The 288358-nt window shown below is 38.7% G+C and overlaps 4 protein-coding genes and 1 pseudogene across 55 annotated transcripts; 2 read left to right on the top strand and 3 right to left on the bottom strand.

The window, feature by feature from the left end:
* Positions 1–12508: 12508 nt before the first annotated feature.
* On the bottom strand, positions 12509–28279 carry LOC113414966 (uncharacterized; annotated as a pseudogene). Its single transcript, XR_015745670.1, has 5 exons — positions 27705–28279; positions 25115–25633; positions 17928–17994; positions 13387–14330; positions 12509–13101 (listed from the first exon to the last, which is right to left on the bottom strand). The product of XR_015745670.1 is annotated as an uncharacterized LOC113414966 (transcript).
* A 25687-nt stretch (positions 28280–53966) lies between these two features.
* Positions 53967–107204, top strand: APBB1IP (amyloid beta precursor protein binding family B member 1 interacting protein). Its single transcript, XM_026672132.2, has 14 exons — positions 53967–54150; positions 70252–70323; positions 75690–75816; positions 79012–79280; positions 80365–80439; positions 83370–83529; positions 83913–84034; positions 87437–87511; positions 89597–89740; positions 94560–94670; positions 100116–100214; positions 100569–100680; positions 103398–103501; positions 105832–107204. The coding sequence occupies exons 2-14, from the start codon at positions 70252–70254 to the stop codon at positions 106411–106413; spliced, it is 2052 nt and encodes a 683-aa protein (XP_026527917.1). The 5' UTR covers positions 53967–54150; the 3' UTR covers positions 106414–107204.
* A 4689-nt stretch (positions 107205–111893) lies between these two features.
* Positions 111894–161332, bottom strand: LOC113414989 (uncharacterized). 43 transcript variants are annotated; one of them, XM_087946690.1, is made up of 23 exons: positions 161205–161332; positions 160195–160256; positions 150560–150613; positions 150023–150270; positions 148328–148446; positions 145513–145641; positions 143574–143638; positions 143189–143245; positions 141177–141275; positions 134475–134542; positions 133601–133688; positions 127612–127681; positions 127317–127389; positions 125744–125782; positions 124320–124449; positions 120140–120184; positions 119961–120042; positions 119782–119874; positions 117158–117237; positions 116146–116189; positions 113384–113463; positions 113147–113251; positions 111894–112057 (listed from the first exon to the last, which is right to left on the bottom strand). In XM_087946690.1, the coding sequence occupies exons 4-23, from the start codon at positions 150231–150233 to the stop codon at positions 111986–111988; spliced, it is 1749 nt and encodes a 582-aa protein (XP_087802816.1). In that variant the 5' UTR covers positions 150234–150270; positions 150560–150613; positions 160195–160256; positions 161205–161332; the 3' UTR covers positions 111894–111985. The 43 variants fall into 43 exon arrangements, with proteins under 43 accessions (XP_087802816.1, XP_087802815.1, XP_087802813.1 ...); XM_087946689.1 differs by lacking the exon at positions 161205–161332 and adding an exon at positions 160909–161151; XM_087946687.1 differs by having other exon boundaries at positions 111896–112057; positions 125744–125827.
* On the top strand, positions 161238–174062 carry PDSS1 (decaprenyl diphosphate synthase subunit 1). Of its 4 annotated transcripts, none has more exons than XM_087946722.1 (11): positions 161238–161526; positions 163300–163364; positions 165040–165169; positions 165298–165428; positions 166042–166187; positions 167052–167159; positions 167254–167363; positions 170187–170267; positions 170429–170542; positions 172163–172243; positions 173603–174062. In XM_087946722.1, the coding sequence occupies exons 1-11, from the start codon at positions 161353–161355 to the stop codon at positions 173741–173743; spliced, it is 1281 nt and encodes a 426-aa protein (XP_087802848.1). In that variant the 5' UTR covers positions 161238–161352; the 3' UTR covers positions 173744–174062. The 4 variants fall into 4 exon arrangements, with proteins under 4 accessions (XP_087802848.1, XP_087802851.1, XP_087802849.1 ...); XM_087946725.1 differs by having other exon boundaries at positions 161353–161526; positions 163297–163364; XM_087946723.1 differs by lacking the exon at positions 161238–161526 and adding an exon at positions 161743–161908 and having other exon boundaries at positions 163297–163364.
* A 1356-nt stretch (positions 174063–175418) lies between these two features.
* ABI1 (abl interactor 1) lies at positions 175419–265779 on the bottom strand. Of its 6 annotated transcripts, XM_026672150.2 has the most exons (11): positions 265450–265779; positions 222009–222176; positions 201003–201179; positions 196727–196741; positions 195991–196091; positions 191633–191773; positions 189337–189437; positions 187422–187598; positions 183965–184051; positions 178373–178558; positions 175419–176591 (listed from the first exon to the last, which is right to left on the bottom strand). In XM_026672150.2, exons 1-11 carry the CDS (start codon positions 265564–265566, stop codon positions 176416–176418), a joined length of 1446 nt encoding a protein of 481 aa, XP_026527935.1. In that variant the 5' UTR covers positions 265567–265779; the 3' UTR covers positions 175419–176415. The 6 variants fall into 6 exon arrangements, with proteins under 6 accessions (XP_026527935.1, XP_026527937.1, XP_026527936.1 ...); XM_026672152.2 differs by lacking the exon at positions 183965–184051; XM_026672151.2 differs by lacking the exon at positions 196727–196741.
* Between the last annotated feature and the right edge of the window lie 22579 nt (positions 265780–288358).

Raw genomic sequence — 288358 nt, 5'->3', positions numbered from 1 at the left:
CCGGTCCGTGGAACAAGTCCTACTGGGCAGCTGGTTTGCTGGACGCCGCCATCTTTTGATGAAAAAGTGCTTCGGTGAGCTTTCCGGGTAGAAAGCTCACCGGAAGCACTTTTCATCAGAAAGATAAGCGGCACTTTCGTGAGCTTTTCCGGGTAGAAAGCCATTTCTACCCGGAAAAGCTCACGAGCGCTATATCTTTTTGATGAAAAAGTGCTTCCGGTGAGGTCACGGAAGCACTTTTTCATCAAAAAGATGGTGGCGCCAGCTGATGCCGGCCGGGCAGCGGCGCCCAGCTGATGCCGGTGCCGGGTCGCGGCGCCCAGCTGATGCTGGTACCGGGCCGGCATAAAAAGGTTGGGGATCACTGCTTTACACCATTCTGTTGGTCTGTTCTTTGAAGTGATTAAGATGGAAGCATTTAAGAATGCCTCACAGAGATGTCTTTGAAGAAAGATTAGCTTGAAATAATGAATTCGGCAACCTTCAGATAGCAGTCAGATGCTCCCAAGCTGAGCAAAGGCTTTCTAAATGGATGAAATACTATATTTTGAATATTGCTGAATTCCTCTTCATAATTAACAGGAAATTAACTGTTGGAATGAACACATAATTAAGAATACAAATTGTGCTGCCTTTTAGCTTCCTTTAAATAAGTTTGTTTTACCTATTGTTGTTTATGGCTGTTGTTTGTCTGCAATTATGGCAGAAATTGGGCGTTGGTACTTACCTGACACGCCCTTTCTCGTCGAGCTGCGTAGAGCATCCAGAGTGGGAGGTGCTCCAGTCTTCACTCTTACAGGCTGAGCTATAATTGAGGAACGCTCCACCTCCTCCACGTGACTCCACCTAGCGTTCCCCAGTTTTACGAAGACAAGAAGGCAACAACAACAATCTTCTTATCCTAACTATTATACATTCGTCAACTGTAAACTGAATAATTTCTTGGCCGAAACAGGATTCCCCCACCAGACGGACCAATTAGGGTGGGGCTGGATGCCTCTACGCAGCTCGACGAGAAAGGGCGGGTCAGGTAAGTACCAACGCCCATTCTCCATAGAGCTGCTGCGAACATCCACAGTAGGGACATACTCAAAGCATGGCCTGTCCCTACGGGAGGGACTCCGTCTGGTTCGGAATCTCCTCTGGTTCTCTCACCACTTGTTGAAGGACTCGCCTGCCGAAGGACGCTTCTGCTGAAGCATAAACATCAATCTTATAGTGACATATAAAGGGAGATGGAGACACCCAGGTGGCCGCTCGACAGACATCATGAATTGATGCCTGAGTAGCCCAGGCTGCCGAGGTAGCTGCACTCCTTGTAGAGTGAGCAGTTATCCCTTTAGGAACAGGAAGGGCCTGGGATAAATAGGCCTTGGATATGGTAGCTCTGATCCAACGGCCAACCGTAGACGAAGATACCTTGCAACCCATCGTCTTTGGTTGGAATGACAGGAACAATGACTCTGACTTCCTGATGGCCTGAGTGCGATGGATGTAAATATGAAGTGCCCTTCGGACGTCAAGAGAATGCCACTGCCTTTCCCTTTCTCAAGAAGGTTTGGGACAAAAGTTAGGCAGAACCAACTCTTGTGATCTGTGAAAGGCCGAGTTGATCTTAGGCAAGAATGCCGGGTCTGGTCTCAGAACCACTCGGTCAGCGTGGAAGACACATAGATCCTTCCTAATGGACAGAGCTGCTATTTCCGATATCCATCGAGCAGAAGTGATTGCTACCAGAAATACCACTTTGAACGTGAGAAACTGAAGCGACGCCTCCCTGAGAGGCTCAAAGGGAGGTCTAGTCAATGCCATAAGAACTTTGTTAAGATCCCAAGTCGGGTATCTGTGAACCACTGGCGGGTGCAAATTGGTGGCACCTCTAAGGAATGACCGAATGCGAGGGTAGTGTGAAAGCAAGTCAGAGGAGCTACCAGCGACAACAGTTGCTAAGGCCGCCACTTGCCTTCTCAAGGTATTGGGGGAGAGACCCCTGTCCAGCCCGTCTTGAAGGAAGGCCAGAATTTGTGCAATTGATGGGAAGAGCCCGGTTGATCACGCGACTTGTGGCACCATTTACAAAAAGATTCCAGGTCGCATTATATGTCTGCGAGTGGTCGAAGAGCCGTCTCGCTGCCAGGATGGTATTGATGACCTGCATAGACAGACCTTCGTTTCTTAGACGTTCCCGCTCAACCTCCAAATGGCTAACTGAAGCCACTGCGGATCTGGGTGCTGAAGAGGGCCCTGGGACAGCGAGACTTTGTCTGACAGAATCCTCCAAGGAGGAGCCACTGACAGATTCCGAAGATCCACAAACCATGGTCTCCTGGGCCAATATGGAGCCACCAGGAGAACTTCCGCCCTCTCGAGGATCAACTTTTGGATCACCTTGGGAATCAGCGGAAGGGGAGGGAATGCGTATAGGAGCCCTAAGGGCCAGGGGCAACGTAGGGCGTCGTGGTTCTCCGCCTCCCTGGTGGGATATCGAGAGAAGAATCTCGGAGTTTGGGCGTTGTGCGGTGACGCGAATAGATCCACCAGTGGCAGACCGAATATCGCTGAAGCCTCCTTGAACAGGGAGGGGTGTAGGCGCCATTCCGACTGGTCTAAGGTGGCCCTGCTCAACCAGTCTGCCTGGACGTTTGAGACCCCCGAGATGTGTTCTGCCCTGATAGATAAGAGGTTGGCATCTGCCCAACGACAGAGCCGCTCTGCCTCCCTCATGTGGCGGATGGAACCCCCTTGACGGTTGATGTGAGCCTTAGTCGTGGTGTTGTCCGTCAGGACCAGAACGTGGCGCCCTCACACCTGAGGGAGGAAGGATCTTAAGGCCAGGTACACTGCGTGGAGCTCCAACCAGTTGATGTTGCAGCGACGCTCGGTTGCTGACCAAGTTCCCTGCGCTGAAATCGACTGAGTGTGCGCCCCCCATCCGGATAGGCTGGCGTCGGTTGTGAGGGTGACCCTTTGGGGCTCCTTGAAAAGATGTCCCTTGTTGGTAGCGGGTCTGGTCCACCAGAGGAGGGAGGCGAGGACCTTTGGAGGAACCTTCACCACGGTTCTTGAATTGCTCCTTCCAGAGCGTTGATAAGGTAGCAGGAACCACTGCAGCGATCTGGAATGTAGGCGGACCCAGGGAACAATGGATATGCATGATATCAATTTGCCAAGTAACTTGGATAAATCCAGTAAAGAAGCTTTCCTAGCCTGCCTAATGACCTTGATCGATTTCTGGATGCTGTCAAACCTTTCGGAGGAAAGGAAGACCTTCTCCTCAACCGAGTCAATTACTGCCCCTAAATGAGCTATTCGGGTGGAGGGGGTAAGCTGACTCTTTTCCCAGTTCACGAGCAGACCATGGGCCTGAAGCACCGAGAGGGTAGCCTTTGTGTCTTCCTCGGATTGGCGCTGGGTGGGAGAGAGGATGAGGATATCATCCAGATAGCAGTGGATGCGGATGGGGAGATGTCTGAGGTAAGCCGCCAGAGCAGCCAGCACCTTAGTAAAGGTCCTCGGAGCTGAGGCTAGCCCAAATGGAAGGGCCACATACTGAAAATGCTGGCCGTTGTAGCAGAACCTCAGGTATCTAAAAAATGAAGGATGAATGGGAATGTGAAGGTATGCCTCTGAAAGGTCAATGGAAGTGAGCCAATCTCCTTTTCTGGTACCCTGCAAGATGGACTGAAGTGTATGCATTTTGAATTTCTGGTGGACAAGGAAACGGTTGAGTCTCTTTAAGTCTAGAATGGGCCTCCAACCTCCAGAGTGTTTAGGGACTAGAAAGAGGTGGGAGTAGAACCCTTGTCCTCGCTGAGAGGATGGCACAGGCTGTATGGCCCTGATGTCAGAGAGGTGTTTAATAGCGGCTTCTACGAGAGTCCGTTTGGAGCGGTCTCTGGATAGAGGAGAAACCATGAAATGATCTGGAGGGGGAGAAGAAAACTGAAGAGAAAGGCCAAATTTGACAGTGTCCCTGACCCATGAATCAGAAGTGGATGATGCCCATTGGTCGGCAAAGTATTTTAGTCGACCACCAACAGGGTAAGCAACTGAAGGCCTATCTGGGGTGTCTAGAAGCCTTGCTCCCTGCTCCCCGGAAGGGCCTCCTGTAGCCGGCCCCCCTCCTGTTCCTGTCCCCCGAGTCACCCCGGTCCTGATAGGCCGGCCGAAATGGCGGAGACCTCTGGAATCTGGGGGTAAAGGGCGTCTGAAAGGAGGTCCGAAAGGATCCCCTACGAAAAGGCTGGGAGGATCTGGACTCTTGCCTACGAAAAAGAGATGGGAGGAATTTATTTTTATTCCGACTCTCCATCAACAATGGTTCCAGGGCCGGACCAAATAATTTTCCTCCCGATATAGGGGCGGAGGCCAGCTTAGCTTTATTTTTAATATCGGCCTGCCAATGTTTAAGCCAGAGCAGGCGTCGGGCTGTCACATGCGAGGAGATGGCCCGAGAGGAAAATTTTACTGAATGAAAGGTGGCGTCGGCTGCAAATTCCGCTGCGGCCGTTAACTTGGCAATGTCCTGATGGGCCCTAGTGTTAGATGGGGGGACATGCTGCTTCAACTGCCGAAGCCATCGGATGGATGATCGGGTGAAAAATGATGCCGCCGTGGCCGATTGAATGGCCCAGGCATCAGCTTGGTGCGCCCGTCATAGCGCCATCTCGGCCCGCTTGTCCTCTGGCTTCAGCACTTCCAGAGCATCAGTGGGATTAGAGGATGATGCGAGGCGTACTATGGGGTCATCCACCTCGGGCGTATCTAGCATGGCAGCAAATTCCATGTCGAGGTTAAAAAACCTCTTGTCTTGGCTGGAAGGAGCGGGGGGGCCTGATGAGGCCAACTGTCTCACAACTAAGTCGGAGAAAATTGGTGGTGTAGGAATGACCTCTGTCTCAACAACTGGCTGCCTGAAAATAGAATCCTCTGGGTCCCCAGAGGCTACTGGAGGGGGATCAGAGTGTGGCTGGGAAGTCAGCCCCGATATATTCTTTGCTTTAAATAGCAAAGACTTGAACATATGAGGCTTGAACAGACCTACAAAGATGGGTTGGTCAGGAGATATGCCCTCGTCCTCGGACATCTCTCCTTCCATTGGGTCTACCTCGAAAGGAGCTTCAGAGTAGTGAAGAGACTCTCTCTCTAACCCTTCCTCGTCCCTGAAGGGTTCAAAGCCCACCTCCTCTTCCTCCTCCTCTTCCTCCCCTTCTGGATAGGGGAGCTCCCTTGGGGATGGTACCTGACCATGGTGAGGTTCTGGCCTGGGGAGGGATCTTCCGGAGACGGATTCAACTTCAGGTGTCCTTGCTTGCAAACCTTGTCTGGAAAAGTGTTGGAATACCTTCCGCAATCCCTTGGCAGATGGCCAGCTGCATCCATTCTCTGACACTGTCTGGGATGATGTCTGAAGATAGGCCCTCTGGGCGTAAACCTGCAGCGGTCGGTGTGAATATCGCTTCAGGCCGGGTGACTTGGAGGCTCCGAGCGGGTGAACTGCGCCTAGAGAGAGAAGGTTGTTCTGGCAAAGGAAGAGGATGAATAGAAGTAGAGGGGGGGGCTGGTGGTACAGACTGAGAGTCCCTAGAGTGTTTGTCAAACTCCTTCTCCAAAGCCTTGTGTCGCCTTAGGGCATCCCTTTGGGAGGCTTTGGATGATTCCTCGGTCCGCTTGCGCAGATGGTGCGTCTTTGACTTAGCCTTCAATGAAGGACCTCTGGGATTATCTTCTGCCATAATAAAGCCTGTATAAGACAATGTTGTATACAGAGGCGGTTGGCACGCCTAGGCGTTCGGCCTAACTGTGGGCCGGATACCTGAACGTTGGGCCGCGTCCCCCTTTTAGTAAAAAAAATTTTTTGGTTGTAACGGAATATGTATATGATTAATTGGAGTTATCTTGTATTGATTTATTTTATTTTATTTTATTTGTATTTATTTATTTATTTATTTTTTAAACAAAAAAAGGCCAAAAATGGGCCTAACTGAACTGCAGGGTAATCAAAAAAAGGAATCTGCAAAAGCCAATAGATCGAATGAACGCTGAGGCCAGGAAAAAATAACAATGAAAAAAGACAGAAAAGGGAAAAAATTAGGCCAAAAAGAGAAACAAACATATATATTATATAGGAAATATATATATAAATATAAATATAGGCCTCCTGAGACAGCCTCCCAAACAAAATGGGAAGTAGGTGCCTCTCCTTCGCCTCTGAGTAACTGCGGTAACCAACCAACTAATTTTAAACGGGGCAACAGGGCACAGAGCCACAGTACCCCTTCAACAATAAAAAAACCTCAAACAGGCCTGCCGGTCCTGTTATAAACCTCTCAGAATCGTCGCAGCAAAAGTGAAAGTAAACAACAAAATGGCGGCCGGCCACGAGGCGCACCCAAAATGGCCACTGGGACCAGCACGAGACTCAAAGGGAAGGAAAGCCCCTTGACAACAATAAAAGCTGCCGAAACGCAGGCAGAGCGAGGGGCCGGAGAGAGGAGAACTCGCCCTCTCTCTTGCATTCGTGGAGGAAGGCACAGCGGACGCTAACCAACGCGCCAGCACAAGCCGCTGCTACAAACAGCACGGCTTAAAAGCGGCAGGCACCAGAGTGGGGGGGCGAAAAGGCTCTAAACCCCCCAATCTCCCCCCTGAGGGGCGAAAATAAACGTCCCCTTCACTATTTCAAGATAAACCAAATGCGCAGGGACCAAGGAAGTAAAGAAAGATCAAACCTGATGTGTATCAATAGGAATCCTAAATCGGCCAAGGAGCAAACCGTTAAAGCTGCCTGTCTCTGCGAGGCTGAGCTAAAACTGGGGAACGCTAGGTGGAGTCACGTGGAGGAGGTGGAGCATTTCTCAATTATAGCTCAGCCTGTAAGAGTGAAGACTGGAGCACCTCCCACTCTGGATGCTCGCAGCAGCTCTATGGAGAATACATGAAGTCTAAAGGATAATCAAGCAAAAAACAGTACTTAGATACTTTTGTCAAGGCCATACTAATGTTTTATTGCTCAGTCACTTGTAAGCTTCTCAAGGCTTGAAGCAACTCAGAAGAGTATGGAAAAAAACTTTGTAAGCAAGTAAATAGGATATAACATTTTTACCTTCCAAGGAGCTGAAAGCAATTGGTAGTGAGGAGGGTGTGGACAACCTATTTCTCAACATCTCAGGAACACAAAGTTCATGATTCTATTTAATATTCTTGTGGTTTTACTGTCAGGAAGATGTATAACAGATGGTAGCTTTTGCCTCTCAAGGTCCCAATGCAGAAGTTCAACTGAAGTTGCATCCTGCAGAAATCAAATCATTTATTGCGAGCAAGTTAGTATCCCACAAGCCATAATTAGAAACTGTACAGAAGACTGCTGAGAAATTTCAGGACCTTATGCTAGATCAGGGGTGTCAAACTCGCGTCGTCACGACAGCATCGTGTGGCGTATTGGGACTTTTTTCCTTTTGCTAAACCGGGTGGGTGCGTGGCCAACGTGTGACACGGCCAGGACATGATGTATCCGGCCCATGGGCCACGAATTAACAGCCCTGTGCTAGACCTAGATAGCTGTTTTTCAACCTCAGGAACTTTAAACTGTGTGGACTTCTTCTAGAATTCTGGGGAGTTCTGGGAGTTGAAGTTCACCCAGCTTAAATTTCCTGAGGTTAAAAAACATTGCTGTAAATTTAACTGAGAAGTCAAAACAACATCCTGGAAAGAAGTTGTGACAAACTACTTTGGTATTCCCAGTTTGTTTTTCATGGCTACTCTCTGTTGGTGAAATGACTTTGTGGTAAAGCCATGGAAGAAAACAAATACGTGCTGACATTTTGCTAGCTATGTGGTAAAGTTTGAAACTAGACGTGGCAGCAGATGTCAAATTCTTTTGTGCTGCTTTTGTTCAAGGGAGGAAAATGCCTTGAAGACAGCACCATGGAGATGACAGTTGACCACTTTCCTTGTGACTGAAATTATTTGTATATTTATCTTTATATGTCTTAATAATTCTGGAAAAATATCTGCCGAATCATGCCATAATATAAATAAACATACTTTTTTGGGGTATCAAGTCCACAAGTGCATTGTTCATTGGCAAACAGCAACCACCTAGCAGAAATAAAATAATTAAAAGAAAAATAATTAAAGATACCCGTCTGCTGGGTTTCAAACTACAGATATTCTTCATTCAAGATATGTATTATAACCATTATGCCAGGAAAGAAGACTATCAGATGCAACATCTGTGTTAATCAAGAAAAACAGGGAAAAAGCAAGAAGAGAATAATTTAAGGCTGCTAGTTGTGCCTACATATATGTGCAGGCTTTATATTGATCATGCACTTTATATTTATCTTCTAAAGTTGGCTTTGATTATTAGCAAAGGCATACATTTTACCCAGGAGGGGTTGTACTCAGCCTGGTCCTTTAGGTCTTCCAATGATGCACCTACAGTATAACAATGTGATTGTGTACATCCCAGGAGTAGGATTCAATTTTTTTAACAACCGGTTCTGTGGGCATGGCTTAGTTGGTGGGTGTGGCTTGCTGGTCATGTGACTGGATGGGCGTGGCCAACTCGACATCACTCACATCAAGGGGTGCTTCTCCTCGCCTGGCCTCTCATGACTGTGGGGATGCTGCAACAGTCGTAAGCGTGAAAAACAGTCATAAGTCACTTTTTTCAGTGCCATTGTAACTTTGAATGGTCACCAGTTTTAGACCAAAACTCAAAAAGGGTATGTAAACTCACGTTCAAATGTCAATCTTTCTAGCTAGCTAAGAAGCCTTGCTGAATGTCACTCATCTTGGTTCCTTGTCATTAAAAGCTTCTTTCTGGCAGCTCTGCTTCATTATTCAATTATTTCTTCAAAGTGCTAACTCCAACAGGGGAGTATTTCCTCCCAAACAGCAGTGTAAAAAGCTTAAAACAACCCTTCCCCTTCAAGAAAATACCAGGAAAGAAAAAATAACTACTTTGGAGACAGTTAAGTCTAGGCATATTGCCAAGAATGCAAGAAGGGTGGGAAAAAAACAAAAGGAGATTTCTTCCAACAACCGGTTCTCCGAACTGCTTAGAAAGTTAACAACCGGTTCTAGTGAATAGGTGAGAACCTGTAGAATCCTATCCCTGGTACATCCACCTAGCTTCATTTTATATATATAAATTTAACTTCCTATGTGTATGTGCATACACATGCATATACACATGAAATATACCGTATTTGCCGGCGTATAAGACGACTGGGCGTATAAGACGACCCCCCAACATTTCCACTCAAAATATAGAGTTTGTTATATACTTGCCGTATAAGACGACCCCCCACTTGGAGGCGGTGCGGCGGAGGCCGGCCTCTTAGGAAGTACTTTTGTTGCATGCCCACATATGGTGCTGCCTGCGTTGGTGGGGCACTTCATATCGGAGACCTTCCACCGTTGCTTTCCCTTCTCCCTTGCTGCCGCCCGTCTTCCCTTTGCTTTCGAAGGTAAAGCGAATTATTTTCAAAGCCTCCCCTGCCCGAGAGGGCAGCCCAATAACGTGGGAAGCTAATTTCCCGGGGCCTCTTCCATTCCTCCCGACCTCCCTACACTGCGCGCCTCTGGCGCGCCGGTCCCATTCAGCCCAGCGACCTTTTCCACCTCAAAGAAAGGCCAGGCGGGGCCGCTCGCGGCGAAACAGCCACCACCCTTAGCCCGGCGGGAGAAGCAGGCGAGGTTAGCGCCCGCCAGCCCATCCTTCCTGCCTTTGGAGGCACCTGCATGGGCGCCTCCGCGGCTCGGTTTCCCCTACGGCGGACCCTCCTTTCGTGCGGAGGGCTGCGGGGAGCGCTCGCCGAGAGGATCTCTCCCTCTCTCCCCGCAAGAGTCAACATCTGCGCTGCAGAGGAGGGGCTGCAGCCGGTTCCTCCTGCTTGCTGAGTGGTGGGGAAGCCGCGGCCCGCCAGTGCGAGATTTGGCAACGAGGGGGCAGGAGGAGGCACGCACACACCCGCGGCTCACTTTCCCAGCTCTGCCCAACCCTTATGGCTCTGGCGCGGCCCTGGCAGGATGAGCGGAGGGTCCAGCGGGGAGGTGCTCGCTGCCCGCCAGGGCAGCGCCAGAGCCATAAGGGTTGGGCAGAGCTGGGAAAGTGAGCCGCGGGTGTGTGCGTGCCTCCTCCTGCCCCTTGTTGCCAAATCTCGCACGGGCGGGCCGCGGCTTCCCCACCACTCAGCAAGCAGGAGGAACCGGCTGCAGCCCTCTCCTCTGCAGCGCAGATGTTGACCTTGCGGGGAGAGAGGGAGAGATCCTCTCGGGCGGCGCCTTCCCCGCAGCCCTCCGCCTGAAAGGAGGACCCGCGGTAGGGGAAACCAAGCCGCGGAGGCGCTCCGTGCAGGTGCCTCCAAAGGCAGGAAGGACGGGCTGGCGGGCGCTAACCTCGCCCGTTCTCCCAGCGTCGGGCTAAGGGTGGTGGCTGTTTCGCTGCGGCGGCTCCCGCCTGGCCTTTCTTTGAGGTGGAAAAGGTCGCTGGGCTGAAGGACCGGCGCGTCAGAGGCGCGCAGTGTAGGGAGGTCGGGGAGGAACGGAAGAGGCCCGGAAATTAGCTTCCCACGTTGGGTTGGGCTGCCCTCTCGGGCAGGGGAGGCTTTGTAAAATAATTCGCTTTACCTTCGAAGCAAAGGGAAGACGGGAGCGCCTGAAGCCAAGTGTCTCCTCAGGGCTCGGTTGCAGGGAGGAGCCCTGACTGGCCACGTGGCGACCGGCGTATAAGACTGACCCCCCAGTTGGAGGCATGATTTTTAGGGCAAAAAAGTCGTCTTATACGCCGGCAAATACGGTAAATGCCCACTCATCCACAGGAAGAAAATCCTACTAGATATATTAGAACATTTCTGGGCATCGCATGCAGTGCTTCCCAGTTGGTTTTGGCTATTGCTCTAGGATGGCAGAATGGCATCCTTTGCCTGCAGGGTGATAGCAGGCTATAGTCTTGGAGAGACAAGCTGACTTCAACATTGAATACTTTCATAGGATTAAGGGTTTGGATGCAGAAATTCACAGCATGAAAGATATTCTGCAGGATGGTTTGTGTCTTGCATGAGGTATACTTGATAGTTATTGTGAAGGTGGGGAATAAATGGGCCAGGGGTTTCATGAGGGCTAGTTCTTCCTCTGGACTTGGGAGGATGGTTTTGATCCCATGTATTTCAAATCTTATACTGAAGAAATATGGTGCAGAGTCTTAGGAAAAGAAAATACTATCACAGCATAGATTTGCGGGTTTGGATTAATGGTAAGGGCAAGTTTATGGGCCTCGATGCAGGTTGTTCTGAACATTACTACAAAAATCAGGTGTTTTAAGCTTCTTCTCTTGAGTTGGATGATCACCTTGTTATTGTGGAAGTGTGCATTTCAGGCACAATTGATGATTTCTCACCATTTCTCCTGCACTTCACAACAAGAGTGTATAATAGTTGACCGGGCATTTGAAGACAAGAGGACATTAGCTATACAACTTTCTTCTTTCTAGAACAGGGGTTTCCAACCTTGGCAACTTTACGACTTGCAAAGCTGGCTGAGAAATTTTGGGAGTTGAAGTTGGAGACCCCTGTTCTAGAACATGGTTGGTTTGGTTAAAAATGTGCTTATGGGTCATTGATTTGTGCATCTCACTATTGCCAGAAGATGCTCTTAGGTTACTTGCTAAGAGTGCTTGGAATGCTGTTGCATCAAAGGCTGATGGAGATGATTAGATGCGTTGCATGCAAAATCCCTGGATTTTGGGCACTAATCATGTCAGGAGTCAATTGCTATGCACTTCTGGGAATACATGAGAGGTATCTGTTGCTCTCCATCTTGGGTATACTGTACACTGGTATACTGTATATAACCTATGTGCCATGGATTTGCTTCAACTCAGTTATGTATTTTTTGCCATCCTCTTGCTTCCGCTCCTTGTGTTATGCCATCGATGAGGTTTGTGCAGTAGGGAAAGGTTGTCTCCTTCACTATTGCTTTCCTTATGTATTTAATTCCCTTAAAGGGACAGTGAACGTACTGTTTTGCAGAGTGATAGCTAGGTGGTAGATGGGATATGTTTTTCAGTGTTCCTTCAGCTTGAGATCATGTCAGTAGAGGCAGAGGAAAATGATACCAGGCAGTGATGGGCAAAGCATATAGTTGAATTGCTAAAAGAATGGCCTGCAGGCAGTGTGAAAATTGGGTGGATTTGTTCATGAAGCATTGAACATTTCTGCTTTTTTTCTCTCTTTTTCTCCCTTAATGTGGCCAATAAGAAAGGAGTTAATGATGGCATATAGTCTTTCCAATATTTTCCCAGCCAAGAGCTCATGGGATGGTCAGAACATACAACAGAAACTTAGTAGGGATGGTAGCGTTGGTTGACTGACAATTCTAATTTTCTATTAATCAATCACTCATTCAATCACTATTATGAAATGTTGACTGATTAATTTATTTCATGCAACAAAACTTAAGGATATACATTACATGCAACTCAGAAAAGGGAATTGTGGCTTATTGTGGCTTTCTCAGTCCCTTCATGAACACTAGATTGGAAATTCCGAGTCCCATAGTTGGAAGATTATGGGAGCTGTAGTCCAACACATCTGAAAGGCACCAAATTGGGTTTTATCCAATAGATGCAATCCATTTACTTCAATCTCTAAAGTTTCTTTTAAAAGTCCTCCTAGCAAAACTATGAAGATATCCATAAGATAGATAAATTCGTTCCATATTCATGAGCAATGTGGTTAATTCTGCCGCGTACACAGTCTATGACACAGATACCATGGTTCCCTTGTGAACCTTGAAAGAGGAACGAAGGCTAACACTGGTCCAGATGCTACCTTCAGGAACTTGGCCTCCAATTTGTTGAGCAATTATGTTAAGAGGTGCATTATCACCGATGATTTAAAGTTACCCGGAGCATATTACATGAATGTTACATTAATTTTACAGTGAACACAATACTAGCAATTCCTCTTTCTGTAAACATAAAATATTTTTGGGCAAATTGTCCAGTAGATATTAAATAGATCTGTTTCTCATAGGTTGAGACGTCTGCAAAATCCAAAACTTTGTTTCTGACAGATCCTGTAGGCCAGGGGTCCCCAACCACCGGTCCGCGGACCGGTACTGGGCCAGCGGAACAGGTCCTACCGGGCCGCTGGCTTGCTGGGCACCGCCATCTTTTTGATGAAAAGTGCTTCCGGTGAGCTTTTCCGGTAGAAAGCTCACCGGAAGCACTTTTCATCAAATGGCAAGCGCCCAGCTGATGCCGGCACCGGGCCGCGGCGCCCAGCTGATGCCGGTACCGGGCCGCGGCGCCCAGCTGATGCCGGTACCGGGCCGCGGCGTAAAAAAGGTTGGGGATCACTGCTGTAGGCTATCTTATCACAGAGACTCTGGCTGACAATGCAGTGGAAATAGTAGATGGAAGCCAGATGAGACTGAGCGTACTAATTTCAGAGCTGTCTCCAAAATAACGAACGCTGCATTATGCAGGAGAAAGGATCTCAAAGTTCATTAGATCCCCAGCACTGACTTTGGTGGCTCCAGAAACAGATTGAAGTATCTCTGTAATTGACACCAGATTTATAAACGGTCATCAGTTCTGCATTAGTTCCATTTTTGTTCAGATAAACCACCATATTGAATCCCTCATGAATGCAGGTATGACCCATAGAATACAGAGCTTGTTGGAAAACAAATTTCACAACCCCCATTTCAATAAACTTGATGGCTCTACCATCATGCGATAAGGTTACCATATAAGAGTCAGAAAGAGAAACAAATTTAAAGGTTGGTTGATAATTTGTCTGATAGTGAACTGCAGTTATTATCTGTGCAGTCATGGCTACTGTTCCTGTATCATGAGATAACCAAAACAAGCTGAGGAGGGTTTGAAGATTATATATGTCTAAATCTTTACTTTGATTGCAGAATTGATTAGGGCTCTTCAAAAATATTGAAAGAGTTTGGCTTGGTTCTATTTCTGCAGCACTACTCACACTGGCACCCTGAAAAAGTTTGCCTTCTGGTTGTTCGATACGAACTCCACTTAGTTCATTTAACTTCAGGTTAAACCCAGGATAGATCTTAGATGAGCCAGACAAGGGTAAAGCTGTATCTGCAGCCCATATTTCAGACAGAATGGTGTCAACAGCTGTTGAACAAACTGTTGAACAAGCTCACAAGTGAACAAGGTAAAACTACTGCGCCATCATCACACACGAGACAGGCCTGGCACTCCTGCTGCTCTTTATTAAAGAAATATTCCTCTCCACACAGTCCCAGAGCAGCCTCTTTATCTGCCATTCCAAGACAGCGGAATCCTCCTATCCACAAGAAGAAAAGATAATTCAGCCAGAAGCCTGATTTTATTTACCTGCAACAATTAAACCCTATTTACTGAATGTTTGATGAAATTTACACTAATACAATCAGTCCCAAGTCAATTGATTCAATTCAAGAAGAGGCCAAATATCTTATTACAGCCTTGTAAGTTTTCTCAAATTTTAACCCCATTTTAATGATTGATGAGCAATTTTTCTCCATTATGAATTGGGACATCTAAGAAAACTAGCCTTAACTCAGGCAGCTGAAACAAAACAAAATTTTCTCTGCAAATCTGTGGGGAAAAGCAAAACTCAGCACACATTCATGATACAGTCCCACTGAAAATGCACCATCATATCACTCTTGCATTGAGCCTTGCCTCCCAAAAGTGTGGACTCCTAATTATGAATTTTAGCTAATAACTTGAATGAATCATAGGAAACATTTATATTTTGTGTGTGAATGGCAAGTGTTCTTTAGCCAAACAATTCCATTTTATTTGCTTTAGATCAGAGGTGTTCCATTTCAATCAATTCAGACATAAACTTTCAAAATGTTAGGAATAATAGTCAAAGTTCCTCTGAAATTGCCAACTGTAATTATTAATACAACAAATGGGGAAAAGGTTTCCAAGGGACTGAGAATTCCAGTCCTACCTTGGGCATGAAAAACTGCTGGGTGATTTTGGGCCAGTCATCTCTCTTAACCCAACTCACCTCACATGATTGTTTTTGTGAGGAAAATGGGAAGAAGGAATATTATGTACATTGTCAGTTCTGAATTACTTATAAAAATAATAATGCCAGGGTAAAAATGCAAAAAGAAAATAAACAAGTGGGGAAAATATTAAATGCAAAAAAGCCCCAACAACAATTAGAATAATTGTATTTCACGATTTCATTCAATCAAATACAGAATCTTGTCCTGGTCCAGCATCTTTTGAGAACTGGAAAATTCCTCCAATTCAGTGGTCCAAGGACATGAAACCTTTTGGAAGCACAATTCTAAAAAGAGGGAAATTATTGTGAATGATCTGTCAGCATTCAGAAATCTTGAACTTCTACAAGTTCAAGAAGAACGAATTAGTGAAACTTGCCTAAAATGCAGAAATACATGTCATCTACATCCAACCAAAAATAAATTAATTTGTGTTTCTAATCCAATGTTACACTAAATGCTCCAGGATATAGAATTGAGAAGTTAGAAACAACCCGCAAAATAGATAATCTAGTCTAACCTTTAGTAATTTGCAGGAAATCCAACTACAGGTAGTTGATTTACAGTCATAATTGAACCCAAAATTTATGATGTTAAGCAAGAAAGTTGTTAAAATAATTTTGCTCCATTTTACAACCTTTCTTGTCACAGCTAAGTGAATTTGGCTTCCCTGTTGACTTTTGTTTATCAGATAATTCACAAAAGATTATCACCTGGCCTCGGGACACTGCAACCGTCATATTTATGAGTCAGTTGTCAAGGGTCTGAATTTTGACCATGTGACCATAAGGAAGCTGCAACGGTTATAAGAAAAGCGGTTATAAGACACAATCACTTTTTTTTAGTGCCATTGTAACTTCAAACAGTTGCTAAGTTAACTGTTGTAATTTGAGGACTACTTGTAAATTATCCTTTAGACCAGTGATCCCCAACCTTTCTTATGCCGCGGCCTGGTATCACCAACCTTTTTTATGGCGCGCCCGGTACCGGCATTAGCTGGGCGCCGCCATCTTTTTGATGAAAAAGTGCTTCCGTGACCTCACCGGAAGCACTTTTCATCCAAAAGATGCGGCGCTCATCTCGATGAGCTTTTCCGGGTAGAAATGGCTTTCTGCCCGAAAAGCTCACGAAGCTGTTACCGCCGCCATCTTTTTGGATGAAAAAGTGCTTCGGTGAGCTTTCTGCCGGAAAAGCTCACCGGGCACTTTTTTCATCAAAAAAGATGGCATGCTAAGCAAACTAGCGGCCCGGTAGGACTTGTTCCACGGACCGGTACCGGTCCACGGACCGGTGGTTGGGGACCCCTGCTTTAGACTAAGGTAACTATCCACTCTCATTGTAAAAATCTCAAGAGATGGAAAACCCACAATCTCCAAAGAATAAGATTATAATGAATCTGTATTACATGCATGTTATTTAACAGTATCCATTAAAACTAGAATTTGGCAATACTTTGTGCCCGTAAACCAATCATTTTCCTATCATACTTAATCTTTTTTCACACAGCTGATTCTGATTAAGAACCAAGACTAAGATGGACGTTAGTGCCACTGAAATCACTAACACAAATCACTCCCGTCCATCTGGAGTTCCACTGATTCCAATCAAACTAGAAGAAAACTAAAACTCTGAATTTTTAACTGTATACTGTAAAAGAAGACTATGAAACAAATACCGTGTTTCTCTAACAATACGGCCTCCACCAATAGGAAGGCCCAGCATGTTTTTTGGGCATAAAATCAAATTAAGCCCCTCCCCCCAAATTTAGGCCTATTTTAAAATATGCTAAATAAGGGGGAAGGGCGGGAGACTTGCCGTTAGGAGCGCCAGGCGGGCCGGAATTCCTCGCCACCAGCCGCTCCTAGCGGGCGATCATGGCCAAGCACAGAGAGCTCCCTACTCCCACCTTTGCTGCAGACACCTTTGGCACCCGCCGCTGTTGCTTCCCTTCCGCCCATTACGCCGCCACGTTTGAGCTGCCGCTTCCGTGTTTGGAGTGCGGTCGCCATTTGGAGCTCAAACGCGGAAGTGGCAGCTCCAAACATGACGGCGGGCGATCTTTTTATTTTGGTCCGCGTGAAGTTCAAAGCGAGCAAGAGAGAGACTGCGTGCCTCCATCCGAGATGGCAACCTCACTAGTGGATCACGTGGCTGGAAGCCTGAATCGGCAGGATACGATGGCGATCTTTTGGAGCGAGAGGAAAGGGAGAGAAGAGTTGCGGCGTAATTTGCAGGAGGAAGTGGGTGTACCCCGTGGCAGGGAGCCCAAGGAAGAAGGGCTGGTGAGGCAGCGGAGAGCGTCCCGTAGCTCTGGAAGCAGCCTAGAGACGCGCCCGGGAAGAGGCGCAGATGCTGCCTTGTAGTCCCCAAGCCAACTGCGCGCGCCGCCTTTAGTTATGTGCACTCCGCTTTGGGCATCTCCATGTGATCGCGACCCTGTCCTTTCCACCTGGCGCCCTTGCTGCTTTCTGGCTCTTTAGCAAGGCATCGCGGTCTCTCTCTCATGCTCGCTCTGAACTTCGCGCAGACCAAAATAAAAAGATTGCCCACCGTCATGTTTGGAGCTTCCGCATTTGGAGCTTCCGCCACCGTTTGGAGCTCCAAACAGCGGCAGTGCTCCAAACATGAAGCCGGCAGCGGAATGGGCAGAAGGGAAAGCAACAGCGGCGGGTGCCAAAGGTGTCTGCAGCAAAGGTGGGAGTAGGGAGCTCTCTGTGCTTGGCCATGATCGCCTGTTAGGAGCGGCTGTTGGCGAGATGCAAGGGGGAATTAAGTCACCCCTGAAAAGACGGCCCTAGCCCGTTTTTCGGGGAGCTCAAAAAAAAATAAGGCCCGGCCTTATTATGTGGAAAACTGGTAATGTTTTTGTCACTCATTACCTGGTGTGTTCAGGCATTTCATCCTTTCTCCACAGATACTTGGTGATTCGAAGCATTCATCTCTATCCTGCGAGGAATAGATTCAAATTCATATTCAAATCAGTGTTTAAGAAACACCTCTATGCTTGCACCTCTTACCTTTACACTGAGAAACTTCCAAAATGCTACCCTTGAAATCCAACCTAATGAAAAGCATCAGATTGGAAAGGCCTCTAAACATTATACATGTACAATTACAGATATCAAATTAAAAACAATCAGCGCTACTGTTTTATGATAATTTGAACAAAAGATGCAAATGATCTAATGTCTTTCCAATAATTCTATAATTGCACTGCACCTTTGAGACTCAAAACCTACTTTGTCTAGTCTTTTTTGTTCTATAAATTTAAAACCAATTCCTATTCCTTTCAATTTTCTTCCTTATAATACCTTTGAGACGTTAAAATTCTCTTGATCTATTCAAATTATTTCTTTTTGCCTTCACTACTTTGCCTCTTTTTGACAAATAGCAATTGTGTACCTGTTTTGTTTTTCCCCAAAGAATTTAAATAAAAATAAAATAAATGAGTACGAATAAATAGGAACAGTAAGACAAGGACGGTAGGCACGCTGGTGCGTTTATGCGTGTCCCTTTACAAAGCCTCTTAGGAATGGTGGGAGGTCCATAGTAGACAGTTTAAGGTAAAAGTTTTGGGGGTTTGAGGATAATATAATACAATACTAATATTAATAAATATGATCCCAGATATCATGGATCATCTCACCAGTATGACAATATCATAATGACACATCACCCACATTGGATCGTACAATGATCCAATGATACCACTTTGGATTTGCAAGATAAATCTTAAAATAACATACAAATAAGTAGTCCCTTCTGAGGCTTTAGCCTCAGAAAAGAGGGAATTCAGACAGCAAGTAAAACATTTTCCTCAATCCATGCTCCTTTCGAAAGTTTTGCTTTATTTGTAGAAAAACTCAAGAAAAACTCTTCTTTCACAAGAAGACTTCTCCACTCCTCTACTCGTTGTAGAATACCTTATGCCACCTTATGAAATTCTAGAACTAGAAAACCTTGAATTACGCCGTCTTCGGTCTGATTTAAGCATGGTATATAAAATCATACATTGCAATGTCCTACCTGTCAATGAATACTTCAGCTTCAACCATAACAACACAAGAGCAAACAATAGATACAAACTCAAAGTTAACCGCACCAAACTTGATTGCAGGAAATATGACTTCAGCAATAGAGTGGTCAATGTCTGGAATACTCTACCTGACTCTGTAGTTTCTTCCCCAAACCCCAAAAACTTTAACCTTAGACTGTCTACTATTGACCTCACCCCTTTCATAAGAGGTCTGTAGGGGCATGCATAAAGCGCACCAACGTGCCTACCGTCCCTGTCCTATTGTTTCTCTTATTCTTCTTTTATTTTTCTTATATGTACGCATTTCATGTATTCACAACTATGTATACACTTATACTTATTATCTTGTAAACAATTGGCAAATCAAATAAATAAATAAATAAATAAATAAATAAATAAATAAATAAGAAAAACTTACCTAAAATATTTATGACTGCTTCTATTCCTTGCTTTCTTTCAGCTTTAAGTAAACCCAGCAATGTTTTGGAAGCTTGCCTGACAAGATTTATGGTATTCTCAGCCATCTCTATCCCTGGCCATGCTGCTGGAGTACTTGTAAGACAACAATATCTAGGAGACCCTTTCCATGCAGGCCCATGCAGGTGTGGTTAATTGCATGAAAAAAATAGCCATCCATTTCATGGAACGATTCCAAATCTATTATGAAAGTAATTACTTCCAGACCTACTTCTTCACACCACCTGTTGTTAGTTGCGAAGTCGTGTCCAACCCATCGCAGTCCCATGAACAACATTCCTCCAGGCCTGCCATCTTCTGGAGTCCATTTAAGCTCATGCCTACTGCTTTAGTGACTCCAGCCAGCCACCTCATTCTCTGTCATCCCCTTCTTCTATTGTCCTCAATCTTTCCCAGCATTAGGCTCTTCTCCAGTGAGTCCTTCCTTCTCATTAGGTGGCCAAAGTATTTGAGTTTCATCTTCAGGATCTGGCCTTCTAAAGAGCAGTCAGGGTTGATCTCATCTAGGACTGACTGATTTGATCGCCTTGCAGTTCCCATCTGCGGTGATCTTGGAGCCCAGGAAAATAAAATCTGTCACTACCTCCATTTTTTCCCCATCTATTTGCCAGGAAATGAGAGGGCTGGATGCCATGATCTTAGTTTTCTTAATGTTGAATTTCAAGCCAACTTTTGCACTACTACCTACAAAAACCTATATTATACACCACCTACAAAAATCTATATCATACCACCCAAAAAGATCAGGCAGAGCTTTCATAACTTGGGATATTGAATTATCTCTTTCAACTGTTTCCTTATCACATATAAATATTCTTGAAGGCTTCTGCGGGGAGTAAGAAGGGAGGGAATGATATGTGGCATAAGTTGTACTACTTACTTACCTGTATCAGACCTCATTACATAAGCACATCACTTACAAGGCATCATAATACATGTTGGCATTTCAATGTCACTGCAGTTTGTTACAGATTCACCTGCTTAAATTCACTGTTGCTCAAACATATCCAAGGCCTGGAGCTATTAGAAAATCTGACAAATCTGTTTCCTGATCAAGAGTTTCCCATCCTGGAGTTTTCTATCCTGGAACATCTGGAGGATACATTCCTAATATATTAGGAGCACCACTGTATTCTGATTTTATTTATTTATTTATTGGTTTATTTGTTTATTTGCTAAGCAAGCAAGCAAGCAGCTGGCATTTTCTGCCCTAAAATTATGCATCCACCCACCTATGAATGAACTGGATGTTGTTTTAGAAGAAAAATCTCCCAAAATACATACACATACAGGTATTCCTTGACTTACAATCATTCATTGGATGTTACAACAGCATTGACAAAGTGACTTACAATCATTCCTCACACTTATGACTACTGCACCAACCCAGGATCATGCAACCAGCATGTATTTATGATAATTGCAGCAATCCAGGTCATTTAATCAACATTTTAAACCTTCCCAGCTGGCTTCTACCAAACTAAGTCAATGGGGAAAGCCAAATTAGCTGAACGACATGATTCGCTGAACAACTGCAATTATTTGATTAATAGCTGTGGCGTAAAAGGCTATAAAATTGGGCATGACTCTATTAACCACCATCCTCCTTAGCAATGGAAATTGTGGACCCAACTATGGTTGCAAATTTAGGACTACCAGTATATGGTGAACAATATCATGTATAGTAGGTCACTGAGTGAGCTTCTGATTAAGAAATATGCAACACTGACTTTTAGACTCCAGTTTGTATAACCCTTGAAATTAGGCATTGTATCTGCAACTGATGGAACTTGGTTCAAAACATTTGGGAAACTAAATTTTATTACTTTTAAAAAAAAATTCTACTTATTTTTATCAAAATACCAATTAAAGGAACTCAAACTACAAATGTTTGAAAATAAAACAAAACAGTAGTTATTCATGGTGCAAATGTATGCTTTTAATTATATGGTGTCAAAGAAGTGTTGAATTATTCATCCTTACTTACTGGAAGGCCACATTCTCAAACAGAAATAAAAATCCTAGAACTTTAGCTCTAAGGCTGTGGCAGAAAATATGCAATAAATCACCACACAGTAAATTCAGGCAATGTATTATTGCTATTATTATTGTTATTACATATTCTTTATTACTTCAGATCACATGACTGTCCACTTAGCTTATGAATTAGGGGAGATAATAATCCATAGTGATTAAAAATAGCCAGAAATAATAATTTTTAAAAAATTATAAACAACACATCATGCCTATAGTGACTCACAGACATACAGATAATTCTCTATCTATGGCCGGACACTTAACAACCATTCAAAATTATGATGGATGTCCCTAGAATGTCTTAAGGACTGTTTAAAAGTTATAACAGCCACACACAACATGGTCACACAATCACATTTTAGATGCTTGTCAACTAGCTCACATTCATTGCCATTTGCAGTGTTCTACAGTTCCATAATAATTTGCAACATTCTTTGCCAGTTTCCAGTATTTATTTCTGGTTTCTGGCCAAAAAAGTAAAATACTAGGGAAAATTGATTTACTTAATGACTTCAGTGTCTGCTTAATAACCACCATAAACAAATTAGTCCAGGCACACTCAATTTATGACAACTTACAAGCATCAATCTGGGCTCAATTACTATGATAAATCGAGAAATACCAGTACAATTATTTATTCAAATTACTTAGCAACCTGGCCACTGCCTAGAGGAAGAACGTCATCGACTTACAGTTTCGGAAACATGCTGTTCCACAGGACAGTACCACACTAGAGAAGACATGCTTCCTGATTCCCATCAGGTGACATTGCTTCTGGAAGAGCTTCAGAACATGCCGATCCTGTCAGATCTCATATGAGGGGCAGAAATACATGGAGTCAGACCATCATGCAAGCAACCTGGCCCTCTGTCAAGAAGAGGTTTAAAGCAATAACCAGCAACTTGAATGATACCTGAAAACCCACTGGGAGCTGCGCACCTTACAAAGTATGTACAATACAATGTATTGCTGTTATTGAAACGCAGATGTAGCTTCCAAATAATTGTCAAAGGCAATCTCATGTAGGATGCATTGCAATAATCCAAATGGGATTATGCACAAATGACCCTAATTATGATGTCTCAGCCAAGAAATATCTACAATTAGTATTCAAGATCTTCTAATCATAGCTGCCATCAGCTCTCCAGGACCTCCAGGTTGTGTAGTAACTGTGTCGCAGAAGCACTAATCCATTTTCAACAAAGATGGTGAATCTCCAGATCCATGTTGTTCAAAATTCATATCTACTTTATTCTGCTAAGACTGAGCCCAATTCAGTGCCTTTCATCCAGATTCTAGCATCTTGAGAGAACCTATTAAACAATTAAACAAACAGTAAAGACAGCAACGACGACACTATTAAAGCCAACCTCTTTAACACATTCTTTGGCTCAGGATTTGTAAACAGCAATAGATCATGCCCAGTATTTCCTAGCCAAACTACAGACAATTACAATGATCTAATACATATCAATTTTACAGAAGACAATGTTGAAAAAGCACTACGCAATCTAAAACCATCTCTATCTATTGGACTGGATGGAATATGTGCCTACTTTTTAAAAAAGCTACCCACTGCCATAGCCGAACCTCTAAGAATAACCTTTGAAAAATCTTTTAGGACCAGCTCCTTGCCAAAACTATGGTCACAAGCCACGGTCATCCCCATCTTCAAAAAGGGAGACCCCCAGCCTAGTTGAAAATTACAGACCAATCTCTTTATACTGCGTCACCTGTAAAGTCATGGAATCAATTATTAACCAATCCATCATCCTCCACTTAGAAACCAAAAACCTACTCTCTAATAAACAATTTGCTTTCAGGAAAAAACTATCCTACAATCTGCAACTCTTACACTGCAAAAACATATGGACTACACAACTCAATCAGGGCAAAGCAATAGAGGCAATCTACATAGACTTCTGTAAAGCCTTTGATTCAGTGGTACACGACAAACTACTCCTAAAACTAAAATCTTACAGTATCTCTGGAAACCTGCATAACTGGATAGAAGAATTTCTGTCAAACAGACAACAAATGGTCAAAATTGGGAGCGTCCTATCAAATTCTATACGTCAACAGTGGTGTCCCCCAAGGCAGTGTTCTAGGACCAACTCTTTTCATACTCTACATAAATGACCTCTGTGATCATATCAAGAGCAACTACGTTCTTTTCGCTGATGATGTAAAGCTATTCAACACCACAGAAAATACTGCTACCCTTCAAAAAGACCTTGACTATGTATCAGAATGGTCAAACAAATGGCAACTTCAAATCTCAACAAATGCTCTGTCCTACATATTGGCAAAAAAAAAAAATCAGAAAATAAAATACAGGCTGAATAGTCAAGACTCCAAAACTCTGTCCAGGATCTTGGAGTACTCATCTCAAATGATCTAAGAGCTAGAGCCCATTGTAACTACATAGCCAATAAGGCATTAAGAGTTGTTAACCTAATCTTACATAGCTTTTTCTCTGGTAATATTATACTAATAACTAGAGCATACAAAAAATTTGCTAGAGCATACAAAAAATTTGATACTCAAATACAGCTCATCAGTCTGGAACCCACATTACGTATCTGATATTAACATAGTTCAGAAAGTCCAGAAATATTTCACAAGAAAAGTTCTCCATTCCCCTACTCGTTGCAGAATACCTTATGCCACCAGACTCGAAATTCTAGACCTAGAAAGCCTAAAACTACACCACCTTCGGTCTAATCTAAGTATAGTATATATACTTAGTATATATACTTATATATACATAGTATATATACATTGCAATGTCCTAGCTGTCAATGAATATTTCATAACAACACAAAAGCAAATAATAGATACAAACTCTAGGTTAATCACACCAAATTGATTGCAGGAAATACGACTTCAGCAACAGAGTGGTCAATGTCTGGAATACTCTACCTGACTCTGTGGTTTATTCCCAAACCCCAAAAACTTTAACCTTAGACTGTCTACTATTGACCTCACCCCTTTCCTAAGAGGTCTCTAGGGGGGCGTGCATAAGCGCACCAACATGCCTACCATCCCTGTCCTATTGTTTCTTTTATTTTTTTATTTTTCTTATATGTATCCATGTATTCATAACTATGTTTTTACTTATACCTATTATCTTGTAACCAATTGACAAAATAAATAAATAAATAAAACTAAATAAATAAATTTCTTCTTTACCTCCCCAACCCATTCTGTTCTCCTGAGTCCACATGTAAGGCAATACCAGATGCTTGGATTTTTATCACTTTTTAGAATCCCACAGTGACCCCATAACTAACATTATCTTGACTAACACCAACTACCTACCAATGCTGTAAATATTGCCAATGTCACCTGCTCGGAGAGCAATTGCTTTTGAAAGTTGTGGAAACAGTAAGTAACCTATGTCTCAAAGATCACGGTATACGTATCTATATAATTGTGTGAAATGCATATAGGCCAAACTTGACCATTAATCCTGAAAGTGCTACTGTTTAAATTTAGACTATAATAATAGCTCACCTGGCATATTCGATCTGTATTTGCAGAACATTCCAATAGCTGAAAAAAGCCAGCAGGACACAAGGTACATTTTTCACATTGTGAGGGTGAAAATTGAAAAATTCATCACTTTCACAAAAGCTACATTCCATTAAAGTTTCTCCAATATCAATCATTTTTGCATCCACATTTAGTTTATGCCCAGAATAGGACTTCTGGAGATGATTTCTGACTTCCTTCTGCAGGCTTTGAAGATTAGCCTCAGAGTAATGCTGGATGTTCTCTTGCAAACCCTTAAATGACATTTGCTTCACTGTGTCAAAAAGCATGCCATACTGAACTTTGATAAGATCCACTTGTTCGTACATTTTTCTTTGTTGCATAATAATTTCTCGCTGCTGGGTAACTGCTCTGTGAGTTTTTGCTGTAAATCCACAATGACTGCCTGCTCACTTTTTAGTATTTCAACAAACTTTTCTTGGCCTTTGGTAAGATGTAGTTGGAGTACAAGTGCATCCTCAGATGGAACTTCATTATCTCCTATCATACAAACAATCTGGCATTAAAACATGCACTGCTTCTCTCATTTACCACAATGCCTTCAGTCTTTTTTATAAAAAATCACAATTTCATCCCTAAATTCCCATAGTATGCTGGTGTAACAAATTCAGATATTGGCATACTGTAATATTGCTGCTGTACTAGATAATATTCCAGCATGTGGGAGCCCAGTAAGTCTACATAATGTTTGCTAAGAGTCTCTTCAAATTCAGAGGTGGCTCTGTCCAGCCTCACCAACTTTTTTTGACTGGCCTATTTTCAAGGAACTATCTCTATTGTATCACTGCAATTACAAATAATCCTTGATTTACAACCATTTGCAGTTGTAAACTGTTCAAAGTTATAATGGCATTGCCTACCTAACTGTTGCAGCATCCCCATGATTACATGATTAAAATTTGGGCAGTTGGCAACTAACATCTATTTATGAATGTTAAAGCATTCCAGAATTACAGTATCCTAGAGTTACATGATTGCTATTTGTGACTTTTTCAGCCAGTTTCCAATAAGCTGGGGAAGTTGGATTCCCTTAACTGCGCTGTAATTTGCTTAATAACTGTGGCAAAATAGGACATACAATTGAGAATGACTCAACAACCACCTTGCTTAGCAATAGACATTCTGGTGCCAGTTCTGATTGTAAGTCAAGGGTTATGTGATTGAAGGCCAGTCTTAGCAGTTCAAACTGGTATGATTTAGAGCAGTGATCCCCAACCTTTCTTATGCCGCGGCCCGGTATCCCCAACCTTTTTATGGCGCGGCCGGTACCGGCATCAGCTAGGCGCGCCATCTTTTTTGATGAAAAAGTGCTTCCGGTGACCTCACGGAAGCACTTTTTCATCAAAAAAGCGGCATGCCTGCCCAGTGAGCTTTCCGGGTAGAAATGGCTTTCTACCGGAAAAACTCACCAAGCGCTGGCGAACGCTGGCGCCGCCATCTTTTTGATGAAAAGTGCTTCCGGTGAGCTTTCTACCGGAAAAGCACTTTTCATCAAAAAATGGCGCGCACAAACTCAGCGGCCTGGTAGGACTTGTTCAGCGGACGGTGCCGTCCGCGGACGCCGATGAGTTGGGGACCCCTGATTTAGAGGTGTTAGATTAAAGATAGCCACATGGACTGGAAATTCTAATGCTAACTCTAAACTATGGTTGCTGGATTTCAGGTGCAAGAATTGGGATGACCAAAACATGGCACCAGAATTTTATTTATTTGCTATTATCTATCATGATCATTCATGTTTTTGTAGCAGATTTATAACTTTGAGCCTATCTAAAGCCATCAAGATTATAGAGTTTTTACTCACTTAGGCTAGCATTAACAGGGAGAGGAAAACTGGGATGAGGATGTTGCTGCAAAGAAAAGCTACGACATGGGCTTGAGGCTCGTGAGGCCTATTAAACTTACAGAATATAACATGAAAACAAAAAAGAACAGATTTTTCTGTTTACCCTCCCTGTTACTCATATTATTATTTTGGAAGAAATTGGTCCGTCATTCAATTGGCCTAAGAAATGCTAATTCTCATCTTCAATTTTTCGGACACAGAAAAAATTGTTTATATTTTACTTTGAAATATGTTTTTGTAGCAGAAGGAGTGGCAGAACCTGGGATGAGGATGTTGCTGCAAAGAAAAGCTACGACATGGGCTTGAGGCTCGTGAGGCCTATTAAACAGGAATCAGCCTCAAATCTCTTTGTAATCACAAAGGGGACTTAGACCAACCCCTCTTGAATTCTGTTGATCTTTATCCAGCATCAAAGTAGTGCTAATTGCTAGTTGACTAGATTACTGTTCATGAGCGTGAACAGTAATATTTCAGTTTAATTGGAGCTTCATGTGGTGATCCTAGTCTTTCATGCCTGACACTTTTTAAAATGTAAAAATGCTGGAACTAAATGTTTCTTAAGGACACAGTATATCTGGATGTTTTTCACTTAACATGTTGCCTTGTGACCAGAACTGATACTTAAAGGTATTCATTGTGCAATGATGTGCTGCGGCTAATCGGTCCTAGCTTGCTAAAAAATCAATACTAGTTGCCAACACTTACCTGGTTTAACATCACAGGTGAGCTGAATGCCCAGAGCAGCATCACCAAATTCTGAAGCTGTGTAGGCAAGCTCTTCCCCAATGAACTGTGCTGCCTTCTCAGTTACTCTGATCGGGTTAGTCTCAAAGCAGCCTTCCCCTTGATTTGGGGGACAAGATTTGGCTTGCAGGTCTAGGCTTCTGGAGAATGTGCAAGGGTAGCCGACACTCAACGCCTCTGCAGTCCAGCATGGTACTATTGGGAGTTCTTCTGGTACAGTCCCTTCCTCCAGAGCATATTGCCTCTGTACCTCTGCCGGCCACAGCTAAGAGCTCCAGGATGCTGCCTATAGAGGACTGCTGTGGTTGCTGCTTGCTGGATGGCTGAACAAAAGTATGAGATGAGCGATTTGACCTGCTGAAGCAGTGAGCACCATGACACTGCTGTCTGCTGGACTGTAATCTGCCATGGGTATTCCTGCCACATGGGGGAATTCTGCAGTTTTTTGCATAGGCACACCCTCCTTCTCCAGCTAGGAGCCACAGGCAGATTCCAAGCCAACAGCAGTAACTCCAATATGGCTGCTTCACCCGCATCTCAGACCTACAAAAAGGAAGATCTTGGTAATTAGTTGGGGGGGGGGGATGGGGAAACTCTCACTATTCAAATGGTTGCTCTTTACCTCTGCCTTAACAGGCAGTGTTATGGAATTAGTACACTGAAAGAAAACAGTCGATTATTTTTCCTAGTAAATGAAGGAATAAAATATGCATGATAATTATGTTTGCTGGGGAATCAAATATTATTAACTGTCTGACCACTGAGAAAGAGCGCTTCCTATTGAGTGGGGGAAATAACATGCATAATATTAAATGGAGCCAAAGAAAACAAGAAAGCATCAAAGGGCATGCATGCTATTACTGTTAATGAATATAAGATAGAAATGTATGGATGAATATAGGCTGATATAGTAGCTGTCACAGATAACTATGCTGCGAAGGGTTGATGGGTAAAGTGGAGGTTACAGAGGATTGCAAATGGTGGACACAAACACTTTCAGAACCCCAACTGCAGATTGTGCAGAGGTGTGCACCAGTGGTGGGATTCAAAACGTTTTACCACCAGTTCGATGGGTGTGGCTTGGTGGCCACGCTTTGTGTGCTTGCGCATGCCAAATGTGCACTTTGCATAGGCGCAGGCGTTTCAACTCACCTCCTGCAAGCCTGCACTCTCCCTGTCGCTTCAGCAGCTGCCGTGCGACACTCTGCTGTGCCACGGAAAGCAGCTGCTCTTCAAAAACAGAGGATAAAAGGGAGTATGGGAGCCCGGACGGGTGGAGAGAACAGGTTCTGCTGCTCATCGCCATTACTGGCTCAGCAAAACTGGGCCAAACCAATAGAATACCACCACTGGTGTTTACCCCATGTGCTGATTGTTTCCAACTTCCTGCTGGGTGGTAGGACAAGGGAAGGCACATTCAAAGAGAAACATAAATATTCACAGCCATATCAAAAGGACACCCATACAATCATCCCTGAATGACAGCCTCATATGTTCCACATAGTCCAGTGCAGCAGAAATCTACTCTTTAGGCCAAACAAGCTTTCAAAAATAAAGGATCTTTACATTCTGGATCCAGAAGTTTAAATCCTTCGCAGTAAGATCAATGAACTTGGTACCCTCTAAATGTTTGTGGAAATGGTTCCAGATCCTTTTTACTGGCCTTGCTACCCAGGTCTAATAGGAGCTGAAATCCAAATATCCAAGAGACAGCAGGTTGCACATTTTGTTTGATTTTGTTAGCCCAGGTTATGATTTTAAGATACATACAAGTAAAAGAAAGTTAACTCTACAAATGGATAGCTTGATCCTACTGCTCTGAGCAATTTCTTGCTTTTTGTTACAGAGTCACTCAAACAGCAATTCCTAAAACTCAGCGCTCAATCTAAGGTGAGACAGAATGCAGTAAGTTGGAAAAATAATGAAATGTCACTGAGATTTTAGATTTGGATTAGATATACAAATAGTCCTTGACTTGCAACCATTTTTAGTGACCATTCAGTTACAACAGCGTTGAAAAAAACTGATTTACAATCAGTCCTCGCACTTATGGCCATCAGCATTCCCAGTCACAAGATAAAAACTCAGGCACCTAGCATGTATTTATAACCATTGCAGCATGCTAGGGTCATCGCATGATTCACTGAAGAACTGCAGTGATTGGCTTAACAAATGTGGGAAACAAGATCATACAATTGGGCGAGACTCACTGTGTGGAGATTCTTAATCTCACTTAATAACCAACTTGCTTAGCAATGGAAATTCTGGCACCAATTGTGGTCATAAATCAAGGACTACCTGCATAATATATACATCTAAAGTAACACTTATATGAATGGTAGAAATGCAAACATTGTTTTAAAAAAGGAAACAAGCCTTCTCAAGCAAACTGTTCCTTCATCCTACAAAGTTGTTTTCAACAGGTTTTTCTATTTTACAGATAAAGAATCCTTCACCTACTGGGTACTTTTTATATGTGTTGGGGGTGTAACTCTTGGAGTTTCTAGCTTTTATCACAATTTTGGAGATTGCCAAGTGGATTGGGGTGTTAGATTTGGGTGTTAAGAGTTAAACAATGCTGAAAGCACACACACACACAACTAGCTTTGCCTTGGTGGCAAATTTTATTTTTCACATCACCTTGCTGTAAATAAGATTGGAGTAGGCAAATATTTCTTTAAAATCAGATGATCTCCAGATGTCCTACTTTATAAAATAATGCTGGTTTTCCATTATTATTATTTCTAATCTCTTATTGCACCAATGTGCCTACCGTCTCTGTCCTATTGTTCCTTTTATTTTTCTTATATGTATCCATGTATTCATAACTATGTTTTTTTTACTTATACCTATTATCTTGTAAGCAATTGAGAAACCAAATAAAATAAATAAAAATAAATAAAATTTCCCACATTTCTTGAAAGAAATCAAAGTAAACATCTCAAAGTAAACGGTTCCAAACTCGATTCAGAAAATACTTCAGCAACAGAGTGGTCAATGCCTGGAACTCTCTATCTGACTCTGTTACATCCTCAAACCCCCAAAACTTTAACCTTAAACTGTCTACTGTGGACCTCACTCCATTCCTAAGAGGTCTGTAAGGGGGCATGCATAAGCGCACCAGCGTGCCTATCTTCCCTGTCCTAATGTTCCCATTTATTCATACTCATTTATTATATATATACTTATACCAGTTTATACTTATATGTTTATATGTTATGTTCATACTTATGCTTGTTTTCTCATATATGCTTGATAAATAAAATAAATAAAATAAAACAAAGATAGACTGAGACTGGCAATCCTTTTTCAGCATAAATAATCAAAGTTTTCTCTACTCATGTGGAGTCCTTATTCCCAAATGGAGAACCCAGCCTCCTTTTTTTCCTTTCTCTTCACAACACTACATCCACTCTTTGCAAACGTTGCCAAACTCCTTCTTAAAAATGATCTAGCGAACTTTTTAAACACACTGGGGTGGGGGAGGGAAGGGGAGAGAGAGAAAGGAAAGAAAGTTCACAATATAGTAATCTTAATCAAGCAACCTGAGAGGCTTACCTAAAAATATATATACAAGGCGCAGATGAAGGGGGAAGGAGAACAAAAGAGCAGGAAAACAATCCCCTCTTTTCTCGGTTTCTGGTCGAGGTGAATCAAATGATCGAAAAGGACCCCCAGGGAAGGGAAGTAGTCCTTTCTTTTCCCTCCTTCTACGGGACCTTGGAAGGGAACGGGGAAGTGTAAGGTTTCTGAAAACATCCTTCACTTCAGTTGCTTTAAGCGCCTCCCTTTCGTTCCCTGGATGCCCGCCGACTATTGCAAGATTCCTCCCAGGCTGGAAGGGTTTTTTTCCCCCATGAAGAAGAAGAAGGAGGAGGAGGAGGAGGAGGAGCGCCCCTCAACGCTCCTGGCTGGAGAATTTGCAGATCTCCATTTTAGGGGGTGGGCGCAGAGATTCCGGCGAACCGGAATGAAAGCCAATCAGCGTCGCAATTAAATTATCTCTCTCCTCATCTCCCGCCCCAAAAACATACCGATACACAAAGAGACATTCCCCCACCCCCATGCCCAGCTGGTTAACCTGATCCCGACTCGAGCCTTTTTTTTTTTGTAACGCGTTTGTTCACCTTTCATAGTTGCGAGTAGGATGTGGCTTGGAAGAGGAGGCTAAGTGCGTAAAAAGCCTCAGAACAAGGACACCTGTAGTACCTGTGCCTGAGATCTGCCTAGATCAGGGGTCCACACACTTGGGAACTTTAAGACTTGTGGACTTCAACTCCCAGACTGGAGAATTCTGAAAGTTGAAGTCCACAAGTCTTAAAAGTTGCCAAGTTTGGAGATCTCTGGCCTAGATTACAGCAGTGTTTGTCAGCGGTGGCTGCTCTGAGATGCGAGAATTCTGGGATATAAAGTCTACACATCTTAAGAGGGCCAAGGTTGACAAGCACCTGCCTAGAGTGTACAGGTAGTCCTACACTTGCGACCACAACGGAGCCCAAAAATTTATGTTGTGAGAAATTTTGAGTTTTGCTCCATTTGATGACTTTTCTTGGCATGTTTGTTCCTCACTGTCTTTGCTTGTCCGAAGGTTGCAAAAGGCGATCATGTGACCCCGGGACACTGCAACCATCATAAGTGTAGGTCATTTGTCAAGCATCCAAATGTAAATTGTGTGCCAATGGGGATGCTGCTCAGGTCATAAGCGTGAAAAATATTCATGTCACTTTTTTCTGTGCCGTTTTAACTTTGAATGGTCACTAAATGAAGTGTTATAAGTCGAGGACTACCTGTAATGCCTGCTAGGGATCCTTGTCGACAACTCCCTTCAGGCAAAAGCTTTAGAGCAGTAAAGACCTGGTATATATAAAGTTGGATAGGTTTATGGCTTTACTTCGTCTGTTTGAGTTTGATTATGATATGGTTCTATATGGTTATGGGAATTCAAAAAAGGTCTAATTCATTCTGACATTATGAGGAAGTCATTATGGTATGTGCTTTGGCTAAACACAGGAGCTCTAGAAATTGCAAAACACCGTAAAAAACATATCTGGAAATTAAATAACCACCCAATTATGCAACTCAAATTTAAGGGCCAACAGTGTGAGTTTATTTATACCTTGCCTTTATTATTACAAATAACTCAAGGCAGTGAACATATCAAACACACCTTCCTCCTATTTTTGTTTGTTTGTTTTGCTTATTCCACACATAATTAAATATTCTAGTCACTATTTAAATCTTCTTCTATCAGATTCAGATATCTCCACCTCTTTAACTGTGCCAAATTCTGTCGTGTAATACATAAAATGCGCAGCAGCCTGACCCTCAAATCTGCTGACCTAACTAATCAATTTTAGGTATCTGATTACAGATTAATAGAATTGGAAGGGACCTTGTAGGTCATTTAATCCAATCCCTGCCCAATCAGGAGACCCTACACTATTTCTGACTGATAGCAGTCCAGTCTCTTCTTAAAAGTGTCAAGTGATGAAGCTCCTACAACTTCCAAATGCAACTTCTGTCTGTGGTAGCTCCTCAGATATTGGAATATTGCTATCATGTCTCTCCTGGTACTTCTTTTTACTAGACCAGGGGTAGTCAACCTTTTTATACCTACCGCCCACTTTTGTATCTTTGTTAGTAGTAAAAAAATTTCTAACTGCCCACCAATTTCACAGTAATGATGATTTATAAAGTAGGGGACAAAACCCCTACCGCCCACCATGAAAGCTGGAACGCCCACTAGTGGGCGGTAGGGACCAGATTGACTACCACTGCACTAGACTAATCATGCCCAGTTCCTGCAACCATTCATCTTATGTGTTAGCCTCCAGTCCCCTAATCATTCTGGTTGCTCTTCTCTGTCCTTTTTCTAGATTCTCAACATCTTGTGTGGTGTGGTAACCAAAACTGGATGCGTGTGTTCTTATTAAGGCTTTATAGAGTGGTATTAGTATCTCATTTGATCTTGATTGTATCCCTCTGTTAATGCAACTTAGGATTGCACTGGCTTTTTTGGCTGCCGCTACACACTCATATTTAGCTGGTTGTCCACTAAGGTTTTTATGTATCAAAGATCCAGTTTGGGTAGTGTGTAAACATCAGACTAGAATCTAGAAGATTTCTAATTCTGCCTAAGACACAAAGCCACCTGGGTGACCTTGGGTCAGTCACCTTCTCTCAGCCCTAGGAAGAAGGCAGCTGCAAACCACTGCCAAATTTTGCCAAGAAAACCACTAGGACTAGTCCAAACAGTCCCCAGATGTCAAAACTAAGTCAAAGGTACACAAAAGTTTTTATGGACTAGTCATTGGTACAATGAAAGTTTATGTTCTGATATTTGTAAACAAAGAAAGAATTCTGCAAGATCTCAGCCATAATCATGTATTTCTAAATTTACTGTATTTCTACTAGCAGTAGGTTATCTATACCCCAATTACTCAGTGCTGATTAAAACAATATGTACCTTTATTTATATCATCTTGCTTCCATATACTTATTTCACATCTTTTTGTTTTATTTAAACAAGCTAAATTGAATCCATATTCAATACAGAACTGAAATGCACCTTTGGAAGAACTGGGAGCCCCGCCAAAACTCTTCATTTTGTGTGGAGTCATTTTATTATCTTAAGGAATGAAAAGTCCTGCCCACAAAAAGATAATTCATACACACTTAAAATATAGATTAGTTGTTTTAAAATGGTCTTTTGAACACAGGAAACTCATTTGAACTTTGAATAATGAAAAGAAACCATAACTCTAATAGCTGTTGTACTTGACTTTTTGCCCCCAGATCCTTGTTTTGAAAATTAGCACTACATAAGTTCCTACTATTTAGAAACTCACAAAGATATATGTTAGCTCTAAAAAAAAAAGCATAGCATTGTTTCAAAACTCCCAAATCCTAACTGCAATAGAAAACACTGAAACTTCAGTTTTGCCTGCATGACACTTATGATATAATTTTGGTCAGGTGATTGGGTGGGTCTATGCAAATAAGATCATTTTCCAATGAATGAAAAAAAGAATAGAAAATGAAAAGAGTTTTAATATTACATTACTATAGTAACTTGGATGTTATTTCTTTAATACTGTATATTACAACTGCTTAAACATCCTGATGGGCAATTCTGACTGAATGCTAAAGTATTATATATTGCAGTGAGTGAAGCATTAAGCTTCCTCTTAATTTCCTGATGATAGTATTTTTCTCCTTCCATTTTCAAACGAATGGAATATTAGAAATAAATTATCTATGTACATTTGTATTTAATTCATTTTGGATGGCACCTACTGCAACTTACTGAGGCGGCCTTTAAATTGAAAATAGGCTCAGGATAACTGCAAAGCAGTGGCTCAGTGGCTAAGAGGCTGAGCTTGTCGATTACAAAGGTCAGCAGTTCGGAAGCTCGAATCCTTAGTGCCGTGTAACAGAGTGAGCTCCCGTTACTTGTCCCAGCTTCTGCCAACCTAGCAGTTTGAAAGCATGTAAAAATGCAAGTAGAAAAATAGGGACCACTTTGGTGGGAAGGTAACAGCGTTCTGTGCACCTTCAGCATTTAGTCATGCTGGACACATGACCACAGAGACATCTTTGAACAGTGCTAGCTCTTGGGCTTTGAAATGGAAATGAGCACACCCCATAGAGCCAGAAATGACTAGCACATGTGTGCGAAGGAAACTTTACCTTAACTGTAAAACAGGATTAAATTTTATATGGCAGCAGAAGAGCAGCACCTCCTTAAGGCTGGTTACAGAAAGCATGAAAATTGAAGGTACAATAGTTCATAGATTAAATGTATAGTCTTGAAGGAAATTTCTTGAACTAAATCCAAAAAAAAGACCGCCTGCAACACAAGGACTTTTGCAGGACCATTTAACCACTGTGGTTTTTGGCTTCCCTACAGTTTATCATGACCATTGGCAATAGATAATTAAAATATCCACTGTGGAGAGGATGGAAGAGGGAGAAAGAGAGGGAGGGGATGAAAGAGACAAAGAGCAGTAAGAAGGATTAGGAATTATGGAAGTAACTAGAGTGACACTTAACACCAAGCCAAATTTATATTATTATGTGCACTTTCTTTAACTATGCTTGGTGATAACAGCATATATTATTTTCCATGTTAGACGCATTTATGCAACATGGCTGATTTAGCAGCTACCCAAGGGGAAGCAACTCCACTGTAGTTTCCATATACTTTAGGTGTGCTGTCCCAGCCAGTCTATGGGAAATGGATAGTTACTTAGGAATTGTGAGCTATCCCCTTAAGGGAATGCATCACGGTAAATGTAGTTAAAGGTATCCTGGGAAATGTAGTTCATGTCACGTGGCCACATCTGTAATCCTGATTGGTCACTAAATTGACCCTCGAAGGGTGGGGGAGTTTTTCCTCACTTTTGCCTGAACTCACTAACTCATGGAAGCTTCTTTCTATCGCTACGAGATGGGTTAGGAGATAACCATCTTTTACTACAAGGCAGATATACAAAGGATTGGTCATTAAAGAAGAACTTCATCACAAACGTGAGTGATGAGGATACCTGATGAACCAATAAATGTAATTTGTTATAGACGTCTTGTTGAATTATCTATCTGCATCTGTACAGCTTCAAATCCACCTCTGTGCAGAAGGCAGAAAATTAGGTGCCTTGTCAAACAGGTTTGGACATCTACCCAGATTTGCTAATGTCTCCTGCAGGCTTTCAGATCCTGCCATTTTTTTCTAAATCAATTTTTGGGAGAAAAAACTCAGCTCAGTTGACATCAACCCTACCACCAATAATAGGGCTAGGGGTGGGATTCTACCAGTTTGGCATGGTTTGACCAAATCAGTACCTCCGAAGATCATCTGGGAGTGAACCAGTTCACTCTGACAATCAGCTGCTGGGCCCGGGCTCCATAGTGTCCTTTATTTCCTGCTTTTGATGTTCAGCTACATCGCGTGGCACAGCAGATTGCCACGTATCAACCGTTGAAGAGAAAGGGAGAGTGCAGGAGTAGGTCAGTAGAAAAGCCTCTGCGCACATATAAAGCATGTGCATGCATGCAAAGCCCACCCACCAAGCCACACCCGTCGAAACGCTGGTAAACCAATTTGAATCCCACCACTGCTTCAACTCATGTTTATTATCATGCGTGGCCAAGGGCAAGGCATGAATACTAAAGGAGACTCAAAACAAAGATCCTAAAACAGAAAGGCACTCTAGGAATTTGTCTCCGTGCAGGAAGCAGGAAGAGAGGGCTACAGTAGTTGTTTTGCCTTGTTTCTATGACAAAATTGATTGAGGGAGGGTAATTTAGCATCAAATAACTTCAGGGCTATCTTTGTAATACTAGTGATTCTCTCTAAACCCAGTTTTGATTGGATAGAACTCTTTGAATGACATATTATGCATCTCCCCTCTTTAAACTCAGGCAAAGAAAGCCACTAAATTATTTTTTAACATTAATGCTTCATTCATTGCACTATTCCAACAGGCAAAATCTCTCCCAGGCCCTCTTGTTCAAATAATTGGCTTTTCACATTTTTTTCCTAAATACGAAGATAGTTGTTGCCATACTTTAATTATGCCATTTTTATTTTTTATTTTACCTTTTAATATCTCAATCTTTATTTCCAGAAGTCATTTTGCAAGGTAACATAAACAGAGGTCTTATTATAGGAATACAGAAAATGTTAGCTGAGTTTATTGTTATTGTTTTTTTCTAACAGATGTTTCATAATTTTAGACAAAAGAGGAAATAGGTTTTTTCCTCACTATTATTAATGGCTGTCGATATATTAAGACACATCTTGAGGCTGCCTGTAAGCAAGATCCTTTTCTGGAGTTCCTTAAGCAAAAAAATAAGAAATAGCACTGAAACAATTATGCCAACAGTGAAAAAATTGCATTTCATTACCAGCCAATAACTTTAATGTTGAACTGTGCCTAAAATTTCAATTAACTCGACTTTTACTGAGAGAGATGTTCTCCATAGACCTTCCATAATTTTTTTGCCTTATCTTACTAACAATATATCCTTTCAGTTGAGGAAATCATAAAAAGATTGGTCGTTTCAGTATTAATCAATGTGGAAGAAAGAATCAAGGAAATAAAAAGTGATCAAGTAATTTTAGGATTGCCACAAAGGTGCTTTTCCAGAGGCAACTTGACTTTCTGTTTTTTCTTTGAAGATCTTTAGCTTCTTATACAAGAAGCTTCTTCAGCTCATTTCATTTCTTGAATGAGAAATGAAATATCTTCAGAGAAAAACCAGAAAGTTCAATTGTCTCTTGAAAAAGCACCTTTGGGACAACTATTACCTGAATGACTAAGAATCTGCATGGACATTAATTCTAGGATTCTAAACTTTGCAAGAATTAAAATCTGAGTTTAGTTGACCATTTATTGTGAACTTCCAAAAGGCAATTTTTAATAAATTCAAAGGAACCGGAAGCCAGATTCAAAGGATAAATTAATAAAATAATTAAAAATGGCTGGAAATTCCTAAAAGCACAATTGCAAGCAATTACAAGAAGAAGAAGAAACAATTGGAGGATTTTCAGAGAAGCTAAGGTGGATACATAAAATACCTAGCGAAGATCAGAAAATGAGGCACATATATAGAAAGTGGAAAGATGGAGGGTCATTGAAGAAGATGTAGCTCAGAATTGTTGCATACTTTGCCCTGCAGAATAAAAGTACAGTATGCTTCTTGGGTTATTATTAAACTTTTACTTCCTATTGGTAAGGCCTTTTTTTGGAATGCTAAAAAGGAAGCTAGTCTTTACCCCCTCTATAAAGTGCAAGAGACAAAATAAATTTCTAAACGCATCTAAATACTCACTAAATGTATATAAATAATTATCAACTTATACCCATTCATTTAGCGGCCGTTTGAAGTTAAAAAATGTGACTCAGGGGTCTGCAAACACTCAAAGAACCATTTGAAAAGAAAACACCAGGAGCCACAAAACCTGGTTGGGTGTCCCTCCCTCCTACCCAATCACATGATCCCCTAGCCATGCCTACCCAGCCAGTCATTAGAGCAGACAACTGGTTGTTAAAAAACACTGGGAGCCACGAAACCCTTTTGACATCTAATATATATATCAAATTATGTCCCCTCTCCCTCTCTCTGTATTTCTGTTTCTCTCCCCCTCCCTCTCTCTCACCCCCTCTATATCTCTTTATATCTCTTTATATCTCTTTTTCTCCTTCTCTCTGTATCTCTCTCTCTCACCCTCCCTCTCTCCTCTCTATGTATCTCTCTCCCACCCTCTTTGTATCTCTCTCTGTGTATCTGTCTCTCTCTCTCCCCTCTCTCTCCTCCTTTCCATGTATCTCTCCTTCTCCCTCTCTCCCCCTCTCTCGGTATCTCTCTCCCCCTCCCCCTCTCCGTGTATCTCTGTCTCCCCTCCCCCTCTCTATATATCTCTCTGTGTGTCTGTCTCTGTCTGTCTGTCTGTCTGTCTGTCTGTCTTCCCCCTCCCTTCTCCTTCTCTCTCTGTATCTCTTTCCACCTCTCTCTGTATATCTCTCCCCCATCCCTCCCTCTCTCTCCCTCTCTCTCCATTTATCTCTCTCCCTTCCCTCTCTCTCTATATATCTCTGTGTGTCTGTCTGTCTCTCTCTCCCCTTTTCTCTTCCCCTCTCTCTGTATTTCTCTCCCCCACTCTGTATGTATCTCTCCCCCCTCTCCATGTATCTCTCTCCCCTCCCTCTCCCCGTCTCTCTTTATCTCTCCCCCTCCCTCTCTGTATCTCTCTCTCTCTGTCTCTCTCTCCCCCCTCACACTCCCTCCCTCTGTGATTCTGATTGTCCGGGGCGGGGGGGTCTCATCCAGGATTTTTGCTGCCCGGCAGACTGAAGCAGGAAATGGTGTGCAACTACTTCCAGCCTTTGTTGGTACTGGGTGCTGGATGTGTCTCAGATGCTTGGGGAGATGCACTAAATTTCACTGTGCTGTACAAGGTGCTACAAGAGCAGCGGGAAGATCACGAGGCAGAGGCCATGAGGGGCGGGGCAGGCCATGACGCACTCTCACAGTGCCTTGCACAGCACAGTAAAATTTAGTGTGTTTTACAATGGGGGAGACGGGTCCCCTGTTCTCAGGACCCATTATGACATTGTTGGAAGAAATGTCCTTCTGGGTTCAGTTCCAAGTGGGGGAAGATACTGGAAACATGGAGGCTGTTTGGAAGATGGTTTAATGGTGGACAGGACCACATGGCTTGAAGCTCCAAAGTGAAAAGGACGGTCACATGCTTCAAGGTGAGAAGAGAAGGTCAAGAAGGGGTGATATGCTGAGAGTGCCTGGGTTTTATAACCTTTGTTGGGATTTGAATTGAAGCTTGTATTCTGATTGGTTGTCAGAGTCCCATGGGGCCATGCAGGGGCAACTCTGTAGGCTGTCCTGAGTTCCAGGGTTGGTTGAGCCTTGCTGGATGATGATGCACTGAAAAGGGCTTTTGAGCAATTGCTATAGCTTTACCTGGAGATCTTTGTTATGTAAAGTATTGTCGCCCAGGCCTTAATGGCCCACCCATTAACAAAAGTGGGGGTGAGTTTCTGCTCTTGAGTTTCTACTCTTTTAGGGGAAATATTCTGCCTTTTTAATATTTCCTAGGATATTTCAATTTTCTAGGAAAGGGTTGGGTGCTAACTTCCTACAATGCAGAGCCACAATGTAACCCTGCCCCATTCGCCCCTAGCAAAAAATACAAGCATGGCGGGCCCGGAGCAAGTTTCTTCTCTTCTCAGATGAGTAGTGACTGGGAGGGGAGGGCCGACTGGCGTCAGACAGGGGCGAGATCACCCGGAACTGAAACATGAAATTCAATGTAGAGAAAAGTAAAATCCTACACTTAGGCAAGAAAAACGAAAAGGACACATATAGGCTGGGTAAAACCAGGCTTAATAGCAGTAACTGTGAGAGGGAACTTGGAGTCTTAGTGGACAACCAGCTAAATATGAGCCAGCAGTGTGCAGCAGCAGCCAAAAAAGCTAATGCAATCCTAAGTTGTATTAACAGAGGGATACAGTCAAGATCAAGTGAGATACTAATACCACTTTATAAGGCCTTAGTAAGACCACACCTAGAGTACTGCATCCAGTTTTGATCACCACACTATAAAAAAGATGTTGAGACTCTAGAAAAAGTACAGAGAAGAGCAACCAGGATGATTAGGGGACTGGAGGCTAAAACATATGAAGAACGGTTACAGGAACTGGGCTTGGCTAGTCTAGTGAAGAGAAGGACCAGGAGGGACATGATAGCAGTGTTCCAATATTTGAGGGCCTGCCACAGAGAGGTCAAGCTATTTTCCAAGGCCAGACAAGGAATAATGAATGGAAACTGAACAAGGAGAGATTCAATCTGGAAATAAGGAGAAACTTTCTGACTGGGAGAACAATCAACCAATGGAACAGAAATTGCCTTCAGAAGTTGTGGGAGCATCATCACTTGAGACTTTCAAGAACAGCTTCGACTCCCATCTGTCAGAAATGGCGTAGGGTCTCCTGCTTGGGCAGGGGGTTGGACTGGATGACCTACGAGGTCCTTTCCAACTCTGATTATCTGAGAAGAACTGCTGAAAAACTTAATTACCAGCAGTGCAGCAGGGAGACGCAGGAGAGGGTCAAAAGAGCCGCATGAAGCTCAGGAGCCACGGGTTGCCAACATCCAGTGTGACTGAATATGGTGACCAATGACCATTTTTCACACTTATGATAATTGCAGCATCCCCATGGTCATGTGATCAAAATTCAGGCACTTGGTAGCTGACATGTGTTTATGATGGTTGCAGTGTCCTATGGTCACGTGATTTGTAACTTTCCAGCAGCTTCCAACAAGAAACTGAATGGGAGGGGAAGCCAGATTTGTTTAACGACTTAACAACTGCAGTGATTCGTTTAACAACTGTGACAAAAAGATCATTAAATGGGACAAAACTCACTTAACAACTGCCTTATTTAGCAACAAACAATTTGGACTCAGTTATGATCATGATTCAAGGACTACCTGAATTAATTTTTATGCCTAAGATTTAATAATTGGACAAAAAGGAATGCTCAATTATTTGATTCAGATTATTCAATTAATCTAAATTAAATTAACTGCTTAAAACATGCATGACTTCAATAAGGGAAGTCAATCACATTCTCTAAATGTGAGTCCTCTTGTATATTTTTAGACGCAGTTCCCAGAACCTTTAGCCAATGTGGCTGAAAGAGACTATTGCAAAATGTTTTTATATATTCATGGGTGTGGGAAATAGACATGGAGAAAATATAGCTGAAATAAATTTGTGAAAATGACTTGGAAAAGTGCTTTGGGTATCACTTCTTTGGTGTTGATTAAAAAAATATCCTATTTCAAGTTTCTGCTTGAGCCATTTTTCTCAGGCTCTTGAAGATGCCTCAAAAAAATAACGGCTACTTTAATTAGTAGCAGAGAGGCATTCTGTCATAAGGATAAAAGGCCCACATTCAAATAATTTTAAAGTGGTACAGTGATAATACTTGAGTCATTGTTACATTTTATGTCAGTTTTTTAGGATGAACGTTTATTTTAACAGCTATTATTAACTGCCTTTTAATCCCATTAAAGTCTTGAGAGATAATAAAAAGAAATGAAATAGAAGGATAATTATACAAAATATTTAGGACAATCCAAAATTCTGAAAAGTATCTGAATTGATGATGCAGAGTCTGAAAGGACCTGTACTTGAAGATAGTTCTTCTCTACCACTGTCTTATTACATTAGTCATGAAATATAGCAACCAGGCAAGAACAGATTTATCCAGAAAGCTTTGTGCATCTAGCATATTTCTAGTAAGCTCAGCATTTTAAAAAGGATTTTTAGAAATGCATAATATCCATCATCAATTTACTGGCTCAACAAAGCTACTTGGCACTGAAGTGATGTAGAAAACAGTCTTGGTTTAGGATGAACAACAAGTTTCAGATCTCTGCACAGCCCTGGGGGTTATTGAAGTGCTTTGTGCAAATCACTTCTCTCAGTCAAAATTTGCATGTTTATTTAAATCACAATTTGGGAGCGCTTACCCATAAGAGGACAAGCTAAGTGATCTCGTAATGGGATTGTGAGAATAAATGAGATTAACTTTTGCAACCTTCTGACCAGTAATGGGGAAGCCAGATTCACATAACAACCGTGTTACTAACTTAACAACAGTCGTGATTCATTTAACAATGGTGGTAAGAAAGGTCATGAAATGGGGCAAAACTTACTTAACAAATGTCTTGCTTAGCAACAGAAACTTTGGGTTCAATTGTGATCACAAGTAAAGGACTAATTGTAGAGACATTGTATTCTATCCTGGGATCTCCAGGTTTAACTGCCCATTGGAAGTATCAGATAGTTCGATTGTTGAGGTGAGTGGGAGTCAACAGAAACGATCCTAGAATGAGAAGAGGGACAGACACCACTCTCCTCTTTTTACAAAACCAAGTGGCCTATTTCCCTCTGCTTGGATGAAGGATTGTGCTGGGGGCATGGTTAGGGCATTGCACACCCTGGTTATCTTATTGATATCAGGGTATGCAATCAGGGGTGAGCTTCAAAAAATTAGCAATCGGGTCTCTGCCCGGTTGCTGGGTGGGCGTGGCCTAGTCGGCCTTTTGTACCAAGGCAGGGGGGGCATTTTTGCCCTCCCTGGGTTCTGGAGGCTTTCCTTGAGCCTTCAGGAGGCCCATTTCCCCCCTCTCTGGACTCCGGAGACTCTCTGGAGCCTCTTCTGGAGCCTTCAGGAGGCCCTTTTTTTTGCACTTGCCAAGCCTCTGCGCGGGCCCTGCAATTACCTGAGATCCAAAATGGGCCGCATGGAGACTCCTGAGAAGGGAGGACCGGGGTGGGCAGGGCCAGCCAATCGTTGCAACTACTGGTTCAGCGAACCAGGTGTAAAATTAACATCCGGTTTGCCCAAACCAGTGTGAGCCGGTAGCAGCCCACTCTTGTATGCAATGATATCTTAGTCACTTGCGCATATCCCCCAGATCCCTGTCTCTTCTCTTTCTCAGTTGCCCTTAGTTTGCTATTAATCTACTCTAGGCAACATGTAACCTGTTAGATCAGGGGTGTCAAACTGGTGGCCCACAGGCTGTATGAGCAGGCTGTCACAAGCAGGTCACACACACCCCAGCTCCACAAATGCAAAAAACATCACAACACATCATGTGACGTGACCAAATTTGATACCCATGCATTAGATCATAATTTCAGAGATGTTTCCTTTGTTAACCATCAGAACTACAATGCTCTGTACGACCAAACCAGTCCATGGTGATCAATCCAGCCAGTCAGTCCCAGCGAAAACTATTTCCTCTTTAATCCTAAACCATATTTCATTGGCACTATATTTCATTAGCCAGCTATAGTGAGAAGACATCATATCAGTATCTTTCAAAGTATCAAAGGGACGTGGCCACAACTGACCATTGGGCCATGGCAAGGACACTGGCCTGGCATAGCTCCCATAAAGCAAGCAGGCCTTCCTCTCTTGCATTTCTAATCTTCCTTATCCACCATTTTGACAAGCATCTCTCTCCTGGATAATTTCAAAAGTTTATGACAGGTGTAGGCACATTGATGTTTTATGAGGACTCAGAGCAGTGGTGGGATTCAAATTTTTTTTAATAACAGCTCTGTGGGCGTGGTTTGGTGGGCATGGCAGGGGAAGGATACCGCAAAATCTCCATTCCCTCCCCGTCCCATTAACCTGCTTTCCAGACCCAGCCGATTAGCTGGGACTCAGGAGGCAGAGAATAAAAGGGGCGGGCCAGTCAGAGGTGGTATTTGCCGGTTCTCTGAACGACTCAAACATTCCTCTACCGGTTCTCCAGAACTGGTCAGAACCTGCTGAATACCCCCTCTGACTCAGAGGGTGGTCATTGAAATCAAATCCTTTTGCAGAAGATATGAGATGAGGAGGCACAATTATATATGGCAGGGCCATATCCACACTTCTCCCTCATGGATGCAACCCTCTTTCACTGCTTAGAAATCCAGCTTGTGGCTATACTTATGCCTTACCACCATGTGGATCATGGGACAGATGCTTGGCCTAAGATCTCACTTGCAATCTGCTGTTGCGCCAGAATTTGTTTCAAAACCTGCATGCCAATCTTAGATGACAGAAGATTGTTGTATTTACTATTCTGATTGTCTATTTCAGATGCCAAGGATAAGTCCTAAATTTACTTGTGTGCTTTTCTTTTACAACCCTTTCTTTCCTTCCCGGAGTGTGCCGTATGCTTATTCACAGTTAGGGACAGCTGACTATTTTGCAGTCATTTTCTCCTTCTCTTAAAGCTTTTCCCCCCTTGCTAGTCATATGGTAAATAGCACATGGTGTAAGTACTTTTCCACGAAGCAGTTGAAATGCTCACTTGTCAGTATTAGAGTATTGAGGGAGGTTCATGCTGGGCAGGGATGCAGAAATGAATGCAATGAAACAGCTCATTCTCCTTTACAGAGATCTGGAGAGATGGAATAGACCTAGATTGATATTTGGAGTGCTGTCACTGATCAGCTTTTCATTTCCATATATTCATTCATTAACCTTTTTCTATTCCATGCAGTGAGGGGGAAATGTTATGAAACCTTATCAGTACTCACTCTCTGGGGGAAATATTGTGACAGAAAGTTCAGATAAACCTATTTTAAAGTAATACCACAGAATTATAAAAAACCTTAATGCTTTTCTGCCATCTAGTGGTCATTCAGATATTTGCAGGAGCTCTACAAAACTGTCAAATTATGATTGCCAGAAGTACCGAAAAAGAGATTTGACTGAGTTAGTTGCTGACTGGACATGCATATTGTAGGAACAGTGTGTTTACTGCAATATTTTCCTAAAAATCATAATGACTTGGCTTCTTTTAACTGTGCTTTCAATAATTGACATCCAAATATTAGTATTGACTTCAGGATTGGGTTGATTCTTTGATAGCCTAGTCTAAGTGCCAATGTCCTAAGAAAGCCTTAGAGAAATTTGATGACTTAATCCTAGTGACCCATAAATGCTGGATTCTTGCAATCTAGATATAGTATGATAGACTAAAATCTGACTCTGCATGTAAGTTTTCTAATTAATTTATTTAGATGTTACACTTTATTTTTTAAAAAATGATTGTACCACTTTCCTGTTTTGAAAACAGCTGATATTATCATTTACTGATATATGTGGCTTCTAAGTGGGTTATACCAGCTATCTCCAGTCTGGATGCTCTCTTGATAGATGGACTTCAAGAACCAACTTTTCCACCAGCATGGCAACTGCTACATTCTGGGAGTTGGGAGCCATTCAGGAAGCATCGAAATTAGGTTTAGATCGTATCTCTTCCAGCACTGACTCTGCAGGTTTTAACATCTGGATTTGGCTCAAACATGAATAATCCCTGAAGATTGCTATGAGCAATAGTTCAGTCTGTTTCAGAAGGTTGGAAATCTTTAGGCTGGAACAAGTCAGTTCTGAGAAATTAATTCCAGGAAAGGCTAGCTTATGATGTCCTTGACAAGTTTGCTCAAACAGAGCAATCACTTACATTACAAGTCCATTTTAAACATTGATGACTGATGGATAGTGCTTTCCACAGGAAATATATTGCATTATGGTCTATGATAATTCTCCATTGTTAGCCTTCAGTCTCCAGAAAAGCCCATATAGTTGAGAGGATTCCAGCTACTCCAGTAATCAACAGAAAGCAGAAATTTTCTTGTGCTTTAAGCTAGCACCTTTCTCTAAGACTACCATAATTTATTTTGGAGCCAAAAATAACTAAACTTGTGTCTCTTTTCCTGAAACTTATTTGAAGCTGCTTATATCCTTGATTAGTTCATGAGATGGCCATAATGATAGTTCTAAGATAAACAGGAGAAAAATGATCTCTTTTGTCAGTGTCTCTTCTTTCTTTTTTTCTTTTTTTGAAAATTTTATTGATTTTTAAAAACAAATATAAACATACAAAACATAGAACATAAAAGCATCTTTTTTGAAAGCAGCCTGATCCCGGGTTACATCTCTTCGTGCAGACACAAATTCAAGTTCATGCTCATTTTTATATTCCATTCCATATCTTATTATCATTCTACATTTTCTATATAATTTCTCCCCTCTTTCAACTTTCTTAATTTTATTTTATTTATATCATCTCAATTCAAATTGTCATGCATATATTCTTTGTCTGTCCTGTTTCAGCTGTCTATTATCTTTTCTCATTAAGCAAAATTTCTCCTGTGATCACTGATTGGAATATGACGCCTTTATATCTTTCCCCTAAAATTATAACACTTAATGTAATATATAATTTCAGTTCGGATTCTGCTTGGTACATTCTAAAACTACACAATGTATTTTAAAAAAAGAAAAAATTGTAAATATATAACATAATTAAAACAACAATCCATTCCAATTCAATTCTATCATTAATATTAATATTCATTTAAATCTTGAACATTTTACACATTACTTTTCAAATAAGTATCATACTTCTATGGGAACACTTATAAACTTTCCATAATTACTTCCCTCCCACTTCACTTATATTTTATAAAACATTGAGTAGTTAAAATGTTCCCATTCCTTCCTAATTCAATTCTCTCATTTATTTCATTTCATTTATTTTGTTCACAAAAGTTTCACTAAATTACACAGACTATTTTATTCCACTTTTTAATCATATGTTGTTTCCAATTTTCTAACATTATTTCTATTACAAATATAACAATACAATCTTATGTACCTTTACAGAATCCCTTTTTCAGTTAAATTTTTACCCATTATCTCTAAATAAATCCTGTTTCTTTACATCTTGCTCCAGACCTTTGTAACTTCTCTTCCCTTTCTTCTTCTCTCTCCCCTTTTTACCCCCCTGCCTCTCCACCTCCATTTCCCTCTTCTGTATTCCCCTTTTCTGTTGTTTTCCAACATTGTATCCCCTTTTCATATTATTTTCCCCTTTTTTGGCTGTTTTTTTAGGTCTTAAATTCTCCATTCTCTTTCCCCCCTTTCCCCTTTCTTCCCCAGATAGAATTACTTGTTCATTAAAAATGGCTTCTTCTTTACCCCAATCTTCTTGTTGCACATTCCTTTCTTGCTGTTTCTTGTAAACACCAATCGCCATTTCTAAGAATTGAAAAGTAGAGCCAAGAGAGCCCTTCCCTTCTTGTTCCTCTTCTTTATATTTTTTAAATTCAATTTTCAGTTCATCCAGTTCATTCAGTCCATCCAGAAGTGATGCCATTGTAGAATGTTTTTTTTAAGCAACCAGCCAATTATTTTTAGTCATTCAAATATGATTTCCAAAAATCCCAAAGTCACCAAACAATCCAAATACACACAAGCTGTTTCTTTTAACACTTTATTCTTTTTTCACTTTCTCTTCTTGGGGTTACTATTTAGTTGCAAAATTCCAGTTAAAATGTATCCTTTAGAAGTCTTGTTAAGATTTAACTTTAAGTTCTTTTAAATTCCAAGCAGTCTCCTCCTTCCAAGTCCTGCTCTTATTCTTTTCCTCTCCCTTCCCACTTACACAAAAAAGGCTTTTTTAATATTCAGAAATCTTTATCATCCCTTTGGCATTTAATTAAATTTCCAGCTTAATTACCTGTTAGTGCCAAAGTGGATTTTTCCGATTTCTTTATTCAGATCTTCTCGTTATCAGTGTGAGGAAGGAGAGTAAAAAAAAAAAAACTTTCCCTTTTCACTTTCGTTCGCTGCTTCCAACTCTTCTTTGGGAGCGATGTATCTTTTGCAAAATTTAAATTCCAGGGTACCTTAGTTGTTGCTTTTTATCTCGGTCAGCCAAAACTTTCACTTCTTATCTTCCTCCTGCACTTTCTTTTCCAGCTGAGTGCTTCTTTGAGGTGGCCATTTCTGACCACCGCTCCACCGCCTTCGGGAAAGGGAGTTTGACCAGCTGAGGAGAGATGCGGCTCTCCTTGACCCTGCTGGTGATCTCCCCCCTCTTCACCACCTCTACGGGGTGGCTTAGCCCCAAAGCCAGCTGGCTCAGGGCGCTCCAGCGGCGAGCGCAGGCAGTAACCGCACACGATTGCGGATTCCTGCCTGCCGCCGAAGTGCTGCAAACCGGAACTTTTCGTCTCTTCTTTCTGATAGACAAGATGAATTGATTAACCTGGCATGATTTCAAGACAAAATTCTGGCAGCTGGCTGCTGTTTTTCTTGTTCTGTTGTGAGAATCACTTATGCATATATCTACTCAATACTCTATCATCTCCTGTTCCAGACTTAATAATTTAAAAAAAAAAACTAGCCTAAAAACTAGCTCTTTCACCTCTGAGAGTAAATAGGGATGAAAAGTGTAAAGTTGCTGGAAGCAGTTCCTTTTTAATGCTTCTAGAACTCACTGATAAATTCCAGGAAAATACTAACATGTATTTGTGTTTTATTTTTGTCCCAAAGCCTCCACAGTAGCATATCTTACATCCAGCTCCAAAATCTGGATTTGGAGCAAGGATGGAGAAGGGAATGTGAGTGATTTTAGACCTTAAATTAATAGCATCTTCTAATCTACTCTACTTGTGTGCATAATTCTTTTAGCTACTTGTTGTTTACTTGAAGCCATATTGATATTGCCTCCTCCTTCATATTGGATGTAGCTATATAAGAGATTACAAATTCAGGCTCCATAATTAGATATATACTTTCATTGTCAAAAAAAATATACAAAATATAAAACAACTCACAAAAATAGTTGAATACCCTCACGTCTTCAGCAAGAATTGAGGAGATTAAAATATAGATGGTAATACGTTTGCACCAACTTGGAGAAGGATTGAGGGGAACTTCTATAAATATCCAAAGAGCCTGCATATTCTAACTGTAGAAATTGTATTATGGTAGATTGTACCAATATTCTCCCTATCCCCAAACTGCTGGGGAAAATAATTGTCTGTTACTCTTCAATTAATCTTTTGCAATCAAATTGTTATGATCAAAACTGCTTCCATAATTTCACTAATTATTTTACTAAAGAGAAAATAGTAGATATGGTTAGGTAAAGAAGAATATGCTGAAAAAACACTAGTGGAAAATTCTAAAAAATATTTTTGTCCAGCACTAAACACTGGTTCTTAGGTTAACCATGGTTCAAGAAAATTAAGTGTGAGTCAAAGCTCAACTATAGAATACATGACGTTAAGGGTGTTCCTTTAAGAATGTGTTTCTGCTAAGAAGTGGGTAACCACAACTACTCATGTATATCTGAAGTTTTAGGCAAACTTGATACTTCTCTCTTTTAAAAAGTAGCTACTTCTTCAGGTGGCATTAAATATTTAACAAAAATGTTCCAGTGTGGGGTACTAGAAACTAATATATGTATGATGTTAGCCCACAAGAACTATCACTTTTAAGATCTTCAAATCTGGTGTTTTTTAGTTGTTATTATTTTGGTTCTACTGTATCTGGGCATTCATGTTCTTTTTTATATTATCTATTCTTTTAAAATATGTAAGATAGGCAGCCCTGTGTGTTTTCAAATAAAACAGTAAAATAATAATAATAATAAAAAATGAAAACTACCCGGAGTCCTTTTGGAGTTGGGAACCTCGAAACCAAGTCATCCAATCAATTTCTTGTTTCAACATGAAAACTATTCAATGCATTTTTACATCTTATTCATCTATATCAGAGGTGTCAAACTCACAGTGTCACATTGTCATCATGTGACATATCGTGACTTTTTCTCCCTTCGCTAAAATGGTGGTGGGTGTTGCTGGTGAGTTTGACACCCCTGATCTAAATTAACAAAATTTCTTTTTTGGCAGAAAATTATAAAAATTACCAAATCCTTGTGGATTTATAGAGCAATCCATCTTACAAAATGAATCCTGTTGTTCTCGATCCAGACTATCATAGATTCCAGGCATGACAGTAATATTAATATACCATTGCTTAGTTTGCCAGGGATATTTATTTATTAACTTGTTTGGGTTTGCTTGTTTGTTTTATTATCCCACCTTCTATTATTTTTACAAATAACTCAAGGCTGTGAACATAACACAACATAACAATCTTTGAGGTGAGTTGGGCTGAGAAAGTCTGACTGGCCCAAAGTCACGCCACTGATTTTCATGGCCAAAGTGGGCTTCCCAGTCTCTTGCTTTCTAGTCCGGTGCCTTAAAACACTACACCAAACTGGTGATATCTCAGCCCATGGTGGCAGATTAATTCACCCGGAAGCTTCAGCGAGATGTTGAATTGAAGCAAGGAAAGCACTGAATCTTACAGCAGTGCACACAGTAGGGGCTGAGTGAGGGTAGGGGCTGAATCTTAAAACACCCCACACAACAGAGGTTGAGACTGGCCCTGATCACCAACTAGTATGGATCCCAAAGAAAAAAGCAAAACCAGCACAATACAGTGCTGCCCATCTCAATCTCTGCAGCTGGTCAATAAGAATACTATAGTTGATGGTACCAGAGACCACTGAGAGGTGAAGCAGAAAAAGGTAGGTTCCATCCTGCTCTTGTTAGATACCATATAAAAGTGACCAATGCCTTTTCCATTCCATATCCAGGCCTGAATCCTAATCTTAGGGGACCCAGATAATCTGTTTAATCTGATGCTGTTATGTGACCCTTTTTTCAATCAACTTCCCTTTATATACCAGGTGAAAGTTGTTCGGTATAGTGGAGTCCAGTGATAGCTTTTTAAGGAGAGTGTGAACCAAGACTCCTTAAGGGGTGAAGCAACCATGTCTCAATAAAGCTCTCAAGGAAGAATTCACCACTGCTAGATCCCATCATAAGAGAGTCCCTGGGCCATTTTTATAAGCCAAGAAGGGCATGAATGAATGATGGAATGGAGATGCCAGAAATGGAGATATAAGGTATATCTTCAGAAGTATATAAAAACAATAATAGTAACCATGTGCAAGATATATAATTGAAACAATTGTGGCATTAACAAGATAATTACCACTTTATGAACCGAATTTGCCAATCTTGGTGTTCTCTGGCAAATGCCAAACATCCTCCACTGTGTTGGACTGTAAGCACAACCCCCACCTGTGGACATCGGGCCCTTATACCACCCTCATGGAGTCTGTTTCTGTTTGAGCAGCCACATGCACATTTGTGGCCCACTGGAGGTCATGTTGCAGGGCTCTGGCAATGCTCCTCCTGTCCTTCCTTGCACAAAGGCGGAGGTAGCAGTCCTGATGCTGGGTTGTTGCCCTCCTACAGCCTCCTCCATGTCTCCTGATGTACTGGCCTGTCTCCTGATAGCACCTCCATGCTCTGGACACTACGCTGACAGACACAGCAAACCTTCTTGCCACAGCTCGCATTGATGTGCCATCCTGGATGAGCTGCACTACCTGAGCCACTTGTGTGGGTTGTAGACTCCGTCTCATGCTACCACTAGAGTGAAAGCACTGCCAGCATTCAAAAGTGACCAAACCATCAACCAGAAAGCATAGGAACTAAGAAGTGGTCTGTGGTCACCACCTGCAGAACCACTCCTTTAGTGGGGATTTCTTGTTAACTGCCTGTGCTTTCCACCTGTTGTCTATTCCATTTGCACAACAGCATGTGAAATTGATTGTCAATCAGTGTTGCTACCTAAGTGGACAGTTTGATTTCACAGAAGTGTGATTGACTTGGAGTTACATTGTGTTGTTTAAGTGTTCCCTTTATTTTTTTGAGCAGTGTAGTTTCAGATTCCATAAAGCTAAGTTTTCACATTTTTCCAAGAAAGCTAAATTTTCACATATATCCAAAGTATGACAATTTGAATCTGCTCATTTGTGCCTGGAGCGAGAGTTGTTCTAGGATCCATTTGGTGATATCCAAAGTGTGAGTCTTTTCCAACACCAAAGTTCAAAAGTGTCAATATTCTTCCTATGTTGCTTCTTCAAAATCCAAACTTTTGCTTCCATAAAGTCCTACACTGAATACCATTCCTACACAGTTCTGATCTAGACACATCACAACATCTGAATATCTTTTGTAAAGCATCTGCTCTACAAATGCTAATCTGTGTTGTAATTCTTTATTGCTAGTTCCTTTATTGTACATGATTGATTCTGAAAAGTAGGTATTCACTTTAATATCTTGCCAATTTGAAGTACAGTTGCATTAATTTGATCTTTCTTATATGTACCCTGTTTCTCCAACAATATGGCCTTCCCCAATAGGAAGTCCCAGCATGTTTTATAGGCATGAAATGAAATTAAGCCCCTCCCCGCAAATTAAGGCCTATATTAAAACATGCGAAATGGGAGGGAATGGTGGGGGGGGCTTGCCATTAGGAAGTAGTTTTGTTGCATACCTGGATATGGTGCTGCCTGCATTGACCCTGATACGAAGTGCCCCACCAACACCGAAGTCAACATCCAAGCCATCACCGCCCGCCCGCCCACCCAAAGATGCAAGAAGGGGAATTAAGTCACCCCCGAAAAGACGGGCTAGCCATTTTTTCAGGGCTCAAAAAAATAAATAAGACCCAGCCTTATTATATGAGAAACATGGTAATTGTAGCTGCATTTTTCATGGTATTTCTTGACTTTCATTACTTGAAGATCAGCTGCATTTTCAGCTGCTGTAGTGTCATTAACATAGGACCAGGTTATTTGGCTATGGGAGGACATCAAATGTATACTCCATGTAGCTGTGGTGTATTAAACAAAAAAACCTGATTTTTATTATTTTAGTTTAATGGTGCACAAAAGACAATTCTAGAGTGAGGTAAAGCTAGGTTCAGAGGCACATTAGAAAGTTGCTGGCATTCAAGGTCTGAAGTAAACTACAAATTTGAAAAGGCCATATGAAGGAAATGAATAGCAAAAAATAAAAGACTCTGGCTTCCCTCGCCCTGTGTTGGAATAAGTGGGAAAACACTTCTCCTTAAAGAGGTGTGGACAACTTAAGGCTATTTTGTCTTTAGGCTGGGAAGGCAAGCTCACGGAGAATACCATATTGCCATGACCCAGCCGTGGGAAGGTGCAACCTAGAAACGCCCTTTTAGCTCGACTGTAATCGAACGGAACTCCTCGCTTCGAGAGATCAAATCTCATTAAAGCAAAGAAAAGAGCGGCAAAGCAAAACAGGGGAGGGCAAAAAGTTTCTTCAAGGACATTCTAGGAAACGCCTGTAGTTGCTTTTTATCTCTGCCCACCCAGTCATCTTCGAGCACCCGTCACTCCCGCCCCAACAGCAGCCTGAATTCTCCGCTCGGTGTTAACTTCCTCTCTCGAAGCAGCGAGCCGAGCGGTCGGGCGTGGAAAGGAGCGCTCCGTCGCTGGGGCAATAGCCAGTCGCGGCCGAGTGCGCGCTCTCCACCCTTCGCCCATCGGCTTCGCCTCGGTTGCGCGGGTATTCCCTATAGCGCTTGAACCTCTGGAAGTTGGTGCCGCAGCAAAATCCGGCAAGGTAGGCTTTGGAAGAAGAGCCGCTGGAGTTCGTGCCAGCAAAAAAAACAACAAAACAAAACAAAACTAGGTCTGGTTCGTCTTTGCTTCCCTGGTGGCGGGCGATGTTTGTAATAAGTTGTCCCGTTACAACGAATGGAAGAAAGTGGAGAAAGAACGCCTGTTTTGCTTGCAAAATTCGGTTCCCTTTCTTTTTCCTGGCTGGGGGAAGTGGGAGGGAGGGGGAAGAAGGGGAAGAGGTGAGGGGGGGGATTTCTGTACACGAAAAAAACTTATTTTCACTACGGCAGTTTGTAATGCCTCTTTTCGGGAATTCAGCTCAAGCTTGCACTGAAAGTAGAACTTGGCTCGGGAATTAACTTGGTTAGTTTTGGAACGTTTAAACAGCCGCCGCAGCAGCAAAAGGCCACACGTTCCGGTATAGCTGAGACGAAGTAAAGATGGAGTAACTAGGTTTGGAGTTTTTGGAAGGACTGGCGCAGTAAACTCCTGGTTTCATTCATTTTAAGCATTAGCTTTTTGCATCAGTTCCACTTTAGTAAATCTCGGCGCCTTTCTAAATTTAGCAAATACGATAATCCCACAGACCTCCATTTTATACACTTTTGCCAAATAACTCCATACGACAGTATTTCGTCCTTGCCCCACACATTTATGCTGTCTATATAAACATTCCTCCTGATGTTCCCACTCACCCCTGTTTAATATAGTTTAGTGCATTTACTCCTGATAATTATTTTACAACTGGTGGGATAGCTCTATTGTAATTAATTGAAAATGCAGTGTGAGAGGTTAGATGTGATCTCTGAAGATATTTTGATGGGAGGTATTCCAGGAGATTATGCAGTTCCTGAACATACACAGAGCACCTTTTCTTCACACCAAGGAATTCACTGCTTTTTAAAAAAAAAAAACCATTTGAAAGAATGTGGCTTCCAGGTGAGTCAGTACCCATAACTATTAGATTCTACCTAAGGATCTTAGAAGATATGTGGGTGTGAAAATGGGGGAGGGAAGAAGTGTGAAAGCATGGCAGTTTATTCACCAGCTCTCTTATGGTGTTGACCTTGATACCTATTTGCTCACTTCTCTATACAGCGGTTTTGTCAATTCTGCAAAACTTCCTGCCACAAAAAGTATACACAGGGTTATGTTGGCTGAAGGCAATTCTATTGCAACACAGGAACTGCAGCATGAATGTTCACAGCCAAGGAGGCTTAAAGTTAAAGCAAAATAATTACCATGATTCTGAATTTTTTTTATTTAAGAATGTCTTGTAATGTAAGGTTGTTTCTGGTCCATTGTAAAAGACTGGACTTCTCTGACTAGGAGAAAGAGCAATAAAGAAATAAAATCTCTTTCCCCTGTATCTGCATGCAAAATAAAACAGGTGCAAGTCAAAAAAATATAGTGGCAATAAGGGAAACACTTAAGTCTTTCACCCCTCCCCAGTGAACATTACTTTTGAAACAAACACACATACATACATTTATACTAGCCTAACTACTGTGATAAACATAATCATACATTTTATCTTCCGTTAAAAATATTTGCATTTGCAGTTTCGTATATACTTGAAGCACAGATTCTATTGGTTTCAAGAGTTACCAACTGTCAGCCTTCCCAGGTAGATCAGACAGGAAACATAGAATAATAACAGTGTTGGAAGGGATCTTGGAGGTCATCTAGTCCAACCCCCTGCTCCAGCAGGAGAGTCTATTCCAAATATTAGCCTCTACCTAGGATCGAACTCATAGCCTCCTAATTGTGAGGCGAGAGTTCCACCTCTAGGCTACTGTGATTTTATGACCAGATGAGCTAAGTGTAAGGCTAAATTAACATATTCTTCCAAGTTTGAAAGTACAAATCTGTCACCACCTTTTACTACTTGATAAATTTGGGAGGTTCCTTTCTGAGTTTGTTTCTCTGCCCATTATGTTATGGACTACCCCCCCCTCCTCCTCCCATCTTCCAGATTAATTCCTGCCTACCATTATGCCCCCAAACCCTAAAACATACTTTTGCCCCAATACAGTTAGGTAAGCCTTAGTAAGTGGCCAGCTCTCTCTGAAATTGGCAGCTAAGTAGGTCTGGGCCTAGTTACAATTTGTACGGGTAAATTTCCAGGCTAGATTGAGAAACCAGAAGAAGCCGTGGCAAACTATTTCTGCAACATCATCATGAAAACTATGGAGGTGTCAGAAACTGAGCTTGTCCTTACAATATGGTAAATACATTGCATATTTCTAGTTAGCCAGTTAATATTATCCTAGAATAAAAAAGGAATTGGGTTTTTAAAAAGTAAATATTAACAGAGGCTGTGTTGTATATTTCCAAGTTAGTCAGCAGCTAATATTATCTTGGAGGAGAAAGAAGCTAGATTTCATTTCCATTCCCTGATTAACTGCTGTAACATCAAGAGCTTTGAGCAACTCTCATATATTGAGAGCATGCTAAAATATATCTAGACATGTGCAGCAATTTCACAATGCTAACTTTAGCACATATGGGAGTTTATCCATAAAAATATATTTTCCTTCTGAACGTCTTATGAACTCACATAAGTAGCATCCTTGAACCTAAGCAGTTTTATAATGGTTGTTAAAGCCAAGCTTGATCTGTTAGGGAAAATCAAAATACAGGTATCCTTAACAAATAACAAGAGAGTTGGAAGATCTCCCAGATGTTTTCTAGTCCAACCCCCTGCTCCTTGACTTAACAACCATTGATTTAGTTACAAAGACGTTTTTAAAAAATGACTTACAACCACTCTGTTAGCATCCCCACAGTAACATGATCAAAATTTGGGTGCTTGGCAACCAACCTGCATTTACGATTGTTGCAGAGTCCCTAACCTTCCCAGGCATCTTCTTTTCAGGCAAATGCAATGGGAGAAGCATGATTCTGACCACACGACCACATGAATCACTTAATAAGTGCAATAATTCAATTAACTAGCAAAAAAAAGTCATAAAATCAGGCACAACTCACTTAACAACTATCTTGTTTAGCCATGGAAATTCTGGTCCCAATTAGGGTCATAAGTCAAGGTATGTGTAACCTAGGAAGAGGTATCTACTTCTTTCTCCCCTTCCCCAAATTTTCTAAAATTTTCTAGTCTGTTTTCTAGGACTTCCAAAGGGGTCTGCAGAGTGTGGCCAAACAGCTTAAGATGGCAGCTGCAGTAGCACCGTCAAAGGTCCACATATTTTATTTCCACATTAAAAAAAACAGCTTTGATCACAACATCATGACTGTCATACTGACTTTTTGTTACCATATTCTGCATACCCCTCTGATGATCTCTTTCCTTTTTTGTTATACTGACATATTTTTATAATTAATGATAAAAGGGCCTGCTTGAGAAGTGGAATGATTCAACATTTCTGTACTTTGGATAGAAGATTCAGTGTTCAAAACAAAAGAAATAAAAAATAAACAGTTTTCCATTAGTGTTTAATTCAGTGCAGATAAGAGTAGAATTATTTTATTTAATTGTTTGATTTTTTTTAAAATTGGTAAAATGCCTCAGTTGTAAAGACAGGTAGTCCTTGACTCAACAACAATTCATTTAGTGACTGTCCAAAGTTACAAGGGCACTCAAAAATGTGACTTATGACCAGTGCAGCATCCCCATGGTCACATGATCAAAACTTGGCAACTAACTCATTTATAATGATTGCAGGGTTCTGGTGTCATGTCACCACCTTTTTTAACCTTCTGACAAGCTAAGCCAATGGGTAAACCAGCTTCACTTTATAACTGTGCTACTAGCTTAATAACTGTAGTGATTCACTCATGGCAAGGATAACAGATAATCAGAGTTGGACGTGACCTTGTAGGTCATCTAGTCCAACCCCCTGCTCAAGAAGGAGACCTTACACCATTTCTGACAGATGGGAGTCCAATCTCTTCTTGAAAGTTTCAAGTGATGGCACTCCCGCAACTTCTTTCCATTGGTTGATGGTTCTCCCTGTCAGAAAGTTTCTCCTTATTTCTAGGTTTAATCTCTCCTTGTTGGATATGTCTGGCCTTTGGGTGCTTTAGAAAATAGCTTGACCCCTTCCTTTCTGTGGCACCCCCTCAAATATTGGAAGACTGCTATCATGTCTCCCCTGGTTCTTCTCTTCACCAGACTAGTCATGCCCAGTTCCTGTAACCTTTCTTCATATGCCTTAATCTCCAGTCCTCTAATCATTCTGGTTGCTCTTCTCTGCCCTTTTTCTAGAGTTTCAACATCTTTTTTATAGTGTGGTGACCAAAACTGGATGCAGTACTCTAGGTGTGGTCTTACTAAGGCTTTATGGAGTGATATTAGTACCTCACTTGATCTTGATTGTATCCTTCTGTTAATACAATTTAGGATTGCATTAGCTAATTTAGGATTTCATTAGTCATAAAATGGGACAAAATTCACTTAAGTGTCTCACTTAGCAATAGAAATTTTGGGCTCAATTGTGGTTGTAAGTTGAGGATTACTGCATTAAAGTAAAAAATAGTAAATACACATTCAATCAGTGAAATAAAAATAACAAATATTAATAATCCTAGTTCCATAATCAGTCTCCAAAGACCTATTGGAAAAGCTGGGTTTGTATCAGTCTCTGGAAGGCCAAGAGAGTGGCATTGTAGTAATAAACCTCAGACATATTTAGTTGAGAGTATCAAACATTCTTTGAACACACTCATTTCTTATTTAACTTATTTTAGAAGCTTTGCCAAGTAAAACTTTTAAAATAATCTCCATAGCCACGAAGCATAGTTGCTAGTATTATGCATGGTTATATTTAATTCATTTTAGTTGTACCTTCTGCCAAAAAGCTCAGGGTGACACAGATCACTCTGTTTTAAAGTGTGGTCCTTAAAGTCTGGATCAAGAATGTTGTGGAGCGGCGGAGATACGAGGCAGACTCAGAGCGAACAGTTAAAGGCTTTATTCAGGGAATAAAGGGTTGCCCCGGCTGCCGAGGCTAACAAGGCAGATCAGCTGGCGGCAACAGCTGATGCCGTTTGACAGCTCCTTTTATAGCCAGCTGTTAAACGGCATCAGCCAATGGGAGCGATCGGCGCTCCCGCCAGAACGTCGGACCTGAGTGGGGACTGCCGTCAGTTCTGTGAATACCACAAAGAACCTCTCAGAAATCTTCAAAATCAAAATTACTTGCCAGCTTATGTTGAAAAATAATACATTAAAATTCCATCATATAATCTAAGAAGCAATAATGATGACAAATGCATCAGCTTTGATTTTTAATCTGGCAATTATCAACACATATATAACATTTGGAGCATGTCTGTACTAGCAAGGGGTCCTGTGAGAAAAAAAGTTTACAAGCACTGATAAAGATCATTGGAACATATTTCTCCATAGATACACAACAAATCATATTCCCATTTATTTTTCCAACAATCAGCAGAGCATGCAAGCTTTGTGACTGGATATAAGAATTCGATTTCTGGCATTGTAATTCACATCTGGCCAACCTTAGCTTAACTAAAAAAATCTAAACTTTAGTACTTGGATGGAAAGCCATAGATGATCCATAACTGGGCAATTGAAAGTATCCAGGAAGAAAGAAATGTTAGACCAGATCAATATTAGTGCCAAGAAGCTAACTGTTGAATTGTTTTTATTTTATTATACGTTAACACTACAATGCACTGGGTAAGTAAAATCCTTGAAATAAAAGATTTATTCAGTTTAGTATAATTGAATAAACTAAATACTTGAAAAACTTACAGTATTTAGATTTAACTACAGGTAGTCCTCCAATTTACTAAAGGTTTATTTAGTTACCAGTGCTGGTATTTGATTGGTTCTGCCCGGTTCTGGAGAGCCAGTAGGAGCGATGAGCAGCGGAGACCGAACCAGTTCTCTCCGCTACTCTGCTGGCTCTGCTTTTGGGCCCACCTGCTTCCATACTCAACTTTATCCACTAAATTTGAAGTGCAGCTGCTTTGCGCGGCACAGAATAGTGCCATGCGACAGCTGGTGAGGCGACCGGGATCATGCAGGCTTGCAGGAGACGAGTTAGAATGCCTCTGCGCCTGCACAAATGCCTCTGCACCTGTGTAAAGTGCACGTTTGGCGCGTGCATGCACGCAAAGCATGCTCACCAAGCCACACCCACCGAACCGGTAGTAAAAGTTTTTGAATCCCACCACGGTTAGTTACCATTTGGAATTACAGCAGCACTGAAAAAAGTGACTTGACCATTTTTTTCACATTTTTACGACCGTTGGAGCCTCCCTGTGGTCACATGATAAAAATTTGGATGCTCGGTACCTGATCACCTTTTGGGACCTTCCGAAGAGCAAAGTCAATGGGAAAGATAGATAAAAGTCATGAATTGGGGCAAAATTCAATTAAGAATTGTCTTGCTTAGCATGGAAATCTTGGTCTCAGTTGTGGTCATAATTCAAGGACTACCTGTATTTTGTACCGTATGTTATGTGGAAATATATTTATTATAGGTTTATTATATGTGAGATACTAGGCTATCTGTAGGGGAAATGTTCTCAGTTTTTGTTTTTGTTCAGTTTTCACTCATTTTTCAGAATTAATCTATTATTTGGGGTACAGGTAAATTTTACAGAATTCCCAAGAATTAAAACATTGAAATTCAGCAGCAAAATAGCAATTTTAGGAAATAAAATTGACATGTCAAGCCTACAATAACCTGCTTGAAAATGTCACATCACTGCCATACCTGCTTTACGTCTTAGAAGGGAAGACTGTAAAAACAAATTAACTGAAAAAAAGTTCCTCCATCCTTTCTGTTTTATGTGCTTAGCCTCCATTGTAATATTCATTTTTTAAATTCATGTTATTCCACACCTGAAAATACCCTAGGACTAGTAAAATCACACATGTTCTATGAATGCAATAACTTTCATTGCTGCAATGGGCAAATTATTTTCGATACGCACAGAACTGTTATTAAGCAGGAAAGTTCTACATAGCAATTTTAGCTTACTGGGTAGTTGGAAAGACTTGAGAGTCTTTTCATAAAGAAAGGGTGTGACTTAATGTACACTCATAATCAGATGTGGAACGGGGTGTTCGGTATATCTGTGCTTTTGGAGGATTAGCTTGTGTGAGTCTGCAGCCTGCATTGCGCTTCTAGGCAGTAAGAAGACATTCAGGAGATAAATAATTTGATTTATGCACTGGAACTAGAATTTTTATTAGAATTAGAAAACCATGCAATTCTAATAATTTTGTTTGGGAATTTAGTTTGGTTTACTTTACTTGATTGTCATGGCACCTCATACAGCGAAATCAAATCTTCAGTGCACATCATGACCATGACCATGAAAATAAACACAAACACATATCCTTCACCCTCCACACATTGAACCGGAAACCCCCGACACCTCACCAACACTGCACTATACAGCAGAATTCAAAAGAGTTACTACCCTGGGATAGAAGCTGGTTTTTAGCCTATTTGTCCTTGTTTTTAATATCCTGTACCGTCTGCCAGATGGTAATAGTTCAAAAAAAGGGTTCCCAGGATGAGATGGATCTTTGATAACGTTTTGAACTTTCTTAAGGCAGTGGGATCTATATAGCTCTTCCAAAGAAGGAAGAGGTCAACCAATGATCTTCTGGGCAATGACATTAACCCTATGGAGTGCTTTCCTATCTGCCACTGTGCAATTGGCATACCATACAGAGGTGCAGTAAGTTAAAATGCTCTCTATGGTACAGCGGTAGAAGGTGAATTTACCTGTAATATTTTTTCAGGCATTTGAAAAATGATGGCTTATAGTAAAAGCCAAGCTTATGATAGTATAGTAAGGAAAAAAACCCTCAAAATTATGACAGTTGTTCAGTTAAGGAATTTTTTTCAAAAGTAATTTTAACACATTGGATAGCAGAAGTGTAACTTTGGATTGGTAGCCAAAGTTAGGCTGTTTCAGTTTGCTGTTTGCAATTTGGAAAATTATTTGATTGTTTATGACTTAGATTTCTTAGACTGGCCAACTAGACAAGTGACTTTGAACCTGTACAGGTGGTCCTCGAATTACAACCACAATTCAGCCCAAAATTTTTGTTGTTAAGGGAGACATTTGTTGAGTTTTGCCCCATTTTATGACCTTTGCCACAGTTTTAAAATGAATTACTGCAGTTAAGTTCATCACAAAGTTGTTAAGTTAATCTGGCTTCCCCATTGACGTCGCTTGTTAGAAGGTCACAAAAACCTTGATCACATGAACCTTGGGACACAGCAAGGGTCATTAGTATGCCAACATCTGAATTTTGATCACATGTTGATGGGGATGCTGCAAAGATCATGTGTGAAAAATGGCCAGAAGTCACATTTTTCAGTGCCCTTGTAACCTTAAACAATCACTAAATGAACTGTCATAAGTCAGGGACTACCTGTATAGAGGTGGCTCTGTTTATAACGAAAGTACCTTCCAACTAGTGATTCTTCTTGGATGCAAATCATTTTGTCTCTAGAGAATATTGGATCAGACTGAAAATGTACTCTGGCATTTGGTAAAAAGATGCTGTTTACATTTGCTGCTAGTCTGTCCTTTTCCTTCCTCTTGAAAAATCTGAACGTACAAAGTCTGCATTGCAAGATTGGTGCATTATTTCACAGGAGGGGGAAACTTTCCTTTTGGTTGAAAGTTCTGATGGAAGAACTGATGTCAGCCTTGTGAACAATATCAAATTTAAATTCAAGATGTTGGTCATATCCAGGGGTGGGATTCAACCGGCATTACTACCGGTTCGGTATTTGCATTTTGCTGTGCGCGCATGTACTACACTATTAGCTGAGCCATTGGGACAACCGATAAGCGCTGTGTGCAGGTGCACAGCATTTCAAAAAGCACTTTTTTGCTGCTTTTTCAACCTCAGCTGCTTTGCGCGGCACAGCTGAGGTTGGAAAAACAGGAAATAAAGGACAGGTAAGAGGCTGGCGGGTGGGCCAAACAGCAACAAACACAGAACCAGTTTGGTGCCTGCTGCTCTTCGAGCTACCAGTTCTATAGAACCAGGCAGAACCGGTAGTATCCCACCCCTGGTCATGTCTATAACAGTCAAGGAAAATCAGGCAATATACACTTTAACTATCTTTCTGACTATAAGAACAGATCCGAACATGTTAACATACAGTGGAGGGGAGATGATATCAATATCTATAAATCCAATCTGCGTAAAGAGCACGTGTTGATTTGATACCAGAAAGCACAACTGATAGCCCCTCGGTTTTAAGGATAAGATTTTACAATGCTGTTTATGTGATAAGAAACAGCATAGTGGATGTAAGAGAAAGCCCTGTTTCTTTTTTTCTTTTGCATTCCCAATTCATGCAGTAAAGTTCTAGAATTTAGTAACCTCGGTCTCCTAGATTCAGGTTATAATATAATGTATAACTTGTATTAGTGAAAGATAGAGGAACTGTATTTTCATACATTATTTCATATCTATAGTATAGCTCTATAAATTCTTTCAAAATATAATGATTGAGGTGGGAGTAATTGCTAGGCATTGTGCTGTTGTACCCTTTAATTTGGTACCTAGATTGTACCTGAGAAGAATTCACAGGTAACATGGCTTTTCAGAATTCAGGACACACATGAAGTTTACCATTGCTGGAAAATTGCTGAAATGTGACCTGCATACCGTGTGACCAGTTTAGATTGTAGTAGCTCTCTGCTATACCACAAGAAAAGATTTTTTTTAAAATCAATCCAATCAAAAGTGCCTCTGTGTGCTAAATTAATGTTTTGGAACCTCAGCAACTTTTAAGATGTGTGGGATTCAACTCCCAGAATTCCCCAGCCAGCAATACTACATTTACCAAAGAAGGGAGTTAAAACTGGTGGCACCTCAACATATTCAGCAAGGAGACAAATGCTTGCATGATATATTTTTGCAAGTCTAGGCAGGGGGGAGTGCATAAGTTATGAATCAAAGTTATCTCTACCTCCTTTTAATATTAATAAATGGCATTTGTATTGGAAAAAGTCTACTAAAACATTAGAACAAAGACCAAACTTAGATTTGCAGAGGTATTAAAGACAATGATTCTTATCTTTCCATGAAATGCTGTCATGATACAAGCGGAAATAGCAACCTCATCTCAGTACAAGGAGATTATCAGTCATTCTTTATGATCCAGAATCTGGACCCGTCACTGAATCTAGCAAATAAAACTCTTGGCCAAAAGTATTTATTTTGCCAGATGAGAAAAAAGAATACATGTTGTTGAAAGGATCTCAAGATTTTCTGAAAGTCTTTAAACCAATTTTGTGGGCAAGTTGCAGCATTTTTCCAGAATATAGAATATGATATTAGTTCTGGAGCCAAATCTGTCATTTCAGCCACGTAAATTCAAAATTTTGCTTGTATCAATGAAATTAAACAGTCCTCTTCAAACACTGCTGCTGCTATTTCTCATAAATTTCCTGCTATTTGGCTACACCCAGGGGCCATTGCTAATAGTTTAGATTTTCAGATCATTGTTTGTAACTTTCGCTGTTGTTCGTTTATGATATTCAGAACTTGTGGGCCTTGCTAGAATATTGAAAACATTTTCTACATATATGTATTCATAGCTGAAGTTTTTTCTTTCCAACAGAAAACAGTTAATTCTGCTATCTTATTCTAAGACTTGCTGATTTTGTTATTTGATTGACAATATGTTAAAAAGCTGTTGGCCAGGAAAAATTGATTAGAAACATTAATGACGGTATGCTGAATAAATAGTGACCATTTTATCAGGGTTTTTTTTTTTGTTCTTTTGCTGCATGGAATATTTCTGTTATCATAAGTCATTGTTGTGCTAATTTGAAGCCCCACAGATTTCCAAGGAATTTAATTCAAAGGAAGTAGGCTAGAATTCTTCATAATTTTTTGTTTCTTGTTAAACAGTCTCCAAGAATCAAACACATTTAAACAGAAAAAAAGACCCAAACTTGTCTATTCTTTTGAAAAACATCAAATTATTAATGGTGACTATTATAAAAATATTTGCTATGAATTTTCCTGCACCGACAGCATATATGTCTGCAGGCCTCAAAATAACCAATTAATGTCCCAGCTCTCTTTACAAAGGCTTTTGTTTTATGCATTCTCATTATTCAAGCAGTCGTACCTATTATGGAAATACATATCAGGAAATAAATTATGATTGTGTTGTTTGATTCTGCAATAAAAATAATTATTCCAATCTCCAATAGGAAGTAGGGAACGAGAACAAATATACAGAAGTTTTTAGTGTGTTGCATTTTATCATTAAAAATGCACAGGCCTGTCTCTAAAGACAATCTAGAAAGCTCAATTGGTCCAAACTCAAGTGCCGAGCTGTTGGCAGTGATAAACCATTCAACAGCAAACTATTGCTTCAGTCACTACAAGTTAGAAAGCTCTATATCAGGGGTGTCAAACTGGTGATCCACAGGCCAGATACATCACACTCAGGCCATGCCCACCCTAGCTCCGCAAATGGGAGAAATGTCACATGATGGCTGCAAGTTTGACACCCATGCTCTATATGCATGAGTGCCTCTCCACTGGCAGAATATCTATTTCAACTGGCAAAGCATCCCTGAACTGCTGTCGAGATGCCATGGGCAAGGGAGATGGGAGAACGAACTTGCATCGAGCAGCTGGTACCTCAGTCAAAACAAGGTACATTGTCTACTATTGACCTCACCCCTTTCCTAAGAGGTCTGTAGGGGGCGTGCATAAGCGCACCAACGTGCCTACCGTCCCTGTCCTATTGTTTCTCTTATTCTTTTATTTTTCTTATATGTACCCATTTCATGTATTCACAACTATGTATACACTTATACTTATTATCTTGTAAACAATTGGCAAATCAAATCAAATAAATAAATAAATAAATAAATAAATAAATAAATAAATAAAACATTCCAACTAATACGTCAAGGTCATCTCCACAGGAACCCTGGAAGGAGTGACTTTTACAAACTGTGAAATTGCTTCATTGGGGAATGTGACTGATGACACATATTGGGGGGAGGGGGAAACGGCCAGAAACAAAGCACGAATTAACTGAGGTCAGAGTTGGCTCCACCTGATCCGTGCTGGCATGAAGCTCCTAATAAACAACTGGATTTCTTTTGAAGCTTGGCTTAAGGCTCATGATTTAATTATGGCATCTGTCAGAACCCTGGCAATCTACTGATATTTCCACCCATCCTGTGCAAACATTTTAAGAAGGAATGATTATGAAGGACCCAATGTGTAAACTGAAGGAGCAAAGCATGACAGGTTTTCACCTTGCAACTCAAGAGCCAAACAGTTGAAGGAAGAGTCAGAATGTGTAGAGAAATCAGGAATCAACACCTGCTATAGAAACACAACATCAGGCTCAGTCAGATACAGAGATCCTGAGCAGGAAAAATGTCCTAGCTGTCACAAGTAGAGGAAGATCAAGGGAGTAGATTAGAGACATTTTGACAGGCTTCTCATATGACAGGGTCATGAGTCAGGAAAACAGGCATGAGTCAGTACAATAAAGAAGAATTGAGAATCAGACTTCTATTGGCAGATGGTTTTCCAACTTTGGACCTGACTTCCTCAACATGGGTTACTTCTGATGTCCTAGTTAATTCTCAGACTGGGAGTCCCTTCAGATTGGATATTAGATTTTGGACTTATCTACATGAAATGAGACTACATTCAAATCAGATGATTAGATCTTGAGTTTATCTACATGGACTTTTGACTTCTGAAATAAGCTTGTTTGCTCTACCTGAACTTTCCAATTCTTCACTGAAGTGAGAGAGCTGACACAGAGAACTCTGATCCACATCTTACCACGTACAGTTGTAACTGCTGGCCCAGGATACCTGGAGACAGTCCTTGATGGTGGTTCTTCAGTTGAATAGCTCACCTTCCAAGTTTCATTTATCTCCTGATTTTCTTGCTTTCCATTAAGCTGTGAAAGCTGTATTATTTTGCTAATGGTGCTGCTCTTTGCAGGGCAGACTAAATAAATTGTCCTAGAAACCACAGAACAGCCTGATTGCTGCCTTGAGAAAGCTTTTGTTGGGAAATGTGACATGTAAATTCTTAATAGAGCAAATGATATCCGAATCACCTGGAAAAAAGTGGATTGTACATAAGATCATTAATGCTCCTGTTGAATAGACTTTTTCCCTTGGGATTTTTGACTCCTCAGATTTTGAAGGCATGTCTAAACACTCTAGCCCAGTGTTTCTCAAAATTATTTGCCAGCCTATGTTGAAAAATAACACAATATTAAAATCTCATTAAACATTCATGAGTAGTGACAATGAATACATCAGGTTTAATTTTTAGCCCAGCATTATTGGTAAACATAACCCACACAAACAAAAGCACTTTTTTTGGTGACGTCCATAATTTTTAAAAATGGGGAATGGTCTGGAGAAAAAAAGAAACACTGTTCTACCCTAGTATCTCTAATTATTGCTGATAGTGTTCTTTGTTCCCTATGAAATGATAACGTGCCGATTGCTTTAGCCAGATTCCTGATACTTCAGAAAAATAGTATGAATCATAGTAGCTGTAATGCATTTAGCTCTCATGGATTCTTAGCCCTGATTCAATTAACACATTAAACCATAATGTAATTTATTTGGTTTGGGCTGGTACATTGGGTAAAACCAGTTAATTGGCATCAATTCCACAAACTAACATTTCATGACTTTCTCACAATGCATGAACAAGATATTTGACATTACAATGTCAGCTTCTTACTTGTCTTCTGAGATTATCAGCTGGCTCTTTCAAAGTCTGATGATTATAAGTTTCAGAATTTCATGCTAGCATGTAGGGGTTGGCTTCTGGAAATTGCAAACATTTGTTGGGTTCCAGGTTTGGAAGGATATTCTATTCTCATTAGTATTCAGAAAACTGAATATTGCGTTTTTATTTTTTATATGGGAGAGCTGTTTATTTATCAATTCTGCAAAGCTACTGAACTCTGTGGTGACTCTGGTAATGTGCAAAATTAAAAATAGATTGAATAAACATAAAACAGAAATTATGAATATTTGAAAAGGGCAAAACAAACATTTTATCTAATATAATCACTTTCCCCCAAGGAATTCACCACCCAAGTAACTTCCTATTACATTGGATCCTTGTTTTTGTGGCCTGAAAGGGAGGGATTATGGCTTAGCTTATTTAATTAACACATTCAGGGAACTAATAAACAAATTTAACAATGAAATATACCTCCCAAAGATGCAGTAAATGTACTCTGTTTAGTATAAGTATTTGACAAATCAACAAAACAATAGGCATTTTTTAAAATCAATCCTTCCTTCCTTATTCATGTGTGCATCATTTAAACAAAAATGCACTTATTAGAAATGCATGTTATTAGTGCACATAATATATGTGTACACATACATATAAATATAATAAAAACTATTGAACAATAAAAAGTTCTTCCATAAAATAATGGATATAATATGAACTAAAACAATATTGTTAATTTTGAATCCAATCAGTAATTATGCTGTCAGGACTAATTTTATGACACAATTCATAATAACTATGGATAATAGTGGAGGGAAAAATTGAGAGGGAAAAATAATCAGTTTAATGATGTGGTTATTCCTTAATTTCTTTCATAAATTCAGTTCCATATACAGCTAGTAGAAGGGTTATAAATGGTGCAGTGTTTCGTCATGATCAATCTTCATCTTTATTCTGGTTGAACTATGTTTTCTTAGGTGCTATTCAAAGCATTCGTTATTTGTTTCTTACCTATTAGAAGACAACACTGCATGTTTCCACTAAAATACACTAGTTTAGAAACAAATGTTCCTCAAACTAAACTCTTGCAAATTGTATTTTTTAATTTGCATATTTTTCTGGGAAATTATACAGTGAGCCCTAGATTGAAGATAGAATCTCTTTGTAGTTGAAGTCCTCCCATTCCTTTCTTTATTGCAGTATTTCTTATTTCTTTGATAAAAATGAAACAAGATGCTTTGCTTAGCATTCTACATTATGTAGATTTTTTTTTATGAAGGAAAACAGCAATTGGGGGCAGCAGTAGAAGAGGAAGAGGAAGGTAATTTCCTTAATTCTTCCCTTTCTCATCGGCAGGCCTGGGTCCTGGAAAGGTTATCCCTTACTTCCTCACTCATTCAAGGTATCCCTATGCTCTCCTCCATTCATATTTCCGTTCAATATATATGTGGCGTCCATGCCTCCTCCCGCCTCAGTGCCTGAAAGCCTTTCTTAGGTATCTGGACTGAGATACCTAAGAATATCTGGATGATTATGAGATGGCAATCAAGAAATATGGAGGACTTGCACTGTTTTTTCACATAGCATGCGTTCTTCAGTCCATTGTTCCTGGAGAATTGATAGAATAACTTGGGAAATTTCTGGAGGACTCTGTTTTACTGAAAAACTCTTGGGATTATTGTTATTAAGCAGCACCACTCCATTATGAGCCATTGATCGTATCATGTTCTATTTTGCAAACTGATAAAATAGGACATGATACAATCAATGGCTCATATTGGAATGGTGCTGTTTGATAACAATAATCCCAAGAGTTTTTTACCCTAAATAAAAATTAAACTATTTACCAGTAGTCCTAAATTTATGTTCCTAATTGAGCCTGAAATTGAGCTTGCTGACATAGGTTGAGGCATCACATGACCAGATTTCAAGTTATGACCATTTTTATGATGGTCATTAAGCAAACGCAGTTGTTAAGCAAATCCATTTTCCCCTATGGGTGGATTTGTTTTTGTTTTTGCCAAATACGGGAAGTAAACACGAGAAAGTGCAAACAGCTCTGGGGAGGAGAAGTCATCTTAAATTTGAATGATTGCTAAGCAAATCAAAGATTATCTTGAAAAAAAGTGGAAGACAGTGGCAAGTCATTTCTATATTGATGGCAGGAATATTACATGTTTTGTTTATAAAATCAACAATCACATTTTATTAAAATGAGAATCATTTATTAATTACATTTAATTCAGTAAAAGCTAGGGAAAAGTTTTTTTGAATTCCATATTTTGCACTATAGAACAGTTTACAAATTCTTTGTAGATAGTAAAATATGATACTGACACCCATTTCATGTTTTTGTGGTTTCAGATGGAGGAAGCTTATGAAGACATAGATCAAATGTTCAGTGATTTATTGGGAGAAATGGATTTGCTAACACAGGTAAGTATGCCCGTGGGAAATAAAACAAATAATCCTATTTTCTTCCTCTTCAGTTTCTGCTTTTTATATTTATTAAATTGTAAATGTTCTTTTCTTTATGCTAGAACTTTTTCCCTGTGTGAGGCTTTTAAATTGATGGAGTAAATCAATGCAAGTCAATGCAGTCAAAACATCAAAGTTTTTCTAGTTTGCATACCCAACTGCATCTTTCAAAATAGAAGGGGGGAAAAACTGCAACCTTCCTGCCCACTGCAGTACTTCATGCTGAAATTGGAGTTTGTATTGTATAGTTTGCTCATGTATTTGACTTTACGTTTCCCTCCCAAGTTAGTTAATTAATCCTGGGGATCTGGCAGGTAGCAGTGATACTGGGTACATGTAGATCAGTGTTTCTCAATCTTGGCAACTTTAAGATATGTGGACTTCAATTCCCTGGCTGGGAAATCCTGGAGTTAAAGTCCATGTAATCTTAAAAGTTGCCAAGGTTAACAAACAATGACAACTCCTGGTGCTGTCCAGCTATAGTGCATTTAGACCCCCTTCACTTTTGTCAATGTTGTTAGGCTGCAGCCTGATTCTACAGTTGTTGAAATTCATTAATCTACACTTAGTGCCCCATAATGACAAAGTGAAAACAGAATTTTAGAAATGTCTGTAAATTTATTAAAAAGAAAAAAAACACTAAAATATCACATTGACATTCAGACCCTTGACTCAGTACTTAATTGAAGCATCTTTGGCAGCAATTACTGCCTTCTTGGGTAGGACGTGACAAGCTTTGCATGCCTGGCTTTCTGCCATTCTTCCTTGCAAATTCTCTCAACTCAGTCAGGTTGGATGGCGATCATCGGTGGACAGCCATTTTCAGGTTTCTCCAGAGATGTTAATAGGGTTCAAGTCAGGGCTCTGGCTGGGCCACTCTAGGACATTCACAGAGTTGTTCTAAGTCACTCCTGTGTTATCTTGGTTGTGTGCTTAGGAAAAGTGAAACTTCAGCCCAGTCTGAGGTCCTGAGCGCTGTGGGACAGGTTTTCATTGAGGATATCCCTTTATTTTTCTCCATTCCACTTTCCTTCAACCCTAACCGGTCTCCCAGTGTCTACCACTGAAAAACACTCCCATAGCATGCCATCACAATGTTTCACTGTTGGGATGATATCGGGCAGGTGATGAGCGGTGCCAGGTTTCCTCCAAACATAATATTTAGAACGGAGGCCAAACAGTTCAATCTTGGTTTCATCAGAGCAGATTGTTCCTCACAATCTGAGAGTCCTTCGGGTGCTTTTTTGCAAGCTCCAAGCAGGCTTTCATGTATTTTGAACTGAGGAGAGGCTTCCATCTAGCCACTCTGCCCTAAAGCCCAGCGGAGTGGAGGGCTACAGTGATGGTTGTCCTTCTGGAACTCTGTCCCATCTCCACATGATTTCTGGAGCTGATCATCGGGTTCTTGGTCACCTCTCTTACTAAGGCATTCTCCCCGATTGTTCAGTTTGACCAGGCAGCTCTTTGAAGAATCCTGGTTGTCCATTTAAGAATTATGGAGGTCACTGTGCTCTTAGGAACCTTCAGTGCAGCACAAATTTTATTCTAGGTTACCCAGATCTGTGCCTTGCAACGATCTTGTCTCTGAACTCTGCAAGCAGTTCCTTTGACCTCATGACTTTTGCCCTGCCACAGTATGCATTGCCAGCTGTGAGGCCTTCTACAGAGAGGTGTGTGCCTTTCCAAATCATGTCCAATCAATTTAATTTACCACAGCCTCCAATCAAGGTGTAGAAATGGCAGCAACTATCAAGAGAAGCTGGAGTCATCTGAGCTAAATTTCATGTGTTGTTACAAAGGATCTAAATACATGCCAATGTAAATTTTGTTTTTTCTTTTTCTTTTTAATAAATTTAAGACATTTCTAAAATTCTGTTTTCACTTTGTCACTAGGGGGTACATTAATGAGAAAAAGTGAATTACAACAACTGTAGAATCAGGCTGTAGCATAACAAAAATGACAAAAGTGAATACTTTCTGAATGCACTGTACATCTTCTTAATGTAGTGGCCCTTATGATGATGATGATGAGAAGAAAGTCGAGCTAGGGACATGCAACAGAATAATAGAGCTGTCTATCATAACTGAATGGAGTTATTGGCTTTAACACTGCTGAAATTGCTACCTTCAGGACTCCAATCCCTGGAAGCCCCTGGTTCTACTTCTTCCTTCTCCCATCAGAAAATGAATCAAGCAGGACCACAATATATTCTTTTATAGATTGTGTTAATATTAAGGAATATAGTTTGGGAAAATATGGAATCTGGAGCTGATATAATATGCTCCTCCTCTGGAAGGACCTTTTCTATTTAGCTTCAGTCATTTGAACTGCTGGTGACAACATGTTGGTCCTTTTGCACCCCACAAGATTTTTCTTGGTTTATTTCTATGTAGTCTTGTTCCTTGTTTTTCCTTTCTTCCTCTGGAGACCTCTGCTTTCCTCTTGCACAATCTTCATTATATGTCTGACTTCTTTTTTTTCTTTTTCTTTTGCTGCTTCTGTTTGATGGAGAGCAGCCAAGTTTTTATGTGAGCAAGTGTTTTGCTTGTAACCCAGAGTAAAATTATGATTGAGAAATTACTGATTAATTCCAGCTATAAATGGGAGGATTTATTTTACAGCCAAATGTTACTTTGTGTGGGTGTGTGGCTGTATGCACATGCACGCAACTGCTGGCTCCTTCCTTTTTTGCAGTGTGACCTCGGATAAGTATAAGGCACGTAGCCTATGCACAAAACTTGCACATATTTTGAGGGTAATGGAAAATTGGAAAATTGGCCTTAGCTGGAATTCGCTATTTTAAAATGGCAAGATGGGGAATGGCATTAGACAAGAGTTTTGATCTTTGGGGGGATTTTGCCTGTCTTTATTCTTCCATTTTGGTGCCTTAAATTTCAGATCATCTTTCTAATAAATCTAAAGTAGTGATCAACTATTCATAAAAATGCCATTAAACCCTTATTAATGAAATAGCTTCCTCATAAATACAACAAGAGAGGCAGCCATAAGGTGGTTGCCAGAAGAGACTTTTGCCTCAGTTCCCCTTTTGTTCTATTTCTTTATTTGTATATAATTCTGTCTTTTAAAGTTTCCTTCTCTATTTTCCCCAGCGTGTCTGCTATTTTCTTTCACAGAGTGGAACGATTGTACATTTTTATCTTCTCAATAAAGCTTTCCCCATATTTGGAATACTTCTACTTCTTGTTTTATATCTAGCTTGCAAATGAAAAATAAAATATGCGAGTACAATCCAAAATATACTTAGGAATTTGTACTGGTTATCTATGTCCTTGGATATCATATTACACAGCCCTGGTATTCTTCTGTTTAGGGAGATCTCTACTTCTGATTGTGGGGAACTCCCATTTTCCACTGCAGTTCCCACCTTTCTTCTGTCCTTCCATTTTCCACCCTGCCCTGAATTATAGAAGCAGCTGATTATCCCATTCTTTTTGGTCAACAGCTCCTGATAAAGAAATATTTTGTCAGTGCTGGGATTGATTGATTTACTGTGAGTGGAATACTCCCACAAGCAAGCTTTGATTCCAATAGTTGCTTTTTTAAACGTTCAGAACAAAAATAGATCTGTGAAAATGTGATTTATCCTTGAAGCATATGAAGAACAATAAAAACTGACAGAATATTATAAAATCTCATTTCACATCAGTGGTGGAAGAGGCTGAGTTAGATTCCTCCTCCAAGTTTTAGCATTTTCCCTATAAATATTAGCATTGTTGGATATTTTGCTAGGGTTGTGCAATGAAAGAAGTTGTGTGCAGGCACAGCACAGGGAAGTAGTTAGCCAAAGAAGTAATTGTACTACTTCCACTATCTTACAAGGGTCTTGTAAGATGAATAGTAAGAAATTTCAAGTTAGACACTGGGTGGGTTAGCATAATATGTTTATTTGTCATTAACTTAACTGGGAGCTTACTAAATTCAACCCATTTTCTGTATCTTAGTACATATTTAACCTAACTGAGCTTCCAGCAAGCTGGCATCTTGTACATAACCAGTCAAAAGGATGGATAAACTATGAAATTCATTATCTAAAAATGTAAATATGATTATCAACTGAGATAGTCATAGGAGAGGTGCATTAAGGGAAGAAATTATTCTACTTTGGACACATTATGCAAAAACCTAGTTCTCTGGAGAAGGCTGTAATGATGGGAGAAGAAGAGGACAACTAGCAACAAGACTCAGCTACAGTGCACCATTGGTAAAACTGAAGGACCAGGTTAGGGATAGATTATCATATAGAAAATATATATGGTTGATAGGAGTTGAAAATAACTTGATGGCACATTAAATTCAATTAAGTTTTACAATGAACTTTGATCATCAGGGGTTTCCTCAGAGAGTGATCAAAAAGTCAAGATGATGGTTATGATTGTATGGTTGAAGATCCATCCATCTGTTTCTTTGTAAGTGTAAGTGGCAAATACAGCACAGTAATAAGAAATGGCTCAATATTTTGTGAGGTAAAAATTGGAAGCAATGTCTTATACTCATTGCCCAAAATTTAAATGTTGGGATTGACTTATAATAAAATTTAAAAAAATGAATCCACAGAATAACAAATTATATGTTTTTAATATTTTAATGGTTTACTAAGTCAGTGTTTTAGTGTTACAAAACTATTGTAACACTAAAACTATTGTATCTGACTATTACTGAGTCAGAAAAAGGGATTAATATTGTAAATATAATAAAGTTTTAGATTTGTTGGGACTTTAGCCAGAATCACTGAGAATGTGCATTCTGGGAATTATAATACCAGCATATCTAGGAAATACCAATACTAGCTGCTGGAAAAGAAAAGTGTCACTTTTATATATGGTTGTGGGTTTCTTAGGAACATCTGGTTGTCCGCTATGAGAAGAGAATGCTGGACTGGACAGTCATCTGATATGATTTTGCTTAAATTCTTATGTGCTTACATTCCTCTGTGTAATGTTTTTGCAATAAACACTTCTGTTAAAGAAAGGAATTTGGGGGCAGATTATTATTAGCCAAGTTTCATGTGCTAATTTTTATCTTCAAATGTGTTATGTTGTTCATCATACAGAATACAATAAACCATTGTTCAAAAACTATTTTTCTTATCATTGTACATACTGGTATGTATATGCATATATGTGTGTGAGAGAGATAATTGTAGTTGAAGAAAATATTCTGGAGAAAAACATTGTAGGTTTCATAATTCTAAAGCAAAACATTTCCAATGGACAAAAACAGCCAAAAGAAATATAAATGTGCTTCCCATCATAGGAGATTATAAGGCTTTCAAATTATAAAACTGTTCTTTTTTTTTAATCAGAGCTTAGAAGTGGAAGCAATGCCTATTCCTCAGCAAAAATCATCTGAGGTGGAAGCCATGCCTATTGCTCGCCAAAAACCATCTGATGCTGAATTTAATTTTGCAGTTGGTTTCAAAGATTTAAATGGTAAGTACTAAAAAAAACCCATTGGGCATACTTTCTAATGTGAAGTATAAGAAGCAGAAAATTACACTGGTTTTGTTCTTTTCCAAAATTATTTGTTAATTAGCCTGTGTGTGGGTGTGTCCGTCCAATGAATTTTTTTTATTTATTTATTTATTTATTTATTTATTTTAGTTCATCAAACATGAGAAAACAAGTATAAGTATGAACATAACAGATAAATATATAAGTATAAACTGCTATAAATATATACGTAATAAATGTGTATAAATAAATGGGAACGGTAGGACAGGGACAGTGGGTACGCTGGTGCACTTATGCTCATCCCATTACAGTCCTCTTAGGCTTGGAGTGAGGTCCACAGTAGACAGTCTAAGGTTAAAGTTTTGGGGGTTTGAGGAAGAGACAGAGTCAGGTAGAGCAGTGGTTCTTAACCTTTTTGAAAGAATCGCCCCCTTGAGCCATTGAGGAAGTTATCATTGCCCCACTCCCCCAACATAACCTCTCAATCACAACACAGGGAAATAATTCTTCAATTTATGCAAACACGTTTTTTGTTTTCTTTAAAATTGGCATCAGGACATACCGATGCAAATAATTTATTTCCAGTCTTTTTCCCATATCTCAATGGTGTGAAAAATTGTGATCCCACCCATCACTTTACTCCCAAACTTCGTGATACATGTATTTCATTATTATCTTGTTTATTCAAGACACTTAAATGCAATGACCACTGAAAACAAAATTCAGTTGCAAGAAAATGAAATGCCCAGAAAAAAAATAACATTTAATGATTTAATTACAAGTGAATTTTAAGACGCAAAAAATATATATAAAAAGGGCATAAGAACAAACCGCAATGCAGGAACTAAGAATTTTAAGACGAAAACTCTGAAACTAAATTAAGATTCGAGGAAAATATATATTCATGCACACTGTAAAAAGGGTTAAAAAGACACAAAGTTTTTACAGAAGGAAAGCAACAAAAATCAGAGCGACAAATTTAATGGGTAGAGTGATAGAGGCTGCTGCGCAATGTGCATGAAGATGAGTGATGCGTATTCACATATGTACAGCATTCTGTACTGAAGCTAGCTGGAGGAACATTTTAAAACAGTTCAATCAACTAATAGCGAGCGATCTGATGTTTTTGTACGACATATACAGCAGTTCACTGTACAAAAAAAGTATCAAAAGTGTCCCCAAAACTTCTTGCTCCATCGCCCCCATATCACCCCCCTTCCGTTCCTTCACCCCCGCGTCGCCCCTTTTTGTTCCTTTGCCCCCCTGAAAACCAAAATCGCCCCCTGGGAGGCGATATTGCCCAGGTTAAGAACCACTGAGGTAGAGTATTCCAGCATTGACCACTCTGTTGCTGAAGTCGTATTTTCAGCATTTGAGTTTGGAGCAGTTTACTTTGAGTTTGTATCTATTGTTTGCCCGTGTGTTATTGTGGTTGAAGCTGAAGTAGTCATTGACAGGTGGGATGCTGTAGCAGACAATTTTGTGTGCTAAGCTTAGGTCAGCCATGGTGTAGTTCTAAGTTGTCTAGGTCCAAAATTTAAAGCCTGGTGGCATAAGGTATTCTACTGCGAACAGAGGAGTGGAGTACTCTTCTCGTGATATACCTCTGGTCTCTTGTATTAATGTCCGTTATATTGTGTGGATTCCAAGCAGATGAGCTGTATTCGAGAATTGGTCTGGCGAATATTTTTTATGCTCTGGTTTTCAGTTCAATGTTACCGGAGAAGAAACTTTGCAAAATTAGGTTAACAAATCTTAATGCCATTTTGGCAATGCTGTTACAGTGAGCTCTGGGGCTTAGGTCTTTTGAAATGAGTATTCATAGGTCCTTGACAGAGTGAGGGTCATCTACGAGGCCATATCCGCCCAGTTTGTATTTAGTTGTTCTGATTTTTGTTGCCAATGTGTAAGACAGAACATTTATTGGTTGAGATTTGAAGTTGCCAATTGTTCGACCATTCTGACACATAGTCAAGGTCACTTTGTAGGGCAGCTGTATTGTCAGTGGTGTTAAATAGTTTTACGTCATCAGCGAAGAGGACACAGTTGTTTTTAATATGATTGCAAAGGTCATTTATGTAAATTATAAAGAGAGAGGGTCTATCTCATTTTCAAAAGATAAATATAGGAGGCTGACATTATAAAAATTAAAGTTTCAGAATGTTTCCCCAAATTTTCTCTTGATTTAATTAGGACATTCATTCACTATAAAAAGATAAAATACAGCTGAAGAATAATAGAATTTTTTTTCAATATATTTGCAAGCTTTCTAAGACCTATAATCAGGCGAAATGCTAAGCGAAGGAAGGGAAGAAAAAATGTGATCTATTTTTGAGCCATCTCAGTACCAAATTATTTTCTAAAATGTAAGGTAATGCAAAACTGCACAGAGCTTACCTCGTACTTTGCCAAATATCAAACCTAAAATAACCCACTCCAGAGGATTAATTGCCCAGAAGATCATTGGTTGCCCTCTCCCCTCTTTGGAAGAGCTTTATAGCTCCTGCTGCCTTAAGAAAGTTCAAAACTCTCAAAGATCCATCTCATCCTGGGCACCCTTTTTTTTTTTAACTATTGCCATCTGGCAGATGGTACAGGATAATAAAAACAAGGACAAATAGGCTGAAAAACAGCTTTCTATCCCAGGGCAGCAGCTCTTTTGAATTCTGCTGTATAGTGCAATATTAATGCGATATCATGAGTTTTCAATTCAATGTGTGGAGTCTGAGGGATGTGCGTTTGTGTTTATTTTCAGTCATAATGTACACTGAAGATGGTATTTAATTTCATTGTATGAGGTGCAATGACAACAAAGTAAAGTAAATTAAACCTTAATTTTGAAATACATTTTCCAACTTAATCATTACTGTTTCAATTAGGAATAATAATTCATGTTGGGAATTATAAACTTGTAGACAATCCATCAGAAAAAAAAAAGAGTAGGGATGCTTTCTTATAAGAGGAGGCATGTGCAGGTTTTTCTAGCATATTTTCAAATGTGATAAATCACCTAATGAAAGGGTGTTTCTTTACTTCAGAAGAATCCCAAGAACTGTTGAGTCTATATGTGTTGCCTGTAGCTGTCTGGAAAACCATCTAATGATATATATGGAAGTACTGTTCCTTCATAACATTGGAGAAGATCTCTGATATGTTTATCTTTTTTTGTAACAGAGTCCTTGAATACATTGGAAGATACTGATTTAGATACTTTAATGGCTGATCTTATAGCAGACATCAGTGAAGTAGAAAAGACAACATTACAAGAACCAAAGAATACCTCTTACAATGAACAAGGTGCCATAGTGCAGCCTATTTGTGGAACTCAATCATTGCTGAGTAATATTCCTCCACCTGGTATGAATAAGTTACCAGCCCCTCCTGCAGAAATGCTAAAGCCATTGCCACCGCCTCTAGCCATTCCTCCGAAGCCACTCACTCAGGTTAGCAACCAGAGGATCCCTAAATAAGTTTTTATCTTAATATTCTCAAACTTTGCACACCAGCATGAGATAAACTGAATTATCAAATGTCAGTTTCTGATGCATTAGAAGAACATCTAACTTTTGTAATATTTGTTCTGGAAGATTATTAATCTTAGTACAATTTTGGAAGCTTTGCTAGTCAAAAAGGTTGAGGAAAGACTGTAATGTTTGTGGGCTTAAGCTCCTAGATGTATGGCAGGATATAAATCTAACAAATAATTCAGGCTGAGAAAATCTTATGTGGAACAGGCCAGTGATTATTCTATGGAAGATGAAAGCTTTACTTTCAGTGATTGCTGAAAACTACAATGAGGATAAATGAGAATGGTCAATACAATGATATTTTCACTGATATTTTAATCCTGAAGAGGCAAGATGTTTCCTGAATTAATTGCCACATTAAGTTGAAGAGAAAATTACTTGTTCAAATATACAAGATTCTGCAGTTTACAGTTGCAGTGAATGGTAGAATGATGAGTGAAAGATGAAGAATGAGTACATTGAGACCTAATTTTAAAAAGTCTTATAGCAATGTACCATAGTCGTAAGGCTATTGCCCACAATTTTATTTTTAAAAACTAGCCTTCTACAAACCTGAAGTGATGATGTCACCATAGTGACGTGAATTGATCCATCTGTTGGGAGAGAAGGGAAAGGAATAGAAGCTTGTTCCTGGACAAAAATTGGATTTAGCATTTTTTGTCTTAGCAAAGCAATAAACGCAGAAAGAACACACTTGCTATAAGATACAGTGATTGATAAAAGTGATTGATAAAAGGATACAGTGATTGATAAAAGGAAAAGGAGCAACACATTTAAGGACAACTCTCAAAAAAAGATGCAGATGATGAGACTGTACACTTGAAAGAGGGTGGGGAGGGAAATCTTAATTTTGGGTTAATTTTTAAATAGGATAATATGTTAGTCCATACTGTTTTAGAGAAACTTTATAAAATGCTGTAAGAACTTTTTTGGGGAAAAAAATCATGACATGATGATGGACAAGCATATTATATATTTACTATTTATTTCCATCTTCTAGGAAGCACAAGAACAAGCAAAAGCTGACAAGATTAAACTAGCATTAGAAAAACTAAAGGAAGCCAAGGTTAAAAAGGTAGGATTTCTATGGCTGTACTGCCCACTATCCACTACCTGTTGTTCACTACCATTTTTTAAATGCCATGTTTAAGGGACAGGAGTGGTGTTCTCTTTACTCCAAATTACAAATACATCCAAACTGTAACTTTTAGATTTATAACAGAAAAAAAATGATTAAATTCTTTGTCATATCGTAAAGGATATTTAAATGCTGTGGTCATATTTTTGGACTGCTTCTTTTCTGATGTTAACCCTATAAGATAGACTAGACAAGAAATGATGGGTCAGAATTGTTTTTATTGTAATCGAACCTTGCAAGTCTGAATGTACTTCTCTCTTTCTCACTTTATCTTCATTTGAATTAGGATTTCTTTTTCAAAATAATTTTTTAGAGTGGGCTCAAGTCCCACTTACCTGACCATTGCCTTACCAAATAGCCAGTTTTCCTTTCTTGTCCTTCAACGCCATTCCCTATGTCCTGAAGATCTGCCTACACCACTGCCCAAAATCAGGAACTCATGCCTACAAAAAATACTCCACCATACTGCTGAAAATAATAAAGGAAATCTAGTTGTAGAGTAGGGGTGTCAAACTCAAGACCTGTGGACGGATCCGGCACGTGGGGTGCTTAGATCTGGCTTGCAGGACCCGTCCTGAAAACAGTGAAGGACAAGCCCACAGTGCCTCTGCCAGTGAAAACGGAGATCGGAAGAGTGATCCTCCCAAGTTCCATTTTCACTGGTGGTGGGTTGCAGGAGGCTGGAAATAGAGCTCACAAGGGCCTCCTGAGATCCATTTTCACTGGCAAAGGGTTTCAGGAGGCCATCACAGCCAAAAACTGAGCCTGGGAGCGTTTTCACTGGCAGAACACTTGGATCACCACAGGCGCCCCTGACATGAGTGATGTCAAGCTGGCCATGGCTCCTGTCCCCCCCTCCCCCCCGAGGTCAAACATAACCCTGTTGCAATCGAGTTTGACACCCCTGTTGCAGACAAAAGGAGTTCTCCACTCCTCTACTCGTTGTAGAATACCTTATGCCACCAGACTTGAAATTCTAGAACTAGAAAACCTTGAATTACGCCGTCTTCGGTCTGATTTAAGCATGGTATATAAAATCATACATTGCAATGTCCTACCTGTCAATGAATACTTCAGCTTCAACCATAACAACACAAGAGCACACAATAGATACAAACTCAAAGTTAACCGCACCAAACTTGATTGCAGGAAATACGACTTCAGCAATAGAGTGGTCAATGTCTGGAATACTCTACCCGACTCTGTAGTTTCTTCCCCAAACCCCAAAAACTTTAACCTTAGTCTGTCTACTATTGACCTCACCCCTTTCCTAAGAGGTCTGTAGGGGGCGTGCATAAGCGCACCAACGTGCCTACCGTCCCTGTCCTATTGTTTCTCTTATTCTTCTTTTATTTTTCTTATATGTACCCATTTCATGTATTCACAGCTATGTATACACTTATACTTATTATCTTGTAAACAATTGGCAAATCAAATAAATAAATAATAAATAAATAAATAAATAAATAAATAAATAAAACAATTGTAGGTATGGAAGATAAGCTATCCGTGCTTCAAGTCATTAAGGCTAAATCAGTGATAAGCAGGAGGATGCATTTATAAATGGATCCTTATGTGGGTTTTCCAGATTCAACTGGTTGGCCTCCATGGAAACATACTAATTTGCATATTGTTGGTGTTCAGTCTGATCTAGCAAAACTCTTTATTTTATTTCTACTCTGAAGCAAGACCCTATCCACAATCCCAGTTAATGGTTGGGATATGGCAATCAACCCTTTCAGCCAATTTTGGCCCTGACTGGAATTCCTATCTGGATCTTATGCCCAATAAAGTGGGTACAGGATTGCTGTAGGAGGAATAATGTTATAAGTTGCTGATAGCTGATATATTTTGGGATATCATAATTTCTTAAATTGCCTTAATTTTTAAAGGGTGCACATAAAACAAGCACAGCAAATGCTTGTTCTTTCTTGATTTTCTTCTGTTTCTGAGATCATAATATTCTAATGAGTTTTTAACAAGGAATTGTTATTCTAAGTTCTGATTCCCTAACAGTCCTGATTCTTCTTGTTCTATATGTCTACTGTTATCTACCAGTAGAGCTGCTTCCTCTGAGCATTCTTTTTTCCACCGGCAAACCTAATGATGTTCATCAAATCATCAAATAAGACTACAGAACCTTGCTAGTACTTAGATCAAGGAATAACAAGGCAGCATCCTTTGCAACAAGCAGGATAAAAGACAGACTTACGTGAAAGGCTTAATGTGTGTGTGTGTGTTTGCAAGTGCAAATGTCAACATTCACACACATAGCAAGATTTTATGAAAAAGACTATTGTAAAAGAAAGAGCTTTACAGTGACGGTTCATAATAAAAATAATGCTGAAATTTCCAGCATTGAATTTTACTGAATTTTCAATATATGTCCAAATTATGACCACAGTTGCATAAAATTGCCCTTTTTTAGGCAAAAATAATAATAATCCCATGGCATAAAAAATACCTTCTGCTTTTTGTGCCTCTGGTTGGAGCCCCTTAAAATCAAAGAGAAATGTTAGAAATGACTAAATTGCATTAATTTGGTGAGAGTCAAGACCAAATAATTTCATTTGGATGCAAAGCCAGCTTTTAAACGCTGGTCTTGGTGAACGTATTGTCCAAAGCCAAGTTCACAATTCATTTAAAAATCTTATTTAATCAAAAGCATACGTTAAGGCAGCGGAGAACAAACTTGATGGGGTGATGAATGAGAGATGCATTATATTTCTCAGTCCAATTTGTGATATATAGGATGCATTCGAATCTGCAATAATCTTCCAGTTTTATCAGTCATGGCAGACTTTTGAGTACTCTAGCCTTTTCTTCCAGGCTGAAATTAACTGACTGATCTATTATTCTCTCCCCAGCTTGTTGTCAAGGTGCACATGAATGATAACAGCACAAAGTCTCTAATGGTGGATGAACGACAAGTGGCACGTGATGTCTTAGACAATCTCTTTGAAAAAACCCACTGTGATTGCAATATAAACTGGTGCCTTTATGAAATATACCCTGAGCTACAAATCGGTAATTTTCAAACCATCAGGCTATATCTGCTGATATTTGTATGGTTTTTTTTCCCAGAGAGCAGTTTCTGGATGCAGCCACCCAGCCTGTATTAAATGAGAAGTGTGCTGCTTGTTGGGTTCCAAAGCTATGAATGGCTGGTGTGTGTTTTTGTTTTCATACATATGTGATAGAGAGGGGAAAAATGGCTAATCGGACAGATGCTCACTTCATACAAACAAATAAGGCTCTTTATCCGCGAACTAAAATTACCAATACTTTTAGGAAGTTTCTGTGTTTGAAGAAATTACTCTTTGTTTCTAACAAAAAAAATATATAAAGGCCTAAATATTAAGGTGGACAGCCATTTTAAATCATATTTCTTTCTTTTCCCTTCCCCCCAGAAAGATTTTTTGAAGATCATGAAAATGTGATTGAAGTCTTATCCCATTGGACTCGAGACAGTGAAAATAAAATACTGTTCTTGGTGAAAAATGAAAAATATGCTGTATTTAAAAACCCTCAGGTAAAGTAACATGACTGAGACTTACCACCCTATAAGTTCTGAATTCCTAACAGGACAAATTGTCTTTGAGATTAACCACATTTCTTAAAATAATTTGTCTAAGAAAAGCTAGTAGCAGTATAAAAACTGGCATCAGGCTTGGGTAGGTAAAGACTAGAGCAAACTTTGGGAAGCTAAATCTTTGGGTCTACACATCTATCAAAACCATCTGCCAATCAGAGCAACTTTGTTTATCATTTAGTTATTTGGTTATTTATTAGGGGATATCCTATAAATTCATTTATCATTTTAAAATGTCCTGATATTGCAGTTTAAGACTGTTCTGCTATAGCTACACCAGTGGAGGGCAGAAAATAGATATGGATTTATTCACTTCTGTAATATAGAGATAAGAATTTAATCAAAGATACAAATTGCTTATCCACATTCTTAATAATTCACACATTGCCTGCCTATGATTAAAAATAATACAGCTTAGATAACGAAGAACAGCTGTAGTGAAGAAACCTCACAGATGTTTTGTGTGATACTGAAAGCAAATTATTTGAGACATAAATAATTGTGTACAAAATCCCTGTCTTCCATAAAATGTTAAAATGTTCTCTGAAATGTTTTGTTGTTCATGTGATTCATCTCTTTCTAGAAGTAAGTTTATTTGGGGGGGTGAGGAGGAAACAAAGTATGGATCAGCAAAATCATATTTTGGAAAATGTACTTCTAATCAATGATTAACCACTCTTAGAATGATTATATCAGTGCCTTTTCAGTAAAAAATAAACAAAGAACCTGAACTGTGTCCACTAGTGATTTGGTTTAGGTCATGTCATGGTACTTATTATTTTGATTTTAAGGAACAATTCAGAAGCAAAAGTTGAGCAGAAATTTTCAAAGATATATAATATTGTCTTGCCTGGTTATCAGAACACCTGTTTTGGCTCCTAAATTTATTTAGGAGGGTATTGCATTTAGTATGCTATAGACATGGCTGCGTTTTGGGCGCTCGCCAAGTGGCCTGAATTTATAGCTGTTGCATGCATTACATACTCTGATCCCATGACCACAATTCATTATGTTTTTGCCTAAAATTGGCATATACTTCTGTTTTTTGCCAATTACGCCTCATAGTGAACAATAGATTCCCTTAATGATTGCCATTAAATTAGGTTGATTGGTGTGGGTAATGCTCTTTACAATTATCGTGACTTACAGGCAGTTCCATTATGGTCATAAGCTGAGGACTACCTGTATATGTCGAAATAAAATATATTTATTTAGAAAAAAGAAAGACTATTTCTTTCAAATAACTTAACTTTAAAATAGGAAGGGCATTTTAGATTTGGTGAAACTTCAGTAATGACGGCAGACAATTTGTTTGCATCCTTTTGGAAGGATGTTGCTGTTGATTCAGAGTCATTTTCCTTTTAGTTTCCTTTAGCTAAGCGTAGCACTTTTCTCTATCTGTATTTTTGTAATTGGTTTGTAATTGGACTTCAAACAAACGTACATATTCCAAACATCTTGATGGCAGTAAATGAATCAATACAAACTACTTTTTAAGGTTATGAATGATTTCCAAGATAGCAAAATAAACCTACTTTTTGTTGGCATAATTTGAGTGTCTCAGTTAATGGAGCTTTACTTTAGGTTTATCCTAAGGTTGCAGACAGGATATATGCCACGGACGGGGTGGTGGTGTTGTGTTTTTTGTTAGTGGGAAAGACATCATTTGGTGCAAAGTCTCTGTGCAGTGCAGTGCAGTGAGCCAGGGAATCCAGTTCTTTTTCAGTTAATTAGCTGGATGTTATATAGTTAATAAGGAAGAGCCAGGTGCAGTCATTCAACAGTGAAAATACAGATAATGACTACCCAGCTGGTTCATTCGTTGCATACCAGCTTTCCTGTGTACTGATGGATGAAGGGTGGCCTAGAAGAAATAATTTTAGTCCTACAGTGCTCTATTTTCTCAAAAAGAAAGAATTGAATAAGAAACATAAACACTTTCTGGGATATTTTAATATTCACATTGGGCCAGCTTGATTTCTCCTTCCATGTTTGTTAAACATGGGACACGAGAAAAAAAAAATGAGCAAAAAAATTATTTAATTTTGTAGGACTGCAAATTCCAGGACGCCCAGCTCATTCTACAAGCAAAGTGTCAAGGTTCCAAGTAATACATCCCATTCAATAAGAACTACGAGGCAGGCATATTCCTTAAAGAACATTTTATTGGGACATATCAAATTGGCATGTTTTTGGTGGAAAACCGGCTCTAAGTTCCTGCTGGTTTTACACCCAGTTAAAAGTAAAACTTTGTCACTCCCCACTCCCACCCCACCCTGCAGATTCCTCAGCCTCCACTTCTTGAACACCTGCACCAAAGTCCTTGATTCGCAAAAGAAAGAATTTTATTTTGGCCACAGCACCTCAGCTATCTCTATTCCCCCCTCCCTGCCCCCTTAGCTCTAGGCTGTGTCAGCCCTGAAGCAGTGAGAAGAAAAAAGTCCCTAGAGAAAAGCTACAAAAAGAAAACAACCACAATTCGGCCAACTTCTGGGTTGACACAAGATTCTTATCTTATTTCAGCTGCTGGTGAAGATTGGACTTGGTATCTACACAAAATGCAAACAAAAAACAACCCAGCATTGGTAGACTTCTAAGGAATAATAGCTGTAATAGCATATCTTCACTGTCCAAACTTCATTGTAACTAATCTGGACTACAGAAAGAGATTCTCATAGTGTTTTTTAGACTTTTAATTTTCTTGAATTTAGGAAGACTTTTCCTAGGAAATGCAGTAAACATTGGATTCTCGGTATTATCTTATCCATCACTAATGACCCAATTTAAAAGAGCCATAAGCCTCTTCCAGAAATGAATGTTTTCATCACCATTGGAAGCTGGATCCATTGAGACAGGAATTGGAATACTTAAACTGCCTTTTTTTCTATTGTAGATTTTCTCAACTGATGTGTGCCCCAGAGCAGAAAAAAGGAGACAATCCTGTTACAATGATTGAGGACAGTATTTCTCAATCCTAACAAGTCTTAAGAAATGTGGACTTCAACTTCTCAAATTCTCTTAAGATAATGGCTGGGGAATTTGTGGCGCTGAACTCCACATGGATAAACACCAATCTAGGAGAAGCAATATCTAGGGCAGTTTGGTTAGAGGGGGCTCTGCTGGACTAGACAGATTCTCAACCATGCCTAGCTTGGATGATAACTCTCTGCTTAGAACTTTTTATTTGAATGAAAACTTCTTGTAAGTACTTAAAATAGGCAGCTGATGAGAGAGATAACTAAAATGCAGCTTTGACCTAATATCATAATGTCTCAGTCACATTTGAGGGCTTATTCAAGTAGTAACCGGCTATTTTATTGGTTCATCTTTTTTTATTATTAGAATTTCTACTTGTCAAGCAAAGGAAAAAATGAAAGCAAGGAAATGAATGAGAAAAGCAAAGAAGCATTATTGGAGGTAAATTAATGTTAACAAACTGCACATTTGATTGTAAAATAACTTAAGTGCTGCCTTGTTCCTGAAATAGAACTGAAATATTTCAGTTCTCCATTTGATGCAATACGAAAACAGGAAGTTCAGACTTCAGAGTTGTATGTTAAAACTCTAAAAATCAAGTATCTTCAACATGTATAACATCAGGAAACTAAATCTGACCATTTGAGTCAAGCTTGAACTTGATTCACAGGACCATGGAAACCAGTTTTGACTGTTGTGTGAGTTTAGGAACAAATTGATTCTATGATAGATCCATGACAAAGGACCGATGAGAGATATCTCAGCCACAGAAGGAATAGGGACAGAAACGGCATCTCGGAGATGTCTCCCTAGTTCTCTGGGAAGTAAAGGCAAGGGAGAGAAGATCTGATTTCATAACTTGCAATGATTTGTTCCTGTAACCTTGCAATACAAATAGAGTTAGTGTTCATGGTTCTGGTTTCCTGCCTGGGCTACCTTAAAGGGATGACAGGCATATTCAAAGACATGGAAACTTGCCATCTCATTCCAAATATATATATGAAGACCCAGGCCTTCCTAAAGGTTTGTCTTGGCTTCACCAAACTAAAGAGGAACATTTACTAATTAATTACTGTGAGGCTGTCCAAAATAATTGTTTACCTTTTCTCCTATTTAAAGCAGGCTAACAAGATTAAAATGTTCAACTTTACAGGCTTATACATTTAATAAATAAATAATTCTACTAACTTTGTTTAAAAGCTCTGTCTGTCAGTGTTTTAAATATGACACTGCTCTGAAAAAGTTCATGTATTCAAAATCCTAAAGGAGTTATTTTCAAGCTTGAGCTTGGAAGGTGGTGAGTACATCTGCTTGCACTGCCAAAATGCATGGCGCTGTTTTTAATACTTGGGTCTGTGCGTGCTTTGTGTTAGAAAACTTTCCACCACCTGGTGAATGGCTACTTTTGGACTCTGATGTATGTAAGCTATAGAAGCCTTGTTTTTCTTATAGAACAATGGTGCCCTCCAGTTGTTTCAGATTGTACCTACCATACTAGAAATTATTATCAGAACTGATGAGAGTTGGTTCGAAATAGAGAGGGCACTAACTTGCAGGTCATTTTGGAAGGACAAGCATTTAGTCCTTGATACCTGTGTAAGTTTGGCAAATATTCCTTGAGAAAATATGGGTAATAATTTGGCAAATAAACTGGTGTAGACTTTCATAGCTGGTCTCTTTTGGGCTTCAGGATTTAGTACAGTGATCTCACCAGGGGTCGGCAACCTGCAACTCTGGAGCCGCATGTGGCTCTTTCATCCCTCTGCTGCGGCTCCCTGTCGCTGCCACAATTTTGAGAGGAGCTTCCAATTGGGGCAGGGGAGGAAGCATGGTGCGCCAGGAGGAGACTCTATGGCAAGGGGCGGGTTTTCCAGTCAGCTCCACAATTGATATGGTTTCGGTAAGGACAGGTAGAGGAAAAAGGATGCTGCACTAGGAGGAGACTCTATGGTTGGGAAACCGGACCTGCAGTCGGCAGAGGAAAAAGGACACCGTCCTAGGAGGAGACTCTATGGTGGGGGAACCAGACTTCCGGTCAGCTCCAGAATTGAACAGGGGGCTTCAGGTTAGAACCTTTGTGGCTCTTTGAGTGTTTAAGGTTGCTGACACCTGGTCTAAACAATAGATTTCCTGATGTTTTGCCAGCAACTGGTACCTTTAGAGGCAAGGTGGTCATCAAACCCTGAAGCTCAACCCTGCACAATTTGGCAATTATTCATGCAGGAAATTTGGGGAAGCTTCCCAAACCAGTATAAGCCTTGTGAGGGTTACTTTAAAGCCATGCCGCCCGAAGTTTTTATCTCAAATTCAGCCATTGGTCAACGCCTCTCTTCAAGAGCTCAAGGAAGTTATTCCCATGTACAGGGGATCAAGCATTGCCCTATTTTTGATGGTGGTAAAAGAAAGATCAAAGCTGATGGGATGAATGGAGACTCAGGCTTTTGGAAGCACAACTGAACAAGCCATGTTGTAAGACACTTGGCTTATTCACTTGCTGCTCTATCTCACCATTTTTTCCCTCTGCAGGAAAGCTTCTGTGGTACATCTGTTGCTGTGCCAGAAGTTGAAGGTGCCCTTTATTTAAAAGAAGATGGAAAGAAGTCCTGGAAAAGGCGATACTTTCTTCTACGAGCTTCAGGCATTTATTATGTCCCCAAAGGAAAGACCAAGGTCAGGCATGTCAAAAAATGTTTTGAAACATTAAAGCAATTTGTAAAAGGGAAGACAATGCAGCATCCTGGTAACTGTTGAGGACGTGCCTCTGAGAGATGCTGTTTGGGCAAATATGGAGAATGGGTGGCAGAATTCCTTTGAACTCATTCCCTTTATAGACTACTTTTTTTTTTGTTTTTCAATAATAATGAATTGCATTCATAAAAATTTCAGTCAGGAAAAGAAATAACATCTCTAAACTGCATTTGGTCATCCACTGCAAAATAATATAATCATTTTTGCTTAATTTTAAAGAAAGAGAAGTAAAATAAACTGGCATAGCTTTTCATGCCAAACTGCAGATAAGAAAGCTGCCATTGTTTGGGCATGGGCAAGGAGAGAATTCGCCCAGGTGCTGCTTCTGTTTAGCTCCTCCTTTTTTCTAGAGATCCTTTCAGAAACCATTCTGGATTCTATTTAACACAGGTGCATATTTTTTCTGAGTGGTTTCCCCCCCTCCCCAATCCCCAGTTGGCCACAGCAATGTCCTTAACCCGGGATCAAACACATCAAAATGACTCTCACAATCATTCTTTCTTTTTCCCCTTTGAGTTTTTTTGTCTGGCCTGTGGGTACCCCTGCAGTTTTTAATTTTGAAAGCGCTAAGTCAGATGGATTCTCACTTTTTTTTTAACGGTATCTGCCTAGGAAAGATCCCTTTCTCAGCTGTTCTTGTGAACTAAGTGTCAGCATTCCAGAAAACCTCAACTCCAACCAATAACTCATTACATATCTGATATTAACACAGTTGAGAAAGTCCAGAAATATTTCACAAGAGTTGTCCACTCCTCTACTCTTGCAGAATACCTTATGCCACCAGACTTGAAATTCTAGACCTAGAAAACCTAGAACTACGCTGCCTTCGGTCCGATCTAAGTACAGTATATAAAATCACACATTGCAATGTCCTACCTGTCAACGAATACTTCAGCTTCAACCATAACAATACAAGAGCACACAACAGATACAAACTCAAGGTTAATCGCACCAAACTTGATTGCAGGAAATACGACTTCAGCAACAGAGTGGTCAATGTCTGGAATACTCTACCTGACTCTGTGGTTTCTTCCCCAAACCCCAAAAACTTTAACCTTAGACTGTCTACTATTGACCTCACCCCTTTCCTAAGAGGTCTGTAGGGGGCGTGCATAAGCACACCAACGTGCCTACCATCCCTGTCCTATTGTTTCTTTTTATCTTTTTATTTTTCTTATATGTGTCCATTTCATGTATTCATAACTATGTTTATACGTATACCTGTTATCGCTTGACAGACATAAATAAATAAATACATAAATAAAAAATAAATAAAAAATAAATAAATAAATAAATAAATAAATAAATAATAAAACAAACTCCAAGACAGACATCTTCTCAAAGGTTCCTTTTATTAGAGTAGTAAACTGGCACATTTGGGAAATCCCGAATCTGAAAGTTCCTGGTTTCCTTCAATAAGTAAAATATTGCAAATCCACCCCCTGCACCCTCATTGCATCAAATGCCCCAATCACCATCTGTCCCAACTTGAGACATCCCCTTAATCACTCCTCAACCAGATGCAGAAATAACATGACCTTGACTTAGAAGAAGAATGCTATTATGTCTTAACCATGTACATGCCAAGAAATCCCCCTCTCTCATTTTCCCAGGTTCAAGAATGTGGCAGTGTAGAAGCATCTGGTGCTAATATGGCTTCCAAAGCTGACACTAAGTGCTGAAAAGCTTCTAGTATTAAAAAAAAAATTACAGGTAGTCCTTGACTTACTTAGTGATCGTTCAAATTTTTATGGCATTAAAAAATGTGACTTGTGACTGGTTTTCACCCTTATGGCCATTGAAGCATCTCCATGGTCATGTGATCAAAATTAAGACACTTGGCTACTGACTCATATTTATGACTATTATGACTATCCCCTTTTGTGACCTTCTGACAAGCAATGTCAATGGAAAAACCAGAGTCACTTAACAACCTTGTGACTAATGGAACAATTGCAATGATTCACTTAGCAGCTGTGGTAAGAGAGGTCGTAAAAGGGAGCAAAGCTCACTTAACACATTTCTCACTTAACCACAGAAATTTTGGACTCGGCTTACGGTTTGAGTTCCTTCGGCGACAGACAGAAATCCGCGATCGTGCGCGGTTTCGGTCCGGGTTTGCCACTGGAGCGCCCCGAGCCGGCTGGTTTCGGGGCTAAGCCACCCTGTAGAGGTGGTGAAGAGGGGGAGGCTGCCAGCAGGGTTGAGGAGAGCCGCATCTCTCCTCCCCAGCTGGCCATTACTCCCTTTCCGGCGGTTGCAGCGGTGGTCAGAATGGCCACCTCAAAGAAGAACTCGACCAGAAAAGAATGTGCAGGAGGAAGATAAGAAGTGAAAGTTTTGGCTGACCGGGTTAAATTGCAAAAGCAACAACTAAGGTATCCTGGAATTTAAACTTACAAAAAAATAACATCGCTCCCAAAGAAGAGTCGGAAGCAGCAAAGGAAACTGAAAAGAGAAAGGTTTGGGGGTTTTTTTCTTCTCTCCCTTTCCCTATACTGACAACTAAGAGACTTAAATAAGAAATCGGAAAAATCTGCTTTGACATCAACAGACAATTAAGCTGAAAATAAAACAAAATGTCAAAGGGATAATAAAGATTTCTGGACACAATTTTTTTTTTTTCATAAGCAGGAAGGGAGAGAAAAAGAATAAAAAGGCAGGATCTGGAAAGAGGGAGGAGACTGCCTGGAATTAAAAAGAATCTACAGTAAAACTTCAACAAGACTTCTAAAAGATACATTTTAACTGAAACTTTGTAACTAAACAGTAGAACCCCAGGAAGAGAAAGTGAAAAAAAAGAGCAAAAAGAAACAGCTTGCATTTGGATTACTTGATGATCTTTGGATTTTTGGTGATTGCATTTGAATGACTAAAATTAATCGGGTGGTTGTTTAAAAATTTATACAATGGCACTACTTCTGGATGAATTGAAAATGGAACTTAAAAAGTATAAAGAAGATGCACAAGAAGGGAAGGGTTCTTTTGGCTTCATTTTTCAATTCTTAGAAATGGAGATTTGGAACTATGAGAAACAACAAGAAATGTCTGCAAAACAAGACTGGGACAAAGAAGAAGCCATCTTTAATGAACAAGCAATTTTATGTGGGGAAGAAAAAGGAAAGGGGGGAAAGAGAATGGAGAATTTAAGACTTAAAAAAATAACCAAAGAAAAGAAAAATAATTCGAAAAATAAGTATAATACTGGAAAGCAACAGAAGTGGGGAATACAGAAGAGAGAAATGGAGGTAGAGAGACAAGAGGGTAAAAAGGGGAGAGAGAAGAAGAGAGGGAAGGAAAAGAAGTTACAAAGGACCGGAACAAGATGTAGAGAAACAGGACCTATTTAGAGATAATGGGTGAAAATTTAACTGAAAAAGGGATTCTGTAAAGGTACATAAGATTGTATTGTTATATTAGTAATAGAAATAACTTTGGAAACAATGTATGATTAAAATGAGGGATAAAATAGTTAGTGTAATTTAATGAAATGTTTGTTAATAAAATAAGTGAAATAAAATAAATGAGAAAATTGAATTAGGAAGGGATGGGAACATTTTAATTAGTTAATGTTTTATAAAATATAAGTGAAGGGGGGGAAAGCTTATGGAAAGCTTATAATTCCCATAGAAGTATGATATTTAATTGAAAAGTAATGTTAAAGAAGTTAAGATTTTAATGAATATTAATATTAATGATAGAATTGAATTGGAATGGAATGTGTTGTTTTAATTACCAAGCAGAATCCGAATGGAAGTTATGTATTATATTGAAGGTTATAACTTTAGGGTATATATTGAAGCCTAAATAAGAGTTAAATGGATAAACTTAAAAGATATAAAGGCGTCATACTCCAATTAGTAACTACAGAAGAAACTTTGTTTAATGAGAAAAGATAATAGATAATTGAAACAGGACAGACGAAAAATATAAATATAATGATTTGAATTGAGATGAGATAATTAAAATAAAATTGAGAAAATTAAAAGAGGGGAGAAGCTATGCAGAAAATGTAAAACAGTAATAAGATATGGAATAGAACATAAAAATGAGCATGAAATTGAATTTGTGTCTGTACGAAGAAATGTAACCCGGGATTACGCTATTTTCAAAAAAGATATTTTATTTGTATCTTTTTTGTGAAAACTCAAATAAAATTTACAAAAAAAAAAAAGAAAGAAAGAAATTTTAGACTCAATTGTGATCGTAAGTTAAGGAATACCTGTATATGTACTTGAGCCAGGAAGACTTTAGGCACTGTTTTATTTCCATTCAGATTGGCACTTCATCCACAGATCCTTCACTGGGAAACTTTGTTGCCATGGCAACCCATTAAAAACAGCCAATGTGCATTTTCTGATAGTAGAAACTCTGTTTGGCAGGAGTACAAATTGGCACAGAATGACAGATGAAGTTTTCACCTATGTACAAATAAGCTTTCGGCATGCATTACTGAAAAGTCTCCTCTTCCTTATGAATTCATTGCATCTTTCTTAAACAAAATTGTAATATTTTTGTGGATTTATTTTTGCAAAAGGTAGGTGAATCATTTCCATCAAGTCCTCTGAAGAATAATGCTACACATCTTCCCCATTACTCCTAAACTTATAATGTGTTACAAAAGTTGCATTGCCATTAATTCTCAGATCAAGAAAGTTACCCAACACGGAAGAGGTGGCCTTCTTTTGAATACATAGACAATTATTCAAATAACTAAAGATTGTGTTTTAAATTTTTTTAGACATCCCGAGACTTGGCTTGTTTCATACAGTTTGACAACGTAAATGTTTATCATGGTGTGCAATACAAAACGAAGTATAAGTCCCCTACTGATTATTGTTTTGTCCTAAAGGTATGTATTATGTAACATGCACTCTTTACTGTATTGTATATTGTGTACTGAGTTTCATATGTTGATCATGCATTCATATAATGTCTATTCAAAAATATTCCTTGCTGCGTTTAATAAGGTAGAGGGGTATCTGGAGAGAATAGTAAAAAAAAAGATGGCAGCCACAATGGGGCAATCAAAACTCCAGCCATTTTTATGTTTAACACACACTAATAAAAAGCAGAGTGTCGATCACACCATTGGGTCCACCTTTTGACTGTTACGACTATATGTATAGATAAGGCTCATTCCCAGATAAATGGGTACATAAATTTGCATTTTACTGCAAAAATGCACTGTCTAATTTTTCAGAACTATTTTCGGTAGCCACATAAGGGTTTGACAAGGAGATTATTATAATTTTAAAAAATGGGTTTGTGTTATGATCACTGCTGGCTCATTCGTAAATCATCTATTGGTAGTGACATTGTCAAGTGTGCAGAGTAGTGAAAGATAAAAAGTAATACATTTTCCAAATTGAGTGAATGAACCATATTTTGGCATATCATTCAAGCACGGTGGAGCAAACAATCTACTCTGGGGGTTGTGATGGACAGTTCAGTGGAAGTGTAATCCATGTGTGTGGCAGCTGTGAAAAAGTAGATTCCATGTCAGGGTTCATTAGGAAAAGAATGAAAATGGCAGCAGAACAAATTATTCAAGAGCTGGTGGGTTCATCTTCACTGAGTGCATTCACACACAAATTAATGGTCATTTAGAGGGGATCTTTTAATGCAGGGGGGGATGCTGCAAAAAAAGCCATGCCAACCCAGTCAAATGGCCATGCCCACCTAGCCTCACCCAAGAATCGGTAGTAAAAATATTTGCATCCCACACCTGGATATAAAACTTGGATACGTATGGAGAAAAGGGCAAGGATTTTCTCCTTCTCTTTTGCTCACCATATTTAAACCAAATATTACGAAATAATTCTAGGTAACAGTGATAAGCCAAGAGAGCTATACCCTACATGCTTAGTTACACAGCAGCAGTTACTTTTCTAAGATGTGCTTAATAACCAATAACTTTGATAGTGTCAGAAATAATTCATGCGTGGAACAGCATTAGTAGTTACTGATCATAATAGTTACATGCTCTTTGGGTAGCCGGTAAGAAATGTAAGCCCTGAGCTATGTAAATTGGATTTTTACGGAAGGGGATATATGAATGTAGCTGATGTATGTAAACATTTGCTTACAAAAAGGGTTGCTGAAACTGAATCATCTAGAACAATATTTATCAATGTCATGGTGATTGGGGAATCCTGGGAGAGGAAGTCCACACATCTTAAAGTTATTGAAGTTGATAAACACCTGAACATCCCTTGTGCTCATAAGCAGCCATGTTTTCTACCATGGTTTTAAATTCTTAGTTTTAATCTTTAATCTAGATGGCTGTTTAATCTACAGGCCATTTGTCTGAGGTCTTATCATGAACTTCCCAGTTTTAAGATTGGAAGGAGAGAATCCTTTAAGTATTTTGTCCTTTTAGGGACTGATTGGCGCAAATACATGGGAAAAGGTCTTTATCATTACATCCCTGAATATGATTCCTGTGAGGCTGCAATTGTTACCTATTCCCTGCTTTTAAAAAGAGCATCAAAAGAAATCTTTTTCATTTGCTGTTCAGAGTTATTTAAGTAATTTTCCTTTTGATTTTCAGAAATTACATTTACCTTTTGCTAAGATTATGGTTTGCTTCATTCCATATCTTGGGAGTTATCAGAAAGGTGTAAAATGCTTTCAACAAGGAAAGCTATATTTTCCGTATTGTGGGTAGCCAAATGACAGGGGTCGGCCTTATGAAATGCTCAATCCTGCCAACTATTTAAGAGTGTCAGATCTAGTGAAATAAATTAAAAACCATAATTCTTTTTGAAATATACAAAAATGTGTTCAGCCGCCATTATTTTATTGGTGCTAATGAATAATCAAAGAATTTTTAATCCTGGTTTAAATGAGAAAAGACTACTCAAACTCAAAAGATAAAATTTTGTCAATAGCATTTGCTTATAGTTCAAATTCAGGTTCTACTACACTATGTTGTGTAGTATTTCTTCAGAAAATTTGAAAAGCCAACAACATAAAGTCTTTGCTTCTGATTTTTTTTAAAAAAATCTTCACAGCTGGTGGTAGTAAGGTAATCTATATGTAAATTGGCTCATTTAGTCAGTCTGTTGTGTCTCTTGGATGCCAGGAGAATTTAATTATGCTTTATTGGCACAAGTTTTGCTTGAGTAACCTGAGAGTAATGGTGCATAATGTGGAATTAATCTAGGGTGAAAGAATTGGTACCCTGGGAGAAAACTGGCACAATAGCGTCCTCTTATCCCACTTCCATTGCTTAGTACTTCTCTTCAGAGCCCATGCAGTTCATTTTCCTAATTCTTTCAGACTTTGCTCTTTCTCAAATTGGGTTGCGGTTCTTTAACAACAGTGTGGGTAGCAACATTGCTTGTTTACTAATAGCATTTGCGGCTTTCCCTGAAATAAAATGGAAAAGATATCTGGGATTTGTTTTGGTGCCTCCCTTGTCTGAGTCGTTGAAAATAGCATAATAAAAATATAACCATATGATAGACTATTAAAAACAGTTAAAAATAATTCTGGTAGCACTTGTCAGACAAACAGATTTTATTAAATGCCTTTTTTATTCATTAATTTAAAAAACATGAAAAGCCATTTAATAATCTTTAAAAGCTACTTTTAGCCACTTTCTAGTCTTTCTAAAGCAAGTATGATAAAGGAAAAGGACCTGACATACTTAGTGATCATAGCATCTTCAAGCATTGTATGGAAGCATAATAGTGGTGTTTGTATTATACAGCTGACCCATTCTCGTACTGTAACTCCCATCTCCTGACAGTCTATCATGGTTAAAAACAGTGCATCTGATTTGGGCTGTCTCTTAGCTCCTTCAAAAGTTGCCTTGATAAGATCACACCTGGAATATTGCATCCAATTTTGGTTTCCACGATATAAAATAGATGTTGAGACTAGAGTACAGAGAAGAGCAACAAAGATGATTAGGGGACCGGAGGCTAAAATATATGAAAAACGGTTACAGGAAATGGGTATATCTAGTCCAGTGAAAAGAAGGACTAGGGGAGACATGATAGCAGTGTTCCTCTATTGGGGGGCTGCTATAAGAAAGTGGATTCAACATATTTTCCAAAGCACCAGAAGACAAGATAAGAAGCAATGGTTGGAAGCTAATCAAGGAGAGAAGCAACCTAGAAAGAAGGAGAAAATTCCAGACAATGAGAATAATTAATCAGTAGAGGGGCTTGCCTCCAAAAATTGTGGCTGCTCCATCATTGGAGATTTTAAAATAGAAATTGGACAGCTATTTGTCTGAAATGGTACAGGGTCTCCTTCTTGGGCAGGAAGTTGGACTAAAAGACCTCCAAGGTCTGTTCCAACTTTGTTACTCCATTATTCTGTTAAGGTGGCCAGGAGTGGGTCACTTCCTGGCACTTAATTTTATTTTATTTTACTCCCAGTGGTGAGGTCATTGAAGTTGACATAATCACAGAGAAACCGCCTGCATGCCCTGCTTTCTTTCCACATCTGTCCTCCCACCAAGATTCACATGAAATTATAAAGCAGCCTCAATTTTTGGTTTTTCTGCTGCAGTAAAATGATTTCCCAGTGTTTATTCCCTAATTTGAGAATTATAACCAAGAAGCTATTACTTGAGATGGTATTTGCCCAGTATTCTTGCTCCCCAAGATTTTGTCCAGCGTACGATGTCACCCCAACAAATTATGATTAAGATAATTTATATACAGTTCCATTTTGAATTTATGAAATAGCTCTCCCTTCCTATCACAAATTAAAAGTATTTTAATTAAAGGTAAAATGCAAAAATGAATTTATTGGAGCATTTAAGGCTCTGTTGAATTGCGGTATGTGAGAATCAAATATTACTCACAAATTTAACAAAATCATGTCAGGCCTTGCCCCTCAACACATCTCTTTTTCTGAGAGAGAAAAACATCTTCTTGAGATGGGTTTAAGTGATAGAAAAGGAATAGTTTATCTTTATTTTTTTTAAAAAAAATAAAGATGCGTGATGAAGCTATTAATATTATTCAGAAAATGAAATATAAAAAGATAAACATTATAAGAAAATGTATAATCTTTTGCTTCCGTATTTCTGTATATATTTCTGCCAGTTCATTTCATGATGAATTGATTCTACTCCACAAAAGCTTATGTCTAATAAATATGTTGGCCTTTAAGATGCAATAAAGCTATTTTTTATTGTGATACAGAGATCAAAGTAGCAAAAGTAAACATTTAAAAATAGAAAAGTATCTGATGCCATCTGCTGGATTTATCATGTTATTGCAAAACTGTTAGCTCTTTTTTTAAGACATTCTAGCTCAAGATTATTTAGTTAATAGATTGGACTAGTGTTTGTACATCCGTGTGAAAAGAAAATTTTAGAATAGAATAGAATTCTTTATTGGCCAAGTGTAATTGGACACACAAGGAATTTGTCTTGGTGCAAATGCTCTCAGTGTACATAAAAGAAAAGATTTACAGACTGCTTTGCATTGTTGATACTTGTCAATAATCACATAGATTTAATTTGACATGTAACTTAATCCTGGGAGTTTGAGTGATGAAACCTAACATCCTGCTCATGGTCTTGAATAAATGTGAGTATGTGTTGTCCTCAGGTCCTAAGGTGATGGAAAGGTAAAATGAGGGAGAAAAAATAAGCAGGAAAGGAAGAAAAATTGTTTGGTTTTGGAAAATGCAGATAGTAAATTTGTCTTCCTGTTTTAATTACTTCCAGATGACAATTAAGAACTGTTCACATGTTAGGTTTAACTTCAGAATTCTCATGTGCTTAAAATTACTTTTAGCTAAATAATATTATAAGATGTTTCAAGTCAAATTTCCTTTGAATAGAGCATAAATATTTATAATCTGTGATGTTCTGAAATATGGCTTTGTCTAATTTATTTACAGATGCACATCCAATTAGTTTCCTTTAATTTGACATATCAGTATTTAAAGCACATTTATGCCAATTCCTTTGTAATCAGTTAAAAATAAAGATAGCCCTGGCTTGCAAACTTGCAGTCTAAAACGGCTATGACAAAAAAGAAGACGAGGTGGAAAGTGAATAATTTTTTAAAACGCCAAGTTTGACTACAGATCTTTAAATACCAGTTAACAATCATGTAACTCTCAGTTGTGTACCATTAATCTTTTGGAAGGATTGATGAAAAATACTGTTTTCTTCTCTGTGGTTTCTCAGTGGTTTTGTAGTTCAAAGTAGCTAAGATGTAGTGATAGACAAGAAACTTTGTTGGGAAGTTGGCTTGTCTATTGGGTTATTTCAGCAGATTTTTAATGATTAAAAAACTACTATTGCTATTATCATTTATAGCATCCTCAAATACAGAAGGAGTCACAGTACATCAAATACCTGTGCTGTGATGACAAGGAGTCTCTACATCTTTGGGTAACTGGTATCAGAATTGCAAAGGTAAGAAGAAAAAGGATATTTTTCAGTAGTAAAGGAGAAAATAAATGGAATGATGAAAATAAAAAGGCATTAATCCTCTTCTGAGGGATAAAACTCTAGTGAATAAACATGACCATAGAATACATAGAACAGAATTTGTATTGGGATGATAAATTACTTTGTCAAACAAATAATAGGCTTTTACCCTATTGGTTTACAGTCCTATTTACTAGTTCATAGTTTTTATGGAAGAGATTTCAAGTGAACCACTGAAGAAGAATTTCTGTTAAGATTTGATGGAACAAGCAGAGAAATGCATGTTCATTTTTTTTATGATGGAAAATCTATCAGATATTTGTGGTACTTATTTTTCAGTATGGAAAGGCCTTGTATGATAACTACATTGGTGCAGTACAAAAGTTAACTTCTCGTCTGGCAAAGCCAGGAATTACTAAATCCATAGCTTCTGGGGGATCATCTTCAAAAGGTATCCAAATTATTTATTTTTTTAAAGAAATTATTGTGAGGATTATAAGCTCCGGGTTTTTTCCCTACCATCTTGCCAATCGCTCATCATTGTCTTAACCTATTTGATCATTGTAGGATGTGAATTTTTAATAGTTGAACATATTACATTTTGCAGCAGGACAATAAAGTCAATGGTATCTACTTGATGTGAACCTGAAAAATTTATCCCAAGTGAACAGAGGTTCATTTATTAATGAGCACTGATGTGAATAACAGTTCTGCAGCCAAAGTTTAAAGGAGGGCAAAATGGTAAAAGAAAAAAGTTCCATTAGGCAACTATTACTGGATCTCTCCTACAGGAGCAGATAATAGCACTGGGATTGTTACAAGACTTATAAATATGGTTTAATGTAAAACTTTACATTTTGCACATACAGAAATGGTTGCTTCTCCATCCTAAAATATCCTGCTAGGCCCACTAATTTGTTTCTTTGTAAATGACCTCTCCGTTTAGAGTTAAGTTCAGCAGTTTGAACCCCACCAGGCTCAAGGTTGACTCAGCCTTCCATCCTTCCGAGGTTGGTAAAAGGAGGATCCAGATTGTTGGGGGCAATAGGCTGACTCTGTAAACCACTTAGAGAGAGCTGTAAAGCGCGGTGAAGTGATATATAAGTCTTAAGTGCTATTGCCAATGGAGAAAATTCTTTATTTGTCCACATAACATGGTCTCAATTAGCTTGCCAAGGTGTTCTTCTTGTTCAGTCCTAACCACAATTCAGGCCAGATTTGCAATGTCTTCTTGATCCATTGCCAGGGCAGCCACTCACCATTTGCTGAGAACCGCATTGGTTGATGTCATCTTCCACATTCTATCCTACCCTTTTCTAACGCATCCCTGCAGTCATGTTTGGAAGCTCTGCTGTCTTCTGTCCTGAGCCATTTTTAAGCCCTTTTGAGCAGTTTATTTGCCAGGCTTTATTCCAGTCTAGGACATCCTCAGCTTTGATGAGCTATAATGCTTCGTATCCTATTCCCTTCCAATGACAGGTCACTGACTCCAAAGCTACTTCGTGTTGGGCTGCTGTATCCTCTACTGGTCAGCTTGTTTTTTTTCCTTCCAGTTGATCTAACGGTGACCATAAAGACTGATTCTCCTGCCACTTTCCTTACATCTTATGCCAGAACACACCTGTAGTACTTTTACCTTTCTCAGTGACCATCATTACAGTTTTTTCCCAGTCCAGAGGAAGCATGCTCTGCCTTATTTCCTACCTCGTGCCTTATCTCTTGCACTGGTTTCCTTTCTCTTTTTAAAAACATATAGGCACAGAACATAGCTATCGAATTTGAAGGAGTTCTACTTCTCTTGTTCTATTAATCTGATTCTTCATTGCTACAGAGTTTCTATCAACTTGCAGCAAAATTTAGGAATAAAGGAACACCTGTTCTTTTTTATCACTGTAGCACCCAGAGCAGTGATGCTACAATTAGGATGGAAAAGAGAAAAAAAATACATGTTACCAGTCGGTAAGGAAGGAATAATCCCTAAACCAGGGGTCTGCAACCTAAAACACCCATTTTGACCCATTTCCCACAGAAAAGAAAACACTGTAAGCCAATAATTTAATAACCGGTGTGACTGGGTGGGTGTGGCCAACTCGAGGTCACTCATTCCCACCCAGTCAACTCTTGCTCTGGAATATGGAGCGAGTCTCCATCCCCCGCCATCAACCTTACCTTCCCAGGCCAGGTGAGGAGTGACAGGGAGAGGAGGAGAGAGGCAAGCCAGTGGTGGGATCAGACAGGGAGATGCAGTACAGGGCTGAAAGAGCCACATGTGGCTCCAGAGCTGCAGGTTGCAGACTCCTGCCCTAAACGTTGTGTTGGCAAGTGCTATGGTTCCCTGTATGGGAAGAGAATCAAGCAATCAAGTACTATGATAGCCATGTTGGACTTGATAGACCCACTGGGTCTCTTTTTGCTGTCAGTTTTCTGTATTTCATTAGCTCAGGCTTATTGCCAGAACACTACAATCGAGCGTAGGATTGCTAAATTGGTTTCAGGAACAGCCGAAAGCAGCATAGCAAAGAGTTTGAAACTGCCTTCCACATCAGTCAAAACTTTCTGCATCATATTTCTTTTAAAGCAACTATATTTTGTTCTCTCATTTATTACACTGAATTGATATTCCAGTGCAAGAACTGCTTTTCTCAAAGATTCGGTTTTTAAATATCCTTGACTTAAACGGGTGAATAACAGATCATTTTCCTAACCTACTAAGCTCTTAAAGATTGTACACAGAAGTACATGTTTTCCTTTGATCCAGTTTGTCATAAGGGTGACTTGATGTCCATGCTCCTTTTGGAAATTATAAACAATATTCATCCTCCGCCACCAATTTATACGCTATTTTAATGAGATGGAAAGAGTACATATTGTCTTCACAGCAGGGTTCAATAGAAGTCTGAACAAGGGTTGATTGTCCAAAATAATGCAAAAAAATTAAATCTGTACGTCAGGCCTTTTTCTCTGTTTCTTCCAAGTTAACAGATACTTGATGGCCTAGAAAAGTATTTGAAATATGTTTTTGCAGCATGATTCTCCCTGAGTTTGCTGGTTCCTGCCTTGCCAATCTCAATTCTTACTGATGATACTGAATAAGATTATTTTTGTTTAATTATTTTTAGTAGCAAAAGCAAACAAACCTCCTCTTTCTTCTTTGTTGTATTATTATAGGTAGCTTTCATGCCAATGGACAAATCCCCCAAAACATAACTCTTAATACAGCGATCACTGCAGAAACTGGAAAATCTGCTGATATGCCAAAGATACAAATTAATGTAAGTATGCAAGAACTGCAGTCCTCCCTACCTTTTGGAAAGAAAGGGTCTCCCAAACCTAGTGGTCTTTTTTTTTTCTGAAGAAGTCCTATTCCTTGCCAGAAGTTGGAAATTACCGTATTTTTCAGAATATAAGATGCACTTTTTCCACCCGCAAAAGTGGGTGGAAATGTCTGTGTGTCTTATAAAATGTCTAACCCCCGCTGCCCCCTCCCCTTCAGCCTCTGCCTCCTAGCAATTTGCCTCTTTGCAGCAAACAGCCTAGTCAGCTTCAGCATAGCCTGATTAGCACAAATTGATTTTCGGTCGGATCGGCCTCCTGACGATCAGCTGTTTCAGGCTGCAGGTATTGTCTTTGCCTATTGCCGCATCTGCGTGCCCCATTTTCAGCCTCTGCATTCCATTTTCTGCCTCCGCACGCCCCATTTTCTGCCCATTCCAATTCCCACTGCCTGGAACAGGTGGAAAATGGGACACACAAAGGCCAAAAATGGGGTGTGCGGAGGCTGAAAATGGGATGCAGAGGCCAAAAATGGGGCGCGCGGAGGCAGCAATAGGCTATGGCGATGTTGGGAGGCTGATCCAACCAACAATCAGCTGCTTGTGGTAATCAGGCTGTGCTGAGACTGAAAAACAGGCTGTTTGCTGCAAGAAGGCAAACTGCTCTGAGGCAGCAATTTATTTTTCTTGTTTTCCTCACCAAAAGCTTGGTGCATCTTATACTTCTCAGCGTCTTACACTTCGAAAAATACGGTAATGCTGGGAATTGGCAAAAAACATTGCAAATTGTGGTCACATGATTGGAATGTTGCAAACGGCCATTTGCCAAACACTCAAAGACAATCAAATGTCCACAGGGATGAGTGTGGGTTTTGAAACTTTGGAAATGTTGTAAGCGGCTTCTGGAGAGTTCATCTTAACTTCAAATAGTCATTAAGCAACTGGTTGTAAATCAAGGATTATCTGTACCTTGCTTGAGTTTAATTTCAGACTGTCTTGTCCCTTCTACTCCACAATTGTTTTTGGCAGTGGCTAAGGGCATCCATCTAAGAGTATAAATATGAAACTGCCATATGTCAACTCTTCTATATCTATTTTTAAAAATCCTTAAAATGCACCTCTTATTTTAATGTCATTTTTAAAAAGTTTTTACACATTCATTATAAAGAATGTTAAATTTTGCTTCCAATCTCTTCCATTAAGTCTCTTTGTGAATTAACATTTCACAACGGGGAGGGGTAGCATAAAAAATTAGTAATCAGAATACTGTGGGTATTAGAAATACTGAATGCAGGTGAATGTTAGGTATGGCTAAGCCTCTCCTTATGCTTCTACTTTTTTTAAAATATAATTTTGGTGTTATAACTAGTTTGATTTTTTTTTAAAGTTTATACCAAAATGATTTTATTTATTTATATATATACACACACACACACACACACACACACTTCTACTAACATTTGTAACAATTCCTCTTAAAATGATACATTTGCACATTATTTTCATTAGGTGTGCATTTTATATAATTCTCTACCTCTGTGTGGTGTGTGCATTTAGCAATTGTAAAATTCAAACAATTTTTAAAGCAAACTAGATTTCAGTTCCATATTGATTCATGTATGAAAAATTAAAAGGTAAGTTGAATTACAAAAACATTTGCCCTGGCGAATGTAAAAATATTTTATAGACTTTTATTTTTATCAGCATTAACCCTAGTAAAATCAGGGAGCATCTAAATCAGGGGTATCAAACTCAGTTTCACTGAGGCCCACATCAGGGCTATGATTGACCTCAGGGGGGCTGGGTGGGTGAGGCTGGCTGGGTGGGCGGGCATGACCAGCTTGGCACCACTCCCCAAACTGCTGGCATGTTTCCTCTTTGCACTGGGTAAAACAGGCTGAACTCACGCTGTTGTGATGTTTCCTCTTCACACTGAGTATACTGGACCAAAGCCATGCTGGCGCGATGTTTCCGCATTGGTAGGCCAGGCCAAAGCAATGCGGGCCAGCCCCTTATATTTTCCAGAGTGAGTCAGATTCGGCCCGCAGGCCTTGTGTTTGACACCCCTGATCTAAATAGTTGTTTTTCAACCCCAACAGTTGTAAGATGTGTGGACTTCAATTCCCTGAATTCCCCAGCCAGCATACTGACTAGAGAATTTGGAAGTTGAAGTCCACACGTTAAAGTTGTTGAATGAATGTTGCAAATGATTGATTCTTGAATAATAAACAATGTACCAGTGGGGAATTCTTGATTGAATACTCTTCCATGATATTCCGGAAGTCATAATTTCTTATTCATATGCTAATCATTTTTAAATAATTCTTAAGGTTAAAAATGCAGATGATACTTTCAATGCTGGTCAAACATCATCCCTACCTGTACAACAGGTGAAACAGATCCGCAAACGTAGTGGTGTTCAGCCTCCTCCCCCTCCTCAAAGAAGATCTTCCGCTGTTACTGCGACATTGGATTTATCCAGCATTACTGAGAGAGAAAATCCAACTTTCTTACCAAATTATGAAGAATTTCCACCCCCCCCTGAATTTATACCACTTCCTCCCAATTTGGAAGATCTGCCACCGCCGCCGCCGCCACCACCATCTCCACCGCTACCTGAATACTGTGAATCTCCTCCTGATTTCACTCCTCCCCCGCCTCCTTTTCTTCCTATTGGCATTGGCTCTGCAGAACTACTACCACCACCACCACCCTCATTCTCTGCCCCTGGTCTTCCTCCTGCAACCAAGAAGAAACCACCACCACCTCCTAGAAGACAAGAAGAAGGTGCTTGTCAAGTCGTAAGACCAAAACAAAGTGGATCAATTTCGAGGGGACATGCTTCTGAACAAGGAGATTTCATGTCTGATCTAATGAGAGCATTGCAAAAGAAAAGGAGTGAGTCATCATGAACTAAGTAGTTTCAAACATCAGGCGATCTAAAGGAGTATATGCTAAAAAAAAAAATGGTAGACACAGACCCAAGAACTATTGGGTCAATTCCCATGGTCTTTGCTTGAAGGCTGAAAAATACAATCAAGCATAGCAGACATCCTGAAGAAAAACAAGTTCCAGAAAAATTGTTTGATGTGATCCAGATTTTTTTTTTAATCAGGATTAATTTAAAAGCTGATTAGTTTAACAAAAAGCTTTTTTTTTCAGAGTTCCCCGCAAACCACTTGCATGTAACAATAGCCTGGATAAGACCTTGGCAGTTTGGCTCATCTAAATATAGGCTAAAACACTTTTGCAGAAATAAGGGGTATAACATTGAATAACAAATTCACATTTTGTAAATTCCCTCTTTGATTATGTGGTCAAAATCTGCTCCCTATCTGTCCCTTCTACTTTTTTGTTTTGCATAGTTGGTTTTGGAAAAATACAACTTTATTATGAATGTTTTGCAATTTATTATAACTGTTTCCTCAGTTTCTTTCAAAGACAGTGAATTTTGTTTTCAGTGATAATATCTGCAAGCAATCTCTGGTTATTTATTTGGTTTAACACAGGATAATTCTTTTGGAGACAGCTTTAATTTTTCCATTCTCAACTACAAATGTAGTGGTTGTACTAGGTGATATCTAAAAATGTTTATTTCAAAAGAAAGTAATTTATTTCTTCTTACTTATATTTTATCATGTATATTTCATTTTTATTCTCCTTTATTTACTGCAATCTTCATGAATAAAACTTATTTCTTCAACCCAGTGTCTAAATTAATGAAAAGCCTACACTTTAGAAATTATAGGATTCATATCCTATATTAAGCCATGGTTTATTTTATGCTATGGCTTCTATAACATTAACAATTTTTACAGACACAGCAATTTACATTATGTCAAAGTTACGATGGTGCTAAAAAATTAAAATTTACAGCAAATGTACAACTATTTATGACCTTTGCAGCATCCCTCAGTTACTTGATCGCCATTATAGACAGCAGAGTAGAGAGATTGAAGAGGAAGAGTTTCAAGAGAATATGCTGTTTGCTTTACTATTGTAAAAAAAAGTTTTATTCAGTCTTACTGTGATGATAGACCAGGGAATCCTATGCATGCTATACAAACAGCTTATTGTCAGGATTCTGGCATTTACCCCAATTAAATCATGAGTCCCGAACAGTTCAATACACGTTTTATAATTATAAATTATATATCACTTATATCATGTACTATCTTGATATCTCCTCCAATATCTCTGCTCTGCATGAGGGGACAAGAAGAAATGCAAGCTATTTTTTTTTCTGCCAGTTCATTTACATTCCTTTTGAAAAATGAATCCCTCAGCAGTCCATTGTTCTTCTGATTTCATTTTAAGTTCTCTAGTTTCCTATACTTGTAAGTCTTGACATGTTAATCATTGTTTTTACATCGTTTCTTCACTACAAAATGCTTAAGCCACTGTTGGCTTAATCCAGTAAAGTATTTTCAGGCAGAGTCTGAGTTTATATTTGTTTTATATTCTTAATATGGCATTCCTAACTTAACTGATTTTTGAAATCTACATTCGTTTTAATTTTATTGTGCATAAAAAATGCCACCCAAATCTCAGTTTGTGTTCTTCCAATTATAACTTTCTTTTATTTCTTAGCAACAACCATTCTTTCATCCAAATCAAATAGCAGACCACAAAATACAATTTAAAATCGGGCAATCCCAATTCTCCTCATTCCTTTACATTTTGGAGAATTTTATATTTAAAATAAGAGTTGGAAGAGACCTTGTAGGTCATCTAATCCAAGCCCAAGCAGGAGACCCTACACCATTTCTGATCGATGGCAGTCCAATCTCTTCTTGAAAGTCTCAACTGATGGTGCTCCTACAACTTCTGAGGGCAAGGTGTTCCATTGGTTGATTGTTCTCACTGTCAGAAAGTTTCTCCTTATTTCCAGGTTGAATCTCTACTTGTTCAGTTTCCATCCATTATTCCTTGTCTGGCCTACAGGCGCTTTAGAAAATAGCTTGACCCCTTCCTCCCTGTGCCAGCCCCTCAAATATTGGAAGACCTCTATCATGTCTCCCCTGGTCCTTGTCTTTACTAGACTAGCCAAGCCCAGTTCCTGCAACCGTTCGTTGTAAGTTTTAGCCTCCAGTCTCCTAATCATCCTGGTTGCTCTTCTCTGTCCTTTTTCTAGAGTCTCAACATCTTTTTTATAGTGTGGTGACCAAAACTGGATGCAGTACTCTAGGTGTGGTCTTACTAAGGCTTTATAGAGTGGTATTAGTACCTCACTTGATCTCGATTGTATCCCTCTGTTAATGCAACTTAGGATTGCATTAGCTTTTTTAGCTGCTGCTGCACACTGCTGGGTCATATTTAGCCGGTTATCCACTAAGACTCCAAGATCATTCTCACAGTTACTGCTGTACTCACCCAATCTATATGTGTGCTTTTGGTTTTTCTTGTCTAAGTGTAGGGCTTTACTTTTCTCTACATTGAATTTCATTTTGTTAAATATGGCCCAGTGTTCTAGTCTGTCAAGATCCATCTGGATCTTGAGCCTATCTTCTAGGGTGTTAGCTATTCCCTGCCAGCTTAGTATCATCTGCAAATTTGGTACCGTATATACTCGAGTATAAGCCGAGTTTTTCAGCCCATTTTTTGTGCTGAAAAAACCCCCCTCGGCTTATACTCGAGTCAGATTCCCCTCTGAAAAAAAAAAAATGGTGTGGAGCTCCGGAGCTGGGCAGGCGCTTCCCTGCTTCTGTGTTTCCTTTGCAACTTTTAAGCATGGGGTTAATCGGAAACAGAAAAGTTCTTGCATGAGGATATATTGTTTTTTCTTTTTTTAACTGTTTTTTTTGGGGGGGGAAGACCCACCGTCATGTGAGAATGCTCAGACACGAAATCTATCCGCCCGAAAATAAGTGTGTGGGGGGGAATTTAAACAGAGGGAAGATGTAGGGATAAGGCAAAAGCGACGGAAGATCCTTCAGGGAAACTGAGGAGATTCACCTTGGTCCAGATGAGCTTTTCCCGCCCTGCTAAGGAAGTGAGAGGCAGCCAGCAAAGGCAGGCAAGCCCCACTTCACAGACTCCATCCGTCCTCGCTCCCACTCACCCACTCCCAAAGCCACGAAGTCCCCAATCAGCGCAGCCCAGATCACCCTCTCCCTCAGGGGCAGCAATGATGCCCGTTTTCCCGAGACAAGAAGCTCCGCCGTGCAATGAAAGCGCCTTGCTCTGGGCTCGCGGGCTCAGAAAACAACGCGAGGCGACCTTGGCTCGCGTTGTTTCTGAGCCCGCGAGCCCAGAGCCAGGGCGCTCATTGCACGGCGGAGCTTCTTGTCTCGGGAAAATCGGTGTTGTTGCTGCCCCTGAGGGGAGGGCAATTCTGGGCTCAGCGATTGGGGGACTTCGTGGCTTTGGTTGGGTGAGGAGTGAGATGGACGGAGTCTGAAGCGGGCTTGCCTGCCCTGCTGGCTGCCTCTGCTTCCTTAGGGGCGGAAGGGGGCTCATCTGACCAAGGGTGAGTCTCCCTCAGTTTCCCTGAAGGATCTTCCGTCGCTGCTTTGCCTTCTCCCCACATCTGGGGCTGTCGGGAGTTGCTGCCGCCAGTGCGGCTCCGGTCCCGCGTTGCCTTGGGAAGGGTGGGGCAAAACCAGGAGCCACTGAGCCTGAGCCTCCGGTGCCGGTGCCGCGGCTCTTCCTTTTGCCTTTCCCTTCCCGAGGCGACGCGGACTGGGGCCGCGCAGGCGGTAGCGACTCCTGACTCAGGGGGCCTCAAGGGAGGGGAAGAGAGTGACTCCTGCCTCCGCTGTCATCATCATCTTCTTTTGGGTTAGTGAATCAATTAAACCTTTCATGATAGTGAGATCGCTTTCCCAAATTAATTATTTTTATTTTTGAAATTTACCAGTAGCTGCTGCATTTCCCACCTAAACTTATACTCGAGTCAATAAGTTTTCCCAGTTTTTTGTGTAAAATTAGGTGCCTCGGCTTATATTCGGTCGACTTATACTCGAGTATATACGGTAAGTTCCCCTTCTATTCCTTCATCTATGACATTAATGAAGATATTGAAGAGTACTGGGCCTAAGACAGAACTTTGTGGCACTCTACTGCTTACTTCCCTCCATGTGGACTTAGACCCATTAAGGCTGATTGGTCTGTAGTTTCCTGGGTCTGTTTTTTTTTTTTTTTTCCTTTTTCGAAGATGGGAACCACATCACCTCTTCCAGTCCTCTGGTAGTTAGTTCCCCGGTATTCCAGGATTTAGCCCATTCATAATTCACAATTCTTAAAAACTGAACCTGGGACCCCAAAAGAGAATCCAGGGACTTTATACTGTATATTCTTTAGAATAACAGAATAACCTTCCAATGAACTTGCTGGCCAATAAGAGATTCTGTTTACATTTGCAATACAAATATGTCCCCGATGAATTTTGGATTTTCATTTTTCAATAACATCTACAAGTTTAGTAAACTCCAAAACGCAGATTCTCCTAGCTGCAACATTTGAGCTCTGATTACAAGTTGGCCTGTGAACCATTGGTGACTGGTACAAAATCAAATCAACAAAGACTCAATGGACTTTGATTTACCAGGCAAGCAGGAGGAGCAAATACATGATGTACACCACACACAAATAATGTGAATTTTACAAGTTGCATTAATGGTGTAGTGTTGTCATACTCTGCAGGAATCATCCCCGTCAATGACTAAAAAAGGCAAATAGGAAGAAAAGTGCTGGAATCCTTTGAGCTACTGGTCATAGTAGTTTTAGTTACAGGTAGTCCTCGACTTACAATAGTTAACTTAATGATCAAAGTTTACAACAGTCCTAGAAAAAGTTATTTATGAACATAGCAGCATCTCCATAGTCACATGATCAGAATTCAGATGCCTGGCAGCTGACCCATATTTATGATACTTGCAGTGTCCCAGGTTTGCAACCTGTCAAACAAAATCATTAGGGAAGCTGGGTTCACTTAACAACTGTGTTACTAATTTAACTGCAGTGGTTCACTTAAAATCTGTGGCAAGAAAGGTCATAAAAGGGCAAATTCATTTAACGAATGTCTCACTTAGCAACAGAAATGTTAGGCTCAATTGTGGTGATAAGTTGATGACTACCTGTATTATTAAATTTATATACCACCCATCTCTTTGATTCTAGACAGCTTAAAGTATAGGTAGTACAACATAAATATAAGTATACAAATATATAATTACATAAACTATATAGTAGTTCAAGGAGTGCAGCGCAGTGGCTCATGAGGCATTCGAGACCCAGTTGCTGCGTGGCGGCGGGATATGTTCCCATCATTTGGTCCAGTCCTGCTCAACCCACAATCCTAAAGCAGGTGATCATGAGTAGATAGTGTTCTGACCCAGCCTTGCCAGAAGCAACAGAGACTCCTTGTCACAAAAAAAACCCGCTTTATCTCTTGTGAATTAATTGAATTAATTAATTTGCATTCACCCACCAAAAAGTCCAGGCAATAGTCCTTCGAAGAATTAACGGCAGCAACCGATCTTATCAGTTCCTTGCGGATAATTGCAAGGCCGTGAGCTCCCAGCTGAAAAACTGTAAATTAAGTTCTGGCAGTCTCTGGCATGAAACACAATGAGCAAAATCTTTAGAAAGATGAACTGTTGTCCCCTATGATAACCACTCTCCTTTCCTTCTATTTATTCCCCAGCGCAGGAGGGGCCATTCAGCATCCATGTGTGCTTTGCTTACCAAGTCAACCCCTTCTCCGTTGTTCCCCTCTCCTAGCAGCTCTGTACATACGCACATCTGGCACAGGCTCCAGCTGTTCTTCCTCCCACTATCTCAGTCTCCGAAGGCAACTGCCTCTCCGGTGGCTCTCTCTCTTTCCTGGTGGCTGGGAAATGTCGGACGACCCTGGTTCTATCTCTGCGTCTGACACAGAACATTCATCAGAGCCTTCCCCAGACTCCAGAAGTGGCCTAAGTTCCTCCCAACCTTCTCATCATCCTATTCTGCTGGCAGCTCTGCTGGCAGCTGGTGGGCCACAACAGATAGAAGGGTACCACTTTAGTAGGAAACTTAACAAGGACATGAAAGGAAACCCCAAATGGGCATTCCCCAGGCAAAGGTGATGTAACCAGTTCATCCTTTCACCATAGGAATGTTTTGGTGCTTCTGACCCAGAAGTATAGTATAGTGTAATTCAAGGAGTATTAGAAACAGCCAAAGTTATAGGAAGACTAAACCGAACAGGACAATGGAAATGGAAGAACAGAGGTAGTAATTGTGCCCACTATGATTATATAGTGTGCTATCTGGGCATCCACCTCTTTGTCTTGTTGGAACATGACCAGTGTTGCTTTGATATTTAGGATTTTGTAACTATAAAATGCCTGGAGACTGTTTGGTCACATCTATATAGACTCTGGAGTGGACACTGGGGGAAAGAGAAGCACAAAGAGACTTAATTTTGTCCTGTGCTTTTTGAAAAGGCATAATTTAATTTAGCTTCCCACAGGAGGGAGAAGTTTGCCAAAAACAAAAAAATTCAACCAAATGAGATTTTAAAACTCCATGTTAATCTAGCCTAGCGTATTACAGAAATCTAGAAAAGAAAAAAAGTAATTCAACAATAATACAATATGACGGGGAAATGTCACAATTTAATTTAATCATAAATTATTGTCATCAAGATGAACAACTGACTTTAACATCCTCAGCCCAAGCAGGGGGGTGCTGTGCATAACCAGCTCTCTCAGCCAGAGTCTGTACCAGAAATGGATGTTGCAAAACTCGTTGCAAGAAGCGGACCTGAAAAAAAAAAGGGAAAAACGAGTGCAGCAGATTTGAAAATGCTTAAACGATGCCTTTGATCTGTTCAAGAGGAAACAATTTTAGTCTCTTGTGTATAAGGACTATATCAAGGCATCTTTGTAAACGTACCTCTGAAAAATCATTTATTTCAGCCTTTTGGACAGCTGATTCTGCCATCCAATTTCTAAGTATGTATCTTGGATTAACACCTGCAACCAAAAAGAAAATAAATTGCAGATACAAAACATAAGTGTTTAACTATATATTTGCTACACTAAAATCTACTTCCTTTCCACTTCTAGAATAAAAATACAGATTTCAAAGATCTGAAACTGAAAAGAAACAAAAAGATAAAGCTGAATAGCCCTTGTTTACCATAATACATTTTATGCTGAACCTGTACTAGAACAATTCAAGATGTTGCCAAATACCTCATTTTTTTCTAAACTGGAAACTTTACTAAAGGTGGCAGCCTTTTTACTGTTACTTCCCCAAAAATCTGCTTAGAGCATATTATAATTGTAGAACACCGTTATATTAGGCAACAATAGAAAATAATAAATTGTGATTCCTGAAATGATAATGCTATATTTATTAAATTTATGTCACCCTTTTCACTGATAACATTAATTTATGAACCCCCTCCCCTTAATTAATAAAACTATTTATTTACAGCGAGAGTTAACAATATCACTTAGTTTACACTTATTCATTGCATTTTAATCTCTGCGTCAAATAGAAAAAAACAATAGAATCATTCAACTTTACAAACTAAAACCATTCCATTCCAAAAGTTAATAAACATTTAAGCTTTATTTTTAATGAGATGCAAATCCTTATTTTTCTAGCTAATTTTTGTCCTAGGTTTCATTTTAGAGACAACCCTCTCATTCTATTAAAAAAGGGGGAAGGGAAAGGAAGAGAAGAGAAAGGAAAGGGTAGGGAAGGGAAGAATGTCTCTTTGTCTTAAATGAACTTGTCTAAAACAATTCTTAAAATGCACAGCTTGCAAAACACCAGTAGTTTTTAAGTTGTTTTTCTAGACTGAAAGTCTGCTTATCTTCCTTTCTGTACTTCTTCAGAAATTGAGCCTCAGATCAGATACCAGAACTTTGCATAAAAACTGTTCACAAGATATAAATGTGATTTAATCTCAATGTAATTTGAAAGCAACGCAGTGTGTTAAAAATACAGGATTCATACATATTTTATGCTCAGAGAGACTAGAATATATTTTTGAATCAAACTGATAAATTGATTGGTAAAGCCAAATTGGTAATTGGTCTGTGAAAAAAATATACGCCCACTATTTATTATTTTTCAGTTTCCTTGGGAGTTGGCCTATACCAGAGGTATCAAACCTGTGCCATCATGGTGGCGTCATGTGACTTATTTGGATTTTTTCCCCTTTGCTAAACTAAGCATGGGTGTGACCAGTGCGTGATGCATCCGGCCCATGGGCCACGAATTTGACAGCCCTGACCTATACCCTTTGAGAAATGTTCTCACAAGTTATTACAGATTCCCAAATCTTTCTTTGACCAAATGCTGCATCGTTTGTTTCCGATTTTTGGAAAATAAAAAGTACTGTAGTTTGAAGATGATCCAGTCAATGCTACTCTTGATACTTGAACCTCTGAGAGGAAAGGCGAGATATAAATATTAATCCCAAAAAGTTAGAAAATCACCTCTGTTTATAGCCTTCATGGACACACATGTAGGCTCTCTCACATGTCTTATGGTGAACCTAAATCTCTGTCAATTCGAGCCATTTCAGCTGAACTGGGGGATCAGTGAAAATTCTTACAAAAAGATTTAAGTCCTGGTATCTTCAAAAACATGTCATTTTTCATCCTCATTATGTTGCACTTGCTTCCAGAAGCAGCTTTTAACCATCCTTCCATTGAATTGTGGCCATGTTTTATTTGAAATCTTGCTGCTTCTGTCCATGACGTGATTTCTCCTTACTTGAAAAATAATGGCTCAGGCAGAAAAGATACCACACTTCAATTCTGACCTCTGCCACACAGGAGGCCTTCTTTGCCTCTAGAGACATTTCCAACTTTTTTCAAATCTATAGTCCACTGGCAAGCATGGAGTTTTCAAGATGATTGGCATCCTCTAGTAACCAGTTTCCGCAACCATGCTTACAAAGCATGCCCTTTTGGGCACATTCTTCTTGTAGAGTGCTAATACCACTCTTCTTCATTGGAGAGGCTGATGGTCAGTCACAACTGCTGCTTCTGCAGTTGTTACTGAGCTGGAATAACTGCCTCTGAGAGTTCAATCAATGAGAACAAGAACAGGCAGGAAATGCAGCTTGGCTTGATTGGCCTTTATAAACATCTGGCAAATTACAGAAGGTTTAGTATGGCTTGTCTTCTTGACTTTCCTCTGATAACACGGGGCTGAACAGCTGGGACTATGTTCTGTCATTAAAAGTGTGGCAGCTTGAATATCAAGCACAAACCTGGGAAGATTACCATTTTGGGATAGGGCACATTTGTTCCACATTGTGCCATGGGTCAATAACCCCTTTTTCAGGGAAAGAAATGGAAGGACAAACAGCCAACTAGACCTTGGAAAGTTTCTAGCATTTGTGTAATGGACAACTGTGTCTGATTTGTTGCTGAATTTGGAATCACAAAATTCAGCATAGAAAACTGCAAATACAGGAAGATCTTGTTACAGGATCTTGTTACAGTGAAACTCCATTGCTTTCCAACCTGTGTGTGTTCTAAATAAAAAGAATGAAAAAATTTATACTTCTCGTATTAACAATATACATCGTAGCAGATCTATTTTATTGAACAAACAGGTATTTAGAAGCTGAATCTATAAGAAGAGGAATGAACTTTTTGAATGACTGGACAAATTATCACTATACTCACTGCTCATTCTTCTCCTCCTTTCAGAGTCTGAATCACCTACATTCCTATACAGCATACAAACACAGATGGAAGACATTCAGTTTGAAACTATTGTTTTATATAGATTATCTAGGCTGATTTTCAGGCAATGTTTCCTAAGAACAGATACACATCTTCAACCATGAGTAAATTATTGTGCATTTTGCAACATATTTGGAGAGGTGCAAAATGAAAAATGTGGTTTGTTCCACGCATTGAATGAAGATATGTTTGGCCAGATCATTCTAACTGTGATAATGCAGTCATATTGAACCCCAGATCATTTCGATCAAGGGTCTTCAAACTTGGCAAGTAAAGACTTGTGGACTTTGACTCCCAGAATTCCTGAGCTAACATGAGTAGGGGGGGAATTCTGGGAGTTGAAGTCCACAAGTCTTAAAGCTGTCAAGTTTGAAGACCCCTGATTTAGATGAATAGAGATTTTTACTAAGGTAGAAAGGAACCTGAGGATGGAGCTAGCTTGCTGCATGTTGCTTTTTTCTCACCTCCTCCAACTTCTTTAAACGTAATCAACAAATCCAGTCCACTAACCTCTAATCCTACTCTTCCTTTTTCTATCTCCTATCCTGGAATTTTTGTTAAAACATTTGTGTAGCCTGAAGACCTGATGACTTCCATTCCCAGAATTACCCAGCCACATATCTTAGAATTGCCAAGGTTGAGAAATACTGCTCTAAGGCCATGCACAGGTTAAACACATAAAATTAAACCTGTATTTTAATCCATGCACAGTTGGCTCAATATTGACTAATCTGGGTATGGAATGCTCTGTGCACAGAATGGTTGGCACATTCCTTATTCCTGTTCTACTTATTTAAAATTACTTTAAATGTTGCTACTTAACCATTGAGTAATTGAACTCAGACCATAATAAATAACTGAAGGAGTTGCGTGGAAAATGTCTAGTGAAATTAATGTTCCTCTTCTTTAATATGTAATCATAATTATAGTAAATTAAATCCATTATATTTACCCTTTTAATCTCAAGAGGTACATAGCAATCCAGGTTGAAAAGTTCTTGTGTTTAGCTATATCTTGCAAAGCCCAGAATTCCTGTATGAAAATAATTGAACACTTACAATACAAAACACAGGAATTCTTAAACTTGTCAATGAAGTTTAACATTCCAGAATAGACCTGTATAGGACTGCAGTAAATATTTAGTTCCAGCAACAATTGTTAAATCAATATTTTTTTAAAAAAATAGTAGAATCCCTTGCTAGACTTGGGATTAAGATAACCAATGTATCTGAAAAGAACTATGTCCCAAGCACACACCACCAGCCAAATATTTCTCTGCACACAAAAGACAGACATTTGAACAGCCTGGATCAGAGTTAGAATTTTTCTTGAAATTAAAACCCGCTTTTTTTAGTTGGCATAGAGGACAGTGAGTTTGTTCCACTGCTCAAACAGAATATATAAAACAATACTGACAATGCCAGGCTGCATCCCAATTGTGATGAGCTGATAAAGAAAACAACTTTTGTTAGGGAAATCACTGCAAGTTTGACTTTTCAATTATCAAGTGGATGCCAAATTATTGTTGCAATCAGGTAAAATCTATAGACAATCTTAGGCATCTGGAATAAGAACAGACTAGAGATCCTGGAATATTCTATGCTCGTATAAGGAAACTCTAAACTCCTTAGGATTTTTGCACTATTGGGAAGCATTTCCGTTCCTCTGGAAAGGAAACCTATCAGGGTCATAAATGTTTTGCTACCATGGAAACCTAAAAAAAATGGACATTGGAACAAGCAGCTGTTCCAATTCTGCTCTTCTTTCTTCTAAAAACCAAACATTGAAACATTATTTTTTAAAAAACTTGGTATCTAGCCAGATTGTGACATAAAATCTGCAATCTTATCAGAAAGCCAATTTGGTCTAGTGGTTAAGGTGTTGGCCTAGATCTCAGGAAACAGCCCAAGTCTCCTCACAGGATTGCTGTTGTGGAGAAAATAGGAAGAGAAAGTAGTATTAAGCACATTCACCATGTGTAGGAGATATATGTCTCCCACCTTAATTATTTCTATAAATGACTAAAAGTGGTGAATGTGTCTTAATACTACTTTCTCCACAACAGCAATACTGTGAGGAAAGAGACATGCTCGACATTACAAGACAAGATAGAAAGGCCTGCACATGGGTTAGAGAACCAACAAAAGTTATACAATATCATCAAGAAAGTAAAAGAATTGAAATGGGAATGGGCTGATCACATAGCAAGAAGAACTGGTGGCAGATGGACCAAGGCAGCCGTAGAATGGATCCCACCCTGATAAAAAGTGCCCACGAAAGAGACCTAAAACAAGATAGACAACATCAGCAAGTAGTGTGTGTGTGTGTGTGTGTGTGTGTGTGTGTGTGTGTGTGTGTGTGTGTATCATCACCATCACTATCATTTTAGCCATTTTCAATCTACTGCAGGACAAAGGCTTCTTCCACATGTATCCAACTTACATGCTGAGCTTTCTTTTGCCAAATGGGCATGCAATACTTGTTGATGTCATCGATCCATCTTGTTTTAGGTCTCATTCATGAGCGCTTTTTACCAGGTGGGACCTATTCTAGGACTGCCTTGGTCTACCTGCTATCAATTCTTCTTGCTATGTGACCAGCCTATTTCAATTCTTTTACTCTCGTGATATGGTATACTTTCATTTGTTCTCTAATCCATGTGCAGATCTTTCTATCTTGTCTTCTAATGCAGAGCATGTATCTTTCCATGGCTCTTTGTGCCATGTGTCTTAGTTTTTGTATCGATTGTGAGGTTAGTGTCCATGTTTTACTGGCATACATTGGAGCAGATAACACACTGATCTAAAACTCTTAGGCATGGGGGGGGGGGGGCTCTTGAAAATTATGCATAGTTTGCCAAATGCCAGCCAACCACATTTAATCTGCCCGTCAATTTATTATATCACCTTCCATTGAAATCTGTTGGCCAATGTACATGTAGCAGTCTACTATGCCTAATTCTTCTCCAGATTTAATGTATTTCTTTATTTGGTAAGTTTATTAAACATAACCTAGCTTTTTTCAGGTTTATTTTTAAGCCAAATTGTTCTCTTGCTTTGTGAAACTCTTTTATGTGTCTTTGTAGCTGTTCTGGGTATTGTGAATCAATTTGCAAATCTTAGGTGGTTTAAAAAGGCCTTTTTTAAAAATTGATTTTTATTCCATCTTTCGCCCAGTCTAGTTTGTGAAATACTTCTTCAAGGCAAGCTGAGAAAAGGATGGGTGATATTGTATTTCTTTGTCCTTCACCTTGTTCTAGGTTAATTTCCACTTTAAGACCAATAAGGCAAATTGTCTCCATTATTTTTTCATCTACTGATTGCAGTAAGTTTATCTAAGCAGTAACTACATTTTGGTTGAGCAATGCATGAATTATTGTTTGCTGGAATACTGAATCAAACACCTTTTTGTAGTCGATGAAAGCCATGCACAGAGGCAAGGTGTACACAAAGGCAAGGCCTTTCAATGACTTGCTGAACAACTTGGATGTGATCCATTGTGCTTTATCCACTTTCACAAACCATTGTTTTAAAAGAAGAAAACTCATTTTTTTTCTTAACAATGATGTATCAATACCTTAGGAATGTTGAGATCTTTGAGTTTGTCTTCTGAAATCTCACTGAGTTGCCGAAAAGTCATTGTGAAATCTGCCCTTGTATCTTCCATGAGCTAAGAAATAGGACCACATTTTTGTGTCACGCTTTACTGATAACTGAAGGTACAGAATAAATATTTAATCAAAGAAAACAACTCACTTTTAGAAGGAAAGCAATTAAATAGTCATCATCCTCATTCTCTCCTAGCAGACCTAATTTTGTCTTGAATAGTTCTACAAAGCTGAAGATTAATAAAACAAATGTATTAGCATGGCAAAACTGATGTCACAGAAATATGTGCGTTTTTGTTAAAAAAAATAGTTCCAATAATTACATACCCTTTATAATATTGTTGAGGGTATTCTTCAAGTATTTGAGAAGCCCTGTTCAGAAAAGATGCAAATGTTTCAGCAAAAAAAATCCATTTAATAACATTTTCAGATGTTACCCTGTTTCTCCAACAATACGGCCTCCCCCAATAGGAAGTCCCAGCATGATTTATAGGCATGAAATGAAATTAAGCCCCCCCCCCCAAATTAAGGCCTATATTAAAACATGCGAAATGGTGAGGAATGGTGGCGGGGGGCTTGCCATTAGGAAGTACTTTTGTTGCACACCCGGATATGGTGCTGCCTGTGTTGACCCCGATACGAAGTGCCCCACCAACGCCGAGGTCAACATCGAAGCCGTCGCCGCCTGCCTGCCCAAAGATGCAAGGGGGGGGGAATTAAGTCACCCCCGAAAAGACGGCCTAGCCATTTTTTCGGGGCTCAAAAAAAAAATAAGACCCAGCCTTATTATATGAGAAACACGGTATTGTTCAGATTTCAGACAGGTGCTTTTCCTAAAGGCAGCTGTACTTTCTTCGTTTTTTTCTTAAATAAGGGGCAAATGGAAGAGTTTATATTCTTTGTAGTCATCTGGCCATTAGCACTCAAATCACTCCTAGTTTCTGCTCTATTATATGTAAATGTGTGCAGGTTTTCTATATACTTCGATGCCTTTCTTAATGTGTACTGCACAGGAAAGCCAGACAGTTTACCTACCAGCAAAACAAAAAGAACAAAAACACATCAAAAAGCTACCCCATCTGGGCTTCATCAAATACAAAAAAAGATCCAGCAGTAACTTCTCCATAGTAGACAAAGAGAACAACAAATAGAGCAATGGTGTCATTCCATATGTTGCAGGAATATCTGAAAAGCTCAGAAGGATTTTCAACCAACATAATATATGTGCACATTTTAAAGCCAATAATATATTAAGACAGTAGCTTGTCCACTACTTTATCCACTAGGATAAAGCATTCAAAAACAAACTGACCAATGTCATATGTGCAGTACAGTGTAGTAAGACATGTGCAAATTCTCAAAGCCCTTAGGACCAGAACCATAGTTACTTACAAGTAACTCTTCACACCAGATGTAGTGATGAAGGTTTATTATCAATGGTGGCTACGGTCAGGCAACTGGTTTGAAATGGGGCAAGTAGAAACAATGCCCTCACAAAAACAGCCTTACAGAGTAACAATTCCTCTCCCCCTTTATACACACCCATGTTATTATTACCTCATTAACCGCCATCTCCTCCCACAACTCCCTGTAATTACCTAAGGAGGTTGCTAATGCAATCTTGGCTAGCATTACTTCAACTCCACTCAGACTTTTGCTAGTACTGAGCTTCATTATCTCAGAAGCCCCTCCCTCTCCTATGACGAGCCCTGAGCAATTAACAGCAATTACAGCCCTAGAGGCATCGTCATTGCAGCCCCAGAGACAATCATCCTGTTCGCCCCCCCATCCTTAAGTCCCAACAAGGCCATTAACAGCCGCCATTGTAGTGTCCATCCGGGGCGTCGCAATGCACCATGTCATCATCATCAGCCTCCGGAGCCTTCCCCCACGCAGCCAGCCCCTTGGAAGATGCCACCATGATCAGCAGGATAGCAGCCAGTGCTAGATGAAAGGAGACATCCGGCGCTGTAAAACAACAGTGCTCCCAAGGGGTAGGGCTTGTCACAAATCTGTACATTGGAGAAACAAAACAACCACTTCACACAACCACATGGCAAAACATAGGAAAACAAACTGATCAGGACAACATTCAGCAGCCCATCTGCATCCGAAAGACAAAGTCACTCTTAGACAAAGCCACTCTTCTGGAAACAGCAAAGTTCACATGCTGGGCAAAGAAGGGCATTGGTTTGAAAGAGGGTCAAAGAGGCCAGCTATATTAAAATTGAACAGCCCTTGCTCAATAGAGGGGGAAGAATATAAGTCACCACCTATCTCTTATTTACAACACAATCCTTTCAGCAGTCCCAAGAAGATTCCACATTCATTTGCACTCTCATTCAGGTGACTCCGGAGATAAAGATTAACCTCCAAGTAGTCTTAATGATTCTTGGAGAGCTAATGGCTGACCCTCAGTGTACTAACATGTAGGTGACTGCATAGAATATAAATTCCTCAGAATATAAATTCCAAATTCCTCAGATATAAATTTGACCTATTCAGTCAAAACTGAAGAAGTTTCTTGGATGAGAAATGAAATGTTTTCAAGAAAAAAACCCAGTTGAAATAGCACCTCTGCGACAACCATGACCTGGATGATGGAGAATATCCATAGATATTTAGGTATTAGACATGTTACCCTGGATGATCTAATAAGATGGATAATCCTGCATTTGCAGCCTGCTAACATTTGGCAGCAAATGGCTGATCTTTCTTTAGTCCGATCTGCATTTTTCCCTCAGTAAACATAAAAATAGATGGGTTAAGTTCTGATAGGATTAACACACCTATTTCATGGAGGGCTGGGGGAGGGGGGAATCAAGGAGACAGACAATTCCAGCCATAGCTCTTCCACTGATCCTGTGTTGGATGGTTGATATGCTGGTTTGTGTAATATCTAATCAGTTCAGCAGAAATTCCAAGAGTAGAGAATATTTATAGCTCATTATTCTTGCTGTTCTTTAAGGTTTTACCAATAAGACACACAGAGATAAACACAGCTACACATGCCATTTTAAAGATACAACCAAAAGTCAAGAAAGGAAACAATCCATTACATATCATCTCCCCCAGCCAACACTAGACAAGCAGAAAGAGGCACCCCATAAACAATTTGGGAAAAACAAATACCCTCCAATCAATGAACTAATTATTAAGAAAGACACCAAGACTGGCAGGACAAGCTACGATATATAAACTGTCAGCAAACTTCACTTTCCCTCATACCCAGGTTTCCTGGCATGGCAATGAAATGTCTACAAGGAGAAAAACACAAAGAACACTAAGAACTCAACAGGAATTATTGGGATTCCCATGAGAACAGAAGATAAGTACTCTAAGAAGAACTATAATACAACCAACTCAGAATTGTTTGTAAATCGACCGAAATGATTTTCCTGGATTTCAGCCTAGAGTCTTTTTAACCCATCTGGATCAAAACCCAATAAAGAGTAGGACTTATTGCCTCCCTTTATTAAATTTTAATATACGTCTCACAATTAATAAAACTATGGCTGGAATCTTACAAGATTATCAAATCTTGTCTACATCGACAGACTACAGAACTGAAATCTCACAAGATTCTGGGATCTTCAGGAGGATAACAAGAAACCCAAACACAATGGTGTTCATAGCATGAAAAGGTTGCTGATTTCTTTTTGGAAATAACATTCATACTTAATATACCATAAATTTCTGAGTTGCAGTAAGCTTTTGGATCCTTATCTCCTCTTCTTATGTACAAGTTTTAATTTTGCAATGTGTGATTTAAGTTCACGGGTATTATACATTGTCCAAGAAACGGTGGTCTAAAAAAAACTCCCATTGCTGAATCTGGTGCATGACTACAAAATGAAGGAAATAGCTAGACTACAGCATTTGAGGCAAAGGTTCTTTCCTGGCTTACTAAACCATAGTTTATGAAATTAGGAATGCATCCAAGCTGAATCACTGCCTAAACTTTTGTCTTATACTAAGATATTGTATCTTCTTCAATATTTTTATGAGACAAAATAGTTATCAAACATTTGATATTGGTGTAATCATGGTCCATCTCTTTCATCCTCATTGCCTTTTTTGTGGATTCAATTGTATATTGCAAGCTGAACTGATATTACTTAAATGATGCATTTGGGACAATTTTATAATAATAATGAAAGTGACTGGTGCTTCAAATGATCTCTTTCCCATTTGTCTCTAAAAACTACAGATGATATTCAGAAAAAAAATGTCTTTCTAGGCATGTTTTTAATTTTTGACCAAACTAAAGCAAAAAGACAAAAATAAAAAACCCAGTTTCCTAGTAGCAAGAGTACAAAATTTTACTTTATAAAATAGTCATTTCCATAAATCTATTGAAAACTTTTATTCTTTTGCAAGCACTTCCATTGTAAAACATAATTTCAATTTTTAAAATATTCTCTTGCAGGAAAATGTCTTCTTTTCAAAATGAACAATCATCTCATCAGCTCTTTTAAATAAGAAGACATTTTAAAGGATTACTTACAGTTGCTTTTCTCTTGGACTAAATAAAGGGTTTAAAGCCTTTAGCAGTTTGTTCAGATTAAACATTCCAACATTTGCCTGATTTCCTATTTTATACCGTCCTTCATCATCAGATGTGTTTGGAACAAAGTCTGAAACAAAACATTATTTTTACTACAGTGGAACATTTGAAATAGCCAACCACGTTCATTCATCTTGATTTAAAATAAGGAAAATTACACAGGTAGTAAATAACTACAGACACCCCCAGATTTCTAAATGCAACCGTATTTATTTAGGCTAGATTAGCCCAAGGAAAATAACCCACTAAAATTGCAATGTATCTTTTTACCCCCAACTGCAAACCAAAATCAGTGGTGTAAACTATCTATTTTCTAAATACACAGGTAGTCCTTGACTTATGACCACAATTGAACCCAACATTTCTGTTGCTTGTCTGAAGCCAGTTAAGTTACAGATGGTGATTATATGACCTTAGGAGAGTTCAACTGTCATAAATACATGACAATTCCCGAGTGCCCAATTTTTGAGTGCATTACTTTTGAGCTGCAAAAGTCCTAAGTGTAAAAATTGGCCATAAATATTTTTTTCGGTGCCATTGTAACATTAAATGATCATTAAATGAACAACTATAATTTGAGGACTACATATTAACCATGTTTTTGGACACAAATAGCCTGGTAAAGAAAATAAAATTTCCTTTTGTTTTAAGATACCTGCGTATTATATTGGGGCTTTTTCCCCAGACTGCTTTGTCACACATTTACTAATAGCCAGTATTTTTTATGACTATACTTTACAGAAATTATAATAATGACTAATAATAATGCACCCATATCAGAATGTATGTGGGATGTAAGTGCATATGAGATATATCTGCACTCCATAGTTTCACCCTAGATGCACTGTTGATGCTAATGAATATTTAATTTCATGGCATAAAGAGTAATAGCTTTCAGCTTTTAAAGGCTCTCAAAATAGAACTCTCTCAGATGCAAAGAAAGAAAATGTAAAGAAACTTGATAATGAATATGCTATCTTCCATGGCCAAAACCTTGCCCTTCTTACGCAAAAAACAAAATTATATCCCCTTGATAAAACTTACAGTACAATGTTGACCTCAGTTTTTTTTCCTACAAAAACTAGCATACTTTCTTATAGTTCCATTGACATAATTAAGATTTTATCCATACCTAACATATCAATTTAATTTTAGACATATTTTAAATACAACTCTCTAAGATCCATCAACCAGCCAATTCCAGTTCTAATCTCTGAGTCCCATACATTCCAATCTTTTAATCCTTTTGGTCTCACTTAAATCTAAGAAGTCAAAAAAAAAACAAAAACACAGGCATGGCTTAGAATTTCATGCTTCATTGTCTTCAAAATAATAAATCCAGAATTCTCTTAGGTTATACTCACCTGGGTTGTATGAATCCATGAAGCCAAATGGACCATAATCTATGGTTATGGATAATAAACTGAAATTATCAGTATTACATACTCCTAAAACATAAAGCAACATAGCTATCAAAACAGTACAGTAAGAAGTGCTGGTATGGAAACTTATTCAGGAGCAATTTGGAAATCAGATCCAACCCCTCATTTCATAGCTAAGAAGTTTGTAAGATCAGTGTAAAAAACTGAGATTCTTTTAATTCTTTCAGAAGAAATACAGCTTCTCTTTCTTACTTTCCATTATACAGTTTGGAAAGAAAATGAAAGCTTGTTAGCTACAGAGTCCTGTGTACTTACAATCTAGTAATAAGTCTGTGTTTTGAAAAGCCACAGTAGTGACAAAGGATTAGGAACAGTCCTAGAACCAAATCATAATGAGTAATACTATTTCTGTAATGCTCCAGCTTCAACAATTAACTCCTTGTATTAACTTATGCTGTTCAACAGCTTAGAAGGGATCTAGTACCATTTTGCTACTAGAATAATTACTACTTTTCTAATTACTTTTCTAAAAGTAATTTAGAAAAAGAAATTTCTAAATTTTCATGACTTAACTTAGAGGGTTTTCACAGTAGCAATTTCTCCCCTTCCTAAATAAATTGAATCTGACTTTGTCTTCACTTCTGACCATTTTACAACATAATCACCATGAGCCACCCAGTGCTCATTTTCTTTCTATCCACTGACAATAGGAAAATGCCAAAAATGCCAGGATTCACCTCAGCTATCACCAGTTATGGAGTAACAAAATCGGTTCAGTTATTCCATACAACAAGGAAGTGAAATAAATTGATAGATCTCTTCATTACTTATGTAGCTGTGGATATTTGTCTGATAGTTCCCTCCATCCCACCCCCCAAAAAACTTGAGGAATTACTGTAATAAGGAGATATAAGGGAAAGTAAATTATAAAGAAATGTCAACAAAAGGCACTGAAATTTTCCAAAGGCATCCTCAGCATTGTTCCTCTTCTATTTTAAATCCCTACTGATGAAATTATAGCATGGCCATGTTGCTTGAAATCAACCTGTTCCTCAATACATCTGACTATGGTTGAACGCTGCTATAGCACTAAAATGAAAGAGGAAGGAAGAAAGTTCTAACCACAGCATACGGAACAAAATATGTTCCTGTTATAGAGCTCTGAACCCCTACAGGAGCAGTAAAGACTTAAAGATGTCAATCCAGGTGCAATCATAGAATAACAGAGTGAGTTGAGTACATTAAGTTAAACTATGAATGGTTTTGGTTTAGCTTTGTACAATGTATGAACCCACCTATGGATCAGAATTTGTACTTTACACTTTGGCTAAGACACACCACCATTTGATTTGATGAATGAACCTGGCCCTGAATCACTATAAATAGTTCAATTCCACACGCTTATCCCCTAACATTCTTTAGTAATGAACTCTGTTGGGGAATAAGTTTTGGCATAATGCAGCATCTACTGTATCTATGTGTCACATCCATCTTTAATCAAAAGGAAATAGGTTATGCAAATCAAAGAAAACAACCCTCCCCCTTTTAATCTCACCATGAGCGAAGCCGACTGACATCCACAAGCCAATTAAATGTGCCGTCTCAGATACTACTTGAGAGAAAAATGCCTAAAATCAAAGTTTTACATTCAGCACATAAATACAGTAGTAATATTCCAGAATATTTAGATCATATTTACTATAAATATGTAAAACAATTGTTGAAAATGTAATTACACTTAAAAATTAGATTATGAAATATTTCAAAAATACATAATCACAGTGTTTTACAAATGTTTCCTATTTGGACTGACATAAATGTATATAGAAATTTTTTTTAAAATTACTTACCAGATATTTATTTGAATCATTTATGTTTATTTTTGGAAAGTGTTCTTTTATGACCATATCTAGCAGCATCCTGTCCCACAAAGTAAAAGTTTCTTTTATCAAAGAAGAATTTGAAACATCATTTAAGTAAATATTTAAACTGAACCCTATTTGTTGCTAAGAAGGGTAAACTGAACTGAAGAAAAGTTATGTACTGTATCTTTCAGAAAAGAATTTTAGCTCTGCTTACATGTAAGACAACATTGATTTTAATCATAGCTTACTGACAAACTAATAAGAAGTCAAAGTAAGACTTGTAAAAAACAGAAGGAAAAGAAACCCCACAAATCTTATTATGCAAACATAATTCTAAGTAGCTCATCAGAAAAGCTAGAATCAGATGTTATATATATAAATCTGTAATTATATTTATTTATTTATAGTTCATATTTCTTAACTGCCCATCTTCTTCAGTTACTCTATAATTTAAGAAAGTTTGGTCAATGTCAAAGTAAAAGGTTATTGATTTTCCTTTCTAATTAGCAGCTGTTATTTCAGATACATATCCTAGAGTACTTAGAAATTCTTTGCACTCCTAAGGAAAGTATGTCCAGCTCCAACGATATAGAATAACAATTGTTTTAAGAACTTATCTAACAAATTCTTCACTGACTCATACTAAACACACTATCACTATAAACACTGCATGATTTGCGTATTTCCTAAAATTTACCCTAAATTAAATTAAAATGATATTGCACTTTTTGTTATGAGAAACAAAGTCCATGATATCATCCTACTGTGAGAAAATATTTTAGAAATACCTTAATGTAGAGTAGGAAACATTGTACCGCAAAAAATATCATATACTTTGGCAAAAAAAATCTTGTAAGATTGTTGAAGTTTGTAAGAGGTCTTAACAGTGAGATATCTGGCATGGGTGACTTGAGAAACAACAGCAATTTTCTTATTTTTATTATTTATGCATTACTGTCTGCAGGGGGGTGGGCAGGTTAAAATGGGCCAGGTGGCACATATGGCACCACAATCCAAGCCCCACTTTTTTTGTATGTCCTGTTAGGAATTGATAGTCACCTAACAGTTGGGTTGGAAATATATAAACCATGCTAGACATTTAATACTGTATCTTTAAGGGAATGCTAAAATTGTAATTGGGTGTGGTTCCTCAAACGGCTATAAGATGGAGCCAGAAACCTGGGTTGTTAGTTCTGTTGTTAGTTGCTAGTTGCTAGATGTTCTGATGTTCGATGTTCTTGGTTCCTGCATTTTTCCCTATTGACTGTTGCTGATCATCATTCTTCTTGGATTGTTGTAAGTCTGTTGCTGAACTGTTTATGATACTGGACTTTGTTATTTGGATTATCCCTGGACTGAAAACTGACTGCTTTAACCGTGTATGACTAGGACTGTTTGTTGGACTTTGCTTAACCGTTTACTGGAAGTAAAAACCTACATTTTACTATTCAGTGTATCTGTGTGTTGGTCGTGTGTTATTCCTCACCACTCTCACTACGTCTCCCTGTGTGCACTCATTCTCCTAACGGGGAATTACCTCAACACTGGTTCGTGACAGTGTAGGTGCACACATACATCTTACATGTAGACTGTTTCGAGCACGTCTTCTGAAAGGTGGAGATATGTTAGCTCATTTGAACTTCATGAAAAGAACTTTTCAGGAGCTACATGAAAAGGAACTGGCATTTTCAGAGCTGCATCAAGTTTACATCATTCTTTCCTCATTGGATGAAAGTTATGATGATTACGTATCTTCACTGGAAGTTCTACCCAGAGATAAACTGACATTGACTGACATAACCGGACGATTATTAGAAGAGGCAAGAAGACGGCTAGATAGGGACCAACTGTGGAAGAAACAACCACAAGAAGAGGATTTGTCTTCAACTGCCTATACTATTAGGAAATGTTATTCTTGTGGGGCTAGGGGACATATAGTTAGATTCTGTAAGAAGGAAAAATGACAGAATACTGGTAATTTCCAGAAAACTAAGAAGAATGTCAGTTTAGCTATGTCTAGCAATTCAACTATAAACCATGATTTGTGGGTAGTTGATAGTGGAGCATGACAGTGCATTACTAAAAATAGAGAGAGGTTTGTAACGATGTCCACGAGTAAGCAGCATGTATCATTGGCAAGTGGATGGAAGATGAAAGCATCTGGTGAAGGTACTGCATATTGTTCATGTGTAAATGAGCATTTGACTATGTTATATGTACCTAAACTGAAATTTAATTTGTTATCAGTAAGGGCTTTAGTTAATCTTGGTTATGTAGTAACCTTTAGGGAAGATAACTGTATAACAGAGAAAGAGGGTAAAAGTGTTCGTGCTACTTTAGAGAATGATTTATATGTGATACATGATGACCAGTTGCAGATGGCTAACTCGGTTTATAACAATGTTAAGCCACATGACGAATGTATACATTTACCGCGTAGACGTCTAGGGGCACATTAATTTCAAAATGCTGAAACAAACTGTTGAATTGTCAGAGGGAGTAAAATTAAAACCCTGTAGTAAGTATTTAAACTGCAATGCCTGTAACCAAGAAAAAAGCAAGGTTACTCCAGCAGACTTAATGGGTTTAAGACCAAAGAACCTTTAAAGGTTGTGTTTGCTGACATAATTGGTCCAAAAAAATCCCAGTTTGGGAGGTGCCTGCTATGTTTTGAGTATAATGGACCATTACTCACGGTACGGTTTCTGCTATCTCATGAAGAACAAAACAGAAACATTCCAACATTTCTTTAATTGGCTAAGGTTTGCAGAGAGAAAAATAAAACATAGAGTAATTACTTTAGTTACTGATAACAGGACTGAATTTATTAACAATAGATTCCAAACTATGTTAAAATTGGCTGGTGTCGAGCATAAACGTTCTGCACCTTACAGGCCACAACATAACTCGCTTGTAGAACGAAGAGGGCAAACGTTACAAGCCATGGCTCGCACTATGTTATCTGATTCAGGTTTGCCTGAAACACTGTGGAATGAAGCCATAATGTGTAGCAACCATGTATTAAACAATGTAGTGAACACAACAACTGGTGAATTGCCATTCACTCGTTGGCATGGCAGAAAACCAAATGTAAGTTATTTACACACATTTGGAGCTCCAGCACAAGTAAGACTGAAAGGGCAACGTAGAGCTAGGAAATTATTTTTCGTAGGTTACGAGGCCAACCATAGATCGTTTAGATTTTGGGATCCAGGCACAGCTTATGTTTACTGTAGCACTAGTGCTAAATTTCTTGAGCACGTTGGGTGGCATAAACTGGAACAGGAATTCAGCAATGATGTTGTAATTGAAACTATCAATAGCCATTAAAGAGGAAGAACAGGCACAGGAGGAGGAGGAAGAACAGGCACAGGAGGAGGTAGAAGAACAGGAGCAGGTGGAACAGGAAAATCCACCAGTAAGCCCTGTATTGCCTAGACGTTCAACCCATGTAATATGACCACCAGACAGATATCAGGCTAGTGTTGTATGCCAAGTGAATACAATTCCTGGTAACTATAATGAACTGAACCTGTATCCTGCTAAGGATCAGGCTGCTTGGCAGGAAGCAATGGATAAGGAACTGAAATCCTTACAAATGTTGGAGGTATATGAAAATGTTAGGTTACCACCAGGTGAACATGCCATAGGGTGTAAATGGATTTATAAACTGAAGACAGGTGTGGATGGGACTGTTACCCATAAAGCCAGGTTAGTAGCACAAGGGTTCAATCAGACAGCAAATGACTACGATGAGGTGTTTGCGCCTAGTCTGAAGGTTACTACATTATGAGCAGCATTAGTGTGGGCAGCTAAGGAGAAATACATTATAAATCATTTGGATGTAGAGAGGGCATATCTGCATGCACCGTTGCAACATACTATTTATTTAAAGAAACCTTTAGGTATCAAAAATGATAATACAGCTGATTGCTGGAGATTGAAAAAGAGTCTTTATGGCTTGAAGCAATCACAATATGAGTGGAACCAGTGTATAGTTCAGGAATTAACTAAGATAGGTTTTGTAGCTGGCATGGCTGATCCATGTTTATTTAAAAAGGAAAGTGATAGTGTAGTTTCATTATTGCTATTGTTTACTGATGACATAGCATTAATCACCAAAACTGAACAAGAAGCTACTGAAATAATTTCACTGTTAGGAAAGAAATTTAAAATAAAACAGTTAGGTGAAATTAAACAATATCTTGGTTTAAAGATAGATAAACTAGGGGAGGATACAAAATCTCACAAGCAGATAAAATTAACCAATTACTAACGAATTTTAAAATGAAACTTTGTAAACCGGCTAAAACACCAATGAGCCAGGAGTTTAGCCACAATGATGTTCAAAGTCCTGTTTGTTGATAAGAACATTTATCAGTCTTTGATTGGTAGCTTGTCTTATCTCAGTAATTGGTCGAGGCCAGATATAGCATACAGTGTTAACCAATTAGCCAGGTTTAATGCTGAGTCAACTGAAAGGCACCGGCAAGCTGCTAAACGTGTGTTAAAATATCTGAAACAAACAATGCATTATGCATTATATTTGGAGCCTAAGGATGAACTGAGTTTAACTGCATATGCCGATGCAAGTTTCGCTACAGATGTAAATACATGTAAATCTATATCAGGTACTGTAGTATTATTAGGAAAAGTGTTGTTTGGATGGAGGTCTATTCGACAGAAACATCTAAGTTTATCAACAATGGAGGCTGAATTCTCATGTTTATCTCTATTATGTACAGATTTAGTCTGTTACAAGCAACTACTGATTGACATGGGAATTGATGTAACAGATTCTATTGTTCTTTATGAAGATAACCAATCAGCAATACAGATGGCTTCCAATCTCGCTGTTAAGACAAGATCAAAACACACAGATTTAAGATATTTAAATGTGAGACAATGCGTGCAAAATTAAAATGATTAAACTGGAGTACTGTATGTCAAAGAATAACATAGCAGATCATTTTACAAAAGCCCAAGGCTCTGTAAAGCATAAGGCTTGCTGTGAGAATTATGGACTTAAATTGTAAGGTGTTATATATTGTCTTAACCAAAGGGGAGAATGTTAGGAATTGATAGTCACCTAACAGTTGGGTTGGAAATATATAAACCATGCTAGACATTTAATACTGAATCTTTAAGGGAATGCTAAAATTGTAATTGGGTGTGGTTCCTCAAACGGCCATAAGATGGAGCCAGAAACCTGGGTTGTTAGTTCTGTTGTTAGTTGCTAGTTGCTAGATGTTCTGATGTTCGATGTTCTTGGTTCCTGCATTTTTCCCTATTGACTGTTGCTGATCGTCGTTCTTCTTGGATTGCTGTAAGCCTGTAACTGAACTGTGTATGATACTGGATTTTGTTATTTGGATTATCCCTGGACTGAAAACTGATTGCTTTAACCGTGTATGACTAGGACTGTTTGTTGGACTTTGCTTAACCGTTTACTGGAAGTAAAAACCTACATTTTACTATTCAGTGTATCTGTGTGTTGGTCGTGTGTTATTCCTCACCACTCTCACTACGTCTCCCTGTGTGCACTCATTCTCCTAATGGGGAATTACCTCAACATGTCCATCAAGGTGCCATGTAAATACAAAGGGGCTTTAAATGCCACACTGCATTTTATTGGTTTTGTCACCGTTGCTCTAATGGACACTACCATATATTGGTCATTACCATAATGTACTAATGGGGAACTACAAATCTGTTCAAATGCATTCACTTGCCTAAAGAAACGGAAGAAGAAAGTAATTCTTTCATTTTTAAAGATTTTCCAGGATCTATTAGCCAAGAGCCAAAGAAGCAATGTATAAGAGTTAGGATCCAAATTTTGCATCTTACTGAATGCCAATCTAGAATCTCTCTTGTACTTTCCAGATAATATAGTTTGTATTTGTTTATATTGGACCAGCTATTCTATTGTCTAGTTACAGAAATGAAAATCTTGAGTGAAGGGTTTAAATCTAACCTTAATAAATCCAGTTCTCCAGATTGAGCTAGTATTTCCAATGATCCTATTCGAAACCATGATTTTGCAACACGTAACACAATTGCACCTGAAAATAAATATATCTACAAATTAATGCATTTCAAAATTGTCCTACTTTCTAATATACTTCCTAACGCATCCATAACTTCTTAGCATGAAGGCTTACACTATGGTGGGAAAAGAAATTTTTGGAATATATAAGAAAGTGTCCCCTTAATGGATAGAAAGAGACTTCTTGCACTAAGAAATGGTTTTCAAAAAACTACTTTATCAGACCAGTAAAAGCTAAGAGACAGGATGGAGAAGTCTGATGTCCATTTCTGGAAGAACTAAAGGGAAAATTATCTTATTGAAAGGAATTTAATCAAATTAGTGGCTTCTAAGGACTATTAGTCATAATGCTGTGAGGCAATAAACTATTGCTAATTAATGTCTGGAGCTATTTGAAAAGAGTTTTAGAAAAGTATGTTTTTAAAAAAGGAAACCTGAAGAAAAATTTTCCAGGTACGTGCAGTATTAAATGAATAAATCAAGATGCTTCAAGAGATCATAATAAAATACAAAAACTAAAACTGACCTTAGATTATGACGAGTCAAATTATGTTCATTTGAGCATATAAGAGAAAAGGGAGGAAAGTAATGTCCTGAAAGGGAAATATTCTGCTTCTGACATGAGGCACTGTTCTTCCAAGTGCAAGCCAGCTTCTGAGCAGAAAACTATTATGCACAGCCCATAATCCAGTCAACAGCATAACTAATGCATAGGTTTACATCAACAGATTAGAAAACAGATTGGCAACAGGTGGTCTGAGAAAAGTTAACTATAAAATTATCAAAGAGCGATAAAAAATACCTCTTTCTTTCTTAATATTCCCATTGTAGAACTGATCTCTCCAAATGTTGTCATCACTTACAACTAAGCTGTGAAAACAGAGGAATTAGGGAATTAGTACAAGGCAGACTGGAAGAAGTTCGGAATCCTGTTGGACAAAGTAAATTCATATGATATTTTAAGGGAAAAAAGAAAGATAAATAAAACCAAACACAGTTTAATACACCTAATTCCACAGACAACGGGCTTAAAAGTCTGAGGTGGACCCGTACAATTGTCAAACAAGTAGGATGTAACCCATAATGGTCTTAAACCCTCGGCAAGGCTATTTGTCTGAGATTCAACTAAACATATAAAGCCTTCCTACAGTACACACGTAACAGAGAAGACTAGCTATGGAAGAGCGTCTACTGGGCTTCAGTTGATTCCCAATCTCAGCAGAGTAGGATCTAGTTAATTCTTAGATGGCAAAACCACCAGGAAATTCCTTGACTCTAAGATAGACTAGGAAATTCACATATGTATTGAGGGAACATGATGAATTTGTTGGGTTTATGTTATAGCAAATATGGGTCAAGACTTCTGTACTATTTTACAGTTTCCTGCTGCATTAAGGGGCCCAATGTCCTTGCTTGGTTCTTAAAAGAACTGAAACATACAGTTCTTTAAAAAGACTTCCAATTGTAGGAATTCTTTACTTATTCTTAATTGTATTTTTGTACAATTAACCTCCATAATTGGCAAGGCATACAGTTTAACAAGAAATGAAACTAACTCTTGAATAATAGCACAGAGTTTTCTGTCTCCCCCTCTTCCTTCTTTTTTTCTTTCTCTCTTTCTTTCTTTCTCCCCCTTCCTCTTTCTCTCCCTTTCTCTTTTTTTCTTGCACTTTCTTTCTTTCCCTTCCTCTTTCTTTCTCTCTTTCTTTCTCTCCCTTCCTCTTTTTTCTTTCTTTCTCTTTTTTCCTCTTTATTTCTTTCTCTCCTTCCTCTTTCTTTCTTGCTCTTTCTTCCTTTCTTGCTCATTCCTTCTTGCCCTTCCTCCCTTCCTTCCTTCCTTGCCTCTATCTCACACACACACACCTTTCTGAGAAGAACTTATTGGGCGAACTCCAGAGCAACGAGCAGCAGGACAATGAAGAAAGCAGCAGCCCTGGAACATTCATCCGCCCTCCCTTTCGAAGCACATGGGCGGCGGTGAGGGCAGATGGGGATGCCCCAAAAGGGAGGGAGAAAGCGAACAGCTTTCCTTTCCTTTCTCTGCTGCGCTGGGGCTGAGAGGGGCAGCGGAGCGCCCTGAAAGGGGAGAAAGCGAACAGCTTTCCGTTCACTTTCTGTGCTGCGCTGGGGCTGAGAGGGGTGGAGGAGGTGCCCCAAAAGGGAGGGAGAAAGTGAACGGCTTTCCGTTCACTTTCTCTGCTGTGCTAGGACTGAGAAGGGCAGCAGGGGTGCCCTGAAAGGGACGCCGGGAACTCCTGGGGCTGCTTCCCATAGATGCGCCACCGCTACCACTGCCCCCCCACCCTCTGTACTGGCCCCAAAATGGCTCCCCACCTTGGCCGCCCCCCACCCAGAAAGGTCCTGGGTGGTGGTGGGGAGGCACGGAAAGGCCCCAGGTGGTGGGCGAGGGCCTAGCGCAACACAGGCTTACCTGTGATCAGGGCAGGCAGATCAGAGCTGCTCAGTTGGGGCACAGGCACCACGTGGAAAAGTCAGGTTAGGCAAGCCATGAGCGCCCAGTGTGCCACAGAGGAAGGAAGGAGTGACTGGGTAGAGCAAGCAGTGAGCGGGCGAGCAAGCATCAGGTGGGCGGGAAAACTAAGTGACCAGCGACCCGGGAACAGGTTCAGGGGCGTGACCAGCCAGAAGTTACTACCAGTTCAGCAACCACGCCTAATCACCACTACCAGTTTCTGGAACTGGTGAGAACTGGTTGAATACCACCTCTGATGTGGCAGGGTATGATGCACAGGGGACTTCATGACATACATTGGACAGACCAATAGAAGAATAAGTACCCGTCTGGATGAACACAAAAATGCAGTAAAAAAGCTGGAACACACTTCCTCACTAGTCCAACACATGAAAGCCACAGATCATAGCATCAACTTCAATGGCACCAAAACCCTAGCCACTATAGAAAACCCTAGCTACAGAATTATTAGAGAAGCCATAGAGATTGAAAAAAGACCTGAAAGCATGAATAGAAGAGATGATTCCACCAGACTGTCAATTATTTGGAAGTCTGCACTCACAAACAAAAAAATCTCCACACCACAAGCCAGGCAAACACCTGGGCACAAACAGATCCCCCCTGATACCTCCAGCTCAAACACACCCCAACCAGGCACCCAGATGAAACCTAGCTTCCTAATAAATGATAGCCATCCGTTTACTCGGAGCCAAGCTACACTAAAAGCCTCCAATACAGGAAACACAATGTTGCCAGCCAACCAAGACAAAAAAAGCTACAAATCAGACAGAAGATATTAGAAACACCAATCAAGCAGAACACAGCAAACTCCAGGACCAATAAACACAGACCAAGACTCCCAACCAATCAGGATGAAGAAAAAACCATTCTGGCACTAGCGTAGGCTAGCACCAAATTTAAAACAGAAATGGCAATGAAAGTCTGACTCACAGACGAACACTATACAGAAGCCTGATGATGGCAGATGAGATTCTGACGAAACACTGCTACAACTTTAAAAGCACAATTATAATGATGTGGGAAAATACCCGAACAAAGCTGAATACCATACATATAAATACCGACAAAAACTTAAGAAAACAAATACACACACACTGCTCAAAAAAATAAAGGGAACACAAAAATAAGACATCCTAGATCTGAATGAATGAAATATTCTTATTAAATACTTTGTTCATTACATAGTTGAATGTGCTGACAACAAAATCACACCAAAATTATCAATGGAAATCAAATTTAGCAACCCATGGAGGTCTGGATTTGCAGTTACACTCAAAATTAAAGTGGAAAAAAACACTACAGGCTGATCCAACTTTGATGTAATGTCCTTAAAACAAGTCAAAATGAGGCTCAGTAGTATGTGTGGCCTCCACGTGCCTGTATGACCTCCCTACAACGCCTGGGCATGCTCCTGATGAGGTGGTGGATGATCTCCTGAGGGATCTCCTCCCACACCTGGACTAAAGCATCCCCCAACTCCTGGACAGTCTGTGGTGCAACGTGGCATTGGTGGATGGAGCGAGACATGATGCCCCAGATGTGCTCAATGGGATTCAGGTCTGGTAAACAGGCGGGCCAGTCCATAGAATCAATGCCTTCGTCTTACAGGAACTGCTGACACACTCCAGCCACATGAGGTCTAGCATTGTCTTACATTAGGAGGAACCCAGGGCCAACCGCATCAGCATATGGTCTCACAAGGGGTCTGAGGATCTCATCTCGGTACCTAATAGCAGTCAAGGCTACCTCTGGAGAGCACATGGAGGGCTGTGTGGCCCCCTAAAGAAATGCCACTCCACACCATTACTGACCCACTGCCAAACCGGTCATGCTGGAGGATGTTTCAGGCAGCAGAACGTTCTCCATGGCATCTCCAGACCCTGTCACATCTGTCACATGTGCTCAGTGTGAACCTGCTTTCATCTGTGAAGAGCACAGGGCGCCAGTGGCAAATTTGCCAATCTTGGTGTTCTCTGGCAAATGCCAAACGTCCTGCACGGTTTTGGGCTGTAAGCACAACCCCCACCTGTGGACATCGGGCCCTCATACCACCCTCATGGAGTCTGTTTCTGACTGTTTGAGCAGCCACATGCACATTTGTGGCCCGCTGGAGGTCATTTTGCAGGGCTCTGGCAGTGCTCCTCCTGTCCCTCCTTGCACAAAGGCGGAGGTAGCGGTCCTGATGCTGGGTTGTTGCCCTCCTACAGCCGCCTCCACGTCTCCTGATGTACTGGACTGTCTCATGGTTGCGCCTTCATGCTCTGGACACTACGCTGACAGACACAGCAAACCTTCTTGCAACAGCTCGCATTGATGTGCCATCCTGGATGAGCTGCACTACCTGAGCCACTTGTGTGGGTTGTAGACTCCGTCTCATGCTACCACTAGAGTGAAAGCACCGCCAGCATTCAAAAGTGACCAAACCATCAGCCAGAAAGCATAGGAACTGAGAAGTGGTCTGTGGTCACCACCTGCAGAACCACTCCTTTATTGGGGATGTCTTGCTAACTGCCTATGCTTTCCACCTGTTGTCTATTCCATTTGCACAACAGCATGTGAAATTGATTGTCAATCAGCGTTGCTACCTAAGTGGACAGCTTGATTTCATAGAAGTGTGATTGACTTGGAGTTACATTGTGTTGTTTAAGTGTTCCCTTTATTTTTTTGAGCAGTGTGTATATAAATACCACTCACGCATCATCACAAAATCTCCAGAACCATAAAGCCTACAAACTTTAAATTTGGCACATATGTTCCTCTTGGCTTCTAGGTGCTCACTAAGAAGATTTTTCAAAATGACTATTAGAGAATCAGTATTTCATATATTATTATTAACACACTCTGATGCTAAGGAGTTCTACTCCCCCTCCTCACCTGAAAAGAAATCTGTTCCAACTGCAGTTGAGCTAAGCCATGCCCAGGCTCCTTGCTGTCTCCTTCTTGCTCACACAGCAAATACTGTTTCACTTTCCAAACAGCCCTCAGCTTTCTCACACACTGACAGGTTACTAGCCAGATGAATACCAATGGATGGTGGTAGACAGAGGCAGATTTTTTTCCCCTTATTTTCCTCTCCAAAAACTTTGCCCGATCACATAGTTTTGTAGCAAAGCACGGGTACTCTTCTAGTTTAGTATATGGGCAGAAGGACAGATAAATTGGATGCATACAGAGAACTTCACACTCTCTTGAAAAGCCATTCATGTGCACTAAAAGATCCTCCTCTTATTATTCAATAATAAGATAGAAAATGGAGAGACAACCTGAGTCACTTCCCAACCCTGCATTGTATAGCAGGGGGGGAAAGCCACATACTATGTAATTCTTCAAGCATCTGTTATAGAGAAACCATCCCAACGTATGATGGTGTTGAGACTCAAGAATCTCCAGAATGAGTTTCCAATGCAATACTGAATGGGTATGACATAAGGAAATATAAATGGTTTGTAAATATATAATTTGTTAATTGAATTTACCCAAATATTTATGAAATATGTGGAACCGACAGAGGTATGAATGAGAGAATGTTGACAATATTAAGTAGAAATACAAAACTACTTAATTTTGATTTTAAATAAATATTTCTCAGATTATCTAGATAGTTTTTATAATATCTACAGTATGTTGGGTACTAGGTTTTTCTTATTTAAAGTCAAAGGGCTATCTTTGGGTATAAAATATTGGAATTCAAGATCAGAAGTTTATCAAGTCCCAAAGTATTCCTGGGAGGCTGCAGTAGGTGGCCCTCCTGGCGGATGAAGCAATGATTAATCTGCTGTCTTCCTGCTTCATTGAAAGTCTTGCTCTGCCATAGGAGATGACTCCCCAGTTCATAATGTCTAAATGAAACTCAGAATGCTTTAAAGTGAAGTATTTATCTCCAGTAACCTGCTGTCATTATTTCCCAGACAATGAACAAATCTCATGGGCTGGAAATGTGGAAGTGAATTGGCATTCTGTTGAAGTTACGGTGTAGGACTGTGAATCAGCTTAAGATTTCCATTCTGAGGGCAATTAATTTGTGTCACTGGCAAATGCAAGTCTATCATTTTGCCAATTCATAGAAAATAAAATCAGGAAGAGGACCAATTTCAGAGTGAATCTGTTCACATGGACTTTCGGCCAAGAATCATGAATCATGTCAATGAACTTTTACATGCTGTTTAGGGAACTCTAGGAGTCAAAGTCTATGCATCTTAAAAGTTTCTGGCATTGAGAAATAGTAGCTTAGAAAAAGATGAGCACAAGGATTATTTGCAAGGTAGAAAAATTGGTCAAGGAGAAGGTTGTTTAATATTTTCTCCTCTGCCCACCCTTATACCCATTATATACTTGGCCCAATAAGATTCATCCCAACCAAACCTGTTTTCAGTATGAAGAATCTAGTAAGGAAAAGCATGCTCTAAAAATTGCCATTTGCAAGATAAACTTGTCTAGTTTGGGACGGAGAGTAAATAGCAACACTCTCCTTCTATTGGCTCTGCAAATAGTTGCCATTGGTTTAAGTTATCTGTCATCATCCTGTTTTGAGATTTAGCATTTTGATAGGAAATAACACTGAATCATCAACTAGCAAAAAATTCTAACAAAACAAATTGTAAAACTTCTGCAGCTTTCTCCTTTTCATGTCATTGAAAGTCAGAAAGTGTAAGGGTAATGGTGGAAATCTTTGGGAGACTGGGGCATATGTTTAGTTTTTTATAAAAGGGAGAGGTAGGTAGGTGGCAATGGAAACTATGCTGCATTAAGGGCTCATGCAGGGCAAGTGAAGTTAGATTTTTATCTCTTTGTTCTCTTGCATGGAAGTTTTGAAGAATTTATTTGCCAGTTTTGTTAGCATTAAGCAGTACCCTTTCGTGTGTTCTAAAAGTGTAGGAAATGGCACTGTCAATTTTCAGCAATCATGCTTCAAAAACCTGGCAGTTCAAGCACAAAGAACTTCAAGGAGACTAAGAAGAGGATTGCATATCTCTGCTCAATGCAGATAAAGAATAAACCTGGAAAAAATACCTAGCTGCCCTGCTTGTAGGTATTCCAAGATAATGCATGGCCTCACTTCCCAAAAATTCTCGTATAGAAGACCGAAGCACAGCTCTGCCATCTCCTCTCCTATAGAAAAAAATAAACCAAGAAACATAGATATTATTATTATTTTTTTTACACTGGGAAGAAAAAATACTTAGCAAATCCTTGCACTAGTTGATGTGATTGGCACATTTTGCTACCTGTGTATACTGCGCTTGTCCAAGTAATGTTGACAGTTGAAACAAATTAAATATGTACTAAAATTCATATTTAAATATGGATTTATTGTAGAGAACCAAAGGTTTTTTGTTGAGAGGGAGATACAATTCCTCTTAAAGATACTGATAAACAAGGAAACAGAATGGAAATAAAGGTAACACTGGAATCTGTGCTGGGCTGAATTTTACATTGCTTCATCTTCTTTGAAGTGTTTCAGATGGGAGTTTTCCAGAGGTGGAATTCAACCAGTGTTACTACCGGTTTGGTACTTTGCACCAGATGCGCGCTTTGTGCGCATGTAATACAACAAAAGCTGTGCCTCCCGGACAGGTGATAAGCGCTGCGTGCAAGTGCATAGCATTTGAAAAACGCCTTTTTTTTCCTGCTTTTTCAACCTCAGCTGTGCCGCGCAAAGCAGCTGAGGTTGAAAAAGCAGGAAATAAAGGTCAGATAAGAGCCCAGGCAGGCGGGTGGGCCAAACAGCAGCAGACACAGAACCAGTTCTGTGTCTGCTGCTCTTTAGAGCTACCGGTTCTACAGAGCTAGACAGAACCAGTAGCATCCCACCTCTGGAGTTTTCTAACTTATCTCTGGAGATGCGAAGGATTAGACCTGTGGCTTTTGGTATGCAAAGTATGCACTCAATCAGTGAATGACAGCCAAATATAACATGCTAGACCTAGAAACCTATTTTTCTCTGATGCAATGCTAGAAAGGACCACGTATGAATGCTTCACTAGAAAGCAGAACTAAGGAATCACAATGCTAAAAATCCAACCATCCAACCATCCAACTATTGAGCATTGCATATAATTTTTACATCACAAACTGTGAATAGAAACACGTAACAATATGTTGTGTAGATACTACATATTCACTGTGACACTCTGTGGAGGCAAATGTGGACTCTGAAGAAAGCAAAATGCAAAGAGTATTAATACTTTTGAACTCTGGAATTGGAGAAGACTCCTGAGAATACTGTGGACAATCAAGAAAACAAACAAAGGGATCATCAAACAAACCCCTGAATTCTTGTTCAACGCACAAATGATGAGGTTCAAATTATCCTATTCAGACATATTATATGTGAAGACTTATCTCTGTAGCAAAGACTACAGGTTGTCCTCAGCTTACAATAACAATTGAGCCCAAAACTTATGTTGTTAAGTGAGAAATTTGTTAATTGAGTTTTGTCCCATTTTACAACTTTTCTTGCCCCATTTGTTAAGTGAATCACTGCAGTTATTAAGTTAGTATTAATTGGTTAAGTTAGTAACACAATCTGTAAACACGACTCTGGCTCCTCAATTGAATTTGCTTGTCAAAATGTTGTAAAAGGGATCACATGACCCCAGGACCCTGCAATCATCAACTCTGAACCAGTTATCAAGCATCTGAAAGTAAATCACATGACCATAAGGATGCTAAGACAGTCATAAAGACATGATAGAAGACTTCAAAAACTCAAAAAGAAAAAGATGCACATTTATTCTCTGTAATGCCTGAGAGTAGAACAAGAACTAAAAGGTAGAAGCTTTGCCAAGGGGAGATTCAACCTTGAAATAAGGAGGTATTTCGGTCCATGAAAAATATAAACAGAACAGCACCTCCTTGAGTAATGAGTGTTCCATGCCAAGTTAGATAGCCATTTCGTAAGATGGTCTGGGAGGGAATTGAACCGCAGTCTCTTCCAGTCCTTGGATGCTATGATGCATTGTTGAAATTAATCCAAAACATATCAAGAACTTAAAAAATATTACACCTAAGATGTAACACACCTCGAGTATGGTGTCCTTCCTGAACCTTTGAGCTGTAGTTCCCATCTGGATCCAAATCTACAGAAAGAAGATTAGCAGTAGCAATGTGAACAACTGGTGCAGCACAGAACAGAACACCTTATGCCAAAATATCATTAATACAAATCTTGTCTGTACAATGAACCCTCAACCCAACCTGTAACACAGAAGAAATAACATGTATGTATTCTGTAGTATAAAGTTTACAAAATAATATATGTGAAATACTTAGGAGTATTGAAAACTATTACATACTAAGTCTGATTAATACTGTCATTGTTGATCATTGTTATTTTAGTTTCTGAGTTATCAATAGCAACCACATACTTGAATAGAGACAGGCCTTTTAAGACGAGATATGCAGTACCTGTTTGTATAAACGCCGATCAGGTGGGCTCTTCCATCACCCAGCTGTCCTGCCCAGCTACCAAACTAACATGAAGAATTGAGATAAAAATGTAAAACAATTATTCGCTATTCAGAAATGGCGCTAAATTGGGATTCCACATGATTGAATAAACAATATTCTCTGTATATTTTACTAGTAATTGCAATAGGCACAGGAACAGTTTGGTACAATGTTAGCACAGCCCTATGCTGTGAATGTGGAAATTGGTCTTTATGTTATATTTGCATCAGTAGCACAGAGGAACTGAAACTCAGCAAAATAAGTTCTCCTTCACTTGTTTTAGGACTTGTGTGGAAAACAGGGGAAATTCCAGGTCATAATTATGCAGAAGTATTGAACATTCAAAAGGGTTCGCAGCTTAAAAATACCACTGTAGGTTGCTTAGCATTTTAATAGACTGCTGTTGAAAAAAGTATATCCAGAAGACATGGAAATTGCCCTACATTAAAAATGTTGGGTGTTTTTCTTTGGAATTAACTGGAAATTCTTGGCAGATGACTATATCATGCTCATGTTCTAAATCAATTCTTCTCGTGTTCTGTACCTACAATCTGAATTGGCTAAGTTATGTGGGAGGAGATAGTATCAGCAAATAAAACAGCTACCATTGCCCTCTGCTTTAGCAACCAACCTTTGCAGAAAGTGTTTTGGACCAGGCCAGACATACCCATTTTGCCACCAACTAAAAATATGAAGGCAGCCTTTGGAGCCACGAGGAGCTACTGTGTTTTTCAACTAGTGTACAGATATCAGCTGCCTGGTAAGAGTCACTAGGGAGGAACAAGAATATTATGCCTCAAAATAAAAGACAGCTATGATCTGCATTCTGTTCAACAGCGCTGGAAATAAGAGAAATGATGAAATGAACTGTGCTCATGTATGTGTGTGAGAAAGTATATTATGCCTGTTGCAATGCCTGATGTTGAAAATATTGTTCACCCATAAAATATAGGACAACAATCTTGAAGAAAAAAAAAGGAGACCATGATTAGCCAACATTGTTCCCATCTGCACGCTTTAGCATTTTGATTATTTGACTGATTTACCGATTTACAAGAGAATTACAAATAAATGACTGACCACTGAATATCACTGCCATTCAGAGTACACTTAAAAACCCTGGTATTTTACAGAATGTATCAGTTTTAGCATGTAAAGCCTAAGAAAAATTCTCCTTTGTAGTTGTTGTAGTCCGCCGGCAGCCTGCGGAAACAACAGCAGAATCGGACAGTGGGGAAGAACATGAGCCAGTCCGGGAGTCTGGGGAGGACTAGGACGATGGTCCTGTGTCCGATACAGAGATGGGGCCAGGGCCATCTGGAATTATGTGCTGACTCCGGAGCTTCCAGAATCTGACAGCAGCAAAGCAGAGGAACAAAGGGAACCTGTTCTCAGTGCATGTGTGCACAGAGCTGCCAGAAGGCAAGAGCAGCTAAGACAAATGGGGCAACTCATGAGTAAGGCCCCTCCCATAAAATATAAAGGAAGTGCAAAGGAACAGGAACCTTTGCAGGAAGCAATGTTGTTCGCTCTGGTCTGTTTGGAACCTGACAGCTCCGTGGTGAATTTATGCTACGTTTGGTTTCGAAAGACTAATTGGTACTTTAGTCATTGGCAGCACTTGAAGAAAGATAAAGGTGTGTTCTTATCAGACTTCTTCCAAAGGACTTTGGTAGACTTCCATGGGACTATTTATAACTGATTGAGATTCATTACGGGCTGTGAATGACGTTGAACTAAAATAAAAGGGTTTTGGATTTAAGGTGTGTTTGTTGGTGTCCCAGGAACAGTACAGTATCAGAACAGATCAGAACAGTAGTTGGAAAGAACACACACATGTAAGATCATTTTGAAAATGTTGATAACATCTGATTAGAAAACAAGTAGTACAACTAACCTGATGGCCACCATATCTGTGAGTTAGGGGTAGAGACCCGAAGATTATTTTTGTACCACTGACAAGCTGTAGAAAGTCATCTGAGCTTGAGGCAGACATGTCTAAGTCCAGAATTTTTTCCAGGACTTCCTGAAATAGAAGGAGTATATCAATCTATGAAAATTATTAAGATGTAAAAAAAAGTTTTACATGTTAGCTGTGTGCATTATAGAAATCCATATTTTAGAGATTATCCTCCTATTTGTTCGCCGCACAATACCCATACTATTTTCCAGACTATTAGAATTTACTGTTTTCAAATGAGGTATAGTTGTTGCTAAACCTCAACTCAGAGCAGCCAGAATTGAAGGGCAGGGCACTCAAGAAAAGGTTCAGAATTACAGCCTTCCTACTCCTATTTCCAGGGAATGTTAATAGTTTTGGGTTATTCTATTTGGTGAGACTCCAGATCAGGCAGCTGTAAATATTCTTTTAGAAGCAGTCCATACTTAGGAACAAGTAGAAGGATCACAGATTTGACACTGGTAGATAAGCTGCTTTATTGTAGATAATAAAAGAAATCATATATTATATATAGATTAACCTGCTGAACACAAAATCAAGCTATATATCTGGGTCAATATCTTCTTGTCTTTTTAAGTCAATAGATTCTTAATTATTATTTTTCAGTCTTCAATTTGGAATGGATTTGTTAAATATATACCAGTAGCTTTCTCTGATAAGAGCAGTATTAGTTCCTATCTTGCCAGCTTTGGTCCCTACATATTTAGACAATAAAAGGGGATACATTTATGCAATTCTACTTAGTCAATGGAATTCGGTATAAAGAACAGGTGTCCAATTTAGTGACCTTGGACAATTCACTTTAATTAGGTAATTATCGAGTACTATAACATAAAAGCTAGGCATGGTTTATGAAATTGGAACATCATCTAATGTTTTCAGTATAATACTGCCCAAAGATACAATTGCATCAAATTGGTTGTTTTCCTGGTTATATTACATTTGTTATTAAACATGCATGTGTAATTCTCCCTCATATATTCATATTGTGGTTCTGGATCCTATTAATAATTAAAGATAAAATCCTAATGTGATAACAATGTTTGAAGAGACTAGGGATATATTCTCAGCTCAAGTGTTTATTTGCTCTTACAGGTGTACAATTTAAGCTTGTACAATTTAAGCTTTGGATACAAGTTTCTAATTAGTATTACACCTTTGCGATATCTTCAGTGATGATGGCATTTTTGTTTCTAACAATAATGGTAAACAATCTTTTGGTGCTGATTACTTATGTTCAAAATGATAGGGCTGATGAAACGCTAACTAGTTGGCTCAAAAATCAGAAAGGGGTAAGAAGTAACACCTGTCTGACAATGAAGCTAAGGAATCTCTAGGATACGGTTTTCAAATTGGGATCCATAAATCTCACAGAGTTCTGCAAGAATTTGATGGTGTTCCAGGAGAGATTAAAAGGGAAACAAATTCACTTGAATGCAGTCCATTTTCTGTTACTAGAGCTTTGATCTTGATTGTGGGTTCTGGAAAAGTTCCATGGTCCCCAAAAGTTGAACACCTCGCTTTAGTAGAGTTAGTACTAGGTTTAGGTACAATTAACTAAAGCTGTATTTTTCAAAGTTGGCAACTTTAAGATGTGAGGACTTCAACTGATCAGCTCCCCAAACACGACAAACCCTCTGACGTGAACTCAAAAGATTCCTTTATTAAGAATGCTGGCAGCCCCAGTAAAAAGTTTCTCTCACAGGCTAACAAGCCCACCCGGCTGGAAGATAAATAGTTGGCTGCCACACCTATTCATCATCTCCTCCTGCCTTTTATCCCCAGAGCTAGGGTGGGGCCTCACTAGCAGCGGTGGCTCTTCCTTCCGCAGGATTGGCCCACGCTTTCCACTGCTCTCCCCCTCTGCCCTCTGCACAGCCACACGTCAGGCACTGGACCCAGCTGTTTCTCTTCTTCTTCATCAACCACCTCCAGACCTGGGGGCTATTGACTCCCCATCTGAGGGGTGACAGATGGCCCAGGCTCTGCCTCTCTCTCTCTCTGTCTGCCAGCTTCATCCCCTGACCCTGCCTCCCACGCCGCCTCCTCCTCCTCTGATTTGGCTGCTGGAGGGGCCACAACATACTGGCTGTGGAATTATGGGAGTTGAAGTCCACATATCCTAAAATTGTCAGATTTGAAAATCACTATATTAAGAGTTAGAACATTTAGATGTATAGCCCATTATGGCAGTATTGCGATATCTAAGGGCCATGCTTAATATATATTTGGAGAATAAGCTTTACAACGGGAAGACAATAAAGTGAAGTTGTCAAGGCCATATCACATAAGTTGCATGAATTTCTGTTTTGTTTATTTTTATTTGGTGGCACAAAATGAAGTTTTCTTTCTTATTTTATAAAAGAACCTAATATTTATAAAACAGATTACATCTATTCAAGGACTTACACTTCATCTTTTATTTATTTTCTGTCTCAGAATTGTGAGAAACTTCTGCCGGCAGTTTTTAGCAACCTTGTCTGAGAAGATCCTCTGTGGAAAACAGTAATTGTGGGCTAACTTGGTATAAAACAGTTGCTAATTTACAGTGATTTCGTATCCCTGAAAATGGAATTATGCAGTTCAATCATTTTTGTGTCTTCAATGATAGGGAGAATGTCCACTGATATTCAGTTGGTAGACTGAATGTACTAGAAGAATGTCATATAACAATATTTATATAGATTATATGTTCATAAACTTCTCTTATAGATACACAGCTGCAAAGTAAAAAAAAAAAAGTGTTCCTGACCTCTGAAACAGCTACAAGTAGAACTCTGGATTTAAATGGTGTAGGATATCCAACAGAAAAAATACATTCTTGAACCTCACGAACATAATTCTCTTGAATATGATCAATGGGAAGTGTAGCTAAAGGGGAAAAGTAAATTAATTTCACACATAATTTCAAAAAGGTGCTTTTGCAGCAAAAACAATAGGTTTCTGGTTGTCTGGAAATTGAGTCATGGCAACTGGAGTTCTTTTCTTTTTTGGTTTGAAATGTTTTGCTGCTTATCCGAATAGCTTCTTCAGTCTGAGCAAGTCAGTAAAGAGACCCCATGAATGTCCTTCAGGGTAGTTTCATTTTTTACTTAATCTGAATAGGCTCCTTAACTAAGTAGGCAGAAAGTCATTAAAGGTCATTGCTCCTAAATCCTTCTCTTAGGTGAGTCTTTAAGCACTCTTGCATTAGTCCCCAGGAAATCTAGATCAGAGGTTCAATGGAGAGGTCACACTTAAAGACCCACCTAAGACAAGGATTTAGAGCAAACACTCTTAAAGAATTTTTGCACTTTTCTGATTATGACTACAAAATCCACAGTCAGCATTTTTTTTACTAACAGCATATAAACTCTTCTGGTACCCACAGATATCCACAGGAAATCTTTTTTTGACTTAATTTTTAATGTTCAATAAATTATTTAAAATAAAATGAAGAATCAAAATGTGAAACTATTGCATTGCAAAATAAAACATTTCCCTCAGCATTATCTTTGGTTATAGGATTGCTCCACACAGACACAACAGGTAATTTTAGAAAGTAAAAATAATGGGTAGCAGCAGCCCAGCGCTGCTCTGAAAGGGTGAGCGAGAGAGGAAGATAGAGTGGTTGAAGAGCAACCCCATTCGTTTCTGTGTGATTGTGACTTGTTGCTTCTACAATGGCAGTAATTTTAGGAACAATCAAATTTCCCCAAAGCAGCCATCCACAATATCTCAATGTTCCAAATATACCCAATAGTCCAATAAGCCTGACTTGGGTTTTAAAAATTAAGTCAACAATGTAATAACACATTTTCCATAGTTAGGAGATATCAAAGATCTGCTCAAAGTTATAGTAGTAGGATAATTTCTGAAAAATAGCATAGGTTTTAAATATAATCATAAATAAAAGCAGCTAACAAGCCAAGCTAAATTCACACTTAACTTTCAATGAAATAGACCGAATAAGGTAATCAGTCTTGTTGATTTTCATCAGAACATCTTTCTCTAGATCAGGGGTGCTAAACTCAATTTCACTGATGGCTGCATCAGGGTTGTGTTTGACCACGGGGGTGGGGGGATGGGTATGGCCAGGATGGGCATGGCCAGCTCATTGTCACATGTGTTGGGGGCACCTGTGGTGGCCCAAACATACTGCCAGCAAAAATAGGCTCCCAAGCTCTGTTTTCAGTTATGACAGCTTCCTGCAATGCTCTGCCAACGAAAATGGAGCTTGGGAGGTCGGAAAACAACGGAGCACCATTTTCACTGACAGAGGCATCACAGACCAGTTGTTCGCTATTTACAGGGCAGCTCTGTGGGCCAGATCTAAGCACCGCTGCTCTAGATAGCAACTACTCTAGAATAGCACTTAGGCAAATTGTTTATCCAGATAAAGTCCCTGTTATATAAATGATTCTTTCCAACAAAAATATGTAGATGTTGTCAAGGGTTATATTAATACCTGTGAACACTTCTGTGGAAAGTTTCCATTCATCCAAAGTAGTTAATTTCAGTTTCTTTTCACAATAATCTTGATCCAAAGTTGATGCATTAATGTAATTATACAAGTGGCCAAAACTATTTGCAGCAATTGTGTCAATGAGGTAACATCCGGAATGATATACCAATGTTAACAATGAAAACCACCATAAAATTGCCCAGCAGCCAGACATATTAAGTCCCACAACTTTTCTTAAATCGTGATCAATTCTGTAGGGAAACAAATGTGATAGATGTTCATAATTATCTCTGAGCCTTTACATTTATAAGAACAACTTCCTGGCAGTTTTCATTTCATACATATTTAAACAAATAGCAATTCCATTTTTCCATTCATTAATTAACAGCCAAGAAAAATCTGTTAAAATATTGTTGTGTTTTAAAGATCATATTGGAATAATCTATTATGGACAAAAATCGGAAAGATTCTGAAATAACCACAATATAGGAATAGTTGGTGAAGATGACAGAACTAGCAGAGATGGCAAAATTAACTTACTTGATTATAAAAAGATCATTTGTCAATGACTGGAAATCCCTTATGGATTTTTTGCTGAAAAAAAAATGAGAAAATGAACATGATTTATGGGTTTGAAGATTAGAAATGTAGCTTATGGAAGAAGGTATTTAAGATGTAATTTTAGAGAAAGAGGATAGAATAAAAATGTATTTATAATGATTATCAAAAAGATGGGAAACTGCTTCTTTATAATCTTTTATTTTTTATTAATTACTCAATTGTTTGGATTTTCTAATATTTTATTATTTTTATCTGGTAAAAAAAATTGAATCAGTTCGATCAGAATAGAGCTGGAAGGAACCTTGGAGGTCTCCTAGTCCAAACACCTGCTTAAGCAGAAGATCCCATATCATTTCAGTCTGCTCTCTTCGTAAAAGCCTCCAGTGATGAAGTTCCCAAATAATTTCTGGAGGCAAGTTGTTTCACTGGTTGATTGTCCTCACTGTTAGGCAGTTTCTCCTTAATTTCAGGTTGCTTCTCTTCTTGATTAGTTTCCATCCATTATTTCTTGTCTTGCCTGCTGGTGCTTTGGAAAATATATTGACTGCCTCCTCTTTGTGGCAATCTCTGATACTAGAATATTGCTATCATGTGCCTCCCTAGTCCTTCTTTTCCCTAGACTAGCCAAACCCAAATCCTGCAACCGTTCTTCATATGTTTTTTCTAACCAGGCTTTAATCATCTTAATTGCTCTTCTTTGCACTTTTCCCAAAGTCTCAACATCTTTTTTGTGACCAAAACTGGATGCAGTATTCCAGGTATGGCCTTACTAACACTTTATAAAGCAGTACTAATACTTCACATGGTTTTGATTTTGTGCCTCTGTTTATACAACTAAGGATTGGTTGCATTAGCTTTTTTGGCTCCTACTGCACACTGCTGACTCATGTTTAAGTGACATGATGTTGTGCACTAAGTGATGACCACATCAGTTAGTAAAAGAAATTCCTGCCTCAACACGATGGGCAGCGAGGGAGAAAAAAAGTCGGAGGAGACGCCGCTGCCGCTGCCGCTGCTACCGCTTCGCTCCGGAGAGAGAGGGAGGAAAGCCCGAGGAGCGCCGGCCGGGAGGATCGCTGAGCGAGAGCGCTCCAACTGTGGCTTTTTCCCTCGACTTGAGAGTTTTCCCTCGACTGCTGAGTGGGAATCTGACTTTTCCCAGGAGCGACCCAGCCCAGAGAACGATCATCCTTGGAGTCGGTGAGATTCATCCCATCCTTGCAGGGCGGTGAGCACTGGGAGCTGTGAGTCTGTCTCCAGAAGCTTGCAGCCAGGGTGTGAAGCAGACTGCCTCCTCCCTCCCGCCCCCACTTCCCTCTTCCCTCTTTTCTCTTCGCCAAATTGCTAATCCGGACTCCATCTTTTGGAAGGACAGTAACTTTGGACTTCCAATAAGTAGGGAAGTATTGTGATAACTGAACTCCTGAGAAGATTGGAAGCAATTTTATTCCCTGTGATAGAAGCAGAAGTATATTGAGGCCAGGAATGATAGAAGCAGAGGTATATTGAAGCCAGGAGTGAATGCTCAATACAAATCTGAGTCTACACAGTAAAAATATAAACTGTTAGAATTACCAGTGCAAGATGTGCCTCTTTCTCTTAAAAGCAACAAACTTTGAAAGTGTATTCAGTTAACTAGGAGGGGCCCAGAAATCTCATTCATCAAGGGAAAACAAAAACAAATAGTTTCCTGTGAGCTGTTCAATTTGTCTCGGCTGAATCAAAGTCTGCTTGCAAAAAAGGAGAGAAGATTAGTTGGTTTCCTCTGTTCTTAGAAGTGAAGCCCTTTCCTTCACTGGATAAAAACCCTTTGAACATTGTGTTACAACTTCCTGTTAACAGAGTAATAGCGATCTGCTATTCAAAGAGCAATAAATTCCTCTCATTCAGTCAACTACAGCTGCTAGTAAAACAATTAACCCGTTCCTTGCAGACTCTTAATACTACCTCATTACTTTAATCAAACACTGATTAATTCACTACCTCAAAACTTTCAACTTTTCTACCTCAGCACCTATATCAACGATTAGATAATCAATTTCTATAAAATATTTTATTAATGGTTTAATTGATTTATTGTTTTAATTGATTAGTGTGATTAGAGTGTTTAGTGCAAATAGTGTGATTACTGACTAGTTTAAAAGATCAAAATTCATGTAATTTAATTGAATAGTAAAATCAATGATTTAGTGAATTTAAATGAACAGTGTGATTAATGATTAGTGTAATTAATTGATTAGTGATTAGAGTAATTAATTGATCAGGCTGACTGTTGCTCAGGAATATTATCTGACTTGATCAGGCTGATTGTTGCTCAGGAATATTATCTGACTTGAGAGATTACTGCAATTGATTGTTTGATGTAATATTGCCTATATAGATTACCCAAAATTGTTCCTTTAATTAATTCAATCAACATACTATTTTAACAAAATCCTACGCCAAACCACAACCTAAAGAGAAGATAATCCCCACCAATGAACCACAAGACTCCTGCACATGCCTTAAATGCTACAAAAATCTAAAGGATAATGAAAACTCCATCAAATGTTCTCTGTGTAAAAAATACGCTCATCATGACTGCTTGGAATTACCTGAGCAAATGATTCAATACCTAGAATCATCCAATGAGTTTCCATATTTCTGCAAATCATGCAGACCCAAACTGGATCTGTCTGAAAGAGTTGATACCATCGAAACCATTGAAACATCCCCTACCATCGAAACCATTGAAACATCCCTTAACACCATAGTAGCATCCCTGGACGCCGTAAAAGAAAGAATATCCAACCTTGAAAAAAAAAGACACAACGCAAAAACCTGAACATCCAATAGCTACAAACCACATCTCTACCCAACAACCACAATCCGATCCAAAACCCAATCCACAAATAAACACAACCCAGACAAATATTGATATCCCAATCCTCATCAGAGAAGCCGTTGAGCGTGAACGGAAACGTCCAAACGCCATCTTATTTGGTCTAGAGGACATCAATGACAATGATGACATCACAACTGTCCGAAACATCATCAGAGATTATCAAGCATCAACCATCTCCGCTGATGAAATACTTGACATTTCCCGCATCGACCGAGAGCTCAAAAATAGAGACGGCTCTGTGGCCCCACGCTTGTGCAGGGTCATTTGCAAAAATGAATCAAGCAAACGTAAATTCATTTATACTATAAACTCACTCGCCAAAACCAACACCAACCATAAGAACCTCCGTTGCCGCCCTGACCTAACCATACAGCAACGTGCCCGCTCCCGTGCACTCCGCATTGAACTCAAAAACCGTCTAGACAATGGAGAGAAGGACCTGTACATTGACTACCATGCTGACTGTATCAAAAGTAAGCCACGCAACTCAATACTCAGCTTCTACCCTCAACCACAACCCTACCTCAACCGATCCACCATCACCCAAGACTAGGCACGCTCGCCCCAACTACCTCAATTCCAACTACTGCCGGCCTTAAATGCAAACTACTCAATGCAAGAAGCCTCGTGAATAAAATACCTGAATTTCTCATCCTCCTAAATTTGGCTAACTTCGACATTATATTTGTCTGTGAAACATGGCTCAATGCATCTCTCCCCGACTCCATTACCACAGTAAGAGACTATCATGTTTACCGATCAGATCGTGAAAATCGTCGAGGAGGTGGTGTTGGTATATTCTATAAAAAATCCTTACATCTAAAAAATATCCAAGTTACCCAGGAGCTTGCTCTTCCTGAGACCATCATCTGTGAACTATCCTTAAATATCACAATTCGATTCTTACTATGTTACAGAGCACCTGATTATGACATCGAACATGTAAACAAGCTAAATACATTACTAACATGGGCTGCATCCTGCCCATACCCTTTTATCTTTCTTGGTGATTTCAATCTACCGCATATTGACTGGACCCTAAATGATTGTACAACTGAAATCATACACACAACCTTCTACAATGCTATTACAAATCTGGGACTGGAACAACTAGTAACCAACAACACTAGACTAAACAACTGCCTCGATCTCATCTTCTGCAATAGTTTGAATTTAATTTACGGAATACAAACTAAAGAACCCTTTTCCAGTAGTGACCACAATATGATTGACTTTTGTCTCAACATACGTCCACACAAAAATCACCACAATGATGTAATCCCCAATTGTAACTTCAAAAAAGGCAACTATGATCTTATAGACAACGATCTCTCATCCCTGGATTGGCAATCTCTATTTACTGGATGCAATACTGTTGAAGACCATTACAACATATTTTTACTTGAAGTCAAAAGAGTCATCAAACTATATGTACCAACAACAACTCCCAAAACAAAACAAAAAAGCAGATTACCCATATCAATAAGAAAACTTCAATCCAAAAAGAGATCACTCTGGAGGAAAAACAAATCTGGTCACGTTGCCAATTTCAAAAACCGATACAAAAATTTATGCCACCAGATAAAGACTGAATGCACCAATTATCACATTAAACAAGAGGCACCAATTCTAAGCACCAATTCCACCCGTGCTTTTTACAATTTTGTAAACAACAAACTAAAAGACTCAAGGTCCATCCCTCCCTTGATAGGAGCGTCCTATCAAATCCAGTACCTGTCAATAGTGGTGTCCCCCAAGGCAGTGTTCTAGGACCAACTCTCTTCATACTCTACATAAACGACCTCTGTGATCATATTAAGAGCAATTGCGTTCTCTTCGCTGATGATGTAAAGCTGTTCAATACCACAGACAATACTGCTACCCTACAAAAAGATCTTGACTATGTATCAGAATGGTCAAACAAATGGCAACTTCAAATCTCAACAAATAAATGCTCTGTCTTACATATTGGCAAAAAAAAATAATCAGAAAATAAAATACAAGCTGAATAGTCAAAAACTTGTTGATGACCCAAGCTCTGTAAAGGACCTTGGAATACTCACCTCTAATGATCTAAGTGCTAGAGCCCACTGCAACTACGTAGCCAAAAAGGCATTAAGAGTTGTTAACCTAATCCTACGTAGCTTTTTCTCTGGTAATATCACACTACTAACCAGAGCATACAAAACATTTGCTAGACCAATACTCGAATAAAGTTCATCAGTCTGGAACCCACATTACGTATCTGATATTAGCACAATTGAGAAAGTCCAGAAATATTTCACAAGAAGAGTTCTCCACTCCTCTACTCGTTGTAGAATACCTTATGCCACCAGACTTGAAATTCTAGAACTAGAAAACCTTGAATTACGCCGTCTTCGGTCTGACTTAAGCATGGTATATAAAATCATACATTGCAATGTCCTACCTGTCAGTGAATACTTCAGCTTCAACCATAACAACACAAGAGCACACAATAGATACAAACTCAAAGTAAACCGCACCAAACTTGATTGCAGGAAATACGACTTCAGCAATAGAGTGGTCAATGTCTGGAATACTCTACCCGACTCTGTAGTTTCTTCCCCCAAACCCCAAAAACTTTAACCTTAGACTGTCTACTATTGACCTCACCCCTTTCCTAAGAGGTCTGTAGGGGCGTGCATAAGCGCACCAACGTGCCTACCGTCCCTGTCCTATTGTTTCTCTTATTCTTTTATTTTTCTTATATGTACCCATTTCATGTATTCACAACTATGTATACACTTATACTTATTATCTTGTAAACAATTGGCAAATCAAATAAATAAAATAAATAAAAAATAAATAAACCATCATTAACCTAGGGCTACAGATCAGACAGGTCTGTTTTCTCTCAAAGTATTCACATAATCATGATCATAGGTTCACCGTGGATTACCAAAAGTCAATGATGGAATCAAGTCCCTGTGCAAATAGTTACATTTTCTTCAATCTTTCCTGATATTATTTTCAGTGGCTGTATCATGTTTTGGCTATATTTACCACTGAATAACATTCTGATTTATCAATTCAAGCAAATTAGTACTATTTCCTGGCATAAAGGTGATATTTCCAACTGGAAATTGGGCAGTTTTGTAAAAAAAAAAAAAAAAATCTGTGTTCTTATTCTGGATTCCTTTTAAGATGTTGATTTTTAGCTTGGCATGACTTCACTAAATAACTTCACCCTGAGTATCTAAGAGACAGTCTGCCTCACTATGAAACAAAAGATAGTCTTTGGTTAGTGATGGTGACTGAGACAGGGATTTCTGTCACTAAGTGATGCAGATATAACACCCAACATCACATGGTGCTAGTTTCCCAGCACCATCATTTGAACGTGATAGGAAAGAGAGGATGAGAATTACCATCATACAAATCCTAACCCCTCCAAAGTTAAATATTCTCAAAAACATTCTCAACGATCCACCTCATACTGGGAACCCTTTCTTGAACTATTACCACCTGGCAGATGGTACAGAATAATAAAAACAAGGACAAATAGGCTGAAAAACAGCTTCTATCCCAGAGCAGTAGCTCTTTTCAATTCTGCTATATAGTGCAGTGTTGGTGTGGTGTCAGGGATTTTCGGTTCAATGTGTGAAGGGTGAAGGATGTGTGTTTGTGTTTATTTTCATGGTCATGGTCATGATGTGCATTGAAGATGATGTTTGATTTTGTTGTACGAGGTGCAATGACAATAAAATAAACTAACGCCCCCAAAGTTAAATATCCCTAGGATATTGAAGAATTCCAAAGACAATGAAAATGAGGAAGAAGCTCAAATACAGTAACACAGCAATTTTGTAGACAGGACATTCTATCAGTGGTCAAGGAGTCTCAAGCTTTTATCCTGTACAAGGCCAAACTATAATAGTTTCAGATTAATCAGTAGCATCTAGTACCATGATGGTGAACCTATGGCACGCGTGCCAGAAGTGGCATGCAGAGCCATCTTTGCCGGCACGTGAGCTGTCACCCAGAACAGGTCCACTGCGCAGGCACGCACGCCGCCCACCCGCCAGCTGATAATCGGGTAACTGCCACGTATGTGCGGGAGCAGGGCATATGCAGGATACACATTCCGTGCGCACGTGTAGGGGATTGCACGTGCATGTGCAGAAACGCATGGCCTGCATGGGTCACACACAAATGCACATGGGAGCGTGCATGCATTTCCTTATGGATGCTGGCACGCATGCATGCACACTTTTGGCACACAAAGATGGAAAGGTTAGCCATCACTGATCTAGTAGATCTGAGTTTACATTATCATTTGCTTGTTGATATGACTGAGGCCAGCCAATGATTGTTTAATTCTAGGGAAATTATTTTATTTGCCTTTTTTATACACAATGACAAATCTGTTCAGTGAATATTGTAATTATATATAAGTGGCATGTAGAATATTGCATCTAGTTCTAGGTGCCATACTTTGGAAAGAAGATTGACAACCAAGGTGACATGGGACATAGAAGGAGAAATCGGTAAGAAATGGTCAGAGGTGCTAAGTAAGTTTAAACCCAAAGAGAAGATTGGACATGTTTTATTTTTTCAAGAATCAGGACTATAATGTAGATGAAGTAAAACAGTATAGGGCACAGAACAAAAAAACATTGGATTTAAAGGAATTGATTTCAATTAGATAATGGGGAAATGCCTGAATAGAACCACTGAGCAGAATGCCAGTAGAACAGTAGAACTGATGATGAATGATAAAGAGTTATTTAAATAAAGATTTCTGTCTGTTGGAGATAATGTAATAGATGGATGATGGAATGAAGATTCCTATTCTGAGGCAAAAGATTAGACTAGATCAGGGCTGTTAAACTCCCGGGCCGCGGACCAGATGTGTCACCCACTGGCCATGCCCACCTGGTTTTGTGAAGGGGAATAAAGTCCCGATACATCATGTGACAGCATAAGTTTGACATTCCTGGACTAGATGAACTTCAAGACCACTTCCAGACTTTACATTCTATGATTAAGTTAAACCAAAGGTTTTTTTTTTTTTTTTTTTTTTACTAATGTTGCTATAGTTTGCAAACCAGTTTCCTTTCCTTTAGAAAGGAAGGGGAACCAGTACTTAGAAACCCTTTGCAGATACCCAAACACCATAATATGCAGGATGATGATGCAAAGTGAAGTGCCTAAGGCAACCTGTGAGCAAGGTCAGGATATTCTGCTTCCCACACACACACCATTTTGCTCTAAGTAGTGTGAGTAGGATTCTGAACGACTTCTTTGTTTTAACAATGTTAAAACTATTTTAGACGTTATCTACAATAGATTTTAAAAGTTACATGCCTCACAGTAATGACAAACTGCAGGTGCTGCAGGTTTCTGACAATTGTAGTGGGAGTAGAAGGCTCCCCAGGCCAAATGAGGTTCACATTGGCCACACACCTGTTGTATAAATAGCTATGGTTTTATTTAGCAACTGACTTTTTAAACTATGTATGAAAATGAAGTTGAATTATTTCTTTATAATGCAGTGCTAAACTGTGGCTATTTGAAGTTACGAGGGTGTTGAAAAAAGGGACTTACAACCGGTTCTTGAAATTCTGGCCATCGTAATACCCTCACATCAGATGAACAAAATTTGGGTCCACCTTCATTTAATCACCTCACCTACTACTGTGCCACTCCCAGCTGATCTTCCTTATAATTTTCACTGCCATCCTTTTCCACCATCCCAGTCACACATGGGGCCCCATGGAAATCTCATGCAGGGAGATGTGTGAGAGCTACAGGTGAGCAGGTGTGTATCACCTTACACATTATTGGCCACTACTGGCCAGATCTTTTTTGTATGTGTCCATTTTTTGTTTTTTTTGCAAAAGATTCGGCTGGCACATGAAAGAACCTTGGTGTGAAAATGGTGCACAGTGTAATGGGCATCAGATAGCAGGTAGGCCTGAACAATGTGGGGCACTGGCAGCAGTGGGTGACCAAAAGGACAGAGTTGTGGGATAGATATGTAGATGGAAGATGGACCTTACAAAGAATGGCTTGGATCCAGGTGTGTCCTTGCTAATGACTGCATATATTCACTCAATAACATTAACTGGGACTGCTGGAACTACCATTGGTAAATAAAGCAACCAAGTGACATTTTACTCAATGGCTGCTTTGTTTAGCAATAGATGGCCAGTCCCAATTAGGATTATTAAACGAGGACTGGCTGTACCTGCAGCCATACGCAAGAGTTATTATGAATGTGTTTTCCAACTATTAAGTTTTATAGTGGCGATTGTTTAAATCAATCAATCTTCATAGTGGTTCTGAACTATTGGCTTTTTTTTGCTTTTTTTTTAAAGTTTTTAAACTTTTTTTAAAGTTGGTCTGACATGCTAATGGTATTATGGCTAGGTTTGATAATTATACAATGTCATTGGATGTCAACTGGAACAAATGTATTCTAGCAATGTATTAACATGAACAAACCAGATAATATGATCTAGATGCTCAAGTAACCAGAGGGATGCTAGTAATTTTGGAATCCTTAAGAAAATTAATGGTTGAACACAAAACAACCATTCAATCATATTCATAATTTAAAAAGTAAAATGCAAGTTATAAAACTTATTATTTCTGAGTGTTAGAATTGAGAACTGGAATATCCATTTTCAAGAATGAATGCATTTAAAATTTTAAAATGATCTTAGTCCTTTTCAAAATAATTTTATGCAAATTGAAAAAAACTTACCCTCCTGATTATAAGGAATGGATCCAGGTATGAATTTGTTAATTATCTTTGAAAAATGTGTTCTATAAATGAGAAAATGAAACAATATGTTTCTGAATGGTCTACATTTAATGATAATTTTGAATTAATTTTATATTGCTATCCAGTTATTAGATGGATCTTTTCTCTCCCTTTTCTGATAAGTTTTTCCCTTTGTCATGTTTATCATCTTAATAGATCCATGTTTTCCCCCTTCCCTGTTTAAGCAGCATTTATCTTTTTTCCCCCTTTTGGCATACTTTTTGGAGTTCACTGTTAACACATATATCAAGATCTCGTCTGAATTGCAGATCTTAAATGACTAAACGTTTAACCTAATTTTTACACTTTGCTTCATCCATCTCCTTCCCCTTTTTTCATTGATGTAAGAATTTCAGACAGTTCAAAAACTTTAACATTTTTCTTCCTCTTTTTGATTGGCTATTGGACTACCATATGGGTCCGGGCTGGGGCAATGGCCCAGCCCAGAATCAACGAGGTATGCTTTTATCCATAAATTAATTCCTAATCACACTGAAAGACGCACAGATTCCTGCTTACATTATTAAAAGTTGTGTCGTTATTAAAAGCTCCCCACTCCCCCCCAAAAGGATGAGCTTCAACCATCATTGCGACACAATCGTCCTAACCCATCTTTTCTCAGAAATAACTTCAGGCAGACTTACTCCTTCCCACCTCTCTAATACAAATCCTAAGTGACATTTTGTACAGAAGAAGGTGATTCTATTCACGTGGCGGCTGTTATGCTGGGAGCAGCAGCCTCAGCCAGCGCAGGGAGCAACTGGGAGCGAGTTAAATCCGGATCTATCCGCGACTCCGTCCTTCGCCGGAGAATCATGGGAGGACTGACCCCCTCTCTCCTTCTTCTACTTGCACCATCCCGCCACTCCCTTGCCTCCTCATAAGCCTCTCTGTCCTGAAGCGTTTCCTGGAAAAGAACTCCGGGAGGCGGCGTTGCCAGACATACTCACGTTGTCCAAACCAGGGTTTCCGCGTCCGGGTCGGTGCTGCTGCTGTCGCTGCCACTGCAGCCCAGGCGATCGCGGGGTGGGCCTAGTGGCTCTCAAAACAGCGGCAGCGAGACGCGGCGGCCTCTTTGCCCGATCTGAATCGGAAGCCATGGCGCTCTGGTGTCGGCCTCGCTGTTGCTGTTGCTCATGCGCCGCTTCGTCCCGGACGGCGAGACTCTTGAGCAGCTTGCGAAGCTGCGGCTTGGACAGCAGTGGTGGCGGCGGTGGCACCAACAAACAGCCCGGCGATGAACTGGCGGCGCTGCCAGCATTGAAGACGGCCGTAAGTAACGCTGCACTGGGGGCGGTTGGAGGTCAGGAAGGGAATGAATGGGCGCAGCGATCGCTGGTCCCGGTGGAGGAGCCGATCCCGGGGAAAGCTCGAGGCGCTCGGGTGAAGGAACCGGGTTACACCAGGACGCGGGCGGAGCGTGGGGGAAGCGCCTTTGGGAACCTCCAGAAGCAGCCCGGCGCTTGAAAAGCTTCTGCTAAGAAGAGCCACCAAGGCGATGTTTACTAGCCCCGATGCCCTGAGATATGGGGCCATTGTAATGCCCCAGGACCCCTTATCGCTTGTGGGGATGGGGTATTCTTAAGAAATGGCATGGGCAGGAAGAGAAAACGAGGAGCGGAAAGGGAAGCGTTTTCCAAGCCTGGCGCGACGAGTAAGGAAGTTAATTACCCAAGCCCCCTTCAGGGGAGTTGTGGGTGCAGTTGATGTCGCCTGGGCCATTTGGAGGGCACCGGATGGCAAATAAGTGACTAAGATTTGCGGAAAAGCAAAGGAAGAGAGGTTGCAGATCTCATAAGCACAGGCCACGGAAAATAAAATAACTATTTCCTGCTGCACAATCCTGTTACAAAGCGTAGACTGCACTAAGATGTGTTGATGTGGTTTACTTGTCTTGGAGGTGTCTCTTAAAAGGCTTACACGGTGGAAATATTAAATGATCTGTCAGTGGGCATTATTCTCAATGGGCTATGTTGGCTGGTAAATTGTACACATGAATATTGGATATGTTTGTCACCTTGAGTTGGCCAAAGTATACAAAAGTGGGATAAAAAATATTATTATTGTTCCAACACATACCTAAGTTTAAGAAAACTTGCTGTCTTTTCACCCAGATTCATCAATTCACAAGTTACTGGCCTGTACAAGATGTCAGAGATGAAATAGGCTTTTTATTACTTTGCTCAGCCCATTGGTATTTCATTTTAGATATCTTTCACAATACTTGTTAAAACAATTTCTTCAGGAAAAAGTAGGATTACTCATGAGTTGAGTAATCAACAAAAAAAAAAGAAATTAAAAGAAAAGAAGAAACTTAAGCTAGTAAGATTCTTTACAAGGTTTTCCAAATGAAATAAATTCATTATAATTCGCTTCTTTATCTTCTACTGTTGCTAAAACCCATTGAAACAAATCCAGGGAACTTTCCTCCACAATTATGTGTTATGTGAGCCACTTGTATACTACTTAACATCTCTGCAGAAAAATGGTTATAAGGAGAAATATCTGTGGAGTGTTGAGTTGTTTGCTTGCCTATGCATACAAGCTGTTCAATAAAATCCATTGACCCCTTAATCCAAATGGGTCTAATTTAGGTCTCTATTCTTGTTCAGTCAACTAGCCTCATTCTCTTGTTTCCTTTCCATATGCTTGCAATGAAAAATGCCTTGCCATAAAGACAACATAAAGATTTGTTCCCGCTCCTGCTACTTTTTTGCCTTCCCAACTGTGGCACCTACCCACAACATCCATCCACTCATCCATAACTCTTACCCACCAGCTTGCTTTCCTGGGACTTCATATCATGTTCATTTGAAGTCTTCACTTAACCAATGTGGGTTATGATGGCAACTGGAACTTCCAATCTTACTGTCGCTACTGTCGATATTTAGTCATGTCATGTTATACCTTACAGTTACATCATTTAGCAACAGAAATTCTGATTCCAATTGCTATTGTCACCCATAGTAACTTTTGTTAACTTTATCTTAATTCTGCATAAAATATAGATTATAAATATCCTTTTTTTCTCTTCTCTTTCAGCAGAAATCTAGTTTTTTAGGGGAAAGACTGTGTCTATTTTTTCCAAAAATGTATAGTATATGTTGGCGGTAAGTGGAAATATTTCTATTATAAAAAATAGTCATATTAAAGTAGGTAACTTCAGTATCTTTTAAAGTTTGTGAAGGATGCGGTGTTAAATGAGATATTAAATTGCATGCATTATAACATTTAGTCTTGTGACGGTTACATTCAGTATAAATCATTAAATCGATATATAAGAATTTTTGAGAATCATCATATAAGCATGTTTCTTAATACAGCAACTGAAGCAATCAAAGCAAATATTCTCATCTATTATATTTCAAATTAAATAAAAATTAAAGCAGCCAGAATCACATAGGAAATTGTATGAAATGTGATCTTTTGCCTAAAATTTTGCAAAATAGATAAAATCTTATGAAACTTGGTGAGCACTTGCAATTTTAGCTATTGTGTATATGATTTAAACTTATATATATGATATACACTTATATGTATACATAGTATAAGGTACTTCATGGTGATTTATTGATATTAGTATACATCACCAAACATCAGAAATTAATTTAGTGGGAACAGTGACAATAATTTCATATCTTATATAACATGTATGGTAACTTGGTCCTGGGTTTTTTCTTCTCCTGTTTTAGAAGAAGGAAAATAACTGCAGAATGAAATGCTTGGAGGATTTTTAAAATTTGTTTAATTCAATACAAAATGACAGCTTTTGCTTTATTCCCCATATGCATGCTCACACAAAGGTATAACATTTATTTTATTTATGTATCAGATTTAGAAACCATCTATGTCTCTCAAAGAGATAATAACATAGTACATTTGAAAAAAATGCTTACACTATTTTTCCTGTTTTTATAACTTTTATAGATCCTAAATATTTAGTCTTTTTCTATAATATAGCTGATGCAAGATAGGAGTATGAGAAACTAATAATTTTGCTGGATGGGTCTCTATCCTAACCATGGTTAAAACTTGGGCAAAGACAGAGATCCATTTTGGATAGTAGAATTGCAAAATAATTGCTTCTGAAGGTATCTTAGCCGCTTAATGCAAACACAAGATCCACCCAAGTTCTCCAAACAATGATTTTAGAAAATCTATGTCATTCTTCCAAGTATTGACTGAATAATGTTTTTTTAACTTTGTAGATAAGCTTGAATAACTATTTCTTTTTATGTATTTTCTTTTAAAATTCAATTAGAATAGCATAGCATAGCATAGAATTCCTTATTCGCCAAGTGTGATTAGACACACAAGGAATTTGTTTTGGTGCATGTGCTGCCAGTGTATATTTGTCAAGAATCATAAGGTACAACACTTAGTGATAGTCATAAGGTACAAGTAAGCAATCAAATCATACTAGGAGACAATCAATATTAATCGTAAAAATGCAAGCAACAAAGTTACAGTCATACAGTCATAAGTGGGAGTAGATGGGTGATAGGAACAATTAGAAGTTTAATAGTAATAGTAATGCAGATTTAGTAAATAGTTTGACAGTGTTGAGGGAATTATTTGTTTAGCTGAGTGGTGGTGTTCGGGGCAAAACTGTCCTTGTGTCTAGTTGTTCTGGTGTGCAGTGCTCTATAGCGTCGTTTTGAGGGTAGGAGTTGAAACAATTTATGCCCAGGTAGTAGTAACAGTAGAGTTATTTTTGTGGGCAGGAATGACCAAATTGCCTTAGTTACAGGGATTATGTTAATATTTTCTTTCTTCCCCAAAAAGTTTTGCTAGATTTCAACATACAACAGTGCAAACTCATTGCTTTGGTAAAACGGTCAGCGATGAACAATACAAAGATCCTTTTAAACTTGGAGGAAAAGACTTGAAAAATTTCTATGAGGATATTAAAAAGGTAAATATGTTTTTGGTGTGGTACGGTAAGAAGCTCTAATTATAGATCATTCTTGAGATGGGACTTTATTGTCATAAAGCAAGTCTAGGTTTGCAGATATAGAACAGGCTTTGTTCGCCTTTTTGCAGGAATTACGGGTTTCTACTACAGAACTTAAAGAAATGTGTGACTACTACTTTGATGGTAAAGGGAAGGCCTTTCGACCAATTATTGTGGCACTAATGGCCAGAGCATGCAATTTTCATCATAATAATTCTGGGTAAATATCTATTTTTTATTTTTGAATTATTACAGTTAAGGTTTGTTCCCATACAAAAGCGAATAGCAGCAAGAAGATTTAGCAGATATTCAGCCTTCTTGTATTTAATGGATATGTCTTATTTAGAATAAGAGAAACTAATTTCTTACTATGTGCATTCCCTGTACTACTGTGCCCTGACTTACAGTATTAATTCTATGCTTCCTCTTCTACATTAAATATGAAATATTAATTTCATTATAAACATTAACTGAACTCCAAATATTAATCATGAATACCATTTCATTATTAGTAGGGCAACCGATAGAAGATTAGCAAGCTGAAACATGCATATTTGCCATGGAATGTGATGAACAAGTGGATAATTAATTTAAAAACTGTTTATGTGAGACAAGGTTGATGAAAGTAGAAGAATAGAAATCAGTCGATACGACCAATGGATAGGTTCAAAGAAAAACCATGTATTATTGCAGAAGATAAGTGAATATGGCAAGAATTTGCATGGTCTCCAAAAATTTTGAATCTGACTTGATATCACCTGTATTGTTCAAGCTATTCTGACAGGGTTGACATGCTACATTTTTCTTACCCTCTTCCCACGTCTCAATCTTAGAGAAGTGAAGGCAAACCAACGCTCCATAGCATTAATTGCAGAAATGATCCATACCGCTACGCTAGTTCATGATGATGTAATTGATGATGCTAATTCACGAAGAGGAAAGGTTACTGTTAATCAAATCTGGGGGGAAAGGAAGGCAAGTATTTTTATCTTAGCTATAGAAAGTGTTGTTAGAGTGGGAAGGTTACTTGATCAATTTATCTCCTACTTTAATCTGCATGACACAAAATGGAGCAATACAGTACAGGAAAATACATGTCCAAGGGAGAGCCCAGAGAAAAATCAACAATCAGTGTAACACCTAAAGTATCCCAGAAGGATTGTTGATCTGGGGTGGTGAAGGGGTTCACCACCTTCTCTAACCAGGGGCTTGGAAAAGGGCAAGATCACAGTGGAGCAGGTTAGGTAAGGAAAGTGAAATAATTGAAAGTAGATATTAATTTTTGTTCTTTAAGACAACTCTAGTTCTTGCTGGATGCTCAACTGATGCAATTAAACTTTGTATATGCAGTTGAAATTTCCACAAATATAAGGGCATTCAGTTTTGTTACCTATTTGCAGATAATAGCCGTTGATATGATAATTTTATATAAAGAAACTTGCTCTTGGCAGAAGATAAAGGGTGGAGCCTCAACCCTGTTCTTGAATTTCCCAAGAGAGAGGGACTAGGTGAAGTCTCTAATGGGTATAAAGCAGTGTTTCTCAGCCTTATCAACTTTAAGGTGTATAGGCTTCAACTCTCAAAATTCCTTTCCAATATCTCATTGTCTTATCACTCTGGCTTACAGTTTATGGAAAAAAAAATATTTTATATAAGTTAAGAAAAAATATAAAATGTGTACTGCCCTTTGTAATTGCATTTCTGATGTTGCTTTCCAGATTTTTTTTGTTGGCAAGTTCCCTGACTACTGTCCAAGATTTTTTTAAAAATGGTATGCAAAGCTGTAAATTGAATAATGGTGCCAGCTAAAATATTTTAAAGTCAATTATTCTTTTCCAGGCAGTCTTAGCTGGTGATTTTATCCTTTCTACAGCATCTTTAGTTTTAGCACGTATTGGCAACACAACTGTCCTTTCTCTAATAACGCAAGTGATTGAAGATCTGGTGCGTGGTAAGGCTTTTTAGCAACATAACTAGAAATAACTGAATTTCTATTTCCTTGGCAATTAGTTGCTAACACAGTTGATCTTTTTTACCTCTTACAGGTGAATTTCTCCAGCTGGGTTCCAAAGAAAACGAAAATGAGAGATTTTCTCACTACCTCGAAAAAACTTTTAAGAAGACTGCAAGTCTTATAGCACACAGCTGTAAAGCAGTATGTACGTTCCATCTTTTCTGTAAATTTATCTTAATGTATGGAGGAAAGACAGATTAGAAGACTGAACCATTTTTTCAACAAGCTTATGAATATAACGGGCTTTGACAAAATGGCTGCAGTGGTATCTTTGGTTCATTTTCCAGACAGAAAAATAAAAGAGAAACCTAATGAAGCTTAATTAATTAAGAAGCTTAATTCAAAACACAACACAGTTATGGTGAATTTAGTTTTCTGCTTCATCAGTTTCAGAGAAGGCTTATGGAAATAACTTCACTGAGCAAATAATGGTTTTACAGTTGTTGTGCTATCAAGGTGTTACTTAGGACTTCAGTAAGTGGAGTTCTTTGAAGTTTCTTTCAATCACCTTGTGGTGCATTATTTCAGGTGATTCCAAGAAGACAGCAAAAATACTAAACAGATATTTCCAGCCTTTTTTGAATGTTCATGGAATCTCATGAGATGTTAGAGTTCCCACCTGAATTTTTACCGTAGAGTGGATGAGAAAATCAATATCTTATGAGTTCTGGTGATTTCTTGAAATTTTGGCCATTTAAAAAATATATTATGGCAACCAAACCAAATGCCACACACAGCACCTTAAAACATTACAGATTACATTAAACCTTGCCTGGAATTTGAGACCATAGATGGGCAAAACTAATGGATGGAGGTCACTCCTGTCCTGTTGATTCCTAATCTAGAATTAGATGTATGCCCTGTTCCAGATGAAAAATCAATATTAGATGAGTGTAGAACTTAGACTGTAGATTCTTAGACCATTAGTATGCTTGGAGAGTGAGGTCCTGGTAGAAGGCAGTTTTTTTCTTGAATGCTTGGGAAGGACCTGGCCAGAGGGATTCACATCTTAGTGAATTCTGGATAGGGTTTATTGAAACCCTTGGAAAATAGAGCAAATGCAAATATTTTTCAGAAGTGTATTTCATAGAGTGGATCGCAACAATTTTGTAATAATTTAGAAGCTTCTACTTATTTACAAGCATAGTATAAAAGTGCTGGTTTAAAGCCAAAAGATTTGGCACCCTAAATACATAATGCCCAGTGTCTGTCATATTAAATTTTCTATAATATACAATCCTCTTCAGACATTAGACTAATAGGTACAGTGGAACCTCTGGTCATGACCAAATCGGGTTTCGACCAAAAAATTCAGAAAATTTTTGAATCTGGTCACGAACATATACTCGGGTGGCGATCAAACACTCCCTCAAGAGCTCCAGTCCCCACACACATTTAAGTGAAAAGACATGCACAGGAATCAAGAGGCTTTCTCTCTCTCTTCTCCCACGCTCTTAAATCAGTTGCCTTGAAAAGAAAACTGGTGCGTGTTCCTCCGTTTTTCGTAAGCCCTCACTACTAGTAATAAGCTCTCTGTGCAGAAGAGGAGGAAGATCCTCAGAATCCTGCCATGTGCCAAAATTGCAGTTTCTGAGGAATTGAAAAGTGCTGCTTCTGTGAGTTGGGGGGGGGGGTAAGCTTACCTGGTGCACAAGCCTGGCTAGGGAGAGCGCTGCCTACGCCCCTCAAGCACAGCCGCCTTAAGATGGGAAGCACGTTAAGCTGGCAGGAGGTGGGAAAGGTCTTGCGGGTGCCTTCCTGGCCAAGCTCCACAGCTGAGGGACAATGGAGCAAACTGCCTGAGCTGATAGCATGACTTTCGCCTGTCTCTATTTCATGGGAGGCTTGTGGGAAGCTTGTGCGGTGGCACATAGCAGAAAAGAGATGGGCAAAAGTAATTCTGCGCTGACACAGAGGCTTGGGAAAGGCAGAAGCGATCGGAAGATGCCACCCACTCGTCCCACTGTATCTCAACTTGCCTGCTTTCCAGCTCTGTTCTCCACTGCGTGTGCAGGGCAAAAAAAGTAGGTTTTCTCAGTATTATTAAAGGATTTTACATTTCACTATTACAGTACACTGTGAATTCTATGGCATAATTAACCATTTTTGTGCTCAAAAATCTTTAAAAAGCAATATGTATATTCAGTTCGTAGGGGTCTGGTATGGATTAATCGTATTTACATACAATCTAATGGTAAAATTAGGTTCAGATCACGACCAATTCAGATTGCAACCAAAGTTATGGAACAAATTATGGTCATGACCAGGGTTTCCACTCTATTTAAAATAATTATTTATAGGAATAGTACTTTTGATTAAATACATCTTGCTCTGCTTTCTGGGGTAAGTAAAGAAAGGGTTATACAACTGACTTTCTAATACTGCATAGGTTTTTGGCACATTGGTTATTTTCTGATTATACATCAATTTAGCTGTCTGATAGGTAAAGAATACTATTAGTAAAGTTAATTAAAATGGTATTTAATTATGAGTCGACATTATAGTGCTTTTGTTTATATTACAATGAAATTTGATGACTGTAAAATTAAACCATTTTGCAATCATAATCTATGTGTTAAGACTGTTTGCAGTTATGAATGCAACTATATTAATATTTAAGTCAATCCATTTTGGATATAAAGGTATCTATGTCTCTCTATCTCTCTGCCTATCTATGTATGTAACCATCATCTGTCTGTCTGTCTGTGTGTCTGTCTATCTATCTATCTATCTATCTATCTCTACTCCCAACTCTCTCCAGACCTTTGCAAGACCCTGTTTTTAATGCTGTCCTGTTGCTCTTCGTCTTTACCATAACTTATTTTTTTAAAAACTCTGCATATATAAAAAGGGACTGAGCAGAATGCAGCTATTTGATGTCTGCTTCTCTGGTGTCAGTACATTGTTGGCACATATGAATAATGGGAAGTAACCAAAGATTATGTTCTTTTTGTTCCTTTTCAGGTTTCTGTACTCAGCTGTCCTGATCCAAAAGTTCATGAAATTGCATATCTATATGGAAAAAACCTTGGGATAGCATTTCAGGTAATACATAAGAATGATGACTTAAAAGACGCAGAGTTTTTTTTACCAATTAAACAAAATGCTAAAGAGGGAGGTTTGGAGCATTTATATATATATGTTTTACTTAGGTCTTGCAAGGAAATCTTATAAACTTTATATGGTATATTCTTTGTTTACTGTAGCTGGTAGATGATGTGCTGGATTTCACATCGTGTTCCGAACAGCTAGGAAAGCCTGCATCAGCGGACCTTAAACTTGGAATAGCCACTGGACCCGTCTTATTTGCTTGCCAGCAGGTATGAATACCAGAGACTGTATTTTCTTCCCAAGATACTAGACGTCTAGTTGTGTTTTATTCATTCTTAAAAATTAAAAGTATTGTTGTGTATGCATTCTTTGAAGGAAAGAAAGGAAGATGCTTACAGAAAGGAAAGGTAGCCACCACAGATGCTTTTCAAATCAGAAGCAATAACTATTAAAAATACTAACTCTTAATTGGTTTATTGTTATCCTACCTCAAATTAGCACCACAAGGCACGGTTAAGTTTATCGACTGGATCATTAAAAGTTAATGGTAGAAACCTATCTGGGTTTGAGTATTCCAAAGTTTTACATAGTTGGAAGTTGCATTTAACCTTCATATTGGCGGTAGAGGTTCAGTTCAGCTGTATCCAATTCTTGAAGGCTACCTTCACAGATCCCGAAAATTTTTCTACCAGCATTTTTCAGAAGTGGTTTGTCATTGGCCTCCTTTCTAGGGCTGAGACAGAGTGAGTGAATCCCAAGGCAGGATTAGAACTCCTGGGCTTCCCATTTCTAGTCTTCTACTTTAATCACTACATCAAACTGGTTCTCAGTTTGTGGTTTATCCATGCTTTTTTAAAATAAACTTCATTGGCTTGTTGTATATAACACACTAGCAGTGCAATGTCTCGGTGGTTAAAAACTTGGAAAGCTGAGAGCCCAGATTTGAAATCTGAGCAATGCACAGTGGAGTGAGTTCCTATTACTAGCTTCATCTAGCAGTTTGAAAGCATGCAAATAGATAAATAGATATCATTTCAGTGGGACAGTAACAGCGTTCCATGCATCTCGGCATATAATCATGCTGCCGTATGATATAGAAATGTCTTTGGAAAATTCTGACTTCCCTGGCTAAGAAACAGAGATAAGCAATGCTCCCTAGAGTCAGTTATGATTGGAAAGGGGAATCTTTTACTTTTATAAAACACACTAAGCCAAAATCAGTCAAACCGTAGATGTGAAGTCAATTTGATTTGTCCTTGTTTTGCTAAATCATTTATTCAATTTATTGCAACACATATGAAAATTCATAAACTAATATAAAAGTGATGGCTATGTCCTTTCAGTTATGCTTAATATCTGATTGAATTCAAGGGATTGCAAATTTTTGAATACAGTAAATTTTTTATTGTAATTAGTAGGGAAGGATCTTAAAGCTTATAAGTCCTGCCAAATTACACTGTGCAAGAAAGAAAGAAAGCTCTTATCCAACATTTGGGCCAATTTGTCACACGTACACGTACACACAAACTCATAAAATCCAGCACTGTATTTGTTTTTTTTTCTAATGACAATTTCTTTCCTACATATATTATGATCCACTTTGGGTCCTTGAAATGAATTAAAGTGAAACGGACATTTTCAGATCATCAACTCAGTTTCACTTGGTTTGACAGCAAATTATGAACACTGTCAGATAGCACAATTTCTTAACCAGCCTGCAGTTGAGAGTCTCCAGTATGCTGACGGGCTATTCAGCGAGAAAAAACTTCTGAGAAAAAAAACATCCCACGAGCTACAAAAGATTCTTATGCAACTGTGCCTGGATTTAGATTGTGTCAATAGGCAAAGAATTGCCTAGGATGAGACAATAATACTTTTCTCTGTTCTAGTTCCCAGAAATTAATGCCATGATAATGAGGCGATTCACTTACCCAGGTGATGTCCAACGTGCCCAGGAATTTGTACTACAGGTAAGATAAAACCTTTATTAAAAATAGTGGTTGTTCCTAAAGAAAATTTGGTATACTCTTATGATTTCACTCTTCCTTGCAGACCAAACATCAATTGATACAATGCTGATTGAAGTACTCACTTAACAACCACAGTTGGGACCTGCAACACTTGCTAAACGAGACATCACATGACCACGATGCTTACAATGTCACTTCCACTGTGGTCATTAAGCGAGACATCACGTGGCATGACTTGCAGTTTTACTATCAGCTTCTCTTTTTTATTCTTCTTACTGAAAATGCAAGGACTGATTGTGATTATTTTTTCAGTATTGTCGTAACTTCAAAAAATAACTAAATAGGGTATTTGTTAAGCAAGGACTACCTCTTTATGTTTTTAGTTCAGTTAGGAAAAATCCATCATGTTGGCATTGACAGTCTGTGTTTTTCGATTCTGTAAGATTCAAGTTACAGAATCTATAGTAAATCCATGTCCATGCTACAGCAATTATTACATATTACCACAGATTAAACAATGTATAAAACAGAGCCAGTGTGGTGTAGTAATTAAGGACTGGACTAGAAAATAGGAGGGCCAAATTCAAACCCATCTTTAGCCATGAAAATTCAAAGGATAACTTTGGGCCAAGTATTTTACCCCAGCCTTCAAAGGATTGTTGTATGCAGGGGTGTCAAATAGGCAGCCCGCAGACCGAATGCATTACATGCAGGCCACGCCCACCCCCGCTTTGGGGAGAAAAAATCATGATACATCACGTGATGGCAATGTGACAACATGAATTTGATACCCGTGTTGTATGGAATAAAGGGAAGGGAGATATCTACCTCTCCCATATAAGCTGCCTTTAGCTCCTGCAAGGATATACATCTAGCACAATGTTTTTCAAACCTGGCAACTTTAAGATGCGTGGACTTCATCTCCCAGAATTCCTCAGCCACCAAATTGGCTGAAGAATTCTAGGAATTGAAGTCCACACATCTTAAAGTTGCCAAGTTAAAAAAAACAACACTGATCTAACAGATGATAATACTGAAAGTGGATTAAGTAAATATTGTCTTGGTAATTCATGCAAGCTTCTCTCAGCAGACTGCCAATTTAGCCAGTTGGTTATATTGGATGTTGTTTAAGATTCAAGGAACATTTTCCTAAATCATGGCATCCATGGTGGTATAAAACACAATGGAGATAGGGAACTTTTCAAAATAGCTTAAGTCTATGTTTAAGTTGTATGCATCTTTAAAATGCAATTCTAAAAAAGAGTCAACTAAACTCTCACAAAACCAATTGCAGAATGGGGAAGCAGCAGCTTTGTATGGTTCACTAACTCCTCCTTTAATATTTTGGTCTTTTCTTAGAGTGGTGGCATACAGCAAACAAACTACCTCGCACAGCGCTATTGTCATGAGGCAGTGAAGGAAATTAGCAAGCTCCGACCATCCCCGGAAAGAGATGCCCTTATGCAGCTGGCGGAGATTGTCTTGTCTCGAGACAAATAATCATCTTCTTCCTGGTGATTCTGGCAGCTATTTTACCAGACTGTGCCTAAACTGTTTCAGAACATCTTGGCTTGCTTCTGGTGGAGTTCCCATTTTTTTAAAAAAAGTTTTCCTAGTTAAGTAACTAGGCTTATGAAATGCTTTTATTGAAGAAAGCCTTATGCATCAGTGAAACACAATCAGTCTGTTAAATTGGTAGCAACACGTGGTATCTATGCTTTTAATGAAGAAGTTTCTTGTTTTATCTGGGAATTTGTTTACACTGTTCACTATATTGACGCTGAAGGCCACAAACAATAAAATACAATCAGTGTATTAAATTATTTCTGCAGTTCCTCATGTGTGCTGGGAGTATAACCAACTCCTCGAATAATTAAATTGCCTGTTAGAATTTCAAAGTACCCAGAAAATTAAAGAATGGTTTATTATAAAAGACTGTACATACTTGTTATAATTAAAACAGGTTATATACAAATCAAGAAGTGTTCCAATTTATAAAGGGAATACAAATATGTTTCATGAGTTGCTGTTTGATGTCAGAAATAACATGTTAACAATCAGGAAAAGGCAAATAAAGCAATTAGGTTCATTTAAGGAACAATAAGGCAAGGGATTCTTCAGTATTGAATGTTGATAGATAATATTATTGTTCTTGTATTTAATACACTTGCTTTTTTCATCATTTAATGCCCATTAGGGCAGTGATTAAGCCCAAATAAATCTTTACTACACAAAGCAACAAATCCCTTTGTAATTTAATTTGTGTACTATCCAAAACCAGAAATGTGACCTGACCTTGTGCTCAAACTGGAGATGTTCTACTGCATGCTTAAAGCCAAACAGGTTGCATGACAATCTATGTCTTTTTCAGTATAAGCTGTTCTTGCTCTTTTAGTGGAATGCCTGACTAGAAACAGCATTGCTATGGAAATATATCCCTGTGAAGCCCATAAGAGCTGTATTCCTAGATAGGTGCTGCTTAAATATAGTGATGTCGGGGCGGGAACCAGTAGACAATCCCCCAGGAATGAAAATTTACTTTCAGCAGAGCAAGAGACTTCATAGTTTTAAACAGAACAGTCACTTGGGATTGTTTGTTTGCCCATCTTCTGCACGTTCATCTATTTTTGCAATGTGTCATTAAAGCTCCTCTTCTCAAGGCAGTTCTACAGCAAAAGACTGCTTGGAAAAGTACCATTGCAGCTAAAATTAAAAAGTGATTGAATATTTAATTCACCTATAAACTTCACCATCCCTGGCCATACTCTGGTAGCTAAGAGAAACAGATTTCTGTTCTAAAACTGCTCCCAGATCATTGAAACCTGGTAAGTCACCTAAAAAGAAAACTAGTGGGCATTTTAGCAAGCTGGAACAACTTTGTTTTATACTTCCTCCCATCAGCCTTTTATTGATGTGCTTTCTGCTTCCAATAATAACTATTCAAAAATCATGGGTTGCAGTCTCCATATCCCTTTACTAACGAATAAGCCAAATAATGTGGAATCTGAATATATGATAACCTGCAGAAGTGTACTTTTCCCTTTATTGGGGTGTTAAGATTTTGGACCTGCAATTAAAAATGACCCTGTTGATAAGGGGGAAATTTTGGTAAGTCAACATGCTTCAATATTGCTTTGCAAAGCAAGGCAAGCCAACAAAAGTAATGGACAAGACCTTTGGTTCATTTATGTATTTATGAATGGAAAAGTCAATGCAATTTTACTCATTAAAAACTCAGGTACAAATTACACACACATCATAAGACCACCCATCTTTGATTCACATGGACATATTCGATAAGAGACTCAAAGGACTCACTGGAATAGACTCTTAGTGAAAGTACTCCAGTAAAAGATTACAACAAATTGGAAGCATCTTGGATTTTCAGAAAAAAAGTGTAATTCAATACATAAGTTTTTATGCATGCTTTTAAACAAATACTATATTTTGAGGATGAGCAATAGTCTAAATAAAGGTAAATGACCAGCATTATTAAACTTTTCAACCAGATTTAAAATTAGTCTTAACAGTTGTTAGTTTATCACGCTGTTGCACTGAGAAAAGAAAACAATGGCACGATTTGAATCTTGAGTCATTAAATAGTTTATACCCTACTTCCCCAGAATATTTAGGCTGGTCATAGAAAACAACGCATAGGTAAATAAGCATAATCAGTAATAAACAGTTCAGTTATTTGCAGAACAGAATAGCTTTTTCTTGGAATGTTCTGTTTCTCCCTCTAATCATTCTGTGGGCCAATCATTCTGTAGGCCAATCATTCTGTGGTTGTATGTTTCTTCCAGAACGTGAACTGTTTTGTAAAACTCTTGTTTTAGAAGCAAAAGATGTCTTGAACACCGTGACTCTCTTCTTGATCCCCTCCAAAAAAGATTTCTGGAAACACAAACCTCACCCAGAATATTCCATAGGCCATTCTGGGGAAAATACCGAACTTCTGAGAACAAACCATTCCATTCTGCATACCCCTAAAACATTTGTTCATTTTACAAATTCCAGAAACAGATGCTTACAGATGAACATTCAATCATGCCATTTAACAGTATGGCCTGGAAAGGATGTGCACATTTTAAGGAGCATTAAGACAAGTGTTAATTTACCCTTTGTAGATCATTATGGCATGACTGAAGGCAAAGCCTGGCCTGAAAAAAGAGTTAATCTGCATAGTGCATGATTGATTCAACATAATTTCCAGGAAACAGGCCAGTCACTCTGTTGCATACACCTTCATACCAACCATCATCATTCTTCTTTATCACATAAATGATTGCACCCTCCATGAATGATAGCTCATCATCCTTGTCCTTTGAGTAGTCATATATGGCAACAACTAGAAAAATGGAAAGAGAGGTACCATTGAATTTTGTCACAAGTTATTCTAAAATCATTTCTAGAGTTTTCATGTCAATTCAGATTTTTTTGTTTTAGATTTTTGTCTCTCTCTGTCCCTCCCTCCCTCCCAATGCTCTTTTTTTCCTTCTGTTTCCTCCATAAAAACAACTGTGAAGAGAGTTGCGCTGAAAAAGGGACTGACCCAAAATCACCCAGCTGGATAGGACTAGAACTCTCCACAGTTTCGTAGTTTCTAGGAAATAGTCCTTAACCATATATGTATTTTATCTTGCAGGAACAAGTTAAGTGGGTGTGAGAGTTACAGTCAGTACCAGACTGACTGACCAATTGAAATGACTATTTCTGCATTCTAGTAATAAAGTATACACTGCAGGCACGGTATCCCAAATCTAATCCTTAACGTTTCAAATAAAATGACCCTCAAGAGTTGGCTGGATCAAATACCCAAGGCCTCATGGTAATTTCTGTATTCTGGATATTCCATACAGAACTAGATAAACTAAGGGTGAAAGGAAGCTTCATCCTTCCTCAAATTTATCCCTGTATTAGAAAAATAAAGCCCAATTACCACCACCCACAAAATATGGCATACTACTAATTCAATTTTAATTGTTGTTACAGACATACAATCCTTCAAATGCTGGGACGTTACTTTATTCACCTCCAACCACAAATGCTGTTGTGTTAAAATTACCCATAGCCCAGAAATGTGAATCAGCAGTGTATGTTTTACTTGAAAAAAATAAATATTTGTTACAAGTAGAGAGCAGATGTATTGCTTCCATTACATACCAATTCAGAAGTAGGATACCTTAACTTATATATATCTATATATTATATATTATTATTATTTTACTAGATATAAAATGAAGTGGCAAAAACAAGGTCATTTTTAATCTGAGGACTGACAAATTTACAGATGCAAAGTATGCTGAGAATAGTTGAGCTAACTAAACAAAGCTATACATTTTTAAAAAACATGATTTAACCAGTCACAAAATCTGGATTCATACATATGCTAAAAATAAGCCTTCCCAAACTGGCACACTCTCTAAGTATTGGGGCTTCAACTCCCAGACTCATCCAGGCAGAGGAATTTTGAGAATTGTTATTCCAACACATGCAAAGGACACCATATTGGGAAGGCTGTGCTGAACTGAAAAGAAAACATTTTATGAGTTTAATACAAAGTATACAGCAACTAGCAATAGAGGAATATATCAACTATAAATGATATTCCAATTTGTGGATACATTCCTATCTTAACACCACTTCTGCTAGGGAAAAAGAGTGTTCAGATCCCAAGGGTAGAGACAGGTTAATCATAGGGAAAACTTTATTCAGCTGGTTACACAACTGGTGGAAATAAAGCTGAAAATCAAAGTTAGAATTCAATACAGGTTTATATTTCTAATACTTACATTTGATTTTGAACTTATGAAATTACAGGGTTTCTATCAATATTACTCAGCATATGCAATCTAACAACAACTGGAAGGCCATAGACTGTTTACTTAGTATAATGTTTCAATACAACCAAGATCTTAATGTAACCTTTAGAAACAATTCCTTAGATCTAGTTAGCATTAATTTCCTGATCTGCAAAATTTTGGGAGGGAGGAGTATTGCAACTCTGAAAAAAGGGAATTTATGTCAAGTCGTCCAGTTGGTGGTATCATCTGAATGGGGTACATGTGGCTTAAATCTGCCTAAGGAATCTGGAAAGAAATGTTTAGCACAAATATATTCATCCTTTACCTTTCTCAATATAAGTTTTAGGTGCCCATGCTGGATCACCATCAGCATAAGGATCATTGTACTGCACTACTGCAGCCTCCTCATCTTCATAATCCACTGGTGGTGGAGGTGGAGGTGGTGGAGAGTCATCAAACAAAGGCATCTCATCTGGAGGTGGTGGTGGAGGTGGAGTTGGACTGTCAGCAACTGGTGAATCAGTGAAAGAAGAATATTTGGTCAGATTTAGTTCAAATAGAAGTAAACCCATGATCAGAAGTCCATACCTATTACAGAAACTAGTCACATGCACTAACAGTATCATGCATAGATTAGAGGTGAATGCTTTATATGTTAAAATGCTATGACATAACAATTTTGCAAGTTACTGGCAGCCACAGAACTATAGATGCTAACTTCAAAGCAGATACTCCAGAGGCATAAGCTGATTACTAGCAGAAGTGAGATGTAGACCATCACTTTAATGATTCTCAAGGCATCATTGCTTCATGTTCAAGAGGCCGGTGTAGCTGTTGCTGAATGCTGTAAGCCAAATGTCTTATTTTGTCAGTTTATATTTGCCTTAGAATAAGTGAACAAATGTCCAGGTGCAGAGGCACTGCAAAGAACATCACTTCTAATGCAAGCAAAGTCTCCTTTTGATACTGATGAGAGGAAAGGCCTATTTTTAATCTGTATCACAAACATTCCTAAATTGCAAGGACAGAAAAATCTGCCTCGTGCTCCTAAGCACTATCCACAGAATTTCATCAGCCCTTATTATCTAAATCCCTAACATATCCTCATTTGCAGCATCTCAGTAACATCCTAACATGCAGTAGGTGATAAGGCATATTCAAAAAAGGTTACTTAACTAAAATCTCATTCATTAACTGTCCCAAACACAAATCCTGTAATTTAGGACATACAGTGATAAATCCCAGAGTAGAAAAACAATTGCTATAACTTTTACTTAAAAGAGCATCATTCAGCAATAGTAAAGCATTTTAAATACCATTCAACAGATACAAATGGTATCTGTATTTATCATTAGCACAAAAAACCTTCAATGTAACTAGAAAAATGCATCATTTTGCCTGAAGTATGTCCAAATAATCAATGATACTGGGGCACACCTTTCAAAATATTTAAGGTCCCCATATTTGCTGATTATCAGCTTCATAATTTAAATGTAAATGAAGGAGAAAAATATTGAAGAAACAGATTTCACATCCATTCAGTGATAAACCATGTGCATATTTTTAAATTTTTCCTATGTTGTCCTTAATCTTTTAAAACAAATATGTAAATATGGGGTCATGACTGAATGGACATGAAATCTGTTCCTTGACTTGATGGGTTTAGCCTAAAAGGCATAAACTTTGGCTCAATGCAGTTCAAATTTCTCCTTAATATTATCAAGGGTTATTTTTCACAATAAGGCATGGTAGACTCTCACATTTTCCCTCAGTTTAAACTGGAAAACAATTTTCCAGCAATCATTGATATTTCTCTCTTCTCGTTTACCTCTTAAAAAAATCTAGCAACTAAAGGTCCTTTTAAAAACAATATTGTAAAGTATCATCATGTTAGTGAGTTTAGTTTTAAATTTTAAAAGTATAAATAATGGCTAAGGCTAAGAATCAATATTCTTCCAAAAAATCATTGTGCTTATCCAACATGCATATGTATATACAAGCCCGTCTTACTCATGCCAACAGAAAGGGCCTACTTCAGATCCCAATGTTTAAATAACTCTCCAACTATCCAGATACAGAAGAGCCTTCTCTGCTGCAACACCAGCTAAGCTCTGCCTCCACCTACCTACCTTCCATGGACACCTGTTGACCTTCCTCTGTCAGTTGGCCAAGGAACCCAATGGGAGAATCCATACTGGATGTGGCTGCTGGATTGATAGTAGACTCCACCTCACCTCCCCTTTGCGCTCTGCTCTCTATCCATCCATCTTTTAAACTGATGTTTTCTCATAAGTATTCTTTTTCATAGTTTATTTTATCATTCTAGTATTTTACTTCTGTCCTGTCCTACACCCCTTTCTTTTTCTTCTTTTTGATTATTGTAAGCAGCCTAGAGTTGTGGCAAATAAATTTAATCAATCAATCAATCAATAATAAAATATAGTGTGGGTTCACTGACATGTGGCTGATGGCTAATCACTTTCTGGATCAGCTTTTTGGAATCTACTGGTGTTGGATGGGAAATGATACTAGGAACAGTGAAGATATTTTTCCATCCTTCCCTTCTCTTGGAGTTGTTTTTAAAGTAATGACTACATATCAAAAATATACGGCTTTTTTCAGTTACAACCCTTTTTTGTTGAATGTCTATTGCAATAGATCTGCCTTTTTATTGTAGTAGGACCTAAAATTCTTGATTTGGAGCGTAGACCTTGATCATTGGAACGTGTCTCATTATGATCTGTCAAGCATACTTGTTCATTTGGATGTATGAAATGCTTTGTTCTCTCCCCTTGTCTACACTTCTGGGAGGCATCATATTGGGCTGACCTTCTGCATCTGCTTCAATTAGTCTACATACCACATCAAATTTCTTGCAAAAGGATGAGGCCTCATGATGGGAAGCCAATGCATTCAGGGTACCTGCAGTAGTGTCAAAGGCTCAGCACCTACCCAATGTGATGTATCTTAGAAAGAAATCCAGGAAGAGCCATCCTCAGAAGAGAGAAGTAACAAAAGATACTAAACAAGAGTACATCCACTGTGGGCTGATTGCCTGTGATGGTGGTGATTTGTTTTTAAATGAAGCAATACAACTTCTTGAAGATGTATTGGTATGTTCTTATTATTTACTACTTTAATATTCATATATTGCAGAGGTAACTTGCTCAGTTACCATCAGGATTCTTAGAACCAATTGTGCCTTAGTTTAGAGAATGCCCATAACTGTTCCTTACTAACATATTCAGGCTCTCCTTTTTCACATATACTAATAAAAGTAGATCTAAGCACAATAGGTCAATTTCATAATCCAAATCTGATAATTGGCCTATGATAAATGAATAGGTTCACACATTTTCAACATACTGTAATATGCTAATAGGTACAATATTGTGAGTGTCTCTCCTACCATAAGGTCCACAGACCGACCAATTCTTTTACTGTGTGTGTGTGTGTGTATTTATATTTAATTTATATTTATATTTTTCTTACTGGATTGTATCCTTCGTTTATTGGCCAAGCCCAACTGTTCTGTACATAAAAACCAAGCAGTTCATAGACTTAATCCAGTAGAAAGCAATACAATGGCTTGAACAGAAAATATTTCCATTCCAGAATTTTTTAGCTTAAGATATGTTATAAAAGATACAGAATTCAGCTCTTCTTGCAACTATTTTTTTCCCACAAAAGAGCTTCTCACCTGAAAATTTTTCATTCACAATACTACTACATGTTTCCTGTACTTAAGGTATTCACATCTGATGTTAACCTACTAGAAAAACTTAAAATTTCTCCTGCAACCAAATACCCCAAAGTGTTGCAAATAATTGGGAAGTTGTTGGAGAAAATTTTGGAATTTGGATGGTAAGAAGCAGAATGAAGAACAACAGGAAGAAGTCCCACTGAGCAAGCTCAAGTCCATTAGTGTAGCACCAGAAACAGCTCAGAATAACCCACAGTACAGTGCTGGAAAACCAGGGCAAGAATTGCTTAAGATGTATGAAACATCAATATTTGCTATACTACCACTATCAAGAAAATTAATATAGAACTATTATGAAATTGCAATTAGTCTTTATTATTATTATTTTTTTCCAGAAAATGAGATTATAATACCATATATTCAGAAAAAGCAGGAAAAACTTCAGACAATCTTAAAATAAAGGTCTTGACATGCTCCTAAGGACAACAGCAACTGTAAACTCTGGATAAAATCCAGTTTCTTGAAAAAGTATACTTTGGTCCCACAGAAACAAAGATATTGATGATAAAAGTAATAATTTTGTCAACAGTACTGACACTGGAAAGATGAAATGAATGCTGTGTTATTTTCTCTATCTTTACTACATCCAACTGTGTTCAACTGTGCACTCTATAAAAAAAGCCTTCCTTAAATTGGTCCTGAATCTCTTTAAAATTAAAGGAGTCACCAAATCCTACCATTGCAAGTAGTCTTATTTTTATAAGACAATTGATTTGATACAATTCTAGCATGTCTGCTTTTGTTTCAAGGAAAATCCTTCAAGAAATGTAGTCTATCTTTGTACAGGAGCTGCAGTAATTCTCTTAAGGATTTTGGCTTTTTCCAGCTGTGTAATATAAAACACATGCGCAGAGCCAAACTGTAAATAACAATGCAGTGTCTAATTTAAATGTGAGGCAAGACATCAAACAAGAGCCAGTATTATTCTCTGCAACAGTTAACTCTGAATCTGATCCAAAGTAAGGAGCAGAAGTTATCCCAGGGTCAAACCCAATCTATAAAGTTGGGTATGGCTCCTATAATCCTTTCAGAAATTGCTGCCAAACTTAGCTCTGTCTTTTTCTGGATCATGCAGCTGCCCTCTTCTATCAGTCCTATTTGATTTTGACATAAGTTTATATATAAGTATGATTTTTAAGACGTCATTTCTGTTTTGGAGCCAGTCTTTCATTATCACTTCTTGTCAGATTTAAAGTGCAGACATTTAAAGACAAGCTGATACACTCAGCCTAAGAAAAGTTAACTTGTTTTCACATTTTCAATGATGTCCTGACTTGCCTGACACAGTTTTTATACAGAAAAGTCAGATAAAAGTCCATTAAATATTATTGGCAGAGTCTTCCTGGTCCATGTAATCCTTTGTGTTAATGCAATATACATGCAGTCAGCCACATAATATCTTGTAGGGAGATGTTATTTGAACATACTTAAGCATCCCACTTAGATTGATCCTAAACTGGTTTAAACTAGCTGCCCTTTTGGCCTCTAGGGAATGGTTCCAAGGAGGGTGCTTTTTTCCACAGCCCAGGGGGCATGATTTCATGCACTCCTTAGATCTCGCATGTGCCCAGATGGGGCTTTGCACATTTGTGTGGCCCTGGGGTTTGGGAGGCTAAAGATGGCTATAAAAATGCTTCTATCTGCTCAAATCAAAACTTTTTAAAAATCCATGCACTTGTATCTGTAAAATTTTGTGTCCAATGTCTTGTTAGATGCAGGTATAGCCATGATTTCTTAAAAAGAATGTGTACATCAAACTATTATTTATATCTCCTAAATGAACAGGTCGAGGATTTGACAAAAGAGAGCTAGAGGGAAATGTGTGAGTGCTATCTTTTTCTAATTTCTTACAAAATTACCAAATTATTTTGGATGCTTAAACAAACGAACAAAACCACAGGTCTAAAAATGTTATCAGTAACAATAATCGGAGCGTAAGAAAATGTACCCTTCAGTTCCACGTTGGTGCTGAAATGCAAGATGGAATTAGCATTTTAAGTACGAAAAAAATCATCCAAACTCTCAAAGCAGTAAAACCAAGGAGAAGAATCTGACTGGCCAGCCATGCATGCTACAGGAGAAAGAGAGAGACAGAAAGAGAGAAAGAAAGTAAGGTCGACTCTACTCTTTGGAGAAGCTAAGCTGCCAACTTACTGTTTTCTTGCACCCTGGCCACGAAGCCTGTGAGAGGTATCTGTGGAGTCAACTGAGGCATTGGGGGAGGGGGTGGAGCAATAGAAACTGGAAGTAACACACACACCATAAACGGGGAAGTAAACATAGATACAGGAAAAGGAAAATAAAAACAAAAAGTAGCTGTCAGTAACACTGGACCACAATAAAGCTACGCAATGAACAGAAACACACAAGACCTCCTTAGCTTCTCTAGCAATATAGCCTCTGCTAAATTTTGTTTTTAATCATCTGGAAATTAAAAAGCAAAGCAAAATAAACCTAAGGTAGATAATATGTGAGCTACTCTTTCAAACATTTCACCTGGCCACTTAAAAACATTTGTGGGCTTGAAATATAGACATCCTGCCATCTTACCACAAAAACTTGTAAGGAATGCCAAGTTTAGGGAGACTATATGGGTGTTTGTGTGTTCTTCCTTAGCAAGTATGTTTTCTTCTGAGGAAAGTGGTATAAAAAAGGTTTTAAAAAGTAGCAAAGGCCCCTTGCAATGACGGTGAAAGCTTAAAAAGGGGGGTTGGGTGGGCAAAACATGCCAAAGCCATAAAGTTTATAGACTGCCTGCTCTTTAGCATAAAATTAAATTTACATATTACATGCCTTATTATTTTCATATTTAAAAATTTTCTGCATTAGAGGATTTCAGGAGAGATTTTTTAAATGGAGCTTTAAGAAGTATAATTCTATGAAAATAAAAACTGGTCCACAAAAAATAGATATGCTCATTACAAAAACTCAAATGGGTGCTTTCCAAGAAGTAAACCTAAGAATTTCATAGGAATTATGGACTAGATGACCTACAAGGTCCCTTCCGACTCTGATTATCTATTATCTGTTATTCGTAACAAGTTTTCAATATTATTTAATTGTGTGAGCCTTAAGATGATATATAAGTTGAAGCTGGACTTTTAAATGCTTCCAGCATCTAATAATGGTCAGCAACCAACAATTCACGATAAATTATTTGCTCACAACCAGTTACCTAAGGCATTTTCCAATGATTGACAGGACCAACAAACCTCACTATGAATCTTTAACCTAAAGGCCAAAGGCCCTCAGATAAATACATAATGATATGTTAGATAAACCTCTTATAATGAATTTATGTTCAGATTTATGAGCAAGGTACATTTTGAATGTAATTGAGAAATAATAGCAATGTTTTAGAATGGTTTGTGTGAATATCAGTGAGAAGCAGAAGATGGGAATGCTGTTTCTGAATGTTTCTACATGCTTAATTCTCTAATGTGAACCATGGGATATGCACAGAAACACAACCCTTTTCAGACTGATCCAAAAGGTATTAGAACAGATGCCAGATGGAGGAAATACATATTTTATTAAAATATCTCTGATCTCCTCACACTGAGTTCTGTATCTCTACCTCTGATTAGTTTGTGTGTGTGTGTGTGTGTGTATGTGTTCATTATAAAGTGACCATTAGGTACACTTTCACAAGCACTAGTGAAAACTAGATTCCTTCTATGAGGGAGATGGGCATTTTCTAAATGTGATACATAAATTAAATAAATATAATAAAATAAAATATTGTAAGATCAAGAAACTACTGGCTTTAGAAACAATTATAACAGGATGCCAGAGAGATCCACAACCTTGAGAAATACAAATGATTTCATTCTATTTTTTAAAACCAATTGAAGGATTTACTTAGAAAAGTAAAAGTAACTGTTCATTTGAAACAGTTTTGTATTTCCAAAGATGGACTGATTTTAAACAATTCCAAGATTCAGTATTTATATTTACAATTAAATACTAACACTGAGCTAACTTTATATTAATCCAGTCTTGTGTGTCTAGTAAGAAATACAACACAAATATCATTTCCTCAAGACTCTTATTGCCAAGATTGACTGGCTCTACTCCTCTTTTTTTCTCCCCAATAAAATCAATTTGCTGACCAGGGAAATCTACAATTTATTTTATCAAATCTAGGGCACTAAATTTAAGAGAAGAGCAAAATATCTAGTCAAGTTAAAATTGGTGACTACAGAGTATTTTTTTAATGTGGCAATCATTAATATTTTGAGGATTTGAATGTATTAGATATCAGCAATGTGATTATAAACAAACATAAAATTAAATTAAAAATATTCAGGTAAGGTCTTTCCTAAGGATTCTTTAATCTTACTAGCAAAGTGATACATGAAAGTGATAGAGCCATTTTATTTATTTGTAAATATGCCTATCTTTGGCAAACAGATATTACCGATTTATTTTGAAACTCTAGACTGAATGTAGCAGAATCTCTCAATGTTGTTATCATATTAAGAACTATTCGAGTGTTTCTCTCATTCCTGAAATCTCTCCCTATCAGCGATCCAGATTAAACTCTCAAAATTCTTAGCAACAGCCAAACAAAGTTGATGAAGTTTGAAAAAGCTATTCTGTTTTTATATGTAAAAATCATATCCTGACAGAGTTTAACTCAAAGTGCCAAACTATAATTCCACTTTCTCAACAAAATATGATGGTCAGTAGATTGTGCAAAGTATTGTGAGGCAGGTTTTGTAAAATAATCTAGAAACCTATCAGACACTTGGCATAGTTCCTGTAATCACCTGTGTGATTCTGGCTTATGTATGCTAATTTGTACAGGTATATTTCATATTCCAATGCAGCTTTGCTACAGGATGCAAAAACCCTAAGTGTGGTATTTCAAGATAAATAAATTTATTTTTACTTGAAATGATAATAAACTATGCTGTATTTACCCGATAGGAAGATTATTCTAAATATAAGATTTCATATGTAATCCAAATATAAGTAACATAAATTAAGTTACTCATCTGCATTACAGGTAGTACTCAACTTATAAACATTGGGTTATTGTTCAAAGTTACACTGGCAATTAAAAATGTGAATTACACCTGGTCCTTGCAATTACAACCATTGCAGCATCCCCATGATCATTTGATCAAAATTTAGGTGCTTGGCAACTGGAAATTTTAGTTCTAATTGAGGTTGTAAGTCAAGGACCACCTGTACATATTTCAGCAAAATATAAAGCAACCCTGTTGTTTTAAGCATAACTCTTGGAGAAAAGACTAAGTTTCTATTTGCATAAATATGTAACTTGCTCGTGTACCTTCCTATAAAAAAGCCACAGTCATAACTTTTTCTATAGTTACCGATTAAATGGTAGTTTCAGTGGGAAACTGGTTTCATAAAGAGTATCTGAATAACTGAAGCCAAGCAACACAAGAGGGAAGGGGAAGGGGAAGGAGGGACAAAAACAAATTGTGTAAGTGAAAAAATTTTCTTGGCCTTTACAATTACATCTTGGAAGAAGATCTGGATATGCCTTAGTGACTCAGATCGATGATTAAACCATGTAAAACTTTCAAACTGGTTTGCCCCCAAACAAACCCAGGAGTTCTATGCTCTGCAGTAACCTTACTTGAGTTTTGAGAATAGAGAGGCCCGCCATTAATATGAGGTTGAGCAGAAAATGGAGCAGTCACAGAAAGATTCCTCCTAAATCCAGCAGAAGAGGCTGAAGAAGTGGTAGAGTTGTGTCGGGAAATCTGCCTGGTCATTGTGCCATACTGGGAACCAGGAGCTGACCCAGGAACAGCTGAAATGCAAGAGCCAAAAGGAACCAAGACGACTTGAGCAGAACAAAACACAAACAACAACTTAGAATACAATGCAGAAACCAAGAGTGAGGGAGGGAAGAAAAAAGGGGCAGGGAGACCACAGCACAGTAAAAACATGAAAATTCAAATCCACTTAGGCTTCATGGGACAGATAAAGAAAAAAAAATGCATCAATCGTGTGTTTTGGGGAAAAAGAAAAGGATTTACCTTAACTTATATAAATATATATTTTAACATCTTTAAAGACACAACTACATAACTCCAATATTCATGATGAATCTTTGAGAGCTACTATTCCCCTTTAAATAAGTAGACTGTACAGAAGATAAAAGACGAAAGTACAGTTAGGCAGTTAAATCCTCACATTATGATTATTCCTTAATGCTGCATGAATAACAAAGTACTGTGTACATAGCTATATAATGGCTTGGAAAGCAAAGGTGGTTTGCAAACAAAAGAAAAATTCAGGGCAATGAATACAGTTGATGTAAATTAGTTTTAGCCATGTTCCCATTCCTTTTATTTCATTCTTTAATTTTTTCACTTACTATTTCTTACTCCTTTTCTGCATAACACTTTTACCCTGGAAATTGTAAGATGGTTATATAAGTAGTTATTGTTATTACACTCAAGTCAAAACCACACAAGAACAAAAAACCAGTTCCATCAATTCATCAGTCCTGTAAAGAAAGTTATAAAAGGAACCCTATCTAGCAGTTCAAAAAATAAACAAATTTCATTATTTTCAAAAGGTTGAACTCAGCCTGCTTTCCGCCTCGAGAACTTTTGGAATCCTGAAAGAGCCTTAGAAAAAACAGTTATTGGTGCTGTTAAAATCATTCACTTGCCAGCCATATCTTGATCTACAAACTCGCAAATTAATCATTAAAGAAATTTGGTTTGCTCATTGCTGCTTTTCTAATTCTACGTGAGGACTCAGCACTATTCTGAATAAAGTAATAACCTCTTTTAAAAGGATACTATATTGTGTATAACTTGCAGATAAGTTCATCCACTGACAAGATGAACTCAAATTTTAAACCAAAATCCAACAAAAAATGTGCTGCCAGCAGATGAGACAAGTGTCAAATTTTTCGTATGTTTTAATTTTCAAAATTACTTACTGGCATTTTTCAAGCGATTTTTATTTTTAAAAAATTTGAGGGTTTTGCTTGTTGTGGACAGACACAAATATATATGGAATACTTATATGGAAAAAGAGTATTTTTAAAAAACTGAACGGAAAAACAATTATATATATATATCACAGATAAACCAAACTCAATTTTGGGGGGTGTATTTTGACACCCAAAATGTTGTTATAAATGATAACTAGAAAAAAAAATTCATTGCTGTTTTTTTTTTAAAAAAAACTATGATAACAAAAAATTAAATCGGATTCTGTTCATTTTCATACATAAACATAAAAGATAAGTGCTTTCCTTCTTTCTGTGTTCTATGATCACAACATAGCTCTTGTTCTAGTTCAGTCCTCTTTAAATTTATTTATGTAACAGGGTTTTGTTCTCTACATGGGGAAAAACTACATCTATCAGCAAACCCCATAAATGTGTCAACCAATATCTAATGGCTGAATTAAGTCACTGCAAGAATTAGCAGCGGGATTATTCCAGAGGATGATGATATATTGCACAGAATCTATTTTTTCCCTGAATGTTTGTTAAAACAGGTTTCTGGGCTTTGATCAATAAATACCTTGGCCAATAGTTGGTGGTGAGGGTGTAGGTACTGCAATGGGTATGCCAATTCCGCTGCTCCCACTGTTTTCTCGGCTGCCACTTCCTCCACTGCTACCACTACTCAAAACAAAGCAAGCAGATAAATAAAATATTGCTATAACCGGTAATGTAACATTTGTGACTTTGAAACACGTCAGCAAATCATGAAGCACATATTTTTTTTACTCTGTCTAAAGAAAAAGAGAAAAGAGAGGGAATTAATCCCAGATGATGATTCTGATAACAGCAGAGCTGTTTTCAAGAAACACAGATGTGATAATCAAGCAAAAAAGCAGTTTTATGAATATTTAATATAAAAACTGGGAAGAGTTATCTGAGACTTTAAAAAAGACGGTTAGAACAACTAAAATAATACTCCGAATGTTTGCAGGTTGTTTAAATCAATTAAAGGTCGTAAACTGTCTAATAAAAGCTTTAAGATATAGACAAATTGTGATTGCAATGAACAGAAGATATATTTTCCTGGGAATAAAGTATCAGGAAAAGTGTTTACATAAATATTATGCAAATCAATTATCATTTATAAGTTAAATAGAGCCAGTTAGAAATATATTTGTAATACCCTTTCCTAGTTGGATGGTTTGTGGCCTCAAAAACTGTCTAAAAGAATGCAAATGACTAGCTGTCTGCAAGGATAAAAATCTTTTCATTCACTACCATCCAATCAGAACTGAAGAAACTTCTTGGATAGGAAGCAAAAGTCTTCAAAGAAAACCAGAAAGGCCAGTTGCCTCTTGAAAAAGCATTTTTGGGACAACCATGACCTGGATGACTGAGAATCTCCATAGATATTGAGAAAGGTTGTGCTAAAATCCAAAATCTGATATTCCATGTTCCATATATTAATTCAAAGCAAGGCAAACATTCATGCACTACATATAGATTAGTTGGAAAGTATTCAGTCAAAATAAGTGAAACGTTAAAAATGGTAGCCAATAATGGAGATTATTTTCACAAAAATTGGTGTTTGGTATGCCAAGGACCTAGAACTTGTTGCCATGGTTGCAGCTGAATTTCATCACAAGCCATTTGGAACATTGAAGAGTCCATTTCTGCTGTCTCAAATAATGTATAAATAAGATATTTATACAACTACTTTAAATAATACAGTGCTTTAACAAATGGCTCAGAACAGAAAGATTTTGTCCCCAAAAATGCTGGGCACTGAAGCCTATTTTGTCATTAAGAGAAAAACGATTAAAATTACTACTGCTATGTCAAATCATTTTGGCAGCACTACCTTACATTGCTGTAAAATCTTGCCTTTGTTTCTTTACAGAACCTTTATTCTCAAGGCACTAGTTGGAGAAAGCTCTATTAGAGCAATCAATTATAACCTCTTTTCTTCAACATTTGACCAATGAAATTGAATAGAATAAAATATTAATTTTGTACAATTGGAGAAATGTCTAATAAAAGTCTATGCAGGTAGACAGATTTTCTTTCTGCAATCTTCTTTCAACCTCAAGCCCATCTTTCCATCTTAAGAGCAACAGAAAAATTAAGAACCAATTCTCAAATCATACTTGTTTTTGGATCATTTCAATAATCTTGATAGCACTGCTATAGAATGAAATCTCACTTTAGAGGCTAGTAAGATGATAAACATGGAGTTGTTTCAATGCATAAAAATCAGCAGGGAATAATGAAAAATGTTGTGGTCATAATAGACCAGGATGCCTTCCCTACATACAGTTTTTGAGAATACCTCAATGTAAAGAATAATTCGCAAGATGATGCTGAACATGTCCAGAATCTATAAGCATTGTTTCCAGAAGAAGTTCTTAAAATTGTAGGATGAAATAGATCAATATCGTGCTTTAAAATGAATGCAGCATATGCGTGTACTCCTTGTGTTTTATTAATCTAAACAATATTTCCAGGTTTTCTTTAAACCTGGCAATCTACAAACTATGGTTCTCTAAATCAATCCTGTAGAAATATGGCAATTCATTACTAAACTGTAAAAGGGCAATTTACTTTTTGAAAAAGGCAATAAAATAGGTCCATTATGTATGAACCTTTGACTAAAAAGAAATAGAATCCTCAAAGATACAGAAAAAGTGGCTGAAATTTCTAATGTATTCCTGTGTCACCACTGCAGCACCCAAGCTTGAAAAGCTCCTATTTAAAAACAAATGTGACTTTGGAAACAGCAAATAGTTTGCACCAAAAAAAAACATCTTCATCTCCTTTTGCTAACTTCTATTATTGTTTGCCAAGATTTGCCATCAAGACTCCAATCCATTTACCTGTGAGTCCTCGGCCTCTGGTTCAAGGAAGCAGTCCTTCCAGGACTGTGTTGACTTCCAAGCCTTGCTGGACTGGTCATGTAATCATTGGGAACTGTGGGTGGTTTGACAGGCTCCAATGTTTTATAGGGAGTGTTCCGTCTAGCAAAACGAAGCAGGACAGAAAACAAAATGGACAGATAAGAAAAAAAGAAATGAAAAATGGATTAGATTACTAGGAAACAAATCACTGCACTGTGATTTTAACCATTAAGCAATTTAATGTCCATTGTCCAGCAGCATTCTTTATATAAACAATATTATTGATAAATATCGGATACTTTCTAGGCATGCTGGACTACCTCATCATATACATGCAGTTTCAGCAAAAGTTCAATGTGAAGTTATTTACTCAAACACAGCTCTGGGAATATAAATTGCAAAGAAATTCTATGGATATTTTTTTCCTTCTTATTTCATAAGTGGAAAATCAAAAATTCATATTTCAAAAGGAAATATAAACAGAAAGTGAATATCTAAGGAATCAATCTCAATAGTTAAATATGAATTGTATGCATAAAATTCAAAGGACTCACTGTTATAAATATATTTAGTTAAAACACAAGAAAACCAAAAACAAATTATCATGTAACTCTGAGGGCTATGCTCAGAATCATACTATAAACTTTACTGTTTTCTTTATAGGATCTGTGTATCTGTACATGGGTATGAACTCCGAACCTAGTATTGGAAGGATCAGAATTCTCAGAAATCCTAATTATCATGTACAGGTAATCCTCACATAATAACCATTGATTCAGTAACTATGTGGAATTAAAACAGCACTGGATAAATTATATTTATGACTAGTCCTTATAGGCAGGGGTCTCCAACCCCTGACTTTAAGCTTTGTTGACTGAGGAATTCTGGGAATTAAAGTCCATAAGTCTTAAAGTTGCCGAGGCTGGAGACTCCTGCTTAAAGGTATGGCTATTATAACATCTCTATGGTCACATGATAGAAATTTAGACACCTGGCAGCTTTCCTGTATTTCTGACTGTAAAGTGTGCTTCAATTCCTCCCACCGACACCCCCACACACACACACATTTCTCCCCCCTCCATCTTTGCCTTTTTGGCTGCCCTGCCCTCTGCCACCTCTGCCACCTTCAGCTGACCTTTTTACACCTCATCAGCAGTGGAGGAAGAAGATGGCAAAGGTTGGCAGGGGCAATGGAGAGTAACAAAGGGAAGGATGACCCAAAGGGCAAAGATGGAAGGATGAGATAGAAAAATGAGGGGAGCTGAAGTGAGCACAGTAGGACAGAAAAAGGATAATAAGGTCGCCTAATAATAGTGTGGTCCTCACATAAGAGAACTATCACAACTGAGGTCACTAAGCAGTGCAGTCACATGATGTTTTGCCTAACAACTGCATCACTTAGTGGCAGAAATTTCAGTCCCAATTAGGCTTAAACAAGGACTACTTATGAATGCAAATCAGCCTACTAATATTAATTATTTTCAGTAGCACAGTACTTTTTTTTTATAAAATGGTTTTAAGATTAGGTATTATATATCTGGTAATTTATGCAAAACTCAATGTATGACAGCACACTCATAATCTCTTAGTTGGTAGAATATGGGCAACAATATGTAAGTTTGCAGAGTAAATATATAACTGAATGTGAGGATGACTTTCAGGGACAAGATGCTGCCAGGAAACAATCAGTCAAGAGAGGCAGAAGCCTTCAGTGGATTAATGGTTAGAAGAAGAAACTTAGGAAGGACCCACTGTAATTGTAAGTGATTAAAAGTGACAGTGGAAAATTTGTACTTTCAAATTTTCATTACTTTGTTAATGTAGCCTTACAATAAAGTAAAATTAGTTCTTGTAAACATGTGTCCTGCCTGTTTAATCTGGAAGGGCTGACGAAACTTCAGATTAGAGAAGTAACCTTACATAGAATAAATAAAAGTGTTGCCTCCACTTCCATCAACTTGATGAAATGCAGCCTGAAGCTAGTCATCTTCTCTACCCTATCTCTATTCCTGAGAACCCAAATTAAGCAAAAGAATGGTTATTGCAAAAATGGATTAGGAAATAATCTGCACCATTGTCTGCTTAGAGAAAAGCATAATTGCACAAAAGCCAAGATACCAAGGGAATGGTTAGGAGACAGAACAATTGTGAAGCGATTTTGATGGAAATAAGCAATAGTTTTGGTAGTGGGTGAAGAGGGCTTAAACAAGGACTCTTGTTTAATATTGTTTAAAGTATTTAGGTATCAAGAACGCCTGTAATTACATTAGAGACATGTTGGTAGGGGCATTAGAGTAAGTTTGTTATATATGTAGGCATGAAGATGGTGCTATGTCATTGGCTGACTGAGTGATGCGTTGCTAATAATCTGCAATGAATGTTTGATTGTTTCATAAGATGAGTTTGAATTTGAAAATTAATATAACAAGAACCTAGACAGTTGTGCCTGGCAACAAGAGTGAGAAAATCACTGCAAATTCTACATAAAAGGCAAAAAATGAGAGCAATTGGATGTCGATAAAAAGTAAGACATGCAGTCTGTTTGACAAATGAATGTTCCCTAGCTGTATATAAGAGTATGTTTGTGGCCGCTTTCTTACATGGAAGTAAGAGTTGTGTGCATCAGACAAAATACAGAAGTTAAATGCAGCAGAAGTGAAATATTTAAGAAATGCAGGTGGTAAAACAAGAACTGAAACGTTTAAGAATGTACAGAGTGGATTGAATTCCAAAGTGATTTACAAGAATGAAATAAATATGTTGAGCAAGGAATGAGGGTCAAATTGCAAAACATGTAGGTCAGGAGGAAGGGAAAGATTAAGAAAATTGTGGCTGGATGGACTTGATGAGATCTTTAAAAAGTGAGTTCAGAATTTAAAGAACAAATGAAATGTTACAGAAACAGTAGCAGCAATGTTAGTTTGCAGCAGTAGAATAAATGTAATAAATCATATAGCCAATTAATTTCAACTCTAGTCTCTTTTCTTCTTCAGTTACCCCTTTAATTTTTTTGAGTTCCCATTATGGTTTGTGTTGCCTTCACCAATTTATTGGCATAGCCCAAATTTGCTGTGTGTGTGTGTGTGTGTGTGTGTGTGTTCTAAAATTCTGAAATTTCTAAAATTCTGGTTTAACTTTCTCATTATGGGGTATTGAGTGCAGATTAGTGAAAAAAAATGAATTTCCACAAAAATGAAGGGGATCTGAATACTTTCTGAATGCACTGTAAATCACTGAATTATCCTGTTTTTAAACTAGCATAAACTATTTCCAAAGGTGGAAAGGCTGATTCTTGATTATTCTGCGGTTCTAGCAAGAAAGCAACTTCTTTGCCTTTTAAAAAGAAAAGGTTGTTGGTTATGTTTCCAGGCACAGTGCCAAACATTATTCCCCAAACTCTTGTCAACTTGGGGGACTTCTCTATCATATTTGAAGGACCGCTGTTTGCCTCTACACATTTTATGCCGGGCACTTTGATAGATCAGGGAGCTCTCTCTCTTGATACTATGTGGAACTACCAGAGCAGCTGCTGACTCTGTGCCTCAACACCCCTGATGCAGATAGCCTACTGCATAAAGTATTTTCACACTTCTTGAGTGTGTTGAGCAAGGGTTTCAAACTTGGCAAGTTTAAGACTTGTGGACTTCAACTCCCAGAATTCCTGAGCTAACATGCCTGGAGGAGAAATTCTGGGAGTTGAAGTCCACAAGTCTTAAAGCTGTCAAGTTTGAAGGCCTCTGGTCTTGAGGCTTAATAGTGCAACAAGTTACCCAAAGGTTGGCTAGTTACCAACCTTCTTGCCCATGCAATAGAATAGCCTTTTCCAGCATGGTGCCTCTGACCAATTCAGTATAGACTGCATTCATTGCCTGCCAGCACAGGCACTGGTTAATCTACCAAGTATAACTGGAAGTGCAGTCTAACATATCCAAAAGGAATTAGGGGCTATTTATTAAAAGGGGCCTTTAAGAGCTTCTTAAAATCTTCCTAAATTCAGCATTTCTCCCAGAATTGATATTCTCTTGAATTGGAATAAGAGAATGGATTGAGTTTAATCCAATTCTTTTTTTAACTGTCCAGAAACCAAAACAAAATGTTTTATTGGTTCCAGAGTGAAATTTCATTTTGGATATTCCGAAAACTTTCTTGACAGTAACAGAACTTTAAGGGAACTGAGTTGGTATCAACATTTAGGAGATGGTCTGGGACCACCATGTGAATTCTTAGAAGTAGACAGACTTAGGGTTCAAGCTACTTGCCATTAGAAAATAAGGTGACTTAATCCTAGACAGAATTGTGGCCTTTGTCAACAAAAAAAGCAAAAACCTTACTCTTACCCTAGTGTTCCTCGGCCTGACATAGGAGGACTTGGTGGCTTCTGTGTGGGAGGATTTGTTCTCGACAAAGTGCCAGTTCTTGAAGGCTGATTGCTCCCATGCTGAAAACCAGAATAAAGCTTTAATATTTTGTTAATGGAACAGTTCAAATAAATGTTGAATGCTTCAGCACCATAACATGAAGAAAGGATTCCCAGACAGCTTTTTGAATACAGCTTATTTTGCTGCCTACTCAGTTAGGCTTAAAGGTAAATCACTTTTCCCACCATCCCTTTTGCAATTTCATGCCCACTGGTGAAGAAAGTCTAAGCGGTGCTGGTTTCTGAAACAAATCTGATTTCAGTGACCATATTAAACCAGAGAGATAACTTTTTATATTCAAGATTTATCAATGTATTCATTTTGCCCCCAACTGCAACTGATTGGCATAGGCATGCAAGTGTTTCTGGGAATCCTTGTTTAAAACGTTAAAAGAAAAATGCATCTGCTGGATCAAAGCAAAGCACTACATTGTTAGAGAAATCAAATGTTATCTATGAATAAAATGTCTCTGTCGATGTATATCAGTAATATATTAACTGTCAGTTGGAGCTGAAATTAAACACATCTAAATAACCTATGAGTGGAAAAAGGGGCAGAGAAGTATAGGACAGAGAGTGCTAGCTTTCAAGTGTAATGGCTCAGCCTCAATTGTCACGGGGTATTCTTGGATTAAATGATAAATAACTTTTCTTACCTTGGCTTTTAGCCACTTACGTTGGCAAAAAGAAAAGGAAGAAGAGGAGCAGAGATTAATGGCACATCTATTACTGTCCACATGGCAGGTTTTAAATACTGATAGTGCAATATATGAATATTTTCTTGGCATATTTTTCTTGGTAACTGGCAGTTGCAATCAAGCTCGTGACTAATAAGTTTCCCCCATCCCACGCCCAAAAGGTTTGTAATGGTTCTCCTCTTGTAACTGAAAATATGGTATTATGGTTACAGCACTTGTGACGCAGTCTTGAAACTAGTACTAAATACACAGACTGAAGAAGAACAAGAGAATATTTTCAGATAGAAATGAAGAAGGACTGGAGAGGAGTGGCAAACTGTACCAAAATTCCTCTGCTGGTATTTATAAAATAGAATTTATAAAATAATATTACATGGAAACCAGCCTAATCTAGATGTTGATCAGTATATATCCTTCATTGAGCTGGTTTTATAATAGGTCAATATGCATCACATGATGAATGGAGCAGGCATTTCTATGCTGCGGTTGTGTTTCTACCCAAAAGCTGCTTTTATAGAGATAAACACTAGTCTAGTTTACACTATGACAGTTTAGTTCACACTATTTTCTCTTCGTGTAGTTGTTTATCTAAGCAGCCACACAGTAAAAGAACTGTACTGTTTCTTCTTCTAAATCTTTGTTCTTTAACTCAGTTCCCAAAGCGTTAAAAAAAAAAGCGTGAGCTTCTCCATGAGAAGCCTAAGTTTATTCTGCAGAATTATAAACAACTTATTTTTCCTTTTTCAAGTACGCTTCATTCAGACAATTCTGTATTCTTTTTCTTCTTCTTTTTCTTTGGTGCTATGTATAGAAATAAAACCCAGCTAAGACAAATAGGAATTTAATAATGACTGTCTGATCCAAACAAAATGTGCTTAACAAGAAGCTAGTTATCCTTGAATTATGTTTCCATGTTCGAAATGATTATGTTTGTGCTTCAACTCACGAGGAGTTGAATCAGAATCACAAAGAAAAAAGAGAAGTAATACTAGTACATCAAAAATTTGGAAAATTTTGAAGGCCTTGGGATGCCATAGAAAAGTTATATAACTACAGGTAGTCCTTGACTTACAGTAGTTTGTTTAGTGGCCATTCAGAAATACAACAGCATTGAAAAAACTGATTTATGACTGTTTCTTGCATCTTTGCAGCAGCTGCTTTGCAGCAACTCTATGATCCAAATTTGAATGCTTGGGCAACTGGTTCATATTTGTATCCCCAAATCATGCGATCATCTTTTGCAACCACCTGACAAGCAAAATCAATGGGGAAGCCAGATTCACTTAACAACTGGGTTACTAATGTATCAACTGTAGTGATTCACTTAACAACTAAGGCAAGAAAAGTTGTAAAATGCGGCAAAATTCACTTAACAAGTGCCTCACATAACAACAGATATTTTGGGCTCAATTGTGCTCGTAAGTCGAGGGGTATCTGTAGTAGTTCTTTAAGCGGATGCATTTACTCTATGAGATAAAGAATAAGACTTTTGATCTGAGTTTAGACATTTAAACTCAATTTCACTACACTATAACCTGTTCAGAAATGCACACTTTCAAAATTACAACTGCATATATTTATTTAAATGTATTTCATATGAGGCAACCAAGAGGAAATTTCCTACTAGGTTTCAATAACATGTGTGAAATGGATAGATACACAAATGTATTGACTGACTGATTGGTTAATTGAGTGAATGAATGAATTGAAATTCACAGCAGTTTAGATCTTGAAGATATGTGATCTTCAACAAATTAATACTCTGCCTGTGAATGCATGCAACCTCAAATGAAATGCTCCTTGCACAGAAAATGAATAATAAAGGGGCCCCCTATCTCCCATACCTTTGCCTGGCTGGTTTGATCCTGAAGATTTGCCACACAATTTAAACATTATAATCCATTGGGATTGCAGAGTGTCTTATTTTAATAATATCTGCTCTCTGGAGCAAGGGTCACCCTGAGATCTGGATAGCCACCGACTCTGCTGTTTAGAGAAGCTTGGGTAAAAGGTTTTTTACCAAAGTCTTTGGCAAGGGATTGTGAGGCACCTCACTTCATTGTGCTTGCTATAACAATTTTATCTTTATATTTTATGCTCTTTTTTGTAATTTCTTTGACTGTTATGAAAGAGCCAGAATTTGTTGAGAGTTGGGCAGCACACAACTTTAATAAATGAACATAATGATGAAAAAGTCCATCCATTTATAACGGCTTAACAAACACATCTGAATTTGACCTCTGCTTACTGCTGTACAAGATTCATAATAAAAAATGGCTGCCTTTATAAAGAATGAAAGCCATTAGGAGCACAATGACTGGTAATTTAAATATACAGAGTTGTCATTTTATAATCTTTTGCACAGCATGTCTCTGCTTAAAAGGCTTCAAGGAAGTGACTTGCATAAAATGCTTTAAGGGGAAAAAAGCAGATCTGATGTTATACTCCTACTTCCTTGTTCCTTCAACAGTTCCTTCTGCATCATTGCCTTTGTTCACTGAGCTTTCATCAAAACAGATGTTTAACATATAGCGCTATTATAAACTACCCAAATGCCTCGGTTTCAAGAAATGATTATCTTTGTTTCTAGAAAAAAAAATCTAGTGTAAATATTATTTCTATATACGCATGGAAGCTAAAAGGAAAACATAAACTAAAGTTATATCTCAAATATAAGACAAGCATTTTTCCTCAAAAATAAACAAGCAAAAATACACCTGGATGCAAATATTACAACAATATTTATTTAACACAATGAGATAGCAAACTACTACTGCATCCAATGGCAAACAAGTCTTTAATATTCTGTTCCCCTTATCTTGCACATCTGAAGGGAAAAACAGGAAACGCTAAATTTTTGACATAATACATAATTATGTTTAAATTCATCCATGACTACTCTTATCAAATAAATATGGTTTATTTCAATCAATCAAAATTAAAGACTCAAAAATTTAAATTTTATTCAAAATTTAGATGTAGTGCTAAATTTTGGTAACATTCAAGCAAGATAAGAGGGCTGCATATGAAACGCTGTGGTTTCTGCCTACACTGTTTACCTTTCACTGAAAGATAATCCAAGCACCTGAGGAACAACAGACTTCAAAATTTCAGTACACCAGCCCCAAACATTACTTATGGCAATAACAGTAGCACTTAAGACTTATATACCACCTCACAGTGCTTTATAGCACTCTATGGGTGGTTTGCAATGTAAGCATATGGGGTCCCCATTTTACCAACCTTGGAAGGATGGAAGGCTGTGGTCAGAGTTAGCATGCAATATTGCATTCTAACCATTGCATCATCATGGCCTTATTCCAAAGTTTCTCTCTCTCTCTTTTCCCCTTCCTCCCACCCTCCCTCCGTCTCTTTCTCTCTCCCTCTCCCACTCCTTCTCTCTCTCTCTCTCTCTCTCTCTCTCTCTCTCTCTCTCTCTCTCACACACACACACACACACACACACACACACACACGATTGCTTGGCAACCGGTTCACATTTATGGCAGATTGCGGCATCCAGCAGTCATGTGATTGCAATTTTCTATGCAATTTTCTGAAAACCAGTTTCATCAGTTTTTTTGTCGTAAATTTCCCATTGTGAACAATAGGTTTTCTTAAAAACTGCTGCAAAATTTTTTGTAAAACTGGGCTGATCATATGGGTGACTCATTTTATGATTCTTATGACATACAACCATAATGGGCAGACTCCATTGTAGTCATAAGCCACTATATGACTACAACTTCTATCTTCAGGAGTCCAAAAGACATTCCTCATAACTGCTATACAATACAGCAGGAAATTAGAACTCATTCTATCAGAAAAGTGAAGGCTGTTTAAAATGGTAGGGCAAGCGTCATAAATATATTTTTAGATTCAAAGCAAAGGTGATATTTATAGCTGCATTTAGTTTGTGTAGAGCTTTGTATACATATAGCTTTTTAAGCAACAGAACATGATGATTAGTTTTTCAAGAAACTTTTGAAAATAAATTCAGTTCGTAAAGAAATTAGGAAGCTAACATCTGGATATGAAAAGCTTTAAAAACTGATATAGAACAAGAAAAAAATGACCATCACCACCAAATATTGAATTTCTTTTTCAAGTTATATTTCAATAAAGCACTTTAGCAAAAATAATCAATTTAGAAGGGCCAAAATAACATATCATATCAGTGTTATTTGTTATGCAAAATGATTAACAATGTCTAGAACAAGAACCAACGCCTTACCTTCACACCATGGCCTACATCATCCAATACTGTGTAGTCTATCGGTTTTCGAATATACCTTACAGGACGCTCCACGTTTCCTGGAGCTATAATTTTGTGTGTTCTGGAAGTATTTTTATTGGTTGTCAAAATGCCAATCTCTCTACGGGCAACTTTTTCTTTATGTATGTCCACTGTCTGTAAAGTAAATAAAAGACACAAATGTATGCTTAACAACTTAAATTTTATTTTAATAAATTTTTTGCATAATATATAATGTACTATACCTTGATCAATATAGAGAATGACTTAGGCAGCTTTTTTATATTTGATTGCTCCCTGAACCCACTGGAGAGTGGGTGAATATAAGTAAAACTGGAAAGAAATTGGATGTTGGATAAATAGCTTACATAACATATACCACTGTTCCAAACATCATTTGCTAGAATATCCTCATGGTATCAAGACAGTGTTTTCCTGCTCAGCTGGAGATTACTTCTTCCCATTCATCCTTGTAATTATTGTACAATTAAACAACATGGAGCAAAAACATATCCAAGATCATACCTTTCTTTAACTTTAACTATACCCATTAAATGGAAAAGGTAAATAACAATCTACACAGGAAAGGAAGCTTTTTCTATTAAAACAATTTGATCTCAGGAATGTGCCATAATTAAAAGAAAGTCAACATTTTGTAAAAAAAGAGATGGAATTCAAAAGTAATCAGAAAAGGTCATACTGGGAAACTGCTATCAACAGCATCAACTACAAGAAAGTTTACACTTCTAGTTTATATAAAGACACTTTTGAAATATTTGAGATAATTCTGAATATTGTGTTTTACAGAGTAAAGGAACACAAATACAAAGTCTCTGTACCATATATAATTTCATAAATTGGAAAAAAACAATGCAATGTAATTCAGGAAACAATTTAAAACGTAAAGGCTATATAAATATAAAAAATTAGAACACATTCAATATGTTGATAATTCTTGATATTTATATAGCCTTTACATTTTTCATTGTTTGAATATATTAGTAAAATTTCAAATTTTGGCAATGATGTTTGCAAATGATTTTGTTCCAAGGTTCAACCCCAGCTAACAATCGGAATTTTTTTTCAATTTCTCAATCAATCTCTTCTAGAATTAAATTATAAGTTTAACATAATGTGTAGCACATATTTGCATATGTAGCCAAATTCCAATGTCCAGCAATCTTGTCTTTAGTCTCATCCTCAATTGCCTTTTATTCTGAAGATAATTATTGTAAGAAAATTATTGTAATTATGTATGCAGATGTGGTGCATCCAAATTCTAGAAATAGACCAAAGACATAACAAGAATTATCTGGCAAGATCAAACTTCATCCTGGATAATGTATTCACAGATTTCTGAAAGAATAAAAGTGACCTCAAGAAAGAATGGCATAATTTGAAACATACAGAACCAAGAACACCTATTAGTATGTGTGTGTGTGTGTGTGTGTGTGTGTGTGTGTGTAATGTGTGTATGTAATGTGTGTGTGTGTGTGTAATTGAGACAAAAAAAATAAAAGACTGCAAGATAAAATGGTTGCAATTTTTAAAAGAAATAATTAGATTACAACAAGAAAACTTATGAAAAAATGACATTTACCCAAGCTATAATTTAAGAGAAAATTAGTACAAAATGTTTTAGATAATAAAACTTCAGTTTTTACTATTATGAATCTTTCTAAAGCAAGTACGTTTTAAAAATCACAATTTATTAAGGTATATGCTAATAGTAAGGATTAAGTTGGGATAAAATTGGAAAAAAATCATTTTGCCAATAATATTAAATTTGAAAACCAAAGCTGGGGAATACATAACAATGGCAAAATTAATTACTTAATTTCTAGAACAAAATTTGACTAAACTAAGTACTAATTGTTCTAACCAATTTACAGGTGCATTAGATTTTTGCATAAATAGCAGTTGTTTTGTTTCAATAGTAGTTTTATAGCAGTTTCCATGTACACTGAACTTAAGCTTACATTATTGAATGATGTGGTTGTGATTAATTTTCAGACTTTCTAATATTGAACATTTTCACTAGAAAGTGGAATAAAGCCATATAATTACATATAATTACTTGGAATTATAATATCAGAATCCAGACACAGACTTTAACTGTGTTTTTCTTTTAAAATAAGAAAATTATATTACTGCTCTTATAAGGGATTCGTAAACAAAGTTCAGTAATAAGAATCTGCTGTAATCATCACACCGTAGTAACTGCTATCTTATTGTAGTTTTGGTAAGGTGACCAACCATCCTCCTTTAGGGAAGACAGTCCTCCTTTTATAAATTCTATCCTCCCTCGAAAAGTGTCCTCCTACATGTCCTCCTTTTTGATATTTGAAGACTAATCTATAAATCTCCATATTTGATCAATGCCGATCCGATCCATTGTGTGTGATATGATGTATTTGTATTTGACATGATGATTCGTCTTGGTACAGTTACGGCGAGACGCGATTATGAGATGTATGCGCTCCACGCAGGACAATTTTTTTGTGAGTGTGCTGTGCGCAAGAGGGCACATGTGCAAGAGAGCGCCATGTGCAAGGGTGCACTGCGTGCCAGTGGCTTTGTTTTTTCTTCTATTTATTTGTGTCCTCCTTCTCATTGCAAAAAAGTTGGTCATCTTAGTTTTGGTATTTATAAAAATTGGCTTTTCAAGTTTAATTTATTTATATTTATGAAAGTTGCCTTTTTTTTTTTAAAGAAACATATCGAAAGGATCTAGCCAATGTTTATTTCTTGTGTACAGGAGCCCTAGCTGATTGTCAGGTTTCTCCCAGCTGATGCTCACAGGCATTATTTCAAGGCCAAATTGCTTTGAAAATATGTTTATTACAAACACTAAAGAGCCATTAAAGAATAAATTCAGTGCCTGATAAATGTAAAATTCAAGCACTGTTTCTAGTGAAATGTTCTTGCTCCTGCAGGGTAACCAGTTAACTATCTCTCAAACTTTAGGGTTTGCCACCTATAGTAATGCAACACATCAGCTTGATTTCAGGGCATTAATTTCTAACATTGTCAGATTTAATCCTCTTCTTTCTACCTTCACAAACACCCACAAGATTTTTTATTTATCTATTTCTGAGTTATGTCAACTTGACCAGAAATTAGAGTCTTCAAGTCTGATCTTTGGGTTCTGAAGGAAGACTTGCTTCCATGTGCATGTCCCCCTTTAAATATAAATAAAAAGAAGTAAAGAGAAAGAATATTCAATTGACGCACCTCAATCTCCAGTTAAATATTTATGCATGAGAAAATGTAGAGGGCTTTTGAAGCAACTTCCACAATCTATGAATATATATATATGGCTACTCACATTAACAGCATATCTCCAGCATATGTGAAAATCTCTAGCATATCTCAAAACAATTCTTAATTATATGGCATTAAGCTTTCATTCAAATTTTGTTCTCTGTGAAAACCTGCCAATATTTCACCATCACATCACCCTGGGGTTCAAAAATCACATTTCTGGACTTAGGAAGGAAGCTGTGCTATCAGGCATGCTTATTGCAAGGAAGAATTACAAAGATTTCCTCTAATTCTGGGAAATGGAAAAACAACCTTATTCCACTACCTGTATTACAGCATGCCTGCAATTTATATTATTTTGTCTTCTAACTGGGCTTTGTGAAGCATAAGATATATTATTAAGATATCATTTGAAGAAAATGCTACACTTAATTCAAACAATTAGAAAAGATTTTTATCAGCATGGGCAACTGGTTGTACAGAAAATAAAATGAACGCACAGAAAAAGTTATCTCCAAATTGACATAATAGATTGGGCTTTTAGTGAGAGATTCTCTCCATTTTCTCTTTTGCACAAGTTGGGTTTTATAGAATCTGGACATTCAAAAAGTGCAACTCACAGGGTTATGGTCACTAACGATCTTCTGAAGACTTGGTATTCATTGTTTTGGGTATGGGTGGCACTATTATGGGATAACTGCCTATTTTCCCCACTTACTTTGGGAATACATTGTGTAAAGCCTGATTTGACCATCAAGCCTACTGAGGCAATATGGTAAACACAGAATTTGTTTCATTCAGAAGAGCAAATCATTTTGATATTGTTGCCCAGAAAATACATGTCTGTGTATTTTCCAGAAATCAATTTTTACTCAAAGATCACTATATCTTACTGCTTCAACCTTTTTTTAACTACGAATTTCTGCTAATAAAGCCAAGATGGAATACTGCACAAGGCAATTCAGAAAAATAATAAAATTTATGACCCCAAAAATAATGATGCTGACTGAAATTTATTCCATTTTTGCATATCATGTGTTGTATGGGAAAAAAATTAGAAACACAAATCTTACTGCTTTTATTTTGCTAAAATATTAGGGAATTCTGCCACTGACTACAGTTAGCTGACTACAGAAGAAACGGATCTTGAAAAATTTGAAATAAGAACGGACAAAATGAAGAAATATGGTTTTCTTAAAATTAATAGAAGTATTATCTTTCCTTAATCTTCAAAGTTGTATGGAAGAGAGAGAGAGAGAGAGAGAGAGAGAGAGAGAGAGAGAGAGAGAGAGAGAGAGAGAGAGAGAGAGAGAGAGAGAGAGAGAGAGAGAGAGAGAGAAGGAGTGGGAGAGGGAGAGAGAAAGAGACGGAGGGAGGGTGGGAGGAAGGGGGGAAAAGAGAGAGATCTTATTTTGAAAGAAAAGGATAATGCCTCTTTAAAAATCTGAATGGGGATTCTGTTCAAATAGTATGCTCAATGTATGCTTAATAGGAACTCAAAAAAGCAGGAACATAAGCATTATGGCTCTTTCCCTAAGTCTTCAATCCCCTTTTAAAGCCTTTTTAAATTGGTATCTTCACAGTTTAATGACACACATAGGGAAGATTTCCTTTTCATTGGGAATCTCTCCCTCCCACCCTCCCTCCCTCTCTCTTTCTCTCTCTCATTTTGTTTTAATCATAGAACTGCAAATATTGTGCTCTTGTTATATGGTCAACTTTCATGTTCTTTTATTCATGTATTAAATTTGTACTTGTCTTTTCTCAAGGGGCTCAAGACTGATGAATGCAGCATTCCTTCCCTCAATTCTTTCCAGCCAATAATCAGTGTGGCTCGTTGTGTTGAAAAATAATAATTGTGTCATCCAGTGAAGTCTCATGGCTAAAAGTAAATTATATCCGACAGTCTCTTGTTATTGAAATTATACTATACTGGATTTTTCTTCCAGATTTTTTCATATGTTACAATATGTAAATTAAGGAAACAAATGGCATACCTCATATCACAGGGCATCCCAAAATTTAATACAAGCCTTTTCCTAATATACAACACAAAATTAGCCTTTTTCTTAGTTGCCATGCATTCAGTTGGCAGTCCAACCAGTCTTTTAGAGACCTTGATGTCTCTAGCTCATCATTAGCTAAGTCCTGACTAGAGAATATCAGGAATATCTTTTTAATGTTAGCACTATTGCTGTTGTTATCCTCTTAAAGGAATAGAGGAGTCTTCAACTTACGACCATAATTGAGCCCAAAACTTCTGTTATTAAGCGAGACATTTATTTTGCCCCTATTTTATGACATTTCATGCCACAGCTGTTAAGTGAATCACTGCAGTTGATAAGTTAGCATCACGGTTATTAAGTGAATCTGGTTTCTCCAATGATTTTACTTGTCAGAAGATCACAAAAGGGGATCATATGACCTTAGCACACAGCAACCGTCGGAAGTATGAACCAGTTGCCAAGCACCTCAATTTTGATCACATGATCATGGGGCTGCTACAAAGGTTATAAGTATGAAAAATGGTCATGTGACTTTTTTCACTTCGAACGGTCACTACATGAACTGCTGTACAGTAGTCCCTTCTTCCCATTCATAAAGCCATTTTGTTCCACAATTGTTTAAGAAATAAGTCCTACTTTCTAGATGCTGATTCACAATGTTATTAATTCTTCTTTACTTCTGCTTCCTTATTGAATGTAACAAAATTACATAAAAATTCAAAAAAGGCATGTATGAATGTACTGAAAAGGATTATGAGAAACGCTTAAACCCACACTTTTGCAGGAATTAAACTACAGTGCTTCCACTAGCTTTCGCAACACTGAGAAACCGTTTAATATTTTTGAAATGCTAAAAGGGCAAGAACTGGAGCAAAAAGAAATAGAACACACCCACACTATGATGTAACCCATTTCAGACACTTGGAAAATTATTCTGCTTCTAGTGGAAAATGCTTCCATAAAGTGAAAAAAAAGAAGACTAAGAATGTTGCTTCTAATACCCTTCCTTTATTTGAACTCTGTCCTGGCATTTCAACACTTTCTCACAATTTAGACTGGAAGCCAAATATCTGATGAATAAAGTCCAACTTTGTAATAGTGCTTTGTAATTGGCCAGGATTTCTTACTGACTCACTAATCTAGCATATGTGCCTGAACATAAAAAATGCAAAAAAGTAAAAAAATAAAATGAATCCAAGGATTTACTTTACCTAAATATTTACAAAAATCTTGCATTACTCAGATCCCATGAACCATTTTTCTAAAATTATAATCAGCTTGCCTATTATAGAAAAATAGGACTATAAAATTTCCATGATAAACTTTGAAATATTTACAGTGATGAATTATTTACAGATTGGGAGAATTAGATAAGTTTTGAGAACCCAGTATGGTTTTTAAAAAAATCAGATTCCTTTGTGCATTAAAAAAAATCAATACTAGAGATTACATACGCTATCCATTCCCTGGGAATTAATCATAGTGGCAAAACTTTAGTTTTAATGTATTCTAGACATAAAATAAGAAAATAGGCCAAGCTTTGAAAAATATTTTAAATCAAATCTTTATTAAGATTGGTGTTTTTATACCACTAGGCATCCTTCCTCAGAAAAATATTCTGAATTTTCACATGATTTTTCAAGCCACTTAATGTTCCCCTAAATCAGATTCGTCCATATGCAAATACTTAGTCATCCTCTGATCAGAATACCAATTCCACCAACACTGCTTCTCTTTTTTCACTTGAGCTTCTCATCATATTCTTTATTTTAGCTCCTTCCTGTTGCTACTTTTTTATTTTGTTGGCCGTTTCCTTCTTTTATTCAACAAAACAAGAGCTCAAGGAAGGCCTAGGACAACTTGTGTTTGTCTTCTGGCAGTCATGATTAGAATACTAAAACTATACGGAAGCCCATGTATGATGTTTGAGACAAAGATAGCTGCGAACTAAAGGTTTTTCTAGCAACTGGGATTTTGCCACCACTTCACAATGAGAACAGAACACTGTGTTTATGTTCTGTAAGTAATAGTTTGCATGCCAAAAAGCCACAGACAACTGTTGTACAAAAATGTATGTGCAACTTGTAAAAGAAAATAGCAGGTGGCAGTAGAAGACATCTAGTCAAAGCAGAGGGAAACACCTAAAAATAGAGTCAAGATGGAAATATCCTTTTAAAAAAAATGGAATGAAAACTGTAAGCCAAAACTTCAAGATCCTTGATGATAAGAAGAGTCCATCAAGTAAACATCCATGTATTGGGCAGTCTTATCTTTATACATAAACTTTAGTTAAAGAATAAGTACAATTAGGGCACTAACTATAGAAATATACATACTGTGCATATAATGGTCCAACAGCATACACTTCAATATAAAGAACGTCATCATATCATTGTTAATGGTAGTATTTTTAAATAAAATATAGCTCCCAGAAAGAAAAAAGTAACCTATACCAAGTGCAAGCTAAATCAAATACCATTGCCCTGCTGAAATAAAGCATATGATGCCTAAGGAGATTAAAAAAAAAAACATAAAGACTATTTCCTTTTGTCACGCAACATCACAGAAAATTCTTAGAAAAATCTATTGCAATGCAAAATAAAACACCGCAAACCATTTTTTGAAACTAAGAATATTTAACCTAATAAAATCTATTCAAAATTAAGGAAAGGGAATTGTGTATTTATGCATTTATATATAGTTTTTACATTTATATTGGAATAAAGTGCAAAGCATTAAACCAGTATAATAAATCAGGATCTCCTGATAGAAGTTCATTCTAGCACTTCTTCTACTTCCAATCCAAGTGATTGTAAAATCTGTCTCTGATGCTGAAGATAGGTTTTCAGACTGAAATGTTTTGCCAGTGGCACATAATGCAATATTAACAAGGCACATAAATAATGCCCTATATCATGAGACAGAAGGGAAGTCTAAAACGTACACTTCACTTTGTCTCCTTTTAAACCATCTTGTCCTACAATGTCTTTCTACCTTAGCTAAAAACGAAGAAAAAAATAGGGATCAACTTGCAGTGAGTATTTGTTTTTCTGTTTGTAACTTACTTCTCTATCAAACTGATGTACAAATTCCACATGAACAGTCAACACAACAAAAAACCTTTCATATCTTTATGTGAATAGAACCTGTGTCTCTTGTGACAGCAATATATATTTGGTGTAGGTGCCTTCTCAGAAAGTAAATTTGATGCAAATAATTTGTTGCATACATTGGTTTAAGCAAGAATGGTGTACATCATATAACTCATGGTTCAAAAAAGAGAGACAGACAATTGTGTTTAATAATACAAAATCTTGAATTGGACCACAATTAGAGTGAAAAATAGCCACTGAGCCTAAAGCAGCCATTTGCTTTTTAAGATGCTTATATATGGTAATCATCAGAAGGAACTTCTATAAACTGGCCTCATTCTGTCAATTCCCTTAAATTTGCATCTTATAAGCTCTCACTATGCCTTTGTTTCTGGCACATTATAAGTAAAGACACATACAAATCAGGAAAATTGGCACAAACTCAAGGCTCTTTAAACAGTTTATATATACAATAAAGCCCTTTATGTCTGTAGAGATTCGGACCTTAGCACCTTTGGTACAGCCATGACCTGAATGAGTGAGAATTTCTACAGACCTTTAGCTATACAATTTGGGATGAACATCCTTTGAATAGTGTGGGACTAGGAATGGATTTCCAGAGGAAAAAAATGTAGACTACAGGAACCAGGAGCACCTGAGGACACAGATAAACCTCCAAGTGCTTCAATGACCCTCTAAAAAGATGAAAATGACCAGCTATCTACAAGACAGCTTTGTCCCTTCCCCAGAGCTGAAGAAACTTCTCGGATGAGAAGTAAAACATCTTCAAAAGAAAAAAGCAAGAAAATCTAGTTGCCTCCTGAAAAAGCACCTTTGGGATAAAGCCCTGTATATATTTTTCCAAGGTAACTGAAAACTTCAGTTGTAGTACCATCTTTCAAAAAGTTATGTCACATCAGAAAAAAATCTTAAGGGGGTAATTTATTCATTAACATATATCTAAGCATACGTTCTTAAATAAATTTGACTCAGAATAAGTATCCTTAGAATCATTTGGATTACAGATCCCACAATACCATGATGGCTGAGGACATTACTCAGTAAGGGCAAAACACCTAGAACACAACTCCCAAACTTCTGAAATACCATGTCTGTTTGCCCCAAAACTTCCTACACATTTTTCTTAAAAGGTGTTAATTGAATCTCAACCAATTTTGCCCTTTTAATGTATTTGTTTAAAAAAGAGAGCCATTCACAATCTTATTTACTGGTTCCAGAGAATTTTCAAAGTGACTTGTAGGATATTAGCATCATTCCTTTGTGTTAATGAAGTAATATTCTCATAGCCAACAGGATCTAAAAAGCATCTTCAGTATTTTATATATTATTAATTATTTCCACTGGGTTTCTTTCTAATATATTGATATACTGCAGATAATAGAGATATTAGGATCTTAGCTTAAAGATTGTACTTTACTGACATAAAGAATGTTCTCTGTTGTCCCCAAGCTAGAGTAATTATTTTTGCGTGAACTTTTATAGCTCTTTATTACTGCACATATTAAGAAATTGTTGCCATAATATCTTTATTTTTACTTAGTGCTAAACCAGATATGTAAATTGGACACAATTTAAAATGAAATCCGTTTGGGCTATACATATATGAATAGGGTTTAACACTTTTTGCAAATCTAATAGCAAATATCTGAGAAAAGATTTCTTAACAGAGAAAAGGATTTCCTATAGTCCATTTCATGGAACGAAAGCGCACGAATGTCACTATCTGAAAAAGAATGCTCTCTTCCGTTTTTTAAAATTGTCTAGGAGAATAAAATATATGTATTTCCTATAAACTAGCCATAGAGTGGTAGGCATTATATTCAAAAGTGTTCCTTAAATTGAAAATATACCAATATCAATGCTTGGAGTATGCTATTTGCTTTGGAGTACTACTGTAACTAGCGAAGTCTAAGAACTTATACTTAACATGATCCTAACAAAAAATGTAATCCAGATAAGTATAGGGTTAACTTGCTCAAAACTCATTTTTATGAAGTATCAATGACCTGCAAAAATATAATTTTGTTCCTAGGCAAAAGGTAGTAAAAAGAATATTGTTTTTAAGTACTATACATAAACTGCAGCTTAATATTGCAAATAATTTTATTTCTATGATGCAGGTAATAGAAAAACTGTTCATATGAAAAATCAATTTCAAAACAAAACATATAGTACTTTTAGTGCCATTAATACCTTGCTTGCTTTTATGGAATACAAATTTATTTCTCAACTACACTCAGTATTGATTAATATAAAGTGGAAAAACAACACCAGAATTATAAATCAAAGGATCAAAAAGACATAATTACACCAGAGACTTCCTAAAACTCATTAAATAGTTGAGAGCAAAGTCACCCATGTGAATGCATTCTCATTTAGAAGAGCCATTCTCTTCTTAATGAATGCGCTACTTATCCTTCAGTGTCAAGGTTTTAAGTCTATTGTTTCCTCTTAATCTTGTCACATCAGTGATTAGCTAGCTGCCAAAGAAGCATCTCCCTGGCAAACACAGTTTTATTCATGTCCATTTTATGTGTTCTGTTTTCAAAACTGAAGTATATAACACAGGGGGGGTCAAACTCACAGCCCGGGAACCGGATAAGTGACACGCTGGCCTCTCCCACCCCCCCTTTTAGCCAAGGGGAAAAAGTCACGATAATGTCACATGACGACATGAGTTTAATACCCCTGATATAACAGATTCAGAACAGAAGTACAGATACTCCTCGACTTACGACCACTATTGAGCCAAAAGTTTATGTTGCTGAGACATTTATTAAGAGCATTTTGCCCCATTTATGACTTTTCTTTCAACAGTTGTTAAGTGAATCATTGTAGTTGTTAAATTAGTAAACTGGTTGTTAAGTGAATTGGGCTTCCCCATTGACTTTCCTTGTCAGAAGACTGCAAAAGGTGATCATATGACTCCAGGGCATTGCAGACAACATAAATATGAACCAGTTGCCAAGCATCCAAATTTTGATCCCGACCATGGGAATGCTGCAATTGTGGAAAAACGGTCATAAGTCACTTTTTTTATAGTTGTCGTAACTTTGAACAGTAACTAAATGAACTGTTGTAAGTCGAGGACTATCTGTATACAAATTCATTGTTGCACTAATGAAAGTCAACAGTGATTTCCATTTAGTTTCAGCTACTATGAGCTTGAAGAAAAAGACCATAAGGCAACTCCTTGCTTTTGGGTTCGCTAATCCTGGCTTCCTGGATTTGCTAATCACTGTAGTGCAGTGGATAGAACTTAAAAGAGTTGAAATAAATGTCTTAGTAAGTAGCAGGATCTAATCTTTGGCTTATCTCAGAAGGCTGGCCTTGATTCATACTTCCATTAGAAAATCCCAGAGCTGTCAAGCAGACTTAAAAACCAGAAAACATCCCAGAAGAAAATCTATGTTATTGCCAAGGAAGTACACTTATCTAAATAGCCACTAGGAATTGAATTAAGATGGATCTTTATCATGCCTAGAGTTGAAATTAAAAATAGGCATTTATATCTATTGATTTATCAGATTACAAAGCTGAAGATGTGTCACACCTTCAATGAGGAAGGTGTGGATGGAAATGGAAAAAACAGATACAGCATAATTTAAGTAATGTTTTCTCTATTTTGAAAAAAAATGGGCATAGCCCAATTTATTTATGAATTTGCACTTTATTAAATGCTATATAATTGTAAGTATTAAAATATTATTCCTTTCCAAGTATCACTGCAAAATCTGGTTAAACTTCAGGGTGTATTATAGTTGATGCAAAGGCCTATATTTTAAATATGGGTTCTAGGACTGATGTGGATTAGAAAAAAAATAAAGAGCAATGAGAAAATACTAACAGTAAAATAGATATTAGATTCTGCATAAATGATTCCCAGGGACCATCATGAGGGTATCTGAAAACAACCATGATACTAACACCAAAATAAAAGCAAAATTGTTTATAAACAGCATATTTTTGCAAGAGCATTAAATCTTGCAGGAATTTGGAATTCTTCTGCAAAGTTTTAAATTTTGTTATTTATTGCAGACATTTATTAATTTAAATTTTGCTTTAATTTAATGTTGGGGTCCTGTTGGGACAGGTATTGGATTTTTAAACCCAGGATGACGTGACAGTCCTCAAACTTTTAATTATAACATACTTATCCAGAAGTACATAAGAGATACTATCAAGCAGGTCCCAGAATAAGCCAAATGAAATCTGATTTCAGATTTACGAAATGCTAATTTTAGGGTAAATATAAAAGAAACTCTTATTCAAAATTAGCTTTTAATTGTATAAATAATATACACACACCTACAATTAAGCAATACAGACTTATAAATTGTTTGCAGGCAAAGAAAGGGAATAAGCTCTTTAGAACTGATTTTGTCTATTCAATATCAGGCAGTTTTCTAATTTGTCCTACCTCGATTTAAAGAGTTTCAGCTGTAATTGATGTATCCAGATAATGTTCCTTAAACGATCAGTACTTGGTGAAAAGAAAAATCTTGTTCAAAAATAGCAAGCTGTATAACAGCCTCTTGGAAAATATCAATGAAAATATAAAATAACAGCTTTTGCCTTCCAAATCACAGGCAGTTGAAAGCAATTATTCATTTCTCGACAATAGTTCATAAGCAAGTATTTCAAATAATATAATGCCACAATAGAATAAGCGCTGGTACTTTAGGAGGCAGTGCTCCTGAATGGGTAATTAAAATCTCTTTGCTTTGGAGAACACATGGGAACTGAAACAGAAAGGGACTCCTTCCTGAAAACTCGTTGATACTTAGCATCAGACAACTTCTAAGCATATAAAAATGCTTCCCATTTATACTGGCTTTCAGTAACTGTACAAGACCCATAAATACAACTTTCACAATGGTATTTTGGTATTCACAATTGTCCTCATTTAATTCTTTGCAAACACACAGAATATAAAGGTTGTAGTCTTCAAATAATTGCTCAATCCCAGTGAAATAAAATATTGTTCAAAATATTGCCGTAAGTAAGAGTAGATATACAGGTAGTCCTCGAGTTACGACCACAATTGACCCCAAAATTTATGTTGCTAAGTGATTTGTTAAGCCAGTTTACCCCATTTTACCACTTTTCTTGCTACAGTTGTTAAGTGAATTGTTGCAGAGCAGGCTAACTCACTGCTCACTCCAGGAGCTCCACGTTGACTCAGCCTTCCGTCTTTCCGAGGTTGGTAAAATGAGGACCCAGATTGTTGGGGGCAAGATGCTGACTCTGTAAACCGCTTAGAGAGGGCTGTAATGCACTGTGAAGTGGTATATAAAGTCTTATTGCTATTGCTAGTAAGTAACATGGTTGTGAAGTGAATCTGGATTCCCCATATTACAACGATCATAATATGAATTAGTTGCCAAACATCTGAATTTTGATCACATGACCATGGGAAGCTGCAATGGTTGTAAGTGTGAAAAATGGTCATGTCACTTTTTGCAGTGATGTTGTAACTTTGAATAGCCACTAAATGAACTGTTGTAAGTCGAGGACTACCTGTAGTCATTCACCAAAGAAAATCAATGATTTAAATGTGTGCATTAAATGGCTTGCATTCTTTTTTTGCTCATGGATTTTTCTCCAAGGGAGTCCTACGCGTTTATCACAGAATTTCTACATATTATTTAAGGTTCAGGAGAACTAATTTGGGGGTGGGGGAGAGAGGCAGATTTATGATGCAGGCAGGACTCAAAAAGTAGAAAAGTATAACTGAAGAATTCTGAGACAAGGCTGATTTTAAAGTACAATGATACCTTGGTACACAACTACTGTGAAACTCATCAAATGTGGTACTCACCATATTTTGACATGAAAATTTTATTCCAATACTCATCGTTTATTTAGTACTCAATGCACAAGCTGCTTGAACTTCTTGGTGTCAGCTGCCTTATGAGTCAACACATTATTCCTTATGGGGGAAAACTGTTCAATATTCATCATTTTTTGTACTCATCACACCATCCTAAACCAATTAATGATGAGTACCGAGGTACCACTGTATCAGGAATTCTTCTAAGGCACTATGTCATTAATGATTTATGGCTTCCTAGAGCATCATTAAATCATTACTGTACTAAGAAAACAACAATAAGAATAGGCTTAAAAATAATGACGAAATGTTGCCAAAAGTCACTTTAAATCACTAGTGAGGAAATGGCCCAAATCTTGAAGTTATACTGGGCTGTTGGCTAGCTCTCATATTTCTAAGAAGGTCTCTCCAGGATCTAATGCAAACCTGACAAATTTTATATTCTAGTACTGATTTTCATTTATTTGCCCGAATAAGCTAAAAAATTATGGCTTAAAGATACAAATACAACTTAAGGGATCATATATACAGAGCCATAAGGGGCCAATTATCAGATTATTCCAATTGACACCAGTTCCCTAGCCAAATTGGCACCTGCTTTTATAGTAATTATTTCCCAAGGATGAGGCAGATGAGACACCCTCAAGGAAAAGTTAGACAATCCACTTTTGGAACCCTCCTGGAGGAGGAGACAAACTTGTAGTGATTGTCAAACTTGGGAGAAGGAACTGTTACAAGAAATGTCGATCTGGGTTCAGTTCCAAGTGGGGAAAAAGACACTGGAAACATAGAGGCTGTTTGGAAACATGGTTTAATGGTGGACAGGATCACGTGCCTTGGAGCTTCTTGGCGAAAAAGGGGAGAGATGCCTGGGTTTTATGCCCTTTGTTGGGATTTGAATTTGAGCTTGTATTCTGATTGGTTGTCAGACTCCCATGGAGCCATGCAGGGGCAACTCTGTAGGCTGTCCTGAGTGCCAGGCTTGGTTGAGCCTTGCTGGATGATGATGTAATGAAAGGGCTTTGGGATTCCTATTATGGCTCATCCTGAAGAAGGTAGATTTTTGTTATGTACAATAGACTGGCCCAGGTCTTAATAGCCCATTAGCAAAGGTACTGGAGTGAGGGTGGGGGCTGAACTTCTGCCCCTCTGAGTTTCTACTTCTCTTTTAGGGGAAATATTCTGCCTTTTTAATATATCCTAAAATATTTCATTTCTCTAAAAGAGGTGTGGGTGCTAACTTCCAACAGAAACCAAGGGTGGGATTCTACAAGTTTGCACTTATTCGCTAGAATCGGTTGTTAACATTCTAAGCAGTTCAGAGAACCGGTTGTTAGAAGAAATTACTGGCCTAATCCTGTAAGGAAGGCAGGAAGGAAACATTCTGGTGTTGCTTACAGAAACTGCCTCTCTGTTAACCCTTATTACATTCTTGGGAGGACTAGACTTCCTGTCTCAGGAACTTCTCTGAAGTTTTTTTCCCCTCCTTTGCTGGTACTTTGCTCGTGTAGAGTGACCATTCAAAGTTACAATGGCACTGAAAAAAGTGACTGATGACCATTTTTCACACTTACGTCTGTTGTAGCATCCCCACAGTCATGAGAGGCCAGGCAAGGAGATGCGTGCCTCAACGTGAGTGATATTGAGTTGGCCACACCCAGCCAATAACATGACCACCAAGCCATGTCCACCCAGTCACATGACCACCAAGCCATGCCCACCACCTAAGCCACGCCCACAGAACCAGTTGTTAAAAAATTTGAATCCCACCCCTGACAGAACTCCAGAAAAAGCCATTTTTCCCATGCAGAAGTTGAAGATGCAAAGTCAGATAAGGACTCCTCTCAAATACCTGTTCAAAAATGGAAGCATTCCCAACCTCGATAGAGAATTGACAAGGTGTGCCATTCCAGGGACACATGGAAAAAGCATTCCCCAAACAGTTATATAATTGTGACAAAATTAGCTACCTTCTGATTATCAAAAGGTATCACAACCCCAGTAGGGCGAAGACTCTAGGAAACAGTTGGATGCAACCCAAGTTATCAAGTTGCTTCTCCATCGGTGAAAGCAAGGTCATAATTAATATGAAGACTTCAAGGGTTTCTGGAAAAAGTTTGAGATTTTTAGTCTTCCATCCTGCAGACTCAGGCACTCACTACAGTGGCCTTAATGGATCATAGTATATAAAATAATGATGTACTGATACATTGCACTCCAGAAATGACCAGATTGGGAAAAAAAATCTTAACACATCTCCCATCTATGTTGTACTTGTATAATTTGATACTTTGATCATTTTCATTTCAGAGTGAGGTTGGTCTAGTAGTTAACGCACCAAGCTGAAAAGCAAGAGGTCATAAGTTCAAGGCTCGTCTTAACCATGAAACCCAATTGTGAGACCTTGGGCCAGTTACTCACTCTCAGCTCAACTCATTTCACAAAGTTGTTGTGAGAAAAATAGGAAGAATGTGTGTTTGATATGTGCACTATCTCAACTTACATACATAAAGTTTGAAGTGTTTGACCACAGAACTACAAATGAGGCTTTTCAAATTCTAAATAAAATATCATCTTAATCCATTCAAAAAAACAACTGGCAATATTTGATATTGGAAATCATTATGGGCCTTTTAAGGAAACTCTTTTGCTCAATTTCTATTTCATGTAGGCCCTATATAAGTAGACAGCAGAGGAAATTATGTTTGGAAAATTGATCAATGAACAGTGGTTAATGTTCTGAGAGAATAAAATAGTTTCTGATAAGAAGAAACTACACAGCAGGGAGAAAAAAGAAGTTGCAGGCATTTTTGTTTTCAGTGTACATTGCAGAATTTAAAACATTCCTCTTTAGCAGTATTAAAATAAGATGGCAAAAAACAACAACAACCAAGTATGTGTTTATAAATAGCATTTCCTTTTCATACATTACTATGGCTAATTACAAAGGAAATCACTCAACTGATAAGAATTGTATTTTAGTGCCTTGAGAAGTATGTTTAACAATTTAGTTTTATATAATGTTGAAAATGATAGCACATAACTAAAACTTAATTTAAAAGTTAATTTTATAAAGAAACTTGAAGAGAATAATGAATTTAAATTAATTTCCAAAAGTTCTAAGATAAAAAAAGCATTTACAGTCTAAGTAAATGCTCCCCTACTACATTATAAAGCAAGAATTATTCATCATTTAAAAAAAAAAAATAACCCAGGGGACTTGAATGTTTCTGTACATAATACAGCCTTCATACCAAGCCAAAAACTTATCAAAACAAATGGCTGTGCTTTTTGTACTTAGATTATGGCTTAACTAGTATTAATAAGGAAAACACTGTAAAATAACAGACTTAAAAGTTTAAGCAATCTACTTCCCTAAACATACTTTAAATATATATATTGTGATATTTATTTTAAAATATATTTTCTGATTTAAAATATGATTAGTTCAGGCTCATGAAAGCAGACATTACAAAATAAAATGGGAAGCTCCTTCTCAGAAATTCATTTACCTAATTATGCAAATAATTAACTAGCTGTAGTTTATAAATTTATTTTTAATGCCATTTTTTTTTTAAAAAAAATCCTGTTTTAAAACAAAACAAATAAAAACATTTTAATGATAGAAATTAGAGTAAACAACCACTCATTCAACAATTATTTAATGTTACAATAGCACTGAACAAATAAAACTTATAACTGGTCCTTGAACTTTTGACCATCCCAGCACCCTGCATTCACATGATTATAATCTGTATGCTTGGCAAACAGCTTTCACTTGAACTGATGGTCTGTTTACAAGCACCTGGGAATTTGCTGAAGGCTTCCACATTGACTTTGTTGGGAGTCTGCGAGGAGAGCCTGGCTTAATAACCTGTGAACTAGGCTTAACAATGGCAAAGGGGATTGCAGAGATTGCCAAGGTGCAGTCATGTGATATCACACTTTAAAAGTGCATCTTTCAACAATAGGAGTTCCAGTAACTGCGGTTAACTAAGGATTACCTGTACATATAGCCTAGGATTCATCTCTTGAGTTCTTGGTGTTTTTGAGCTTGATTGTCTTCTTGCAGGTATTTCATGACCAGTCTAGGTAAGATTGTCAGTGATGATGTTGCATTACCTAACTTGGTCATGAAACATCTGCAAGACAGAATATTAAGAATCCAACATAAAGTATTTTGTTCAATTGCTAATATTTAAAATAACATTCATTTAATGTATATTAAAAAGATATAAATTTTACAAAAGTTGCTTTTGGAAAATCCAGGTATATACCGTGTTTCTCCAACAATACGGCCTCCACCAATAGGAAGGCCCAGCATGTGTTTTGGGCATAAAATCAAATTAAGCCCCTCCCCCAAATTTAGGCCTATTTTAAAATATGCAAAATAAGGGGGAAGGGCGGAGACTGCGTTAGGAGCGCCGGCGGAGCCAGAATTCTCGCCACCAGTCGCTCCTAACGGGCGATCATGGCCAAGCACAAAGAGCTCCTCATCCCACCTTTGCTGCAGACACCTTTGGCACCCGCCGCTGTTGCTTTCCCTTCTGCCCATTACGCCGCCACGTTTGGGAGCTGCCGCTTCGCGATTGGAGGCGGTGCGCCATTTGGGAGCTCCAAACGCGGAAGTGGCAGCTCAAACATGACGGCGGCGATCTTTATTTGTCAGCGCGTTCAGAGCAAGCAAGAGAGGGAGACGCGATGCCTTGCTAAAGAGCTGCCTTTCCCTCCTTGCAGCGCGCATGCGTCCCAAGCAACACTCCGCTCCAAAGAGTCGTCTCTCGCCTTCACTCCGTCAATTACACCACTGCCTTCCTCCGTCTCACCCTCCTCGCTTTGCATCTCAGGATCGCGACCCTGTCCTTTCACCTGGCGCCTTGCTGCTTTCTGGCTCTTTAGCAACCGGCTTCAGGTTGGAAGCTCCAAATGCGGAACCTCCAACATGACCGGTGGGCGATCTTTTATTTTGGTCAGCTCGCCTGAACTTCGCGCGACCAAAATAAAAAGATCGCCCACCGTCATGTTTGAGGTTCCGCATTTGAGCTTCCGCCCGCCGCTTGGAGCTCCAAACAGCGGCAGTGCTCCAAACACGAAGCCGGTTGCTAAAGAGCCAGAAAGCAGCAAGGGCGCCAGGTGGAAAGGACAGGGTCGCGATCACACGGAGATGCCCAAAGCGCAGGAGGGTGAGACGGAGGGGAGGGCGGAGTCGTGTAATTGACGCAGAGTGAAGGCAGTAGGACTCACTCTTCGGGCGGAGTGTTGCTTGGGACGCATGCGCGCTGCAAGGAGGGGAAAGGCGAAAGCTCTTTAGCAAGGCATCGCGGTCTCCTCTCTTGCTTGCTCTGAACTTCGCTGACCAAAATAAAAGATCGCCCATCGTCATGTTTGAGCTGCCACTCCGCGTTTGAGCTCCAAATGGCGACCGCGCCCAATCACGGAAGCGGCGCTCCAAACGTGGCGGCGTAATGGGCAGAAGGGAAAGCAACAGCGGCGGGTGCCAAAGGTGTCTGCAGCAAAGGTGGGAGTAGGGAGCTCTCTGTGCTTGGCCATGATCGCCCGTTAGGAGCGGCTGGTGGCGAGGATGCAAGGGGGAATTATCAACCTCAAAAGACGGCCTAGCCGTTTTTTCGGGCTCAAAAAAAAAATAAGGCCCGGCCTTATTATGTGAGAAACACGGTATATTACAGTTATCCAGGGGTAGGAATTTACCTGGTCGGACCGTTTCTATAGAACCGGTTGTTACGATTCTATGCAGTTAGGAGAACCGGCTGGCCCCACCCCACCCTGCCAAGTTACTCCTTACCTCGCATGCACGCCATCCAACTTGCCTGCATTGTGCCTTTGCCTAATTTTTGGTAAGTTGCTATTTTTCCTTCTTTTTCCCCCCCCCCAATGATCAGATGTTCCCACTATCAGTTGTGCCCCGATTTAGATTAGCTACAAAGCAGAAAATCATCGGATTTCTTGCTAATCTAAATCGCTATGGTACTGCTTTGCCTTTTCCCAGGAGGCTTCCCTGAGGTCCAGTCAGGGGTGGTATTCAGGGGTAGGGGAGGAGAAGTGGCCTTAGAGCAGAGCTGAACCTTCCTTAAGATTGAAGCTTCTATTTTTCAGTGCAGACTCAGGCAACAGATTGCAGAAAGGTAGATCTGTAAGTGAATCTGTGATTCTGAAACTCAATCTGTCTGCCTGCTTTGCCTGATTGTGGGTTAAAGTTGCTCTTTTTTATAGAAAAAAATCAATATTTACATACATGATGTGTTGTGAGTGCTTGTTAGCAAATTTTATGAGTTTGCTTACAAGCTAATTTTATGTGACAGACTCAGGCAGCAGATTGCAGAAAGGTAGATTTGTGAGTGAATCTGTGATTATGCAAACAACTCAATCTGCCTGCCTGCTTTGCTTGATTTTGGGTAAAAGTTGTTCTTTTTTTAATAAAAAATTCAATATTTACATAAATATTTACAGGATTTACAAGCCATGCCCAGCCAGTCACATGACCACCAAACCACACCCACAAATTAGGCCACACCCACAGAACCAATTGTTAAGAAATTTGAATCCCATCTCTGGAGTTATCTATTATTTCCGTCTGAACTAATATGATTGACCAAGTAGAAATATTTTAAAGCCACAATGACCATACTATGTAGTCAATCACCACAAGAAATTGGTGAAATTGGGAGAAAAAAGAAGCTAAATACTGCAGGTGAAGAATAGTGGAGGAAGAAAAAATCCAAAATAACTTAATTCCCTGGCAAATAATTACCTGTGAAATATGATTAATAGAGGATTCCATTCTCCGGAGTTGAGAGGCTTGGATATCCAATAGTTGAAGCACATTGTTGGCCAATGCATTGATCTGATAAGCAACACTGGCTAAAGATTGGGTTGTGTATGCTTTGGTCTCTTCTAATGCTTTCCTTTTGTCTGGAGCCTAAAGAATGAAACAAGAAAATGAAAAGCTTGTTATTTCTTTTTTTAAGATTCAGAGAGAGATCAAACACAAAGTTACAACAAATTAATCAATTACTGGTTGTGCTGAAATGTATATTATGAGTGAGTGAGATATGAATAAATATAATGTTTTGGTGACTCCACAGAAACTTCCCCCATAATTGTGTCCCATAGAAACACTTTACAATTCTCTTCACAAGGAATGTATGAAACAAACATGGTAATATTTTGGAGTATACAGTATGTTCCAATTAGACAATTCAGAAACAGGAAAAGTCTCCTTCAGAATAGTGCACACCCAGTTCGACAAACTGGCTATTCAAATGGGAACAAGAAAAACCCTAAGCAATACCGTGTGCAGTTTTGGTTGACTATTACAGAAGAATTTTAAAGACTTTTTTTACTCAAGCTGGACGTTATGAATTTCAGTACAAAAAAAAAGTCTATTCAAGGTGCAATTACAGGTAGATCTCAGATTAGGATAGTAATAAATGATACAAATATAAAGCATAACTTCACATTACTGCATTGTTTACCAATGGCAATCCAGGGCAGTCCTGATTACTATTGTAACCCAAGACTCAAAGGTCATTAAGCAGCAAGAGGTATGACTTCCAGGTAAGGAGAGCAGGTGCCAGGGGAGGTCCTGGGAAAGCCAGTGAAGTCCTTATGCAAATTAGAGGGGCAGGACAGGCTACAAGTTGCAGAAGGCCCTGGAACAGGGGTGTCAAACTTGGTTTCACTGAGGGATGCATCAGGGTTGAGTTTGGCCTTGGGGGCTAGAGTGGGCACTTGTGGTGGCCCGAGCGTTCTGCCAGTAAAAGGAGGCTCCTGAGCTCCATTTTCGCTACAACAGAGTCCTGCAACCCTCTGCCAGCAAAAACAGAACATGGGAGGGCCCTCCCAAGCTCCATGTTTGCTGGCAAGGCACTGCAACCAGTCCTTTGCTGTTTCCAAGGTGGCCCCGCAGGCCAAATCTAAGCACCTCACAGGCCAGATCTGGCCCCCAGGCCTTGAGTTTCACACCCCTGCCCTAGAAAGACCAATGGAGGTTGTGCCTGGCAGGTGAGTGCTGGATGGCCACTAGATCCAATAACTCTAAAAAGATATTAGGAAATACAAGCAAAGTTTCCTTTGTAAAGATATAGAATAGAGTGTTCATAGGAAGGAACCTCAAACTGGCCACTGGTTACTTTTTCAAAATCTTGTTCAAATTCCAAACTAGCAACCTTCTGATGTAGACGTTGAGCTAGGAAATAATTAATCTGGATCAAATTATCAAGTTAACCCTTGCCATATTCCAATATCCTGGTCTAAAAGTAAGATTTGCTTGTAGGAGAGCAAACATTACCTCCTTATCCACATACAATAAAGTTTTTCTTAGTGTTTTGTGGAAAGAAAAATAAACTCTACTGTGTGCAATGGATGCAATTGTCCCAAATAACTTGAGGGTTTAAAGAGATTTAAGATAGCAATTCTCAACCTTTCATGACCTGTTGGCACATGCTTCAAGGTTAAAATGTTTCAATTCTGAAATGCTCTGTTCCATGTTACCAAAAGTATTTCAACATTGTTCCCACTTTATCAGATGAGTTCTATACTAAAAAAAAATCCCACCAAAAACAGTCAGAATATTTTATTCCTAGTAAGATTAGGACAGCATTTCTGGGGTTGGAATATTTCAACCTTGCAACATTTAGAACACTTCTAACTTCAAAAACAGAGTGCAGCACCCAGTATCTTTTTAAAAAAAATCTGCCAACAGAGAGGTTTCTTGATTCAGCATCTATTCCAGTGGTGGGATTCAATTTTTCTTTTACTACTGGTTCTGCGGGCATGGCTTGGTAGGCGTGACTTGGTAGAATGGCAAGGGAAGGATACTGTAAAATCTCCATTCCCACTCCACTCCTGGGGAAAGGTTACTGCAAAATCCTCATTCCCTCCACACCCGACTAACCTGCTTTCCAGCTCCATTCTCCTGTGCAGGGCAACAAAAGAAGACCCAGCCGATCAACTGGGACTTGGGAGGCAGAGAAGAGGTGGGGGCGTGGCCAGTCAGAGGTGGCATTTGCCGGTTCTCTGAACTACTCAAAATTTCTACTACCGGTTCTCCAAAACTGGTCAGAACCTGCTGAACACCACCTCTGATCTATTCCCTTGAAAACTTCAGTAATGGAAGGTGGAGATTTGCTTTGCAGTGTTGTCACCTTCACTTTTTAAAACTCAATGTTTTTAATTTTTTTTTTAAAAAAAGCAAAATGATAGAGCAGGGAACCTAGTAGGCACAAATAGGCCTCTGAGAAAACATTGAACAAATTCTTAAAATGGTTTTGGAATTGTAATATTAATAAGATTCTTAAATCTTTGTATTTCAGATGAAAAGAATGATGGTCAAGTATCGAGGAATTGTTTTCAGAATCATTAGTACTGAAAAGGAAGTTTTCAGATACAACTAAGAAAGGAGGGAGGGAGGGAGGGAGGGAGGGAAGGAAGGAAGGAAGGAAGGAAGGCTCCGTTTCCTTTTAAAGTATCATTTCATATCCATAAGAGATATTTTTGAGGGATGAAGCATTTCAGACTAAATGGGCAAATGGGAAAAAGAGCTTTCGGCTAATAGAGAAGGTATACATTCTGTGAAAGGAAATGCAATTTTCAGCTACTATACAAACCAACTTCTGGGTTTCCTGATTTCAGAACTTGTAAGCCTTAAAAAATTCCTTTCATGCTTTCATCTCTTATCTTCATCCCTAATTAAATATAATTAAATCTGAATAAATTTCCCCAATCTAAGCATTCTGCAGATGTATGGATTTGAATTTCCTGGTTTTGCAAGAAGTATGGCCATTGTTGAGAAATCTGGGAGTTAGCATTCATATATCCTGATGTGTAAAATAAGAGCTGATATAGAGACTAAGTCGATAAGATATAGACAATAAATGTTAATATTGGTTACAAAGGGAATTAAGTTGGTAGGCCTGATTCTGAAGCAAGGTATCACCAGTTTGACAAAACAAGCCAAATTTTCCTTCATAAGGAATGCATAGATATTTCAATTTGTAAATATAGTTCAATAAAATATTGATTATACCAATTGCAAATCTACCAATCATTTGAAAATCTGAGAATCTGTAAACTCTGTTCTTACATTTCTTAAAATGCTGGTCTTTAATTTTGCCAAGTTAAACAAATATCACTCACAACCTTTTCATCTGCTCTCCAAGGACCCTGTGTTGTCTCCATAACTTGAATTGTAACATGTGAAACAAAACTGCAAAGCATCTCTTACACCTAATATACCTAATAGGATTTTTTTGTATAAGGAAAAGATATAATTTTTATTTATTACTTTGTTCCAAAGGCAGCTTTGTGTAACCTGAACCTTAATTAGCATGGCTTTGATTAGATCTACTTAACTACCAGTGTATATATTCTCACCCCAACACACCTCACAGGATTGTTGTGAGGAAAATATGAGGAGGATGGGATATGGTTATGCTCACTGCCTTGAGTTATTAAAAAAGTAATAAAGACAGGATAAAAATGCAATAAATAAAATAAATATCTAACATTTGTAAGATCACCACTGAAGCATATTTATTTTTTCTACTTTCATACCAAAAATAATTTTAGTATGTTATTGTATTTTAATACCTTTAATATTATTGCTATAGACATTTTTTTTCAATAGCTCTATCCTGCCCCACTATTTTTAAACCTGAACCCTGTTACAATTGTACTAAAGAAATATAATTACCCTTCAAGGATGACCTCCCAGCAGCATAATTTTCTGCAAAATATTCTTATAGGTTCACAAAAATCTTCTAGAACAGATTTTAAAGATGCAAAAAAAAAAAGTACAGGTAGTCCTGGTTGAACGATGCATCACCTAAGTAGAAGTCTATTCATTACAATCACAACTCAGCCCAATATTTTTGTTAAGTGTCATGCCCCCGCAGAGGAAGACAAGCCAGAATTGGAGCTGATGGCAGCTTCATTGGCTTCAGAGGAAAATGGTGAGGAGCAGGGCCAGTCATGCCAGGGTCTTTCAGGATTGGGAAGGCTTGTAGGCAGGAAGGAAGGCGGGCAGGATGACCAAGAGATGCTGAGCAGTGAACATGGGAAACAGAGCTCAGGTGATGAGCAAGGACAATCCCCTCCTGATCCTCGAGCACGGAAAGAAGGGGGCAACGGTGCAGGCTGACTCAACTAGTCGGCAGTAGAGTGTCCCACCCCTCTTCACAAGGCACACCTGAAGACTGAGAGTTAAGGAGATGCTGTGGGCAGGGGCATTTGCCGGGAAGAAATACTGAATTCATGGAATGTTGAGTACCTATGTTTGAATTTTCTGGACATTTGGATTCTTTGCATTCTTTCTGGATTTCTGGATTAATTGTCTTCTTCCTTTGCTTCCTAGATTCCTCAACTTGCCCTGCTAGATTTATTGCTTTGCAGCCATTGTGCTCATAGCATTGGATTGGACTATTTGCAGCCAGAGGCTATGCGTATCATCAGTTTGCTCTGGGACTTGCCAGAAACGTGGGAGCGTTTGGGGAAATTTGGAGCAATAAAGGGGCGGTTTGCTGCCAGCTGCTGTGTTACCTTTGTGCTTTTCCCCAGGTCATCACACTAAGTGAGTCAATTGTTAAGTGAATTTTGCTCCATTTTACATCCTTTCTTACCACAGTTGTTAAGTGCAGTTGTTAAATTAGTAACGCAGTCGTTAAGTGATTCTGGTTTTCCCACTTCTCTTTGCTTGTTAGAAGGCTGCAAAAGCTGATCACCTGTGCCTGGGATATTACAACAATCATAAATGTGAGTCAGTTCCCAAGCCTCTGAATTTTGATCATGTGACCATGGGGATGCTGCAACGATTGTGTGAAAAACAATCATAAGTCACTTTTTTCAGAGCTCTCATAACTTTGAATGGTCATTCAATGAACTGTTGTAAGTTGAGGACTACCTGTACTGGATTTCATGTCATATATTGTTGCCACTATTTGTTGGGTTTTTTTTGTCTTGGTATTTCTAGTTCATGTAATTGTACAGATAAATTTCTATATTAGAATTTTAGACCTTTGTAATCATGTTTGGGCTTGCATTTAAGCCTATGTAAGCTTAGCTGCGTTGTTTTTTACTGCTTTATTTGTTGATTAATCTGGTTATATTTTATGTCTTTGTTCTACTTATTTACTGCTCCTTTGAAAACATTTTTTTTTCAGAGCAATTCTCTACATAAACAAAAGTATAGGAATCTCTGCAGGGACTGGGGAACTAGCAGTATGATAAATTTACCTCCTCACACAAATTTTTTTAAAGGCAAAACTGGGAATAAAATAAGTGCACCAATTTACAAGGGAGAAGATAACAGGAGATGCTTTCAACAGATATGGATTATTAGTAATTGCTGTAAGTTCTGATTTTTATGGAGCAACTAATGATGCCATAAACATATTGACAAAACAATGTCAGTTTATGTCCCCTACTGAACAATCATCATTGTTTGTATTTTATAGTATAGGGTAGGCAACATGGCAATACTTAACATTGTGGACTAAAATGTCTGGGTGGAGACGTTTATGGGAGCAGCAGACCGAACCACTTGGAAAGTACCAAGCTATCTCAAGAAGAGTTGTTCTATTTGCTTGAAGAGGTTTCTTTTGTCTTTTTTAATTGCACAAGTCATTCATGGATATTATTGAAATCCAACTGGTTAATTCATGCTGATTAAAAAAGCTCTTGTCATACTAGAGACAAAAGGAAAATTACACCTCTTTTTACCAAGTAATCCAAGGTGGCTGAAAATAAATTAAAACTAACTAAAGGACAATATGTTATTATTGGAAGAAGCAGCATTTTTTTCTTTGTGTTTTACTTCCAATACCATTATGAGATTTCCAATTTCAAGAGATAAAATCTGATTCCTTCCAACGACAATTATCAAGGCAAGAAATTATGGGAAGAGAACCATGTTAGTCTACGGTAGCAAAAAAAAAAAAGAGAGAGAGAGAGAAAATGTCTGGTGGCTTTTTTTTTTAGAATAACACCTTTTATTAAAAGGCATAATCTGTTATGAAGTAGGTCTTTTAATAAAATGCACTAGTCTGAAAAGATCGCACCAGATTCCCAATTCAAAACCAGAGACATAATTGCTTTGGACAATGAATTTTAAGGGCTACTGAAGAGGAAGGAACTACTAGGAAGACCCATTTAAGTGTCTACTACTACAAAACAAAAAGGAACTAATCGAGATAAATTTGCCTATAAAATTACAAGAAGATTAGTTACTGAGAACAAGAAAGGGCAAAGGGAAGCTTTAAGAAGAAGTCAGTTTAGAACAATTAAGCATGAAGAAAAAGAAACACAACTGAAAAATTATTATTCTTTTAATGAAAATAAGTACTGTAAGCTATAATAAGTCAAACAAAATCTATGGAAAACAAGTAGAAAAGGGTAATGATGATTATATTCCTCCCACACTTTTTCATGGCCAACCTCAAAAATGCAAAGATACAACTTTACTTTTGTTCATTCCACCTAAATATAAAATAAAAATAAAACCGTCAGGAAGTGAAAAAGGAAGTGATGGCCTCCCAGCTTTGCTGGCAGGATGATGATCAGGACAACCGCAATTACTCATTGCTGGGAAACAGAGCTGAAGTAATTGGAAGGGATGTCTTGGACTTCTCTGTTGTATAAATGTTGGGCAATCACTTTCATAAATCTCATTAAGAAATACATTATTTTTGTGAAAATTTCTTTCTTTCTTTTCTTCCTTCCTTCCTTCCTTTCTTTTTTCTTTCCTTCCTTCCTTCCTTCCTTCCTTCCTTCCTTCCTTCCTTCCCTGTATATTTCTTACTGACAATATGGATCCTCCAGATGTCAAAGAAATCTATTTGAATACTGGCAAATGTTTGCTGCTATTAATAAAATGGCACTATATCACTTGCCTTTTTTCTTAATCAGGCAATATTATTTATTGAATTATAAAGTATTATAAAATGCAAAATAAAAAGTAAATAGAAAAGCAGTGGGGGTGGGAATGGAAAGAAGTGAGGAAAGATAAAAAAGAAGAAGAAAAAGAAGCATTGACTTCTGACTCTCTCTGTTACAATAAAACAAGAGTCTTCAAACTTGGCAAGTTTAAGACTTGTTGACTTCAACTCCCAGAATTCCTGAGCTAACATGACTGGAGGAGGAATTCTGGGAGTTGAAGTCCACAAGTCTTCAAGCTATCAAGTTTGAAGATCCCTGCAATACAATAAGGCATTAACATCAAATCACAACTTTTTGCTTTTTCATAATAATATGAACAATCCTTTTTTATAAGGATCTATAAGTCTAATCACTTGTCATTTTTGACATGTTAATTGAAGGAGCCAAATATAATTGTTTCCAACTCTAGAGTTGTAGGGGACTGGGAGAAATCTTGCCTTTTCCTACAGATAAAAATGCTGGGCAAAGTCTTAGAACTTGTTTCTAAACCTTGGCCATTTTAATTCAGCTCCCAGAATTCCTCCAGCTAACTGGCTACCGAATTCTGGGAGTTGAAGCCCACACATCTTAAAATAGTGACAAGTCTTTTTTAATTTTGTATTTGCTTGGAATGCAGGAAGAAGACTAAGGCTTACCTACTCATAGAATTTTTTTATGTTCCATATACCCAGCAACCTGACATGCCTTTGAAACTCAAAACTAGAGGAAGATATTGATCCACGTGGGTTTTATCCTATGTCTGCCTTGTTTCGATCATGATTTATTAAATAAACCACAAATAGTTAGCTACATGGTTTACAAAAAAGACTGCCTGGCTTTCTCCAACATGTCAGTCTAAAAGCAAACAATCATACTGTGGCTTAAGATGTTGGGTGAACCTAATCAGTGTTGGTCAAACCACACTGACTCATATCTGTAAAATAGGTCTGATGTAATGCTGACTTACCTCACTGCATTCCTTATAAGAATTCTTCTACCAACACTACTCTGAATAAAATTGTAAGGCAAAAAAAGACAAACAGGCAATTCCTTGTTTCTAAACCACAGTGACCAATTTATCAATTTTCCCACACCATGTTCCAAGCATCCTTACACTGCACAGTTGACAATGTTCTGCACTTTTGTTGGAGTATAGTTATACTGCCATAGTAGCTGTTTCTGATATAATCCAATGCATATGTATCAAGATATTTTTCATTTGTGGGAAGAAGGCGGAGCCTCCTCGCTGACAGACCGTAGATTGCATCTCTCTGCGGCTATGGTCCGTGCTCTTTCGTTGGAGAGCCTCGATCATTACGATTAGGGGCTGAAGCTGCCTTGGAGGGGCGGTGGAGTAAGGGGAAGCCGCAAGCCAGGTTGAGGGGAGCCGCATCTCCCCTCCTAGGCTTGGTCTTTTTCCCCCTGAAGACGACTGCAGCAGTGGTTTAAAATGGCCACCCCGAAGAGGAGGACTCAGGTGGATTAAGATTTGTGCAGGAGGAAAGAAAGAGGTGAATAACATCTGAACCAGGACAATTGGGCGATGCAACTAAACAAAAGTACCCTGGGATAAAGGTAACATGGAATTTTTAAGAAAAGAAAAGTGAGCAGCGAAATTACAAAGGGACAGGAAAAAAAATAAGAAAATATTTCTGACAGCTAAGCGGGGCTTCGAACCGGGAAAGGAAGAAGCCGGAACTAAAGATTTAACTAAATTGGACTAAAATATTTTGGCAATAAACAGGCATAAAATAAAGCTGGACTTAAGATTGTCAAAAAAATAATAATAATAAAGTTTACAAATTGAAGACTGGACTGTGTTGGAATATTGAGGTTCGAAAACCCTAAATAAAAAAAATAGGGGAAAAGGTGAAGACTTTGTATAATGGAGAATGCCACCTTTTGACAAAAACTTGAGCTCAAACAAAAAGGAAAACATCCTGTTTCTGAATGAACTTGTGTGGATATAATATTAAATAAATATTGAAACAAAGTAAGAATCTTAGAAAGTGAAAGCAGAACTAGAATAAAGAAAAAAGCAAGGAAAGACTGACTGTGGGATTGATTGATGTTTTTGATATAGACCCTGGGCTGGAACAATTGAGAACTTTAGAAAATTGAAAGAAGAAAGAAGGAAAGTAAAAGTGGTTGTTGTTGTTTTGTGGACTTTAACGATCATAAAATACAAGAGTGTGTAATGATGATATCTCTTCGGGAATTAAAAATGGAACTTAAAAATATGAGAAAATTACTACAGGAAAGAGGCGAATCACTTTGTTCTGTGTTAGAAAAAATGGAAATGGCGATTGAAGAACAAGAAGAAAGAGCTTCAGAGGAGGAGGAGTCGACTCAAGGAGAAGACATCTTAAATAGACAATTAACACAAAGAACACTACAAAGAAGTGGGGAAAGAAGCAAGGTTAAAAAGTTGAGACTTAAGACGGCAATCAAAAGGGGGAATATCTGTGAAGTTGGGAAAGACAGAAAGACCCAGCAGAAAAGAGGAAAGGAAGAGAGGGATATAAACTGGAATGACGAAAGTTATGGGGAAAAGAGGGGGAGCAGAAGCAGTAAGAAACAGGTGCATGAAATAAAGAAATAGTAAAATGTTGAAAAGAAATTGTTTTTTCAGAGATAATGGTTGATGAATTAAAAAGGGGATTCTGCAGGGCGACAAGGGGTAATAAGAATATTTCTGCAATTAAAAATATTTAGAAAATAGGGTAATATAGATATTGATAACTCTTATTAAAAATTAAGGGGGGGGAATATGCTGCGGAATCCAAATGAAAAGATGTAATGATTATTATTGTAACTTCTTAAAAATAATGGTTTATTGGGAATCAAGATGAGGGAATAAAGGTATATTTTAACCACTGAGGTGTCACACTCAAAGCAGTAAAAGGGGGGAAACCTATACTTGTTTTTTTCGTTAGTGTTAAAACTTGTATTAATTTAGAATTTATAAAAAGAATGTAGTCCTTCCTTCTTTGCATTGCTTGGTGAAATGCAAATTTGATTATTTTAATGTTTACATATGACTTAAACTATCTGTATTCTGTTCACATTTTACTTTATACAGGATGCCCTAACCTGCAAGTTAATGCCAAAATAGGCAATAGTCAGCAAGCTCTCATTTAAGCAATTCTTTTCTGCTCCTGTAATTCACAACCTTTATTGCATCAGTTTTCTGAGAGACCTACAAAATTTAATTTATATTTCATGGCATTTCCAGTTTAGTTTCTTCAAAATTTGCTTTAGTGTTCTATCAGCATTTTCACCCAATTCAGTCCCAACAGAGGCATTCATCCAACATTATTTTAATATGTCCCAAGTTATTGGGCCGTAGATGCCTCGGTCCTAGTATTTCAATATTTATCAAACTCTGGAATTTAAAAGAAATGAATTCATTAAGACAGCTTAATCAGGCTCTACAGCTTATAGAATGCAAAGTGTAAGATTATAAATTAAAAATAATCACAGGCCAAAAAGCAATAGCCAAAAGCAATAAAGCAATAGTGAGGCCTTCAGCAACTGCTCTTTTGGGGTGACAGGATTGGAGGCCTCCCATAGTGGATTTAGTGAATATTCAAAAAACACCTGTGGGCCTTATAAGGTTACATGGCAGGCTGTAAGTTGTACAGGCCTAATTTAAATTTTGCAGTGTAAGTAATCTTTACAAATCCCAGAATGCAGGTTCATGCCCACTGCCCATTTACTGTAAAGGAAGGCTGGAATCATTGTGATAGAAACTATTACAGAAACAGAAACAAAAAATGAATGGGTTCTCCATGTGCTTCCTCTATTCCCCCCCCCCACCCCCCGGTTTTCCCTTTCTGAAAGAAGTCCATCAAATAGAGCCAAGATAAAGGGCCTACTCTGTGCTGTGGAGCATCATCCTTGCAGATGTAAGATTGGTCTCCAATTTGATAATCTTTTGAAAGGCCCTGCAGACCTGGTTTTGTCAGTAGGTCAGGAGATTCCAGGGTAATAAAGAACCTATCAAGTGGTTTGTTTGATTGTTGTCACCAGGGGAATGGTTAATTGGGTTTTGTATTTAGGGTTTTAGTCAGTGATGGGATTCAAATAATTTAACTATTGGTTTGCCCAGGGTCAGGTTGGCTGTTGTGGGAGGCATGGGCATCCCCGTCCTCCAGCCTCTGCCGCACATGTGGACAAGCCTCCAGCCATGACCAATCTGACCCTGGGCGAACTGGTTGTTAAATTATCCACACACACACTCTCTCAAAACGGATCCTGGGTGCTGCACTGCACTGCAATGGAGAAACAGGCAATGGATCAGCCAGCACAAGTAAAGGAGGAGGAGCAGGGAGAAGAAAGAGGGAAAGTGGCCTTCTCCTTCCCTTACACTGGCCACTCCGTTGCCCGTTTCTCCATTGTAGTGCAGTGCAGTGCCCAGGATCCACTTTGATAGCGGGGGTGGATAATTTAACAACTGGTTCACCTGAACCAGTGTGAACTGGCTGAATCTCACCACTGGTTTTAGTGGTCATATAAATTTTAATAAGTAAACTAATAAATAAATGTGAGTTTTAAAATTAGCAAGAAATCCTTTGCTTGACTGCCAACAGCAGACCAAGAGATTTACTTCATCAATGTCAGGCCTATCAAGAAGGTCTAAAGCTAATTTTATTAGAACAGTTATAGTACAAAATGTTGCAAATCTGAAGTGCTACTTTTCCTCCCTCTTTTATCTTCATGAGAATTGGATTGGGAGAGGGGTTGATGATTGAGGTGTTTCCCTGGCTGCACCTTTGGCCTTTGTTTATCTGATGGTTGCCTTGGTAGTGGCTCATCTTTTTAATTAAATACGATAAGTAGATCTTTCCTTTTTATTAAGAACAATATTGCCTTGCTATAAATAGGCTCTCCCTATGATTTATCAACTACACCGTGGGATTGGACTGCAAACTTCCTACCACTGTACCTTAAGATTTCAGTTTGGGGATAATGAAAGGCCTTAAAGCCTAGTTGTTCAAGCGTAAAACTTAGGCTGGTGAGACACAGTTTCAACTTTTCACTCCACTTGAAATGAATTGAGAGGCCTTGGACCAATCACTTTAAGTCCAACCTATTTCAGAGAATTTTTGTGAAAGTTAACATTTGGGGACACCTAATTTCTCAGAGAGAGAAAAGCAGAATAAAAATAAATACAATTATTTCTAATTCCATTCCATGACTGAAAGAGAAGCAGTTAAATATATAGAAACCTGAATGTAGCTCTCTATTGTAGCTGTCTTGCTTTTGGAAAGCTATTTGAAGAATAGCTCATGAACTCTCTCCAGAATGAAGAGTGAAATGTATTCATTAATTTATTCACATGACTCTCGGTGGCTAACAGTGAATTAAAACCTGATGAAAATATCACAAGAAAATAACAACATATACTATAACCAAGACATATGCTATACATATACTAACATATACCGTATTTGCAGCGATAAGACGACTGGGCGTATAAGACGACCCCACAACATTTCCACTCAAAATATAGAGTTTGTTATATACTACGTATAAGACTACCCCCTCTTCCACACACCTTCCACTTTTGCACTTTTTTTTTTTTTTGACGCACTTTTCTGCTTTGGACAATTTTGAAATGAGCTAATCCAATTTTGAACCAAGAATATGCAAATAGCTATGGAGTTTAGAAATGAGTTTTAAAAATATTTTTCATTGCTTACCATTAAGCGTAAAATATGTTGTGTAAATAAAATGAGAACACAGGAAACGTTCTCTTCTCAATACAGCTGATCTCTCTCTCTCTCTCTCTCTCTCTCTCTCACACACACACACACCAAAAACCCGGACACTGAAAAGGCTGCCAAGGAACAGTATATTCAATGCCTTCTCTTTAATCAAGAAACAAGGAATTCCTTAGAATCTTTTTTTTTTCCCCAAGTGGCCTCTTTAAAAAAAAAAAATGGAGGTAACACTTTCATTCAAAAGTCTTCCAGTATCTGAGTCGCTCAGACATATTGAAGTGAGGCAGGAGAGTAAGTGAAATTTGAAATGATCCAGCTACCGCTTTTCCCCTCCCGCCCAAGGCCATTATCTCCACGTCAAAACGAACGAGGGAGGCAAAGAAGCCAAACACGCTAAAAGGATCTCTTTATTTTCCTACACAAGGTCACACCTACTTTTCCGCATTCAAAGGACAACCTCTCCTCACCACCACCACACACACACACACACCCCAATACCCGCAAACAATGTTCTGGGCATTAATCACCATTGCTACATTAACCTGGTAAATTTATACCCTGCCTCCCCAGTGTTGCTTTGACGGCAGGATTTCACACAGCAGGGCGCTGCCGCTTCTCTTCTCCGCTCTCCCACCGTCTCGCACATGTTGGAAGCACCGTAAAACCTGATAACCCACCCGGGGCTCCCCATCCTTAACCTACAGCCGCCCGCATGCAAACCTGCGTGCAAAAAGAAAAAAAAGAAAAAGAAAAGTACGCCGCATCGTGAGGATCTTGAATCCTCTCCTCCCCACACCGCTAAGGAAGGAAGAGGGGGAAAGGTTGCAGCACGTGGCGAGTGACACCCGCCACACACACACACACACCGCTCCCCCCAGCCTCCCTCCCGGCTGCAACTCAAGCTCGAAGTGGAGTCGAGTCCTCCCGGCGTATAAGACGCCCCCCCCACTTGGAGAGCATGTTTTTCAGGGCAAAAAAGTCGTCTTATACGCCGGCAAATACGGTACTATAACCAACTATGACATGAGCTCAACCACATACTCAGAGTCCAAGGCTCAGTAATAAAACCAGGTTTATAGGGTTGGGGCAATTTTGCACAAACTAAATCCATTTGTTTCAATAAGGCAGGAAATCTTTAACACATCACATTTATGGACTATAGGCAGTTTCAGTGCAATTATTATTATTATTTTGGTCTTCTGATTCTTACCTTGGAAAGCTTTCACTGCTTTTAGAATCTATCCTATTCATCAGAGCCAAAGAGACATAAAAATGTAAAACTGTTAACTAATCTGTAACCATGAATTCCCCAAATTCAAACAGACTTACTTTTGAAACAGGTAGGGAAAAACATTAAAGGGTGATATGGGTTAGTGGAAGAAATAAGGGAGCATGAATTGCTATTGAACTATAGTATAAGCAGTTTATCTGAGATGCTTCCATGCAGTCACTGGCCTTTGCCCTTACATGCTCAGCAATTGATTCATATCACTGGGTAAATTTACCTTTCATACCCAAAAAGGAAAGAGAAATCATTCAACAGTCCACTGTACAGGGTGAACAGCCAAGTTGCCCCTTGAAAAAAAAACTGGAAAGTGGAGGGTAATGGTGAGAAGTGCCTTAGCTTAACTGATGAGCGACGGGGGTGAGGAGAACTGCTAATGTCCACCCAACTTCTCCAGAGGAAAATTACTGAAATGCCTAGAGAGCATTTCCTATGGAGCATGAACCGAGACCCACCAATTTTTACTATAAGATTCTTTCGGGATGGTTGTGAGGCTGCAAATACAATGCCAATGCCTTGGATTTTTCAAAGTACCTTTTCAGTTTGTTTTCAGCTTAATCTCAGTTTTCCACATATGATCTGCAATAATGTGTCCCAGAGGTTTAATTATCCCATTCGCACTGGATAATGTTTACCTACTATGAGCCAAGAGTCTAATTTGCAGGAACTATTAAGAACTGTAAATCTAGACATCATTTAAAATAATTACAGAAGAGCTACCTATAGAATTTTATATGGGGAAATCCATTATTATTATTATTTATTATTTTTTATTATTATTATTATTATTATTATTATTATTATTATTATTATTATTATTAATTATTATTATTCACAAAAAAACAAATGTGTTCACAGCAAACGAGATGACTGTGCTGGGTTTTGTATCACAAATCACTAATCGAACACTTCCCAAGTGTTTAGGACTGCGTGATGTATCCGCGGATTATGCGAGCAGATCCCAGTAAGGTGGCTTTCTGCAGCTGACCAATTTTGATTTTTGTCAGTTCTAATTGTTTTCAAGGGCTTGCCTGGATCTTTAGGCACAGCACCCAGTGTGCCGAGTACCACTGGAACCACCTGCACTGGTTTATGTCAGAGTCTCTGCAGTTCGACTTTCAAGTCCTGACATCTGGTGATTTTTTTCAAGTTGTTTATCGTCAATTCTGTTGTCACCAGATATTATTATTATTATTATTATTATTATTATTATTATTATTATTATTATTATTATTATTATTATTATTATTATTATTATTATTATTATTATTATTATTATTATTATTATTCATAAAGCTTTTAAAGATTCTTAGCAAGAACTCAACCTTGTTGTCAGCAAGTCAATTGCTAAAAGAAGCAGGAAGAAAAGCTAGGAGAATCAACCCAATAGCCATAGAATTTCTCTGACCTGGAGAAACAGACAATTATATTGAGCAAAAGAGAACAAAAACTTATGTTACTTGCTACTGTTCTTAAAATATTGATTGCAAAATGGAAAATTGATCAAGTTGAAGAAAAAGACATGTGAAAATAAAGGCTTGATGATACTACACAATATTCCTATTTTTAAAAAAATGCTTTTCCAATCACATGAGAACTGCTCATAAAAACATAATTCACAGGCATTACATATAATGCTTCATATCTCAGATGTTGACAAATGAAATAACATGGATTTTGACAATCAACGTTCTACTGCAGGGGTGGCCAACGTTTTGAACCTCGGGGACCACCAAACTCATAATTTAAAATCCTACAGACCACTAATATGAATTTTGACTGATGGTGGCTTGCTGACGTTGGTGGGAAAGTTGGTCCCATATTCCAGAGCTGCAGTGGTCACAAGACTTGCCCTTTGGTCATCCCGGAGCAGTTGCTTCTCCAGTCCATGTCAGGCTGGTGCACCTGGATGGAGGAGCACCTGCTCCGGGATGACCAAAGGGCCAGTCCTGTGACTACTGCAGCCCTGGTATATGGGACCAACTTTCCCACCAATGTCAGCAAGCCACCCAAGGGTGGATTTCCCTCCCCCGCTGTTGGTCTTACCTTCCAGTTCCAGCTTGCGTGGCTCTACTCAAGGTAAGGTTTGTACTCCAGCAGGTGGGTAAGCCATGTGGGCGGTGCAGCCTTGTGTTCCTGAGCAGCCTGGATTAATTGCTTTGGGGGGACATTTCTCTGCAGACCACCAAAATTTTCTCATGGACCACCAGTGGTCCCCGGCCCACTGGTTGGCAACCATTGTTCTACTGGAATTTATATGAATTTATCAGAAGAGACCTAAGAACTTATCCCCGGTTATTTGTTACAGTTATTTGTATGCCATCTTTCCTTCAAAACTCAAAATGTTCTACTTACTCCCTCCTCCAGTTTTTCCCAACAATGATCTTCAAAATAGGTTTGGCAGGGAGGGAGGGAGGAAATAATTCATTTTCTATGGTTAATGATAAGGAATGTCCTAAGCCAGGGATTCCTCAGTCCTAATCCAAAAGTTTAACTATTACACAAATGTCTACAAACCAGAATTGAATAGAAACAAGGGATAAGAAGTATCTATACAAAAGGAAAGTATATGAGTTTGAAACTTTTCAGCTCTTATTTATTTTGAACAATGGGACTTCATGTTTTTCAGGAAGAAAACTGCATATGTCTCTTCTCTTCTGGGAACAGTAATCCAAAAAGAGAAGAGCTCTTTTAAAGTAGTGAGTAGGAACAACATAAAAACTACATTTTATTTCATTGCAAATTAAACATAATTATACACACAAAATACATTTATATCTATAAAGATGAATGTGTTTGTATATATAAATATGCAGGTATACATGTATTAAAATGCATCTCATATAAATAAAAGTAGATTTAAACAGTTCACAGTCTCCAAGCTTTTCATCTTTGAATATTATACTCCAGCAGCAACTGCTAGAGAACTTAAGGGGCTGCAATCAAGATGAGCAGGTGTATCCACGGTCCCAGGTAATAATACTTTGATGCAATAGTAAGCCATGCTTTGGTTTTCAATTTACAGTTACATCTAACTATGGATGTAACATGATTTTTTTAATATGGAGATCAAAGGAAACCTATTTCCAAGACATTTTTCAAAGTGGTACTCATCTGCTGAAAGATTAGGATAGCTAACAGCTCCCCTTACTCTTGGATATAAAGGGCGCTACTAGTAGAAGAAGGTGGAAAATCAACTGCTAGAAGCCAGATCAGCAGAGTTAGACTGAAGTACATATACAGTTGTTATTTGGAAACATCTTCTTGCCTACCTCAGTAAAAAATCATCTCAGGGTGAAAAAATGGATTTGACATCACTATTTCTCTGAATGCATTTTGAATTCGGTGCTTTATTAAGAGATTTATTCAAAAAAATTCTGTTCTGCTTTTATTTTAAAATAAGGCTAATTCCAATTCAAGAACTTCATTACAATTCAAAGTCTTTTTAAAAATAACCTTTTAATTAAAAGTAAACCCAGTCTGCTTTTAATTAAAAGTATTCCGTAACGTACACCAATTTGAAGTGATTTCAAATACTTCTATCCAGGACTATTATCAAAGCTGATTCTAAGAATATGGACATTAAGCCTTGTGCAAGTGCATTTTGGCTTGTGTGGAAGAAATCAAATTATTCAGTCATTATGCTATTTACTTTCTGCTATCATGATCTGCAAACTCAGCTACTGTGGTTTGCAGCCCATGAGATGGGGCTTAATGATACACATAAACCAGACTGTGTTATCTATGATTTAGTAAGTTAGCTTAATTTTCTGCTTCTTACAAAAGAATTATACCATACACTAATTATAGAGTTGTGTTTACACAATAAACCAGCCTAAACCATAGCAGGCTAGTTTTCATTTCAGTATGCCATGCAAATGTAATTTTTTAATTACCTGCTCTTAAAATTCTAATATTTCAATCTAAATATGTATATTTATCAAGGTATTTTTGACAGAATTAGCCCAACTATCTTTAGATAATGTCTATGCACAAGAAAAAATATATCCAAACAATCAGACAGGTTTATTCTGCCCTTCTATTTTCAAATTATTTTATGTGAGATTCCCCACCTCAAATATTGCTATCTGAAATTGAGGAAAGGACAAAAAACCGAGATGAGTTACACATTTGCAGTACTTCTCTGTACAAATTGATGTGTTGTGGTTGCTGAAATTTAGTGACATATTAGTGCAAATGACAATTGTGGTAGGATGAATCTACCTCTGCATAAATTCCCCAATTAAAAGTGCAGAAGCAGGGAAGGAGTATATGCAAAATGAAGCCCTAGGGAAAATAAGTGGGAAATCAGAAGATAGGTTTTGGAAAGTTGATATGACATGCTTCAGAAAAATGTTTACCTTTAGCCCAGTGTGGTTATATATGATTGGCATTTTGATTCACTAAAATCTGCATGTTTGAGAAGCCTAATGTAGATTCACTGAATTCCATAACACATAATTGAACCACAAGATGTAAAACAACAGGTTTAACCTAAATTAATTTGTTCCAGAGTCATGCCCTTTTCTAAGAGAAAGCCAAAGAACTTCTCAACAATTATGCCAGATTGTGCTACTTTTGAATTAATAAAGACATTGAATGCTGCACTTGACCATCCAGATTTCAGAATCAGAGAAGACTAAATTCTGTAACTGATCTAATTCAGGAAAATATAATTAATGAACACATTTTCCTCATGCTCAAGCATAAAGTTTACAATTTAGTTTATGGAGACCTGGATATTTTGCTAAAGAGTTTTCAACACACTACCAACCAAAGACTAGCAAAAAATCTTTACAAAATATCCAATCCCTGCTTGAATCCAAATATTTTTTTCTGTTTTCTTTAATTTGCCCTTTATTTCCTATAAAGACTTGTCATAAATTCTTAGGTGATCCTAATTTTAATTTATTACCAAACCAACTAACAAATATAGGATTTCACTAATCACATCAAGAGAGTAAACTGGCAATGCAGCACTATTTTGTAGTGGCTCATAAGAAAAGTAGAACAGGGCTCTGGAAAAGAAATGCCCAGAGTAGACGTGAGTGTAGCCTGGGAAACAGAGAAATTGCTAGATTAAGGAAATGGCAAAACACTTCTTTACTGTTGCAAAAAAAAACAATGACCCATAATGTCAACCAGAGACTTAACATCTTTGTTATTGCACAGATGCAACCATTTTAAAAAAAAAAAAAGTACCTTCTTTGGCAATCATGCCAGGCCATTTCTTTTATAATGTGAAGCAATCCATAATTTAGCAACTGCTAAAGCCATCAAGAAAACTTTTAACTGACCCACTGAATGTATTTTCTTGAGAGGGCCTTATTACCGGGAGAATGGAATTTTTGAAAAATAAGGAAAACAAAATAATATGTAACTCCCTACCACAAAAGTAGACAAACTTTTAATAGCTAGGGGCAGCTCTTAAAGAGGGAAGGAAGCTGACATACTCAGATATTATTACTTACTAAAAAAGAACACAATTAAAACAAACTGTAGCTTGATGATAAGTGAATCCGATTTAGTTACGACTCAAAAACAGAGCATATCAATAGCTTATTACAATATCAACATCTCACATTACCAAATTACTTGCTTTCATGTTTAACTAGCTTATCCAGACAGATTGGTTCAGCACCACTATCCAGCATCTGACATAGCATAGCCAGCAGCCACACAGTGAAATTAAAAGGCCAGACACAAGTCAACAATGTTTAGAATTAACTCTAGGGAGAAACATAAAGCTATAAAAGATAACTTTAGTGTAGGCATACATTCAGGCAATATATGTCTGTAGGAACTGAGAGGGTGAAAGGAACAATCAAACCTGGATTGTAAGCCATTGATTATAAATGAAACTACTGGATAGAGATTTCTGTGATTTCACAGGGTTTTTACAGAAATGGTGTACTATTTTGTTTTTGTTGTCTGTTACTAATGGGGCTTGAAATTAAAATGCCATTATGTTTATTTGCTTGCAGAAATCATCCATGACAAAGCTTTATCGTTGTTTACTGGTGGACTAGACTGCCAAGGAACAAGGCAATCTTACAAAATGTTCATGAAAAATGTTCATACGTGTTACAGTGTAACAAAAAGCACTGAACTGGATTGTGTAAATCTGTTGCATATCGTAGATGAGATGGTAGATAATTTTAGAAGAATCTCCAAACAAGCACCAACCTGAAGAACCTCTGAGGAAGGCCAACATGTTTTCCATTTTTTAACTGGTCTATGCAAAGTTGTGACTCATTAGGATTTTGAATTTCTTATAATTGGTCAATATAGCTAACCTGTTTTTAATGTGTGTATAAAATATATTGGACTCTGCTATGTTCACAGTGTACATAGGTCAAGAAAAATAGATAAAAGAAAAGCACACTGATGAAGTTATCCAAAGACTATACACTTATGTCACCCTTTAGTATATGATAAGTACATCTTCAAGACCAGTACAGAACGAGTGTGAATAAACCGCAGAGATTCATCATTCATGAACAACTGCAGATCTTTAAGAACTAAAATAATATGTTTGTTGAAAAATTATGACAATTAGTGTATGCATAGAACCTTTATATTCTACTTGGAAACAACTTTTGGATCAAGAGGAAAAAGTATTTGCCTACTAGTATTGACATCAGTTAGTTTTAATGATATTGTTTTAATTGCTATTATTGCTATCATATTCACATTTTCAACAGCATTTTGACATCTACAAGAATTGTTATTTTATAATTCCTAATCCATTTAATATACATTCACCAATAACTGTTATCTTAATCTATAATTAGTTCTATATTATATACTTATATATATATTTACATATCTACAAGTCTCTTATAGTTCATCTCTATTTTCTACCCATTCATACCATTTGTGCCAGATTAAATAGTACTCGGGAGTCCTCCTTCTCTTTCATTTTTAATATGAGCATGTCCATTTCTGCACATTCCATTATTTGTTGTTGGACTAGATCCTCATTAGGGTGTTGGGGCTTTTCCACATTTGTGTGAAAGCTGTCCTGACTGCTGTTAGAATATGTAAAATGATACACTTTATATATATATATATATTGATCTGTAATCATTCCTAGTAAGAAGAATTCTGGTCTAGATTCAATTTGGTATTATGTAATTTCCTGTAACCAATTTTTAATTTTAGTCCAATAGGTCTTGGTCTCGGGGCATAACCACCACATATGATAGAAGTACCATCAGCTTGTTGACATTTCCAACCATTTGAGCTTGTATTAGGGTATATCTTAGCCAATCTCATTGGGGCTAGGTACCACTGGTAAAACATTTTGTACAAGTTTTATCTGTATGACAAAGATATCGTTAATTTGTAATTTATGCTCCATAGTTTCTCCCATTCTTCTAAATCTATGTTGCATCCAAAGTTCTGCGCCCATGTTATCATGGTGCTCTTCACAATTTCTTCTTCCATTTTGAAGTCTAATAGGTATTTGTATGCTTTAGATATATTTATTCTGGTCCAGTTAGTATTTTATCTAATTGATTTGGCCCTTTGTCAAATCCGAATTCTTCTAAGCCTTTTTAATATCTGTTTTGAATTTGTAAATATGGCCACCAACCAATTATAATTCCCTTTTCTTTAAGTTCTTGATTTGACTTTAATTTCCCTTCGTTGTCTAATAGTTCACTGTAATTTATCATTTTTCTTATGTCTAATCTGTAGAAAATATTTTCTTAATGAACTACAAAACAAAAACCTTACAGGACACAACTATTTTCAAGCTATGATAAGAATGGGCAGGATTTATGAACTTGTTTCTTGAATTGTTTATTGGATAAGCCACAGTTGGCTGGGTTGGCATAATATTAATCATGAACTTTCACATAACAGGCTAAGAGAAAATTAAATCTCCATAATGCAGTGTATGACTTTGTACAAAAAATAAGGGCTTTACATTACACGCAATGGCAATTCAACTAATGCTAATCCACAATTACCTTTCATTGTTACAATACAAAAATATTAATTGCTCATTCCCTGTCTTCTTTCGTTTAAATTGTCTTTTTTCCCCCTCTATTTCATCTGCAGATTGCAAAGTATCTCTAGACTTTTCCTGACAATAAAACACTCAGTATGCTTGATTCGTATTTCAGATTGTTATCCTGCCTTTCATATGCAAAAGTACTACACCTGATGCAAAAAACAAAATATAGATATCCTGGAAATTTACAGTTAGAGCAGGAATTACTAAACAAAAACAAAATTATGCCTCATATTCTTGCTAGCAGGGGAAATGACAACATTTTAATCCAATCTCTAAACAAGTGGTAACTTTCAAGTTTTCACCTCACATATAATAAATACCCTTCTCAAAATGGCAAAACAGCCTGCATTATTTTCCAATAATTTTATGTTGAATAATGGTAGAAACACATTCCCAGACAGCTGATGTCTTTCAGATACAATTAGGTCTCTGAGCCCATGGTATCAGAAAAACATCAGATTATAAAAGGATATTTTAATACTGACCAATAAGGAAGGGGTAGTTTTTAGAACTGAATTCAGAAAACTCAAGTATAGCCATGGAGATGCCGTACTGAAGCAAGGTGAAGTACACTTTTATTTCTTAGCAGCTCTAGCTTCAAATTTCACAACAAAGAGTTTGGGGCAGCAGTCAATTTTGGGAGTGTGTGTATGTGTGTGTAAGGGCAATGGAAAAGAGAATTTATGAGGATACAGGCAGACAAGCAAGGCCACTGTTCCAATTTTCATCTGGTTGCTTCTCTCCCAGATATTTATTTTTCAAAGCTATTCCACCCTGTCACTCTAAGATCAGCTATACTACTTTAAGAATGTGCACCTGAATATCCAAACTTACTGTTTGATCTGTCCACTGTTTAGGTATCACTCTGCCCATAGGTTTTCATATAATAAATTTTAAGCACTACAATAACAGTAATAGAACACAACAGACAGCATGTTGATGATGTAGCCTGAGAGAAACTAGGAACAGCATACCTCTCTCTCTCAATTACTTTCTTTCACTCAAAAATGATTGTATGCTCTTACTACAAACTAGGACTTGTCAAACTGTCAGCAAATTCGAGGGATGACAATTTGGAGAGAGCTTCAGGGTGAAAAGCCTATCCAGACCAATCCTGGAACAAATCTGCAGTGAACTATTTTTGCATTTACAGTCTTCATAATCCCACTCCTCTGTACATTGTCCAAAGTAAATGCCCTCTATTTCAGATCCACAAGGCTCACCCCATTCTACATACTCCTGGACTAGGAATTGCCAAGTAAGGGACCAAAATACTGTAAGGTTTGAGAACCAAATCTAGTCGTCATCCAACTTGCTGTCTTGTACTATAACACACCAAGGCCGCATCTGCCAGAATTTGAAACCAGCCATTGATTCTGTAATTCCAAACATTATTTACTATTATGCCTAATCATTTATAGATTACCACTTGCTATCCACCCATTCAACCCATTCTCTATTGGGATATCCACATTGTTCTATACTGATTTATGTTTACTACTAATCATTCATTAAGTTCTTAATAGGCCCTAATATCAGTTAATTCCATATTGGTACTATAACCTTTTCTTCTGTAAAACACATATTCATTACCAGTAGAATATAGTATATTAAAAAAAAAATCCTTCACCAACTTAAGAAAAAGATTAAGTCTAAAGGCCAATAATAAAACAATATGTATTTATGAGGATTAAATTATAAACTGTACCACAACACAGCATGAACTCAGCTAATAAAACTCATTTTTGGTTTAGTATGTTAGATGAATTAACAAATTTTTAATTTATTCAATAAAACATAGTAAACAATCCGTATTTATCCCAATATGTGAATTCAGTCAGTGTATCATTACTCTTAGGAGCATGATACTTCACAAATATTCAAGAATCCATTCACTTAAGAGGAACAAATTTCTAAGCAGAGAAAGAAGTTGGTTTTATATAGCTGTAAATAATTGGTCTCTGCAGATGCAGGGGTGGAAGGATTCCAAGAAAGCACTGTAGCAAAAGTATCTGCTATTTAATCCTTTTTTTTTACTATGCAACATATCAAGAGTTCATATTTGCAGAGTAAAAATATTGTCATTAACTGACATTTGGAAAATGCAAACACTGGACACAAAGCTGGTTGAGCATCGTTTTTCAATACATCTGCTGCTGAGGATCTTTTGACTACTTCTAGAATAGAGAAGTCCCCAAGGTTGTGATGAGTACTTCTAAAAGCAATGGTCCACAGATGCAGCAGCTGTGTATAAAGGGAAAGACATATTTTCCATTTGCCTAGCCTGGGTTTACATCACTCCATTAAAAGGGAAGATGTTGATTTCAAATTCCAGATTGTTCCAAAAAACAATAGGAGATCATTCAGTCAAGAAGATTATGGATTTTTTTAAAAAAAAAATTAAGATAAAAATTATTGGATTCACTCAACTCCTGGTGATATGTCTTGGGATGTGTCTTCCTTGATAAAAAAAAAAAATGACAATAGTTTGCCATTACTTTCCGGAATGATTTTCAATTTCCAAGAATAGTCTTATATTTTTCATCAGAAACTGAAACTGTGGGAAATGTTTAGTTTGAAGGCTTCATCTGATATCAATGCAATCATCTCTGTATGCCACATAGACTATGGATCCTAGCCCTGCATAATGCATGCTGACTATACTTGCCAAACTGTGGAAATTGTAGTTCAATACATCTAGATGGATAATATTGGAAGAAGCAATACTTTCTCCAATAAGATAATAGAACCAGTTGGGTGGAATAATTAAGATACTGGTCTAGAAATAAGGGAACTGTAAGTTTAGCTCACTTAAGGCATGAAAGCCGGTTGGATGATTTTGGGTCAGTCATTCTCTCTCAGCCCAACTCACCCTCATGGGTTCTTATTGTGGGGGGAAAAGAGGAAGGAATATTATGTATGTTCACTGCCTTGAGTTACTTAAAAAGGAATAAAGGAAGGATAAAATCTAATAAATAAACTTTGTACTACACAAGGCATGATAGTAATCTGAACTTTGCAGTTATTCCTGTATCTGCCAGGTGACAAAAATATTGAAACATGCTCTGCTTGCTTATATTACACACTCTTATAGGCAGTTAACTATACCGCACTATTGAGTCTCAACTTCTCAAGCACTTTTTCTGTCATATGAAATCACAGATGTGCAAAAAGAATAAGGATATTTCCCTATGCAGTATTTCAGTTTGAAGAGCAAACCATATAAAAGTATAAAATTATCACAAACAATCCAACTATTAATTTTAGGATAGATCTGTTCCCCCATTTTGTAAGCAGTAGCTTAGAAATCTAATGTGCAATCTTATGTGTTCTATCGATTATTTACTCCATTTCATTATATTCAATCAAGTTAATTTCAGAGAAATATTATAGGATTACCATATTATAATTCTAGAATGAAGGCTTGAAGGCATATCTGAGACTAAGATGAAACTTGCCAATTCTTGAAGAGCAGAGGACATCCACTCATCCAGTGAAGTCTGCCAACATTTCTGTGTAATCTTTAGTACTATAATTTCTACATGAGTAAAGAATAAAATTGGTGACTTAAGTGTGAGTCACTGAGTTAGGAAGCCACCTATATATATGTATGTGTGTATATATGTGTGTGTGTGTGTGTGTGTGTGTGTGTGTGTGTGTATGTATATGTATATATGTTTTCTGAGCTTTTCACGGGTATTTGTATGTGGATCTTTGGTTACTCGGGTTTTCTCCCGCGTAAAATTGGAAGTATTTTGGCGACGTTTCGATGAAATCTCATTCGTCATCTTCAGGCTTGTGTCTTTGGCTTTGTGCTTCTTGGAGTAATGTGAGCTTGCAGCTGTTTTTTCTTTTAACTGCCAGTGGGAGTGCGGCTTGACTGGGTGGGGGCTTGTGTTCGAACACAATACAGAAGCCTGATGATGGCAGATGAGATTCTGCCAAAACGTTGCTACAACTTTAAAAGCACAACTATAATGAGGTGGGAAAATACCCGAACAAAGCTGAATACCATACATATAAGTACCCGCAAAAACTTAAGTATATATATATATGTGTGTGTGTGTGTGTGTGTGTGTGTGTGTGTGTGTGTAAAATTTATTTTCCAAATGTCTCCTGTTCAGATTGTGTTCGCATTCCAATCATAAGCAGTTATAAGAAAGAAGTATATGTGCAGACCTTTTATCTGTTTTATACTACCTGCTAAAAAAAGCTACAGTATAACAGACTTTCTCAACTAAATGTGGACTCTACAGTTCATAATCCCTTGCCAGTATGGCAATGGTTCATCTGGAAGGCATTAAGAAAGCTGGATTATAACAGCTCTCCAAAATTCTTAATTAAGATCTCCCATTTTTACCTTATTTAAGTATTTCTGAATATTCCTTTCTGGGTTATTAAAAATGGATTTTTATCTTTGTACTCAGGGCATATGCCTTGAGGGTATTAAAATTTAAATTGTGACCATAGCATCAAAACCGTGAAAGAAGACAGTGGGCTGTGTCTTTTAAATGCAGGCCACGCATTTGAAGAGCAAGAAAGACCATATTTTGGACCGCTGGTTTGAAAGAGGGGCCAAAGAGGGGCCAATATCATCTATCTCCAGTCTATAATACAGTCCTTTCAACAGTTCCAAGAAAATTCCACACCCATTTGCACTACCAGGTGACCCTAAGGACACAGATAAACCTCCATGTGACCTTAACAACCCGCTAAAAGAATGCAAATGACCGGCTGTCTGCAAAGAATATAAATCTTTCCATTCCCTAGCATCCAGTCAAAGCTGAAGAAGCTGTTTGGTTGAGAAATGAAACATCTTCGAAGAAAAACCAGAACGTCCAGTTGCCTCTTAAAAAAGCACCTTTGGGACAACCATGACTTGGATGACTTGAGAATTTCTATAGATATTGTGCTTTTCTCTTAATTTTTTCAGGAAAAAAAATGTGAATGCTGTTTAGTCCAGGATAGATTATTTTTATTTGGTCTTTCAAATAAAACAACCAAAAATAATAGTCAATCTATTTTCATTGGAATGGCATTATGAAAAGCTGGACTTGAGATAAATATATTTGTTGCAGTATTGCTACGCTATAATAACATTGAAAGTCTCCATCTATGATACCACTCAGTCAAACTATAACAATCAAATTGGATAGCCTGGGTAACTTTCAGTAGGCAATGTACCTGCATTTTATGTAAGGTGATTTATTATTTATTTTATGTACATAATTTATATCCTGGAGCTTCCATGTATATTTATGTTACCATAATGGCTGAATTAATAAATAACAAAAAATAAAAATAAAAATATTTTTAAAAGAAATAAAAATAAAAGACAAAAATATAAATAACAAGATGCAAGTATAGTATTTTTTAAGCTTCAAAACATAGCAATATTTCTTTAAGACAGAAATTTAAAATAGAAGTATCCTTTTCAAACATCTACCATCCTTTAAAAGTCTGGAAATTTTTGAAATATTTTTGCCTAATACCCAAATTATTGTTGAGAAAGGCATAGAGATAACATATAAGATAATCAAAAGCAAGAAGCCATAATATAAGGTTGAAAACAGAATTGTTTATTGTGTCTATACTGCATGACTTAGAAAACAATTCTGATACTACTGAAATAATCAAAGAAGAATAACATATAACACTTCAAAAAGGCTCAGAAGTATGATAGTGACCATTCATTCTTCAAATGCAGTCTGGAAAGAATTTGGCCTGAAGTAGATTTTGGAAGGTCAGCAATGAGAATGTAGCTTCGCTTCTAGATGGAGGCAGACCAAATAATATTTCTTGTACAAGGGGACCAAGTGCCACCCACCAACGTGAACATACAGGGGAAAAACCAGAAATCAATGGAAGAGAGAAATTCCATTTTCTCCAAATCTCCTTAGTTTCCTCCAGAAAAATAGAAAAAAGTATATTATGAAATTCATATATTGTTTCCCAAATTACTTCACCAAAAATGTACTAGCATAAATTTTATGTTACAGTATTAGCTTACTAAAATTCTTATGGTAAGAATTCACTACAAAATATAACTCTTAAATAAAGAGCACAAGAATACATTTCCATCTGAGTGGGAAACCAATAACTTTCAAGACATAAGCAAACATTCAGTCCTCTTTTGCTCACAGTCTTTCTTGTTGTTGTTGACTTTTCATCTAAAGGTTAATGGTTGAGTTCTTTTTAACTTGACCTCATTGTCCTGGAAGAAGGATATACACAATAGCAGTGGCATTCATATACTATATGTATGTACGTATGTACATACATACATACATGCATACATATATATTTTCGTAGATTTTCACGGGTACAGGTATGTAGGTCTAGGTGTGTTCAGGTCTTTTCCTGTGTAAGATTAAGAGTATCTTAGCGACATTTCGGCAAGGTCCCACTCACCATCCTCAGGCTGGTGCTTTTGGCTTCGTGCCAATACAAGCAGTGTGTGATCGGAGCTGCCATCTCTCTATAAATACTGGTGGTGGGGGTTGGTGTGCTGGGCTGGTTGGCTGCGCTGCTGCCTCTTGATTGGTTGATGGAGTTGATGTTGGTATAATGGGCTGTGTGATGACCTTGTGAGTTTTGTTGTGGAGATATCCTGGATCTTGTGCTGTAATCTCCTGGGTTGTTTGTTTTGTAGTGATCTTTTTTCCATTAGCCTCTCGTGTTTTAATGGCTTGGGTAATGGGTTGTGTGATGGGCTTACGAGTTCTTTTGTTGTGGTATCCTGGGTCCTGCGTTGTAATCTCCTGGGTCGTTTGTGTTTTGATCTCTTTTCCATTAGCCTCCTGTGTAGTAATGGCTTGGGTAATGGGTTGTGTGATGACCTTGTGAGATTTATTGCTGTGGTATCCTCAGTCTTGTGCTATGATATCCTGGGTCATTTGCTGTGTTACAACTTCTTGACTTCTTGTGGTGTAATTTCCTGAATTTTCTGATGTGATATCCTGAGCAGGTGGCTGTGATGTAGCATTCTGGGTTTTAGTCTGGCTTCGAGTTTGGGGTCTGGGTCTGTGTTCTTGGTGTGTGTCAGCTTGTTTGGTTTTGGGGTCGGGGGGTACGACAGCTGCCGAAGCAGCCGTGGTCTGCTTTCTGGATGGTAGTTGTCCTTCGTTTATAGGATGGGCTTGGGCCTGGGTCTGATGAGGGGGATTGGCGGTGGTGTCCCGTGTTGTTTTGGGTCTAGTGTTGGTTTTCGTGGCTGGGACTCGTTTGTTGGTGAGGGCTAGCTTCCAGATGTCTGGTAGGCGGGAGGTATCGTCCCGTCTATTCATGTTATGGGGGTGTTTCTCTATCTCGATGGCTTCCCTGATTATTCTCTTGCTGGAGTGTTCAGTGTTGGATATTAAATTGGTTCCTTCGAAATTCATGTCATGACCTGTGGCTTTAAGGTGCTGGAAGAGGGAGGAAGTATTTTCTTCTCTTCTGACTGCGTTTGTGTGTTCCGCGATGCGTGCATTTATTCTCCTGTTGGTTTGTCCAATGTATGATGGTTTGTCCAATGTATCAGCCCCCACCACCAGTATTTATAGAGAGACGGCAGCTCCGATCACACATTGCTTGCACTGGCCCGAAGCTGAAAGCACCAGCCTGAGGCTGGTGAGTGGGACCTCACCGAAACGTCGCCAAGTTACTCTTGTTCGGATATTTTCCCACGTCATAGTAGTGGTGCTTTTAAAGTTGTAGCAAGCACCACTACTATGACGTGGGAAAATACCCGAAAATACCCGAACAAAGCTGAAGGCCATACATGTAAGTACCGTGAAAACTTAAGAATATATATATATATATATATATATATATATATATATATATATATATATATGTGTGTGTGTGTGTGTGTGTGTGTGTGTGTGTGTGTGTGTGTGTGTGTGTATGTATGTATGTATATGTATGTATGTATGTATGTATGTATGGTATTCAGCTTTGTTCAGGTATTTTCCACGTCATTATAGTTGTGCTTTTACAAGTTGTAGCAACATTTTGGCAGAATCTCATCTGCCATCATCAGGCTTCTGTATGAGCACGAACACTATACAGAAGCCTGATGATGGCAGATGAGATCTGTCGAAATGTTGCTACAACTTTAAAAGCTTTACAACTATAATGACGTGGGAAAATATCGGAACAAAGCTGAACACCATACATACATACATATGCTGTACATACATACATACTATCTATACATACATACATACATATGTTTTCGTAGATTTTCACAGGTACAGGTATGCAGGACTTGGCATGTTCGGGTCTTTTCCCTTGTAAGATTGAGAGTATCTTGACAACGTTTCGATGAGGCCCCGCTCGCCATCTTCAAACTGGTGCTTTCGCCTTTGTGCTTGTGCGAACAAAGCATGATCGGAGCTGCCATCTTCCTATATATACTGGTGGGGAGTTTGGCTGTGTTGTCAGTTCTTGATTGGTTGATGGAGTTGATATTTGCAGATTGGCTGGCTTTTTCTTAAGAACATGTGTGGCTGAGGTATTGGCTGTGTGTCTATCAGCCTCCTGTATTGTAACGACCTGGGTAATGGGCTATGTGATGACCTTCTGAGTTCTATTGTTGTGACATCCTGGGTCTTGTACTGTAATCTCCTGGGTTGTTGGCTGTGTTGTAACATCCTGAAGTTTTGTGGTGTAACCTCCTGAGTTCCGTGATGTGATATCCTGAGAGGGTGGCTATGATGTGATGTTCCGGATTTTGGTTTGGCTCTGAGTTTGAGGCCTGGCTGTGTGTTCATGGCATGTGTCAGTTTGCTTGGTTTGGGGGTTGGGGTGTGTAGCAGCTGGTGATGCAGCCGTGGTCTGGTTTCTGGACAGTGGTTGCCTTTTGTCTATGGGGTAGGTTTGGGTTTGAGTCTGGTGAGGGAGATTGATGGTGGCGTTATGTGTTGTTTTGGGTGCGGTGTTGGTTTTTGTGGCTGGGACTGTTGGTTTTTGTGGCTGGGACTACTTTCCAAATTTCCAAATGGGACGATATTTCCCACCTACCAGACATTTCCCCAAATTTCCATTTCTTTCCCCCTTAATAGTTTCAAAATTTCAGAAAATTTGACATCTCTACAAGAAAGCAGTGATTCAGGAGCAACACCAAATCTCACAAAGAAACCAGCACATCAACAAACAGTAATTATCTGCCAAGAGATAAGAGAAGGGTTACTCTAGACTACTCTAGGCTTTCCATACACAGATCTTTTAAAAACAAGCTGGGACAGATGTACCCTTAATAAATTACTCTTTCAAACTGGTGACAAAGCAGTCATTGATACAAAAGGGGGGTATACAAGACTGAAGATGCACTGAATACAAACATCAGTTCATACGAAATCTACTGCATGAAGATGTCATTAAATATTTAATACCTTTGAAATATCTCACTCATCAAACCACTACAACCCCTCCCACTCTGCTGCACTGGATCCAACGAAAGGAAATCCTTGCATACAAATGTGCTGCTGTATGAAAAGTTCTGAATTTTATAGTCAGGTGGCAGTTTGAGAGACCTTTGTAGGATATTTTTTTTCCTCCCAATATCGCCATGGGAACCAAAACTTCTAAGCTTACATTCTGTTCACTCACAGATCCAGTTTGGCCTCAGTGATGCTACATGATCTAATCCTACCGTAGCAAGACATTTCTTGCACTTTAATCAGAATGAACATGCAATATTAGTTAAATTAAATTGAATTTCTCACTCTACATTCTTGTTTCATAAATTTTTATACTACAGGTATTTTAGCTGCTGTTGTTCCAAAAGTAAGATCATCCAACTTCAGATAGGACAACTTCACTACCGGAAGAAAATAAGTAAATTGCTAAGGTTTACAGATCACTCATTTGGCTGTTAATGGGTATAGGCAGTCCTCGACTTACAATTCAGAGAAGAATTTATATTGCTAAGTGAGAAATTTGTTGACTTTTGCCCCATTTTATGACTTTATTTGTCACATTTGTTAGTGAATCACTGTAGTTGTTAAATTAGTTACCCGGTTGTTAAATTTCCCCACTGAAGGGAAAGTCGCAAAAGGGAATCACATGACCTCAGGACGCTGCAACCATCATAAATATAAATCAGGTGTCAAGCATCTGAATGTAAATCACATGACCATAAAAATGCTACAATGGTCATAAGTATGAAAAATGGTCATGTCACTTTTTTCAATGCTGTTGCAACTTTGAACAGTCACTAAATGAACTGTTGTAAGTCAAGGACTACCTGTATTACATTTGAACAATTTTTTTCTCTGTTTAGAATGTAATGTATAGAAATTTCCCAGATACCAACCAAATTAATCATATGCTGCAGAAACAAAGAAGATACACATATCTGTGATTACATAATCTTTAATTTTAAACATTGGCCTAATGTGGGTTTTTTCCTATTTTCCTTTTTTTTTTACTTTTTCTATCATATATTTTACACTTTTTAAATATGTGTCTTACTTTAAGAGATTGCCTTACTTTATTGATTGTAAGCCACTCTGGGAAATTCTTTGGCTGAAAAGCAGAATGAAAAAATGCTTTTCCAGAATAAAATGTCTGCAACTGATTTCTGTAAACAGGATGTGCATTCTAATACATTATCCAAGACAGTTTGGTATAAATATTTTTCTTTAGACCATGGCAAAAATTAAGTTAGGAGTGACATGGTACAAACTTAAAGAATGTGGAACTTTAAAAAATAAAGCAGTATGATGCAGATCATGGTTTAAAATTAATATTTAATATTTATATATTTTATTTAATGGATAATCAACAAGATTTTATTGAATCTTAAAGAAAAATATTGCTTTAAAAACTAAAAATACAAACTGAAAAATACAGACTAAGAAAGAAAGACAGAAATCAGTCTTATATTTTATATTTATAAATAGTCACTGGATTACTAATTAATTCATTGCAATAATATAAACAAAATAAAATATTTTATTATCTTTTATTGAATTCACCGCCCATCTCACTGTCCTGAGTTTCAAATTATTTTATTGTATCATAAAATCTGTCACTGCAACATAGATGATTAAATCCTTTAATTAACAGAAAATATTGCCTTTTCCAAAATAGATAAATCACACACTTTAAACATTTGTTTCAACATTTATTTACTGTAATCATCATTAACACCACCTTTCTTTTATTCATGAACCCATTATTTGTTTCTGAATTATACCTTTTCACATATCATCAACAATATTACTTAATTGGTAGACTCCAGTGGTTGTTTAATGTGTAATTTTAAAAAACACATTTCAGAGTATCAGTTAGAACCATTTTGTTATTTTAACCCAACTGAATTTGCAAACAAGGACGATATTTAATTAGTTTATTTTCCTTAGGCACATTGTAAAGCACTAAAACAATGCATCCGATCAACTTAAAATTTAAAAAGTACTTTCTTCGATCTATATTTCTAAAATTATTAAATTACAAATGATGTATTATAGACCAACTAAAGATAATAACCATTTGTTATTTTATTGTTATTGCTTACATTTTGGCAACATTGCGATTTATTCAATAAAGTGTGGCTGAGCAAATCATGACCTAACTCATATTTGAATCTAATCACTAATAGCAATCACCAATTAGGCAAACTATGACGACCCTTCTTTGCTTCCAGTTTAATATGCTCTGTCAACCCAGCTCTTTCCCCTGCTTTGCAACAGTATGTGGTTTAACATTTGAGGAGCTGGCTAATGTAATTAGAACAAGCCAAAATGTAAAAGTGAACCAGATAACTGTAAAGCAAAAAGTTGTTCTGCCCCGCCCAGTTACTAGATTGTGATTTGGAGGGAAGACTCACTATTGGATCCAAGATTAATTTACACTTCGAGATCTCATACTGCAAAAAATAGGGGATACGACATAAACAAGTATAGCAGGCCTCCTTTTGTTAGACCTACTAATTAGGGGTCTCCTCCCATGATTCCAAACTGGTATTTTTCCAACAAGAAACTGTATTACTAAATGTACACCGTATCAGTAAGGGTCAGCGTGCTATAGCAAAAATTAAATAAAAACTCTTACCTTTTTATTTATAGCAGAAATCTAGCACCCCAGGTACCTGTGTCTCACAAGATTCTGGAAATTTATAATAACTTAGCCTACAAATACCCCCATCCTTACTGAGATTCTGAAATCCTCACTGCATTTGCATTAGTTTCCTTTTATTATATTCAGTTCCTCATACAGTCCTATACCTGAAACACACTTGGTTTCTTCAAATATAACACTATCTTTGGACCCCATGGGCATCTTTCAAATGGTTGCTACCAGCATTCCCTTTTCACTCATCTCAGACAAGCCTTTTCAAATAATCAGCACATATGAGACTTAATGGGTATTACTATCTTGAAACCTTGGTCATTGTTTATTTGACATAGTTACTCTAGTTCAGTGGTTCCCAAAGTGGGTGGTACCGCCCCCTGGGGGGTGGTTGGATGCCTTAGGGGGGCACTAAGAGGCAAGGGAGCTGGCAAGGGGGCGCTAAGAGGTGGCAGGGGGGCGTTCGAGGCGCCGGCCCCGCAGGCTCACTGACTGCCGGCTATGCAGCCCATTGACTGTTTCATCGCTCCATAGCCAGGGCCTCAAATGTGGAACCCACGCATAGTGAGTCTTGCCAAGCCTGGCAGGGGGAGAGAGAGGTGGGTGGTGCCTTAGGGGGCGCCTTAGCTTGCAGGCTGCCCTCTCCGGTGGAAGCGGTGGAGGAGCGCCAGAAGGCCCGAAAGTAAAACCCTCCCAAGGCGCGCAGTGGAAGGGGTGGGTGGTCCAGTGTTAGGACCCCCTTCCCAGGAGAACAAGGGAGTGTATGGCCTCCACCTCTCCAGCCAGCCGGGCTTGCGCATAGGATGAGGGTAGGTGCAGCTGCGGCTCTCCAAGGCACGTGGCTCGATTCGGTTCAGCTCTACGTGGCCATCCTGGACCTAGAACCTAGCCTCCCTCTGCAGCCCGGTTCTTCCAACTAAGCCCTGTGTTTGCTTGTTTGCTTGCTTAGTTTCCAAGTGATGGTTCCCTCCGCCTCCGCCAGTCTGGGGTGCTTCCACATGCCTTCCTCCTCCCGGGTGGAGTGTAAAGATGGGCGGAACGCTTCCCCGAAGTTGGGAGTCTCTGAGCTTGTGCAAAGTACCTCCCCTTGCTTGGCCCGATGGAAGTGGACCTTGGGTTGAAGCAAAGAGGGTGAAGTCGGCTGCATCGCTGCTCCTGGGAGGTTGGCAAAATTGGATGCCAAAGAAAGAACTGGGGCAGGGGGCTGGAGAAGGGGCAGAGGGGCAGCTGCATTAAGGAGCAGGAAGATCTTAGCCATGGTTTATTGACTAAGCCAGAATCAAACAGCATGCTAAACTCTAAACCAGAATGGCTAGGTTGATATATTCAGCCCGTGTTTCTCAACCGTGGCAACTTGTGTGGACTTCAATTCCCACTCTGGCTTTGCTCTACTTTCCCAGAGTGCCGCCGCTGTTGCATCCTTTCTGTCCGTCCATCCATCCATCCATCCATCCATCCATCCATCCATCCATCCAAAAGGTCTGCCTGCCTGCCTACCTACCTACCAATATAGATCTATCTGTCTGTCTATCTGTCTATCCATCCATCCATCCAAAAGGTCTGCCTGCCTGCCTGCCTGCCTACCTGCCTGCCTACCTGTCTTTCTGTCTACCTACCTATCTACCAATATAGATCTACCTACCCACCTACCTACCTACCTACCAATCTACCTACCTACCCATATATTTATCCAAAAGGTCTATCAATCTATCTATCTATCTACCTACCTATCTACCTCTCTCTCTCTCTCTCTCTCTCTCTCTCTCTCTCTCTCTCTCTCTCTCTCTCCATCCATGTTCGAAGCGCCAGCCCCACAGGCACATTGGGAAAGAAGAGCAAAGCCAGTCTGGGAGGGAGGGAGGCGAAGAGAGACCTGATGCATCAGATTGAAATGAGGCCTAGTTTAGACTGAGGCCGTTTTTCACATTGAAACATCTTTGCCAGCACATTGAAACATCTTTGGCTTCTTTTAAAGGTTTTGTGGATGAAACATGGTCCAGACTATCAGGAAGCTCTCACATTTTGTTGAGGCTTTAAACAGAATCCATTGGACCAGATCTCCACCCTAAAAATTACTTTTCCCCAATGTATTACAGTGCCAATTCTGAAGAAGGCAAAACCAAAAAGTACTGGTAAATTACAAGAACACACACACACACACACTCCTAACCCTACTGGAGCAGGTGATTGGACTAGAATAGATATCGCATTATCTTTCTCCTCCCTCCCTCCCTCCTTCTTTATTTCTTTTTCTTTCTGTCCCTTCCTTCCATCCCCCTTCTTTCTTTCTCCCTTTTTCTTTCTTTCCCTTTTCTCTTTCTTTTCTTCCTTCTCTCTTTCTCTCTCTCTCTTTCCCTCTCAGGCTCAGTGGGCTCAATGGGGTGGACCTGTGGGGCTGGGAACGCGGCAGTGGTGGCATGTTTGAAAAGTAGAGCAAAGCCAGAGGTTGGTAATTTTTGCTGCAAAGAATCACAAAAGCTTCTGGGTTGTGCACAAGAAGGGACACACATGTCAATGCAATTCAACAACATAAAATAAAGAGATACAAATAAAACAAATCAAGAATTGGCAAAGCATCTCTGATTAGATTTTATTCACTACTAGAATCTAATCAGAGATGCTTTGCCGATTCTAGTCCAATGACCTGCTCCAGCAGGGTTATAAGGGAGTGTGTGTGTATGTGTGTGCATGGCTTTCAAAACTCCAAAAACAGGTCAAGTATCTCTGGAGAGGCCAGTCATAAATTAGAACACTTGCTAAACAACCGGCCATTAAGTGAGGACCACTTGTTTGCTAGTCACCTGGCCATGCCCACCCAGTCACATGACTACCAACCATACCTACCCAGTCACGTGACCAGCAAGCCAGTCCACCCAGTCATGTGACCAGCAAGCCACGCCCACCCAGTCACGTGACCAAGCCACACCCTCAAATTAGGCCATGCCCACAGAAATTTGAATCCCACCCTTGGGTGGGGGGCACCGAGGATGAGTTTGTAGCACCAAGGGAGCGGTGGATTGAAAAAGTTTGGGAACCACTGCTCTAGTTGCTTGGCTGTTAGTTACTTTCTAGTACAATACGGCAGGGGTCCCCAACCACCGGTCCCCGGACCGGTACCGGTCTGTGGAACAATTTCTACCGGGCCGCCGGTTTGCTGGACGCCGCCATCTTGTTTTGATGAAAAAGTGCTTCCGGTGAGCTTTTCCAGGTAGAAAGCGGCGTTTGGGTGCTGAAAGAATCCTCGCGCCTTAGTTTCACTGGGGGGGGGCGGCTTCGAACAAAACTAAGGCGCGAGGATTCTTTCAGCACACATGGCAAGGTGAGCCGAGCGACCGTCCCAAAGCTGTCGCGAAGCCCATCGACACAGGTACAAAGGAGGAGTTGAAGGTGGCGGGGAGAAGCAGGGGACGGCTGGCTGGCCAGTCGCTCGGCTCGCCTTGCCATGCATGCTGGTGCCAGTACTGGGCCGCGGATGATTTTGTGATGCCGGTACCGGGCCGCAGATGATTTTGTGATGCCGGTACCGGGCCGCGGCAAAAAAAGGTTGGGGGCCACTGCAATACGGTATTAGCAATTTAGCTTCAGCAGCCTAAGATACAGAAAGGATTCCGGTCCAAAAGATCTGTACAAAAGATCTTTATATATTAGAGATATTCAATTTAAACTTCTCAGAAATAAACTTACCCACTGATTTTAATAAGACATTGTCTGAACTCAGCATGTCAAAAGTGTCTTTCAGAATTTGGTAAAAAGTGGATGATCATATTTGTGATTAAGAGAAAAAAGTGCTTCAGTTCCAAAAAATTATTCCTGTTTGTGTCCAAGATTCTGAGGCAAAGTTTTATACACTATACTACATCAAGGCTTAATAATGTTTTATCCAACAAACTGCTGGATAAACAATAAGCATTGTTTACAGAACACAATGATTTAAGTTAAAGTTAAAACTAAGCAAGCTACACTATGATTTAGTGATACTAAACTCAAATTGTATTTTCTTTCCCAGAGGAATATACAGTATCACAATTATGGAAGTGCAAACACAAGTGTCAGGTAAATTATAAACACGTAAGACAAAGATAAAGAATCCTTCAAAGAGGTCAACTCTTTGAAAGAGGAATACAGGTTACAGGTTTAATTTTCCTGGGAAAATACAGGAGTCCTTTCCTATTTCATTTTTTAGGATGTTTATCAAATTCCCACTCTATCCTATAATTCTGATGGTCTCCCTTTCCAGTTATTAATAATCAGGTCCACCCAATTGAACCTTTTCAGTATTAACCAAGGTCAGCCAGGTTCTGTCACCGACCACATCTTTTTCATAACGAATTTCAAGATTGTGTATGTTAAAATGTTTAAATCAACCCCCGACAACCAATCATTTTGGGAGAGGGAGGAAACCCCCAAATGAAATACTGTTTGAGACATGTTAATAAATACTGTTGTACTAACAACAGTAATATTTGCTTATTCCTGATTGTGCCATGCCAGGCCCAAGTGTCTTGCCAATCCAGAAATGCAACACAAAAGGGTAGACATTCACACTATGCCAAACCCCATATCCAACAATTTAAGAATTATAAAAAACTAGTTTTGTTTGCTACATTTATATATGTGTTTGAAGTTACACACTTGTGCTAATGTGTGAATTGATTGCAACCAAATAACTTCTAGCAAAAGGATTTTATAAATATTCTGAAGGCATTTATTTTAGGATCTTTAAATTACTTTTTACATTCTGCCTCTTAATTTGTTTTTAGTATTTTCTCTGGGGATATACATTTGCATGTACATTGGGATACAAATACAGTTGCAATGGACTGAATATCCTTTGAAACTAATGCAAAACAGTAATTGTATAATCCTGATACCTTTCCAAGTTCCAGCATGCACACTTTATAGTCCTACTGCCTTGCGTGTTAAATTCTCTAATACAGCATCAGCATAGACATCGCCACTACCACCAAATTAATCCCCTTGAAACACAATCTTTATACTATACTAGTCTAACAGTCGAACAGATGGCTTCCTCCAGCTTCTCCTGTAATTCAGGGAAAATCAAATCAGTATTATCAACTCATTTATCACCTTATACTGAGTTACACTAAACCCTTGTAAAGCATCGAAATTAAGTATTACTCTAAAATGCCACTGATTTCTTGTACAATTTAGCCAAGGCAAAGTTGTTTTTTCAATTCACCAGCTGCTAATATTCACATTTCCTTTTCAAGCCATGTGCATTTTTAAAGCACTAAAAAAAAGAGATTCCAAATTGAAATACAGCACATGCAATCTTCATTAGAACACAGCACATGAAAACAGTAGTACCACATAGGTTCACCACAAATTGTATCAAATACAATACATGAGGTTGGGGGAGAAACCAAACACACACTAACAGGTTGAAACATGTTGCAGTTACCTCACCACTGTATTTGTCATATGTCCCATGAGTAAAACCAAAAGTAACCTCGCCTTTTTTGAAGCATTTATATCAGCAGCTTTATTTGGGTGGAGCAAGAAAATGTCACAGCAGCAATTAATTTAACTCTTACCACTGGGGAAAAAATATTAAAAGAGGTTTAGATAGATAATGCCATCTCTAGAGTTGAGTTGCTGTCCACAATTTTTTGGATAAACTTCAATGCACTTTGAACAAGAAAAGCAACACTACTTTACAGTACAATGTTCGGGCTGCCTATATCATTGTGGATTTACAAAATTATTGGGAAAGTTATGTGTCCAACTGGTGTGAAGTATTATGGTATTTACTACAAATCTGACTACATTTGCAAGAACAAATCTATTTGTCATCAGTGTTTCAGAATTCTTGTAGGAACTGCATACATTTTAATGTAAGTTAAACTAAAATAGAAAATTGCCCACAAAGTTGTAATATGAATCATGCTAAATTACCAACATAAGCATACTGGCAAGTCAAAGAGCATCTCTGCATTTAGTTGAATGAAGACAAGTTTTATATTACAACCGATGTATAACCTAAATCCTTTTAGGCATCTGGAGGTAGCTTTCTCTCAAACTTTTTTCATATTAGATAATGTATATAATTTATTCTAGCCTTTATTGCACTGATAGGCTCAAAACCGTTATTATGTTTCATATTAAAAAAAGAAGTTTTAAAAAGGAGATTTCAAGATGATATACACCAATAATTATTGGAAAGGCCCAAAAGTTGTGATACATTGTGAATCCTTTCTGAACAAAAAATACAAAAATACCAATTACATATTATGTTACTCTGTATACTACAATGGATTTGCATCTTACTTATCCAAAAATAATTTATTTTATTTTATTTTATTTATTTTATTTTATTTATTTATTTATTTGATTTGCCAATTGTTTACAAGATAATAAGTATAAGTGTATACATAGTTGTGAATACATGAAATGGGTACATATAAGAAAAATAAAAGAATAAGAGAAACAATAGGACAGGGACGGTAGGCACGATGGTGCGCTTATGCACCATTGTATCTACCTCAGACCAGTTGTCCTATTTTCCAACTTGTCCTGTCCATTTATATCAGAAAAACATTTTCTAATTTCTAATGTTGTTTACAGTACATTATTTATCAATGCTCCACATTTTTTCATCCATGCAATTCTTCAAGATTTGTTCCAATGATATTCATGGACTCAAGTAGAGAAACAGGCTAAGACCAACAAAATCACATTGGAGCTGAGATTTTAATTAATTCTGTACTGCACTCTTAAGATCAATGACCTTGTTTTCTACCATGTAGCCTGTACGATGTAGGCCTGCATATATTTTGTATAAAAAATGCTATTTGGATCTTACTAGAGCATTTAAGAAAACGTTAAAATCTGCTGTGTCATATCCAAAATGGTCAGAGTCAACTGTTTGGGTTATACTTTATCACACACTTTTAAGCTATCTTTATATTAGCACAAATTCACCAGAATCTTTTTTTTTTCATCTTCTTACCAGAGAATGAATATAGACATATCATATATGTATACATACTTACTGGAGGGAAATCATTCCATAAAGAAACCCATATTCTTCACTCGGTGATTAAAGATTAGATCCCTAGACTAAATCTCATTTATTTAAACATATGTTTGAGAGCATCTTTTTTTTCAGTCTTCACCTCCCAAAACATAAATATATTTAATTATGCTGATGGCCTCTACCTGTTTTCCACAATTTTCATCTAACTCTGCACATTTTGGTACCAGAGGTTGGCTAAAGAGAAAAGCAACATAGATCTATCAATCTCAAGGGTATATCCAACAACCAGGTGTTGGATTTGCTTTTCAAAAAAAAAAAAAAGAATCATTTGGCATACTTTTTTTAATACAATTAGGGCATCATCAATATTTAAAGCACCTTTACAAGCTCTTAAATTAGCAATGAAAATGTTAAATAGATTCAGAACAGCATATCAATTGAAAACAATCCAAGGGATAATGAGATAGTCATATTATCCCCAGAATTCAACACAGTATTTGGAAAAATAGAAAAAAATAAGCAGTTCAAACTATTTTATTTGTAAATATTATTAGATAGCATAAACAATATGGACAATGAGCATGATTAAAAGATTTCTGGAGCATAAGAAAGCATGCAACAGGTCCCATTTACTTTTTTCTACCTAAAAATATATTCAGAATTGTTAAATTGCTGTTACATTTTCCAAAATGTACTACCCTCCATCAGGAATGTACAAAATAGGGCTATATTTTAATACCCAAGTTGTACCCATCAGATTATCTTATCTTACCACATATCCTTATGATATTTTTAAAGGAAGATCAGTTGATAAGTCATTGAAGAGATGAACTAGTATGTGATTGGAACTAAAAATTTAAAGTATTTATTTTAAATAAATACAGCATTCAGCCATTCTGAATTGTCTCCTATGAAATCTAAAAATACTGCTGTAAAATGCTTAATACACGAAGTCTACCTGTTTAGAGGGTATGACATGCTGAAATAGCTTTCTATTTGATTGGCTGTCCAGCTGCAGTTTACTTCTTTTTCCAGCTGATTATTTCAACAATTTAATATCATGCAGGAATGTAATTCATTTAGCTCAGTAAGATTTATATGCCAAAACATTAAATATCCATATAGAATTGACTCACATGACTACATTACTCTAACTTATTTATAAGAGTGGCTGCATCCATAAGCATGCTTAAGTGCAGGAAGGCTTTTGCTCCAGTTCCTTTGCTTCCAGTTCCTACCAGGATTTATTCATCCTGCCAGATGAGCAAGCCAAATGATTATTCACTATTTACATGACAGTCTTTTCCCACAACCCCGCTGACATATTTGAAAAACAGGAGGAACAAATCTGGCCACTATTCATGCCCCAGCACCATTTAAGAACATGCAATTATTCTCCATTTCCAGCTGGAATTCTGCTTTTCTAATGCACGAACAAGCATTATTTTAATGCTTGTTTTGCAACCCGCACACGTGATCATTAAGATATTATCAGGAGGGCAAAGAGTAAGTAATGAGAAGGCGGAGGGGGAGGGGGAGGAAACTGGCCCGAAAAAGCTAATAAGCAGCCTTGTTAAATCCATGAACTATTTTTGCCTCTGGATGGACCTCCCCTTCTTCTAGTGCCCACCAACTATGCTGGGAGACAACTACTCTCCGCCCCAATCTGGCTGCTGGGAAGGATGGCAGTGGCCGCCAGAGAAAAGCAGCTCATCTTCTCGACATACACACACACCCCATTCAAAAGATCCACAACCCCACAGAAGTCTGCCGAGCCTGCCTTACAGTAAACACCTATTAGGTGGCACACCCTCGACTCCGAAGTGATGAAATACAGTAACTCCTCTCTCTCCCCTCCCCAACCCCCCCATTTCCCTTCCTTTGCAAACAGCAGAGCGACTAAGGTGGAGTTGGACTTCAGGGCGAGGAGGAGGAGGAAGAGGAGAAGAGCTCTCTTTGGTTAAAAGTTTAAAGCAAAAACCCCAAAGAAGCGTGGGACGCGGGGGTGGGGATGGAACCTGCGAGCCACACCATGCCCTCCCCCAGCCCCCAAAAATGCCACGGTCGGTGCCCGCTTCCTGCAATTGTAAGGGCGGAAGGCAGAGGCTCTCTCTCATCCCCCGCTGCCCATTTAAAGGGAGGAAGGGGCTCCTCGGGAGCCGCTGCCACCCCGCTCTCCCGGCCTCTTACCTGGATGTAGTTGTTTTCACAGTAGTCGGCGACCCTGGTGAGGTTCTGGTAGCTCTCCACCAAAGCCCTCTTGCCCGAAGGGATTTCCTCTTCTAGTAACATTTGCAGCTCTGCCATTTTCCACCTTTCCGCATTGGTATTCAAGAGACCGCGGGAGCGCCACGGGCTCACGACCTGCCTGCTATTGTGGGAACCTTGCTCGCAGGGCTCTCACCTCGGAGGATCCGCTTTCTCCACCCACCCGCTCGCTCGCTCACTCACTCGCGACCCTTCCCTTCCCTTGCTTGCCTTCCTTCCTTCCTCTCTCCCTCCCTCCCTCCTCACTCTCTCTCCCTTTCTGGATCCCTCCTACTTCTACTGCCCCCCCCTCCCCTCCTGCCTCGGCCGGAAGAGGCAGCCGCGAGGTACGTCGGGAGATGTAGTCACGCCCGTGGCCTTGGGCAGCCTCGTGCCGCTCTTCCGGCGCTCCCCCGCTTCCGGATGAGACTGAAGCAAAGCGAAAATGTCAAAGGCGTCACTGTAAAAACGTGGTTTTGGGGTTTTTTTAAATGCAGAATTTTTTCTCCAGCGAATGCTGCTTGCCAGGGAATAGGAGCAAGAATGTTATTTCATTATGATGCATATATACATCCGAATTAGACTGTTGTTATTTCTCCGTGTCGTATAATATATGTGGGTTTTGTATTTTCTATTTATTTATTTTGTCACGTTTACGTAGTGTATATTAGAGTTGAAGACCCTTTGAGAGCCATATGCAACCAAATTTCATTTTATTGTATGCAGATTAGTATACGTTCAAAGTGACAATAAAAATACCCTAAGCCTAAATCTTTTTAACCATCCTATGTGATTGGTGCTTTGGTGAATAGATTTTTTTCTGTCATCTGCACAGTGGTGGATTTGTACGCTGTGCAGGTGCAGATAGATAACTCAACAAGACGCTCATAACAAAGTACATTTATTCGTTCATCAGGTATCCTCATAATTCACATTTGTGACGAAGTTCTTTAATGACCAATCCTTTGTATATCTGCCTTGTAGTAAAAGATGGTTATCTCCTAACCCAGGGATCCCCAACCTTTTCGACGCCGTGGCCCGGTTCCGGCATCAGCTGGGCGCCGCGGCCCGGTACCGGCGTCAACTGGGCGCCGCCATCTTTTATGACGAAAAGGCGCTTCGGTGACGTCACGGAGCGCTTGTCAAAAAGATGGCGGGCGCGCAGCCCGGTGAGCTTTTTCGGTAGAAATGGCTTTCTACCCGAAAAGCTCACCGAGCGTGGCGCCGCCATCTTTTTGGGCGCTTCGGTGAGCTTTCTACCTGGAAAAGCTCACCAGAAGCGCTTTTTACCAAAAAGATGGCGGCGCCCAGCAACCAGCGGCCCGGTAAGGCTTGTTCCGCGGCCCGGTACCGGTCCGTGGACCGGCGGTTGGGGACCCCTGTCCTAACCCATCTCATAGTGATAGAAAGCAGCTGCCATGAGTTAGGGAGTTCAGGCAAAAGTGAGGAAAACTCCCCCAACCCATCGAGGGTCAAATTAGTGACCAATCGGAATTATAGATGTGGCCACGTGACATTTCCCAGGATGCCTTTAACTACATTTACCATGATGCATTCCCTTAAGGTACAGCTCATAATTCCTAAGTAACCATCCAATTCCCATAGACTGGCTGGGACAGCACACTCCCAGCCTGGAATTGTAAATTCCACCATTAAAAGAAGAAAGAAAAAAAATTAACTATAAACTAAGATAAGCAGTAGACAGTAATACTAACTGAATAGCAGATAACTATATAAGATAAACAGTTAGCTATATAACTAAGAGAAACAGTAAACATTAATAAAGCATCAAACAAAGCAAAGCATGCAAAGCTTGAGGTTCAATCTTCAAGTTCGGCCTCTTGGTGCAAGTCTGCTGGTCACTTCTGGTGGCCTTTTAGGGTGGACAGGTACTCTTGGTACCAATCGTGAAAGTCTGGTGGTTGCTTTTGGCGGATTTTTAGGGTTGGAACAGTACTCTTCCACAGTGTCAAAGGTTATCGGGAAGCTGTTGGAAAGGGTGTTGCGGAGGCATATGCCCGTGTAGAGCGTCTTAGTGAACGTCTGGTGGTTGTTGGCATGTCCTAGCAAAAGTGTACTGAGCACCGGTGGCCTTTTATTCTGGAATGGCATTCTTGTTTTCGATGGTGCTAAAGACCGTTGGAAGGCTGTTGGAATGGATGTGCTAAGGCATTTGCCTGGGTTGGAGCCTGCATCTGAGCGACACTGACAATTCCTACAATCCCCCATCCTAGTGGAGATTTGATGGCCACTGGGCCATCTACAGGGCCCCCGACTGACTCGGAGAAGAGAAAGGCGCGTGGGGCATTATTTCCCAGCAAGAGTAGGATTTAACCCTCTGGATCTAGAGCGGGAAAGTGATGAGCCAGGTGCTGTAGGTGAGGCATGCTCCTCAGGAGTTGCGATCTGACTGCGGTCGTTCGGTACCCCATCACATTCAAATACAGGTGGTAGTGGGAACTGGGAACTACCATCCAATGACTATGCAGAGTTCAGTAGCTCTCCTCCCTGCCATGCTTCTTGGTCCATGGCACATTGATATAGTGAAGGGAAGTTCGTCCTGTTGCACCTCAAAGAAGAATGTGGGTCTGGTCAGTGTGCAGGTGCTTTGACACTTTCACACTTACATTTTCACGGCATTTTCAGGGCGTCCTTCAGGGTACACTTTGGCTAAACAAATGGGAAGACATGAACGAGAGCATGGTGAGTGGGTGCACAGTGCTGTGCAGTTGACACTCATCTTGGTTTTGGTTGTGGTTTGTCAGTCGGCCGAGGAGCTCTGCATGCTTCTGTGTTATATTGAGGCTCCTTGTCCGAAGGAGGGCTACAAGATATGTGCAGTGGCAGCTCGGAGTCTGGATGCAGCGCAGTTGGCTGCTGGTCACTATGGCATAAGTTGCATTGCACTTTGGCTGTGCAGTACTTGGGTGGGTTTTTGGATTCGCAACACTTGTAGCAATATTGGTACTCCCTTAGCAACTCTTTTCATTGGGTCGGTGATTTCGCTGCAAACCCAGTGCAGCTGTTCAGCTAGTGACAAGTGTGGTGCATAGGACAAAACTGTATTCTCCTTGTGTTCAGAGATCTAAATTGGATTGTATCTGATGAGTCCTCTCCCCAACTGTGTGTGGATGAGGAGTCGATCTCGGTTCTATGGACAACCATGAAGGGTCTTTCCCTGGTAGTGTGCATAGGGACTGAGGGCGATATATGGTTGCTGTTGTATCTCCTGTCATTAGGAGGACTAACAGCTCTGAGTCCACGGGCCCGGTGTGTGTTGCACACTGTCGCCTGGTGGGACATGAATTCTTCAAGAATGTGAAGGGTATAAAGCAGTGGCGACGCTTGGCCATGAAGGTGTCAGACAACTGGAGCCACTTTTCAACTAGCACCTGCGGAAGTTTTCGAACAATTTTGTTCTGCGTGTCGACGTGATCAAGACAGGAAAATCCCAGTAAGTTGGGATCCCGTTGTGCTGTTGTTAGGGATAACATTGGTTACCTAACTTAGTTTGGGTATAATAATATATAAACTATGTTAGTGAGTTTAAGTGTATGTATCACTTTAAACTGTAAACCAAGTTTTTGGGTGCGGTTGTAAAATCACCATAAGAGGGAGCAAGAGAGCTCACTGTTTGCTGGCTTATACTGGAATGCTGACAATGGATTGATGGTGATAACTGCGTGTTTGCTGAGAGAAGAAAAGGGGTTTGATTTTTCTTCATATCTCTGACTGCAAAAGAAATATATCACTGGACTGATTGATTGTAAGTTTAATGAACTCTTTTTCGACACTGGACTTTGCAAACTGATTAACCCCCGGACTGACTGAACTTAGTGTATGACATATGGACTATTTGACTATGCTATAACTCTTGCTGGAATAAAAACTATTTAACTTGCACAGTGTATCTGTCTTACTGAGTGTAAGCTACTACAACGTTTTGTCTCACATATCTGCCTGTCTGCTAGACTGCCGTTGCACGTTCTGCTAGGGTGTATATCCCTAACACTGGTTATGGGCCCAGGTGCACAGTCAGACTAACCAGGATAACAGGCTTATTAAAGTGAGAGTTTGTGTAGCAACACAATACTGTAAACAGACAGCTGTGTTTTATTAATTATAGTTTAATATCCAGAAAAAGATGGCACAAGTCAATTTACAAAGTTTGTCTCTAATATCCAAACTGGATGGAACAAACTATGTTTCATGGTCTATGAAATGCAGCCTACTTCTACGCAGAGAAGATTTGTGGAGTATAATACAAAACCCACCAGAGGTAGATGCATGGGATCCAGAGGATGAGAATGATGCCCAGAAAATACAAGAATATCAATTGAAGAATGAGCAAGCTCTCTGTATAATAGGACTGACTCTCTCTGACCAGCAACTTGTCCATATTCATGGAGAGGAAACAGCTGCGAAATGTTGGGAGAATTTAAAGAAGATTTATGTTCGAGACAGTGTAGGAGCACATATAAATCTTACACGGAAACTGTTTAGAACACATCTTCAAAAGAATGGAGACATGCTAAATCATATAAACTCTATGAAGAGAATTTTTCAAGAACTGCATGAAAAAGAACTTATCTTCACTGAATTACATCAAGTTTATATCATTTTGTCTTCGTTAGATGAAAGCTACGATGACTTCGTAACTTCACTTGAAGTTCTGCCAAAAGATAACCTTACATTAACTGACATTACTGGCAGATTAATTGAAGAAGCCAGGAGAAGGCTTGAAAGGGATCAACTCAGAAGGGAAAAACCACAATGTGAAGAAGAGAAAATATCTTCGTCAGCGTATACAATTAGAAAATGTTTTAATTGTGGAGGAAAAGGACATTTGACTAGATTCTGCAAGAAAGCAAAAAGCCAAAAAGCCAGTCAGAATGCTAAAATGCATCAAAGGGATAAAAAATGCATAGAGTTAGCCATGTATAGCAACGAAACTGTGAATAATAATTTATGGGTGGTAGATAGTGGAGCATCGCACTGCATAACGAAAGATAAGAAAAGATTTGTTAAGATGTCCACAAGTTCACAGCAGATATCCTTAGCTAATGGATGGAAACTTAAGGCTAAAGGTGAAGGTATAGCATATTGTTCTTGCATAAAAGAAAATGTAAAAATGTTATATGTACCACAGCTTAAGTTTAATTTGCTTTCGGTTAGAGTTTTGGTTAAACTAGGTTATGTAATTACCTTTAGGGGAGACAATTGCATAATTGAAAAAGAAGGTAAAAAAGTGACTGCAACTTTAAGAGGTGAATTGTATGTGTTAAATGATAATTTAGAGGTGGCTAACACAGTTTATAATAATGTTAAACCTCATGATGAGTGCATACATTTGTTACACAGACGTTTAGGGCATATAAATTTTAAAATGCTTAAACAAACGGTAGAACTATCTAAGGGTATAAAACTGAAACCTTGCAGTAAGTATTTGCACTGCAATTCTTGTAGTCAAGAGAAAAGCAAGGTGATACCAGCAAATAGAGTTAATGGATTTAAAACAAAAGAGCCTCTAGAGGTAGTATTTGCTGATATTATAGGTCCTAAAAAACCAAGCGTGGGAGGTACTCGTTACATACTAAGTATAATGGACCATTATTCCAGATATGGTTTCTGTTATCTAATGAAAAGCAAAATGGAAACATATCAAAATTTCTTTAATTGGCTTAAATTCGCTGAAAGAAAAACAAAAAGGAAATTAGTTACTCTTATCACTGATAATGGTATGGAATTTATAAACAATAAATTCCAAAATAAACTGAAGATGGCAGGTGTTGAACATAAAAAGTCTGCACCATATAGGCCACAACATAATGCCTTTATTGAGAGACGAGGCCAAACATTACAAGCAATGGCTCGTACTATGTTGTCAGATTCAGGATTACCTGAAACTTTGTGGGGAGAAGCAATAATGTGTGGTAATCATATATTGAATAATGTTGTTAACTCAACAGGTGAATTACCACAGAAAACCTGACCTAAGCTACGTGCACACATTTGGAGCACCAGCATGGGTGCATATCCCTACACAACTGAGAAAGAAAGGGCAACATAGGGCTAAAAGGTTATTCTTTGTAGGTTATGAATCTAATCACAAATCATACAGATTCTGGGAAAAATGTACATCTAGAGTTTACTGTAGCGCTAGTGCACAATTCCTAGAACATGTAGGATGGGAAAAACTGGAACAAGATTCAAGTAAGGATGTAATTATAGAACCCTACAAAAGACCAGAAAAAATCAGTAATAAGAAGAGCACAATTAAAGAGGAAGTACAGGAAGAGCATATAGGACCAGAAGAGGAAGAAATACCAGAACAGGAAGAAATAGATAATCAGGAACAGGTAGAAAATGAAAGTCCACCTGTAAGCCCTGTTATACCTAGACGTTCTACACCTGTAACCAGACCACCTGATAGGTATCAAGCAATTGTAGTTTGCCAAGTTAGTAAAGTTCCAACTACTGTTGAAGAACTTAGGATGTATCCTGCAAAGGAACAGGAGAATTGGCAAAAGGCAATGGAAAAGGAATTAAATTCATTAAAGGAAATGAAAATATATGAAAATACCAAATTACCTCCAGGTGAAAAGTCCATTGCTTGCAAATGGATATTTAAGTTAAAAACTGGTAAAAATGGGACTGTTACCCATAAGGCTAGGTTGGTAGCTCAAGGATTTAATCAAACTGCATGTGATTATGATGAGGTATTTGCACCAAATTTAAAGGCAATAACCTTGAGAGCAGCTTTAGTGTGGGCAGCTGAGAAAAATTATATTATAAATCATTTAGATGTAGAAACTGCCTATCTGCATGCACCATTGCAGCACACTATATATTTAAGAAAACCAGTAGGTATTAAAGATGATAAAAATAATAATGACTGTTGGAAACTGAAAAAGAGTCTCTATGGATTGAAACAATCTGGTTATGAATGGAACCAATATATTGTAAAAGAGTTAAACAATATAGGATTTAAAGCAGGTTTAGCTGATCCATGTTTATTTAAAAGAGAGACAAATGGAATAATATCATTATTATTGTTGTTTACAGATGATATTGCTTTAATAACAAAGACTAATAATGAAGCTACTGAGATAATATCATTATTAAGTAAGAGGATAAAATTAAAGCATTTAGGAGAAATAAGACAGTATTTAGGATTGACAATAAACAAAACCAATAGTGGCTTTAAGATATCACAAGAAGATAAAATATACCAATTGCTAAAAATGTATAAAATGGAACTTTGTAAACCGGCAAAAACTCCAATGAGTCAGGAATTTTGTCATACTGATGCTCAAAGTTCAAAATTTGATAAGACTATTTATCAGTCATTAATAGGTAGTTTATCATATATAAGTAATTGGTCAAGGCCAGATATTGCTTATGGCGTTAATCAATTGGCAAGATTTAATGCTGAACCAAATGAACGCTCACTGGCAAGCGCTAAAGCGTATATTAAGGTATCTTAAAAAGACAATGCACTATGCATTGTATTTAGAGCCAAAAGATGATTTGATTTTAAGTGCATATGCTGATGCAAGTTTTGCAACAGATATAAAAACTAGGAAATCAACTTCAGGCATGGCTATACTATTAGGTAAAACACTGATTGGTTGGAGGTCAATTAGACAGCAACATATAAGTATGTCCACAATGGAAGCATAATTTTCATGTTTATCATTATTATGTACTGATTTAATTCTGTATAAACAGTTGTTATTAGATATGGGAGTAACTGTTAAGGATGCCATTGTAGTGTATGAGGACAATCAAGCAGCCATAAGGTTGGCTACAAATATTGCTGTAAAGACTAGATCTAAGCACACTGACCTTAGATATTTGAATGTTAGACAATCTGTGAAAAATGGTTTGATAAAATTGGTCTATCGCATGACTGAAGAAAATTTTGCAGATGGATTTACAAAAGCCCAAGGTGCAGTAAAGCACAAGGAAAATTGTGAAAACTATGGGTTGAAATTGTAAATAGATATATATATTATTGTATTACCCAAAAGGGGAGAATGTTAGGGATAACATTGGTTACCTAACTTAGTTTGGGTATAATAATATATAAACTATGTTAGTGAGTTTAAGTGTATGTATCACTTTAAACTGTAAACCAAGTTTTTGGGTGCGGTTGTAAAATCACCATAAGAGGGAGCAAGAGAGCTCACTGTTTGCTGGCTTATACTGGAATGCTGACAATGGATTGATGGTGATAACTGCGTGTTTGCTGAGAGAAGAAAAGGGGTTTGATTTTTCTTCATATCTCTGACTGCAAAAGAGATATATCACTGGACTGATTGATTGTAAATTTAATGAACTCTTTTTCGACACTGGACTTTGCAAACTGATTAACCCCCGGACTGACTGAACTTAGTGTATGACATATGGACTATTTGACTATGCTATAACTCTTGCTGGAATAAAAACTATTTAACTTGCACAGTGTATCTGTCTTACTGAGTGTAAGCTACTACAACGTTTTGTCTCACATATCTGCCTGTCTGCTAGACTGCCGTTGCACGTTCTGCTAGGGTGTATATCCCTAACAGCTGTTCTCAGCTGGACAAGTATGTTAGCGAGGTCTATGATCCAGCGAGGCTTGTCGACAGGAATTTTAGGAAATCTGTTGAGGCTATCCAAGAGTGTTGCTTCTACGTTCTCGGAAGCGCCATACAGTTCGTCAAGCCTTTTCCATGATAACCATAGGGCAGCGGCCGGGTCGTCTACGTGGGATGCATAAAGTGCCCTCAGTATGTCGGCAGACTGTAGCCCTAGTCATGCTATCAAGTGTCCTATTATTTCATCAGGGTTCAGACGTGCACCTGAATGGGGTGCAGGAAAAGTTTTTTCCATACTAGATACTCACCGCCTGGCTTGTCAGAGAATTTGCGAACTCCGTTGGCGTGCAAATTTAGCTTTCCACTCTGTACAGCCAAGTTTCTCCAGTAATCTTCAGCATTTGCTGAGTTGGGGGGAGGTATTGACATAGAGGGTTCTCCTCCTGGATTCTCGTAGGGTGGGTTCAGGTTGTAAGTCAACGATGGGTTGTAGTCTTCCTCCCAGTACTTATGGAGGATGTCGTTCTCCCATACTGGGGACGATGGTCGAGCGTCACACTGCTGTGTAGGCTGGGTGCAATTACCTTGTGGTGCCTGGGAGCCAGATTGGTATTAAGGTTGTGGCAGGAATGCTGCTACCTGTGGATTGAGTGTGGCAGTTGTCGTTGATGACATGTTGACTTGTCAAGAAGTCGTAAGCACTGGTGGGCTAAGTTGCTCGGCCAGCAGGGCGTGAGACATTGCGGTAGGGTTGCTGGTGCTGGGAAGAGAATCTGGGACCTTAGTATGTACAACATCAGTTGGGGAAGGTTTGCTGTTGGTGGGAAGTGAATCTCATACTTTAGGTCGTACAACGTCAGTTGCATAACTGATGTGTAGAGTCTGTGGTTGCAATTCATCCCTGACCTTCCCTGGTTGTGGGAGACTGTTAGGCAACTGAGGTGGTTCCATCTGCTCATTTTGAAGCGAGTGCTGCTCATCTACGTAGGCCTTGACCCGTGTATCTGGGCTCTCTTCTCCCAAGTCTTTGAGGGTGAAGTTGAGGGAGGCAGCGTTGGCCGCCTTCTGCCATGCTGCAGCCCGTGCTGTTTTCGCAGCCATCTCTCTTTGTCGTTCGAGTAATTCCACTTGGGCCAGAGCTTTGGCTATTTCTGCCTGTTGTTTGGCTATTTCTGCTTGTTGTTTGGCCATTTGAGTTTTCTGCCGTATCACCTCTGTTGTAATACGTAAATCTGCCTCTGCTGCTGCAGCTTCAACTTGGGCTTCTACAGCTCGTTTGGTGTAACTTGCTGCTTTGGAGGCCTTAGATGCACCACTACGACAGGAGGATGTTCTGGAAGGATGGTGAGAGCCGGCAGCAGAGAATTGGCGCGAGATACTAGAACCTGCCTGCAATCTAGCCGATTTGGGATGGAGAGAGGAGGCTTTCTTTGAGTGGTGGGAAGAAGACGTATGTGATCAAGGAGCTAAGTCAGATGTGGCCTGCTCCCTTGATGCTACTTCCTGGCGGAGCGCATTGCGGAGTGCTGCCTGGAGGGCTGTTTTGTTTTCCTCGATGCAGTCTTCACATTCTTTGTAAATCTCCTCAAAGCATTGGACATATTTGAGGAGTTTTGGGTCACCCAGTCTTGACTAGATGGACTTGAGGTTGTTTTTGCTGCTTCTCCACCATGCGAAAAGGGCATCTAGATCATCTAGCAATGTGCGGAGTTTCTCAGGGGGCAGCTTGTGTTTTGGGGCATCACAGATCTTCTCAAGCTCCACCCAGGAGTCTGCGTAGCGGCGATATTGCTTCTGCCACTGGTTCTTCAACTGTTCTTCCATGGGTTCAGTAAGCTTCTTATTCTTTCTGAGGTCGTAGGCTTTCGGAGGTATCACCGTAGAGATTTGGACATCTGTAACTGGGTTTCGGGAATCAGGTTCCACATTTACAACAAGGGTGGGTGGAGGATTCAGGTCTTCTAGTACATCAGAGACATCTGTCATGGCTGAGGAAGTTGCCATGCTTCAAATTGGCAAAGGGAGAATTTTGGAAAATTTAGCGGTTTTCCATGTAATTCCTTTTATTGTACTAGGGGGTGCTATGTGCAGGTAGTGGAAAGTAGGATTTCTGCTGAATTTAGTACTTGAGCACGTAGGTGGCGCTGCAGAGTCTGGGCGATGCTAGCACAGCTCACAGTATGACTGTTTCTAGGGTGCGTTGTGAGCTTGCAACACAAGGGGACACTAGTGGTTGCGTTGCGAAGTCTGAAGACTTGAGGGCTGAACGCAGAACTATGCCTGCTAGTGTGGCTTGTTCCACAAGGAGGCACTAGAGGTTGTGTTGAGAAGTCTAGAGACTTGAGGGCTAAACGCAGAAATATGCCTGTTAGTGTTGCTTGCTCCACAAGGTGGCAGTAGTTGCTACGCCCGTGTTAGGTTGCAGTTAATTTTGGAACCTTGAATTAAACTGATTAAATTGTCCACAATAGTTGCAAAAAGGGATTGTCATTGGATAAACACGTGTTGGAAAAATATGGGAAATTTCTCCTTGACCTGGTACTGTGGGCTGCTTTGCTTGAGTCTGGTAGGTTGCAATTAATCTTGCAACATTTGAATTAAATTAATTAAATTGTCCACAAGAGTTGCAAAAAGGGGTTATCATTGGAGAAACACTGTGGTCAAATTTGAGAAACTGTAAAAAAAATCATATAAGAATTTTTTTTGACCACCAGATGGTGGTAGAGTCTAGCAGTTGAATGGCAATTGAAAACACAACTAAGATGCTCCACCATGGTTGCTTTTAGATTGCTACTAATTTTGTTAAAGGAAAAATCCTTATTGACTTCAGCAGGATAGCAAAATGCAAGATGCTGACTTTGTTTAAATCATTGCTAGATTAAGTGTCTCTCTTCAGGGGGAAGGAGTGTGCCCATTGGTCTGGAGACGGCTCTGGTCGGAGGAATTTTTATAACCCTGACCTCCTTATTGCTTTGCCTGCCTTCCAAATGAGCAGAGGAAGATCAGCTCTTGTTTTACCGACAAGCATACAGGGATGATTTCTCAGAATCTCTCACTGCATTTGTAGAAGGTTTAAAGACAGAGGTTTGATTTTTCTTTGAGAGCTGGGAAATATCTGACTCTCCTTGTTATGCAAATGGAGTCTTTGAGATAGCAGGAAGACAAATTAAGCAGAGATGAGGGGGGTGGGTGGGTTACTTGTTTTCAACTCTGCAGTTAGAAAGTTCTCTTTGTTTCTAGCATGTTGCAACCCCTCCCACCATCCAATCAGCATGTAAAGAGTTCCGATGCTCACAGAGAGAGAGAGAGAGATGATGCATATTCACTCCTGGCTTCAATATTACTTTGCTTTATCAGAAATCCAAATTAACAGTCTTTTTACTGGTGGGCTTCAGGAGATCATCTTTTACTTTTCTGTCTTCTGCACAGTGGTGGATTTGTACGCGGTACAGATGCAGATAGATAAACTCAACAAGACGTCCATAACAAAGTACATTTATTCGTTCATCATTCCTCATAACTCACATTTGTGATGAAGTTCTTTAATGACCAATCCTTTGTATATCTGCCTTGTAGTAAAAGATGATTATCTCCTAACCCATCTCGTAGCGATAGAAAGCAGCTGTCATGAGTTAGGGAGTTCAGGCAAAAGTGAGGAAAACTCCCCCAACCCACCGAAGGTCAAATTAGTGACCAATCGGAATTACAGATGTGGCCACGTGACATGAACTACATTTCCCAGGATACGTTTAACTACATTTACCATGATGCATTCCCTTAAGGGACAGCTCATAATTCCTAAGTAACTATCCAATTCCTATAGACTGGCTAGGACAGCACAGATTTTCTTTAAGCATCGTTTGTGGAATAAGTTTCAAAGGCTGGGTTTCCATCTGTTGAAGTACAAAATATGGGTTACTCAATTCTACCAAAATTAAGGGCCTTTTCATGCAGTTGACGCTCCATTGCCATCTTTGAGAAAGCAAAAATTCTGCAGCATCATAAAATTTCTTGTCCCTCTTGCAGAATGCCAGTACTGTAAAATTTCTTTTCCTAATCACTGACATGCACCAAGATGGTAGCCAAAAATGATTTACAGCTACAGGTAGTCCTCCACTTACAACACTTAATGTAGTGACAGTTTGAACGTCACAGAAAAAGTGACTTATGATCATTTTTCATACTTTTGACCATTGCAACATCCCCATGGTCACCTAGTTAAAATTCAGACTCTTGGCAATTGACCCATATTTATGATGATTGCAATGTCCTAGGGCCATGTGATCACATTTTGCACTCTTCTGACAGAGTCAGTGGGGAATCCCGATTTAACAACTGTGTTATTAACAACAGTGATTTACTTAACAACCATGGCAAGAAAGATAGTAAAATAGGGCAGAATTCACTTAACAACTGTTAGATTTGGAGGAGTGGACGCAATAACGGAGACGAGGCATTGATAGTGACTCAGTTCAACTCTTTAATAGTGACTTCAGAACAGAGAACAATTAGGGCAGCAGCAGCTCTTTTATAGAGCTGGCTGCTGTCACAACAACCAATGAAATTGAACTAACCGCTCTAAGAGCGTCCAATCAGAGACGGCCCGTTGTCAGCCAATCAGATCAGCCAGAATTGGCCAATCACGATTCGCTTATCCGCGGGCCAATCCGGTGCAGGATTACAAGCCTGCTGCTGAAGTAAGCTAGTATAGTTATTGTCAAATGAGTTTGTTTAGTTCATAACACCCCTTCCCCCTAGGTTCCGTCTTAGGGGTGGGGTGACGTATTCTCGTAAGTAGGCAGGCCATTTCACCTGTCTATTCGATTTTCGCTGTTCCACCGGTCTCTGCTCTGGCGCGGCTCCGGTGGGCTGTTTGTAGAACCGGGTGGCGGAAACGGTTCCACTGTTTCGCTCGGGGACTCAGGGCTGTCCTCTCTGTTGTCATCCGGGTTCCCTGGACTTGCTTCTATGGCCGGGCTGCTTTGTGACGAAATAATCACCCGGCTCGGTCTTCCTCTGGAAGGTGAGTATCCCATGGTTGGTTATGCAGACTGCTGGGTGTCAGTTAGTGGGTCGTCTGCTATTTCTATTTCGGCCCCCTTGATTTCCCTTTCCCCCCCAGTTTGAGATTCAGGGGTTGAGATAGGGTTAGGCGCCAATCGGGAACGAAGTTGGTCTATATGGCGCTTCCATAATTTCCCATCGCTAGTTTGTAGACGGTAAGATCTGGGGCCCGTAATTTGAGTTATAGTAGCGGGGACCCACAATGGATCACCCAAGAAGTTTTTCGCAAAGACTAAGTTGCCTACCTTGAACGTACGACACTTGCTGCTGGAACCGCAAGGTTTTTCTGGCTTGTAGGTTGGGTGCAGGCGATCGAGGTGTGAGCGAAGTTTCCGGCCCATCAGAAGTTCGGCCGGGGTTCTGTTTGTGATGCTGTGCGGGGTGATGTGTTGGAGGAGAAGCATTCTGGTTATTTTGTCGTCAATGTCTCCATGTTCCATCTTGTGCAAGGTCTTTTTTATGAATTGGACCATGTGCTCAGCCCTGCCATTGGCCGCAGGGTGAGCTGGCGAAGTTAAGGCGTGGCGGATGCCCCGGTTGGCTAGGTACTGTTCAAATGCTAGGGCAGTGAATTGGGGACCGTTATCCGAGACTAAAACGTCAGGCAATCCGTGCGTAGCGAATAGTCTATTTAATTTTTAATGACGGCTTCTGTGGTGGTGCTCTTCATTTTGTGGACTTCGAGCCAGTTGGAATAGGCATCCACAGTTATGAGAAAAGTGTGTCCTTGGTGGGTCCCGCAAAATCAATGTGGATGCGGGACCAGGGACCACGAGGTGCGTCCCATTCAGTTGGAGGTGCCTTTGGTGGGGCAGCGCGGATTTCCTGGCACTTGTTGCATGTGGCCACCCAGGCTTCTATCTGTTTATCGATACCTGGCCACCACGCGTAACTTCTTGCCAATGCCTTCATTCGCATGATGCCTGGATGACCATCGTGCAACAGTTTTAGAACTGTATGTTGTAATTTTTCTGGAATGACGACTCTGTCTCCCCACAAGATGCAGCCCTTCTGGGAAAACAGTTCTGTCTGTCGGTGTTTGAACGGCGTGAAGGTGTCGTTGGGTTCGGTGTCAGGCCAACCTCGTTCCACCCAGCTGAGGACTCGAGCGAATACAGGATCCTTTTTTGTTTCCGCGGTGATGTCTCGCGCAGTCAGGGGTGGCGCAGGGAGAGTTTCGATTTGGAGTGCAGTTAAAGTTGGAGCCGGATCGTCTATGGCTTCCAGTAGCGGAGAACGACTCAAAGCGTCAGCGTGGGGAATGGCTTTCCCCGGGCGGTGTTGCAGTTGATAATCGTATGCGGCTAGAAACTCTGACCAACGGGTCATTCTTGGTGATAATATGTGGGGAGTTGGTTTGTCTCCCGCTAAAATGCCCAGCAATGGCTTGTGATCGGTTATTATGGTAAACGGTCTGCCATATACATATTCATGAAAGCGTTTAATAGCGGATACAATAGCAAGAGCCTCTTTATCGCAGGGGTCCCCAACCACCGGTCCGCGGACCAGTACCGGTCCACGGAACAACTCCTACCGGGCCGCTGGCTTGCTGGGCGCCGCCATCTTTTTTGATGAAAAAGTGCTTCCGGTGAGCTTTTCCGGTGAAAGCTCACGGAAGCACGCCATCAAAAGATGGCGGCGCTAGCGCCGGTGAGCTTTTCCGGGTAGAAAGCCATTTCTACCAGGAAAAGCTCACGAAGCGCTGGTGCCGCCATCTTTTTTTATGAAAACGTGCTTCCGGTGAGGTCAAAAAAAGATGGCGGCGCCCAGCTGATGCCGGTACCGGGCCGCGGCGTCAAAAAGGTTGGGGATCACTGCTTTATCAAGTTGGCTGTAGTTTCTTTCAGTCTTTGATAAAGTTCGTGAAAAGAAAGCAATAGGTGCTTCATTTCCATTTGGTAGGACATGACTTAAGATGGCTCCTACCCCAAACGGTGAAGCGTCGCAGGTGACCGTTAAAGGCAAAGTCTCGTTATACTGCATTAATACAGCATCTGAGGTTAAGAGAGCTTTTACTTGCTGGAAGACTCATTCTTCCCGGTGTCCCCAGACCCAGGAAGCCTTCTTGTCGAGTAGTCTATGTAGGGGCTCAGCTACAGTCGCCTTTTGGGGCAAGAAGATGTTATAAAAGTTAATGAGTCCTAGGAAGGCTTGGAGATCTGTTTTATTCCTGGGTCTTGGGGCGTTTTTTATCGCCGTTACTTTTTTCTCAGTGGGATGGATTCCCTTTTTGTCAAGAAGGTACCCCAGGAATTCAACCCTCTCAGTACACAGTTGACACTTGTCTTTTTTTACTTTTAAACCGGCGTTTTTGAATTTCTGAAGGACCATTCTGAGTCATTTCTCTAATACGTCTTTAGTGGGGGCAGCTATCAATATGTCATCGAAATAAGGCACGACTCCTTTTATGCCTTGTAGCAGTCTCTCCATCAGGCTTTGGAAAATGCCTGGTGCTACACTCACTCCGAACTGGAGTCTATTACATTTAAATGCACCTCTGTGCGTGACTATAGTCTGGGCCTCAGCAGTTTCTGCATCTACGGGTAGTTGCTGGTATGCCTGGACGAGGTCCAATTTTGCAAATATTCTTCCGCCACCCAGGGAGTGAAGCAGATGTTGGACCACAGGTACCGGGTAAGCGCTCTGCTGAAGCGCGTGATTTAGGGTGGCCTGGTAATCCCCACAAATTCTTATTGATCCATCAGGCTTTATGGGAGTTACAATCGGGGTTTCCCAACGGGCGTGATCGATCGGTTCTAACACCCCCTGAGCTATTAATTTGTCCAATTGTTCGTCAATCTTTGGCTTGAGTGCGAAGGGCACTCGACGAGGCTTAAGGCGGATGGGCGCGACATCGGGGTTGAGGCTAAACGATATGGGGGATCCCTTGTACTTGCCTAGCTTCTCGGTGAACACGTCCTGGAACTCCTGGACGAGGGCCACTTCCCAGTCGCTGTTCCCGGTCTGGTGAATGCCAGCTAGTTCAATTCCCAGTGGAGCGAACCACTGTAACCCCAACAAGCTGGGTCCGTCTCGATCGACGATGGTAATTGGCAGAGTAGCAGTGTGGTCTTTGAAGGACACCTGGACGTTGCAGGAACCGGCAACAGGAATCCTGTTCCCCTGGTAGTCCTTTAATATGATTTTTTGGGTGCTGAGATCCTGGCGACGGATGTCAGGGATCAGCTGTTTGAAAGTTTTCCACGAAACCATCGATAGGGACGATCCCGAGTCTACTTCCATTATGCATGGACGATTCTCAATGGCGACCTTCACTCGGATCTTTCTTGCATCCAAGGATGATGCGTGACCAATGGTAATGGTTTGATGCGCCTCTTCTCACCTAGCTGACGCAGCTGAGGCGCTCAATTTCTGTAGTGATAGTGGTTCCATTGGTGATTCAGACGGTCCCGATTTACAGGTGGGCTGCCCGTTTTTCTTCGGGTTGGGCTTGATGCTCGCTTGCTTCTGCAAACCTTTGCGATGTGGCCTCTCTTTCCACAGGAACGGCAGAGTGCGTCGAGGAATTTGCAGTCCGATCGCGGGTGATTGGCCCCGCAACCGGTGCATTGACGTGCAGGTTTCTGGCTCTTCTGGTCTCGCTGGTCGCACTCTGACCTGAGTCGGTTGACCTCTTCTTCCTCACTATCAGACAAGGATTTGAGGTCTTCATGGTGAGCCGTTGTTGAGTGCCTCTCGGAAAAAGGCGTAGTATCACTGGTGAGTTGGCAGAGCGGTGCGTTGGTGCGGCGCATTCGAGCGGCCGACTTCCTGGTTGCTTCTGCTGCAGTAGCGTCGGCGATGACATCTGCGAGGTCGATGTCCCCTTTAGCCATGATCTTGCTCTGCGCAGTGTGGTCATCTAATCCCAGAACTATGCGGTCTCTCATGGCTTCCTCGAGGTTTGCGAAACCACAGAGGCCTCCCAGGTTCCGGAGGTCCGCGATGAAGTCCCCAACGCTCTCGCTTTTTCCGTTGGTCCCTCTGGTAAAATTCGTGCCTTCGGATAAGCGTTGGTACCGCGGGTGCATAATGGGCTCGGAGGATTGGTGAGAGGGTATCCCAATCCATTGTCTTAACTTCCGCTGGTTTAGCAAGTGCCTTAGCCATTTTAAAAATGGCAGGCCCACAATGGGTCAGGAAGATCGCTCGTTTCTTGCCAGGCGCAGCGTCTTTCAGATTGTTGGTCTCCAGGAACATCTGGAACTTGTCTATATACGAGTCCCAGTCTTCGTTAGCCGGGTCAAATGGAGCAGGTGGTATGGCACCGCTGGCCATCTTGCCGTTGTTGGCGCTCTCTTAGCCACGTGCTCTGTTCGGTACTCAGCGAGTGCTCAGTCAGCTCTATCGTCTCCGCATCCCATCCTCGTCGCCAGTGTTAGATCTGGAGGAGTGGGCGCAATAACGGAGATGAGGCATTGATAGTGACTCAGTTCAACTCTTTAATAGTGACTTCAGAACAGAGAACAATTAGGGCAGCAGCAGCTCTTTTATAGAGCTGGCTGCTGTCACAACAACCAATGAAATTGAACTAACCGCTCTAAGAGCGTCCAATCAGAGATGGCCCGTTGTCAGCCAATCAGATCAGCCAGAATTGGCCAATCACAATTCGCTTATCCGCGGGCCAATCCGAAGTGCAGGATTACAAGCCTGCTGCTGAAGTAAGCTAGTATAGTTATTGTCAAATGAGTTTGTTTAGTTCGTAACAACAACTGTCTCACTTAAGCAAGATTGGGTTCTATTGTCATAATTGACTACCTGTTTTTCATTCATGGACTGGCGATGAGAGGAAGGCAATGTTGTGGGCATAAGTGGGGGAAAAGATATTGTCCAGTTTTAATATTATCCAGTTTTAAGTGAAGCATCGACATCCGTACAAGCCAACTCCGAGTATAGTGAAACAGTTTCCAATTTCTTCTTTATACTGGCTGGCAATTTAATTAATTATTTAAAGGTTAATAAAATTAGCAGAAACCCATTTCTCCCTGTGCACGCTGATCTTCCTCATCTATCAATTGGCAGGCTTACATCCAGGAAGCCCTCTTTGGTACTTGCTCAACAGCTGTCTAACAACTTTGACACCAACACACAGTGGAAAGCCAAATGGGCTGCTGGACACCCAGATACAGGCAGTTATGTAGATGACCCTACAGAAAAGGTGCCAGGTTTTGACCTTCCTTGCCAGCATTGGTCAACTCTGAACAGGATCCGTACCCAACATGGTGTCTGCTATGGTGTCTGCTATGGTGTCTGCCATTGTTTAAGTAGGGTCTCTACCCCTCAGTGTGACTGTAGTGCTCCTTGACAAAATATCCATCACATTGTGTCCGAATGTAAATCAAGAACTTACACCGGCCCAATGTCTGATTTAGAGTATCCTGTCCTTGAATGGCTGGGTGGAGTGGACATTAACACTTGAATCACTATAAGTTCATGTATTTGCCATACGCTAAATAAATTTAAAAGTTTTTGAAAACCAATGTATAGCCAGGATCTGCAACTTGACTTCCTTAACATCAGAAATAACAAGACCCTAAGATCATTTTTTGTTATAAAAACACCCAAGCCTCTTGTTCTTTACAGGTTTAGCAATTTCACAAGATTGGATCCATAATTACAATAGCAACAGGAATAATAGAATTCAGGTTAAAGACTATGTGCAAGATTCTGATACACCCCCAGGGTGCCTAATCATAATGAACTTTTGGCTAGGTATGATCAATGAATCTGCCTGTATTTATGCCTGGGAATCTCCATAAATATTTATTTATTAAATTTATATGGTCATCCAATTCACTCACAGTGAATGCAGTCAGCTTACAGAAATAAAACCGCAGCACAAAACCCAACAATGCCCTGGCAACAACAATCAAACCAGCCACTTGATGGGCTCCATGTTACCCTGGGGCCCCTAGATCTGCTGGCAGAGCCATGTTGTCAGACCTTTTGAAAGAGTTTTAAGGTGGGGCCAGTCTTATTTCTGAAAGGAGGATGTTCCTCAGGATGAGAATTCTCACAGAGAAACTCTTCTTCTTGGTACCTCTAGATGGATCTCCTTAGATGGGGGGACCCATAACATCTTCTTTTTTGCTCTGGTATAACTGGTAGGTTTGATTTGGAAAAAGGGGGCCCTTCAAATAGCCTGCCCCAGACCATGTAGGGCAGGGCTGTCAAACTCCCGGCCTATGGGAGCCCAGTTTAGCGAGGGGGGGAAATGCCTCAATACGTCATGTGACATCGCTGCGATGATGTGATTTTTGACACCCCTAATGTAGGACTTTAAAGATGACAAATAACACATTGAATTGAATCCAGAAGCAAATCAGCAGCTAATAAGGTTCCCACAAGAGAAATGACGCACAAAACCATGTGGGCCACCACATTTTGAACCAAAGTGAAACTACACTTTTCTAGGACAGCCTCTTATAGAACATGCTGCAGTAATCAAGACAGGAAGTGATTAATTAGTTATTTAATGTGTACCCAAATAACTGGGTTTGAATAATGAAACATGATGAAGAAGCCGTTGAAACTTAAACCAAAACCCAAGCACATTATGCCCCGGATTTGTGTAAATCACAATTTTATGGTAAGTCCAAGGCAGTTTGCCAAACAGTGCCAGTATTCTCTCCCATCGCAGGAGAGGAAAGCAATCCTTTTCCTGTCTTTTCCACTATACAACAGAAAATAATTTACCAGTACCAGATTGAATCACAATAGTCTTGACAGATAGTTAGCCTAATGGGCTTAGTCATTTGATAGACACACACACACACACACAATTTTCTTAGCAGCTTCTCAAGCTGGGTGGAAGATTGATTTAGCACAGTGGTGGGATTCAAAAAATTTTACTATCAGTTCTGTGGGTGTGACTTGGTGGGTGTGGTGTGGTTTGGTGGGCATGGCAGGGGAAGAATATTGTAAAATCTCTATTTCCACCCCACTCCTGGGGGGAGGTTACTGCAAAATCCCATTCCCAGTCCACCCCACTAACCTGCTTTCCAGCTCCATTCTCCTGTGTAGGCCAACAAAAGAAGACCCAGCCAATCAGCTGGGACTCAGGAGGCAGAGAATAGATGGGGGCGGGGCCAGTCAGTGGTGGTATTTTGCTGGTTCTCCAAACTACTCAAAATTTCTGCTACTGGTTCTTCAGAACTGGTCAGAACCTGCTGAATACCACCTCTGATTTAGCAAATAAAAATAATTACCATGACATACATCCACTCCTCATTTAGTGACTGAATTCATTTTAACAACCAGGTTGTTATATGAAATTGCACTAAATGGAAATAACCGAAAGACAAAGAGATACTGTAAAGATCATCAGTTGCTGCCTCACACAATAAAGTTTTCTCATACATCTATCCTAGTGTTGTCTTACTCAGGTATGTATTATGGTCAGGCACACAAAGTTTGATTGTAGATGTGTGTATTGGTCATGAAACAAGGAGTGAGGATATTCTTACTATGGTTAGTTGCAAGTGGGAAAGAGCCCTAGTATGATTTGTTGCTTTAATTTAGCATGTTATGTGAGTAGTAGCATTGTGGCTTTCTAGTCATGATTTATTGCCAAGTTATATACACAGAAATAGCCAGGAACAGAAGCTAAGCAATAGTTATCTCATCCAAGTTAGGCAAATATTTCTGTTTACTTTTCAAGAACATGTTGAGAAATTTCTGTCAGACTGATATTAATGAAGTTTTTATTATGCCATCATGCTTGCGTCGTTTATGAAATGATGTGAAGGATCCAAATGGCATCTTCCGCATGTAAACTAACTGTGTTTTACAGCATGGATGCTTTCAGAGGAAGCGTTCACTTGGATTCACTTTGCTTTAAATAATTTTATTTGGCTGCATGAGAAGTGGGACAATTCAAATGCTGGTGTCTTTCATTTATAAATTCCTATATTTTCCCATTACTTTTTCCATTATTTTCCTTACCAGAAATAGAAAGAATGGGAAATTGATGGAGGAAAAACACACAATTATTCTATGTTTTCTAATTGGTTGTAAAAGTTAGAACCCTAAAATCAACTCCAATCTCCCTACATTCTCTACTTTCATTATTCCAAACTTATCAAAATATTTCCATAATAATTTTCTTCTTTATACACTTTGAGAGGAAAGACCATAAAATATGGCTCAATTGAAAATTCTTATAAACATTGTTCCAGGATTAACCACAGAGATTAATATTTTAGTTTAATTAAAATGTAGAGTGTAGAAAATTGCAGTGTCAGGACTGCCAAACACCATGTAAACATTGCTGTGTCTTTTCTAACTTAAATTCAGCTTCTCCATGCACATAAAACGAGTGAATATTGCCCTCACTAAAGCATTTTAACTGAACAATACACAATTTCATTATAAATAAATTTGATTAAATTTACAATTAAAAACATATCGACATTACATACACAAAAGGGAAAAAAACAAAAAAAGAACACTTTTTTCTTTTTTCTCTTTCTCTTCCTTTGTTTCTTTCTTTCTTTTACATCTCTTCTTCTCTTTTCTTTCCAGTTTGTAACAATACACAATTTCAGTAGACTATGAGCAGGCTGGAATTACAAAATACACTTTCATCACCCAAAATATCCCCGGTATGCCTTGGACTAATTTGTGAAACCAACAAAACATACCAAGGAAAATTCTGGAACAAATTATGATGCCAACAGTTTGTAAATACCAAATAATGATGTACTGTTTGGAAGATGTTGCATGGACTTATCAAGAATAAACTATGCCAAACCAATCTGATCTTCTTTTTTGATAGAGTGACTAGTTTAATTAAAATGCACTGGTCATAGTGAACTTTGATGTCATCAAAGCAATCAATGGAATTTATCATAAGATTCTGAGAAATAAGAGGACAAAAAGTGTATTATTATTGAGCTAGTTAAACAGTATTACCCAATGAATATATAGTAGATCTGTGGTTCTGTGTTAAATTCAATTAGTGTTCTACAGGGTTCTACTTTGGGGCCTGTGGTATTCAACATATTTATACATGACTTGAATTATTTTGACAAAACAAGGGATAAGTAAGATAGATTTCAGTAGGGATAAATGTGAAATCCATATTTGGGTAGGAAAAAAAACCAAAGGCATGTATATAAAATGGTAGAATTTAATGAACAGCACAACATGCAAATAGTATCTTGCTGATTTGATAGATCACAGGCTGAGTATGAGTCAACCATGGC

This window comes from Notechis scutatus, chromosome Z (genome assembly GCF_049901735.1).
Source record: "Notechis scutatus isolate UNSWTSFEM ecotype Mainland chromosome Z, rNotScu1.2, whole genome shotgun sequence".
NCBI lineage: Eukaryota > Metazoa > Chordata > Lepidosauria > Squamata > Elapidae > Notechis > Notechis scutatus.
The sequence above is the reverse complement of the archived record's forward strand: the minus strand, read 5'-3'. Positions and strand labels throughout refer to the sequence as shown.

Coding starts and splice junctions, on each gene's coding strand:
- APBB1IP (XM_026672132.2), top strand. CDS start 70,252: ATGGAGGAAGCTTATGAAGACATAGATCAAATGTTCAGTGATTTATTG. Junction 100,215..100,568: donor CTGGTATCAGAATTGCAAAG/GTAAGAAGAAAA, acceptor CTTATTTTTCAG/TATGGAAAGGCCTTGTATGA. Junction 100,681..103,397: donor TGGGGGATCATCTTCAAAAG/GTATCCAAATTA, acceptor GTATTATTATAG/GTAGCTTTCATGCCAATGGA.
- PDSS1 (XM_087946725.1), top strand. CDS start 161,353: ATGGCGCTCTGGTGTCGGCCTCGCTGTTGCTGTTGCTCATGCGCCGCT. Junction 163,365..165,039: donor ATGTATAGTATATGTTGGCG/GTAAGTGGAAAT, acceptor TTCCCCAAAAAG/TTTTGCTAGATTTCAACATA. Junction 170,543..172,162: donor TCTTATTTGCTTGCCAGCAG/GTATGAATACCA, acceptor TCTCTGTTCTAG/TTCCCAGAAATTAATGCCAT.
- ABI1 (XM_026672150.2), bottom strand. CDS start 265,566: ATGGCAGAGCTGCAAATGTTACTAGAAGAGGAAATCCCTTCGGGCAAG. Junction 191,774..195,990: donor TCAGGCCGAGGAACACTAGG/GTAAGAGTAAGG, acceptor TCGTTTTGCTAG/ACGGAACACTCCCTATAAAA. Junction 184,052..187,421: donor TCTCTATTCTCAAAACTCAA/GTAAGGTTACTG, acceptor TGTTACTTCCAG/TTTCTATTGCTCCACCCCCT.
- LOC113414989 (XM_087946687.1), bottom strand. CDS start 150,233: ATGTCTGGCTGCTGGGCAATTTTATGGTGGTTTTCATTGTTAACATTG. Junction 120,185..124,319: donor AGTCCAAGAGAAAAGCAACT/GTAAGTAATCCT, acceptor TTTTCTGAACAG/GGCTTCTCAAATACTTGAAG. Junction 117,238..119,781: donor AAGATCTCAACATTCCTAAG/GTATTGATACAT, acceptor ATTTTCATACAG/GAATTCTGGGCTTTGCAAGA.